The sequence below is a fragment of the Coturnix japonica genome, chromosome 1 (assembly GCF_054131305.1).
Source record: "Coturnix japonica strain WE chromosome 1, WE-NBRP24, whole genome shotgun sequence".
Classification (NCBI taxonomy): Eukaryota; Metazoa; Chordata; class Aves; order Galliformes; family Phasianidae; genus Coturnix; species Coturnix japonica.
The window spans coordinates 95,184,554-95,443,258 of NC_140663.1; the positions used below are offsets into that span (position 1 = coordinate 95,184,554).

Consider the following 258,705-nt stretch of genomic DNA (forward strand, 5'->3'; position numbering starts at 1 on the left):
GTATGAAGGTCCAGGTAATGACATTTGTTACTGGGAAATGTTTTTCTACATCATAGCAGTTTTATTTTTAAACCTTATTTTCCTGTTGAGTAAGGGATAGATTCAGGGTAAGGATGGTTAGAATCTTGCACTAGAACTTGATGTTCTTCTCCTTCAGAGAAGGCGTGTTATAGAAAGCTCAGATTGACTTTTCCATCCCTTCTCCACTGTTTCAAAGAAAACTAGAAATAAAAACACTCATTGCAATGGCTATTCTGTATATAATGTAGCTTACTAAGGATGCTATTTAAAGCACGGTTATGTGTTTAAAAGAATAACAAACAAAACCACATTAATATGTGATATGTATTGTAGGTACTCATACAAATGGTCTCTATTCAAAGAGATTTTAATTAAAGAATGTGAAAGCTCAATGATAGGATTTGCAAAATGCAAGATAAACTAAACTTAGATTTAAGATAATGTTTCATCTTGCCACCTATAAAACTCTTCATTGTAGGCATTCTGTCCTCTGAGAAGGTATGGTATGACTGTAGGAGGCTAAAAATGGCTTTAGATTTGTCAGTCCTAAACGTAAATGTTCTGTGTTGCATTATATTGCCTAAATATTGAGCTTCTTTAATATAGTCAGTATTGCCTCACATATATATGGTCTTACTGCAATCTAGTCTACTGAGTACTAAATACATAGCAAGTCTATATACACACAAAGTTGTGCGTGAACACATCAGGCTGAAATCTACTTGTGAGCTGAGCTGTCACACATCTTGGAGAGCCTGGAGTTCTTTAGCCCGTGCCATTCACATATGCATTGTCCACATGTCATCCATGTCCTTGCTGTATTTGAATCTGTGCTTGGGAGGAAGTTGAGGAAGTGCCCAAGTAATGCTACTTATCCAGCATCTTTATTTTATCATTTGGTGTGATCTGTTTTCCTGTCCAAACTATAGATGGCAGCATAATACTACATACTGCCTGTATCCCTGGCTGTATCAGAGTGAGTGCACATTTGTTGGTTAAATAAGAAAGCAAAACAAAAACGAGCTGGTGGAAGAGTGAAATTAGATGGTTTTAAAAAGCCACTGAGAATATCAGTCTTAGTATCAAGCACTTCATCCTGCAAATTGCTTAATACTCATGCAACTTCAGCAGATTAGTGATGTGAATGCAGTCTACCGGTTACCAATGTTGTCATATTGTATTCAGATGTGAATTACAGAAGCATCTATTTTGCTTTTCCTCTTTTCATTCCTCGAGTGGGTTGTATCCCATGGACTTGAATTCAAGATAGAAATGAGAACAGGAAAAATAATGAACGAAACATTTCCTGAGGCTTCTCACTGTGTGATTATAATTAAGTTGGAGAGCTCGTTGAAGTTTGCCTTGGGGTATCAGCTAACAGTGTGTTAGCACCTTTTTAGTGTTAATAATTATTACTGCTATTAGTCCAATTAATGTACTCAAATTCTAAGAAAGAAAAGGTCTTCAAATTAAGAGCTAGCATGAGGCCATGCTGATGTCAGAGGATGCCAAATGAATCATCAGGGTATATGTTGCAGAAAAGTCAAGTTACACAATGGAATTTCAGGCAAAGATGGAAATAGTGCGTAGTTCTTAATTGCACTCGTAGATAAAATGCTGAAACACTTTGCCCAAAGAGGTGGTGGGTGCCCTGTCCCTGGTGACACACAAGGTCAGGCTGTATGGAGGCTCTGAGCACCTGATGGAGCTGTGCTGTCCCTGCTCACTTCAGGGGGTTGGACCTGGTGTCCTTAAGAGACCCTTCCAACTCAAACAATTGTATGATTCTGTAATCTCAGTAACACTGATAACCTAGCAGTAACTTCTCCTATTTCCTTGTTCTCCCATCAAGCTAAAAACACACATTAGATCATGTTTATATGGCAAAATTTTCTACCATAATAGTGAAACATAAATGTCCTGTTCTATAACTCTTCCTGTAGAGCCAGTTATAAAAGTGTTTTTAGGGATATTAATTTGCTTGATGGATGACCAGCTAAACCAGAAAACTGCTCTTCATTTGAACAGTATTCTGGTGTATTCAAATACAAATATTAAAATCAAATGCAGATGTCATAAAAGGAAATCTTTTTTAAAAGCTATTACCTTATTTATATAAAAAAAATCAGGTATCAGGAATGCTTTTTTCTTAGTAATAGAAATAATTGTGCGCAATTTCAGTCTTGAAAATAGTTTGAATCTTTTCTTTGAGCTGTCAGAAGTTACTTGCGCTTCATCTTAAAATCAAATGGTTGTCTTAGCACAGTGTTTTTAACACTGCACTATAAAACTCTGAAAATACAGGTTTACAATGAAACCCCAATGCAACTAGGCAATAAAATGCAACAGAGCATTAATCCTTCTGTGCTCTTTTCCTCTTTGTTGATTGGAAGATCCAGAATCTGATCCTAGAAATATTCTTTGGTTGTGTTATGTTATGGAGAACTTGAAATGGGGGGTGGGGGTGGGGTGTAAAGAGGAAATAAAAGGAAGGGAGGAAAATTCAGTGCTACAATGAATGCATTTGCCATGCAATTGTTCCGACAAGTTTTGGAGATGTCCTTATTGCTGTCGGTTAGTTTGCAGGCTCGCAGATTTAGGGAAGCTATCAATGTGAAAGCTTAAGTCAGGAAGCCAGCTGCTGTGTGTTGTGATGTTTTGGTTTGTTTCCCAGAGGAGCTGTGATTTTAGTCTGAGGCTTAGTGAACTAACTGCTTCCATTTGGGAGTTGGCGTTTTGGTGCTACAGCTTCTTGATGTGCAAATTCCTCCAGTGGAAATACTAAAGAAAACATGATTTCACATGCAGTGGCATGAGGAATTGCATTGCGGTAATTGGTTTTTGTAGCCATCTTGTACAGGTGTCCTGTTGTTTGAAAATAGCCATGTCAATGCTGAATGCATTGCTGTGATATATGCCAACTTTCTCTTTCAAAGCAGTTGTTGGATTGTGTTCTGCCTTTATAAAACAACCTGCAGAAACAAGAGATGTGATCACTTCATCTGAAACATTTATGAATGCTTGAAAAAACATGCTTCACAATTCAATCTGTTCATAACCAATGGTGGCTTTAACTTTCCCTTTAAATGTCAAGTCGGACTGAGCAGTACTGATGGGTATATTTGGTGTTTGTCTGCACCACACCACCCTGTGTGCTCAGAATTGCTGACTGACAGAAGTCAACTCAGCCACAAACCCTGTTTCTATGTCATTAGCTAGCTAATGAAGGAAAAAACCTTTGCATGGGCTTCTTGCTTTTAATTATGCTGTCCTTGCCTTTCCCTTCCTCCCAGTTTGTGACCGGTCATACAACAGAGGAATCATAACTTGATATGTGCTGCAAAACTGCTATGCTGCATCAAGTCAGGTCTATGAAGCAGTAGGACCCAAGACTGTACTTTCCTTACTGTTCACTTATATGTGATTTGTGATTTATGACTGAGGCATTTTGTGTATTTGAAAAATAGGCTGCAAGACTTCAGCTTTGTGCTTTTGCTGATAATTTTCTTTCTCTTTACCCTGCTAATTTCTATCCCCTTTAAAGCTATGTTGTGCTATTTATATAGGGAAGTAAAGCACATGAAAAGGTCTTGTAAGATGAGTCATGACTCCTCCCACACAGTTTTGAATGAAGCCTTAGTCATTGTAGATGTTTTGCTTTTTTTTTTTTTTACCATTGTAACCCTAAACTGTAAATGAGACTCGGTATGGTAAGCTCTTATTGTTACAAAAATGGTGCTAATCAAAACAAGTGCCTTTGTGTTACGTATCTTCACTCCTACTGCTTACAACATTAGCCCTGAGCAGTCAGGGATCTAAATATATATTTATTATGGTAGAGAATTGCATGGATAGCTCAAGAGCTACTTCTTCTTTCCATAGCCAACATTCACCTCCTTTGAGTTAGGGACGAGGTCTGAAGCCAGGAAGCCAGCCCTGATAGCTGTGGCCAAAATTCATAGGCTATTTTGTAGTCCATTTGCACATCAAGGCCAGATCTACTCTCAGGACATGGGGAAAAGGCCTCAAGTAGCGCCAAGGTAAGTTTAGGTTGGACATTAGGAAACACTTCTTTACAGAAGGGTAGTCAAACACTGGAATAGGCTCCCCAGGAAGGTGGTCGAGTCTCTGGCCCTGGGTGTGTTTAAAAGCTGTTTGGATGTGGTGCTCAGAGATGTAATTTAGCAGAGGGTTGTTAGAGTTAGGGTACTATGGTTAGGCTGTGTTGTACTAGATGATCTTTGAGGTCTTTTCCTACCTGAGTAATTCTATGATTTCATGATCTGGTCCACCAGTGGATATGATGTGTGAGTTAGGACTTCTCTTCCATAGAACGATGCTAGCATGGAATCTCAAGTTCAGGAAGACTTTAGCTGTGCTCTGAGGCTGGAGCTGTCTCAGGGCTGAGTGGTGTGAAGTTTTCTCAACACTAGCAAATCTGGCAGGAGGGCACAAAAATGTGGGTTATAAAAAGGATGCATTACAAAATTGCAAAATGATGTTGTTGAGATAGCTCAGTCAGTATATCTTAGAGAGATATACTCAGTGGATATGCTTCCAAGTCTTCTGTTTTTCCAAGGGTGAAGAAATTCAGAGGAATGGGGCCCAACAGTGTAACAGTAATTGCAACAGATTGTTTCACTGCTGCACAGAGATATTCCTGTTTTACCACACTTACTTAACTCCAAGGTAAAGTACCTGTATTTGTGGTTGATTTTGCTACTGCTGTCAATGATGGTGGTAGAGGGATTTGGTTGCCTAAAAATGTTTGTTTAGAGTCATAGAAGGTCTCAAGTTGAAAGGGGCCCATAAGAATCATCAAGTCCAACTCAGTGCCATTTCAGGTGTGTGGCTCTCCCATTAGCTGTGTCTGTTAGACTCCCGTTTTATCTTGTATAACACTAAGTGCCATTAGGTATACTTGAAGTGGAAGCATGATTAAAATAGAAATTTTCAAAGCACTGTACATCCAGGTCCCTGCTAGACATTAAAATGGAAAGCCACTGGGAAGGTGACTTCATACCTTGATAATGAAAACCTCGGCAACCATCCAACTTCAGGGTAAAATAAGGGTAAAATCAGGGGAGTTTATGAATTACTAAAAGGAAATAGTCTTACATGTGTTGTATACTTTGTACATGGGCTACTTAGATGTTGCATTTAAAAGTTATTCTAAGGCTAGCTATGAGACCAGACTTCTCACTGATGAGTTTGGAAGCAGGCCCTGTTAGCTACTAGATGGGGCATCCTGCAGGGCTTTAATCCAAGCATACATCCTCAGATCTGACAAGTTCATGCACTGATGATAGTTCAGTATATTTTTAATATTACTGGTTATGTACATTTTAAGTTAGTAAGTGGATTTTAACAACAATATTGCAGAAACATGAAACATTAGCCTAGTTGTATACTTTAGTAGCGAGCTGATTAAGTAGTTGAATCTGCCCAGTGTCCAGTCAGTGCTCTCATGTCTGGTTTACCTTAAAGATTGTCAGCTGGGTCTGGAAGCAGTGCTGAAGCTCTAAGTTCGATCCCTTACCATTTCTATCTACAACATATTTGACTGTATTTGAGCACAGAAAGACAATGGGGAGGAATCCCACAGTTCAATGTTCTTGACTTCTTTCTACCCACTGTTAGTTATGTGTAAAACTGTATGGAGGAAGGGACAAAAAACAAAAAGAGGAAACCCATCAAAATGATTGATTTTATCTATTTCAGCATGGGCTTTTAGACAAGAACCAAGCGGAGAGAAGGGAACCTCATGCAGTTGTCTGAAATGGGCAAGTTGAATCCTTCAGGCTGACTGTAAAGTCTAATTCAAGGAGTTATTGTTATTTGATTTGCAATTAAGAGGAGAACCTGGTTTCTCACATGCTCCTCCTTTTGGCAAAGGAACCTACGTGGCAAAACAAGAACCCTGAAAGAGTGGCCGTGGTGTAGTAGTATGCTGTATCCCATCTGAGTTCAATGGAAGAAATAAGTAGAACAGTAGCAGTGTCCAAGCAGCTAATAAATACATGTAACACTGGCTGCTGTTTGGTACGATGTGACTATTCAATCACCTGGTGACTTACTGACATCACTGGTAAAGCTGTCAGAAATCAAAAGAAGGATGTGGAAACACTTCTGAGTATTTATGGAACGCTTCATCTTCACTTCTCACGTAGTCAGACAGCAGCTAAAACTTCTACAGAGCTAAATGACCAGTTTCTGTTTCACTGAATTCCTTTTCAATTCTAAACTTGAGGATTTAAGAGTTTCGTTCTTATTCACACCAGCTTTTCTTGTTTGTTTCAAAGACAAAGGGTTATAGGACAGTAGCAGCTACAAGAGAGAGATGCTTACTTTTTAGTGACTGTAGCAGACCTCTCTCTGACTTTGGAGATTATGAAGTGGAGCTGTATATGCTTTCATTAGGGAAGGTGATGAAGAAAGTTCTTACCTCTTTTGGTCAGTGTTGTTTCTAAAAAGTTTCTTAATCTTGAGCTGTCTTCCCAAGGGAGGGAAAGATGATCTTATCTTAATTTTTGTATCATGAGAATATGCTTTATGCAGTGTGCTTGTAAGCATAGAAGCCAGATATCTAAGATTCTTTGTAAAGTGAGGAATCTTTTCCTACTCTATATTTTTCCTGCTCTGTATCAAAAATGCCTTTATCCTTTTGAACTTTCCCCCTCCTTCAAATAACTCCAAATACGTTTCTTCTTGTTGTTCTATAGAGCTGTGTGCACTCTTTAAGGAAAAAATCCAGATTAAGAGCAGTTTAATTGTAACTCTCTGGCATCAAAAATCAGTTGAAGATGGTTCCAAACTCCTATGGAACTTTGGGAAACTACTTTTCCTTAGACTTTTTCTCTCTTTAAGTAATTTGAGTAGTTCAGGAACTGATAAACCAGGATAACCATTGCTAAGAGTGATGTAAAATAAAGCACTTCCAGGATGATGCCAGAAAGTGTGAGGAGTTTAAAATGAATTGTGAAATCAAGATTGTTGTTCTCCTGGTCTGGCTGATTAAGATTTTCATGACATTAAATGTTTTCAGCTCAGCTACGTGAGGAGAAAACCAACTATTGTTTTGTCAGGTAGTTCAGACGTCTGGAGGTTTTTGTAAAAGACTGGGAACTTGGCACAGGGGTGGGGGTGGGGGGAATAAATGAAGTTCACAAAAGAAGAGGTGACTTTCCCTCCTATCCTGGATCTCTCCTGCAATTAGCAATGCCCAGTATGCACTTGCTTTTGAACTAATTAAATCATCCATACTCTAATGATTCTTCTCCTCCTGCCAAGTCTGAGACAAGACCCTAGAGTGGGGCTGTCTTGCTGTGGTGAGGTGAGATAAATTACAGGTTCAGTTGCAAAGCAAAGCAGCTTAGCCTCCTGGGTGCTGGGCCAGTGCTCCAAGGACATGGGTCTACTTTTTGTAGTTCAGTGGTATTTTCTGAGTGGAGGTGGAAAACGCCAAGACTCACAAAATCAGTTCTCCAAAGGCTATTGACAGTGGAGGCTGTGCAGGCCATCCCAATGGCCAGAAACTCTTCTGGAAGAGGAAGTGGGTGTTGAAAAGCATTGCAGGGTGCTGTGTGTCTGCTGAAGTACTGCAGCACTCTGTTGGCAGCTCTGTGTTCCCACCACCAGGTCCCCACTGCTGGAGCTGCTTGAGGCACCTTGGCTCACTCCAGCATGCTCTCCTTTAAATGCTAAGAAAAAAAATATACCTTCTGCAAAGAATTTGCAGTAAAACCAGGTACTTGTAAAAATTATAAACCTTTGTCAGTAGGAAAGCTTACCTCTGCACAAAGCATTTTGTTGACTCACATTTGTCCTGTGTGTTGTATACTAGTAAACCTGAGTTGCCACTGAGTGCACATAACTCTAGGGCACAGGAAAGCCAAGGCCTGCTCTCTCTTTGCCAAGGGATGTGGCTAAAACAGAATGTTTTTCCTGTCATGTTAACAACAAATTAAAAGAAAAACATGGAGGGGGCTCTGATGGGCCTTAATTTTTCCCTGGAAGGAGAGAAAGTGTTCAGATTTTTCTTATGTCCTTCCCATTCTTCCCAGGACCTTCCCTAGGGTTTGAAATGGCTCTCACTTGCTGTGCGGTGAGGAGAAGAAGAAGGGGAAGCAAACAGCTGTCTATGAGAGGCAGGTCAGGGGCCTCTAATCTTCCATTTTATACATACAAGATTAAAGATCTGCTTTGAGTTTTGATTAAGAATGCAAAGTTAAAAGATTAAATACCAGCAAGCCAAATTAAAGAGGTTTAAGTCAATCTCGGAACTCATCAAAGTACCAAATTTTTAAGCTGTCATTACAACACAGGATTAGTGCAAAGCTTCCCTGAACCCTGATTTGATGTCCTTCAGTCGACAATGTTATTCTCCCCTCATTCTGTGCTCTTGGCATAAAACCAGCTATTGTCTTGTATTTAAGCTCATCTCACCTACATCCTTCTTTGTCTTTTTCTGCTTATTTTTTGTTTTGTTTTGTTTTGTTTTTTTCTGCCCGTGGCCCAGTTAATCTGGGGACCTGATTTATTTTTTTTTTGTTGTGACCTGCAGCTTAGCAATATACTGTTCTATAATATGCGTTGTCACGGAATGCATTAATGCTTAGTAAATTCAGCTGTTTCAGAAAAAAGTGCCTTAGTCACCGCGATTATTATAAACTATTCCTATGAATCCCAAGCAGTAAATAGTTCCTGCAGCCTGGATACATTTCAGCCGATTGATTCCAAAAATTAAAGAAGAGAAAGAACGTACTGCATTCCTAGAATGAAATGAGGCTAATATGGTCATCATGAGGCACCTTAAAAACAGCGTTAAAAGTCTGTAATTGATGCTCCAATGTTTGGGAAACCATGAATCATTCCAGCTGAAATTACTGAAGAACTTGGGATGTGAAGGGCAGAAGACTGAAGAATGATTAAATCCAGGAATCCACTAATGCAAATAACTACTTTGGTAATAAATTTTGCAAACTGTCATAAGTGTTATTTGAAACTCAAGGTGTAGTGCATGAAAGCAAATGTTCCCATGGTTTTCAGTATAATAATTTGGGTTCTTTCCATTTTTTATTTATAGAAGTTGAGATGTTATATCAACATTATGCTTTCACAGGTTGTAACCACAAAAGATAACTTCCGAATATTACCAGATGCTGAAGTAACAAAAGCCTTCGTTTGAAGTTATTGGTAAAGTTGTGTGACACATGATGTATTTCAGAATTTTTATCTGAAGACTTACTTTTTGGTTTTGTTATGCTTAAGATCAACAATTCAACTTTCTTTAACAAAGACCCACATTTTATCCTACCTGTCCACAATCGTGCCTTATCCAAACACTGAAATTGGATGCTAAATTATTTTTTTCTTTCTTTGAAAGGAAAATTAAAATTCATATTCTTTATTAAACACTGGTATCTGCATCTCTATTTGAATGAAGGTGCTTTTCCTGTTCATTCTGCCTCTTGCGGTCATTTTTGAGACTTCCAGTTATATAAAAGGCCTTATAAATGACTGCCTTGCCTTAAATACCACCATGTCGTCTGTGTCTATAATCCTTCAGAATGTTCTTCAAGATTATGGAAGATGAGATGCATTATTTTTTCCTGTGGTAGTTTTCCACCAACTTTTTGGGAACTACCTCCCCTCTCATTTAATTTGGTTATGTTACCTGCAGTTGAAAATGCTTTTAGACAGCAAATAAAATTCAGATTAGAATCATAGAATTACCCACTTTGGAAAAGACCTAGAAAATCATGAAGTCCAACCACAGCCTAACCATAGTACCCTAACTCTAACAACCATCTGCTAAATCATATCTCTGAGCACCACATCCAAAGGGCTCTTAAACATGTCCAGGGATGGTGACTCAACCACCGCCCTGGGGAGCCTGTTCCAGTGTTTAACTACCTTTTCTGTAAGGAAGTGTTTCCTAACATCCAACCTAAACTTACCTTGGCGCTACTTGAGGACATTCCCCCTCATCCTGTCACCAAATTAGCCAACTTTTCCGGAAGAAATTAATATGTGCCTTCTGATTATAGGCAGAAGAAACTGAATGCAGCAGAAAAAGGAAGATTGTGAAGGATAAAACACAGTTGCTGCTTATGAAGCTCTTGGCATCCTACTCCTAGCAGACTTGCAGCAATTTTATATATGAATGTCTCGTGATCATGTTGTCATTTATTGGTATTCACATTGCAGACAGAAATGCCAAAGGGTAATTGTGAACCCACAGTGATCATGATAGGCCAGGTATTCACAACAAACACCACCTCTAGAAAATGGCATAGGCAAATCAGTCTTCTGATTTAAGTACGTACAGATCAGATAGAGTTCAGATAAGCTTGTTTATATGTTGGTAAAGCAGAGTTACAGTTGACTTCTACCACTTTGTGCAAAATTTTTCCCTCTGATTTGGTGTCCTACTTCTTTATCAATACTGAAGAGTGTAGAAACGATCATGCGTTCTGCACACAGGTCTACCTGGCTCTGTATGCACATCCTGAGAGTGGCCAAACCACTCAGGACAAATACAGTGTAATCCTTCCACTGCCTGATGTTTCTTCCAGGTAATCCACACATTATGGACTTCCTGAGACCAATATTGCACTACATTTTTCTCTTTAACAATATAATGGCCTCTTATAAGAGGTCTTAAAAAAGAGCCCCAGATGCCTCATTCTGATTATTCTGTTTCTTTGTCTTTTACCTGACAAATGCTTGGGATACTCTTGTGCTTTGGTATCATGAAAAATGCAGAACAACAAATTTCCTATTCAGATTTTCTGTATTGCTCAGAATTTTGTAGAGCACTGACCTGATATCCCTTTTTTTCTGTGCTAGGTAATTCTCTAAAGCCTAGTTTTGTTGATGTTGTTGTGTTTTTCTCTTCACCTTTGTCCTTCTGCTATATCCATTTTTAGATATGATGATCAGAACTGCACGCCTCGTTTAAGAAATTTATCTATTTATTGCAAAGAAAATGCTTTCTGTTTTATTTTCTGTTCTTAATCTTTGCTAATCATCTGCTCATTGTTTTGACCACTAATGAGCTATTTTCAAAATCCTATCCACCATAGCTCTGGATTTTTTTTTGTTTCTTATTCATATACAGCTAGTTTAGAACTCATTAGCCCGTATGGTTAATTAAGGTTGTTTTTCTCTCTGTGGATCACTGTGCTTTAACAACATTAAATTTAATCTGCCCATTTTACCATCCAGCTGCTCAGTCCCCTTCTGCAACTGTTGTCAGTTCTTTCACTGTGCTGAATTATTACCATCAGCGATCTTTGTCATATAGTTCACCTTTTTCACATAATTTATGAGTGTGTTGAACACAAAGATAATTAATGGATCCAAGCAGTAGCTTCCTCTACAGGTTGAAGGCTGATTGTTTTAATGCCTTTTATTTTGTATCTCTTAACATATTCTTAATCCACAACAAGACCCATTGCTTACAAAGAGCTTTGTTCTGTTAATATTACGCAAACCCATTTTGGGATCAGCAACACAGTTCACTCCTGGCCACATGCTTAGCAATCCCTTCAAGGAATACTGATAGGTTTGTGACTTCCTTCTTTTGGTCATCTTGATCCTTCTTATCAGATCACTGATACAACCTTTCTTGCTTCCCCTATAATAATCTTAATCAACTGGATCCCTACAGGCAGCAGAATTACTAAACACCTGTTCCATAGATCTTCCCACTGCTCTTTTCAGAAGATGTTAGCGCTTTCCTTTTCTATGACTACTCATGTTGTAGGACACAGCTCACCTACTTAGTTCAAGAATTGGTATTGGAAATCCTGAAGAGCTGAATGAATACCATCCGGGCTTCATGAATTATTACTATTTGCTTTATCTATTTGACCTATTTTTCTTATACTGACATTTCTATTTCTCTTTTTTTTTTTTTTTCCAGCTGGCTTTATGGTTGAGTGCCAGAACAAGCAATTCCATATTCTTCTGCACTGTAAAAACAGATGTAAAGTACTGATTTAGCATTGCTGTTCTGGCTTTAACTTTCTTGCTTGTTTCTCTTGCATCTGTTTTGTTTTCAGTTCCTACAGGCTTAGAAAGTTCAAAAAAGTTGTCTACAGCATGGTTTTAATAGCTTTATCTTTAACCATCTAGAATTAATGCTCTATTCTATTTTCTTTATTTGGACATGGCTTCTGCATCTGGATGGATGCTTTTTTGCTATTAATAGCTTTCTTTATTCTGCCGCTTGACCACACAGCATTTTCAGCTATTGCTTGAGGGTCATTTTTAGGACATAGTTAGCTCTAAGCCTCTGCTATGCTATCTCACCATGCTCTCAAATCACCTGCAAGTACTTTGATCCTATAGGTGCTGATTTTAGTGTTACATATGTCTGTTTCCAATATGTTACTTTATTTATCATGCCTATGTTTTTTCAGCATAAACAGAAAATATATATATATTCACATAGCTGTTGAAACAATCAGGTGAGCAAGTGTCAGCAAATCAGTCTGGATGAGGGGAAAATCACTGAATTTTAGCTGGCTGCTTTGCTCCCCCGGGGAAAGAGGTGGCTGCTCTCACACCTGGAGGACTACTGGGCATTCCTTCAGGCCTCCCACTGCTGACACCTCCATGCTGGCCTAGTTACATGAAGCAGGTGTTTCCACAGCCTTGCTGAGGGAACAACTTAATGTCAGGAGTTGTGGGGCGGGGGGGAATAGTGATAATGGAAAGTGGAACAACCCACAGAACCGTGTCTTGCTGTTCATGCTTCCTAGGCTGAGGAGTCCAGCAAGAGTTTCTGAATTGTTCAGTGCTTTCTCCTTCTGTGTAAAATCTTTACTATATTAGTAGGAAAAGACTGAAGATTTTGCAGCTGCTTCTTGGGAGACTAGAGAGGAGTTAGGGTGTATCTTTGTATAGCTGTGTTAGTTGTCCGTGAGCAATGAATGTCAGCACTATGACAAGGACGTCCAATTTAATTATCTAAAAATTAACGCAAATAGTTGAGGGACCCCAGAGAAAACAAACTGCAACTAAAAGCTAATTGACAAAGAATAGCATAAATTGACCTGTTATCACTGAACCTTGCTTGTCAAGATCAAAAGTGGGAATGGCTCCTTCATGAGGAGATGGCAGTCAGGACAATATGGGAGGTGAGACAGAGGCACACCTGAAATGGCAACACAAGAGTGCACTCTAAAATCATTTAGTCAACCTATCCCCACCATGCCCACTAACCATGTCCCTCAGTGCCACATCTTGAACACTTCCAGGGATAGTGGTGGCTCTACCGCATTCTGGACAGCCTGTTCCAATACCTCACCCCTCTTTTGTTTGTAGAATAATTTTTTCCTAATACCTAACCTTATTCTTCCCTGGTGCAATTTGCGGCTACTCTGTCTCATCCTATTGCTGTTACCAGGGAGAAGAGGCCTACTCCCACCTTGCCACAGCCTCCTTTCATGTAGTCAAATGATTGCTCTCTTTAAAATGTGTTTTATTAGTTGTCCAGTTTTCATACATCGTTTTGTCCTAAGCTGCATATTCACTTTCCCTGCGTAGGTGGGTCTGTCTGGCTCAAGAAAATGTTGCTCTTTGTTAACTGTCTCTAAGAACCTAATGACTCACCGGTGCAGCAGTCAGTCTTATCTTAAGCCAAGGTTACCTTCCTGTCTCCCTGGTATTGAGATAAGTGCAGCCTTTTTTGTGATGCATTCTTCCCCAGGCTTATTGTTTTTCATTCCATTTTTGTTCCATTTTTGTTCTCCTCTAAGTTCTCCCCTACTGTGGGGGTGCAGGTGGGTCTCAGTGTGCCAATTGAGTGATGAAAGATGAGGCTCACTTACCCATGTTGTTGTTCTTAGTACATTTTTAGCATTAGAAAGACATAAGAGCTTTTAGTTAAATTTCATTATTTTAAAAACTATGTGATACCTATAATACAGCTGTTCTATCATGCCAATTCTTTTGAGTGCATTAGAGCCCTTAGTCTTATTGGGCACTAGATGTCTCTTATTTACTCTTTTCCAAAAGGCTGCCAGTTCATTTGTATTCTGAATACAGTATTCAACACATTGCGCTAGCTTGCATCTTTTGTTATTAGAGGTACATCATATACCACAGACAAAAAAAAAAAAATAGCACCAATTAAAAGGCCTATTTATTGAATACTGCTCTTTCCTGTACAAGCAATGGCACAGCTTCCCTAGCAGGAACAAAGAATTAAAATCTCTTAATTTTCTTAAATAGAAATAAATAAATAAATAAGGGAGATAAGGGACAAAGCAGCTTTTGTTATTTATTATATCTCTGTGTAGAGAAGTCTAAAGTTTTCCTCCTTAACTGGTAGCATAGAGTTGAGAATTTGAACATGGATAGAATCTTTCAGGTAACTGACTATGCAGCTATTCTTTCTAGTTTACCCATGGCAGGAGAATAATTGAAGAAGTTATATTAAAGTATATACTTTGCCTGGTAAGTATGACTTCATTTAATTTCTGTATTTTAGGACGTGCAGTAATACGAAACACACAGTTGCAATAAATCCACAAGCATTTGAGATATACATTCGCTATGACTTTTAGTATGCATTTGACATTTTCCTTCTGCCCAGCAGCAGTTTGTTATAGCCTTTACACCAAGAAAGACTGTCAGTGGGAGGTTATCTGATGCTAGAAGTGCTAATGCTGATAGATGCCATCTGCAGATATTCCTTACATTTCTTCCCTTTATCTGCATTTTCTGTCTCTGTTCACCCTGGGGGAAGATAGAAGATGGATTAAAATTGATTGAGCTAATGAGTTTTGGAAAAAGTGCTGAAATATACATTTTCTATAAAACGACGAATGAAATACATACTGGCTGCAGTCTACCAAGGGTCTCTGAAAATAGAAATGCTCAGATTCAAATTTCTCCTTGATTATTACCTTATTCTTGCATCTTTTGTGGCACCTTCCTTTGTGGAACCTAGTAACTTGCAAATAGTAAGGACTGAAGCAGCCAAGTTTTAATTGTCCCTCGAATGACTGTTCATCTCTTTTATAGAGGAGGCATCTGAGACACCTAAAGCCCATAATCCTGGCTCCCGTGCCTTTGACAAGGGTAGGGTTACAATCTTGGTCCCTTGTCAAATAGAGCTACCATCCCTGATCCCAGTTAAGGTTTCTTTTTTCTGTCAGCTTGTACTGATTCATTGGGCACATGTACCAAAAACTTCTTTGAACTGCAGTGCCCAATGGCCACCCATCCCAACTCCACAGCACAGCTTCCATTCTTGAGGGTTTCCAAGACCTAAGCAAGTAAAGAGCTGAGTAAGTTGCTCTAATTACAGGTCTGACTTTGCACTTAGTAAAGGCATGGACAAGGTATCTCTGCCACCTACGTGATCTACCATGCTCTGAGAGCTTTACAGAGCAGCTCCTGGGGTGGTAATGGAGGTTATTCCTGCATCTGACTATGCTGGGAACAGAGCTACCCAAGTGCAATGGCATGGAGTTTCAACCCACGCCTGCCCATCTGCACCATTGCTCTTTCTCTGGCTCCCAGACTTTGGGACAATGTTAAAAAAAGAAGAGATAAGCTGACTCCTAAGGCATCTTGTCTCAAGTGAAGTTGTCCTACACCTGATAGGCATAGATTGGCATAGTCCAGGGCAGGACAACCTGGGCTGAGTTTTCAGCACTTGGCTGTCTGTATTTGCCCTCTGTCCCTGTTGATCTATAAAAGGCTGATAAATTGTACTTGACTACTTTAGGAGTGAAGAGTTTATTATTAAATTGCTATATAATGTATCCTTAATGAGATATTTAAAAAGCAGGGCAGAGACAAGCTCAAAATAAATCAGGGGTATGAGTGTTTATTTCATCCTATCAGTACTTGTGTTTTTGCCCGTCTACATCAGAGCTAGCTGATACTGAGAAAATGAGAGCTACCAGATAATGTGCCCCCAAGCCTGTGGCTTTCCAAATAGCCTGCTGGTGCCATCTCACATCTGCTGGGACAGGGTCCTTGTGGAAAGCCCATTGCTGAAGCCACCTCGCCGTGAATTCATGGACCGTGGGCATTCAACCACACTGGAAAGAGGACAGGCTGATGGCATGGCAAGAGGGCTGTGTGCTGAGCTGTGCAAGTAGAGGTCTTGACCAGTGTCTAGGGATGAGTTTGAATGTGAATGTAAATTACATTCTGAGGGATGCTGAGTGCTCTTTTCCGAGGCTGCAGGCCACTCTGCAGCAGGAGCGTGCTTCCACCCAGAGGCAGAAGCAGGTTGAAGAACTGGGAAGCCCACCCTGGGGCATGTGGAAATGGTGGCATAGGAGACCAGCGCTGATTAGGTATCATCCCCTTTTTCTTAAAATTACAGATGCTGCAAACCTTTATCCGGTGAAAGATAACTGGCCAGTAATCTAAGACCATGCCTTGGGATGCTGATCTTGTTTGTTATTTGCTGTACTCCGAGTGCTGTCTTCGGGGGCTTGTATTTCTTATTCACTGAGTGTGTGGCTGCATTACAAGTCTCTTCACGTTTTTCCAGTTAAACTAAACGACTATTATTTCCTCTTCCTCCCTCCCCCACCTGACTGTTGTTGTTTAATTAACCATAACATGCTGCTCTTCAGTGAGTGTTTATAGCTAGATAAATGTCAGTAATATGCTGTAGTGTAAAGTCTTTTAACTGGGACAGTCAGGGTTTTTAAACAATACTATAGTTCTAAGTAAGAAAAGTTGTCTTAAAATCCAATTTTCTGTTGACTTCTCATGATAGACTAATTATTATTTTCAAAGAAATATGAAATTCAAATTGGGTATGGGTATTTGGTAATCCCAAACTTAAACTGTATGTGAGAAGAAAAGAAGATAATGTGGATTTCTTGTAGTATTTTATCAAGAGGTTTATTTCCCTAGAAACTCTGATCACATCTGTGTTTCTCAGCTTTTTATTTTCCCTCTTTTCTGTTCATTTTAAGCCTTTGAGAAGACATAAGTGCCACATCTCCATGCCCAGCAAAAGATACAAGGAATACAGATGTAGATGGACTACTTTGACTTTTGATGCAAGTGTTCCTTTCCTTGCAGATATCTTCAAAAATTACAGAGAACATACTTTGCTAAGACTGCCATTGGAGCACACTGGTCCCCACATATTTTGTAATCTAATTCTATTTTTTTATAGATATATATATAGCCTTTTGTTTAAGAAATACTTAATTTCCCTTTCAGTGTGCTGAATAAAGTGGGTTACAGCGTAATGTAACACCTGCCCTTACCTGGTCAGGAGGAACAAAGTACAGTGGAAGAGGTTATTGGTTCCCCTTCCACTACAACATAGAAACTGAAACACATCATGAGAGTGCAGCTCAGTCCACTGCCTAGCATACAAATATTCATGCTTAAAGAAAAGAATAAATAAATAAATAAGTAAAAGAATGAATGAAAAAAAAAAAAAAAAATAAAAGAGGAGAGCAAGAGAAAGAGAAGAAGGGAGGCTGGAAATCTTGGCAAAGACAGGATGGGATTATAATGGTCAAGGACACTGAACTACATTTTACCCTGCAGTAGATCAATAATAGACTTCTCCAGGCTGCTGAAATGCTGTTGGCAGCCTTTCCCCAGCAGAAACCCTGTACTTGCTTCCCATGCCCCCAGAACCTGTTACTGGCTGAGGGAAAGCCAGGCTGAAAGCCTGAAAAGCACCTCCGAAGGCAATGGATTTGACAATCTGAACACAAAGCTGCATCACCTCACATTATGTCTGTTTCTACCCTGCTGAGCGCTATCTGGATATGTGAACATATAGGGAGAACCTGCTCCCCTGGGCATGCAGCCCATATATTGGTTATCAGGGAAAGGTCCTTCACCAGAGGGCTTTGGGCATGGAATGGGCTCCTTAGGGCAGTGGACACAGCCTCAAGTGCTGAATTTAAGGGAGTGTTTAGGCAGTGCTCTTACACACAAGGTTTGATTTTGGATGGTCCTGTCTGGAGCCCAGAGCTGGACCTGATGATTATCTGGATGATCATGGACTTGATGGTCCAGGCTGGATGTGGCTCTGGGCAGCCTGGTCTGGTGGTTGGCCACCCTGCCCACAGCAGGAGGGTTGAAACTAGATGATCTTTGAGGTCCTTTTCAACCCAGGTCATTCTATGATCACTGTGGCCCCCTTCCAGCTTGGGATATTATACAATTCTGCATGGCTGGGGTAGGTTATGAGCTGCTTGTGGCTGCACTGTGTGGGCTGTGTACCTAGAAGCATGGCCAGGGTAAACCTCATGGGAGTTGTTTGGACCTGGTGCTGTGTTGGCAGGGCTGGTAGTTAGGCTGCAGATGAAACACCTCTGTGTTACAGGGCTTCACAATGCTCCTTTTGTCTTAGCTTATTGAAGAACTGAATTTTCTTGAGTGGGTTTGTTACTATTGAGGACTGAAGGCAATTGCTACATGACCCTTCACTCTGTTTTGCTGTTGTTTTTTTTCTATTCCACATGGCAGAATTGAAGAGCTAAGGAATATAAGCATCAAAATCAATTTGTCTGAACAAGATATCTCTAATTGTGCTGTAATGCTTATCCAGGCTCATTCCCTGTCATGCAGACATACTGAGAATGCTTGTACCTTGCTGAACAGCCAAAGAGCAGCCTCCCATATCTGGCACAGTGTTCTGGAGTCCTATGGGACCAGGCTGCCAAAGAGCTGGCATAGGGCCCCCTGTGCCCTGCTGAAATACAGAACCTGGATCAGCTTCTCTCTTCCAGAATGACTGCTATATTTTGTGGGTATTTTTTATTTTACATAAATATAGCAATGTTCTACTGGCTGTGCAATAAATCTGGAAGATTTATGGCCTGCATTGTCTCTCTTGAATCCTTATGCTGCAATTGGATATCTCTATCTATCTGTTTTTTTGGTAGAAGGTTTCCAGTTTATGCATTATCACCAGAAACCATAGACATTCTCACCATGGGGGAGATATTCTTAAAACTATAAAAGTCAAATGAGGGAATGAATGGAAACACCACAATCAAACTATCATTGCCTCCAGGTGACACAAAAAGAAATCACAATTCACCCAGCATCACCTGGAAAGTATATACTGCAGACTGTTGTTCAAGCCAAACCCATCATGTGGTTTTCATAACACAACATCCTTTTAAGCTGCTTTTTGTTGTTGTTGCCTGTTCGTTTACGTGATGGCAAAATAAAAGTACTTGTGAATTGACATGTAATAATAATACAGAGCCTGCAAATGCAATAAATTGTTTTCATGTGCGTTTATTTTTTATTTTTGTTTGAAGCTTAGCATGTCCCAGATTATAGTTATGACAGAGCTGCTCCAAAAGTAATGCCTCCTATTTGATGATGTTGGCTTATGACATCAGAGGCAGTAGTATGGTATTGGTAGTATGGCAGTAGAGGCTGAACCTTCCCTCCAATATTCCATTACATTTTGTTGCCATGTGACGGATGGCAGCAGAGAGGCAGTCTGACAAAATGGCGTCTGACACGGAAGTGCGTACGAAGCAAAGGTGTGTCACTGAATTCCTCCATGTAGAAAAAAATTAAACCCATTGACATTCATTAATGCTGACTGAATCTTGATGGAGACCAACCAGTGGGTGTGAGCACAGTGAGGTGGTGGGTGCTGCATTTCAGCACTTGTGGCAGTAACAGCAGGTTACCTCTGCTGGTTCAGATGTTTATGAGCATGACATGAAGACTCATGTTCATTGCTGGTGGAAATGCACAGCTAATGGTAATGACTGTGGTGAAAATAGTGTTACTGCGCTCTACGTTTCCGTTGTCGTTTCCATGGAAAAAAATATGAGGCATTATTTCTGGAGTATCCTATGAGGTAGCCACTGAGAGAGATTGTGGTCCTAGAAACATATAAAAGGAAACAGGACAAGAGCTAGCAGACAACATGCAAGGATTTCCATTGGGAAATATCACTTATTTCTCTTGGAACAAACGTTTCCAGGCTAGGAAGAGCTGTTTTTCGAGCATCATAATTTCTAGTCATTTTTGTTATTGCATGAGGAAACTCTGCTAACACTAGGGAAATATCAGCAAACACTGCTGTCAACATCACCCACTCCTGGTTAAAGTAATCCTGAGTAAGAGGGAAGCTGCCTTCACTGCTTTTATCCTCAGAATTGCTGGGGGAATGCTCTGCTCCAGAGAATGTGACTGATCTGCCTGATGCTGTCACCAGCTGTGGTGCCCTCCTGTTGTGCCCCAGCTGGGCTGTGGGATGCACACATGTATCAGGGCTCCCAGCAAACACCGGGTCTGCAAGTCCTGGAGTGGCAGCTGGAAGCCAGCATGACTACAAACATGTTTTGTTCAATGAGTTGAGGCTTCCCCCCCTCCCATAAAATCCTATCTTTTGGTGCTCTGAGCACAGCAGATCTCAGTACAGGTGGTGTTGCTTGCATCACCTTTGGGTGTTCTTCTTGCAGTGATACAGGAGGACAAGTAGAGATATCTCCACAAGTAACATACAGAGCAGATCGAGTTCACTGCCAATTTTGTTATTTTTAGGTTAAGAATGAGTTTAGCTTTGCTTGCTCTTACCAGAGGTGAGGCTAGTGGGTCTGAATACACTGTGCCATACACAACATGTGTACCTTTCTAGCAAAAAAAAATTGCATTTTATGAGAATAAATGCTATTACTATCCAAGCTGTGAATGTAAGCCACAAGGAAGATAGGAAAGAATGGGTCTCTGAAAACAAGGAAGGAAAGAAGTTACAAGATGAGAGCTCTTACCTAAAAACGTTCCTTCCAAACCACTGATGAGTTAAGAGTCTCCATGCAAAGCTAGTAGGGGTGCAACAGAATGGCTGTTGTCACCCCCAAAGCATGGGGACACATCATGATAGAAGCTTCCAGGGCTGGTAGAAACCTCTGAAAATGCCCCAAAGATGTACAAGGTGAAGACAAGGGCCTGGTCAAGGTCTCTATCCTGTGATGGATGGTGTGTAGCCTCATGCAACTCTTTGTTGTTTCTCATGGGCCAGACGGGGCCAACCAAACTGCATTACACGGGGGCACTGTGGCAGGAATTGTTAGGGGTCCTAAATTCTTCTCTGTCCCACTACATCACAAAACAAGGAAGGGAAAAACTTTGAGTACCCACAATTCAACATTATTTTCTTATAAGAAAAAAGGATATAGTATGGACAAAGTGAAATATTTTATGTCCTTTTACAAAAGTCAGCTCAGTTACCTTTCTTGAACCATCTCATACACAAAGAAAAAAATCATTTGGAAGGTGTCTTTGTTTCTTGAAATTCCCTTCCCATTACTTGCCAGAGTTAGATATTTATTTGAATCCAAAATGCTTTTTTGATGACCAAACTCCACACAAGAAAATGGGGAGTGATCATTTGGAGGGATTCAGATGGTAGGATAAGGAGCCTCATATGAGTAACGTAGACAGACAGGTCTTTAAGAGAAACATTAATATCTAGTTTTTGAAGCAGATCTTCATTCACTGGGTAATGTGATGAAATCTCACTTTTCCTGGTATCTTAGTATGCATAAACAGGAGATTTATTATCCCAGACGGTGAAGAGGTCTCCCAAGTGTTATTCAATCTTAATGTAAGGAACTCCCCATTAATATTTTGGAAGAAGAGTTAGTGAGTTTTTGGAGATCATGAGCTAAGAACATTAGCCAGATGGGACTTAGGAACAGAGGTGGTATCTTTTATTAGATGCACTGGTACATTTGGGAAAAGTAAAAATGTTTCCTGGCATCCAGTGGCTGATATAAAAACAGGAAACTTCAAAGTGAAATATAAAGTGGGAACAGTTGCTCTGAGTTTAGGTGGCTGTGTTGGTGGTTATGCTGTCTGAGAGAAGAGGTAAGAAACATGGGGCAAGGGAGGATTTTAGTACTAAGAAAGGCATCTGAGGACAGAGGTGGAGGAGTTATTATATGTAGAGCCCAGAGGGACCAAGGAATGACTGTCCTGAACTCTGATGTTCTCTGAAATCACAACACCAGAGCAGTCTCTTGAGGATTCCTTTTATCTTACAAAAAAAACCCAAAACCTTTTTGTTTCATAGTTAATAAATTTGCTTTGTTTTGTTTTTTATTGTTTTGGATTTCTTCTTCTTTTCTGTGTTCTCTTATCTTTCCCTTCACCTCTGTCAGATCTTTGCAAGTACAGCAAGTGAATGATGCCGACACTTTCTCTCCAGTCTTTATAAAAGTTCTCTTTTCACCTCTTTCCTACCTTCAACTCTTTAAAAACTCTCCATCCTCAGAAACAGAGTTGGCACAAAGCAGAAATTAGGCGGAAACACAGCCCTTTCTGTAAGGCAAAGCTTTGCATGGTGCTGCGGCAGCAACACAGGCACGTGTGCACACATGCACACATTCATGCGTGCTGCCATCACTCATCTCCCACCTTGGCAAAGGGAGCAGATCCATGCATCAGGTATATCTCTCTCTGTGAGCATCCTTGCTCTGGTTCTGTGTGCCCAGTCTGCCTTGTCAATGGGTACTTTATAATTCTAGGTAAGGAGGTCTGCTAACCGGTATGATACTCTTTAAGATTTGTGTGCTCCATCACTCTTAAAGAAGAGGATACTGCTCAGTGTGAATAAGACTGGTGACAGATGGCTTTTCAGACCTGTGCTGCCCTTCTACTTGTTTACAGGAGCATCGATCTAAACTAGAAGACTTCACTGACAGACTTCAGCAAGTTAGCTGGACTTTTCTCTTTATTTATTTAAGGATTTAAATAAGAAGACAGATGAATTTGGACAGTCCTGTGAGAGTTTGCTATTCTTAACTTCAGTGGATGCATTTGGATGCAAACCATCCACTCCTACTTCTAGACACAGAGATCTCTAGGGGACAAGGGGCATTTTGTGCATCCTACACCTAAGCAGTGATGCAGAGAACATTACAGTCAGATGAAGTGCAGGTTGGGAAGCAGGCTAGGCCTATCTCCTTGGGATGAGTCCATTCCACAAGGCAACAGTTGGGTATAATAAAATGTGATAATGTTCTAGTAGCATAGATTATCCACAATATTAAAGTAATAACTGATAGTCTGCAGAAAATCCACAAGATAAGATAGCCAATAATATCCCTGAGCATAGGCAATTAAAACACTCTTTAATAATTTTAAAATTATTTTTCATCTCGCATAATCTCCATCCCATTGAAAGAAAAATATGTCACTGTGCCCATAGCTGAAACAACTGTAGGAACGTGGTAAGTGGGTATGCTGGTGTTAGGCTGTCGATTAGACTAGGTGATATAGAAACCTTTCCCAACCTCAATGATTCTGTGATTCTGCCACAGTCCTCTTGTGTGACCTTGATCAAACTGCTTAACACCTCTGAAATGGGTTACTGTCTGTAAATTAGTGATAATAGATTTATCTCTGCTTTCTCTTGCAGATTCTATTTTAATTGAATAGGAAGTGTCAGCTGCTTACTTTGCTTCTATATATTACTCATGAACAGCATTTAGCATAATGTGACCTGACTTTAGCTGAAGCCTTTGGTATTCTTGTACTACTACTAAGACTGTGGATTGGGGAGTTCAGTTTAAATGATGTAAATGGCAAGTGCTTGAGAACCTGATAGGAGTGATTATCATGCTTTAATTATCTTGGAGAAGGAATTTTTATGCACACTTATTTTAAACTGCACACTGCTCCTAAACTGGAGCAGTGTGCAGGTTTCGAGTGCCAAATCTCTACGAGGTTCCTATCAATCAGGGTCTGATCTAGTCAAAATCAGACAGAAAATCTCAGGGGGAACCTCTCTTTTATGAAGTTTACATATATATATACATATTCCTGAATGACAGTGTTGCAGACTTGTTTAGCTCCCTCAGTTGCTCAGTACTGAGGAGCTCAAAGATCAGTCTGGCATGTGGAGATAGAGGTGGAAAGAGCAGGATTTGAGTAATGATGAACAATTCTTGGCTTCTTCAAAAACTGACTGCATGCATCTGGCCTTGTTTCTGCAGAATGTCTTGCAGTCTAAGTTAAGACTGAAAAAACTTCTTTAGGAAACAGGAAATAAATGCTTCCACACACTGCTTTCTGTAAACAGTTTGAGGTCAGTGTTATCTTACTTTTCTTCCATGGATCTTCCTTAGTTTGTGGGATTAGATTTCTGAACTAGGTGCCCTGTTTATTTTCCTTTATCTACTACTTAGAATCATAGAATCATTTGAGTTGCAAAGGACTCAATCTGTTTGAAGCAGCTCCCCGGCAATGAATAGGGGCACCTGCAGCTTCATCAGGTGTTCAGAGCTTTGACCAGACTGATCTTGTGTCTGCAGGGATGGGACATCTGCTACAGATCTGGGCAGCCTTTTCCACTGCCTCACCACCCCTATTGTAAAAAAGTCGGCCTGTCCTCATAAGAGAGGTGTTATGTCCCTTGGATCAACTTTGTGACTCTCCTCTGGATGTGCTCCAACTGATCTACATCTCTCCTGTACTGAGGACTCCACATCAGAATGCAGTACTCCAAGTGAAACCTCACCAGCACAGAGAGAGGGGCAGCATCACCTCCCTCCACCTGTTGGCCACTATACTTTTGATGTAGCTCAGGATATGGTTGGCTTTCTGGGTTAAAAGGACACATTACTGGCTCTTGTCCAGCTTGCTGTCTACCAGTATCCCCAAGTTGTTTCCAGCAGGGCTATGTTTTATGGTTTCATCCCTCAGCTTGTATTGCCACTGGGGGCTGCCATGACCCAGATGCAAGACCTTGCACTTAGACTTGTGGAACCTCATGAAGTTTTCTTGGGCCCACCATTTGGTCTTTTCTTGGTCTTTCTGAGTGACATCTGCTATTGGTCTAATAAACAGAAATATATATATATATTTTAAAAAGATGTTTTCTTTCTTGTATAAGTACTAAGCAAAAGCCTTAGGTAACCTCTAGTTTTCATACTTGTCCCCTAGAAGGGGACTGACATGAGACATTCAGCTTCCCTTTGGCCAGAGGATTTAAAGATTAACATCTTCCAGGAATATGAGGATATCAGCAGCTCTGCTTTGGTGCAGGGGAACTAAATGACATCTCAAAACTCCTAGTTCAATTTCCTGTCTATGAAATGTAGCATTGCAATATGTCTGGAAAGAGCAGAAAAGATCCTGCATAGAAATATCTCATTACAGTGCTCTTTTTTTCAATAACACATGAAAGGTCAGATTTGAAAGGAAAATCCCCATGCAACCTGTAACTACCGTGTTCCTATTGATACATAAAAGTCCTAAATTTTTTAAAGATCCCAGAAAAACCTCTAAAAAGCAGCAGCAGCAGAAAAAAAAAACAAACAGCTGTACAGTACCTGCTTGAGGAAACTTGGACATATGTTTGACTAGGAGCAGAAAATAGTGAATTTTGAGAGAAATAGTCTTACTATGAAGAAATTCTGTGTAGATGGGGAAAGTGTATGTATGCTTGGAATCGCATGGAGGTACGTGGAAGCACTAAAGTAAGTATAACAGATGTGTGTTGATAAGCATAAAAGAAAATATGTAGTAGAACAAATGCACACCAATTCTTGTATGTATGCAAAGTAAAAGTGGGTCAGGTTTCAAGCAGTCCTCCATGTTATATTTCTTCTGGTGGTATACCTGTGAATTAGTTTGACAGGCATTACAGAATAGGTTGACCCCATCTCTTTTTTCATCTCAGTGGGTAAACCAATCCTCAGAAATTCTTGCTTTTCTTTTTCTAGCTTCAAATGAAAAATAATATTAGACTTAAACTATCGTGGGTTGTGGATATTTGCAGGGATGGTGGATTTCTTGGGTAAATGTAGAAGCCCAGTCAGTTATTAAAAAAACAACCCAAAAAACCCAGAACAGCTCTGGTTAAACTGAATAAACGATCATCTATTAATATTAAGAATGACACGTCTTGCTACTGCTTTGGCTCTGGATTGGCGTCACTGTTTAGGGACATTTTGAAACAGAACTGCAGAATGGATGATGCTCAAATCTGTATTAAAAAAAAAAAAAAAAAGAAAAAAAGAAAAAAAAACACCAAAATGTTTCTTTAGGGAAGTTCAGGGAAGAGGAGACCAGAAAAATAAAGTCTAGATGTTAGACAAGACATATGAGGTAAGTTCAGCAACTGATTTTACCCACTTTATATGCATTTTGTGTAAACCAAAGGTCATACTTCAGGTCTATGTTAAATCATCAAATATCTGCTTTCAAAATGTCAGCAATTCGTCGCACAAATAGACTACCAAATAATAGTTAACCGAGTGTAAATAGCATGCAGATTCTCGTGTAAATTCTGGAAAAACTGTTAACCTTGGCTAAAAGTAGAAAATATTTTTCATGGGAAGTCACTTCATACACGTACCTTGGCTGATTTAGTCTGGGCATAGCTCTGCTATAAATAAATTCTGATGTGTGGATTATACAGAAAGGACACATTTGATCTTATTAACATAGCTGTACTTTTTATCCTCTGACTGGGAGTTTCTTGCTGCATAAAATCATCCTCTTTGTAGATCCATGTCACTGGTTTAGGAAATACATTGGGTCAGACTTTAAAGAGAAAATAGCGTAGTAGTCACTGTATAGTGACCACAAGCCTGGATTTTTCCCTACATTTCATTGTAAGTAGGATGACATGTGAAGGAGTTGTTGAGTGTTTTTCTGTTTATTTCAAAATACAGCCCTTGAGGTCCAGGTGAGACCAGCTCTGCTTCTTTTGCACTGAGCTTAGCTGTTATGCCACCTATCTCCTTTCTCTCTTCCTTTTTTCTTGCTGGCTGTCAACTGCCTCACTCTTTTCTTTCCCACATTTGCTCTGTCAAGGCCTCCAAACCAGAAAACATTAAGCATGATTTCAGCTGAGGGCATGTAAAGGGAACCCAGCTGCCCAGTATTCTTAAGGAAGCAAGACAAAGGTTGGGTGAAAAGTACATGGCTGAGCCATCTTTATTCGAGTACTCTGACACATTTTTTTCCAATTACTGGATTTTTTGCTGACAAAGAAGGCATGAGAATAGGCTTGGAGCTCACTTATAATTGGAAATGCATATTCCTTTATGGTGTAACGTAAGTGGAGTGTGGCTTTGCCTTGATGCACTCATGGTGCTTGTTCATTCCTCTGTGACAGATCTGTTCCACCAAGCCTTCACATCTCCCTTTTCTTGCCAGCTCTGTGCTCGTTGCTTTTAATCTCTGCATCTTCATGCAAGCTTATTTCTGACCATTCTAAGGTATTCTTCCCTGCCCTAGGGTGAGTTTTGGAGTCATAGTCTCTTTTCAGTACATTTTTCCTCTCAGTAACACTTCTGCCCCATATCTTCACTATGAACCTCTACTTTGCCATATGCATTCTCTAATTAACGGTCACAAGTTAGCCATCATCAGGAACCACTTTTATTTCAGCTCACTGCTCTGTGATATCTGTGGTCAGGCTCAAAAAGCTTTCTGAGGTCTGTTATCTTGCTTTCTAGCTCTTGAGATGCAGTTTATCTCTTCCTGTAGGCAGTGTGAACTTGCAGCATGCTATGAGCTGCATGCAACTAAGTAAATGAAGTAAGCTCTAGCACATCACTGTGGCCACACTACGTTCCTTTTTGCTTTTCCTGGTTTACTTAGCCGTTGGATGGGACCTTTTTCCAATCAATGGTGCCTGGGTGAGGAACCCATGGTGGGGCTGAGCCAGGCTCTTTTCTCTGAGCTCTGAGCGTAGGGAGGCACAGTGCCCATTTGGGGGCTGTTCAGATGTCCATGTTTGAGAGGGGATCAGCGTATTCATACCAGCATTTTGTCATGGCGAGCATTAGCAAAAGTAGAAGCAGGAGGTCACTCAGTGAAGCAATGCCCTGGTGAGCTATATACTGCCCCAGGCTACCAGGGAAGAGCTGGTCCTAGCTGTATGTCCAGCAGAGCTGCCACCTCAAGAAGCCCTCCTGAGTGTTTGTTCATACTGCCAAGTCAGACTACTCTGCAAATGTTTATTGTCTTCCACCGTTCAAATTATTTATGAAAATGGTGAATTGATAATAAAATACTGAATGCCTGTTTTGACATTTTGTTCAGTGTTATATATTCCCAAAGAGCTATACTCTGGGGGACTATAAAGGAGATGAATCCAGTCTTTTATAAGACATATAACCCATTAGGTGTATGAATGAGTTGGTTCTTCAGTGACTAAAAATAATTTGTCTGTTAGCTTTGTGCCTGCTGTGCCACTGCTGCATACGAAAGTGGTTCAGTATTGCGTTGTCTTGCTAGGATAATGCTGATGAACTTACAGAATTAATTTCTTGATGTAATTTTATCATCTTTCCTGCAGTCACAGCTTCTCATTTTAAAAAAATTTGGATTTATGATCAGCTACTTTAGTTTCAATCTTTTTCATAGGACAGCTGACTATGTGCCATCCAGATAGTCTGTAAAGTAGAGAAACAATTTATATCTCATCAGACTCAAGTGTCCACCTCTCAGAAACGTGTTGAATTTCAGTCCTAGGGATGTATTTCAAGTAATTGAAGTTGGTTAAGCCAGAATGGAAAATTGGTATTGGGCAAGAAGGGCGTGTTTATCCTGCAAAATAGATTCTAATACAGAAACAAACAAGCTAAGCTGATGCCACTGCATAATTCAGCACAATTTTGTTATGCTAGCTCTGGCAATAATATACAGATTAAAATGGTTTCCAGTTGTAGTCAATTCTGCATCCTTCTCTAGTGTCCCTGTTGAACGCTACCAGCTTGCTTTCATGGGTACATCCCTGCAAGAGACAGTCCAAGAACATCTTCAGCCTCACTACTCTCTACTCTGGTAAGGAAGTAAGCTAAAGTGCTGTTACAAGTGCTTGCTTTCAGGATGGCATTTCTAACAGAGGTAGAACAGTGCATTTTCCCAGTATTTTTTCCATGTTTTTTCAGCTTTTGATTTTTTTAGAAAGTCATGCATGTGAGGCGGACATATTGCTGATGTTCTGGTAACATATTTGCAGAGATAAAGTTGAAAGCCATATAAATAATTCATGTTTTCTTCTGTTGACTGTCTTTTACTCAGCGTTAAATTCATTAAAATCAGCAGAAAGAATACAGAGAGTCATAGAATCATGAAGTATGGGAAAGACCTCCGAGATCACCCAGTCCAACCATCAGCCCACCCCCACCATGCTCACTGCCCGTATCCCTCAGTGCCACATCCACACAGCTCTTGAACACCTCCAGGGACGGTGACTGCACCACCTCCTTGGGCAGTCTATGCCACTGCCTCACTACTCTTGCTATGAAGAAATTTCTCCTTATATCCAACCAGATATGTATTTTACAGAACAAAAGGTGTTATAATTACTGAATTAAGCCTTTAGATAACAGTGCCAAATACATCATGCCAATTAGGTATTGCAGTAAGACAATTTTATTTCGGTTATGGCTTTTGCCACTATGCTGCTGTCAAGGATTATCTTCCAGTTCACCTATTTTCATCTAGGAAAGCAAGACTAGACATTTAAAGCAGCTGTACCCAAGGTTTGTGCAGGTGCGCATACTTTGCATGCTAAGAACAGAAACAGTAAAAGATAATTTGGGCATCAATAATTGGGCAAGTTTTCTCTCACTAATTAAGCAGTCAGATAAGCCTTTATATCCGACTTGATATCACTGCATTATCAGAGGGCCTTCCAAATGGATTGCAGTTACTGTGCTCCAGATATGCACTGAAACGGGAGGATAACTTAGATATGTAATGGATAGAGAAGATTACCTGGCAGAGTTCAATCCCTGACTGGGGTGATATTTTTTGTATGAAGAAAGAGAGATAATAGTTACAGAAGAGAGGGAACAGTGACAGCATGCCAAAAAAGCTTTTCACACACTTCAAAGCATCCTCCAGAAATGCTCAGACTCTGATTTAATCATCATAGGAAGATTAATCTATCATGAAACTGGATTTTAATTTAAAAAATATATGTAATAAATCTTCTGTTTGTTTTGCGGGGGGAGTAATGGAAGCAGAAACCAAGCAAGTCTTTAAAGAAAGCTGCCTTTTCTGAGTGACATCTTTCTGACATGAGAAGCATCCGTCAAAGGCACATGAGAGTTGATCCTTGTGCTTTCTCTTCTTCCCTCTTAAAAAAACAAACAAAAAACCTAAAAACAAACAAACAAAAAAAACCCACAATCACTTCATTTATTTTCTGTGATTGTTTCACTGAAGATGCAGATTCACCAACGTGCTCAATGTTGTTAAAAAATAAATGGCAACCTCCTCAACACCTCTGAGTGGGAAATCCTATGGGAGATTTGCACAGTGCAGATGTCCTCTACATCCTCCTGCCCCAGCCCACGAGACACGGATACCCAGCCTCTGCCCTCTGAGCAAGCCGTTAATCTGACATTCAATCTGATTGAATGAAACCGGGTAAATCCCTGTTGGATAACAAAATGCTAGATTAGCAGTTAGGAAACCCTGTGATTAGAGAGATTAACTGCTAAAGACATCATTCCTTCTGATGCAAAGCCTTCATTTTCTTTCAGAGCTTGTAGCCCATGAAAAATTACTGCACTAGCAATTAAGAAACTGTAAACGTGCTGACCTGCAGAAGGGTGACTGAAGTTTAAGGTAACTGTGACAGCAGTATTTCTTGCTGTTGCCTTGTTAGGCAACCCGTTGGTCTCCCTCTGAGCATTTAAAGCTGTGCCTTCTCAAGAGACACTAATTTCTTTGAAGGGAACAGGATTCTGCGCTGTCTGTAACAAGGAGAAAAATTTCTTCTGTTTGGCCTTGTGATTTCATCAGGTGTGGAGCAACAGCTTCTAAGCAAGGATGTGGCTATAAAGATCCTAAGGTTCCTCACAATTTTTGGAGCTGCCTGCTGGAAATCTGCCTCCAGGCATTAAAGGTTACATTGGTCTCCCCTAGTGGCACTTTCAAATGCTATAATTTAAAAAATAATTGTTGAAATATGGTACACACTTTAATAGGCACCATTAAATTAGCTTGTTAGTTTGATTCAATATAGGCACGATATTTAATTTTTGCAGGTGCAGGAACTTTACGAATCATGCTGTAACTACTTTTTCAAACATTTCTGCATCTCTTTCCAAGAGTCAGGGAAGAGTTCAGCCCTCCACTTCTCTGAGCACATCCCTGTAAAACCTGAATGTTTGATTACTATTAAATGAAAGGGAAATATCAGTATTCTTTTGGGGACAATCATGTTTATACGAAATTCAATTTCATCACAGAAGAAAGGTGATTAAAAATGAAAACAGGGACTGTGGAACATCAATGATGTTACTAGAAAACCTATTAGGGTTACCTTTATCAGGCTGTTTTAAATGTTTCTCTGTTTCCAGAGATGTGATAAGTAAGGAATTAGAGTTAAGCTAAATCACACTAAGAGTGTACTGTTCACTGTCTACTTTTTGGGGTAAACAGAAAATATCTTATAAGCAACTGCTTTTTAATATTCTGCTAGGATCTAACTGTATCTTTGGGCATCCAAATTCTCTAGATAGTATAGTTCATACTTGACTTACTGAAAAGAGACATTTATTAGATTACCTTCTGTGCTCACACACTAAAACTAAGAAGACATCTTTTCCTCTACTCTAACAAGAAGAGTTAACAATTCATAGGGTGCAGCTGGAGTGCTCTGGACATGAGAGTAGTTTCTCTAGGCTGTATTTTCAGCTGTCTGGTGCGTTGTGCATGAGTAAAATCCTGTGGGAGGAAGTTTCAACCTCATCTGTGGAAAATTCAGTAAAAAATTTCCCACTGTTGCCTCTTGGGAATGAAAGAGCTCACTACTGGCTTGCCAGAACAAAGCTTTCAACATCTTTGTCATCTCCATTGTCATCATGCAACAAACAGCAATCCATTTCACTGTGATATGTTTTTTTCTCCCTCCTGTTGTGCCAGTTTGCTTCACACCTCTGCAAGGTTGAAATATCATCCACAGTGCTCTTGTCTGGTCCTGCCTCACTGTTTTTTGAGATCAGAATTATTGCTTAGCCTTGTTGCTTCCAGGAAGAGACAATAGGCAGCTCTAGGATGAAAACCTCTGTTTGCTTTCAGGATGTCCTAATCAATTGCTTAAAAATCTTTCCTAAGGGTTGCTTTTTTCTCAGTTTTCAGAAACCATGGGAAGCTTTTGCTGACTGTACATGCTTTTCAGAAAGCTAAGCACCAAAACCACCAAAAAAAAAAACCAAACCAAACAAACAAACAAAAAACCCACGCCCATATGACAGCTTTATTTTGTAGAAAACCCAACTGGAAGAAGAAGATCTAGGTCTCATACAGAGTCTCCTTGATTGCATGTATTATAAGTAGAAGGTGTACAATGTCAGTTCTGGGCAGAACCCAAAAGATATGTAAAAGCAACAGCTAATGAATGACTGTTATTTATACTGTTCACCAATCTGAATGACAGCTCACTGGCCTGGAGCTCATCTGCAGGCAGAGAGCAGACCCAGTAACATCGTAAGCGTACCCCAGCACCTTACTCTGAAATCAGTAACATTAGTAATTCTCCTTATGGTAGTCACGGTGAAGAGTCCTCCCTTCAGTAAGTATTCTGGGGCTAATAATTAGAAAAATCCCTGTGTTCAATAGCAGATGCTCAAGTTCCCTTGACTCTGGAGGTGTTACAGACCCAGAGGTGTCATGGCAGCCTCCCAGGCACTGTGTACCTGCAACTACAGTCAGTGCATTGCTCCAAAATACAGGAAAATAACAGAGCCAACCCTATCCTCATCCCTCTCTGCAGAATGTTGACCCTTCCTGTCAGTTTAGGTTGTGCCCCAAGGATGCAGGCCTGCACAGGGATAGGCACAGCTACCCTGGTCTGGCTGGGAGGTGAAGCAGGGAGAGAGACCTCCTCTAGGAGTTCCTGTGTGCTTGCCCTGCCTTTTTGGGCTCTGCCCTTCCCAGAGCCACCAGGATAGATAGCTCTGGGAGTATCACTTATTGCAACACAGTGCCCTGTGACATCTCTCTTGGTGGTTGGAGGCTGTAGGTGCTCAAACACCTACAGCCCTGTTCTCCCTCCTAGGAGGAAAGGAACTGGGGATTGCTTAGGGAAGCAGAAATGAACTGTGGACGTCTAGAGGACAAAATGTATTAGGAACAGCTGAGGCTCCTCAGTGTGTCCAGCTCAGAGCAGCAGAGAGGCCTGATGGTGGCTGCAGCTCCTCACAGGGAGCGAAGGGTCAGCACTGAGCTCTGCTCTGTGTGACAGCGACAGGGCCCGAGGGAACGGCATGGAGCTGTGCCAGGGGAGGGGCAGGTGGGGGTCAGGGAAAGGGGCTGCACCACAGGGCGGTGGGCATGGAACGGGATGCACAGGGCTGCGGGCACGGTCCCCAGTGCTGGAGTTCAAGGTGCGTTTGGGCAGTGCTCTCAGACACTGGGTTTGATTTTGGGTGGTGATGTGTGGAGCTCAGAGTTGGAAGAAAATCTTGGCTAAAGATGCGTTCTCAATAAAGTGACATGGATCTTTCTGAAGCAAAACTAACTGCTTCTGAGCAGCACCTTATCTGAAACTGCTGGGGAGTCAAGGGAGCGTTACAAGTTGCTTCATGCTTGTATGCATTTCAGAAAGGATGAGCACAGCGTTATCTGGTTCAGGTGTTTCTGTAATTGTGATTCATTAGGCTAATGCACAGTGCTTGGTGTCTAGCACCTGTGTGCTCCTGCTGGGCTGGTGTCAGTACTCTCAGCTGTTACGTGAAATTTATGGCTCTACTGGCTAGTTCAAATACTTACCTTCTCTAGTAGTTTCTTTCCAATGTATTTCTTAGTCTCTTCAGCACTGAAGGCACAGTTGCAAGGAGCCTTTAAATTACCCAGCAGCATGATCAGCATGCTGAGTTTTTTTGTTCTCTCAGAGCAGGACTGCCCACATGCTCCCAATGATTTGTGACACTCTGTCTCTTACTGAGAATTCCACCTCTACCACGAATGGAGAGGAAGAATTAGTTCATGCAGTCCTTACTGAGCACAGCTGGCTTGCCACAGGGTGAGAGCAATAAAAGTGCTAGACAAGATGGTTAAGATGGTTAGCTGTGTCTGAAAGGCTCCTGTGGGCTGGATGGGGTAATGAGGTGCCTGCCCCATCCTCTCAGTGTTTATAGGGCTGATATGTGTTCAATTCTGCAGACTGTGGATCAGCATCCTTACTTGTCAATATTCATGGTGACTTGATAGAGCTGATACAGTGCCCAGGTCTTTCTAGGCAGTTTGGGGGGGGGATGACACCTGAGGTCTTTTTATCTGCTGTTTTTATTAGTCAGAGTCAGACTGGAAAGCCAGCTTTTCTCCAGATTTCAGCTTGTCCAAGCTGGAGGCTACCATATCCGTAAGGTTGCCTCATGCCACTGGCTTTTAACAGATGCTGCTGTTTTCTGGGCACGTCATGAATAGGTGACCAATGCGTAGATCTCATCTCTTGGGCTGTCAAAGTCCAGAAAGGCAAGGGTGAACTTCATGTTTTACAAGTGACAGTTGTATAATGACTGCATTAATGACAACAGAGCTTGAATTGGGGGAGGTTAAGAGAGGCAAACAGGAATCAGAATTCAATAGTCAAAAAATGCTCATCTTCATCAATAGATGGGGTTGAAATAAAATCACAGTTGTTTGACAGGTGTAAGTGACATATCTTTAAACAGTGTCAGCTCTCATCCTTGAGAAATTGTGACTCCTGCAAGCCTGACAGAGAGCAATTAAGGGACAAGCTCAGCAGTCAGTAAATGCCCCATGGGATTACTGGTTCACAGCAGACCCACAAAATGCGGTCTTCTGACAAGGGGCTCAGAAGGGAATAAGCTGATGCTCATTTGTTTTGCAGTGGCTTATCAATCATAGTGTTGGCCTGGGCCCTGTGCACACAGCTTAGTTGCTTACATATTTCCAATATTCTCTTTTCCACTGAGCCTGCCTTCCCACTTTCTCAAGGAATTCAATGGATGTTTAATAGCCCTTAGTAAGACCACAGTCTGTTGGTTGGTAGTGGTATAGGAAAGATAACTTAGCATCAAAACATGGCCATTTCTGGAATGAAACACATTAAAGCCATTCAACAGCATCAGTCAATATTGTATTTCTCTTTTATAAACAATGAGGATGCATGCCTGCTGCTGCCAAGACAGAGATCTGATGAGGACGTTTGCTTTCCTAATGGATTATCTCTAATCAGGCTTATCTTGTACTGCATGCTGCTGAGCAGGAAAAAAGGCAGGTAAAAATATTTATTGGGATACAGTGAAAAGGTCGCAGTAATCATGTTTGCTACCGTGTCGATGTGTAAGATTGCCTTGTGCTTGTTCCTCCTCCCTCAAGACAAAACAGCTTCCTCAGTCATGTTATGAATTTACAATTAGCATCTAAACTGAAGGAAAATATTTCCAGTGACACAGAATGTATGTAGAGAAAATGAGACGAGATGCATAACTGTGAATGGACTGCATGCATGTGGGTATGTGGAGCTGGGACCTGTTTGTGAGTGGCATATGAGTAGTCTAGCCAGTGACGCGAGTGTGTTTTGAAGAGGTTAGGAAAGGTCACAGCTCCAAATCAGAAGAGCAGTTGGCTGAATCCTCAAATACTAGTGGGATTTAGATGGATCCCCAAGCATCTTCCTTAGATGTAATTTTAACTAGCTCAAATACAAAGTACTCTGTTGAACCAAGATGAGAGGTAGGTTGGTTTCCAGCCCCTGTGCAGGCATCCCACATGTCCATGGGTGCTCTGAGTAGTGCTCGTGGCCAAGGCAAGGTGTGGACACAGGGACATGTCAGGAGCCTGCACCAGGCCACTGCTGGCCTAAGGCAGAAGCAAACAGTGAGACTGAGTGTCCCTTCAACTTCTTCACTGTTTACTGTAAGTCCTTTCTGCAGTTTCTCAAAAGGAGACCAATTGACAAAGGAGTTACAGGCCATGACAGTGCTGTCATGAAAATACCGAGACAAAACAGAACAGTGGGCTGTGTAGTGGTCTGCAGCTGCCCAGAGCTTTTGGAGAACTACATTTCACTGGGTAGTTCCCACCTAGTGTCTACCCCATCTGGAGGAAAATTTATGTTGAAGTAGATTTTATGACCCATTACGAATCTTCATACTTGCATCAGGCAGAGAAAGGCAGAGCCACACATAGTGATCTGTTGCTTCATGAAATCATAGCAAGCTGGCTAGCTTCTTTACAGTGAGTGCAGTTTGGTAAGGTGCCATCTGAGATTAACAAAGAGGCTTTCTAATATGCTGTGAGTCTGTCAAGCTAGTAAAAAGAGAAAAAATCCAAGTATGCTCTGTTTATTGTTTCTACATGTATTTCTACCCAGACAACAAAAACAGTTTCTTTTCTCCCTGAGTCTTTCTTTTTTTAAGGGGTGGGCCACTAATGGGAAAGCTGAAATGTAAAAAGCAGTAAACAAAAAACACTACCTCTTAGTTTCAGGAAAGCATTAATACATATCTAAAACAAAATGGAACTCAGATTTCTTTAACCTCAAGGTCTAAGCCACAGAAGAATCATCTTCTAAAAAAAAAGAAAAGGACCTGATTATAAATCCTTTATCACTTTGAACCTATTCATTTAAAAATATCTTAGCTGAAGGCTGTGGCTGGCAGAGTGATGGAGTTACTCAGGCTGGAAAATAATAACTTGCTTTTCAATCATGATGGTGGTCTGAAAGGCCTGTTTGTAACTTGATGATGGCATAAATAAAAGAAATGACTTTCAGAAAGATGAAGGTACGGTATTATGAGATCCTCTGTGAGCACTGAGGGCCGGGGGCTGTTTTTCTTAATTACTGCTCATCAACTCAATGTATTACTGGAGTAGGCAACACACTAAGCTTCCCGAATGCAAGCACTGATAGGAGCTTTCTACTATAGTCACTGTAAAAGACTGTTTTTGCTTTCCCAGAGGCTGACTGCTCTGAATTCTCTCAGACAAACTCATGGAGGATTAGTAGAAGTGCTGGAAAACAGCAATCATAATTTATGTCTTCAATGGGAGAAAAACAAAAAGAATCTATGAAGTTTTGAGCCAGATAGCTCAACTGAGGGTGCCTGGACACACTGGCATAAAATAACAGCTTCATAAGTAATTGTTGGAAATGAGCAAGAGTTAATATGTGCCTGTCAAATCCAAGTCTTGTTAATCTGATGAATTTTCTTCTTTAACAGCTTAATGAGCCCTGTGAGGAGAGAGCTCTTCCACCTCAGTTTTAATAAGTTTTTGATCCCATCCTATGTGATATCTTCATAAACAAGTAGGATGAGAGGACAGATGACATATTCTGTGTCGTGGCTGAAAATGTGGAACTGTCCTATTAACTCTCAGAGCTTCATTGTCAAAACGGAGGGATTTATAGGGCAGCTAGATCTCCTTTATACTCTGTCTTTATTGAGTGTGCTTGCTAAATTTGCAAGTACTAGCAACCTGGTTAAGGCAAAAAGCATGGCTAAGGACAAAGCAAACTGGACAAACTGAGAAACTTGAGAATCATATGTAATAATAGAAAGTGTGGGGCAAACCAGAGATAATGTCATGCTCTTTAGGAAACCCAATTCCCCTGGAAAGGCTAAGTGAACTGAGGTGCTTTCTTGCCTACAATAATATAGAAATGTATCACTTCTTAAGCAAGGCTTTTGTAAGTAATGTCATTCTTTTTCAGACTGACCAAGCCAGTCAACAGTGGCTGCACAAGGTGGTGCTGTGAGGAAAAGATGGAGGAGAGATTTCTTCACACAGCAATTTCCACCATTACTGTCTGCTTTTGCAGAGAAAATGGACTTGAATACAAGGCAAAGGTAATCAATGGTAAGCAATAAGTTCCTTGGGAGAATATAAAATGGACAAAAATTCTTGACACTTTGCTGAACACTCATGTAATGAACATCAACAAAGTCTAAAGCAAATACTGTTGTCACAATTTAGTCTGACCCAGCTCTGTGCAATGTGCAGAAAAGCAATTGGTAGCTTAGTTCTCTGGTTCCCTTTTTTCAGTCTTGCTTTAAGTCTAGAAGTGGTTATACTGTTGAGACTGCCCTGAGCCCATATACAACTGAATGTGTAGGAGAGCAATGTATTGCTCCCCAAGTAGAGCATTGGCTACATCTCTGTCAGTTGTTATTTTTCTGGTCAAGGCTTGCTATAAATTGAATATTATTTGCTCTATTTTCTAGGTGATTTTGAGTTTGAGAATTATTTTATCTATATTAAGAGCTGGATGGTGTGGCACTGTGATGATGTCAGTGTTGTCTGTGTGTTCACTGATCATTACATTTGTGATTTTCGGATTTACCTTTCGAACATCTAGCACCTGGAGCCATGGCATTACTAAATTATCTCATCTTAAAACAAATAAGAAAGAGAGAAGATAAGGAAAACCAAGTTAGTCACAGGCAAGAACCTGAAGAGTGTTCTTTACAACTTCAGAGAAAAGAAAGAATAACTCATTCTTTGATGCCTTTGTATTTCATATGTTTTTGTAGTCATTGTTTAGGAGTTACAGGTTTTTATTTTGGTTATCTGGACACCAGTTTCTAAGGAACTGTACTTAGCAGAAATGTTATATTTTCTTCAAAAGAAAATTAAAAAAAAAAGAAGATATCACTCCCAGAATATTGGAAAAAAGTTCCCTGTCTCTTGTTTATTTATTTATTTAGAAAGCACATACAGCAATGCATGGGAAGGGGAAGAGAGATGCAAACCAGGTGAGCATACAAATCCATCTCAAAAGAAACAGTGAGACACTTCCCAGATGATTAGTAGCAGTACATCAGTCTATGTGAGCGTTTAAACTGTTGTACCTCTAGATTATAAAAAGAAACCACAGAGAATTTCTGAAGAACAAGGTAAATGTCTGTATTTCAGAAATCCCACCACAATCAACTTGTAGGCAGCCAAGTTTTTGTTCTGATTCTGTTCCTGATACTTCCTCCCAGGAGTCTCTCCTCCTCACGCTATGGTTTCTTTCCTCAGTGTCCTTCTCTGGTGGCAAGTAAGGATACTTGTGAATGAAGACTTTGCCTTCGTTCTTGACCTTTTCTTTAACTTCTTCTGATGCTTGAGTGAAATGCCAAGCTCCTCCATTATAGCATTGAAAGAAAGACACTGTTGGGACATAGAAATTGCATTAGACACTTTTCACTGAAGACAGAGTTCAACCATACCCTCTGACCAATTCACGGCTCTTAGAAAAAAATGGAGCTCAGCACTTAAAAACAGGATCAGGAAGCTTCTCTGGTGACTTCTGTCAGCTTTGAGCAAATCCCTCATTTCTAACATGACATCTGTAAGTCACTTTTTGTTGTTGTTTGTGGGTTGGTTTTTTTTTGCCTAACATGGCTTCCACTGAAATCAATGATCAATTTAATTTTGTCTTAACTAAATTTGATGTTAATATTTTTTAAACTCTGCGTGGAATGGTAGGTTTGTGGTGTTCTGTTGACTTCATATAGTAAAACTTACCCTTTTTCGACAGGTAATTTTCCTTCTGACCTTAAAAGAAAAAACATCTGCTTTTTAAAATCACATGTACCTTAGCCCCACAGAATTGTGAATACCAAAGAAAAGAAAGATTTCTTTGTGGCTTAGTTATGCTCACTAAATTAATAGGTAATTCCAAAATACAGCAATCCTCTCTTTGGAAAGAATCTTTTTCAAATGTTTTGTGTCAAAGAAAGGAGAGAAATTACCACAAGAATGAGGTAGCTGAATAGTTTAGAAAGCAAACAGAAATCCTTTTCCTTTCCACCATCACAATATTAACAAAGACATTTTGGGTAAGTGGAAAAATCTTTTACAATCTTCTGCTGGAATAATTACTTATAACACAAAAGGCACAGAGGCTTTCAATTGAGGTATCTAGCAAGGCAAAAGGTTGTTTCATGCAAATGTGTATAGACTGATACATAAAATGAACTGATGGTAGCAGTGTGAAACAAAGCTTTGACCACCTTACCTCCATCATGCTGAATAAATCCCTCTTCCAAAGCCTTTCTAGAACTACAGAATTGCGTAGTTTTAACACATCTGGTTAACTGTGTTATTGTTATTATATATATATATTTATACACTATATTGTTGTATACTGTATATTGCTATTATAATTGATTTATCCTGTCAAATGAGAGCAACAGCATACAGACATGGTTCTTTATATCAAATATAAATTCCCTTCTACCAGAGATACCAGTGCAAGGGGAGTAGTGCTCAGTCTTTAGCCACTAACTCAATGGTGATTTCAGTTACACAGGGTTTTAAAAAGTATAACATAGTATGATTTTGGAAGAGGAGAAAAGGAAGAGAAAATCCAACATTTCTGATGTCCAGGTATTCCAGAGAAATATTCTCAAATGCAAAAAAGTGTGAGGATAAAGTGGATAAAGGCTAGATCATTTATTTAAAGCTACAAAGGGATTCCTCAGTAGTGAATTCCTCACACTGTGCTTCTTCCTGTCCAGTATGAACTCTGTGGGTATAGTGTATAGCCCTGATTTTGCAAACGAGCCCAAGATATTAATGTGTCTCTGGTTGATGGTATATGATCTTGCAGGTGTCAGCACATCCATTTGTGGGATTAACTGCTTGCAAAGATCCCATAAATTGCTACATCTGGAATTTAATGTTTTATCTTTGAGATGTTTAATTTTTGCTCATCTGAAATTCTTAAGTATACATATATCAAAGTACAATACAGTCATGCCAAATCAAAGTATAACAGTCATAGTCCAGGACACTGTGCTACCATCGTTTCAAATTAAAGTCTGTTAATAGCCAGGTACACCACTGTGCAGGTGTAGTTGTCATTTAAATAACCCCTCAGATAATGTAAAATGGGAATTCTAGTGTTACTGGAGTTAGAGTCAGTGGTGTCTGTTGAGACCCTCTGCCCTCTGGAAGCAGCAGGTGAAGCAGGTGTCATTTTAATACGTAATTATTTGCATATTGCTTCAGATTTTTTAAAGCTTAGCACCGCGTATTTCTAAACTAATAAAAGTATATATTCTAACTAACTAACTTGACATGGATAATTTTTAAGTGAGCTTTCAACATCTAGATTACCAAGTGATTCTGGTAATCTAGATGTTGAATTCCATGTCTGGATTCCATGGATAACATGGAAAAGAAAATATTAAATATTTGTAGGAATGACCAGGCTTATTTTTTTACCCCCGTTCTTCTTACCAACCTGAATGTTGTGCATGCTCTTAACAATAGCCATCAATCTCTGCACCGTGCATGCAGGGATGATTTCTGCAGAAGAAATCATACAGCTTACTGCCTTGTTAATACACCTATGATCAAATTTTCCAAACTGATTTGTGTTAGTCAGACAAGGCAATTATCACAATATCTTTTAATTTCATATCAGCAAAGTAATCTCATGAAGGTCATTTACATCTGCACGTAGACATTTGCTGACATTATGTATATGAGCATTCTAGAATCTGACTTCATGACTTGAGAAGCACTCCACTGGTTCCACTTTCAACCTGAAACAATGAGTTAAAGAGATATTGAACTGATCTTTCAAAGGTATTCAAATGGTCACAGACGTAATTACAGCCCTGACTGATTTTATGATCATCTCTGCATCTGAAATATTGCCACCTTAAAGAAAACCTATTGGAGGTGGAAAAGAGCATTAAAAGCCTGTGATACACAGGTCCTTTACTACCACCGCCTTCACAGATTGCTTAAGGTTGTCTAAAAGAGATATCTGAGATGACACTCTTAACTTTTGGGTCTGGTTAGTCATTCAGAAGGCCAGAAAGGCAGATAGATATGACAAGAGCTCTTTTGAGTCCTAGGAAAACTGGCTCAACATTCTATTTATCTCAAAGCTCGTTCATGCAATCAGCATACTGAACAAATATTTGAAAACTGGAATTTTAAACCCTGATTTTTAAAGCAGTAGAGAACAGTAACATAAAGCAAATCCAAACTTCACCAGAATGACTTGTGAGTTACTTGAAAATTGTGGACAAAAAACACCATCTGTAGGAACTCCCAAGACAGCCCTCTGAACAACACCATGTCTGTAGTAGCCTTTAGAAAAGGTACGATGATGTTCAAATTACACTTACAAGGGCAAGATACTGCTCTTTTAATCTCATATTTCAAAAGCCAGACCAAAAGAGTTTCTTTAATAAGCTTTGTAGATTGTTGGTGGGTTTTTTGTTTGTTTGTTTGTTTGTTTTGTTTTTGACACATTATTAAGACCACTTTTGAGGTCACTCCAAAAAAGAGAGGAGACTACAGAAAGCAACATATTTAACAACAAAATAATAAGATTAAAGTTATGCTATTAATCGGCTTGACTTTTTCACCCAAGCAGTGCTAAAATGCTGCAGTACACAGCTTGTGAAAGTTAAAGGAAATCTTATACAAACAGAATGTATCTGGGGCTCGTTTTTGTTTGAGATTCTTCCTCCTTGCTTCTTGGTCACTGCAGCAGGATGAAAAAGCTTGCTCATGAAAATCTCAAATTGTTCCTTATGCTGACATCCAGAAGACTGTGATAAGCTATAGGGTAATTATAGCTTCTGAATTTAAAGGATAACATGAAATAAGTTAGATTTCTTAGAAAAAAGAAATAATCTGTAGTCAGACTTTATCAAAGTGTTGCTACCTACACCTGAGGATAAGATCCTTCAATTGTTTTTTTAACACCTTGGGGGGAAAAAAAAAATCAAATAAGGAAAAGAAAGAAAAACCAACAAACAAAAAGACAATCGTTGTGCTACGCCGGACAACTGAGAGTTACCAAAATAAAAGGATGTTGGCTAGATTTTATTTGGGAAGAACACCTGACTAGCTCAGCCTTGGAGGAGGAAGTGCTGAAAACAAGGTTTTACTCCTGCTGTGCCTTCCTCAGTGTGAAAAATTCATGGCTGGGACACTGACATATGTCTTCTGCTGAAAGAAAAGTGATTTGTTTTTTCCTAGTGCACTGAAGGAGAAATATCCAAAATAGTTTCTCCTAGGGAGTGAGCTGCTGTTGCAGCGCATTAAGAATGTGTTTGAGTGTTCTGTCACTAAAGGCTAATTGCATGAGGAGATCACCAAATGAAGGATTTTAAACTGTCAGAGTCTATTGAACAGTGACTGTCAAAACAGCGTCACAATATTCCATGGACTATTTTAACTGTGTTTCAATTATATAAACTGCTCCTCAGCTTCCTGTTTACACACACACAAACACACACACACACACACATACACACAAATCAGTAAAGCTACTTGCTGATCTCAGAAGCCATCAAATGCAAACAGGGATGCTCACTGCAGGCACACCTAGCCACCGTCAGGTTTGGAGGTGGGGTTTAGGTCTGTTAATGGATGGGCTCAAGTTGATGTTTGAAGAAGGAAAAGTTTTTATAGGCCCAATAAATTCACACACACAAAAAAGCTTTTTTGCAAGAACGTCACTGAAATAGGGACTTTTTTTTCTTCTACTCGTTTGTTCCCAAAGAGCTAAAGATATGACTCTTCAAAGCTTTAATCCAAGAGAGATTACAGAGTGACAAGAAGCTATGGCAGTACTTTGAGCAAATATCAATCCAGATGCAAAAACATGATTGGTGTGCTTGTTCTAGCTGTATGGTGCAGGTGTGTTGTTAAGCCACACTGATCCTAGCTCCTTGAAATGGTGATCATATTCACAGAATCAAATTATAGAATCATTTCAGTTGGAAATTATGAACATTATGAACTGGAACACCAACAGCTCCATCAGGTGCTCGGAGACCCATCCAGCCTGACTTTGAATATCTCCAGGAACAGGGCATCCACCACCTCCCTGGGCAACCTGTTCCACTGCCTCAGCACCCTTGCTGTAAAAAACTTCTTCCTTATATTTAATCTAAATCTCCCCTCTTTTAGTTTGAAACCATTTCCCTTTGTTGTATCACAACACACCCTGTTGAAGAGTCTGTCCCCTTCTTTCTTACAGCCCCCCTTTAGATCCTGAAAGGCTGCTCTCATACTGCCTTTGTTCCTTTCATTCTTCCCCTGTCTCATTCTTTTTCCATCCTCCCACCTGTTTTTTTTTTAACTCATTGGATGGCAGAGCGTGTAATGAGGGCATCAAATGACACTAAATAAAGGTAGGAGCATTGACCCCAGCCAAACCGACCTGGCAATGGGAAGGGACTAGCTTGTGCATGACCCCATTACTTTCAGAAGCCAGTGATTTCTATGTGTCAAAGAATACGCCTTTTTTTTTCTTTTCTTTTTTTCTGCAGACGCTATTTGAATATTTGGGGAGCTCTGATTGATTAAAATGCAACAAAGGCAAAAAAAAAACAAACCACCCAAACAACTATAAAATGGCACATGGGGTATGTTTATAACCATTTTTTTCTCCTCAAATAGCTCTGGTTATTCGCTACTGGTGCTGCCAGAGCTGACAGTCTGTTGTGGCTCTTCTGTCACAAGCAGAGCTGTTAACTCAATGCTGACACACAAGTGAGAGGGGACATAGTCTGACCGTTGGGTCCCAGGTGCAGTTACAAGGCTGCAAGTGAGGAAAATGCAATTGCAACCATTTGTGAACGGAATATGTTTCTGTGGCCAAAGTTCAAATTGTAACAGTTTTAAAGCGTAGAGTGTTGATAGGTCAAACATTTTTAAAGACTTCAACACTTCTTCCTAAAGCCTGTCACATTCTGCATTCGACTTCTTCCTTGCCATGCACTCTATGAGAAATGGCATGGGCTGTGCCTTCCGTAAACCCCGCTTTTAACCTGAAGACACCTGGCTTTTTCTGTACCCACAGTGAGCCTTGCAAATACTGTGTTTAGAAACACAATTTATTAGTTCCCATCTGACACACCTGCTCTTCACTGCCCTAACTGCTGGCATAACTGCTAAGGAAAAAGTAAAACTTCTAAATAATTTTTTTTGCAGTTGGATAGTTAGGGAAAGGAGGAACTGCTTTGTAATTCCCATTGGCAAGCTGAAGGCTGTAAAGTTGCCTCTGGGGACACCTAAACAGGCAAAATGATCACTAACAATGTGACTGTTTCCTTGACAGATGTGAAAGTGTTTACCCAAAAAGTAACAGAAACTTTCTGGATTCAGCATTCATTTAAACAGTGATTAGGGATGTAGTAAAAGATGCAAACTGATTGATTTCTTGCAAAGAGCAATGATGAAGATAAGCCCATTAGTAGTTTTCCTTCTGCTCTGAGAGTTCAGAGAAGCTGGATTTAATTAGTTTTAAGTTTCTTCAACTGGGAACTTGCAGACAAGAGTGTTTATTTTTTAAAACCAGGGATATTGAAGACCTTATTCAGGTCTTCACTACTAGGAATGATCACTTTATGAAGAACCTAAGCTTTCAAGGCACTGCTCAAGCAGGTTAAAATTCCTGTTTGAGCAAGAGAGTTTCTTGCAGTGTTTGGAGTAGAGCAGAAACACTCACTCACGTACTTGAAAGAACACTAGCAGAGAAGAACTACCATAGTCAAGCCATGAGCACTATGTGTCTTCATAAAAAAAAAAGAACACCCAAAACCAACAACTTGAAGCCCACTGCCACTATAAATATTGCTGACTAAAAGTTGTAAAATGAATAGAAGTAAAGCACAGTATATTCGGAAGCCAGATATGAAAGAAACAATTCAAGAGGACAGCAGAGCTTTGCTGGAGCATTTTGGTGATTGAGCAGGAAGGCATCCACTCGAACAAGTTTCCTAATTGCAGTAGAGCCCAGAAATGGCCCCTCAATAAAACAGATCATTAACTTGTTTGATGAGGAGGAACTGCAGTGTGCAAGAAAACATAAAGTAAGCGTGAGGGGTGGAAAATGAATTGGTGAAACTGAAGGTAAGATGGGATATAATGACATTCAGACATAAGGCAATCAGGTTTTGCAAACTTGGTTGTTTGCAGTGGTTCACGATATCCTATGAGATGGCATTTCTATATATTTTGTGTATCTATCCCAAATTATTGTCATATGTTTTTCTGAGGCAACAACAGATCCAGCCTGTTGTTTCCCTTTGTGGCAGTCCACAGGCAAGCGTAGGAATGAAGGAAATCGAACTGATATCCTTCCAAGGTATAGAAAACATCCAATATGTCTTCCTCTAAAGAAAAAGCCAACACTTTACAGATCAACATAAATCAATATTATTTTTTCTGCCACTTATGTCATAAAACATTTTCCTATATTATAAATTCTTACAATAGTGAATGTCATGAATTACTCAAGCCAAGTCAACAGAGTTATGCTATGAAAGGTACATATATACTGGGAGTGCCTGAGGGTGCTTTCACTGATTATGTTCTTAAATGTTAATGGTTACATGGCATAAAATTTAACTGATAGATATGATCTTGTGCTATGATAGTTACTTGGAGGCGTTGTCTAATGAATTTTAAATGGATGAATTAAAATTCATTAAATATTGACACTGGAAATAATATATGCCAGCTAAAAATCTCTAGCTGTTTATAATAGGAGTTCAGAAAGTTAATGGAGCCTGCAGGTTATTTTCCGTGGTTTATAGAGAGCTCTCTGGCCCACTTGCTGAATGCTTCACCAGAGACCAAGGAATTTTTTCTCCATGCTTTTACTAATGAGATTGCTATGAGATTACTCAAGTTTGGTTGAAAATGAAAAGGAGGTAAAACAGTATTTCTTACCTGAAAAAAAGTGAATTACCCAATGAAATGACAAGATGGCAGTTGTACCTAGAGACTATTGTATTAAAATCTGCTATAGTCTGTTGCTCTCACTCTTTGCTGTAGGTGTAATTATTTTCTGGGATATGCTTTTAAACTGCCCAAACTTCCAGGACTTTGATGATTTGCATTAGATAAGCTTATCTCCTGCTGAAGCAAAAGGCACTTTGAAGACATTAACTGTGTTTTGGTGAGTACAACCTTTGTCATTAAGTGCACTGTTTAATGCTTTCATTGGACACACCTTTTTTCTTTCCTGACTACACAGTATGAATTGAGGGCTGTGTTCGAATCCCTCTCTCCTCTCGGATTAACTTGCCACAGTCTAACTCCGTAGATAAGGTGGTGCCAGAAGTGGAGTTGGACGGATGGGTTTGCTTACACTGTAGTCCGTAAAAGAAACAAAAGGCCTTGCATGCAAGAAAAAAAAAATGGAGAAAATGAATAAATGAGAGAAGTAAAATTAAAAGCAAACATGAGAATGAGATTCAAAAGTTATTTAAATCAAAAGAGACTCTATTTATGGAAACAGAAAAGTCATAGGTTGTATGCAAATCAAGCTTTGAATTAGCTTAGTGACAATATATGCTGTGCAGCATTTTCTGTCTAAGCTTCTTATATAACCAGTGTGAAAATAAAACAAAAAGAGACAAACCAGAAAATGACACTGAAATCACCTGAATTTTCTTTCTTTCTTTGAAATTACTGTCACAGAAAAAATCTGTGGTACTCATATATTGTGTTGTCACATTAACATACTTAAAGATTTCCATTATCACAATCAGCAACACATCACTGTGTAACAATAGCAGTTTCACTACATACAGACACTGCATATTTATATATTCATCCCTGAGTATTATGTTATTCATCCAACAAATTCCCAAATAATTTAACAATTTCACATGTTGTACATCTTTAGGTCTATTTTAATTATGTTTTCAAGGGCACATTGCCCTTCCTGGACTCCTGAATTGTTCTAAAATATTCTTCAGTGCTTATACTAAGCATTTTACCTGCAGAACTGCTCCAAAACTTATTTGAATAAAAAACTCCCAAGTCTTTAACTTGATCTCAATATATTCTTTACTCATTTTGTGCTAAAACTGTTCTATAAAGTTTAAGTGGTAACCAGAAAGCTGCAATATGAGCAAAATGCATCCATCCTTTCTCTCTGACTTTCTCCCAAACGTGGACACCTTGATTAATAAGGCCTGAAAAGTTGTCTGCCTGAGTTACATCCATTGTTTGTGCACATTGCTTTTAGTGAGGGCTTGATCAGGGGCTTGCAGAGAAGTCTGCACAGTCATGAGCTGCCCTCTTCTGCAGGGCACTGTGAAGACTTAGCTCAATCAACAGCTGTGGCATTAGATCCCAGGGACCCACAATAACATCAAGAGTCATTTGGAAAATTAAGATGCCTGGTAGGATTCAGGTCACTTCCTTCTAGCTGAACAGCGGGCATGTACACTTAGCTACTTGTGACCACAAGGAGATACAGGCATAAAACAACAGAATACCCTGAACTTGAAAGGACCCGCAAGGTACACTGAGTCCAAATCCTGGCTTCATACAGGACCACCTCAAATTCAAACCGTATGTCTGAGAGGACTGTCCAAAATGGAGGCCATGACTGCTGTCCTGGAGAGCTTGTTCCAGTGCCCAGCCATTCTCTCAGTGAAAAGCCCTTTCCTAATCCTCAACCTGACCCTCCCTGATACTGCTCCATGCTTTTACCTCGTGTCCTATCCACTATCATCAGAGAGAGATCAGTGCCTCAACAACACTGCAGGGTGGTTCATTCCATCAAAAATCCAATGTTTAAAAATGAGGCACACTGTCCTCTCCAGGCCCTCAGCCTCGGCTGTGTGCTTTGACTTAGATGTCAAACCCTCTCATGTCTCAGCATCAGTACACTGTAAACCACAACGCTGAGGTAGAGTTCAAAATGTTCTCCTTCTCTTTCACTCATCCCTTATTTTTCTTGACCTGCTCTTTATGTCATCAGCTTTGTAGGACTACGTCTTGGAGGGAGAGGATGAACTGCTGACTGAAAATCTCTTGCCTTTCCCATCTAAATGAAAACTGAGCTTAAATAACTCTCTTAGAAGTATATGTCTGAAGTTAGGTGGTACAAACTGATGACTGCCTCAGAGTCTACCAAGGCTGCAGAGCAACATGACCCTCATTCCTATGAAACATTCTGATGAAGTGAACAGGGCAAGAACAGCTTTAGCAGTTGATCCAAACAGGGCTGAACTAGGGTCTAGGACATTGCCGGCACCAGACCAAAACCGGGGAATGTAGTCAGAGTGAAAGTGTTTGTAGACAGCTTAAAAAATAAACTCTGAGTGGCCGTATATATCTTGTTTCTTTTACTGTGCTTGGCATCTCAGCAAATGGGTGTTTACACCCTATTTTAATGATAGATTCTATTTCAAAAGCTTCTGTATTAAATACGTGATTTGTAGACAACATTTCCTTTGTTTCCTCTCTGCATTTTCAAATCATTCATCACACTTCAGTGGAGCTATATCCAGAATTTGTTTGGCTCCATAACCTTACTTTGCTGTGGCATCCATCAGCTTTCAGTAGATTTCCCTGCTTTGAAGTGCATGCTTCAGCACAGAGGGCGTAAACTCCTGACTGGGAAATAAGCGCTTTCTAGAGCAAGAGAAAAATTACACTAGGGATTTGGAAGTACATTCCTGTTGTTACTCAAGAGCTGATGTGAATGCCATTAAAAATAAAATAAAATAAAATAAAATAAAATTGTGTTTTATTCCTTTCCAAGGTAATCTGTACTCTAAGTCTTAAAGATAAGCAAAAACAGTTTGAGAAATTAATTGCTCTCGTTCTGCATTGCCATACTAAACAGCACCACTAATTGGACTGTGGATGAGTTTCTTCCCTGTTCTTATTAAGAAATCATTTCTCTGTAGTGCCAGAAACAAATGGTGAGATTTCAGCAATACAAAACCTGCACTCCAGCAAAGAGACATAATGCAGTCACCACAGACCTCAGAAACATCAGCAAGCTGGAAAGGTATGACTTACCTGCTCAATATCACTGTTTTTCCTTGATTTATAAATAAATTCACCAATGGCTACGAACACTGAAAGAACAAGCCCAGCAGCAAGCACTATGAAGATGCCCCCAATATTCTCCACCCCGAGAGCACTGGCTTCTTTGCTGTCCTCTTCAGGGCAGCCGTTGCCTCGCCACCACTTTTCCTTCATCATGTGGAGCTTCCCCTCCTCCTGTAGCTGGAGGATGGCAATGGTGATCTTGTCCCTATAAGGTGATCCTGAAGGAGGAGAGCAAGACTTGTCAGTGCTGATTGCAGCAAAGTAAAGGCAGAGAAAGAGTGCGTCGCTGCTATCTGGAGCAAAACAGCTCCCTTGTTACAAGACTGAATTATTCCAGCTAGAAATTCTTGGGTTCTCTTCAGCTGGAAGAGGACAGAGTACCAACAAGCTGTTGGCATCTGCCCTGGGGACTGGAAAACAGAAGGCTCCTTTGGAGCTGTTATTTGTTTGGAAATTCGTGTTGTTTTCTAGGGTCTCCTACTGAGGTTTATTTAAGACTTGGCAGTGGGTTTGCTTGCTAAATAATCCCTCTATATCATGTCTGAATGTTGCTTTAAGCATCCTTTGAGACTTTCTATTTTACATCTCATATTTACTTCAACATCTGTTTATTTTTCCTACTGCATGAAAAATGAGTAACTGTCTAAGGAAACCCGCAGACAGTCAAATACATTCTATTCTCATTTATAACTTCATATGCCCACAACTCCACTACATCTACCTTAGAACATATAAGAACACAAGCTGGCCTAGCCCTTTTTTTCCATGATTTGCAAGGCTATTGGCACTTCAATCTGAAAATAGCATCTATTTAATACTTTTATATTTTCAGGCCAACAGCTTGCTAAATGATGCATTTTCAGGCTCAACATCATTAATGGCCTTGTACAGTATCTGGCAAATAGCAGGGTCACATTGGGCAGTTCAATCTGTTTATGATTGCATCTCATGCACTAGTCTAGCTCTCCATCCTACAAAATCTCTGTTGCTTAGGATTCAGTTCAGCCAGTAGCTCTAACAGATGCATAAGTCTGTAGCCTCAACGCAGGACAAAGGAGAGGTTTGTCCCTCATCCCACTTTTGGAGCACAGAATTGTTAAAAGAAATTACTGTCAATTAACCTCTTCAGTGCTGCCAGAAGCTGAAGTCATCAACGATAGCAACAATCCTGTTATTAATTATAAAAGACAAGCAGAAGTTGTTTTTAGCATTGTGAGGGAGGCTTTTGCTAATATGGCAAGGATTTTATGATAGCAAGCAGGAGAGGATTACAAGAAAAGCTGCTTGGCTCTGAAGACATATATGTGCCCCCAACCTCTGTCATGCTGGAATTCCTATAGTTGGATGCTTTAAGTGTCTGGGCTGAAATACCAGTGTCACCAGTCCCTCATCCATATAGCCAACTGCCATCCTTCCCTCTCCTTTAGCTCATTAATGAGACTATTCCCTCTAGCTAGAATTTCACAGTCACATTTTGCCTCAAGTTAAAGCAGTTGCAATTCTTGCCTTCATCAAGATGAATAAAATTCAAGGCAGGAGGTGTGCCCAGAGTGCATGTGGATGTGGACATAGGAAAATCTCACTAAGCACCACTTTTGTGTCTTCATATATCTAAATGGCCTGGGATATTTGGCCTTGGTTTCACTTTTCATTCTTACACTGTTGTGTAGCACACTATTAAAAATAATTGTACCATGAATGCAAGCCCCTCTTTCCATTTCCTTTAGCCTGCAGCACTGTCTGAGGAGAGTCAATGCAAAAAATACAGCAGTTCTCTGTTGTGCCAACACTCAGCTATTTTTCAGTGTACCCTACTGCCAGCAATAGGACATGCTGTGACCACAGATGCCAAGAGACATGTGTCAGATTATACGAAGTCCATCTGGGAAGCCAGCAATCAGCAGCTACTGCTTTGGATAGCCAGCTCTGAAAGGAAAATATGCCGTCTGTAAGAATAGATGATTTCTATGCATGCTATTAAAGAGCCAAAAATAAGCACAGCAGAAAGTGAAACACGTTCAAAACTGTCTTTACACAGAGAAGTGAATTATTACCACTGAAAACAACAACACCTTCCAGAAGGGAAAGCAAAATTATTTCTACCTTAGGAGAGGTTTGTAGCCCTGATAGCTGGAGTTTGTTATGTTGTAGGTATCATCTATTTTCCCCTGTCTGAAAGAACAGAGCTGTTAGGCAAAGTGAAGCGGCCTGAGTCATGGCACAGGATTTGTGGGGATGCTCATTCTTTCCTGTGATGTTTTTGTTGCCAGCAGGATTATCACAATTCATCTTGAGGGTAGAAGGTACATCTATATTTCTACATGTGCTTTTGAAGTTCATCAAGCGTGCCTGGAGTGCTGGATTAGTGGTGTTTTATTGCTGAGCACTAAAACTGCACACAAATCCATCTCAAGACACCTTTGAATATTCAGTATAGCATTTATGGCCACTGAGCTATTATCAACCTACCTCTCAGGACAAGAAATACATCCACATACTTTCTTAGCAATCTCCCAAATAACAGCTTTAGTGTTAGAATTACTCGCATCAGCACTGGCAGTGATACTGGAATTAATACCTATCCTGACATCTGTAGTAGTGTTGCTTTCTTCAGCTGGATTCCTCCCAAGGTAACATTTTGCATAGGTTTTGCAAAGAGGTGTCTCTGGTACAGTCCTGCTTCCAGACTGCAGCAAACTCACCACCAACCATCACTGCAGATTTTTCATCAGTCGTGATCTTTGCCAAGAATCTAATGAAAATCCTCCTCCCTGTGACCCAGGGCTCACTAATAAGCATAAACAGAGATGTTTGTTGATCCACCTGAATTTCTGTCTTCCTAGTTCAGCACAATGAAGAACGAGGACAGCTTCTATCTGCAATTTTCTACTTGCAGAGTCGACATTCCCTGAATTCATAGATGAATTGTTTCCTTGGGAACCAAGTGGTGATGGCATTCAGCTCATTCACTGGAAATGCTGGAGTGCAAGGCATGCTTTTGCTGCTACAAACCATAACCATGTGGTGGTAGATTCTCCTGAGGGAGCGAATGCAGACTCAGACTTGCTAAAACTTTGGTGTTAAGGATCACCGATAAGTCTTGTTTTTTAGTGCAGCTTTTGCAACATGATTGTTTTGGATGCTCTGAGAGACTGACAGAGGCTTTGGGGTTTATGTGAATATTACGAAGATCTGGACAATTCATCTTGTCAGTGAAATCAACTTTTTAAAAACTTATGAAGCCTGATGACACTGCAATATTCCCAAGTGCTTGGAGGTATCTATTCCCCTGAATTTTGCTGTCTTTCCTTAAGAAAAAAAATCAAGGCGCATTTATCACACAAGAAACATCTTATAAATATATTTCACAGCTGTATTTCCAATGGATGCACTCTCTCCGAGGACTGCCATCTGTTCCAATTATTCCTTCATTGTTCTTGGTTTAAAGTGTGGCAGCTTTATATCTGCAATGAAACTCTTGCCATTTGTTCATCTTTATTTGGGGATATTTTAACATTTGCACAATTTTCCTTAAGGACAGAAGGCCATCCTCATATAGACAGTGGAAAAATATACTTAAAATCTTATCTATGTGATGTTCTGAGGTGCTCAGTGACACGAAGAATCCCAGTTCAAAGTGCAGTGGTGTTTTTCCTCTCTTATTTATATCTGATCTACCAAGCAACTAATGGACCAAATACTTCACCTATTATAAGCTCCAGTTAATTCCCCTGAAGTCAATAGAGTTGTGTAACTATTAACTGAGTGAGGCAATGTAGAAGTAAGCAGTATGGAGAAGTATCTATCTAATGCAAGAAGAAGATCTGGCTGCTCAGTACCCAATATTCACAAGAAATGAAAATACAAAACAAGCAAGCAACGAGGAAAAAAAACAACACACATTATGTAATTCTCCGCAAATAGAAAAAAATCTTGTAAAGGACACAGAGTATGCAAAAAAGGTCTGCTGGAAAGAGTTCACAGAGCCTGGGAATCTTAAGCTCTGCTTATCTTGAAACACTGAAGTCTCTGATGCAGAGGCAGAACCTTGCAATTGCTTCTCATTGTTCTTATGTGCAGCCCTCGAGTCTCAAAATAGAACAGAAATTGTTCTCCTTTCATATGTTCTTTCAGATATGTATTCTGGACACACCATTTAATCTTGACCCCTGCCACCTTCCCCAGGACTACTTGATTTCACAAAGCAAGTAGTGATTCAGTAGTGCAACTTGGACTTAGAACAGAGCAGTGCAGGGAACATCCAGTTTGTCAGTGAGGGGATGCTCACTGAGGGCAAGCTGGTTGACTTTGCTCTGCAGATGTTGCCTGCACTGCTCTATTCCTTTCCTTTGTGGCTATAGGGGCTGCTTTCAGATAAGTGGAGGCAAGAGGAGACCTTTTGCCTTAAAGGAGACTCCCAGAGTCTGTTTTGATGAAAATATCTTCTAAAAGAATAGGGCATCATCCAGATAGATATCTACACATCTGTTGAGAATATTGCTGTGTACACTCCACATCACCTGTGCTGGAAAACATCTTACCAATTGGAGTTCCCACACCATAGCCTTTCGAATCAATGAGTCCTCCGATCTGAGTGAGGTTGCAGTTTCTCTGAGTCACATACTCAATGCTGGTGGACTCCATCAGCAGCGCATAGTCCGTTGTGAGTACACGCTGGATTCCCTCATCATTGTTCTTCACCAGAGCTGTCTGCTGCCTGCTGCTCATGAATGCCCACATCTTCTCATATGTTGATATCTTGGATTTCTAAGGAGGAAAAAACAGGACACAGAATCACACCAGCACCCAAATCACACCTGTAAACATTTCCTCCACCTCGATGGACCCTATCTTTTGGCTTGTTGTGAATTATGTCTATAGCATATCTCAAATGAAATAATAGTTTTCCTTCATGCAGACTTTCACACTCACTGTGCTTTATGCCTCTTCTGCTCCCTCTGCAGTGCCAGGAATTCCATTACTGGCACAACTGCAAAATGCTTTGAAGATTTTTGGGCTAATGCTGTTACATGGATTACAGCAAATAATTACATATAACCCAGCAAATTAGTGCAGCTGGATACTGTTGCGCTCAGTATCAGGGTTTCTGCCAGTCAGGGCAAATGTACTCTTCAAAAAGCCTGATGATGAGTAAAGCACTGGCTTTTCTGTATTTATATCATTGCCTAAAAGTCATGTGCTTCAAGGATAAAGCTTGAGAAACAAAGCTGAAGTGGTTTCTAAGCAAAATGTTTCTTTCAGCTTTCCACTGCAATTAGAATTAAGGACCTAATCCTTCTCTCACTTAAGTATGGGGAATTTTTGCCACTGGCCTCAGTAGGAGTGTATGGCCTTTATCAGTACCCAGTGGCACAGGGAAGAGGGGTGTCAGAAGCCATAGCCACCTCCATACACTGCTGGACATCCCTTCCTCCCCACTCTACTCCCTGTTCTGTATGCTAACATGACTGAACCTTGCTATTCCCCTGTGTGCTGTCCAAACCTACTGAGCAGTGTTGCTTATGGTTGAAATATCACGTTAGACCTACAGGCTGTCGGGCCATCAGACACTATCTCAAGATAGAATATCCAACCTACACTGAACTATTCTGTGCCACTACCTAGCATGAGCCAGACAGACACAAACAAAATTTTGGTGTAAATATGAGCCCACAGTCCCCTCCATGCATGCATTTCCCCAGTTCTGGAGCAGTATATCCTCATCCCCAGTCACAGTACCTGTCTTTGGTTTGAAGTCATCACAGCTGATTTTAGGCTTACTGTGTTGGAGATCACAAGCACTCATTAAACACTGGTGTCTGGGAGATTCTTGTGCGCAGCTGATTTTCTGGTTATATGAGCTTTAAATGCTAATATGATTTCCTGTGAATTCAATACCTGTGAATTTCACCTACGTTTCAACCAAGACTTTAAGCCACTGGATACCAGGAAGCTTTGAAGATGGTTAAGTGGCTCTTTGCAAGTAGAAGGCATTTGTACTGCTCAGCTGGGAATACTTTTTGAACCTGATGATACATTTATGCAGTAAATTGAATCTGATATTGAATTTACTGGAAAGATGTATTCCTTATTCAGGTAAGTTTGATAGAAAGATCTCAGCTTCTTGACTTAGCAACTTCATTCAACTGGCTTCTCATTGATTTAAGTGGAAAAACGTCTACATATCTGGAGGTGAGACCTGGCAGGACTTGTAATTTGAGATTAACATCTGTTATCACAGAGGTGCAAGAAAGCAATGGAAGATATATAGTATAGATACGTTGGATTTTGCCCAGATTTGTGTAAAGGGCTGTGAGGCTGACTCTGGAGTTCCTTTAAAGCCAAGAGTCTCTTGTCTTCCACAAATAATTTCAATTGCTTTTGTTTTCATGCCCAGCACTACCTGCTTAAAAAGCATAGCCACTGCAGGAACATTCTTGAAAATTTCTTTTTTCTTTAAGCAAGAGTTTGTCTAGAGAGACTGTTCACAGCTGAGATACAGTCTCTCAATCCTTTATGGCAAAGGGCTCTTTTTCTTAAACAATGCCATAAGGCACACACATAAACCTGTACCCCTGATGTCTCCTGACTATTGGGTTTTACACCCTCCCAGTCCTCTCACTGCCATGTATGTGGCTGCGTGTGTGCTTACTTAGCGCCAGAAACATCTGCAGTATTGTACAAGGGAGGCAAAGTGATGCCCTCGCAGGACACACAGGCTTCCTTTTGCATACATAATTATCTGTTGTATTTATTGTACACATACTGTGAAATTTTTGAACTTTTGGTCAGAGTAAGGAAATCCTAATATCCCGAGAATCATGAAAGTCTTCCTTAATAAAAATAATCACAGTTATTTATATAGCATTGTGTGTGTCTCACTGGCTTACAAGTGAAATGAATTGTACTTTCCATGCATCTTTCACTATGTCACCTTCACTCTGCCAGCTTATCTATCTCCATTCTGTACTAAAACTGATGTTGTTTCATTTGGTTTTATGCACACTCATATTTCAGCCACAAGTAAGCTGCCATGTATAGCATAGATATTTAATCACTTTATTATTTTTTAGAGGCTTGCATACTTTTAAGCCTACATGTTTTACCCTGAAGGATTAGTGGTGCAAAAAAATTTAAAAAAAAAAAAAATTAAAAAATAATTAAAAAAAAATCCTTGTAGAGCTGGAAACAGTTCTCAAAATTTGTTCTAAACTTCTTGTGGTGAAATTACAAGTTATTTCTAGTGAAATACTGTGGAAGGAGCAGATTCTGAAGAGTTCTTCCATATGCTGAATTTGACTTCAGAATAGCAACCACAACAGCCATCTTTAGGTGGTGAATAGCTCATATACCCAAGAAATGTCCCAGAGCCTTCCAGGCAGCAGTACTGGCTGTTTCCCACTGCTTTGCATTTGTATGGAGATCCTGTCCTCACCTAATGATGTTTCCAGGAATATCCTGAGATGGGTTTCCCAGCATGTCTTAAAAGAAATGTCGGTTCATCCTTCCAAGAACTGACTATAACAAGGCTCTGAAAAATACTCTACTTTGTGCATTTCCTGCAGTGCAGAAACATTTATATTCAGCCACATGAGAGCCATTACAAGGGTAGTTCACTCTCAAGAGCTCCACTAGGGATGGCGCTGCTACATAATTGAAATGACCTTGATGAGCATTTCTAGTTTTGAGAAATGACCCAAATACTGATCCTCTCAGAGTGTGGAAGTGCTCACTTTTTGCCTCATGTAGAAATATAAGGTGTTGCGGTTAAAGCAGTGCAGGGGAATACAGGCTGGAGCACTAGGTCTCTCAGCACTGGAGCTGAATCTACTCATGCAGATTCAGGAGTTATTTTGCCCCACATGTTGTTTCACCAGGGTGTCTCATCCTCAAAGGCACTGCATATCTGACTATAAACATCATTCTCAGATGCTACAGTTAAAAGCACTTTATTCAGTGCTTAACTTCCCTGCTGAGACTATTGATGAAGTTGCTAATTAATTCTAATTGTCACAGGATTTTTGTGCATATTTCCTAAATTTATATCTGGTTGACTTTTAAAATTGACATTTCATGAGATTAACCCACTTTGTATCTAATTAATACCAATAGTGCAAAAAAACTAACTAAAAAAAAAACCCAAAACCACCAAATACAACAAAAAAAGAAATGCCAAAAACCAACCATCAGTTCATTTGTCTATGAAGCAATTAGCCATATTAAATGATCCTTTACTTACAGATGTGTTTATGTGTGTAAATGGTTATTATATTAATAGTATGCATAATCCTGACCATGGAACATTTTAGGAAAGAGGCAAACCAGCTTGTATTTTGACTATGGGCAGTGTTTTTCCAGCGCAGATGTGACCTTCAGAATCAATCTTAGCCAAGTGTTTGTATGAAGCTGAGATCCTACTGTAAGAAACAACCTGAGGGAGAACATGCTCAGGTCCACGGTCTTGCTCCCTTCCGGTTCTCCCATCAAAGGCATGGGATTGTTCCTCACAGCAAAGGTAGCAGGTAATCAGCCATGGGTCAGTTTGACCACTCAGAGTTGGATGACACCATCTTACCTTGAAGAAGGTCATTGTGGATCCATCTCTAACAGCCCCGTATTCTATTTTGGTTTGCTTTGCCAAATCGTCAGCTGAATCAATGGGAGATTCCATCCTTTCTACCGTCAGGAAGGCAGCCAGGTTGGCAGTATAGGATGAGATTATGATTAAGGTGAAAAACCACCATATTCCTCCAACTATTCTGGTAGAAAGAGCTTTGGGCATCAGCTCTGATCCTGTTACAATATCACCAAAACAATCACATTAAGATGATGCTGAAAGATGCCTTTTCTGATACCACAGACTATTTTTAGACACAGAATGCTATTATGAGCCATAGTACAATAAAATGATAAACAGTAATCTCACAGATGCACATCTAACATTTATAATGGTAACACACTGTGAAGGGGATGTATGCTATGGTACATGACAAATGGAATTATCCTTGGATCTAAACCCCGTTACCTCTCTGAGCTAATGCTCATTGTGCCACTAACCTTGCAACCCAAACAAGTTGTACTAGTATTTTTTATCTGATTCCTGAATTTCTTTTTGCCAGTATACCATAGTCAATACTTTTAAACAGAGATCTTTAGCAGAATGCTGCTCTACTTGCAAGCTGCCTAGGAGAAATGCCTTACAAGAAGAAGCTGCTCTGTGTGCCTTCTGTCCACATACCTAAGTAGGAACAAGGTGATCAATGTTTCCAGTGTATGTATGAGCCTGCATGAACCTGAGCTCACTATCCAGCACATATCTTACTACACAAGTGTGATTTACGTTTTAAAATTCAGAGGGTGCATGGAAGTATGCTTTGGATGCACAGGGCAATACAAAGCTTTGGACACTGCGTTTGACACTAGTTATCCACGAAGAGGCTTTAACAGTTCTGCCTGCTTGTCACACTGGCAAGTATCAAAGTGATCTTCCATAGTCATAAAATCCCCTGGAATAACATGCTCCCAGCTTGAGAGTTAAGTGCCCAAAAATGGCTTCTCAACAGCTCAGACTGAATGTAAGTAAGCAACACAGATATTCAATCATTTTCATGGAAGTTTTGTGTTTGTTTATTTATTTGCTTATTTATCTTGAGACCTCCCCTCTGAACTTAGCTCATTAAATGGGATCTGGGGATCTGGTTTGGCAAAATACTTAGACATCCACATGAATACTTTTCATTTCAATGTCAAGTATCAGCATAATTATTTTATTGATGAAAGATAGACTTAAGAATGCATTCTGCCCATGAACTGAAACCTCAGTATGTAAAACTTTTGATTTAACAAATAGTTATGTTACTGCCAACATCCTGATAATGCATTCTCTCTCCTGAACTATTTAACGATTTCTGGAAGAAATGTAAGTGGGTTATAGAGAATATTTTCAGACTTTGCAAAAACTGTGAACATGACTTCTGAGGCAAAGACTGAAAGGGTAAGAAGCTTACAAACAGCTAGCAAATGGATTTAACTCAGCTTCATAAACATATATATGTCTCTTAAAGGTCAAAGCTAAGAGTAGCCCTAGGGTTTCAGGAGGCTGACAGAACTGCCAAACTACAAGAGTACATGCTCTGCTTGCACAGCTCTCGTGCTTCATGGATTTCAAATTAGCAGTCTAAAAGCAAAAGCTCTTGCTGAAAATTTGATTCCAGTCTACTCATTTCTATAGCTGTAGTTCTGTTTGGGTTTATGCTGCATTCTATTCTTCTTTCCTTGTTTTCCAGATTACATATATATGTAATTTTTTAATAGCATGAAATCTTATTCTTTTCTTTTTTTTATTTTGCATAGTTGCTCTCAGAATTAAGCGTGTATTTATCTTCAGACTGCAACTGACCTAAAAATGCTGGCTTCCAGGAGCGTTGATTCAGACCACACTGAAGGTGTAATGTTTTTAAAGCTCATGTGGCTATACAAATACAAATTCTGAACTTGGGCCTCGATGCAACATGTAGCTCTGATGTATGCAGATTAATAATCCTACCAAGCAATAAAGAAATCTGCCAGTGCAGCTGCATGGTGGCAGAAGCGAATAGGTGGAGAAGCCCTGTGTGCTGAATTTGTGGGGTGTCAGACCTCCCATGCAAAAAGTTGTTTGTGAAAAAGTAGCAGAACACATTCTGTGCAATTAAGCTCAAGACTTCTGGGTCTATTAATTATGCAATAAGCATTGGTTTTTGCTTTTGGAAGGCGCTGAGCATGCTCTGTTCTCGGCAGAAACAAGCAGGCCCAGCATCTCTTTTGATCAGCCCCATGATTATTTTATTGTTCACCTTTCCATGTTCTCTGACTGCAGCAGAGACCATTAGTTTAAGCTTCACGCCTCTGATTTCATCCTAAGCACTCTCCTGAACTGAGTACGCTGTTCTGCCCATCTGGTTGGAAGGGGGATCTGGCAGGTAACTTGCCCTCCTAAAAGCAGTGGTTTTTCTGAATGAATTTGATGAAATGTGATCCATTTGAATGCTTTCAGAGTATGCATAACATATTTGAGACTTTCAGGGGAAAACTAGGAGAAATAACATCTAAATAGGAACGTTGCTAGTAAGACTCAGGGTCAGGGACAATACTTGCTGAAGTCTCTCTAGTGCCTTTTTATGGCAGACATGACAGCCAATCCTGATCCAGACTTTGCTCACGCTCTGTAGAAAAGAGAAAGTCTGATCATCACATTTTCAAATTTAATAACAAGTGGCTTCCAATCAAGCATAGCAAGCAGCTGCTGTCAACAAGAAAGAGTGTAACAGAAGATGCAAAGTCTCACAACCATTCACTCCATGTTCAAGCTCTTCACATTAGCGATGATGCACTTACAATCACACGCACCACAAGTTTGTACATGGAAACATTTGTGTTGCCTTACAAATGTTTTTCTTTCTTTCGTTCTTTCTCTTGTTTTGTTTTTATTCTTCTTGAAAGACAAGCAGAGTCTGGTTGGGGCTGACTGTCATGTACCCAAGGTAGTGGTAACGAGCAGACACTGCATCCCACAGTTTGCTGTGGATGATGGTAAACTCCAAAAAAGGCAGTACACATAAACACAAAATCCTAGGGCACTTTCACACACATGGCAGCCACAGCTATATACACACACCTGCCTGATACTGTAAAACCTCAGTCTGCATCTCACTGATCAGTTGGGAGGACAACAAAACAAAGGAGCAAAACAGAATGGCTCTTTCTTAAGCTGGTCACCTTCGAAGCCATTTCTGTGGGGCTTTGAATGGCTTCAAAGAGCATTTCTATTCTGTCAATGCATTAGTGCACCAACACAAGAAAGGGCATACTAGATACAAGACAAACTTCAATCTCTACCATGTCCAGGAAAGATCCTCCTGATATTTCTCTTACCACTACTCATGTCTGTTAAAAAGGGAAGAATAAACTGTACCTGCATGAGTGTAGAGATTTAGAGATGATTTTACATTCCTTACTTAAATGCATAGGAATCTAATAATGAAGCAAAATGGTATTTCTTCTGGATTGTCTTTTTGGTTGTTGTCATGGGGTCGGTTTTTTTGTTCAGCTTTGATTCAAGTGGAAATTTTGTCAGAAATTATTTTCATCCCCTTCAGTGGACCCCAGTTTTGGTGAATAGTAACTTAATTGGAAGCCTTGGATTATATACGTCATAACCAAATGTGTTCAGTACACGTATCTCTTTTACTTCCCCATATGAATTAAGCTTCACTGCCCTTCCTTGTCAATCGAGTATTATGTCAGCTGTTTCCAAAATCACCAGCAACAGGGACTTGTGAATGTGTTAAGTTAATGCTTCTAGGGTTGGATGCGTTTACAGAAGGATGGGACTCTTACCTGCAGAAAAGCCATGAAAGAAAGGTTTGTTTTTTGTTTTAAACAAAGCATTTGACAAGTGCCAACAAACTTAACAATCCTTCTGAAGAATTTATATTATCTTTTCTGTTTGGCAGGGAAAACATTTTTTCTAGGGTAGCTAAGGCTGTTACTGATTCTACTGGGATGAAGTCCAATTGGGAAGACATTTTCCTGTTGCCAAACCTTTTAAATCAACAGACTGAACTTCAGCATAAAGAGCATCATATCCCTCTAATGAATATTTTCTGCTAAACTCCAGTGACTCTGATTTGGCCCTGCCTGCTTGCCTCTCTCCTCCTTGTTCCTTCTGCATCCCTATCCTGGATTCCACAGGTTCCCTTCCTCTGCCATCTCTCAGCTCCAGAGATATGTTGCTTTCTTCTCTTCCTATATGGCTTTGGTTCTGAGATCAGGTTTTACAGTATAAGTTGTAATTACAGAGGGTGGAGTTTACCAGCACAGAAGCCCTTGAGCAGACTGTGGGACGTGTGCGATAACGAAGTGTAACCGATGTACCTTGCTGCATGAGAGCTCCAACTCCAAACCAGAAACTATTTAGTAAAGTAAAATTGTTTTCCACCACATCTGAATCTGGGTTGCACGGGTGGGGGTTATACCATTCATAGGGTGTAAACCTGTGGCAGTTAACAGAAACAATCTGTAAACATCAAATAAAATACACACAGCGGCAGCAGACCTGAACAACGCACGAAACGACGAGATTAATGAAGAAAACATGAGAAAAAGAAACCTCAGTGGTAAGGCTGTCTGCTTGATGTCCAGCAGCTGCCTCACGCAAGCTGTGGAGCAGAATGTCACGGCCTGGCTCCTAGCACAGGGCATGCGTTCTTACTTTTGCTGCTCCTTGGTCACTGCCCTCAAAGCTGAGGCTGCTGGAGAGGCTCGAATCCCCCAACACTTTGTGGCCGGTGTTGCTGTGAAGGCCCAACTCCCCCAGTGCTTTGCAGCCTATTCTGCTGGAGGGGTCCAACTTTCACAGTGCTCTGCAGCCTACGTTGCTCCCAGGTAGACCTTCTAAAAGTTGGGGAGGCTGCCTGAAGCTCCCGCACTGCTCCATGGCAGAGTAATTGGAGAACAGTGGAGGTAGAAAAACCCTCTCAAGGCATCCATTTTCAGCTGGTCGAGATACTCGATGAGGAATGCCTTCATAAGAGCTGCCCTGGCATCAGGGAAAATGGCTGCCAGCAGCTGGGAAGTGCTGTGGAGCAATTGCAGCGCCTGAAAGCTATAAGGCCTCGCTGTGTGGAAAGAATCATGCAGGCAATTGCCTCAAGTGGAAGGGTTATATTCTATTCCCCATGTACTGTGCTGTAAATGCAAACTATTCCCATTCTGGTCTGCAATACACTTGGCAGAGTTACTTTAAAGACAGTCCCTCCCCAGGGTGTCTTGCCTGCTGTTGTTTCCTACTGCTGCGTGGCTCGCTGCATACTTTCTCATGAAGTTTATGATTATAGCTTTAATTGACAATGTCATGCCAATACATTTTAATTACTGTTTCAACAATATAATTAAGCATTGAATTTACACACGGTTGCAAGCAGAGCGCCTTGCTTAGCTGAAGTAATAAACTCTGGTAGTCACAAACTCACTCATTGAAACAGTATGCAGCTTAGGATGCCATTATATGAGCAATATTACCATTACTAGTATCATAGTGGTTAAAAAATGTAGCAGAAGACAGTTTCCAGACTCAAGTTACAACTGTTCTGCATATATGAGATAGAAGAGTCACCAAGTTCTGTTTCAGAAAGCCTCTGCATAGCAATGAAATGGTTCCCAGCTCAGTTTGTGCTCACATGGGCAAAAACGTGCTCCCATAGGACAGCAAGAAGATGTGCAAACAGTTTAGGGCCTGACCAAGAGGGAGACCCCCGTCTGGGATATGACAAATGTATCTATCACGTAACAGCCAAACAGTGGTTGATAGAACGCAACAATGAAATTCTGGTAGCAAAACTTTTTCTGTCAGACTAGAAAGACTTTTATCGCAACAAATTTATGGTTCGGAGTGCTACAAGGGTTTATATTACTCTTCCATCTTTAAAAAGAACAATAACAACAACAACAACAAAGTGGTTTTCTTCTTGTGTTTCTATTGCTGTGCTGAGTGCCAAGAAAAGTCTGGATTACATTTCTGCTCTGTCTCATCACTCACTCAGGACTGATGTTTTTCTGATCATTTCCACTTAGTTTTCTCTTTCTTACAAACAACATGTTCAAGATCACCTAAGCACCTCTTACACAGGCTGTGTGTGATCTAAATGACCTGTACGACTGATGGTTACCTCAGCTCTACCATCAGTGATGCGAAGAGCACAGGGAGTTTGATATATCAGTGAAGGGAAATCTTGTCAGTAAATGCCTTCTTCATTTGGTGTGCTTAGGAAAAGAGCTTTGTCAATCTGTAACCTTTAGCAGTGATAAAAACATCAGTGTTGGAACTTAAAAATTAATGTGAAGATGACAGGGCTCGAAGAGAAATAAGAAATGGTTCAGCTGATGAAAAATCTGAAGAAAGAACAGGAAAATTACCTCGATCCATGAAGATTAATCCCAAATATATGTCTTCTGTGAACTGATGTCAAAACACCATTAACTGTTTAATTTACTACGGCAGTGTTAAAAAGCAGATGATTCCTGAAATTCCTAAAACCGTTCTAGCCAATATTTACTGAACTATTTGATAAATGTAGTAGAACGCGTGGCATATCTGAAGACATGCACAGTCCTAGATATGGATATTAGGGATAGTTTAGCTTCTTGGAGTAAGCTGAAATTTATAAAGTCTGGAGTAAACTGAGTTAGCATGTGAGAATAATTTTATGTACTTCTTTAAATTATATAGTCACAGTATTATTAGGCATTGGTTTTCAGCATCAGTTCAAAAAAAAAAAAAAAAAGCATTTATGTAAGAAAAATGTATGAATTCAGAAAGTAACACTAAGTATTTCACGTCACTAGCATGTTCGTCTCCTCTTTCCCTAGCAGAGAGGCATTAAGAAAATGATATATTTAAGATGTTGCAAGTCAGGCTTTGGGCTGAGTATTATGACAGCGTATACCTCTAATGATGTTTAAGGCTTTTAGCCACATTTAGAGAATAGATTGAGTACTTAAAGGTTATTATGCTCCTGCAAGTTCTGTGAATCACTGCAGCAAGTAGCCCTACCAAGGAACAACTGCAAGACAAACCATAGCAGTTAATGCATATGCAAGGGATCACTTAACAAATCCTTCAACTGCAAGGATAGCAAACAAGCAAACAAACCTTCAATTTGTAATCACAGTCCAACATGAGACACAAATCTGTAGGGAAATCAGGCTCCTAGAACTACTGCTTTTTAGAAAAATTTAGGAAAAACAAACAAACAAAACACAGTGACACAGGCCAGAGCTACGGATTTGCACAAAAGCTGCACTGTGCTTTGGAGAAATATCTAACAGCCAAGAGAGTAAAGCAAACAGATTTCACATGATGATCTATGAGTACCCTGTTTCCATTCGATTTGTTCCCAGCCATGCATGTGTGAGTAGGAAGTTCTGCAAGCAGGCAGAGAACCCTGAAGTTTATGTATTCTTTCAGCCCTGATGATGTGTTTTGTTTGTTCTTTTTCAATAGAAGAGCAGAGGATAAGTTGGGCTTTGTTTCCCATCCTTCCTGTTCTGAGGTGGAGAGGATGTTTTCAGTCTTGGGACACAACTGCAATCTGTCGTGATTGAGCAGATTTAATATTAGTCATGAGTGAGATCATGATTTGTGTACAGTAAGAACTGTTATTTATGGTACAGTGAGCCACTGCAAGAGCCTTGTGGGAAGCCATGACTAATTGTGTACAGTCCCATTGCTGCCATAGCAGGATGAACTTTCTCTGTTATGTAGGGCCAGCAACTAGATGTTAACCCACGACCTCTTATCCTCTAATTCCCTCCTCTTTCTTCACATTCTCAGATATTTAAACAAAAAAGTAAATCTCACAAAGTTCTATACTTTGGCACTGGTACAGAAGCATGCAAACAAGTGAAGCTTTCACATAAGCTGACCTCCGAGACCTAGGTTTGTTCAGTGGACCATGGAGAAATGCATGCCCAAGGCCGATCACGCTCAACAGCAGTATTCCTCTGAAGGAAAGTTTCACAGGGTAATGTCTTTTGATAAGAAGAGTGAACTAGCGGAAAAGCAGTAAGAGCTCCATTTGACTTGGCTTGAACACATGTGGAAGTCAGGCAGAATGTAACAGAATGAATGATTCCAATTGCTGTCATTCTGATATTTGAATGAGGGTTATAAGCACATACATTGGAATGTACACATTATCGCTGGCTATTTAAAGTAGTACATCATCATTTGCAGTAAAAACTGCAGGATTCCCATGTTGCATTTGCTATGATGTGAAAGGATAGATTTTCAATAATATATCCTTTCAGTTCTTATATTTCAGAGTATCAGTGTTTTCTCATTTTTTTCTCATTCTTTTTTCCCACATTAATGTAGAATACATTGCTGTATGTCCAAAAATAAATAAATAAATAAATATCTGTGAAGCATTAATAAAAATTTCTATCTACTAAATTATTAAAAGGAAAAAACAGAATAGGATGAAATTGAAAAATAGAATAGGAAATGAAACTCCAATGTCATTATTTGAAGAAAGCAACAATAACTCTACCAGCTAACAGAGTTTATGTTTACTGAAAAGTCTAGGGAAAAAGATGTCTCAAATGACCAACTCCCTCTGACAAGTTTCTAAGTTCATTTTCTTTCATGCTTGGCTTTCTCTTGCTCAAAGCCACAGAGCAACTGACTCATAGTCCATGGTCCCTGAGGCCATGACAAGTAGCTTGTAGAGGGCTTGCAAAACCATATCAAATGTCTCAAGTTTTTACAATAAAGTTCAGCATTAGGGGCATAGACTGTTCTGCTGGATATCAAGTGTAACTTGAGGTATGACAGTGGACCACTGGTCCAGAAGCTTTCAGGCAAACTTTCAGCGCTTTTGGAACATTATAAGCTTTAGATTCTTCAAGAGAAGTGGTGCTTATTTGCTTGATTCCTGCTGGTTTTGCATTTGGACTCCACTGGGAACCTGTCAGGCAGTGCAGGTTGCAACTCAGGATGGTTATTGGATAGAGCATTGGTTATGTAGCAACTTGCAGAACATCCCCCCGGGATCTTAGGTATATTATCTTGTGTTTTCAAAAGGAAATGAGCAGAGCTAATTAGCATCCTTCAGCAAAAATATGCTCACATCCTCCTTCTTACCTTTTAACTGTATTCACTGTTAGTGGAAAAAAAGAAGTGCTTACATGCAACTAATATCAACTACTTTTCAACGTATATTCTACTGAGGTACAGTGCACTGGCAAAGAAAGATTGGCCTATTTCATCACACATTTCTTTCCACTCAGCCCTCAAGAAAGTTAAATCTTATCACATTGCAATATGTTAAAGCGATAGCAGTGTTGATGTGCCAATACCAAGAGATTTTCTAAAACATTATATTTTAGACTGTCCCTTAGGACAGTATTATAGCTATTTTGCAAAGCCCGTTCAACACCTATGGGATGAGAGGTGGTTAATACAGATGCATCTAAAACTACGTCTTTGACTTACCTTGCAATGACAAAGAGGACACAACTGACTCCGAGGCAGGCTAGGAGAACATACATCCAAATATCAGGAGAAAGAGGGTTTAAAAAAGAGAAAACACCAGGGTTTGTGCCATTGGGCTTCCGGTACAAGATACTGATTCCGAGTGTCATGAAGGGCTTGGAAAAATCAATTACTTTCTCTCTTACATAAGTAATAGTGAGAGGAGCAACTGCCAGATCAGCTTTCTGAAAATAAAAATGGGAAAATACTCATTCTTTTTCATGCTTTTGTGCAAACACATTACTATTCCTTCCATTTCTTCCTTGGAATATTAGAAAATAAACTAAATTTGACACAAAACTGAAATGCAAGACAAAACTTAACAGTGCTATGGTACTGCTGGGTACATGACATTCTGGTTCCTTTTTCTGCATGGGAGAGATCCTCATAGCTTCTGTAAGTGGAAGATCTGACTATGGTCAGGCACTTGACCCCTGGAGAGAACCTTGTCCCAGGGAGCTCAGTTCCTGGAAGGGTGATGTTCTCAGTTTGCCACAGGGCAGAGGTGCACTGTGGGTTCTGCCTTTGCCACAAGAGCTTGTAACCAAGAATTGGACATAATCTGTGAGAACTTGGCGCCTACTGACTCACTGCTGTTAGAGGTTTCCCTTAGCACCTGGGAACTGCCAGTTCAGATGTACTGCTTTGACTTCCTGCTCTAACCAGAAGCAGTAGGACTGACCAGTGTATCAAAAAGCTATAAATGCAAACATTTCAAGTGGACTGGCTTCACATAAAATACTGCGGTTGGAAGGAGAATAAAGACAGAATGATTCAATCTTACATGATCTATGAGTTCTTTGACCATCCCATTCCACTCTCCTTTGTCATTCTGGGCTCCATATTTACCATCAGAAACTAGTTTGACCTCATAGATGAAACCCAAAATATTTGATAGCTCCTTTAGCAAATCCAGGCAGTAACCCTCGAATCTGTCATTTCCATACAAAGGCTTGTCAGACTTCTTGTACATAACATAGGGATCCTCCTAAAGAAAAACATAGCAAAAATAGCAATATAAATGGGATTTGTTTCAGAATATATCAGTTTCTCTAAATTATGTGAATATTTTATGAATGGACTGCAATTAGATGGATACTAGTCATTTACTGTGTCCACTAAAAACTGCTCTAGGTATGTTATCAAAATCATGGACTCAATTAGTGATAAGCGTAAGGGCCCTAACTCTCAGTGGAACAGACCATCCATAGCTCCCATGGGCTTTAATTAAAATAGTGCTTACAGCTTTAGAATCAGATTCAAGATTTGTGCTCTACGTGGTCCCACCCTGAAGAACAGGAAGGAACATGGAAGGAGAAGCCTGAAAAACTGAAAAAGAATCATAAGCAGAACCTAAAACCTGACAGTCTTTGAAAAAAAATAATATGCATCTTCACTGAAAAATCCTCTAATGCTTGATATAGCTGTGAACTGAATAGGCATTCAGAAGAGAAAAATGAGAACAGCATTGGTAGACTGCAAACTACTTTGTTTCTTTTCCTTCTAAGGGACTTTGGTTAGAAGAAGGTCTGGGGGAAATGGCTGCTGCAATTTATTGTGGCTAAAAAACCTCTGGCAATAGAAAAGAAGGATAGAGTTTCTGAACTCTTTCTCTTCCCCTGAGAGGGTGGACTGGACATCTGGGGGGGAAAAAAAAAGTGGCATAAATGTCCACAGAGAAAACATGGGGCAGGGCAACTGGCTGGAGAAACATTTTCACATTTTCTATTCATCATAATAAGGACATACTTCAATCAGTCTGTCTGCTGTTTGTTGCTTTCTTTCATTCCTCTTCACTTAACTCTCAGTTAAAAGAAAGGATGTACAAACAGTGGCTACAAAATTGAGCATTTATGTGTGCTAATTCTTTTGGGAAGAAAAGCATACAGCTTTCATCTCTGCAATATTGAAAAATTATTTTGGGAAGAAAAGCACGCAGGATTCATCTCTGAAATACTGGAGCAAGCTAAACAGTTTTGAAGACAGAGGTGTCCCAGAGTCTTTCATTGGTAGTGGGGTCCAATGCACAGATAGATGACAACTTACCCTGGTTCTGAGTCTACATCAAAACATTTGCTTGAAAACAAAGTATTTTACCTAAATGTGTTTTAGTATGGTAGAAAGCAGCAGCACAGCACAGGACAGAGGAGTCATGGTGGCTGTGTGGAGCCCCATGACACAACACCAGGCATACCTGCAACCTGCACCACGGGTGGGGACTCCAGATCTGCCCACCAAGACTTACCAAGATGGTAGTGACAATCAGTGTCCGGTTAGCTAATGAGTCTGTGATGTTGGTTGATCTGTCCTTGTTGCTGTCCGTCATGTTAAGGCCACTGTAGGAGTTCCACACGCCGATCTACACAGAAGAGAGAAGGTGAAAGTCTGCCTGATCGCAGTGAGCAGGTGGAGTGAAATGCAGCATTTCTCTAAATGCTCATGGCCTGGTCAGTGCGCACTGGCTCTAGTCACTACGGAAAGAGACAGCAGAAGTACAAGATGCTAGAGAAGGGATATAGCTGTAGATCTGCATAAGGCAGCAACATTAAATGATTGACTGGCACATTTAGAAAACACAGGGAATGTACTGTTCTTTCAAAAGCGTGTTGAACTTGTTTCGCTGTAAGACTATAAGACGTGTCAATACAGCTGTGTATTAGCCAATTTTCTACAAAAGTGGAACATGTTGACTTCCTTTCCTGCTAAAAAATGTCAAACGTCTATCTTTATAGATTTTTTACTTCTGTAAATGGTAGAGTTGAAACATACATCCAGATCTCTGTCTTCCAATGCAAGAGATTAAAAGCTTGAATAAATATGTTGAAGCAGATTGATGGATGCAGTGGCCTTTTGCTTCTGTTATGCCTTCATCAAGTTTAGTAAAGACTATTCTGTTATTTATTGACTACTTTACATGACAGAGCTAGCAAGGTAAAAACATCTCACCCCTGAAGAGTGTTTGTTTAGCAAATATACGTGACCAAAGGCAAAACTGATTTTTAATTCCTTTCTAACTCTGGAAACAGCGAAGAATGGTGGTATTTATTGTCTGATCTGAAGCCTAAAGGGAAAGGTCTACATTATTTCAGTGGATTTAGATTTCTACTTTATGCTGACAGAAATTTGAGCTTGACTTTGAATTTGAGACACTGGAAATTGAAGGGGAGGTGAGTGGGGAGTTGATGGAGGATCTACTTAGGAGGGAGCCTAAGGTGACATGGTCACCCCCATGTCTTGAGATGTCCTCTGATATGAAAGAAAGAAGGTTGGTTGTGGTGGGTGACTCCCTTCTCAGAGGAATGGATGGCCCCATATGCAGATCGTACCCAGGCCCTCAGGAAGTGTGCTGCCTTCCTGAGGCCTGGGTCAGGGGCATAACTAGGAAACTCCCAAAGATGGTTGGGTCCACTGATTATTTTCCACTACTTATAGTTCAGGTGGGCAGTGATGAAATTGCTCAGAGAAGCCTAAGAACTATGAAAAGAGATTTCAGGGGTTTAGGGTGCTTAGTTCAAGGAGCAGGAACTCAAGTGATTTTTTGTTCTATACCTTCAGGGGCAGTGAGGAACATGGAGTGGGCTTGGAAAGCACAAGCAATGAATTGGCTCAGAGGCTGGTGTTGAACCAGAAACTTTGGGTTCTTTGATCATGGGTTAGTCCACTTGGCTCCTGGCGTGTTGTCCATGAATAGAATCCACCTACCTCAAAGGAAGCATCAAATCCTAGCACTGGGGATAGTGGGGCTTATTGAAAGAGCTTTAAACTAGCTATGAAGGGGGGAGGGGACAAAACAGGGCTCACCAGAGATGAGCCTAGGAGAATGATGCTTGAGCTGGTGGTGAGGCAGATGACTCATCTGAAGTGCATCTACACCAATGCACACAGCATGGGCAACAAGCAGAAGTTGGAAGTGATTGTGCATCAGGCTATCTATGACCTAGTACAAGAGCCTACCAGCAGTGGTGCCCTGCTAGACCTGCTCTTCACTAACAGCAAAGGACTGGTAGGAGAGGTGAAGGTTGGGGAATGTCTTGGGCAGAGAGATCATGATATTGGAGCGTTCTCTGTTCTTCAAGGTGTCAGAAGGGTGACTAGCAAAACTTCTATCTTGAAATTCCAGAGGGCAGACTTTGACCTGTTCAGGATGCTGGTAGCACAGTTTCCTTGGGAGTCGCTCCTAAAGGGGAAAGGGGTCCAGGAAGGGGATGCTCCTCAAGGTGGAAATCTTAAAGGCACAAGAACAGACTGTCTCTGAATGTTGTAAAACAGACCGTAGGGGAAGCAGACTGGTGTGGATGAACCAGGACCTACTCTTGAAACTCCGGAACAAAAAAAGAAGTCAGTGTCCTCTGGAAGAAGGAACTGGCTACTTGGGGAGATTACAAGGAAGTTGCTAAGGTATGCAGTGAGGAAGTTAGGAAGGCAATAGACCAAAAAATAAGCATATCATTTCATACAAAATTTGTTTTTGTATCCCTGACTGCCACTGCTCTTGTCTTTCATGAACAGTTTCCCCAAAGTATTCTTGAGGATAGTTATGTCATTTTTTTTTTCCTTCTTTATTATTATTTTTTTGTTGTCATTGTTTTTCCTTAAGTATTTTTCAAGCATTCCCTTTGTTTCCAAAATTAGATCAGGTTGGGGAACTGATCTGTAAAGTATACACAGAATAAGTTGTTGTATACTGTGATAGTCTGCACCCAGAACATAGAACATAGTAAATAACCACTGCCCTTAAATTTGGACCAGAGTGACTGAGTTAATCAAAATCTCTTCTGCTTGTTGTTATTGATTTGATTTGTTTTTATCGCCTATCAGCAGGGAAGAGGAGAACAACCATGAAGAACATGGAACAACACAGTCACAGTGCATACAAAATACACCAGGAAAACACTCTACATCTGAAGATAAGGATGACACCGCAGGTCAACCTTGATTAGAGCAATGGAGGAGGTTGGAGGGGCACTGGAAGAATGAGGTCAAGGCAGTACATCACTATGGTGAATCCAGGAGATTTATTGCAGTTTAGTGACAAGTTTGAGAGTTGTCATATGCCCTTCTCAACAAATCTATGTTCTGAACCAATTGTAATTTGGTTTAAATAAATTCAGCATAACATAAAGTCCCTAGACTCAAAAGCCTCATTGGTTCAATAGCATTCTGCATGTCAGGTAGGATGATCTATTCACCAAAAATGAGGGAAATTGAGTCCTTTTGCCTTTGCCCCATTGATTGATATTAAAACAAAAGTACTAAGTATGTCCTTTACAAGAACAAGAAAAGAACACTGTAGGATATTTTACACTGTTCTGTTCTGTAGTATTAAAAAACACAAGAACAAAACCTTTTCTAATTGTGCACGTGGGAGTGGAAATAATAAGAGCTGTGCAAAGGATATAAAAAAGATATAATTCTAAGTGTTATAAGAAATTTTCAACTTGTGAATCCAAAACACTTTAATCACAGTAAATGCAATTGTTATCTTCTCCTTACAGAATGGTGACCTTGTGGTACAGGGAACTATGGGTTGTACCTCCAGCAGGGAACTGCACATGTAGCTCATTTGACTTCCACTTTGGTGCCTTATCCACCAGGCAGAGACATCCTATGTGAAAAGGGAACTGAAATTTGTGAATTTAGAACTTTTATAAACAAGTTTAGTTCAAATTTCCACATGTTAGTGAATGACAGCATCCACTTAATCAGCTATATTATTTTCTGTAAGGAGTTAATAACACACTTGTCAAAATTTTGAGTCAATGATGCTAGAACATTGCCTGCACAGTATGTGTTCTTGTGGGAGGCAAGAAATACCTCCTGCACATTAAAACAATCCTGCTGCTGCTGCTCGTAGACATTTGAAATGTTGTAAATTTGCCACTCATGGTAAATCCTAGGTGAATCAGGAAGGATAACTGCTGAGGAAGGGACTGCTTCACTAAAGCCAAGAGCTTCTACTCAAAGAAGGGAAAGGCTCAGCTTCCAAGAAATAAGATAATCATGAAAAAAATGTTCCTGATGAAAAACCTGAATCCTGCCAAGGTGTTTTCATTATACAGGGCTACGGTATTTCAAGTTTGTACAAAACATCGTAATACAACAATTCACATTCTCAGATTGACTTTTGTCTCTAAACTGCAATTTAATTTGAGAGTTACTGTCAAAACCCAAGGGATGAGTCTGAAGACACAACCCAAAGGGTTTTTGCATCACCTGTCTGTGTACAAACCTTCTTCCACACTTTATATAAATGATTAGAAACCTCGCCAGCAGCCTTGGTACAGAAAAAAATAAACAGAGCACTTCATTAAAAATGAAAAGAGAATGAGCCTGGAGAGCTGTGTGGGAGCAATTACATTTAAAGTCTCAATTAACCCACAGCAAGCATCACTGAGTCAAGACAACGTACCCAGAGCAGGGGACAGTACAGCCTCTTGCTGACATGAGCTGGTGATACTTTGGGGATTTGCAGTCGCCTGCAGTAGCTGCCTATTACAGTGCTCTCTGGGAGACCATGCTGGCTGCCCAAGAGCACGGCAAGGCCAACCCATCTCCTTCTGGGAGCCCACTGACACTGCTGTTCTCCAGAACAGCCCCTGGCTGGCATTGCTGTGGTTGGCATGGTAGCAGCAGCTATTTTGGAGCAAAGCCAAAAACATCCTCGGCTATTGGGTTCCTTTTGGACTCAAGGAGTCCTCTCCACCCTACCCCTCTGCATCTTAAGTACAATTTGTAAGTGGTTAAATAAGGGTAATAAGAACTACTGACTTCAAATTTGCTTTTCTGAGGCATGCTTCTTTAAACTTCCTCAAAGAATTTGAATTTTATTTGACTTTTTATTTCTATTTATTTATTTATTTATTTATTTATTTTAAAAATAGAACCAGTTTCTGGAATTGTACTGTGCAGAATTTCCTGTTTTCAAACAAAGATGTCACATAGCTAATTTAGTCACTTGTTCAGCATAACCCGTCATAAGCGGTTAGAGATGTAAGGGCAAAACTACTGATTATGTTCAAAAACATTAAGATTTTTTACTGTCTCAAAAGTTCTTGGGGCTATTACTCCACCATATGCTTTTCCCTCTCCCTCATTTTGTTCTTTTTAAAAGCAGTACATGTAAGTCTAAGTTTTATGTATATATGCATATATATACTTGTACATATATAAACTTGCCACACTAAGTTACAGTAGCAATGTACGCTTAGAATAATTACTGGCATTCAGTAGTGACATCACCAATCCAAAATTCCTATCCAATGCTTCAAAATGCAAGATATACTGCTTAAAATAATTTTTAAAATCTTAGTAGCTCTGTTTAATGTCACAGTGTGTTGTTTTGGTTGTTTTTGCCCCAACTGTAGGAGATTCAAGCTGAGAAAAATGGACTTTGCCATGCAACTGCCAAAGTAGCTTTCTGTCACTGTTTTGGAAAACGTCTGGTTACCTTTTCTGTTCCTTCTTCCTTGAGACTAATGATGTCCAAATCAAAATCCTTCCGTAAGCCATCAGTTTTGTTGAAGGTTATGCGCCCTGTCAGGCCATCCCACCGTGCCTGTGAAAACATAAAATCACTCTTCCATTTACCAGGAACTACTACTCTAAACCCACAACAAATACTGCATTTCAAATTAGCTATGGCATTCAATCACTTCTAAATATTTTTTTTTCTTTTTTCTTTTTTTTTCTTTTTTTAAAGTAGGCTTTATTTTGATTTAAAATAGCCTCTTCCATTTGTTCTTCTATCTAGTTTCTCTTCAGTAAGCTTTATATTTTACAATCAGACAAAGATTTGTGACAGTTTGCACATACATTGTACTGTATATAAAAAATAAGTGAGAAAAATAACAGAAATCAAAACATTTCATCCGAGTTTTGGGTCTGAACATCAGAGTATGGCAGTCTAAAAGGAACAATAACCCTGGAGCAATAATGTTTACTTCAACTCAGGACCTTGAAAGTTTTGCATGAGAAATGGATAATGACTGACAACTGGTACTGAATGGGATCCCCAGGAGGTCTCATGTGCTACATGCTGCTTCTGCCACTCTGGGCAGAAGAAGAACCCAGTTCCCTAGTAAGTAAACAAGGTGTATCATTCCTAACAGTGATTTCTGGTTCCTGCCTGTGCTCACAGATGTTGATGGCATGGGGAGGATGTCTCTAAAAGCCAGCTTTCAGGAAAAACACACCCAGTCACAGAGAGCTAATAAACAATTTGTAGTGTAATGTATGCACGAGTATTATGTATTTGAAGAACAGCTTAGGATAGCATTTTACCCATTGTATCACAGCTAAGTAAATTCATGCTTTTCTTATTTTAAACTTTATCAGCAGGAGTAAATAAAGTAACAGATTTAGTACATCAGCCTCTAAAGCCACGATGACTCCCTGCACTGAATCATGCTTCTTCTTTATGACAGAATCAATGTCCAGAACTTACTTAGAATCATAGAATCATAGAATATCCCAATTTGGAAGAGACCCACAAGTTTCATCAACTCCAGCTCTACGCTTGACACAGCACCACCCAAAAAATTAGACCATATGTCTGAAAGCATTGTCTAGATGCTTCTTGAACTGTGGCACCTGGGGTCATGACCACTGCCCTGGGAAGCCTCTTCCATGCCTACTGCCCTCTGGTGAAGAACCGCCTTCTAACCCTCAACCCTCTGAACTTAAGCAGTTTAAGTTTTCTATATTGTGTAGGCCTTCCAGAATGCTCACTTTATTTTCAAATGAGATTTATCTGTCTCAAATAATCCCTCTTCTTCCCCCAAAGCTGATGCTTAACTACAAAAGAAAGAAACTGATGCATTTTAAACTGCAGATGATTTTCATAACCTATTTTTGGGAACTCCCACATTGGATTAAATTCTTCAAAGGAAAGCTTATGATAAATGACAGCAGTTTCTTCATGTGCATCGGCTGTTTAATTCTTAAATTACAAGCTTTTCCTCTGCACATTGCTATTTGCTTCATTTATTTTGTTGTAGACAGATGACAAAATGAAAGATGCATTAAAAACCATCGTATTAAGAGAACAATGTCTCTCCTTCTTGCTCTGAGTCTGCAAGGTTTCATCTAAGAGGCCATGCTATCATCATGTGTTGTAGGCAAATCTAGAATCTAGATTAAACTATACTTCTGTGTAAATAAATTGGGATTTCTAAGTATAGCTAAGCAATAAAAGAAGTGGCAATGATCTTTCTATGAGACTTCCCACACTATTGAGATGGGAATATGTGAAAACTTCAGCTAAAAACAGTGAAACGCTTGAGGGTGTTGTATTCCGTTATAATAGACCTAGCATAGGAAAAACACAGAGGAATGCACTTTGCTATATATCTCCCTTCTACTCTGCCTTTTTATTACTTTGATATGACCCCCATCTCCTATTGGTATAGAAGGAACATATTTTATTTTTTTTTAAATACGATCTTTAGCTATCCATTTTTCCTCAGAGGGCAATTTGTTTCTGTGAAATGTTCACGTTTATTGATTACATATCAGGTGCTCTGCTTCTCTGCTAACGTGATATGATCTTCAATAAAGGAATAAAGGAGGAAACAGATTAGGTTTGGAAATAGTAACAGGAGCCTAAATCTCAGTTCTGCGTGATAAAATGCCAACTCACTTTTGAAAGAGGTGTTCTCCATTTAAGAAAAAAAAGAACTCAAAAGATGTTACAAGCTGCACAGGTGTATGCTTAAGCTTCAAGGTAGCAGGTAAGTGCATGCGGTCTTTGTTTACCTTAAGTGTCACTTAGACCATTACATGACTTCAACTGAAAACAGGAATCAGGGACTCTTTCTGAGAAGAGTTATCCTTCAGTGCTGAAGATTTTCATTGGACCTTGTTCATGAGACATGGGCTACATAAATTTTAAATTTTATTATTTTTTAGTACTTTTTTAATAATCATATTTATTTTATTTACTCTAAATAAAACATTTGAGTTAGAGTCCAATGAGCATCGTTTCTTACTTTGAGGAAGCTATGCCACATGTGTCTACAGCATATCCAGATGGATGGATGATGTTTCTTTCCTGATCAGAAACCAAAGGTTTCTTCAAGAACCAGAGAGAGGGATGAGCTAAGAACATGCTGTCAATCCTGGGCCTTCTGCAGTTTATGATAAAGCTTCCCAGCTTTTAATGTGATTTGCGCCCTAAGGCACAATTGCTTCTTGCATGCAAAGAAACTGTAATGTATCAATTGCTCGGAAGTCATATCTGTATGCCACCTCTAGGTGCCTGTCAGTTAAATCGAGTATGCGAGTGCCTATTAGTTATCATGTTCAGACAAACAGAACGGGCAGCAGTTGCGCAGTTCTCAGATGCAATTAACAACTAGAAATGAAGCAGAACTTTTGGAATGGCCAAAAACTGCATGACTATTGAACACAGCAGTGAGATCTCATGCTTTTATGTGCAAGATTTATAGCTGTTTTAATGTTTCTAGTGCCACTGTGTGTTAAATGTTACAGGATATAATAAAAGTTGAATCGGAACTTAATCAAGTAATTCATCAAAAGAAATTGCCTTTTTACACTCTGTCCTTGCTTTAATATTGTGGAACTAAGGACACAATTTTATACTCTCACAGAAAGAATGTATTTTTTATTTTATTTTATTTTATTTTATTTTATTTTATTTTATTTTATTTTATTTTATTTTATTTTATTTTATTTAGCATAACTTTGAGTACAGCCTTCAGCTTAATTAAAAAATGTGATTTTCAGTCACTTTGTTTGTAATGTCCTTTGCTCATCTTTGATCCTGTTTTTGCAAGGTTGCAATCTGCTTCTGACAACAAAGCTCTGAATGAGACACAGCTCTGCTCATTCAGCAGTTTGGTTCACAGCAGTAGGGTACCGCGCTGTTTAGCTGAGGTTCAAAATAAAATCTCACAGCCTCAAATACTGTATCTTATCAGATAACTATAGTTCTAACTTACAAGATGTAAATACTTGATAACTTCCTACTGTTTATTAAATAAAAAAGGGAATTAACCCAAAATGTTAGCTACTCAATAAGCAACCCATACAGGACCTTCAGCTATTCAGACACTTTCTTACCAAGTACAGGGAAGGCAGTAGATAGAAATTTCTTACAGCTAAACCTTTAGTCTTTCCTAGAAGCAACCATGTGCCTGAGAAGGCAAGCTACCCAAAGAGACCAAATAACTAAAACTGAAACTTTCTATTTAGAAGATTAAGATTATGGGTAAACTACAAAATGGCATCTGGATTCAAATGTATAAATCACAGTATTGGTTTCTACATAAATATACAGATGGAAAATTACAACAAATGAAGGACTAATATGGCTTAACTTTTAAGAGCAAACACTCCAGAAGCTTGTAATCTATTCACACAACCGTCATATGATCTTTATATCAATTTCCACTTCATCATTGTGAATCAATTACTATATTTCAGCCAGAGCCAATCAATGGCTAAGTCACAAAATCATTTCCAAACTCCCTAAGTTAAAACAACAGGTGCATTTCAGGCTCTGTTTATTTTGTCTCCAGTAGACCTCACAGATTTTCCGATTTCTGTTACCCAGACATAACTAGATCAGTAAATCATAATGCCTAGTGTATACAATGCATGGCTTGAATAAATATTCCTTTTTATGATATGTACATAATGGAATATAGACAGTTTTTCCAATGCTGTATTGCAGTACACAAAAACATCAATTTTTCTCAGACAAATTGATTACCTGTTTGTGATCTTATTTTTTCCTACTCAGTAGATGTGTATCCAAACATTTTAGTTAACTGTTTATCTCTCTGTGGCATATTTAATCTTTCTGAGCTCAGTGTAGAAGTGATAGATACCGGTTAATTGTATTTCACATGCAATTCAGATTAGAGAATTTTATTTTCTTCAAGGCTATTTAAAAAGTGTTCAGAGTGTCCTGGCAATACAAAAGTTAACAATCTTATTCTAATTTTTTAAAATATTATGTTTCATTATGTTTCATAGTGTGCCTACATTTTCTCTTTACTGAAGGAGGAAAAACAAACTTGGCTTGTATGTCAGGTGAACTATGACCTAGCTGCAATTACTGAAACATGGCGGGACTGTTTCCATGACTGGACTGCTGTGATGGATGGTTACAAGTTCTTCAGAAGGGATAGATGAGGAAGGAAGTGTGGTGGTGTGGCCCTTTATATTGAAGACTGCTTTGATGTTGAAGAGCTTGGGGTTGGGAATGATATAGTTGAGTGTCTGTAGGTAAGGGTCAGGGGGAAGGCCTGCAGGGGCGACATCTTGGTGGGGGTCTGTTATAGACTGCCTAATCAGGATGAAGAGATGGATAAGGCATCCTATGAACAGCTTGCTGAAGCTGCACAATTGCCAGCACTCATTCTCATGGGAGGCTTCAACTTCCCTGATAAATGTTGGGAATATAATACAACACAGAGGAAGCAGTCCAAGAGGTTTCTAGAGAATATGGAGGATTGCTTCCTTACACAGCTGGTACGAGAGTCTACCAAGAGTGATAACCTGCCAGACCTGCTCTTCACTAACAGTAAAGGACTGGTGAGTGATGTGAAGGTTGGGGAATGTCTTGGGCAGAGAGATCATGAAATTGGAGAATTCTCTGTTATTGGAGATGTCAGAAGGGTGATTTGCAAAACTGCTCTCTTAAACTTCCAGAGGGCAGACTTTGACCTGTTCAGGACACTTGTTGCAAAGGTCTCTTAGGAGTCACTCCTAAAGGGGAAAGGGGCCCAGGAAACCTGGACACTCCTCAAGGTGAAAATCTTAAAGGGACAAGAACAGGCTGTCCCTGAATGTTGTAAGGCAAACCGTAGGGAAAGAAGACTGGCGTGGATGAACCAGGACCTACTGTTGAGACCCCAGAACAGAAAGAGAGTTTATGATGTCCTCTGGAAGAAGGGACTGGCTACTTGGGGAGATTACGAGGAAGTTGCTAAGGTATGCAGGGAGGAAGTTAAGAAGGCAAAGGCCCAACCTGAACTCAGATTGGCCACTACAGTAAAAGAGAATAAGAAATTCTTGTACAGATCAATGGTTAGAGAAGAACTACGGACCTGACAGACTAACCTCAGTACCAGGGAAAGTTATGGAGCAAATCATCTTGGATGAGATCACACAGCATGTGCATGGCATCCAGGGGATCAGGCCCAGCCAGCACGGCTTCATCTCCTTCTACAACTGGATGACCAGATTGGTAGACAAGGGAAAGGTTGTCTACTTAGACTTCAGCAAAGCCTTTGACAAGGTCTCACAGTATTCTCCTGGGGAACTGGCTGCCGGTGGCATGGACAGGTACCCTTCTTTGGGTAAGGAACTGGCTAGAGTGCTGTGCCCAACAGGTAGTAGTTAATGGAGTTAAGTCCAGCTGGCAACCTGTTACAAGTGGTGTCCTCCACTGTATCCCATCTTGTTTAATATCTTTACTGATGACCTAGATGAGGGGACTGAGTGTACCCTCAATAAGTTTGCAGATGACACCAAGTTGGGAGGTGATATCAATCTGCCTTAGGGTAGGGAGGCCCTTCAGAGGGATCTAGATAAGCTGGATCGCTGGGCTGAGGTGAATGGGATGAGGTTCAACAAGGCCAAGTGATGGGTCCTGCACTTTGGCCACAGTAACCCCATGCAGCGCTCTAGGCTTGGGCTGAATGGCTGGATGACTGAAGAGGAAAGGGACCTGGAGGTGTTGGTTGATGCGTGGCTGAACATGAGCCCAGGTAGCCAAGAAGGTCAACAGCATCCTGGCCTGTATTAGAAATAGTGTGGCCAGCAGGAGCAGAGAGGTAATCATCCCCCTGTACTCAGCAATGGTGAGGTCACACCTTGAGTATTGTCTTCAGTTTTGGGCCCCTCACTACAAGAAAGACATTGAGGCCCCAGAACATGTCCAGAGAAGGGCAATGAAATTGGTAAGGGGTTTGGAGCACAAGTCTTATGAGGAGTGGCTCAGGGAGCTGGGATTGTTTAGTCTGGAGAAGAGGAGGCTCAGGGGAGACCTCATTGCACTCTACAACTTCCTGAAGGGAGGCTGTGATGAGGAGGGGCTTGGCTTCTTCTCCCAGGCAACAAATAGGACACAAGGAAATGGCCACAGGTTGTACCAGAAGACGTTTAGATCGAACATAAGGAAAACCTTTTTTTCTCATAGAGTGGTCAGGTACTGGAATGGACGGTCCAGGAAGATGGTGGAGTTGCTGTCCCTGGCAGTGTTCAAGAGGCATCTGGATGAGGAGCTATGAGACATGATTTAGTGGCTTGTGGTAGCAACAGTAATGGGAGGATGGTTGGACTAGTTCTTGTAGGTCCTTTCCCACCTTGTGATTCTATGATTCTGTGATTCTATGTATTCTGTCACCTTGCATCTACCAGTAACTTCAAAATATAGTAAGTAGTAGATAACTAACACCTTATCTGAACATTATGCTTGGATATAAGTGTTGTGCTAAATGACAGCCTTCTTTCAAAAGCACTACTTGTGATTTCTCAAGTATTTTATTATTTCACAAGTAATTGACTTGAGAGATTCTCACAGTAGATGATAGCCCTTTCTTCTTTCCTTTTTTTCAGTATCAAAATTTGAGCATTTTTATAACTTATCTTAAAGGCATGCAAACAGTAGAATTTCTCCATGTAGTCAATGGGACCTAGCAATTGTTGTTGTTTCATTAGACTCTTCACTATTGGAGAAGTCCAATAAAAGGAATGGATATCATCCTGTCTACTCAGTTTTGATAACAGGGTAGCTTGGCCTTTGGTAGACTGCTTTATTGAAAAACCTGTAGGTAACTTAGAATGATAAATAACTGAACTCTATATGACTATTGGATGAACTCTACGATGACTGTATTTTCCAAGGTTTTGTTTTGTTTTGTTTTTGTTTGGTTTTTGTTTGGTTTTTGTTTAATTTTTGGTGTCATCCTGTGTACATTTATTATTAGAACTTCCTAGGCGAAACTGAACATGTATTTCTGATTTACTGAAAATTTCTAGACAACTGCAGTTATGAAGTAAAAGTTATTAACTTACCACTACCATGTAATTTTTTATTCAAGAGTAACAACTTATTGGCAATGATCTGATTTGGAATTTAGGAAGGCAGTATACTTATTTTCAAGAGTGAAGCTACCTCAGCGAGTGGTGCAATGACACCATCTCATCTCAGTTACAGCATCCCTCAGATTGTGCTGATGATAGGGGTACCACAACCCAGCTGCAAGACCCTCCATTTGGACTTTGTTGAACCTCATGAGTTTCCTCTGGGCCTATTGCTTGAGCCTGTCTAGGTCTGTCTGGATGGCATCCGGTCTCTTGGGTATGTCAACCACACCACACTGGTTGGTGTCAACCACAGACTTGCAGAGAGTGCACTCAATCCCACTCAGTGGGGGGAGTGCTGTCATTCTCTGAGGAACACCACTTGTCATTGTTCTCCATCCAAACACTGAGCCACTGACCACTACTCTCTGGGCATGATCTCATAACCAGTTTCTTATCTCTCAAATAGTCCACCTGTCAGATCCATCTCTTTCCAATTTGGAGAGAATGATATTATATGGGACCGTGTCAACAGCCATACTGAAGACCAGATAGATGACATCAGTGTCTCTCCACTGACACAGTTAACATAAATTACATTATCAAAAAAAGCAACAAGGTTGGTGATAAAAGCAACAAGGTTGATAGTTTACAGAAACATTATGGACAATTAATGCACTTATACTGATATTATGACTTGTGTTACTTGATAGCAAAGAATAGGACAGTGAGTTACATGAGACCTTTACTCATGTAGCTCCAAACTTTTAATTCCTGGCTACAGAATCAGGTATCTGAGTAGTCTGTAAAATTTCTCATGTAGCTTCATGCTCTCAATACCACGGTTCACTTCTCTACAGATAAACTGCCCAATCAAAATGCTAATGAACAAGGAAAAGTTCCTTTAATTCTCCTTTCATTTCTTTCCATTTGGACGAGAAAGTTCCTGCTTTCTTAGAACAGCAGAGACAGTTGATAGATTTGATAGTGCTGTTGCTTCTAGTTGCAGAGGAAATCATAATAAATGTGCTCTGAGCCACACATGAACTTATCAGCTCTTACAATTAATCCTCTTATTGAAGAAGATTCTCAAGGATTAAGGAATACAGTGAATTAGTGTATGACTTTGCCATTATCCTGGTCCAAATCCAGCATAACAGCAGCAATGAAAGTAGTTTCAGCATTCACCACTGCAGGGTGAAATTCATGATGTGCCAGAGTCTTTTTATTCAGAAGAGTAAATGGCATTGAAATGGAAAAGAGGCGGTGTGGGAAGACTTGTTCTTAGGAAGGAGTTTAGGCAGCTATTGTAAGACTGAGCACATCCCTGTCTAGAAACAAGAGATAAATGGTGGATGAATAGAGACAAGGGATTTCTTAGGAGAGAAAGGTTTCTGTGAACTGTTTAAGAACACTTGTTTCCAGGGCAGTGGCTGAGCTTAATGACTTTCAGGTAGTCATATGAAAGGCTTTTGGTATGATATATTTGACAAACAAACTGAATACTTGAGGAGGATGGTTGAGGTGGTTTCATTTAAGAATCTAAGTTTGAAATGCCTTTGAGTTCCATTAAAGCTTACACTTACCAAATAGCTTTATAACAATACCAGAAGTGAGGGAGTGAGAGTGAAGGATCAGAAGCGAAGGTTAAATCTTGTATTCCTAGGAGAAGCAGTGTTTATTTTACACTGCACAAATGTAGCTGCCACTAAAGTGACTGTGTGGGATTATTGTTGACTCTGAACTTGGAAAACAGCTTTACACTATTGTGATAACAGAGGACAGGACTGCACTGTAATAGATACTGATTGTACAGGCGAGGCAGTATAGGGAGATCCTGTTCCATGTAGCTAACAGCCTGAACACATTAACTAGATAAGAGCCATTATACATGTTTTACAGAGGAGAATCACAGCCTTTCTACCTGCAGAGCTTCTTCACCTATATTTCAGGACCTGTCACTTTTGTTTTAGAATGACATGATAGCTACATATGTAGACACTGATTAGCCTGATCATGTCAGTTGCCTATCCACAAAGCAATGGTCTTTTTTGGTGTCTCAGGGAACTGAAGCACAGTTATTGGAGCTGGCTGAAAATGTTTACTCATAGTTGCAGAGAGTCCAAGACAGAACCAGGAACCAAAGCCAGAGCTTCAATGTTCCCACCCAGTATCTTGTGTGGAAACATCCTCCCTGACCATGCTGTTGTCTTATTTCAGTGATGCTGACTCACTGAACAACAGAAAGCCCACTGAGACTTCACATGATGCAAAGTACTGTGTCATTTCCCGAGATAACAGAGTGCAAGCCATGAAATATACGTGAATGAGTGAGTAGGTGGCTGTGTGCTTGATGAACATATTGTTTCTCTGAAATCTAAACCATCTGCATTTAACATTTATCTTACTAAGTCTTTGGAGCAAAGGCTGTTCAGTGTGAATTGCTCAATGGTGACATGGCTAGGGCTCTTGGGAGCTTTTCCAGTACCAATAAGTTTCGGCCATGTGCTAACACTTAAATGGAAATATCAGTGTGGAATAAATGATGAGCATTTCTAGTAGGCTAGAACATACAAAATATGTTTAAAAAAACCAAAACCAAAACCAAAAGCATTGATTTTGTGTAGCAAATATAAAAAAATTCTCCGTATATTTAGATAAAAACAGTTTATAGTAATTCTTGCTCACTTTTTAAACAAGTCTACTTTCTAGGCGATACTTGAGAAAGTAAAAATAGAGTGGAAGAGAATACACATAATCTTTTTGCCATATTCCTTGTTTTAATTCTAGTCATTATAGTATCAGAGACTTGCTGATAGTTTCTATGTATTCTACTCCTACAATGCAAGTTCCAGAACTGTTATCTTGATACTTCTACGTGCATAGATAATTGTGTAAATTTTAAAATTTTGTTTCAGAATATAAATGTCTGTCGGCATTAACCTCAGCCGTACATTATCCTTGTGGAAGATACTGCCTAAAGAAGATTGCATGTAGGTTTTGATCCAGAACATAGATGTATTGCTCTTACTGTATGTCTCTACTATCCAGCCATGCTTGAAACATATTTTGTCATCAACAAACAGAAACTGAAATGTAGATATACATGCTTCAGATTTTTTGTTTAAATCTTTGAGATCTGTGAGTGTGATTCTCTTTGGGGGGAATAAAGTTTCAGAAGATAAAGACTGCACCCATATCTCCTGAAATTCTTCTCTATACAGCTGTTCTTTTAGTTGCTTCTGAGTTTGAGTGAAGGGAGCTCACATTGGTGAATGATAATTGAATGAAAATCATTAGACAAATGTTATTCTGGAACTTAACTCATGATTTAGAGGGGACATGACTAGGGAATCTGATCATCTAATTGTGAAAAATTATTTTATGTTTATGCACATTTTCCTTTCAGGAAGTGTGGAATCAGTCTTATTTGAGATGTGAAGAGAGAGAATGACCTTATTTTTCTTTCTGGACATGGGCAAGATCTGCTCCCTGCAAATGCTTCTGCAAGGGCTAAAATATTACAATATCATTCAGATATCAATGACATTAGGTCACTGTGACAAGTTTCTGACAAGGATTTACTTTTCATTAAAAATATCTTTATGAGCTACTGTAGAGTCATCTTGATCCTAGACAGCAAATTTTATGTATAAAACCCTCCTTTATGAGAACTAGTTGATGACCTCTCTGACCTCAAATTTGTCCTCAGGTTGAAGAAACTTTAGGCAGACTGCTTTTCCTTGCAATTTTGTAAATGGTTCCTATAATCAGCATTAGCTCACAAGATCTTTAGAGAATCGAAGATTATTCTTTCTGTCACTGTAATTGATTATTTTCTAGCTTCAGGCATTTTTGCTTTTGCTTTTCTCTCATAGGCCTACTAGTAGCACAGTAAGTCTTGGTCATTAGGAAAAGCAGGCAATTGTTCTGATACTGCTTTTACCTGGTACACTTACCTGAAGTCATTAGGCCAATGAAGGAGTATTCACACATTGCAATACAGAACAATTTGCCTTTAAATACTCTGAAAATTCAGACACCCACTTCAATGAGCTTGCATTCAATACAGCACAAACCAGGAGATGTTTTGTCACAGGATATCCACTTTCCCATTGCTTTCTGGAAGAATCTAACTCTCATTTCTAAGGACCTGGTATGCCATTTGTCTTTGACTTCCCAGCAGGATAGTGACAAGCACTAAACATTTAATTTGTCCTCTGTAAAGCAAAGAGGCTTTCCACCTTATCCTTATCCTATGCTTATGTCCAGAATGGTTTTGAGGTCTCTTCATTTGCCAACAGTTTGGCAATTTATAGCACAGGTTCATAAGAAATGCAGTCAGCTCATTTGTTTTATCACTAAGATATAACACAAAACAAACAAACAAACAAACAAACAAATAAACAAACAAACAAACAATCCCCTCCCCCCCAAAAAATAATGCACCTGCAGTACTCATTGCACGCAACCTCTTTGTCTGAATGTTATTCTCTGAGACCAGCATGTCTTCAGAGCAGCCTATAAAATGGCTTCACATATTGCCAGTAACATATTACAACCTAGTATAATTAAACTGTATTTATGTGGGCACAAACCATTCTTTCTGCCTGCTTGACTTTTTCTCTCTATGCCTTTCCATTTGGTTTGTAATTTATACAGTTCATCTCTCCTTGCTGAGCAAATCAGATCCTAATATGAGCTAGGGACAATATTATTTTCTATTTAGTTTCCAATACCTGTTATAGCCTTCAAGGGAAATATAATACTACCTTATTAAACCTTATCATGCAATTTTAATAACTACTTCTTTTTTTTTTTAACCTTTTTTTTTTTTTCTTTTTTTTTTTTTTTTTTTTCCACTAGAACAGAAACAGGAAGATAAGACCCTTGGTGTGTTTAAATCAGTGTTTTAGTGACCACGAAAGACACTATCTGCACAACAATCACTAATTAGCTCACATATCTCACTCCATACAAGAGAAGCCAGCTGTACATGATAAATGGGAACTGTGTAACTGCTTAACAATAAACTCTGAATTGAATCTGCTGAAATTCCAGAACTCCTGGCAGTTCAGGGCCCTTAAGCTATGTGATCAGCATTACCCAAAGTAGGTGATGTAGAAGTATGCAGGTGCATTCACTGATTACAAAGTCTTTTGCTAACTTTCGGTATCATTGTAATTCTTTTAAAAATGCACCAGAAATTATATGTCATAGAATCATCAGGGTTGGAAAAGACCTGTAAGATCACCTATTACAAATATGAATCAATTGCCACTGCACTCCCTAACCACGTCCCTCAATGAGTAGGTCTGCTACCTCATTTTGCTTGAGGTCAAGAAGTACAAGATCTAAAGGTTGCCGTTCATATTAAATCAGGAGGGAGGAAGAAGTTCATCCTCTCAGGTCATTTTCTTGCCTTCTATTGATTCTGCTTACAGCCCTAAAGCCCCTCCCCAAACCAGGAGAATGATGCAATATAGCTGAGATCATTGTGATAGATCCAGCACTGTCTTCTGTGAGCCTTCCCACAACTCTGTCACTGCTGGGAAATATTTCAAAGCTTCTTTGATTCTTTGATTATGGCACCTCTAAGAAATTTGGTTGGGTTTGGAGGAGGTGACTACAGTTCTTGTACATGTTCTGTAGCCACCACATCTTGCCTTTCAGCTTGTTCCTAAGATATTCCTGGGTTCAGTTGTATGCCCTGATGTGCTGCCACTGCTTACCACGTATCTCAACATATAGGTCCTGTTCCATCTTCCCAAGTGCTAGTGAATTTGGCTTTGAAAGGAATTTCATTGTCATGAAGCAGAACTGGGGGAAATGGTGAAATATACTGAGGAAATTACACATCATTTATAATTTTCACTTTAACACTCTGCCTTAAAGGAGAAGCTTCCTTTTGAGATTAATAATACAAACTGATTTTTGGAAATGTGAGGGCATTTCAGCTAAAACATGTATTTTTAGAATATTTATGGATCAAGATATCCTAGTGATGAAATCTTATGAGATAGTTCATAACCTCATGAAGCAATTTGCTTCTTTAGAAGTGGTGATTGCAGTATTTTCTGAATGTTGTATTACTTAGTGATTCATCAAACAATCTGTAAAACAATCAGTTTAAAGTGGTGCAGTGACTCTTTCATTTTCTGGAATGCTTGTTCCTTTTAGAAGTTATAAATATTCATAATTACCCAAGCAAAACACATGGGAAATCTTGTGCCTTAGCCTGAGATTTTGTCACACATTTAGAGCTTAGCAGTTCCTGTTTCTCAAAGACCAGATAAAGTTGCAACTAAAACACAGATTTGGTGTCTATAAAACACAACCTTGTGTCTGTAAATCAAAGTTTATCCTCTGGAAAAGTGAGGAAAAACTAGGTGCCAGAAATCAGAATGCAGCATGTGACAAAGACCAGGGAGCAATAACACAAGCCAGAACAGTAAAGAACAGGGGGAGGATTATGTTGGCCATAAGCAGATGGTCTACACTTACCTCTTTTATAAGATTCATAAATCTGGGTCCAAAACGCCATGGCTTGTGTCTATGACACTGCAGGGAGCTGACAGTCATTTGAGAGGCACGCTGGGAGGCCACTGCTACCATGTAAACTGCATCGTACATCAGAGCTGCTTCAGTCTATATGAAACAAATAATAACACAGAAAGGCTTTTTTAAAATATACCTCCTTTTACCTGACTTTAATACTGAGAAGCACTACCCTGGGCTGGTGATAAGGAAGAATCTACTCCTTCCTTCCTGGGCTCTCCTTGGAAGTCTGTTGCTGCTGGTGGTGGATTTGTTTGGTTTGGTTTGGTTTTCAATGAAATTACTTTCATACTATTTTTAGGTGGATGCTGGGAAGAAAATGCAGGAAGGGGCTTGTTTACAACAGCATGGTATAGAGAGGAGTGTTCATGAACCACTAGGAATGCAGCAACACAGATCCTGGCTTTCCAGGGAAATCAGTCCCACTGAGCACCCAATAAGTATCTCAAAGGTATTTACTGTTTTTAAGCATCTAACTGTCTACAGGTAACTCTGCTGTTTACACTAATGGGTACAACAGCTCCACTGAGCTCCAGCTATGGCAGTTCCCCTGCCATACCTCCCATGACACCTTAGAGGGAGGTGACTTGTCTTTTTGAGGTACCTCAGTGATAAAGGTGAATTTCTATGCCTAACTTCTAGTTGTCTAAGATAGTAAATGCCTCTATGATGCTGAAATCTTACTAAAAATGCTGGATGCTTGTTGTGCATCAATATTTCTTTCCTTATTGGTTTAAAACCATACTCAGTAAGCCCCACACTGATACTGTACAGTCTACAAACCCTTATCAGTACTATTGTTTTTTAAGAAAAATCTCACCTTTACCCACATTGTACTCTGTTGATTTGGTGCTTGAGGTAGGACTGTCAGTTTCCTGTAATGATGTGGTAAAAATGAAGTGCTTATATTTCTTGAAAAGCTACTGAATAATTAAGTAGGGGCCTTTAAAGAGGCAGTAACTGCAGATGAGAAAAGTTAGACATATTTATATAACCTGCAAAGTTACACCATTTTTTATTCCTTTCCTGCACTATTCCCTTGGGAAATTAATAGATTTGATTCTTTGTTTCATTTACCTAAGTACATTACAGTAGCAACAGTCTTACCAGCATTTGTTTGCCAACAAAAAACTCCACTGCGATCTGAATTTATCAACTTATCTTAACGTACTGAAGATGAGGAATTGCTCTTGACACACTAGTCAAGATTTGCACAAAACAATGCTCTTACAACTAGAGCAAATTGAAAATGTTACAAGTGGTGAGGCAAGCAGGAAGAGACAACTGTTCTCAGTGTCAGGAGTCTTAAAATGGATACTTGTTCCAAACAGACCCACTGACTAAAGGCCTGATCCCAAACCCCTCCAAGTCAATGGAAAGATTCACATCAATGACAAGTCAATGGGCTTGAGTACAGGTCTTTTTATTAGACAAGAGACACGTACATGCATGACTGAATTTTTCACTGGTGCTGATGTCCCCGTCGGTCTGTGTCCAAAGCTTAGAGGCTCTGGAAGTACTTAGTGAAAATATTTCAGTGCACACCTTGCTTTGCACTCCTAATTGGGACCACCAAGGTTGTTACTAAACATGATGTCTCCCACATGGTTACTATGGTGGGCAGCACTGCCCAGTCTGGAAGTTTGGATCTCCTGTTTGTGCAATTTATGACTCATAAATAGTAGGATTACTATGCCATAACTGGTAGGTTACACTGTTTCTTCTTGTAATTTGTTTCTCCTTTTCCTTCTTGTTATGTTTTAGCCCTTGGGGTAGCATTGAGAAAAAAACGTTACCTCATTTTCTGAAGAAAAGTGCCTAAATGTTGATACCTGTTCTTATGAATAAGAAGAAGAGGTCCAAAAACTAGTCTTGGAATTCGTCTTTCTGATTTTGATTCTGTTTAAATTACTGCAGAGAAACTCAATGGTCTACTTAGAACAAATACTCTGTGCACAATTTGGACATAAAGTGGGATGTGAGCTCAAAACTACCTTGGTTATGCTCTGCTCCACTCCCACAATCTGTGATCAGGGCAAAAATCATAGCGTGAAGGGAGAAATCCTGAATTAACAATAGGATATGTAATCCTCATCTCCTTACAAAGTGCAGCTTGTCATAGCCTTATTGTCTAATGGAACAGAGCAGCACTGCAGCTCTCTATCAAACTGAATAAGCAGAACTTATTATGAATATTTAAACACTCACAGATAACTAGGAAGATGTTTTTCCTGGTGTTCATGCTGTTTCAGAGTATCAAGGACACTAAGATATTAGAGAGATGCAAAGGACGAAGTAAGAGATTAGTAAGGACTTAGGTTTTCCTAAAATCCTAGTTTCACTCCTACTTCTGGGAGCACAGATACACTGCTGAAACAAGCTATATATATATATAAATGCTAGTGGTAGTACGCATAATGAATTTCTCTTCAGGTACTAGAATGCTTCAGAATTTCCCCGGCAATCATCTGCAATAAAGCCTACTTTGTGTCACCTCTACCACCTCTATCCAATACAAGACATAATATCTTACACTGCAGAAAAATGGCAGCCCTGTACCCTGCAAAACTGAATGGAATCATATGGTCTGTGTGATTGCTCCTATTCTTTCCTTTCATACTTAAGGAAGTGGTAGGGAAAAAAAATCCTAATTTCCTGACTTGATGATACCTTTCATTTACCTTTAAATTATATCTTAAAAGCCAGAGTTGCTGTAGATGATAGAAATGAAGGGAAAGGGTTCTTTTCCAATTTAGAAGTGCTATTACCTGTCCACATGTACAATATCTTTCCCTGCAGGTCATAAATCCTATACCTGCTCTGAAAGTTTTTATTTCCTCTTATGTTTTTCACTCCATCCAGAACATTAATGGAGAAATGAGACAGTAGTATATACATTTGACAACAAAAAGATGGATGGTGTAGGCTGGATGATAGCATGATGGAGAGCTGTTACTCTTCTTCAGAGCATGCTATAGATGCCTTTGCATCACTACAGTTGTTCACTTACTGTCATCATGCCATCAAGAAGGCCAGTCTCTGGTTTTGGTGGTGCCTGCAGACGCTCCATTGACCATTTCTCAATGACTGATGAAACCTGGGGGTTCTCAATGTTGAGCAGGCGAAAGCCTGTCATATTGACTCCACTGTATCTGTAAGGTTCCAGGTCCAATGCAAATAGGTCCTAAATCAACAGTAAGAAAACAATCAAAATCAGGTATAGCATTTTTAAAGTAAAATATTCAGAAGATACAATTAGACAAAAATTGTATTTGACGTTTAATCCGAAGTTCTTGTGCTATGTTTTTACCCCTGAGAACTCTGCCTGCCCTCACAACTTATCCGTAACCATTTCAGTTGTAAATCTGAATAAACAAAGGTTGTGTGAAGTTTATGACAAACTAGATATATACTTTGTTGGAACATGCCCCTCAAAAATGTTATTCTGCAACCAAACCACAACAACAGTATCTAATTTTAATTTTTATCATCCCTCTAATAATGTTACAGTGCTGACAAACCAACATGAAGAATTAGTTGGATAATGTTGAGCTTATTTCTGAACTCAGGGAAGGAAAACTCTTAGAGATATCAATAGCAACACATTCTTTCTGCTTATGAACCCCATTTTTCTTCTGCCTTGACTGCTTCAGTGACTTGCCACCAGTGAGCCTAATGGTCATTTTGGGCTAGTGCACAGTAACTACATACACTGCAGTGCTTGTTGCTTACAGAGCAGGAAATAATGGACATAACAAATAGCATAACTGTCTGGCAAATACTACAGCTAGATTTATCAAGCAGTGGAGAGATGATAACTGCTTTTCAAAGTCTGAAGGCATTTTTTTTCTTTTTTTTTTTTTTTTTTTCTTTTTTTCTTCCCCCAGAAATCTTTTTTGCAGATCCCAGAAAGCTGGTGAAATGGCAAATATATTGATTATGGTTTAGTGCAACAGTAGCTGTGAAAATATCAATGTTTATACCACAACACCTCGACACCATCAACAGCATTTATTGCTTTTTTAAAAATATGCTTAATGCTTTGTACTACCTCATGCATATTGTTTTTCTTGGTTACCATTTTATGGTAGATTTACAGCTATTGCATAAAACAGTATGGTCTACAGTAAATCCTATATTTTCACATTTTCCTTGATGTTAAAATGGGCTTAGAGAGAACTTTTTCAAGCTACTACTTCTATTCCAGACAGTTATTGTCTTTTCTGACTAATGAATTGACTCTTGGATTCAGAATGAATTTTTACTTCCACATGAAATTTTATATGGAAAGTAAATAAAGAATATACTGGTGCACAGAACTGACACAATCCAACTTTCTAGGTTTGTTCCAGAAATACTGGCACTTGGCTGTCTTCCTACAATTCAAGTCTACAGAGCAAATAGATCATTAGCATTGACTCAGTTATATGTAGTGTACATGTTAAAATATATGAATGTGTCTTGAAATAAGCAATTAATATCTGTAGTATAAAAGAAAATGTATCATTTCTCTTTTTTTATCAAACAAATCAAGAGAAATTTAGAAATACATCATTTTCTTTTCTGTGATTAAATTAGATAATTAATAAGTATTAAACAATAATTCCTTGTCTGACACTCGCTAAAGCAAAGCACACATCTTCACCTCTGAATTACTCTCTTTTTTATAACGCTGTACCCAACAAAAGCAGCTTGGGGGGACAGAGTGTAGTTGAGCCTAGTGTTCTTCAGCTAGCTAAAAATTAGGAGATGCTTTTTAAGCTAAGTAGGGACAGGCTGAAGAGTAAGCTCACACACTGTGCTGGGTGAGGGCTGTACTCCACTTCCTGCAGAAGACTGGGCCTCAGCTTTGCTGCAAAGCCATTCATAAATTATTTCACAATTTATTCAAAGCTATTCATTCATTATTTTTTACTCTGGTCCACCTTTACTAATGACTACACCTTATACATGATACTGAATTTGATTTCCATTGTGTTATGGTGTTGGCTCACCCCACCGTCACTTCAAAACTAGTTACTCTTGACATAGTAAAGACACTTAGTACTCATTCTCCATGAAATTCCTTGAGAAATTGCAACACAAATCACAGAGAGGAATGGAAACTCTCTAACCGGCTTTTCTGCAATGGAAAACAAATCATGCCCAGATCTCCAGTGTTTCTTACCAGTGTTGTAAAAAAGTAGTGGTAGTACTCAGTCATCATTCCCATGGAGAGAATCTGTAGAAAGAGATTAAAAGGTGAGTATACTTTACATTGCACACTTTCAGTGCACTAAAAATTGTGGCTTAATCTGGAATGATACCAGGTGAAATTCTTTAGTTTGAAGTTTAGAGGTCCTAAAAGAAATTTTATTAGCAGACAGTTTATAGCAGTGGGGCCAGATACAAACCTCTGGACAGATGTGGTTTTCCTACAGCCCCTGTCCAAAAACTGCTGAAAATGCTTACATGAGGCCACCCCCAGTGTGTGTTACAGGATGCTCTGCAGTTCCAGCCTGGCATCACTTACACTTATTGCCACATCCATGCACACTGCTACTGTGACGCAAACATACTGCCCTCTTTGGGACCATGTGAAGTGGAGGAATAGCTGTGAGGTAGAAAACCAGTGGAAAATTCATCATCCTGACAGAAATACAGGGAAAGGTTAAATGTTATTCAGTCTGGATCACAGTAAAGTAAGCGTGTGCTATTAATAGTATTTTAGAATGCTTTTAGCAGTGCCTGGATAGTTACTTGAAAGACAGGGGAAAATGATCTGGTGTGGCTTGCCAAAATTCTTTCATAGTAGAAGCCTGTTTGATTGTGCATGGAAATTCCTCATATAAAGAAAGGGAAGAATCCAGACTTTCTAAGCTGCAGAAGGTAATAAGAAAAGCTTAGTGTTAATCACAAACAATCAATCAATTTCCAGCCACTAAAAATCAAACCAGAAGGCAAGTATTTTACTGAAACACTCAACTGAATTTATTCATTAAAACTGTCTTTTTTTTTAATTCTTATTTTATCAATTCTCTTCTATTACATTTCATAGAGTTGTTTTATTACCTGGAAAAGTCAGCAGCCTAGCAACCCTGGAGACAGATGTTCCTTCCCTTTTCATGCACATAAAATTATATATGGTAGCATCAGTGAACACCTCTGTATGCTGTTTTTCTCAACTGACTTATAGAATCAGAGAATGACTTTGTTTGGAAGGGTCCTTAAAGATCACTGAACTCCAACCCCATGCTGCAGGCAGGGGCATGGCTGGACTGAATTCTGCTCCCTGAACCAGCTCTGTTTCTGTGATATGTGTTTCTTTTTAGTTGGAAGCTTACTGAAATAATTCAAGGGTTTCATATGGAACATAGAGCAACTTCTAGTAATAGTGATTCAAAGGTGGCTTGAACACAGCTACACCTCTGGATGCCTAGATTTACTTGGTCCTGAATCTCACAGTTGCTTAATGATGCTACGTTATTATGACAATAAGATTATACCAATAAATGCAGAGGACAGTTACAAATACCCAGATTTAAATTGTTTATTCATTAAAGTTTTAATTCTTAGCTTGAGATATGAAGTCTGATATTGCATTTCGGTAATAAAAGGTGTAAAGTCCAATTTTTCTGCATAGAAATAGTAAGACGATAGAGGATCAGGACAACACTAAGTAGTATAACATCTTTGTATGTAACTTTAACTAGAAAAATAGATTAGCTTGAATAATCACCAAGTGTATAGCCTGTGTGTTTGGGAAGAATTACTTTGTGCAGCTGCAGATACACAGCTCCTGGGTGTACAGCTAGCTAATCCATGGTAGCCAATTATTATTTTCCTCACACATACAAAGGCCTGAGAGTCAGGTGCATTTGCCTCCTGAACACATTTTTGATTAAAAATTTTCTTCTTCTTCTTCTTCTTTTTTTTTTTTTTTTGAGAATATTGATTCCCAAATAAAGTGCTATAAACTAAGGAGGGGGCAGAGCACACACATGCCTGTGAATAATAATGATTTCAAAAGTCATACTACAGAACTACAGCTGAAAACTAATCAGAACCCCTGACAAAAAAGGACAATTACATGTAAAAAATGGGATTTGACCAACAATACTATCTGTCATACATGAGACACAATGGAGGTGTTCAAGAGCCATGTGAATGTGGCACTGAGAGACATGGTTAGAAAGCGTGGTGGGGATGGGTGATGATTGGACTAGGTGACCTTAGTGGTCATTTCCAACTTTAATCACTCTATAATGGCTAGCAGTGGAATAGTGCCCTCTATTTGGCAATAACCTGGCTTCAAGGGTGCCATGAGAGAAGTTTGCTGAAGTTCTTCCAAGAAAAGTATTACAGCCTCTCAGAAAAGCTCAACTGATGCATCACTTTTATAATTTATCTATTAGCAATGACTCAATGTCATGGTTAAAATTACAAAACCATGACACTCAATTAAGATGTGAAGCTACAGATAGATGGAAGGGAGCTTGCAAGTGGCACACACACAGTAATAATGTCCTTTTCTTTTTAAGGAATAATTGTTGATGCCTGATCTGTCTCAGGTTGGGCCTAGATCTGATGCTAAGCTCTCTCACTTAGTGCTGTTCACAAGAACAGACTGCACCAGTTGTGTCCTCCCCTAACATTCCCCCACCCCTGACACTCTTTAGCAATGGTAATTAATTAACAGGTACATACCCCTTGGCCTTTGTTATGATTTGTGAATTAGATTTGAAGATTGACCTAAATAAGGTGCTTTATTCATGGTTCTGAGAGACTCTGCAATAATAACCTTTTTCTCTTTTAAGGGTAACATAATGGTTAAGTATAATTCCCAGTGAATGGACAGATTTTATGACCATATAGAGAGTTCATTCTGAAGGATGGTATTAGGAAAACAGGAGATGAAGGTAAGTGGAGTGTAAGAAAAAGCAGGAGGGATGTTAGTTACTGTCCTGAGGACCCCAAAGCATCAACTTAATGACTTGGATGCTCCCATCAGTGTAATTAGAAGAGTTACACTTGTGTGCTCTCAGCAGAAAAGGGCTCATTTTCTGCCATCTGCAACATAGCAGATATGGGGACAGCAGCTTCCAGGAACTACCATGAGACAGACAAGAAAAAAGGTATGATGGGAGCAAAGATCCCTTACAAGTTGAGACACCTCTGAAGAACCTGGCAAAGCAGCTGTGTAGGCTCTTCCTACTGAGCCTCCCCAGTACAGAAAGTAAGCAGAATAGTACAGGAGAGAGAGAGGAAAACAGAAAGTTTTGTTTATGCGTATGTAGTTGCCCATAAGAAATTAGAACAAGATTTCACTGCATTCTCTTGTGTAAATAATTTACATGCAATTATATAAATAATTATGTATCTATTTAAATAGTCTTGTTTAAATAATAGCAGCTTTTACTTATTGTGGAACTTAGATGAATGCAAACTAGCAGAACCATGATAAAATACTCTGTATTATCCTTGTAGGTCTCCTTCCCACACAGCCCTGTATAAAATCTTTTTTTCAGTCGACCCCAGATATAGGTTATTGTGGCAAATATAATTGACTTCCATCTCTAATTACCCATTTCAAATCAAAGTTTTACGCTTACATTTAGTAAACCTGTGTTTTTAGCTGTGATTCATGAAATGCAATGTGAATCTGAACAAGTATCAGTGGTCAAAGTATATATGGTAAGTGGAGAGAGACTGGATTGAAAATATCTGCAGCTTGGATGGGACCAGGCTATCTCTGGGTGATGTCCAAAGATAGAACAAAGGGCAATGGGTTCAAAGTGAAACACGTAAAGTTTCATCTGAAAATATAGGAAAGATTATTTACTGTGAGGGTTCCAGAGCACTGGAACAGACTGCCAGAGGGGTGGGGGAATCTCCTTCTCTTGAGATATTCAGGACCTTCCTGGGCGGTTTCATGTGTGACCTGCTGTAGGGAATCTGCTTCAGCAGATTCAGATTCATCAGGGGTGCTGATGTTGGACTTGATGGTCTCCAGAGGCCCATTCCAGCTCCTATAATTCTATGATTCCATGATCTCTTACGTCTGTAAATCTCTTTGGATGTCTTGTTCTTGGCTTGCATTGTATCTCAGCCCTAACTTGATTATTCATCTTGTTAAAAAACAAACAAACAAACAAAAACAACCATAATTATTTCTTCATTTAGAGTTGGTCTTAGTCTTAGAGGCAGGCTGAAATCAAACTGATGGCAAAGAGTATTAGCAGAAACTGCATCAGATACTTCACTCATTTTCACTTTGCATTTTTCTCACTCATGCTATTATTCAATTTAATGAACATTAAATGAATGTGTTTCATTATCCAATTAATTAGCGCCACCACTGTTTTCTAGGATCAGCAATATATGCCATAATAAATAAAAGACCTTGTGCCTCATGGTCTCTTAAGTATTCAGCATAAAAGGTTTGTATTCTCTTTGCAGTGCTTCCCTGGATTTAATATGGGTAGTTTTAAACTGGGCATGACAGCTCACTGGAAACTTTCCGTGTAACTCATGTCCCACTTAGTAACAGCAGTGGTCCAGCTTGAAATGGTATAAAGTTTCTTCAACATGAGAATGAGCCACAAGTTGATTTCTCAGGAACGCACAACTATGGTGTGAGAGAGAGGAGAACCAGTGAGATGCGATGATTGCTTCTCACCCCGTGGTATAGGGATATCTGGGAAGATCTGTCAAGTGTGTTCCTCCAGCAGCAGTGAGAACAGAGATGATGTTGCCTTTTCTCATCAGACTGCCACTTTCACCCTCCCTGCCAGCCTACTGGAAGGATCACACTCAAGAACTAGAGTTGTATGTTCTCTATATTATCATATTTATTACTATACTATTTTTTGTACTCCTGTAAGAACCAAATTAGTTATTTTGCTCTTTGTCTGTCATAAGGTGAAAGCATACATTGAAATCTTTATAAAATGATTTATGAATGTCCTAAGCCTGATCAAATATGCTTTACATTTCATGAAATTATTTTAAACTGTGGAAGGAGTAGATAATTTTAGGCTAGTAGCAGTACAATTTAAGAGAGATGAGTTTGCCTATCAGGAATATCTATGCCAAGTACTGGTGTATTAGAAGAGTAAATTGAAAGTTAACAGTAACAGCTTAACCTCTTGAACTGAGTTCCTCATATAAAAAGGCAAAATCAAATAAAATATAGTAAGTGCAGTAGTAGGTATTAAGAACATTTCAGAAGATATGTACATTAAGCAGATTGCTATTTGCAGTATCTAGATTTAACTGACTTGTGCAGTTACTTCCTAGTCTAGACAGAAACTAAACCTCTGTCCATAAAATATTTCATGTAAGTGTTGCAAGCACCATGTTTTTTTCCTAAGAAAGTGATTCTAAATTCCTCACGTAAAATACCCAGTTCTGTTGATTTCAGGCATTTTTGGAGTGTGCCCTCTTACCTCACACTCTCAGGGATGTCCTTGTGGCTTGGAAAGGCAAGACATGCTAGACATTAATGGAACAGGGTAAGGCAGGCACTGCTGAAGTTTACCAAGTTGGTTCTTACAGATCTTATGCTGGGCCTTTCAAGAACACAGTTTTGTCCCTTAGAAGCCTCAACTGCACTTAGCTCTTGCTTTCAGCAACTGAATGGAACTAGAAGATCTTCGAGGTTTCTTTGAACCCAAGCCATCCTATGAGTCCATACTAGGTTTTGTTGCTTGTCAGAGGATTTGTTCAATCTTTATGAATTTTAAAGATCCAGCAGAAAATGTTTTCAAGTAGATCATGAGAGTCCAGATCAGCTGCATCATCTTCCATCATCTCACTTGAAAACTGCAGGTGTAACATCTGGATCAAGTAATTTCAGATACTCTGATGCCTATGGGTCACTTTGATCCACTGGCTTGGATAGTTATTTGGCTGCATGGTAAAGGCAAACAGAGCCATGAAACTTTAGGCACCATGCACCAGTCACGTGGTTACCATTTCTCATGAGGGAATATGGAGAGAAAAATCACAGCAACTACTGGAAAAAGCAGCAATTAATAATCACAATTTCTGCTTACTCCTTCCAGATGCCAATGATGGGAGGGCCAGGTTTCATTAAACTGGCTGGGGAATGTGAAAGACTGGGCTCTCTGTAGCGTGTAAGAGAGAAGTGAAAATGCAGACGTTTAGGGAATAGGTTATTCAGATGCATGTAGGCTTTGTATTTTGTTTAAATTAGGTTATTGATTCTCCTGTTATTTTGCACAGGGAAGAAGTGTGGCTCAATGCTGTTTTATTTGAAGCTGTAAATAAGCGAAAGATTGTCCCATTTAAGAGAAGGAATCTGTCTTTTCTGCTCATTTGTAAACAAACACTCTAAGGTGGAAAGCAAAGAGGTCAACTCCTTGTGTTCTACACCTGGTAATCTATCAAGTATGGACAGCTTCACGTTCACAAACACAGCTCCATATACTGACATTTTCAGTGCACCATTTAAAATGCATTGATTCTCCAGTCCCAGCAAGAACTTTTGGACTTTCCTTGCCCTCTCTTCCCAGCAGACAAGCCATGCCTTAGCCAGTGCCCCCCACTGTTATTGTAAGCAGCCCTTGCTTGGAGAGTCCTTGGTGCTGAGGCAAGGCTTGGAAGAGGTGAGGGATGCTGGCTGCCTGGATGTGGAGTGTCCAAAAAAGATGGAGTTCAGGAGCAGAGAGGTAATCATCCCCCTGTACTCAGCACTAGTGAGATCACACCTGGAGTATTGTCTTCAGTTTTGGGCCCCTCACTACAAGAAAGACATTGAGGCCCTGGAACGCATCCAGAGAAGGGTAACGAAACTGGTGAGGGGTCTGGAGCACAAGTCTTATGAGGAGCAGTGGAGGGAGCTGGGATTGTTTAGTAGCTTCCTGAAGGGAGGTTGTGATGAGGAGTGGTTTGGCCTCTTCTCCTAGGCAACAAATAGGATGCAAGGAAATGGCCACAAGTTGTACCAGAAGAGGTTTAGATCAAACATAAGGAAAACCTTTTTCTCTCAGAGAGTGGTCAGGCACTGGAATGGCTGCCCAGGGAGGTGGTGGAGTCACCGTCCCTGGCAGTGTTCAAGAGGTATCTGGATAAGGAGCTACAAGATATGGTTTAGTGGCTTGTGGTAAGGAATGGTAATGGGAGGACAGTTGGACTAGATGATCTTGTAGGTCCTTTCCAACCTTGTGATTCTATGATTCTGTGAAGAAGGGAGATAAAGACCCTTCCACAAAGCTCTGGGAGGAACCCGGGCAGGCTTGGTCAGTGAGCAGCATACAAGGAACCAAGCATAAGAGATAGGGGGCACATACTTGTATGACTGTGCTGCAATTTTAATCTATGAAATACCATTCCCACTCCAATCTAATGCACATTTCCACCTCCTTTATTTATCTTCTCGTGTGTGGGCAACCAAGTTTCAATTACGTTGTTGTAAATGTAAATGCCGTAGTCAGACAAAAAATAGTTTCTTTGGGGCCAGCTTTAGGTGACTGTTGGCTCTGATTTATATCCAATCAGAAATCTTATGTAATTTAATGATGATATGTATAAATACTTTTTGTTTTTATTACTAATATTAAACAATTATCTTAAAATAATTGTAATACTATTCTCTTCAATATCATGTTCTCATTCAGTGTAAAACTGTACTCATCACTGTATGCAGTGATGAGAACATGAATCATGGTAATCCAAGTGGCTGACCTACAGTCAGATGAGCCACACAAACTTGGAGCCCTCCATATCTCCATATTTCACAGCTGCTTTTGACAGTGAGGAACTTCAGCATCTGAGTTACAGCTACCAGCAGCTAGATACAGCCACAGAAATGTCTCATACAAAAGCTATTTTCTCTTTATTTCTAGACTATATTTATGATGCCTCTGTTCCCACAGCTCTGACCCCCAGGTGTACTTCTCTTAATTTTCTTGTTTTCTTCCACATAGCCATCCACTATCCCTCTCTGAGCTCTCAAGGCATTGGAAAGCATTATCTGAATCTGCAGCATATCTATTGTTTCTGGTGATCCATTTCCCACACAAACCATTTTGCCACTTTGCCCTATCTTAGTGCATCTTTTAGCACTTCCTCTTCTTCTTTTGACGTGAAGGTTATTGTATTTTCCTTTTTTTTTACACTCAGACTGGCGCATTTGAAGTTCTTGTGCCTCCTGCAGCATGCCAAACATCTGCACTATCTTCTTGCAGAGCCTTGAAAATTCATGCTGTCAGTTTAACCCTTCCCCCACAGATCTCATTTTGGAGCAGCTTGTTCCTAATGTCAGGTTGTAATCCATTTGGATAGCCCTCTGCCAATTGGGGTGAGGGCACAGAAGCTCTCCTGCCCACCCTTCCCCACATACTGCTGCTTGCAGGTGGAACAGCAGTTCTTTCCCCGCTTTCCCAACACCACACCTGCATCTGGACCTACTGTAAATATATAGCTTGCATGAGAAAACTCTAAGATATAGTACAGCTCCACTTTTCCAATAGCAATAAAGCCAGCCCTCTCAGTTCATTGGAACTTGTGTACCCCAGCTCATTTAGGACACCATCCTGCAAGTCTGTATTGACAGGATCAAGGGTCTGCTGTATGGACAAGATGGTTTTGGGTTCCACTGACTATTACATCCAGTATTTGGACTTACCTACTTTGATTAGAAATGTTGCTCTACATAACTAAAATATTCCAGCAAAATATTCCAGGTTGGGAGCATCAGAGTTTCAACTTCACAGGACAGCCCATCTTTGTCCCTTTAGATCAGTGGAACCTTTCCTCTTGGAATCAGCATTTCCCACTAAACTGACTGACAGTAATAGCACCAAAAACCAATCTAAAAATCCAAGGAAAACATTGTTCCCAATGTGCTGCTTGCTTGAGATTATTGAATATAGGTCACTGACTTGCAGGAGACTGTGCTTTAGATTTTAATTGTCTAGAAATGTATAGTAAGTGACAACAGCAAATTCTAATTTGCACCACTCTTTGTGTGCCCCTGGTAACGTCCCAGCCCATTACCATCAGGCTTTGTGGCATCTGTCCTTGCCTTGTGTGACTGTCCAGCTCTCACACGTAGGTCAGGATCATGCCAACCCTTGAACAATAGCCTCTCTTCATGTTTAAGGTACAGTTTCTTTCTCTGATAATGTCTCCATCCTATCTTCTTGCTGTCCCAGAGTATAAAATGTAATGAGATAATGCCAGCAGACCACATTTTGCTTTGTTACAGGATGTGAATGCAGAGATATGCTATTTTCTGCAGTAGATTAATGCCCCATTGTTACTACAGTCAGAACTGAATCTGATGGGCAGCCTCCGTGGAGGCAACACCTCAATGAGAGCCACTCTTAAGCGCCCCAAAACAGGGCTCTTTCTTTTTTTTTGTGGGAGAAGACATACAAAGTGTCTCAATCAAATTAAAATAATCTAAAACAGATGCAGCAATCTTCCTACTTAAACAGAACCTGAAGTCCTAAAGAAAAATGAATATTTTCTTCTGATGGATATTTACAAACTTATTTTCAGACATCTCAGTATCATAAAATCATGTGAGTTGGAAGGGATCCTTAAAGGTCATCCAGTGCAACCCCCCTGCAATGAACGGTAACATCTACATCAATACTGCTGCTCATTCTTCTGGCTCTGTGAGGTCCTGAAACCCCATTGAATGCTGAAATTGCTGCAAATTCCATAGTGCCTTCTGTCCCTTGTATTAAGTATTGAGGTTGACATCTTTCAGGATGCAAATTTAATGTCATGCATTTTCACCCCATTCTACATACCTGCTTAAGGATTTCTGCTGCAGTTTCATGTGAGCAATCAAATATCACGTAGAACTCCTTGCCTTTCTTCATCTCCTTGAGTAAAGGCCTGGCATCCTTATTCCCAGAGGGCAACTGGCGGATTTTGATTTTAATGTTGTATCTAGAAGGGGCTTTGATGAGCTCTTGCAGGCGAATTAGACCTGAAAAATGATACACAATTAGACAAGCAATCTTTTTATGCAATAACTATTTATTGTCAATTGGAATGTGCCTTTTATCAGTCCTAACATTTCATGTTTCTAAGCTGCTATCTTCATATTTGCCAACCTCCTGATTGATACAGTTTTTCCTTTTCATGATTATACTTTGCTTCAATGTCAGAATACTCTGAAATATGTTTTGAATTTGTTGACTACAGTATATGTTTGCATTGATTCAATTTCGATACTGTATATTGCAAAAAGAAAATAGTAGTAGTAGCTGGCAGCAATTAGTACCTCAGTATTAAAGAACAAGAACACAGAATTAAGAAAATCCCCTTACTAACTTTCCTGCCTAATAGTAAGTATTTGTAGATGAGGACAAACAGAGGACGAAGACCATTCAATGTCCAGCATCTCCACTGTTGCTCACTTAAAAGCAACGGTTAGCTTAAGTGGCACTTAGCAATGATCATTCTTAATAGGCATCCATAAGGCTTTCATTGTCCTCATTTCAGCATATAATGCAATATCCCAGAGAGGGGAACTTTAATTTTTCCTTATCATCAATTCAGAGACAAAAAGCTCAAGGGCATAGTGAAATTAAATGACTTGCTTAAGTTCACTCAGCAAATCTGAGAACTTAGAAAGCATTGAAATATTTTGAGATCCAGTTCTATATCTGTAAACACAAGAATGTGATTCCTAATGCTGTCTTCAGCTGATACAAATCTACAGGGCTTATTTGAAGTCAGTGAAGCTCAACCAGTTGAGGATATGTCCAAGTATTTAAACACAGTGCAATTCTACTAACTAATTCAGCACTCCTATGTAATTTGTACTGCCTCCAAAAACAAAGTAAGATAGTTACAAGTTCTTTGAGGTGTGAGATTACAGTCGCTTTCTCATTACCCATGAACTTAATTTTCCCACAAAAAACTTGTGATCTCCTGCTGTGTGAAAGTAAAAGGCTGTCTTAATATGCAGAGAGGGAAAGACAATATGAGAAAGGAGCACTTCTTAAATAAAAATCAAACAAATGACAGATATGAAAAAAACTCATTGTTCTCCTGCTGAAGGTGGTTATATATTTATCTTGTATATTTATCCTTGGTTCATTGATCCACTGGCACATAGAAGGCAAAACAAAGCATCCCGATTTCTTCTGATGTTAGCAAGTTGCTACATATTGCTATGTTGGCTGTTGGCCTCTGTTGTTGGCTTTCACTCAATTTTCTGGCAAAGCTTTTTGAAAAAATAATCTTTCTTTCTGCCTGCAGTGCTGAGTTTGTTCTTTCAGGTCTTCAAGTATCAACAATCAATACAGAATATTAAGTATTATAAGTATTCAGATGTAAATTACTGCGCACATTGTGAGATTAGAGCCTGGCTGGAAGCCAGCCTGTGTAAATATGAAACAATTTGAACTCATTATTATGGGCATAGAGTGCATCCTTCCAACACTGACTAATAAGTAGGAGTTTATGTAATCTGCCTGTAAAGCTATAACTTGGTTGTATAATACATTCGAGTATTCAAGTGTTGACTGCAATGTCTCAGCCACTATATCAAATAGTGACTCTAACAGGATAGAATTACTTTAGGGTTAAGGAGAGTCCAGCATGTAAGGAATACCCTCAGACTGAGTATTGTTATATCTCTTTGCAGCATCAGAAACTTCGTAAGCCCCAGTGCAGTTGAACTACAAGAGCAGAAGATATTAAACTATCTGCTTCAGCCACACAGGACTCGTGCTTCCCATCAGTCATCCATGTTCTCCTCTTCCTCTTCTTCCTGCTCAACAAACCCAACCCCCTGGTATTTTATTTGGAACATATATTGAATGCTAAGTACACAATCAGACTCATGGGGATATGGGATGAAGATTTGGGATAGCACAGTTCCTATCACAGTCATTTTCCTCTTGCTTATTTAGAGCAACCACTCAGTCTACAATAGTCAGGAGGCCTCAGCAACTCCCTCTGAGGACTGAAAAAGGAAGTAGCAGTTAATACAGCAAGGAGCCACAAGTAACATATCCTAGACATTTGTTGACCCTCTACAAAGTAAATGATGTGACCAAAGAGAGTCCTTTTGAGACAAAAGGCTCAATTTGGGTCATCAAATCAAAGCTGTAGGAATGGAAAACAGACTTTTAGCACTAATTTTCTTGTCCTGTTATCTCTACTCTCTTATCCAGACTTTGAAATTCTTTTTTCTATTCCTTTAGAAACAATGTTGGGAACTGTAACATTGCTGGATTCAGTATTTTTCCAACTTGTCTTTTAGGGATTCAAAAGTGAGAAATGGTCTTCTCTGACACAAGCAAAATGCTTAAATATGTGAAAATCTTTGAATATTTCATATCATTTCATTATGTCTAAAACTGTAGCAAGTTGTGTGTGATATACTTAGGAATTCAGACATGCCTGACATGAATGCAGTGTTCCAACAGGCAAATAACCATACACGCTGGTGGTAATAATCATACACTACTGTGGTAGAGTGTCAGTAGAAAGTGCGCACTTCCCCATTTCCCCTTTCTTTTTTTCAATAATACATTTGTGTAGTTGATTCATTCAGACTTAAAAGTTAATGAGGTGGTTTTACTGCTATAAGAGTAAATGTTTTTATTAGGAAACCATTAGGATTAGCCAAGTATGAGCTTTTCATTGAATTATGCAAGTTCAAAGAAAGCAAATTTTGTAAAAATTCAAATTTTGCTCAATGCAATCAGATTGAAATGATATGAAAAAAAGATTTGGCTCCTGAGAATCTTAGAAAGCTAGGAGAGCTGGCTAACAAATAGAAAAAGTCAGGGATTCTTACGGTAGATGAGGTATTTGATGTGGCTACCCTTCTCATCTTCCAGTAGGTTAAAATCATTTGCTTCAGGGAAGAGGGAATAGATAAGAGGTAGAGACAAACCTGTGTTGAAGTTTGAACAATCAATGCTGTTGTTTGAGCTGTTGACAACTGGAATAGTCATGTGTCTGTTACAGATCAATGTGCAAAACACTAGTATACAAAACTGGGATATTGGAATGGATCTATTACAAACAAAATAAACCATAATCTATGGTAACCAAGACTGGGATGTGCAATGCTTGATGTACAGTACAGTCTTTAGCAAGGTTTTGCTGGACTGTTTTAAAACTCCCAGAAACAATTATTTGCCTTACACAGGCAAGGCATTGTACTTGATATAAATTAACTCTTTTAAATTAATTATCTTTATTCTATGCTCAGAAGCCATTTCTATGCTGTCTAAAACAATAATTTTGGCTGAAAGTCTATCTTTCAATGGTGCAGAAAGGACAGTATTTAGAAATAAATATCAGCTATAGTGTATTTTATCATTCTACTTATACTGAGAGCTGAGAGACAAGAGGGTAAAAATCTGATTGACCCAAATCAGGAAAAATAAAGAATTTATAAATTTATTATTTTAGAATAAAAAACAAGCTCTGAAGTACTGTAGGTCCCTTTGTAAGAGACTGTAAAGTTGTTTAGCATGGTACATAGAAGACGACAGTTGCTAACATTTGTGTGTTTGATACGAAGCAGGATGAATAAATGCTTCCTATTCCAAGCACAGTTTTTTAGCACTGTTGGTTGCAGATTTTATAGATTTATTTATATGGAATTTTTTTTATCTCTGAAAGTCCTGTACAGCCTGATGAGCAGATTGCTAACACTCAACCATTTATTTAATAAATGTTGAAACTTTGAATAAATTACAGAATGTCAGAAATATGTCAATATTAAAAAGCATGTATGATATGATATGTAATAATTTACTCTGAGTGTCAGCAGTGGACAAATTAGGAACAAATCTGATATGGTTATAAAATGCTGAAGAATAAAATGTTGGGTTTACAGTAAGAGACACACTGCGCTGCCAAGGAAACATAGCTCTGTATCACACTAAATTTCTTTGTTTGGTGTGATAAATTCTGTTGATATAGGCAGCTTCTTAGATGTATAGCACTTGTTCTCTCCTGGGAGGTGCCCATCTTCATATATCAACCTGCTCATGAAAAATTCAGAACTGTAAGATATTGTCAGATATTCATTTTCCTGATCACAAAAAGCAGATGTCAATGAGAAAGATTTATTAAACAATAAAGATTTGTGAAGGTTAGTAGTAGGTTTTTCAGAAATTTGTCATGCTCTTGTCTCTGTATTCATTCCAAAATCAGCACCTGGAAAGAAAAGTTATGGCTGAAAAACCACTGGATTGCAAAAACTGGCAGGATGTTAAATACTGTTTGAGATAAAGAGGGTAAGCACAGGTGATTGGAATCATTAGGAAGCATGAGTTCACTGAGATGAAATGATTTTTTAGCACTGCTCTGTCAAAAATGGCATTTCTCTTGGTGGAAGTGTGTATGTGGTAATGAAAGGTATAATTACAGGAGATGGGGGGAAATCTCAGCTTGGCAAACAAGCACGGTATATGGCCTCTGTGCCAGAGGGGGTCATGATGGCACGTGGGCTTAGATCAGTACTGCAGTGTGAAGGACTAAAGCAGAGTTTTCACAATCTTCAAAGTAAACCCTTAAATTGGAAGCAGGGCTGATCTGCAACCTCTGTAACAACCTGAGTACGCATCACTGGAAGCTCAGTGTTACAGCCACTAATTCATTGCTTAATTAGGAATGAAGCTGCTTTTCATACACAATTTGTCTCAAGGCAAAAAAATTCTTTGGATTTTTTCCTACTTGTACTATGAAGATGACAAACATGAGAGATGAGAACTAAAAAAAAAGCTTAAGCTAAATGGTGCCAATTTAAACTTAAACAAAAAAATATTTATATTGATCAAAGTTGACCTCTTTTCTTCCCTGACTTCATGTTAATAAGAAGATTGATGATTAATTTACTTTGGAAATATCCCTGCAAATTAAGTCTCTTTCATATCAATCAATTTTTATAACTGAATATGCATACAATGCTTGGTGTTTTGGGATGTTAATTTGCTATTGGGGTAGGCTGGAAAAGATCTCCATTTGTTTACCCATTTGGTGTATTTTGGCATATACTGTTAGGAGCCCAAGAGAAATCCTGCTGATCTAGACCATCTTAGAATAGATGCAAGAAGCTTCTGTGGTAAACACAGATTGACTTGCTCCTTCTTTTCTACTTCCAGCACTCTGGTATATTCTATGAGTCTAAGGTGAGCAGAGTAGTATACTGGCATTTAAATCTACCTGTGGTATCCAGCAGGAGATGTGCTTCTTATGTGCCGTCAAATGTATACAAATAAATATAACTTTTCTAGTGTTAAAATTATGGTGTTTTTTGGTTTTTGGCTTTTCGTCTGTTTGTTTTAGCAGCGTTCTATTTTTCAGACATGTTTTTGCAATTCGACTTTAATATATATGTGTTTGGTTTGGTTTTATTTTGTATATTCCCTTTAAAGCCTTATGTAGATGTTTTTGCAGCCCAGCCAAGGTTGTTTTATGCCAATACAGTAGAACCAACTTGGACACCCATAGAGCTCTAAAATCTCTTCCCACTCCAGTGAGGGAAATGGCATTGCCTGTTCTATTTTGGCTATTAGTACAAATGTGGTATCAGCTATAGGAATAGTAAGGCCTAGATAGTTAAAGATACACAAGAGTGGCTTGGATTGCCTTATAACATCAGTGCTCTTGCTCAGTGTCCATGTATAAAAAAAATGAAAGTCATAGTCTCTGATAAAGTTTGAAATCACTTACTTCATCCCAGGAATGGGTTTGTTATTCTCTCCTTATTATCATTTATCTGTTTATTTGCTGTATGAATAAAAAGGGGTGTTTAACTGATATTCATTGTCCACGGTATGTTGTTGGACAGCTCTAACTACTGCTTTTCCTAAGAGGAGTTTCTTGTCATAAAGAAGAAATGACCTTATCTGAGTTAAGAGTCCCAAACTGACAATATTTACGCAAATTTTAACTTTCAGATTCAGCATTTGGTATGCAGCTGACAATTGGATTTGCTGAGCCAGTTCCAAAGAAGAAGATAATCTCTATGTTAAAAATCCTGCAGTTCAATTTTTTATTTTGTAAATGTATCCTTTTTAAGATCCTCAGCGGAAACCCTCAATCAGCCCCACACTAGAGTATTTAGCAGTTTGAAGCTGTAGTATTGGTTCCATATAAAGGAAGCAAAAGGTGACTTATTGCCAAGAATTCTGGAGCTATCTCCTGCTGGCTTCTTAAGTTTGGACAAAATGAACAGCTTTCCAAAAGCCATAGGCACAGAAGCCTAACTGCTCCTGATGAGATCTTTTTTCTTTTGTACTTGCTACAAGTACTCCAAACTGAGCTATCACAGGCACTTTTGTCACAGCATTTATTTATGTACATACATTAGCTTAAGTATTTTGTCTTGCAGTGTTCTGGTGCTACTTACCCGTGCTGTCTTCATATACTACTGTCACTATTTTCCAGTTGTAGTATAGTACAAGATCCAAAACTGCTCTGCTGATAGCTGCATAGTCTGGGTAGAGGTTGATATAAAATGCATCCTTGTGATCAACTGTAGGGTGTTTCCATCGGGTCTGAATATGTGGGACTTCAAGTGCATTGCAAATGGACTGCACAGCGCTGACCGAGGAGCTGTGGGATGGTCCAAACAGGGCAGCTACACCAAGAGCAAGTTGATCACATGCTGCAGAGAGAGGAAGAAGCACTTAGTCAGCAGAAGCAGGTTACTCGTGTAGCATTTACTGAGATCATTCATTCTCCATCTATGTCCATCATTTTGGAGTGACAATGAGTAAACTTGTTCCAAAACCCACTTGTAAAAGATTCCTGAAAATGACTTTGTTGATTAGCATTATATCCTAGAACAAGCTTGATACACATAAAAACCAAAACAGCTTAGTTCACCACTGAATTCAGGTCACATTGATTCCTAAATTACTTTTCTCAGAATGGCATTTTCCTGGAGAAACCAGGAGCTTTCTGATTATTGGCTTGCCAAGGGAACATTGAATGAATTAAGTTTCATGGCAGTATGTCAGGGAATACATTCATGGATTCACAACAGACACTATTACAGATTCCCACCATGACTGGCAAGATACTATCTATGTGAGTTGCTTTAATTTCAAGCTAATGAAATAATATAAACTGTAAAGGGCATTATGATTTATGGTGCTCCATAATTGATGTTTACAGAAGAAGCAATAAAGCCTAAAGGCTTGAATAACGAGAGAAATAAAGAGACAATGTCACTGACATTTTAGTATCTTTCCAAATCAGTCAAACATTATTATCAACAAAGATTTCTTTATCCTTATGTCTATATCAAATGCAGTTAATATTTCCAGCAAGAAAATCCCTCCTGTAGGTGTATTTTCATTTCTTTTCCTCTCCTACGTGTTTGCAAGCTAACTTACATGAGATGAAGGAATATTAACTACTTTTGTCCATTTTTATAATTTACTGCAGATGTTTCTGATGAGCTCTTTATAGACTGGGACAAAGCCTTGCACTGAGCTGCCATATTGCTCTCTTTGTAAGGTAGTTCTCTGTTGAAAGTCTGGAAATCTCTGCTATTGAACTAAATACTGAATTCTAAATATCTAAACACCCACGATGAACAGAGGTTTTTATAATTAATATTTAGCTATCTAACAGTAATAAGATAGGACAGAAAATCAATTCTTTTCTGTTTTCAGTCTACAAATGGATGTCTTGCAGATGGCATAAAATGCACAGGCTTTCAAAGTTTAATACAAAAGCTTTCTGAAAAGCTAACACATTTTAATGTGAAAATTGCATAAATAATATCAATAATTCATACCAAGAAGAAATTGCTGTTGTCTGCACAGATTCCTTGTGCTTATAGACTTACAAAAATATTTGTAATGATCTCCTTCCTACGGATTAAATGGACAAAACATCTTTGATGTTTTGTTTTGTTTTGTTTTTTTCCCAGTCTTCTTAGAAAACTAGAGTACCATGAAGAGAATTTAGTGCCTTAGACATTTGAAAGGCAGCATTCTTACACAATTTGTTTATTTTCAAGTAATATGCTTAATAGCAAACATATCTTTTAACATACTGCGAGCACATTTTGCAACACTCATAGAAACAGATGCTATTATGAACTGCAAAGCACATGTGCAAAGCCTTGGCAACTTATTGGTCTTTTCCTGGACTTGCTTGCTTGAGATTGCATGCACGCCATGTAATTCCAGGAACTAGGCTCCTGAATATACTTTAGCAAACTGCAAGATTGCCTCCTAGAGGTGAAGAAATACAATGTACTTAAGGAAAGTTATGGTATTTTTCCTCTTTCTGTTTTGCTCTGCAAGTAGATTAGACACAAATAATTGGGCCATAATTTTCCCTCTGGGAACAATAAAAGAATAAGCAAAAAATTCAGAACTTGTCCAATCTTTGTCTTACAGTTGTTTATAACAGAAGAATTGCACTCATATCTCTAACCCACTGAAGTGTTAATATTTCAGCACTGAGAGAATACTGGCCTCTGCTCTTTAAAGTAGAAATCATTTGTTATGAATAATGGATATCTGTGTGCATGTGTTAATTATGGGTTGTGACATCCCACTGTGCTCCTTGTTAGGTAGTGATCATTTTCTGCAGAATTCCAGGTGGCAAATCTGTTTTTTGGAAAGAAAAACTGGTTAGACCTGCCACCTTCCATCTGGGGCTCTAGCATGCAGACAGGATGTAGGTGTTTCATCAGAAAGTAGATGACAAGTCCCAGTCCAGTTTGATTCCTAGTTCAAACAACTTCAAAATATAAATTTTACACATATTACAACCGGAGTAGAAGAAGAGATCAGGGTGTGGAAACATAGTATGGAACAGATATGTTACTGACACAGTAATAGAGATAATTACCTCTTCTTGAGGCTTCAAAACTATCAAAAAGGTTAATTCTCTGGATGTCATAGGTTAATGTCGTATTAGGCATCAGTGTTCTGTTTCTATTAATGTTGGTGACTGCAAACTTGAAAGCCAATTCTTCAATATTAACAGGCTCATTTTCCACAGTTTCAAAGATCCCTCCTGTTGATAGAGATAAAGGAGAAGTATTATTCACCTTTTCATCACTGTACATAAAAGAGAAAAATAAATTATGAACAACAATAAGCTGTGTTCATGAAGGAAAACAATTAAATTCACAGTTAAAAGCACTAAAGCAAAAACACAATGGATTGTTAGTTTTTATCTACAATGTCACTGTAGGTTAGCTTGATATTATGAATGTTGGTTAGACAAACATCTGTGAAAGATAATGCGTGCTTATCATTCAGTCTGCCTAAAGTAAAATGCTTAAATGTTTCTTAAAACTTCTGTTGAGTTCCCAACTGAAAACATAGTGGTATTCATTGGTATTGTTTGCACTGCTCAATCTAACCTATTTTTAGAGATGCAACTTGGATATGTTGGGGATGTTTTCTAAAGCGCACATACCCCGGCCATACGAAATCCATGTTTAGCAACAGCAGCTTGAGAAATTGACTGGAAATTTCCACTTGAGGTCTTTGCCTTAGAAGGGGTTGTGTTTTGTTGTCATTACTTACACTTTGGGCATCACTGTTTGCCACTGGTGAATGGCTATGCTTTTTCAAAGATCGTTACTGTACAAGCTGAATTTGTTATAAAATGTTATAAAACACAACTGAGCCACACTGCTCCCACAAAAGACTCTAACTCTGTGCCAAAGTGGCAAGTGATGTCTCTAGTGGTGTAATGCCTAATGCTACTGTCATGGAACTGATTTAGAAGTCCCCTTGCAGGACAGTGCTACATCTTGCACAACTGCCTTCTGCTTCTTTCTCTAAACATTTAGTATGTGCTTCGAACTGTTTGAACTGTGAGGTTGTCCCAGCCCATTCTGTGCAATTTCAGTCAAGCAACTGCTCTTTGAACTCTGCTCAATTTGTCAGAACTTATTTTTTATCTTTCAAACTGAAATTGTATGTACCTCTTGATCCTTGATGAAACAAATGACACGAGTCAGAACTTTACTTTAACATGGAAGCAAGTCTTCCAGTAGAGATTTAAATTTTGGAAGCGTTATTGATTGTTTTCTCATATTTTCTGAGATGGAGAAGGTGGCTAAGTTTCAAGTCAACAGGCTGTCCCACTTATACTGGGATGTCTACTCCTTCTAGCCTCTAGAGATTATATAACACCAACAACACATTCAAACTGCCTGGGAGTACTGGGATTTGATGAATGCATAACAAACACAGCTAATTTGAAAAAAATAGCTCCTTTGAACAGCAATTTCCAGCTTCAGTACTTGATTTTGCAAGTATAATTTACTAATTCAGTGCGAGTCACTAGAGAATACTTTGGATTTCTCTGTTACATATTTTCACATTTCCCCATGTGAAATTTGAGCCTTAGACATCGCTTAATATTTCCTGAACATTAGAATGTATTCAGCTAATGCAATTTTGATGTCACCAATGTAGGAGTAGCACAGTCATTAGCTGACAATCAGGAAATGGAAACACAGCAGAATTAAAACCTGTTTTGAATTTTAACTCAGCAATGAAAATACTGGAGGCTATCAAACCCAAGTTGTAATTTCTAGTTACACTCAAATACAAAACATCTCTCAACATCTCTTAAAATGATGTACAACAATACCTTAACACAACTTTAGACATTTTGCCAATTTAAGCAATGCTTCCATTTACTATATGTGTTTCAGACTTGCATTTTACGTATGCAGTTATTTCAGAGACTATAATTCCTCATTACAATAATGATACCAACAAGTTTACCTTTTTTTCCTGGTTCAATAAAATTTACTTTCCCATCTTTCAACCAAAGAACACAAGTACTTTCTGTTGGCAATAGTGCTGTTTAGTCTTGAGACAGCAATGAACAATAGTTATGTTTTACTTGGACCTTTACTAGAATTAGCAGAACATTATTTCATATGGCAAGGTGAAAAACGATTGTTATTTTGAATAGCCTAAGATAGCATTCTATTCAGCCATGGTGTTGTTAGCAAAAAATCTTCTCCATCATGGAAAATGTCCTGTATATACCACAAACACAAGAACTTTTTCATTTCAGGGTTAGGACTTTTCCAGACCTGTAATCAGTTGCCTATTAAATTGAGATTAATTTTAATTAGCATATGTTCTGGAGCTATTTATAATTCATTAGCAATTTTTTACAGAATTTTTCCTTGGTTCCCCTAAAAGAAGAATAAGAATCCACTGGGCAGGAGGGAAGAGTGGAAGGCAAGAAAGAGTGATGGAAATAGTGAAGGTTTCACTAAGCAAACAAATCAAAACTGCATATATAACATCACATGAACTTCAAGTATATTCAGATATATTTCTCTGAAGGTCAGATGTATAATCAGTATTTTGGTACATATTTGACATCTTTTCTGGACTTCTTTTATACATATTAACATAGCAGTAATGTGCTTATAGAGAACTTCAGTTAAAAGCTTTAATTTGCTGGTGAGATTAACTGGATATATCTGCATAAGAATAGGGTAGATAGTCATAATTATATACATGAATTATACCTTATAGAATCAAAGAAACACATCTGTTTGGATGTGGTTGGATGGTTTGGACTGGAAGGAGCCTCAAGGATCACCTCATTCCAACCCCGCTGCCATGGACAGGGACATCTTCCACTGGGTCAGGTTCCTCAAATCCCCATCCAACCTGGCTTTGAACAATTCCAGGGAGGGGGCATCCACAACTTCTGTGGGGAACCTGCGCCAGTCTTCCTAATATCTAATCTAAATCTAGTAATTTTTAGTCTAAAACCATTACTCCTTGTCCTATCACTACATCTCCAGATAAAAATGTTGCTCCCCACTTTTCCTGCAGGTTCCCTTTAGGTACTGGAAGGCCCCACTAAGGTCTCCCCAAAGCCATCCCTTCTCCAGGCTGAACAGCCCCAATACTCTCAACCTGTCTTCACAGGAGAGATGCTCCAGTGTTCTTAATATCTTCATGGCCTCCTCCAGACTCGCTCCCACAGATTCGTATAATTCTTGTGCTGAGGCCCCTGACACAACACTGCAGATGGAGCCTCATGAGGTCAGAGCAAAGGAGGACAATCCCTCCCTCTCCCTGCTGGCCGTCCCTCTTGTGATGCAACACAGGACACAGCTGACCCATGCTGTGAGCACACACTAGAGGAACATGTTGAGTCCCTCATCGACCGATACCCCAAGTCCTTCTCCACAGGGTTCTCCTTAAGCCATTCTCCTTAAGCTGAACTTGAAATGTTGAACAGGATGCCATTCAGGGTCTCTGAAAACTACTGCTTCCTTGCCCCCACCACTCCTGGGATGGTCTCCTAAGTATGGAGACCACTGACATCACTCTTCCAAGCCACTAAATATTTACTTGGCTTTATATTCTCCTGATAACACTAAGAGGAGTACCCTGCTGCCCATGAACAAACTCAGTTTTATAGTTTATGAAGGAAGTCATTGTCTGCTGTGAGTGAAGTTTGGGGAAAGTCAGAACTGATACCTATATGAGATTGATTTTTTTTCTTTTGGGACCTATATGTGTAAAAAGAGCCAAATCAGCCTATAAATTTGCATCACAAACAAAGCAGAAGATACAGTCATAGAATCATAGAATCTTTTGAGTTGGAAGGGATCTCAAAGATCATCTAATCCAACTCCCCTGCAAGGAACAGGGGCTGTTCCATACTGTTGTGTTTTGATCCTTGTATTCTTAATGAAATCTAGCCATTTATTATTCTCTCATGTTCTGCTAATGGCTTGACATCAAGCCTAGAATTTATTGTAAGGTTCAGGTTAAAAGAGAAAGAGCAGATTAACTGACAAATTTGATGAAGAACCTGTTTGTCAGATGTTTTATTTAAATAAGCAACATTTAAAAAAAAAAATTTACCAAATTGTACATGGGAAGGAAAATAAATCAGTGTTAAGATACAAATGATGCTGAAGAAATGAGGCTGTTTCTTCTGATCTCAAAAACAAGCACTGCCATCCAAGATAGGTTATTGGTAGCACTTACAGGGGACAAAGTCCTCCCTTTCATCTAACTCCCTTCCATACTAATTATTCTTTGAAACAGTATATCAGTATATGCTTTCATGCATTATAGGCCAACCAAAGTCTTAGTCCTGGGCAATGGCAGACCTACCTTTTCTTCAAGGTCAATGGTCAAGGAACAGGCTCCCCATGGCAGTGGGCATGACACCAAGTTCAAGAAGCATTTGAACCATTCTCTCAGGCATAGAGTTTGAATTTTGCATGGTCCTTTTTGGAGCCTGGAGTGGAACCTGATGGATGTTGTTCATTGCTTCCAATTTGGAATATCCTGTGATTCAGTGGTTCTGCACTGGCACTGCGTTTGCACACATTATGGACAGTTTTTGGCCTCCTGAATCGCTGGAAAGCTGAGTACCCAAAGCAAGGTGAGTATGAGACCTATAGGAGCTGCTTTGGTTCTCATGGCTGTTAACACTACTCAGTTGCTGTGCCATCAGACACAGCTGAGGAGCATTCCCATGCTCTGATCCCACATGCCCTGCTGCTCACAGACTCTGGAGAGGCAAAGCCAGACCTACATTACTTGGTCTTATTGCATGCAAGGAACAGCTCCCTCAGCCACACTTAAGCACACCAAAGGGAAAACCAGTAGTTGTGTTCATTTAACAAATAAATCTGCTCCAGAACACAAAGCGTGTGAAGAAACATTTCACTTTCTGCATTTACTTTACAGAGTCATGTCTCAGAGACTGAAGAGAAAAGCTGTATAAGCCCCTACTTCTAATTTAGCTGTGAAAAGTAAAGAGGAACATGCCTACTTGGCTAATCTGTCTCTAACAGAAACAAGATCTAAATCACAAATGACTGCTCTTCAGAGAACAGCAAGGGATTCAAGTCCAACTGACAAATATCACAAAGCATCATCCCCATTCATCCTTTGAAGGAAAAAAAAAAAAAAAAAAAAAAAAAAGCCACAAGTAAAATGTCAAAAATGCAAAAGCACGCTTTAGTAGGCACCTGAAAAAGTATCTCCAGACCTTCTGAGCAAGAAAATATTTCCATTTAATGGGGGTCATCATGGACTGAGAGAGTTTTAGAAAAGGTCATGACTGAATCAATTTCCATATCATTCAAAGGATATCAACATTTCGCTTCAAGACAAGGCAGAGCTCAAAAGCCTGTTATTGGAAAAATTCTCTGTCCCCATTTTCAGACCTGCCATGAACAGCAACAGCTAGAAGTTGTTGACCTTTCTGATGGCAGTTATTGACCTGTCTCTCCAGGCTTTTTTGGTTGGATTTCCTCAATGCAAAATATCTCACTAACAAATTTCAGCCCCAGTGCAACAGATCTAGTATATTATTTTAGCTTCATGTATACAGAACTGCCTGATTAGACATGGATGATTTTTTGTGATTTCAATCATTTTGATGCTTTCAAAATTAAATGTGAACTTCCCAAAATATTTTTTAAAACTATATTCTCTTTGCAGATAGATTTTCTTTACCTACTCCACAGCTAAGATAAGAATGGTGCTTTAATGCACTGGTTTTTTTTTCTTATTAGTTTTTACTCTCTATTGAAGTACTTCAAAAAAGCCAAGTGGGAATAGCGGTAGGCTTACAGAAATAGGCCTGGTAGCTTGCAAAACAGAGGTGTGAAAACACAACTGCTTTTGAGGGAGGTCTGTGTTACGCTCTGACACATAAAGGAGACTGAAAGAGAAAAACATGTTCAGCCCTTAAGCCAGCCTAAAATCCAATGGTTGCCATGGATATGCCAAAACAGCAGCTATTTTTCAGATTTAGATCTTGCTCTGGGACACTCATACATTCATTATCTCGTTGGATAAACTTCAGATTTCCCAAATAAATTTTCTGCAAGTCTCCCCAGCTCACTGGTGGCTCCATGAGGCAGATCTGCACCCAGCTTTATACACTGAACCAGAGGTTAACCTCCTTTGCACATTAGCAGGCTGCTGTGTGTATCAGCTATTGAACTGTCATCTGGAAAATTTAAAGTGCTTTATTACCAGAGAATTCTTTCTACTTTTTGACCAGTGGCAAATGTTGGCAGTGTGGGCGGAAAAAAAAAGTGTTTGTGCTATTAAAATAGAGAAAAGAATTGCTGAATAAAAGATAAAATTTTCAAAGACCATAGGCCAAGCCACCACTAGACACAATGAGATGTTAAGAATATGCTGCTTGATGTTTATTTACTGCCAGATTTTCATCCCCTAAGATAGTATCTTGGTCCTAGAGCCAGCATTTCCAGCCCCTTAAGTTGCAGCACAGCCATTCATACATGCACATCCATCCAGATGTGAGCATACTGGTACTAATTACAAGTATTTTGATACTATGACAGAAATTAAAGCAAGAAACAGCTGTTATGTTGTTTGTGTTCTATTGAGGTTCTACACTTTAAAAGACTGCTATGTGACAGCAAACATGCTGACTATGCAGTAAGAAATGTTTGCAGTAATAAAAGGTACTACCAAAGAACAATGGGAAAATACAGAAAACAGCTAAGATTTTCCTTATTTATTTATTTATTTATTTATTTTGCACAGGATGGCACTCTCATTCAGTAGTGTGGATGCACGTGGCCCACTGGAAGGCACTGCTTCATCTCTGAGGATTTGAGCCACTGGAGGCTCTCAAAGGCATCCTGGTCCCACAACATGCATGCAATCCACTAGCAGGATTTCCAGATACAACTGAACATCTACATCCCAGCAGACCGCTGCTTTGAGAAGTCTCTCCTCCCACCCACAGTACCATCTGAACAACATGGTGTCCATGAAACCTCATTAAAACTTACCTGTTAGCCACTGAAGAGAAGTGTTTGTTAAAATCCTAATGACTGCACAGGTATGTGTCACTGCCTTCTCGAAAGAGAAGCCGTTGCTGATGTCGAGTTAATGCAGGAGATTCATAAAGCCAAATTAACATACATTTTGTCCTTGCTCCCTATCAGTACACACGTGGACTCTCAGAGCTCTGCTGCCTGAATTGCTATGAGCTCACACACAACTCTGTTGCTTGAGGTGTGGGACTGAATGGAGCAAGGCAAAACGGTGCTTATAAAGGGTTTTTCTGCAGGCTATATTCAGTTGTGGAAAGTGCTGCTGGGACTGAAAGCACTTACTGCTAGAAAACATCCCAAGCACTTCCTCTGCCCTTGTCTCTTAGCAGAGGATGTTTTCTCCTCTGCCATAAGGTGCCCAACAGAGAGCCAGTGTGAGTGTACTCGTCACAGAGCTAAGGCTGGTGTTCATCTTACAGGGAAAGAATAATCAAATGAATTATTACTTACAGGCTTACATTTTGAAAGTATCTTTCTTTTTAAAGCTATCTCACTGACTGTGTAAGATTATTTCAGAAATTGGTTATTACCTCCAATTTACATATGACCTAAAAACTACTCTGTTGTATGTGTGAATTTGAAGAAAAAAGAAAAAAGTTTCTCAGAAATAATCATTAACAATCACAATCCTATAACCAACAATAATTGCATTTTGTATTTACAAATCCAGACTGAAATGGGCTTACTCCCTGGGCTTTTAATGGAATTAAATGCATGGGTTTTGCATGAAGTGCATGGAATATAAACTAAACACATTAGTATTCTTTGAACGGGTGAATTTAGCCTTGCAATGGGGACCTCTGAGTTAGGCAGCTATTATCATCGTCATTTTACAGACGGTGAAGCTGAGAGCTCGAGTGACTTTTCTACCATCACTCCCTCTTCAATCTGTTCAAACCCTACTTTGGAACTCTTCCACACATTGCTCTCTGCTTCAGCCTTTTCCCTGCCTTTTGGAAGCTCCAGTCCTTACCTTGGCATTTGCCATCTTCACATTCATCCAGCTTGATTCCTGTCCAGTATGCCTTTGATTTCATCCTATATACCCTGCCAAGTGTCACAGCCATCTCACTACTGCTGCCAGTTCCTGAATCTGGAACATGATCCCTCTGCGACTCTTCATCCTGCTGTGGCCTCCTCCTTTTGGGATGTATGACAAACAATACTGAAAGCCCATATCCTTTTCTCAGCTCTAACTATAATATTTCCAGCCATCAAAATCAAAAATAAGAAGAGATGGGCACAGAAAGGAAAATCATGATCTGGTCCTCAACAGGAAAGCCCCATACCTGTGTTTATAATCTCTGTAGCTACATGTTTCTACAGACTACAAGAAATCCACAACCAAACTGGTAGAGCAGGACTGGCTTTCAGGGGCTTGGGTGAAAGTTACAAAGTTACATTTTACTTTCCACGACTGTATAACAGGATCGAAAAACTGAAAACGGGGTCAGGTTCATGACCTGCAATCTTGTGCAGAAAGAAAAGGGTGAAACCGAAGTGTCAAAAAGTCAGCAAAAGTGAGGATTAGGTTTGTTTGTGAGGTTAGATTTGTTTTTAGAAAGGTCACTGAATATTTGACAAACTAATACTTCAAGGATTCAAAACTCTATGACTGAAATCCGCTTCTGGGGCTGTGTTTAGGACCTGAGACTACTTTGTAGAATCAGTAGAGTCTTTATCAGTGGTCAGTGAGCACGGTGGGAGTGGGCTGATGGTTGGACTAGGTAATCTTAGAGGCCTTTTCCAACCTTAATGATTCTGTGATATTCTGGACAAGAGCTAGGACCACGTTCTTGTAATTACCTGCAGACTAGCAAAAAATTGCATCCGGCTATGCTATTATCCTTTGGAAAGCATAAGGACCAAAATTTGTCTGTTTGTGCGTATGTACGTAAAAAGTCGAGTGTATTAGGATATAAAGATTTGTTTTAGTGAGCAGGATCTATATGATTTTAGCTTGTTATTGTGGAGATATTTCCCAGGAGCTCAATCAGTACAATTTGCCTTATAAAATTTTCTAATAATGAACTTTTTCTATTTTTACAGGGTAAAGAACGATTGACCTGTTTTATGCATGTCTTGCAATACAGTGATAGTACTAGCAAGAAACTAAAGGGTGCTTTTAGAAGTGCAAAATCTCTATTTGATAGCTTTAGAAAATAATTGTCTTACTGCTTGTACTTCATTGTTTTCACCTGATGCAGAGACCAGTCAGCAGGCTCTGAAAATGCAGAATAATACATATGCTATTTATATTGTTTGTTATTCTTCTTCCCACACAACCACACTTTTCTGGGTGAAGCAGCTCTCCATGCATTGCAACATTAATTTCAAAGGGGGTAAATACAGGACAGAGAGAGAACTGGTTCTAATCATTCAGTTACACATACAACACTGGTCCCATCCGATGCTATTTTTGCAGCAAGGGGGAGAGAGTAAGAATTTTATCACTTCTCTCTTGGAGCCAGAAATAGGCAGATGAACCTTAGAGACCAAGATCTGATATTGTGTGAAATGTATTCCCCAAAAGGCACTGAAAGAAGTTCAGGGTTACATCACCATGCTTTCCCACTGCATCTGTGTATCTTCAGGGCTGCTGTGCCAACCACAGTTGGTATACTGTATGTTGTGATCAAGTCTTCATATACAACACAGAAATATTTTAATCATGACGTGTTACAAACTGATCTGCTCTCTTCCAGACTCCCCAGGAGCCACCTAGCCCAGTCCCATTGTGAGAAACACTGCCAGCAAGACAGCGAGGAAGCCAAAGCCCATCACAGTTGCTGCTTTACATGGATATTTTGATATAAGTGTGAGCACTTATGATTGTTAGGGATGTAGAGGGTCAGCCTTTTCTTCCAGGTAACTAGTGTTAGGATGAGGGGTAATGGCCTTAAGTCATAATAGAAGAGGTCTGGGTTGGATATTAGGAAGAATTTCTTCTCAGCAAAAGCAGTGAGGCAGTGGCACAGGCTTTCCAAGGAGGTGGTGCAGTCACCATCCTTGGAGGTGTTCAAGAGCTGTGTGGGTGTGTCACTGAGGGATGTGGGCAGTGGGCACGGTGGGGGTGGGCTGATGGTTGGGCAGGGTGATCTTTGGTCTTTCCCAGCCTTAATGGTTTTATATCAATTTCAGTAGGTTTTCTCAAATTTTCTCATAGCTGAGCATCTCTCCTACCAGGCTGCAACAATTTATAAAGTCTTGCTGAAAGGGAGATGTACTTTCTGGTGTATCTTTAAATATTTTCAGAGCATTTGCTCACAGACAGTTTTCCTACATATCTGTCAGGGCCAGAGAACTTCTCTTTGTAATATTTTGACGTACTGCTGATTACATGGTGGACTGTGAAATGCTTCTGAAAGTGGGAAAGTGTGGAAAGGCAACAAGAAAGTAGAGAGGAGGTGAAAATTAGAGCAGGAAAAAAAAAAAGTAGAAGAAGAAGAAAGAGGTATTAATTTCACAGAAACAAAAGTAAATGAGGAGAATGCAAAGAAAGCTGACTAAAGGACTGAAGACCGATGGGCTTGCACTGCAGAGCTTGCTGGAAGTTGTACTTTCTGGCTTTAGTTAGATTCACCTCAAAAGTACTAGCATGCCTTAAAATATAGTCAGATTTGTTACAGATACAAAGTAATCTTACTTTATGTCCAAGGAAACCTAGAAGTAACTTCTCCAAAGGAAGCAATAGAGGCCCTATCTAAACCAATAGCAAGGAAAACTGAATTCAGTTCAGTCATTCAGCATAAAAGCCACCTGCTTGTACATAGTTACTAGGTTAAAAGAGGAGGTACATCTGTGCAAAAAGCACTTCACCATCTTTCCTTGCCATTCCTACAAGACATTGTGGTTCCCGGAAAGCAGCAATCAATGCACTATGTGCAGCCATAAAACTTTTTTTTCTTCACTCTGACAGCAGATGACCCTCAGAAAGACATACAGCTTCTTTTGGCTGAAGCCCTGAAGAATTTGGTTCCCTATGTGGAGAGCAGTCCTGAATCACGGGAATACAGCTCTGCTATGAAGAAACTGCGAGTTCAAGTGCACAATAACACTACTTTAGGACTAGACATTTTCCTCAAGCTCTTGGACAGAAATAGAAAGCCAGATTTCAAATCCTAGACTGCCCTTTGAAATGTGCATTATTTCGTATGCAGCCTTTTTATGCTAAAAGTTCAGGGTTATATCTTTAAAAATCACATACTCTCTTTTCATGAGTGCCCATTAAGCACTATTATACATAAGACGCTTAGAAACAGAAGGTCTTTATTAAAGCTGAAGAAATCTGAGTTTATCCTGAAAAAGCATGGATAAACTCAGATCAAAGAGGATCCAAAAGTACATCCTTTCCAGAATGGAGGTGGCAAAGGAGTGAGGTTAGAATTAGAAGGGAGAACATTTTGCACTCTTAACTTTAGTTAACTGCTCTTTTCTTTCTGGAATCCAGCAGCTACAATTCCCCCAAAGGCAGTGAGCTATTGATCCATAAATGACTGAAGTGGGTTTCTCTGGGAGCATATTCCAAAGAGTCGACAGCTAACTGATCTACAGCAGAGATATCTCTTGGAGATTATGTGAATGTTCTGGTTTTGAGTATTCTTAAAAATAACTGCCTAGGGTAGACTCGCCTGAGGCTGAAGGTGTTTCTCACACTATGGAGACAAGATAAAATGGAGGGGATACCTAGTAACTGAATTAGAAATCTTCCTGACTCAACTTCAAAAGCACACCAGAGGCAGCACTGGAGAAGTTCTTGGCACCTTCCTCTTTGGGCTTTGCCTCTGGTCCTGTGAGATGCAGGTCCTCAGCAGAGCAGGGAGAAAGGGGATCAGCACAGAAAAGCTGCTATTCCCCACTTCCCCTTCCACAGCACAGACTCTCACTTGCAGCATCTCAAAGTGTGGCTCCAGGATTGCTGCCTTTTTTTTTTTCCCCTAAGGTTTGCTTCAGCATAATTTAGAGGCAAACTGGGTTTGGCGCAAAAGCCATTTAAATATGACTGTTCCAGAGATGGAGAACCAAGCCAAGTGTGTTCCTGATGGGGCTGAAATGACAGCATTTCTTGTAACACCTCAGCAAAGAGGAGCATCAACTATATTTTATAGCCATTATATAGAAGTAGATGCTCAGAACCCAGAAGACATGCATTAATAAAACATAGTTCTCTTGGACACACTACTCACTGAGCTGGTTTTGGCTTGTACTGAAACAGTAAAACATATCTATTAGGAAAACATTCTGCTGAGGAAGAGATTTGTAGTTCCACTGACAAAAACAGCTAAGGAACAACCCCCCCCCCCAAAAAAAAACAGTTCATAGACAACGCTCAGACTACAGCCAGCCTGGTGGACTAGATTTTCCCAAGCCTTTTTTTACTGCTCTTTTGCACAAATAAATCTGTTGTAGTAGAACCAGACACTTTGCAGACCTCCAGAAAGAGTGGCAAAATACGGGTAAGACTGCAATAAGCCATTCAGGTCATGACGTGTTTAATTAAAATATATAATTGAGAAATAAAAGCATAAACTTGAAAAAAAAGACATAAGTGATCAAATTGATTTTCATTAAAATAAATAACTGTTCCCCTCCATTAGTCTTCTATTGGCACAGTGGAGGGATACAAAAGTGAATGTCAACAGATTTCTCATAGTGTCAGCTATTTTGATCCTCTTGAAACTCTAAGTAAACCATTGAGGTGGGGCAGTTCACTGACTGTTCCCCATGGTTTGTGAAATGCCAGAAAGTTGAAATTGGCAGGATTTTCTCAGAGTTTATCTCTTATTCCTGCAACTTTAAAAAATATATTTATCCTCCATTCTTCTGGATTATTCAGTCCCTCTCATGCTAGCATTCATGTAGTTTCATCCTTAAATATCCAAATATCCAAAAGGAAAACACAGAAAATGGGGTTTAATTTTTCTAAAGATATTATTTATATCGCACTGTCAGTACAATATCTGCTTTAAAGAAAAATATATTTTTGGTCTTGTAAAGTACAATATCTAAGTAGACTTATCTAGGATTGTCTTTAAAGATGAGGATGGCAGATTTCTCAACTGCACCAGTCATACATGTAATGTTTAATGAGTACCCACTTCAAGTTGCCATATTTCTTTATAATAATGATGTTTGGCTCTTGAAAAAATACTTAGTTGAGGTTTCTGCAAATTAAAGCTCCCTTCGTAATCATAAATCTGGAACATTTCTACTTATGAAACTACTGAGGGCCATTTTGGTCTGAAAAAAAAAAAAATAAATCTTATTCACTTCTACATTTGCAAATGTTAAGGTAACAAGTGTAAACAGTGCATCTACACCTGGTCTCAACTTTAGGGAATGTTAAGTTATGCAAGCTCAGTGGATGTTCAGAATGCAAACAAAAATTGAACCTGCTAACAACTATAGGAACCCTTTTTCCTTTTGATGTTTCTTTTTTGTTTTTCTTCCAAAGAACATAACATATTCATGTTCCCACAAGACAGATTTGAAAATACTTAGGATGCAAAGATGCAACCAAGAGTTCTCAGTGACGCTTAACCATCCAATGGAGAAATACGCAGTCTTGAAATTCTTATGCATAACAGGGTGTAAATTAGAGGGTACATAAGAGTCCTAACTCCAGAAATCCTTTTCCCAGGCAACTTCCCTGTTGTAGCACAACTTTTCTTAATGCTGAATATCCCCAAATGTTCTTTGAATCCAAACTTTTCATTTCATTTGTACATCAGTCTCTGATTTTCATAGGCCCTCACTCAAATTATTCACAAAAGCTATTAAAGCAGGATATTCTAGGCAAGCCAAATATACGAAGCACTGGCAGATTTCAGGATACCTGAGCCAGTAATCTATTGACTAGATAAAAGCCAAACATGAAGTGCTTTGTATCCGGGGCACACACAGAAATGCCTGTTGCACCAGCAATCATTCTCAGACTCAGGCAATCCCATGCCGAGAATTACTAGTTGATTCTCAGGGATGAATTTAGTATAAAACCAAGTGGAAAAGACTATCACAGCTGAATCTGTTTCCATTCTTCTTTTTCTCATTTAGACTGCTTTTCATCTAGCACTTCTTTCCGTGTTTCAAGGGCTATGTGCAGCAAATGAGATTTGTCTCAATGCAGTTTGTAAAGACTCCTAAAAATCTTAAAGACAAACAACAATTAGATCCCTGAAACACACATTCTTGCACATCAACAAGCGTTAATGAAAATTCAGAACATATCTTACTTTATATTTGGTTGCAAATCAAGTAGCTGTAGCATTACTGTACACAATGATCTCCGGATTTTTACTGCAAAGCTGTAGTATTTCCTGTGAAATCTTTCCCATTAAAAAGATGGTATAAGAGTGATTCAGCTGAAATAACAAGGATGTGAGGAGTGCATTGGCTGTTATCAGTTTCCTGTCCAAAGATGTAGTTTTTATGCAGATTTTTCATTACTGGACAGATTTGCTTGTTATGTGCAATGAGTGTGCTACTGATTTTCTGCACTTACACAATGCATGCCTGAGGTTGTGCTGCACTGAAAACACTCCTTTAAATTCTAGATCTCCTTGGTTGTTCTGTCCAACATTCTGCCTCTGCAGGACTGTTTTCCTTCTCTCTCTTTTATTTACTCATTTATTTATTTTAAATCCTTATCTAGCCTTGCTTATGGGTAATCAATATGACTGAAGCCCAGATCTTTCCATTGACTTTTTTCAAGCCAAAAGTTTGCAAGATAAATCTCTTATAGGCTCTGGGAGGGCATTACAAACTCCATTTCCTCATGGGTAAACACAGTATGATTCAGTAGGAGCAGCTTCATCTGAAATTATTAATAAGTTAGTTAGATATGTCTGTTATTATAGATAAGATGTGTATTAATCATAATTATACTACACTTAGTTGCAATTATCAGTAGAAAAGTTAGATATATACTTTTACAAAAGGGGTAGGGGGAAATTGGTTGTGGAAAACTTGACAAATATGTTAGACACAGTTAAACTACTATATATTTTTAATGGTTTAGGAATAAAAGAAGAAAGAAAATAACTACTCATTGAAAAACTGGAAACTACCTCTCCAGGCTCATTAATTGAATACTGTGATTATTAAATCATTCCTAAAATATCCAACATGCAAAACCTGAAGTATAGCTTTTATGTATTTTTTTTTAATACATTATAGTTTGATTGTCAGAAATTTCAACTAAAAGTCCCTAAAGTAGCCTTGCTATGAAAAGGAAATTGTAATTAATTATAGTTAGCACAGTGCATAAAGTATAGCTTGAAACCCATTACATAGCCATAATTTCAATGTATCACCATCAATCAGAAGTGGAAAACTTAAGTTTAGAATGAAATTAAAACTTTAGCTCAAGGAAGATTAGATTTCCTTGCTATGTGACTCAGGTTTCCTCTCTGTATATAAAGCTTCCTATAATTTGTGCTAATTTGATTTTTTCTTGGCATTTGTTACATCTGAAAGGTCTCACATATTTTGAAAGACATGTGTTAAGACTGTGTGTTCAAAGTGACATCAAGGCTAGCCTTTGTCTTAAAATGAAGCACTGTTCTTCTCATACTGCACATTTGCAAATCCCATGATGAATTTCCATATCAACAGAGCTAAGATCATTTCAAATTGCTGGAGCTGCTGCGTTTCATGGCTGCAGAAACTGGACAGAGAACTGACAGATCAAGCAACTAGTTGTTAAACCTTGACAGGGACTCTAAAAAGAAATACTGGACTAAAATGTTCCGGTAAATAATTTCATTTAAGAAGACCTTCTGAAGGGAATGTGGTAGATCCCAAAGAAAGACGGGTATAAAACAGTGGCTGAATAAAAGTTCTTCAAAAATGGGACAACTTTGCCCTGAAAACTGTCATATTCACTCTTCAGATTCATGTCTCAAGAGTATGTGATTCTTGTCTCCCTCGCATGAATGGAACTTTTTCCCCTGTATTCAGTAAAATTAGTATTTAAACCATGTGCCTACTCCTTTGTGATATCTTATTGGTTTCAGTAACTCAAAAAATAAGCTATTACATCAAAACCCTGCTATTTAAATGCTTGCTGTCTGGAGACAGTGTGACAAAAAGGCTGCTTTGGCTTATTGTTTGGATATACCTCCGTTCCTTTACACTTTGCATAGTTGTTTTGTGCCTACCAAATACTGGTGCCTGCCAGGCATGACTCTGATCTCAGTATCTCTGAAGTGTCTCAAGCTACTTCTATTTACTCTTCCACATGACTTACTTCCAACATTCACTAAAGAACAGAAGCAAAAAAGACGGGTTGATTATTGTATTTAAAGATGCGTTTGGTGCAGGAAGCATAACAGTGTTGGAGAAGTCTCTATTTGTTTTTATTCTGTTCCCTAGCACTCAAACATGAAACAACACTTACTCACATCCCCACCTGGGGATGGACAAACCACCAACAATGAGGATGCCCATGGATTTGTAAAAAATTTTTATAACATGAATCACACAGACAAAGAGAAATTTGCTTCTCTCTCTTTTTACTTTTTCCTCCAAAGATATGACACTTGACAGAGTGTATGATTCTGAAAAACAGAGACAGTTCTAAGGACTATGAGCCAGAACGCTACTCCTCGACAGGTTGTAATTTATTCAGATCAACACTGAGTTCTGAAACATGTGCCACAGTCATGTAGAAGTTAATGGGCTCTGTTTTGAGGGAAGGGGATGAAATTCCTCTCCTTTTTATGGTAGAAGATAGATGCAGATTACCTAATGATCCAGCTTGGCATAAAACTTGGAAGAATTCTGAAGGGAGTAATAAATCACAATAGAAGTCTTGAAGAGGCAGCGTGCTTATGTGTGGCAGGAAAGCTTTCTTTCAGTTACATATGCCACAATAAACTGGGTTACAGAATTATGTGCACATGCAGTTTTTGCTTGGTGACAAAACAAGTGTTGCTTCTAACTATATGTGCTTTCTGTGAGATACTGAACATTGAAAAATAGTCAAATTAACAACTGCAATGCATTTTCTATGTAAATTAAATGGTATGTAGACAACACTTGTAGTGATTATAGATCTCTATGTGACATATGTTTAATGATTTAGATTGGCTCCTGTTGAGAGGGATTTAATTTAAGGCACTTATGGCATTGGGCTCAAATTATTTGCAGGAGCTGATTGAAGCTTATGTTTTACCCTACAGCTTGTGTTCAGCTAAGGATCATCCGCTGAGTACATTTCATTTATCTCTTGCAGCATCTAAACTGTGGGCTTTAGACACAATTTTCTCCCTCCATACATGTTGCTTAACTACTTTCCAACACTAGCAGCCATTGTTGTAAAATCACATGTAAAAACAAAATTGCTGAATTCTTCTATTTCATTTTTTTTATTATTATTTAAGTGTCAGGCCAGCAGTTTTTTATCTCTTCCTATCTATTTGCCCTGGCAGCAAGTTTTTGTGCCAAGTTCCCATTAAAACTGGAAAGAATTGGTCATCAAGTCTCTCAAGAGGCTTTTAACCTTGCCACTTTCCTGTCTATCTTTACCAGTCATCATCAATGAACTGTTGACTGTAGGAACCTATGAATTTGGAAGAGTCATTGTCAAATTTTAAACTCAATCCACAGTATGCAGGCACCACCAACATTTCCTGTACATTGTGATATTATCTCTCCATGTTGATAAACTCCACTAAGCGGTGGTTTACAGCTATATCCTCTCCTTAAAATATTTGCAGATACATATGCACTGCTCTTGCTGGAGAGACATGGGAGCTGAGTGCATAGCTTTCACTGAAGTTGTCTGGGTGTGAAAGCATGATTTTGATCCAAAATGTAATGGCCTCCCATTAACTTTTTTGGCCTTTGAATTGGACCCTCAGCACTCACTGATCTGGCCCTTATTAACAGTAATGATTGTTAAATCCAGGGGGAGGGTGGGAAATATAGAGTGCAGATGAGAGTAAATAATCAAAATGGATGTGTAATTTCCCCGTAGCACAATGCCAGCTGGCTTAGAAAAGGCTGAGGGCAACTGAAGCAATGGTTATTTCATTATTGCTTGAAAACTAGATGGCTGATGCTGCTCCTCTCGTTTGTCAGGTAGTTGCTATTGTTTTCTGGTTTTTAGGAGCTCTGCGAAGGAATGGATTAGTCCATCGGGATCATCCTGTGCAGGATCTCAAGATGTCCAAAGGGCATTTAGATGTGTAAAGTCTTTTAACACAGGGGGAAAAATCCAGCTGATATCTACTTTTATTCAAATAACATAGTGGGTCTTAAAGTGTGGTGATGGCACAGAGCACAATGCCACACAAAGACTCAACATGCTGAATTGCATAATCTTGGCCAAATAATGACCACAAAGTTTCTAATGCTTTGCATTTCAAGCATGTGTTGTTTGAGCCAGAGAGCCTGTTTCTTAAAATGCTCAGTCCATAAAGAGATTAATTGCATTACTTACTTCCTTTCCTAGAAACATTCTGAGAATACACTTTTCCACAAGGAATGGGGAGTTAACTTGATCCCTGTGCATCATGTAAAGTTTCTACAGGTACCTTATTGGACTAGCACTAGCCCATAGCTAGAGCCACCACTAGAACCTGAGTTCAGACCAAAATGGTTCCTAGTATCGATAGATACAGAACTAGGATGCCCACTCCTCCTGGCTGAAAGCTAGTTATGCTCATCTTCTGGGCAAATTTCACTTCTTACAGGCAGTACATGCACATATGGCATATTTAAAATATAGGTTAAATATTCAGTGAACATCTAATAGAAAGCCTGTTATGTAGAACAGTACTAAACTGAAAATCACTAAATCATTCCAGGAAAAGAGCAAACACTAGGCATGTTCATAAAATCAAGTTAAAATACTTTGCACACACTACATCTGAAATTCCACACTTTTCAGTGTGTGGATATTTTGCAAACCTTCACTTCCATTTTTCTTTGCTTCCTAAGAATGATTACATTTTCCTTTACCAAAATATGGAGTCTTTCCCGAATCACATTCCCCACTTCATATCCCTCATAGCAAGTACAATCCTTAAAATGACAAAATGCATTTAACAGTTGAATTATATTGATTTCTGGGAAGGTATATGACCATGATGGAATTCAAACTTTGATAGAAGAAAAGAGCCTGCTGGCCTTGGTGGGCTTCCATTCATTCACATTACCCCCTGGACAGCCATTTTGCAGAAGCCCTTCTGGTCAGGACTCTCAACGCATCTGCCTAGGTGAGGATGTTCTCTTCAGTCCCATTTCTGGAATGTATCTTGTAGTTTCTGGAGCACAGCCTCTAACTTTCAATGCACATTAAAAAATAAAAGGAAGTAATACTATGAGATGGCAAAACTGATGAGTTAAATGCACATAAGTAATAAGTATATAATAAGTTATTCCATTAAAAAATAAAAAGATACTTTTGTCAGATAATTTTTCTGAATACATAAGCCAGAATTAGGCTAGCCTTCAGAGGACTACTAGAAATGCATACAAATCAGCAGTATTGGATCTAAAATACCAGGCCCTAAAACAAACGAAACCTTGACTATAGACAAGAAGTTTGGGTTTTGATACAGACATGAAAATCTGTATCTCATTCACATTGAAGTTCTGACTTCTTCCTAGAATCAGAGTTCTGCTACAAATTGGGATGTGAACATCAATGTAGACCAAAAAGAAGACATAAAGATACATAAACCTTTGTTTATAAAGTGTAATTGTTGTTACCATTGCAGATTGTTTGAAAGATGAGGGATATACAACAAACACAAAATTGCAATGTCAGGAATGCGATTGCTTGTTTGTTCAGATAGTACATACAATGCCTATAATCATGGGATATTCTGCTTTTTAATCTCTGTGCTCATATGGTTAATCCTGCCAAAAATAATACCAGCTGAGCTTGACAGGATTTCAACATGTGGTTTTAGCATGCCAAGAAATGATTTCTTAAATTTGTCCTTCGTGAACTCTAGCAGATGGTTTTTCTCTATTGAGGCTACATTTTGTCATATGCATTATTTTGTGAGCAGAGATAGACTAAAGGTTTGAATTCTAGAAAAGGCAGTAAAAATGTATTATTAGCTATTTAGAAATATTTTTTATTCAATAAAGCTTCAGCAGCTGGATTAATAAGCTTATTAATGTAAGAAATTGCTCTTGGTCCATGCTACTTTCCATTCAATGCGTAAGCACCTGAAAAATATAAAAAGCAGAAGAAAATGGCTGTCAAATAATAATAAAAGAGAAAGCCACTGATATTTTTATGCCTGATAAATTTCTGTTTCCTTAATATTTCGTTGTGGCTTTCTTTTTCTCTTTTCTTCTTTTCTTTTTCTCTTTTCTTCTTTTCTTTTTCTTTTTCTTATTCTTTTTCTTTATTGTTTTATTTTTCTTTCTTTTCCCAAGTGTGATCTGTTTGGTTTATTAGAGCACGATCTGGGTCATTTTAGAGGAGTCTATATCTTTAAAATCTTCTGTGGTAACTAGACAGTTTATAACTATAAAATGAGCCCAGATGGCTTGTACTCAAGAAGTCCGGGAGGGATAAAACAGCAGAACGGAAAAGTAGCTGCTAACAAAATACAGGTTCTCATTAGCGCAAGAATCATCACCAGAAGACTCAGTAGTGGCAAATGCTGCTGTACCAGTTTTTAGAAGAAGGTGTTTGGGACTGCTGTTGAGAATCGCTGCCAAATTTGCTACTTGGAAGACCGAATGAAATGATAAATTACAATACGGAATTTATAAAATGGCTGATGAAAATAACCCAAGTTATGTATATTTAACTGTGCTGGGCAGCAAAAAGAATGGTGTAAGTTCCTCCTTATTTGGCAGAATCCCTCTTGGGAACACCTGGGAAGTGATAACAAGCCCTCTCTTGACTTTGAAATTTGAGGAAGAAGGAAGAAGGAGGAAGGAAGTGAAAGCTGCCTGGAAGTGAGGACAGAAAAAATGGAAAAGGAAATGCAAGAAGTGAGTTGAAAAGAAAATGAAAAGGGAAAAAAAAAAAAAAAAAAAAAGCCAGGAAGAAGGAAAAATAAAAAGAAGTAAAAGGAAAATGGAAAAGTAACTCATATGTATTAGTTGTAGGCCAGCTCAGAGCCCCATAGAGGATCATGGATGTTTTTCCCTCTAGAGACCACAGGTAGTTTTCAGAATTCTCATCCTGGAGAGGAAAGAGCTGCACAATCCCGTTTTTCCATTTTTGGTTTGAATGGGTCACGTTTGTTGGTGCCTAAATGCTGCAAATAGGTCCTTTGAAAGTAGTGCAAGTGTTTAATCATGTCCACCTCATCAGGATGTGAGAAAACCCATTTCTTCTTGCCTAATGTAGCAAATGCTTTACTTTAGCAACAATCTGTTTAACTCTTCTAACTCTGTGTACCCTCAGAGTTTCCAGCTTCCTTGTTTAAGCCCTTTCCTTGTAGTTAGAAAAAGAAAAGGAAAACAAACAAACAAACAAAAAAACTTTCTCTGAAACTCCTATGTTTGCAAATGTTTTAATGTGGAGGTTCGCCCATGTGTTACAAAGAACAAACTAACTAACAAACAAACAAACAAAAAACCCATCAAAATCAATTAAATGGTGTTTTTGTTTTGGGAGGAATTTTACAATGTTCCCTACACAGCCAATAGAGTTCAGGAAATGTTGACATGAATTCTATCTAATTTTCTCTATGGCTTTCTTTGAATTCAAATTTAAATAATAAAAACAAACAAACAACAAGAAGAAAGCAAATAGAACCCCATGTTTTTTTGTACAAAAGCAGTGCCAACAATAGTGAATTGAATTTTCTATTCTTCTTTTTCACAGAGAATGGAAAGATGTGAGAACTATCTGAAAATCTGTGGGATGCTCTTTTCATGTTATCAGGTATAATTTGTAACAAGAAAAGATAGATGATGTATTTTTAGATGACTTACAAAATAAGCCTGAACACAGCAATTAAACTCGGTGGTTGAAGACCAGGCTCATGGAGGTTTTGTTATTGACATCCTATGAATAGAAACTTTGTGTGATTTCTGAAGGAATGTTTTCTTTGCCTCTTATTATGTGAAGATGTATAAGCTATGCACATGACTGGTCCTACAGCGTTCAGTAGGACTGAGGTTACGCTAAGCCAATGCATGCCTCTTTGCCTGGTAGGCGCTACAGAGTTGAAATATTCTCATCCCATCATATGAGGTTTCATGCAGCTGGATGCACAGCATGGGTCTCCAAACCTCAGAAATATATGCTTGTGTAAAATCAGCTTATTTTATTCTAGAGAGAAAAAACAACAACAGCAACAACAACAACAAAACACTTTTCTCACTTCTTTCATGTCCATGCCTGAGAAAATTGTTACAAGGGGCTATTAACAAAAACCAGATGAGGTTCCCAATGCAATGGAGATAACAATCTACCTTATATAGTGAACATTCTGAAAGTTAGACCTATCTGCAGCCTCACTGTGGGAAGTGACACTTTGCAGAGCACTGACTGTGAAGATGAGATTAGAAAGGATAAATAAAACAATTGCTTCATTCCCAATAGGAAAAGAGAACCTGGAGGAGACCATAAGAAATTTGGAGTTACTGACTGTGGGTTTCTCTAATACAGACAATAACTGAGCAAGAAGAGTTGCAAATACATCTGAAAACATGATAGGTTGGTAGGTTTGAGTGGAGTCTGTCCTCCTGAACTGTCCCCCTGGGCAGCCTAATCTAGTGTTTGATCAAGTGGTTGGCAGCACTGCCCATGGCAGGGGGTTGGAACAAGATGGTCTTTGAGGTCACTTTTAACATAAGTCATTCTGTGAGTCTATGATAATACAATTCACATGCACGTGTAGTTCCATCTACTTAACTACATTTTGCCTAGAGTCTCACTTTAGAGTCACCACTGTTCAGAAGAAGATGCAAAGCGAATAGATGTTTGCTTGGCTGTTTGTTTTTCATTTTTAAATCACAGCAAGGCTTTTAGCATTAAAAGCATTTTTCTTTTTCTTTTCACTACTTACGTTTTCCCAGTGCCTCAATGATCAAAGGGCCCTTTTGCAAAATAAGAACTAATTTCTCTAAAGAGGACAGCTGCTTTGGCAGAAATTTACAGTCACCTTTATAAAACAAAGTAGAACACTAAGAAAGTACATACTGATGTAAGCCATATGGGGATTTTAAGTGGTATAGCACCTTTACAAGGATTTGTGACTGCAAGGTGTAATGCTGCCAGGAATGCAGTCATCGGCTCCATCTCCTTGAGGGTGTCATCATTTCCATATGCAAAACTTACCATTACAGAAGCATTATGGTTATCTGCAAAAAGTTTTCCAGGTCTCCACTTCTTTAATACTGCTGATGCAGATTTAGAGCAAAAATGACCTGGAGAAAGTACTGCTCTTTGTATTTACAGCACAGCATGGGTTTGCATTGATGTCTTGCAAGTGAACTACTTTATCCCTTCAGCACATGAAATAATATTATTGGCACTAAAAAACTCAAACCACAAAACAAAACAAAACAAAAAACATAGAGAAGGTGCAGTTAGGTCCAGCTGACTCCATTTTGCTGAAGTGCAGCACACGTTCTGAAACATTTGGATAATGAGTGGAGTAATAGAGCTGTCAGCTCTTTGTTACTCAGCTGACCAGCTGTCAGAAAGCTGTCTTTTGCAATTGGTAGCCCTTGTTTTTGATGTTTGATTCCTTTATTTCATCAGAAGCCTTTCTTTGTAAAGAATATTTGAATCATGCATGTGTGGGGGATGGATTCTGGTATCAATATCATCTGCTAGAAGCAACTGAGGCTTCTTGATTAAAGGATTTTTTGCTGTTTTTTTTTTGTCTTAAAGCATTTTTTTTTCATTTAGGGATTTTTGCTATTAGAGCAATTCCTTTGTATTATTTAGACCTAGCGATAATTAATTGAAAAATTTTGGAGTCAACAATAGCACACTTTGTACAATATTTCCTGAATATAAAGAAGTGCTTTACAGTAAGGGTGGTGAGGGAGTGGAACAAGTTACCCAGAGGGGCAGTGGATGCTCCATTCCTGGAGATACTCAAGGTTAGGTTGGATGGGGCTCAGAGTAGCTTGATCAAGTTGTAGGCGTCCCTGCTCATTGCAGGAGGATTGAGCCAAATGGCCTTTAAAGGTCTCTTCAAACTCAAACAGTTCTATGACTTCCATTGTGCTGTAATAGCTTAGAGACACAAGACCCCACAGGCTGAGTTCTGCTTCTCCTTCCAGCAAGGGTCTGGAGGACAGGGGACAGCAACAGGCCTTTCATCTGCAGCAGAATTTAATAAGTAATAGTGGCTGGTGGCCAATGATGCCCTACAATAACTCTGTTAGTATTTCTTCTGCAAAAGATCTAAAATCATTGCAGTTTTATAGATGAGACATGGGGAAAGGACTTTTTAAAAAGCTGTAGAGACAGACTCTGTACAACTCCACATTAATCATGTAAGAATCTGGCAAATCTTCAACAGACTGTGCTGTGGTGTAAACAGGATTTGATACATCATTTTTTCTTCTTACTAAAAACAAAACAAACAAACAAACAAAAATTTTAGGAGTGACTACTGGGATCCAGTAAATATGGAAATATGCAAGTTCTGCTCTACCTGTTCTACATGGGAGGATGATCACATCAGTGACCTTCACAGAATCACAGAATAACTAAGGTTGAAAAGGACCACTAAGATCACCCAGTCCAACCATAAGCCCACGCACACCATGCCCACTGCCCACGTCCCTCAGTGCCACATCCACACGGCTCTTGAACACCTCCAGGGATGGTGACTGCACCACCTCCCTGGGCAGCCTGTGCCACTGCATCACCACTCTTACTGAAAAGAAACTTTTTCAAATACCCAACATGAACCTCCCCTGGAGCAATTTGAGCCCATTCCCTCTTGTTCTCTCATGTTACCTGGGATAAGAAGCCAACATCCACCTCACCCCAATCTCCTCTCAAGTGTCTGTTGAGAGTGATATGGTCTCCCCTGAGACTTCTCTTCTCCAAACTGACCAATCCCAGGGTGAATACCTACAGATGTTATGAGAATTATATTGAAAATAAAACATTGCAGATTAATATACAGAAATTCTTTTAACAAGATTGTTTTTTCATTATCCTCTAGCAAAATGGCTAGAAAAGGTAGAAAAAAATCAATTTAACCTACAAGTATCAGACCTACTTGTTAGCTGGCAATAAATTTATAAAATGGCATATCATTAAGCGTTCAACATCAAACAGCAAGTTTATAAGAAGAGTTTTGAAAAAACATGGAAATCTGTAGGTTTAAGTCTTTGTGTTCATTTAACCTGAGACAGCAGGACTCCATGTGAATAATTTCCACAAAGAAAACTGATGAGTACTGCCTTAGTCCTGCTGTCCCTATACAAGCTCCTCAGGTAATGAGTCAGTGGGAGGAGTTTCCACAAGGTTTAGGACAGGGGATGGAGACCCAGATTGTACCTGGTGGACCTATGCAGCCCAGTGCCAGTCTGTCCTGCTTTGGCTGTGGGGAACATCCACAGATGAATTATAATATTAAAAAAAAAAAAAAAGAAGACTGAATTATAAAATTATAATATTAAACTCCTTAAAATTGCATTGTATCTGTCTGTACAGGTCCTGTGTGCATACAGACATTATTTTCTCTGTTATTAATAAGCCCTTCTATCAGAAACCCTACCATAAATGACTGACTGAAAAGAGTAACGATGAACCTGAAACTGTGATGTGGTCCCAAGGGAATTGTTTTAGGCACAAAGTAGGAACTAACTTTCTATAATGTTTGTGCAAGTCATCTATTATTAGAGTCATCTAGTTAAATGCTATGACTATCCAGTGCCAGAGAAAAGCAGGCTTAGGGGACTTGGTGCAGCTTTGATACAAACAGGAGAAAGTCCCTTTGCCTCTTTAGTGTTGAAATTGCTTTTACACCCTGACTAAGCTGGCCCAGACTAACCAGGATGCCAGATGGATATAGGAAATACCGTAGATTTTATGATGCTTTATGAGTTCCAATTTACCCAAACCCATTTTCTATAAATTATTCAAGATATTAAGGCCCCAGTTTTCAGAATTAGACTCCAATTCTGTGACTGCAAATAAATACAGGTACAATTTATAGCAAATAGATGCAAGGTCATTTTTTGATATGTAGATGTCTGACTACCTGATTATCCCACAGAAATGATGTCTATGTATGTGCTATAAAACCTTCCCAGAATGATCTGTCTCTGGCAAATCGCTTCCATGAAATTAGAGCCTGTGTTGAAGTCCTCAAAAAAAAATCCAACAACAAAAACAAACCAAAAAAAAACCCCATAATTATTTTATTAGTATATATATTTGTAGAGGACGGTTTTAAAAATCTTAAAAATCTTTCTTTAAAGATGTTTTATTGTTATCATAGTTTCCCTGGGGTCTGCTGCACTGGCAAACTTATGGTCTATCACCTAAAAATGTCACTGTGATGCCTCCAGCGTACATAAGAAAGATAGATCTTCCTCAATGTTGTTATAAAAACTATTTCCATGTTCCAGCATTTGGATTTATGAAGCATAGTGTATATGTATTATACATTTCTTTTAAAGTAGTAGACTTAGGAAAGTAAAATGGGCTACTATTAAGTAAAAAACATAAATAGAAGGAATGATGTTTAAGGGGGAAAGGCATCAGGGATTTTTTAAGGCTTAATTTCCATGCTCCATGGACTTGATAGAGTTTACATGTAAATACCGGGAATATTAGGATGAAGAGGTTATTTAAATTAATTCCAGATTTCTGCTTACATTGAGCTATGTCTAAAACACTGTCCCTTCTGAAAGCTACAGGCATATGTGTGTGAGCAGCCACTGTGGTAGAGTTTCTGATCTAATATAGCTAAGAATATTATATATAAAAGCACACAACTAATTTTTACTATTACTAACTTAGTTTACTACCCATTTCCCTTCAGCTGGTTATTAAAAGTGTGGTTACTTGATCTTTGCTCCAGAAGCCCATTATTGCAATTGTGCATTTGGTCAGATTTCTAACAATTTTGGTTAGGAAACTGTCACATTTAGAACTGTGAGTTAAATGTCTGCTGAAACAATGACTCATCCTACCCCGGCAGTCATAGCACACACCTCGGCAGTACAAAGCCCTGGCACATTTCACTGAAGTGCCATCTAAAGCCTATCTCAGTGTGAAATGTTCCTGTGTAACAGTGAAAAAACACCAATTTGAAAGAGATTTTAATGAATGATAGCAGGTGAGGAAAGATAAGATTAGAATAAAGCATGTCTGATAGTTTGGGGGCTTACTCATCAGGGAAATGAGGCTTCAGTGTCTTTAGCAGATGGAGACGGGCTCTGCAGCTCTACTAAACAATCCTACCCATGCCAGTTTTGTCACGATGCTTCACAATAAAAGGTTTTGTCAAGAACTTATGAAACAAAATGTCCATCACTGCCTCCAATGTTATGACCAATTCAAGAAATGAGAAGACTCAGATTTCTTCATTGTGATTCACTGGACCAAAGCCATTACCAGTTCTGCACATAGACATGCCCTTTGTGTTCAGTTGACTTTGATAGCAGATGAAGAATATTTCATGATTGGCCATTCTTGCAAGTTTAGATGGTCCCAGGCAAGTGATTGGGGCAACCTAACCTTATAGGTCAAACAGGTCTAGTACCTGCATCTGTGACTATGTTGCTCACCCATAAATGCCCATGACTACCTTCTGCATAGCAAAAGAGATCATCTGCACCCACTTCAAACCAACAACGCTTCATGTGCAAAGGAGCCAGGAAGCTGAAATACAGAGCTAACTCTTTTTTCCCTGCATTGTGGAACCACCATATAGAGGGTAAAATTGCCAGAGCTGTTAATTCTTTCAGAAAAAAATGAAATGTGATTTTTAAGAAACGTAAGTTGTAACATTCTTCATCATTCTGATGAGTAAATATGCAGACAGTGAGTTACGAAGGTAGTGAGAGGATGCTTCCTAAAAAAACACTGAAGAGTTGAGATATTCCGTATGCTAATTCATGCAGCATTTGGTCAGATTTGTAAAATCTGGTCAAAATCACCCTCTATTTTCCATCAGATCCCCCTTACTGATGTCTGCAAACTCCATGTAATGACCAAGAACCATTTTTATGAAGTAACCTGCTTATGAAAATATTTTTTTTCCTATAGAATTGGTATTTTAAAGTTTGGCTCCTGTGTGTTTTTTCAAATTGTTTGACTTCTTTTCTCTCCGGAGAAATTTGCAGCTACCATGAAATTTAATGCAACTATCATGCTAATGTATTAATATACATATACACAAGATTGCAAAATGGCATATCCCGTATCAAGCGTTTTTGTATGACAAGTTATCACATGGTGCGATTTACTGAATGGGATCTAAAGGTAGTACCTGTTTGAAATATTTTGAGTGGGACTTAGCTGATATTTTCCACTATGCCTTCCATTTGATATGCCTATAGAATACCAGACAGGAGAAATTTTGGGGAAGTTGTTCTGAAATCAATGAAAGATGTGTGAGAGAAGTGGAAATTTCATCCAGACAGGAGAAGGAATTAAAGTTATTAAAGTTATACTCAAACTTGTTTAAAAAAAAAAATCTTTTTAGATCACAGTCTAAACTTGCTTCAAAGTAACAGTTCAGAAAGCTCATACTGATGGAGAACAGAAATGGCAAGGATGTTTTAGAATATGCAAATATAGTGAAGGTTGCAGTTCCTACTGTGGTGCTGCTTTCTCTTATGAGCAAGATAATAATGTGCCACTGTGGTCCAGAGGCACTGTAGCCATCTCTTGAAAAGATGAAGAAAATCTGATTTCAGTAGGAGATGAGTGACAGTGTCTTTAGGTCTCTTTTCAGTAGTGCATGGGGATAGGACTAGGGGTAATGGGATGAAAGTACTATTCATAGCTATGAATTCTGCCTCTCTGTTGCTAATTAAGGTAGAAACTGACAACACCACGGAAGTGATACGGTCATACAAGCCTTTGTCATGAGAGAAAGCAACCACCATCCTCGAATGCCTCTAGGTCAGCTTGTTAAATAGAAATTATTAATGCTCTTCTTTTAGCTGTTCTGAATTTAGACTGGACAAAAGATGAGAAAACAATAAAAGAGTTCTGCTAGGTGTGTGTGAATATTTGCTTTGAAATTCAATTTTTAATAAATTCATGTTGGATCTTACCTTCTACTCTCACCCAACCCTTCCCCAAAGGCAGGGGGGAGTGCCTAGAGAGAGCAGGGTCTGCTTCTCGGTGTTGTGGTGAGATGAAGCACCAGAACAGTGTGTTGTGAAACCTAACAATTATTGACAACAAAAACTGTAAGAGCTTCAAATGAGCAATACTGAGGCAGCTCAGCAAACAGCATGTAGCAATCTCACGGAGGCAACTCATGAACTCATTCATGCCCCATTGGCCCATGTAGTGGCCAGATGTTCCCTCCTATTTATAATGGTGAAGAGAATAAGCCTACATGAGTCTGCCTTGGGAGACTCATGGAGGAGAAAAGGGAATAGGACACAATCCCTACTTCCCCCAGCTGCAGGTGTGATTATAGCTTCAGAAGGCAAGATGAAGCCAAGATGGTAGTATGCCAGTAGTAGTATGCTGCAAAAATTACAGCTGTCTTTTCTGTTCATGCTCTCTGACATGTCCTTTGAGTTCATTCCAGACTGACTGCCCACTGGGATGGCCTTGGCATCTGCTCTGGTACCAGACCTTCAGGCAAAGGGCTGGACTCTGGATGTGGGGAAGAGGAAAGGAGGTAAAGGAGCTTTTGCTTCCTTAACATTCGTTTTATTTTTGCTGACACACTGGGGCACAAGGATGCTTTTCTGTTGGTATGCTGGTGGATGGACCTCATGAAAAAAGACAAATGGTGTCTGATTTTCTCTTTGCTTTCATTTTCAGCGTCAACATCACACTCCCCAGTTTTCTAAACGTACTCAGAAGTATGTGGCAACATAGCATCTCCCTTTGTCATAGAAGGAAGTAGGCATCACCAAGGTCAATGAGATATGAGCCCAGATGAAATGCACTTCGTGGTGCTACAGTTGTCATGTGGTGTTGTTGCAAGGCCTCTTTCTATTATCAAAATGCTGTGATGACTGGAAAGGTTTCCAGTGGGTACAAAGAAAGTAAATGTTACATCTATCTCCAGGGATGGCAAGAAGGAGAGTCCTGCAACTGCAAGCCTCACCTTAGTCCACGGCAATGTCATGGAGCAAACTTTTCTGGATCCATTTTCAGTCCATGCGAGGGACAAGACTATGGCTGAAAACAGCTCCAAAATGAACACCTTCCTCTGATTCACCAGTACTGTCTCTGACAGAGTCATACAAGGCAAAAATGCTGGTTCAAACAAACTGGGGAATGAGATCCTTAGGCTTCTAGGTGAAGGTTTTTCTGTTTTACTCTGCCAGATCATGTCTATGGTGATAATATCCTTGTGACAGGCATGTCTCCCTTCAGTGAAGTTACTGCTCTATTTTCCATGTAGCAGTATTACGCTGAGTGTAGGTGTTAGCTTTGTGTTGTGAAGTAGGGCAGAGGTAAGGCTTTTAACAGCAGGTTTTATTCTTGTAACTTCAGCCTTTCCCTGCAGAGGTCATAAAATCACCCATAAAATATTTTATTTTTTGCAAATACCCTAAAGCTGTCACATAATCATTGCCTGCTTTTCAGTCCCTGACAGGGCAGCTGTTGTGGTTATGGCGAAAGCACATGAAAAGAACAGTGGAATATTAACAAACAGTAAAATTCTAGTAACAAAAGTGAAGGAAATGGAAGAGGTTTTTTTCATTCTAGCAAAAGTGCAGACTGTGTTATATAATTACAGTGAAAATAATGTCGTTATACATTAATGTCTAAATTCACAGCAGTAAAAATATTCTGCTGAGAACTTTTCTCTATAAGTAATTCTGCTGGCTGCTTTCTCACAAACATTTCTTCTTGCTCTCTTTATCAGAGAGATTTTCCTATGTAAACTACATCACATCTAGGTTTTTATTAGTATTCTGATATCCTTGTCATTTCCAGATAGTCTTTGAGCATACAGAAACAACCCGGTCCTGAAGAGGCAGCAATTAGTAAACAGCATTTGCACTGCTGGACTATCAGCGAAGTACCAGCATAAATTACTGAATCGAAGAATCACGGAATGGCTTGGATTGGAAGAGACCTTTAAGATCACCTCGTTGCAACCCCCTGCTATAGTCAGGGACACATCCCACTAGACCATGCTGCTCATAGCTTCATCCAGCCTGGCTTTTAATGCTTCCAGGGGGAGGGAGGGGGCATTCACAACCTGGAAGCATAAATGGCAGCGATAGAATAAAACTTCTCCCCTAAGCCAGTTTAACTCCCCACTAATATTTATAGGAATATCAGCAAAGACAAGTGAAAAGTGAAACAAGGTGTGAGCTTTGCGGGGCTGGATTCCCTGCACCTAAACATGGACACGTCCCAAAATTGGGAAAAGATCATTTCAGGCAGAGCTGGGAGGACAGATGAAATATAAGTCAAAGTCTCATCTGCCCTTTAAGTGAGGCCAGTGCCAACCTTGTGTAAGCCATTTAAGCCATTTGAACAGAGTGAAACTGTCTCTCCAGGGACTACACCACACATGAAAATGATTAACAGCACTAACCTATTTTCACACTAACATCTCTTCACCCTGAGCATGTGATAAAGGTACAGAGAGAAGGATGAAAAGAAAAAGTAAAAAAGATCCTGTTCTGTGGCATACAGATAAATGTTGAAATGTATGTGCTCCATCTACCTTTAGTGAGTAGTGCTTCTAATGCATCAAAGCATGTTTCCAAGCTTCTAAGACTCCAGTACTGAACTTAGGTCTTTTCTTTCTCTTCACAACATCGTAAACTGTACACAAAACTTCAATGAATGTAACTGTCTCTCTCGTGGCAAACTTTATTACATGTTTATTTCATGGGTAAACAAAGAGGAGTGTGCTTCAATTCACTGCAAAACCCACAGTTGTTGCAAAACTACACAGTATCACAGTCATGGCTTCTCCTGAAAGGTTCAATAGCTCACTATCTTCATGAGTGCTTGTATTATCCCTTTGAGAATAAGATTTATTTTCCAAAAAGATAAGACTGCTAAATCAGCTTCTGACCTTCTTGAAGCTCACACAGCGAGATTATCTACCGGAAGCAGACAGATGTAGAAAATCCTGATCCATCATATACGGCTGAAGAGACAACTACCATTAAATAAAACTTACACAGTAGTCTTAATTGCCACATTTTGGTCCATGCACAAGTGTGCTTGGAGATGTGACATTCACTAACCATCTCTCTAGAGATTCAACTAGAAGGCGCCTGGTCTTGGAATAGGCAGCATGGAGAGCATTGCAATTAAGTATCTATCTGTTCCCATCACAGTATTCCATTGGATGCTGCACTAACAAAGTTTGGTGTCAGTAATCACAAACCAAACAAGTCTGTCTCTATCAGAGTTGCTCTTACTCGCTGTTTTTCCTCTTTCATTGCCTCAAAGTTCCATACAAATATTAATAAAAAAAAAAAAAATGCTGTGCCAAGACTGATGGCACTGAGAAATATTAAAGCTACAAATACATGTTTATTTGATATTGCTAATACATTGAATTTTATTGTATTTTATTTGTAACACTTACTGGTAATTTTAAAATTACTGCAATGCCACTATTCCCACACTACACTTGAGGATAGTGGGTAGTTTTAGATCTTATTTCTGGAGGACTGCATTAGATTGTGAAAACATAAACTCAACTGGGTATTTTTATTCAATATTATTTTTAAAAGCAACCTTAGATCATCTATAGTTTAGGATTTTCCATCCTAAAAAATAGATGTATAACCCTTAGGAGAGTACAGAAAGTCCATGATAATCCATTTCTTGAATTCTGAATTGGAGGAACTGCTGGATTTCAAGGGGCCATAATTTCAGCTATTGATGTAGACTGCTAGATTCTAATTTAGCCATAATTTAGTCAATATCAGATATAATTCCCTTGCTTAAAAAGTCATTAAAAATTTAATAAAACTAAGGAGATTCTAGGACATAGTATATTAAGATGACATAAAAGTTGTGCATACATATTAATTTAAAGACATGCTAGATCTTAATTAGAATATCTTACTTGAACATTACCAAATATGAATATTTTTAGATTGTTTTAGAATGATTTTTCAATTCTGAATACACTAGATATCAATGCATAGAACCAAGGGAGGTACAGCCCTTTTAAAACTGATTTTTACAGTACTGATAAATATGAGTGCTAGAAGCATACACATGAGCTGTTCTTGTGTGTTACACAACATGTGCTTTTATATGTTACTGATAGTGACACATAAAAACTGATACAAACCTCAGCTCTGCATAGGTCTGTTGAGTGTGTGCAGTGTAATCTGCTCAATTGTATTCCCTGAAGCAGTGAACTGAAGCCCAGTGTTTAAACTACTCATTAAAATATAGTTCAAAGTTCTAAGTCTTGTTGAATGTGGGTTTAAGAGGTTGGCCATTGTTTATTTGTTTGTTTGGGTTTTTTTGTTTGTTTTGGTTTTGTTGTTGTTGTTTTTCATTGTTTGTTTTGCATTCTTTCCATCTCCCAAAGCAAGGCATTATGATAATTTATAGTTGCTGTCTGCTGTCACTTTGTAGAACCTGCAGTCATTTGCAGCCATGAAGTATGTGTGAATAATTGGAGACTATTTTTTTCATTTTCAAGCAGCTTTAACCTTCAACAAAATCCTGGCATGCATTTAACTCATTTTCTACAGATTTGGGACTCTTAGTCTTTCTTCTACTGAACAATCAAACTAAGATGCTCACTTACATCCTGGAGTAGCTGTATTTATATTGCTATAAGGGAGGCTGTAGTGAGCTAGGGGTCGACCTCTTCTCTTGTGTCATTAGTGACAGGACCAGAGGGAATTGTTTCAAGCAGGGGAGATTCAAGCTGGACATTAGGAAGTATTACTTCTCAGAAAGGGTAGTCAGGCATTGGAATGGACTGCCCAGGGAGCTGGTGGAGTTACCAACCCTGGGGGTGCTCGAGGAAAGGCTGGATGTTGTGTTGAGGGAAATGGTTTAGTGGGAGCTATTGGTAATAGGTGAATGGTTGGACTGGATGATCTTTTAGGTCTTTTCCAACCTTGGTGATTCTATGATTCTATGATTTAATGAATCAGTTTGCCAGTGCAGTAGTTGACATGCTCTTGTATTGCTTAGAGTGTGCAAAGTATTTTTACATTATACTTAAGACAAACAAATGAAGAATCTTTTCCGACCTACAGGTACTGGGGTGTCTCACAAGCAGAAATTATTGTTCATTGTAATTGTAGTTCATCAAGGCTTTTTGGTAAATTCTATAGCACAAATATATGCTTTCATAAGTGCCTTTGGGGTTTGTTTGTCTGTTGAATTTTGTATGGCTCAAAAATAGCATTAAACTTTTCCAAGCCAAAGAATAACCTTAAAAATGAAAACACGTTCCCAGTGCATATGATGAAATAACTCTGATTCAGCCTGACCTACAGAAGCAAATGAAACAGTAAACTCACATTTGAATGAGGAATCTTTTGAAAGGGCCACATTTTTGAGGCCCTGTCATCAATTTTTCAAGGCTTACAAAGGCAGTGCCAGTAGACCACATGTGAACTTTGGACTGCTCCCTGCAGTTGTCATTCTTCTCTGCCAATATGAGTAGAAAGCATAGAGGGATACAACAGTGCTGAGCTGAACTGGTTGGCCACTGCAGAACCAGTCATCACATGGTGACATCCACAAGATACAGCTTCGGGAAGTTCTCATTTATAGAATCAGTGCTAACTTACAAGATTTATGTTTGAGTGTGCAGTGTAGAACAGATGCACAGATGTAACTATAAACAGCTTTGGAGAGAGGAAGCCTGATTTCAGTGCTACTAACGTATTTCAGAGAAGATAAGCAATTGGCATGCACTGAAACCCTTTTCAAACAATAACCAACATCAAATGGTTCAAATGGTTCAGTTCAATGGAGTTTACACATGCAACCGACTAGAAAAAACATTACTGTGGTCTCTGTAGCGCTTTACAATATATTGTTCTTTATACTGCTCCAGTATAGCTGGAAAGCATAGAGTGAAAAATGCTACAAGAAAACCCAGTCCTCAGAATCTCAGAATTATATAATGGCTTGGGTTGAAGAAAGCTCCTGGTGAAATACAGGTTGTTTCTGACCCTTGTCCCCACTGAGCAAATATGATCTACCAGACTGGCAGACCCTGCAGTCTCTGTGTTATGACTTCATACTGGGATCTGGTCAACGTGTTTCACAAGTTATCATCTATACCCGAGGGCTTGGGAGCCCCTACCATCACCCAGCTTATCCGCAGCTTCAGCAAATGGGGGGCAATCTTATTTCCAGTGCTAACACCTTAGCTTCTCTACAAGGAGAGACATTTCTAATTTGGCATCTCTCTGTTAAAGGTTGACTCTCCTTCCTCTTGGTGGGCTCTCTGAGTGATGTAATGAGTGGACATGATGGTAATGGGCTGATGGTTGGACTAAATGATCTTTTGTGGTTTTTCCCAGTCCTAATGATTCTGTGATTCTATGATGATCCTGACTCTCTGCATGCCTCCATGAAGGTCAAGGGCAGCCTAGCTGGGGTCCTGCAGATCTCCTCTCATGTGACTGGTGTGCAGAAATGTCATCCAGCCAGCTCAGGCATGAGAACTGCTTTGGTTGCAGTCAGTTATAATGGTACCCCAATCTCATGTTTGTTAGTGGTTTGATAATGAGAGCAACGTATAGAAGAGAAATACAGAGACAGCTGTGTTGTCTCACTCTAAAGGGCAGGCTCTTCTACTGTCTCATCTCAACAGTGGCAAAGTGTGGATATTTAGAAAACAGCATGAGTATTAGGGAAGCGAAGAACAGTTTTTGTTCTTATATACTCAGTATTCAAGGTGTCTTTGTCTCTTTCAGTTCCAGAGCCAGAGGTGATATCTGGGCATTTACTGGGCTTTACTTGGACTTTTCCAAAGCCTTTTCAACCTAGGAAAGGCTGATCGCTTCCTCCATGTCATGTAGCAAGGAGTTTCACAGTTTAACTACAAGTTGTGCAAAGAATCACTTTATGTTACTGCTATAAAATTGGCCTCTGCTAGTTTCATTTCATGCCCCTTAGTCCTTGTGCTCAGAAAGGCAGTGAGTGCTCGGTCTTGGTTCACCTTCCCCCCTGCACTGATGATTTCATAGCCCTCTGCCTCAGCCTGAGCATTTTTTCAGGCTCTGTACACTTTCTTGTCATGCTTCAAGCTATTTTTATTGCCCTCGTCTGAACTTGCCTTATTGCTGCAAATACAGGCAATGCTCTCACAAATAACAGGCTGTCAGACTTTCAGATATGCCTCTCAATTAGTATGTGCATACATTTTGCACATGCTGGGATCAAATGACCTTTGTAAATGCAGCTTGCCAATACAGTTGTTTGCATATTTCGAACACTGATCTCCAAACGCTATTTGGCTTGTTAGTCCTACACTCAAGGGTTACCCATTTGGTGAGCTCCAGTCAAACAAATATTCAGCTGAGTCTGACCTCAATGAGGCAAACACACAGAATGGAAATAAACCAAAACCGAACCCCAGCAAGGATACAAACTCTTAAACTCTTACTTGAGATAATTACTCCTACACATGTATGTGTATGTGGTCTGTGATTTGTGGTTTCTGGGGCCTCTTTCCCTTCAGTAAAGACTATGCATACTGTCAAAAATAGAAACTTTCTCAATAAATCACTGTAGCAGTTATTAAATACCTTTGGATTCATTTCAGCATTTAATCACTCACAAAAGCTGTTTTTTCCTCATATGTTTCTGCATCCTTTAATCATGAAGGAATTAACTGCCAAATCCTGTTTTGCTTTGTTTGTTTTATTGTGCTTTTTTATTATTATTATTATATTCATTTCATGTACAAAAACAAGGAATGGTTGCTTTCTTTCTTTCTTTCCTTCTTACTTTCTCTTTTATTTTCCTTTTTCTTTCTTTCTTTCTCTTTCTTTCATGCTTTCTTTCTCTTTCTTTCATGCTTTCATTCTCTTTTCTCCTTCTTTCTTTCTTTCTTTCTTTCTTTCTTTCTTTTCTTTCTTTCTTTCTTTCTTTCTTTCTTTCTTTCTTTCTTTCTTTCTTTCTTTCTTTCTTTCTTTCTTTCTTTCTTTCTTTCTTTCTTTCTTTCTTTCTCTTTCTTTCTTTCTTTCTTTCTTTCTTTCTTTCTTTCTTTCTTTTCCTTCCTTCCTTCCTTCCTTCCTTCCTTCCTTCCTTCCTTCCTTCCTTCCTTCCTTCCTTCCTTCCTTCCTTCCTTCCTTCCTTCCTTCCTTCCTTCCTTCCTTCCTTCCTTCCTTCCTTCCTTCCTTCCTTCCTTCCTTCCTTCCTTCCTTCCTTCCTTCCTTCCTTCCTTCCTTCCTTCCTTCCTTCCTTCCTTCCTTCCTTCCTTCCTTCCTTCCTTCCTTCCTTCCTTCCTTCCTTCCTTCCTTCCTCCTCCCTCCCTCCCTCCCTCCTCCCTCCCTCCCTCCCTCCCTCCCTCCCTCCCTCCCTCCCTCCCTCCCTCCCTCCCTCCCTCCCTCCCTCCCTCCCTCCCTCCCTCCCTCCCTCCCTCCCTTCCTTCCTTCCTTCCTTCCTTCCTTCCTTCCTTCCTTCCTTCCTTCCTTCCTTCCTTCCTTCCTTCCTTCCTTCCTTCCTTCCTTCCTTCCTTCCTTCCTTCCTTCCTTCCTTCCTTCCTTCCTTCCTTCCTTCCTTCCTTCCTTCCTTCCTTCCTTCCCCCTCCTCCCTCCCTCCCTCCCTCCCTCCCTCCCTCCCTCCCTCCCTCCCTCCCTCCCTCCCTCCCTCCCTCCCTCCCTCCCTCCCTCCCTCCTCCCTCCCTCCCTCCCTCCCTCCCTCCCTCCCTTCCTTCCTTCCTTCCTTCCTTCCTTCCTTCCTTCCTTCCTTCCTTCCTTCCTTCCTTCCTTCCTTCCTTCCTTCCTTCCTTCCTTCCTTCCTTCCTTCCTTCCTTCCTTCCTTCCTTCCTTCCTTCCTTCCTTCCTTCCTTCCTTCCTTCCTTCCTTCCTTCCTTCCTTCCTTCCTTCCTCCTCCCTCCCTCCCTCCCTCCCTCCCTCCCTCCCTCCCTCCCTCCCTCCCTCCCTCCCTCCCTCCCTCCCTCCCTCCCTCCCTCCCTCCCTCCCTTCCTTCCTTCCTTCCTTCCTTCCTTCCTTCCTTCCTTCCTTCCTTCCTTCCTTCCTTCCTTCCTTCCTTCCTTCCTTCCTTCCTTCCTTCCTTCCTTCCTTCCTTCCTTCCTTCCTTCCTTCCTTCCTTCCTTCCTTCCTTCCTTCCTTCCTTCCTTCCTTCCTTCCTTCCTTCCTTCCTTCCTTCCTTCCTTCCTTCCTTTTTTGTTTGTTTTTTTAATGAAGCTACTCACAATTCTTCACCCTATATGAAAATTAATTCCCATTCAGATTGGATCAAGAAGACTGCTGTCCTATCCCTCCCATCCCTATGTAGCCTGCCTTCCCTCATTCTATGCCTCTTTTTAACAAACTGCCATAAATCAAAATTTTTGCCTCTTTCCAACTCCCCTTCTCACTCACTTTTTAAACAGGTAAGGGTGCTTCTGAGGCTTTGTGGGTAGAGATCCACAAAAACTTGTATCAGGGCAGACTCAGGAGCACTTTCCTTTGAAATGATCTTCTGCCAGGGATTAACAGCTAATGCACCTGGAACTACATTAGTTTGTTCAGGCTCTCGACTTATCTGAAAATCATTTTCCAGTAATCTTATGTACACCATCTGGCTAAACATCCTGTGAAGAGCAGCCACTGTGCGGGGAAGGAAGCTCTCTCTTCCCCAGGCCGTTGCTAAGCAGCCCAAGTAGTAACAACCAACTCATTGATGCCTTCTTCTGTGCCAGCCTATGGTCAGGCATGGTCACGCAGCCACTAGTCTCCAGTGAGTTACAGGAAATTCTTATCCTCCAACTATCAAACCAACATATTTTCTACTTTTTTTTCCTATAGTGATTATTTATGGTTAGCAGGATGCATTGTCTTTAGCCACAGCAAGTCTTGGGTTGCTCCTAAATTAGATGGGGACAAACATGAGGCTCCTCCCTTGCAGCCCAGGTGGTTGTCTCTGCACAGCTCATAAGCACAGGACTATGCATTGACTGGCAAACTCCTGCCAAAAGCTTTACACTGAAATGAACTCTGCTGAGATCTTGCTCATTAATCTCTGGGACGCTGCAGGTGCATTTATTAATGCTAGAGCCCCACGTTCCAATGCTGTGATCCTTTCTGACACGTTAAGCCATTTTTAATTTGCTCTCATCATCTCCTGCCTCTCTAGCAGGCATTAGATAACTCTGGGGTCCTAAGCAAGCTGCTGCGATTTAGGCAGAAAGCAGGTGAGTTATTAATCTTATGCAAATGCCTGTTTAATTTTCAGGGATTTTGGCACCATTCTAAGTACTGGAAGTCATGGACTACAAAGAGAAAAGGTAATTTCCTGTTTGTTTAATTGATCTTCTGTAACTTTTCTCCTGGCCTGTAAAGCTAGGTAACGGAATTTGCAATGTAAAATCATTATTAGAAGTGCCAGTATGACATTTGATTAATCCAGTCTATTCAGGCTTAATAAGACATACTTGACTTATGTTCTTAAAGTGAAATCACCTGCTATTTCCCCTCCTGCTTCTTAAATATATTTATAAATATCCCAAACTTTATTATACACAGACCTATTTGCTTTTGCATTATTACTAGGAACTGATAACTCCTCCAAAAGTGTTATCTCAAAGGTTTCTAAAAAGGAGAAACTTCTGGTCTGTGCAGTTTCCAGACATTCTCTGAGATGACCAATGCCCTTCTGACTTTCCTTCAGGTTGAGGAGGACCAGCTCTGGCCACTTCTTGACTGGCAGGTTTCCAGGAGAAACCCAGTGCCTGCTGATGACTCAGGAACCAGCACTGTTCTCATTCATCCTGGAATCAATTTTCTGCAGTGCAAGTTCTTGGATAAAACCAAAAATAACAGTACTTCTGACTGTTCAGGGGAAATAAAGGCCTCTTGTCAGTTCTTTTCAGTGCACTCACTCTCAGAGCCATAGCCAGATACAATTCATGGAAGATGTTTTCTCTCCACTCACATCTTCCTGTATCATTTCTATTAGATAGAGCATATTTTTGTTCTCTCCAGATTGAGCAACAGTTAAAAATTCTTGTTTATTATGGCAGGTATTGTTTTTGCTCAACAACAATCAAAGCTATTTCCTCTTACAAAGTATTTTGGATTGAAAACAGAATTCTTTATGCAAGGTCCAGCTACTGCAAGTGACATATGTTGTAAGATCTGGGTTACTGTACAGAAATCTTATTTGTAAATATGTTCAAGAAATTACTCCGTCCTTGGTTTTGTTTCATTTTATGCTAATTGCTGTAACTTCTATTTCCATCATAGTAATAATAAAAGTGATCGCATCCGTTTAATTTGATCATTTATGTTCCACTACAGTGACCAAAGCAGGCAGCCTACTACTTCACGTTACCATTCATTACATCTTACTAAATCAGGCTTTCAAATGAAAGTAATTGTAAACACGCATGAAATGGTATCTTTTATGCCACAAAGTGTTATGAAAAAGCTTTTAAACCACAGTATTTTGAGGGGAAAAATCAGCTCCTTAGGTTTTTTTTTTTACTATTTCTGTGCCTCACAGCCCGACTTTTATTTGTAAGTAAAAACTTTAAGTAACATGGGATATTATTCTGTGTTATTCTGTAGTAGGTTTCAAACAAGCTTTTATTCACACAGATTGTGTTTAAATGCTTCCCACTATATGTTTATGGGGGATAGGACTATCTGCAAGGACAACGCTGAAACAAAATAAATCAGACTAATCTTAGGTTCCCAAAGATACTTTGCTTTAAATAATTATTTTTTTAAATTGTATTTTAAAATCAGTCCTGATTTATTTTGTTTATTTGCTTTTAACAGAAGGTGTACAAGCATTTGTTACCACTGCTGCGGGGTGCTCTTTGTGGAGAGCTCCCGCCTTCCTCTTTCATCAGTGATGTCATAATTTATGAGTTTGCCCCAATTTTGAAAACATCGAAATGAACGCTCTTTGAACCTTTTTCTATCAAAACCATTGACCTGAATGCAGTAACAATTCTGGCTTTTCTGAAGCTTTGTTTTCCAATGAGTAAGTGATTCATCCTCTCCTTCCTTCCTCCTGACAATCTTGTCTTTTGTCTGCAGTGCTTACAAAATGAACTTCTGATTCCGTTTTATGCAATCAGTAGCCAGATGGTGGCTGGACAAGAAGCAGCCTGATTTACCTCAGAATGGTACTAAACTTCCCCAGCTGCTATGGAGAGGGAGTGTTCCTTTTGAAGGAAGCGTAGTTTATGGTGTGCACAATAAAGCAGCAAGTTGGCTGTAGATGGATGTTTATGTAGAAATCTATTATTCGACTGTGCTTCCACAAGCAAGGAACGTAATTTTGGAGATGCAGTTAGTGGGCATGGAGGTGATGGACTGACGGTTGGTTTAGATTATCTTAGTGCTTTTTACCAACCTTATTGATTCTATGATTCTATGAAAACAATATCTCTGGATGCAGCTCAATCACAGAATCATAGAACATCGCAAGTTGGAAGGGACCTGTGAGGATCACCTGTTAAACTCTATCCCCTACAGAGAGTAAAGCACTGGTGTCCTTGCACAATGTATAGATGAGAAGTCACCAGGAAGGCAGCACACAGTTTTTGTCACCTATATTGCGGAAAAGATGTGCAGAGATGGCTCACCAGGATGCTCAGGAGGTGGAAAATCCATCTTCTGAGTGGAGAATAGACAAGAAAGGCTGGATCACAGACCAAAATAAAGGCAGCAAAGGAATAAGCTTTCTCCTTCTAAACCAATTTTTTTGTGGCAGGGGGGAGTGTAAAATACAGGGAGGAAAGAGCTGAAGGACAAAACTGGCACATGGACAAGTGGATATGAAGCAGTCATGAATAAATCTAAGACAGAGATGGAAATAAGACTGCGGAGCAGGCTGCCACGGTGGCAGGCTGGCTCTTGCTCACAGATTAAATGACAAGTTTGTATAGGGTTGCGGGGAAAAAGAAAAACAACTCACTCTTCCCCCTCTCGCCTCGCCCCCCTTGAAAATGATTTTGGTTGAGATAGGGGTGAGGGAGAGAGGCAGCAGGAAGAAATGCCTGCTCAGGATTCCTGGCCACTCTTCAGAGGAAGAGAAGCCGCATTTGTATGGTCTCATCATTCAGCTGGCAATGACAGGCAATGATTTCCAGGTTCTTCCCTCTCCTTTCCATGACTGTTTAAAAACTGTTTGTGTTGGTTCGAGGGTATTTTATTATACAAAGAATAGGTATATTTGACAAGACTTAAATATGAATTGCTGCTGTGCTGCCTGAAATATCTGATAATGGGCACAATTCTAAACAGTGCTTTGCTGTGGTGCCTCTGCTTGTTTCTGCTGAGAAGTTTTCTGCTCTCTAGTTTGTTTATCATTATTATATCTCATCTTGCCTGATGCATTCAATGGTTCATAAATGCAACTTTCGTTCTGCAGTTAGTGGTGCTGTGGATGTTAATAAATTGCCCTCTGGTCATGCTGCATTTTCTTTCTGCAGAGTGAGCCTTCTCTTTTGCACACAGAAACAGTTATATATTCCGCTTTGCAGTGTAAACTTGTGGAAGGTGAATCTTCAAGCACCTTGCTAATGAGCTTAGACTTGCCTTACATTGTATGCTGCACAAACAGACCAGAATAAAACCATTTTATTTTCTTACATCCTTCCTTTCTGGATAGCAGCATTATCAAAGTACTGCCCCTATAATGCTCCTGTAATTCTGTTCTATTATGTTTACTTTACCAGTTTAATAGTCCTCCTTATGTAAATGCTGTGCTAAGTCTTTGAATGCATTTTGATTGTCTAAAACAGCTCTTGGTATTCCGCAGTACATCTCTTCAGCTGAAATCAGGATGCTGGATTTTGTAAAGATTTGTCTTGAAAACTGAGGTACTGAATCTCATTCTGAGTAAGTAAATATTGGTTAGTTGAAGCTTAAGCTTGAAAAAGATTAGGGACATTTAATTAGCCTAAATGATTATATTTCATGCTGTAATATAGCAAATTAGATAAGGCAAGCTTAACATTTCAAAATTACATCATTGATTGCATATTAATATTATAATCTTTAATCTCAGATCCCTCAAGATACTAATAATTCTCTAATCCATCAGTGACTTTAACATTACTATTTAAAACCATAATCACTTCTAAGATTTTAATTTAGTTTTATGATACAGGAAGTATCTATTTATAAGAAAAAGACAAAATGCACATAGCTCAGAATGTGAAATTTTTTTAAAACTTTTGAATTAATAAAGTGACTGTTTTGCATCAATGGTTAACCAGGACCAGCTGTAATGGTTTCTGGGTTTTTTTTTGTTTTGTTTTGGTTTTTTTGTTTGTTTGTTTTTGACTTAGCTTAAAAGAAGAGGCTGCTTTGTTCAATTTTAGCTTATTCTCCCATCAGAGTTGGGCTTGGCAGAGCTAGATATCTGTTAGTGCCATGTCATCACTCCAAATTCACAGAAAATGCTTCCTTGAAAGATGTGTTGGTAATATGCAAACAAACTGGGTGAAATAATTCAGGCACATACATTCAAGTGAGGGCAGAGTTTGCAATGAGTGCAGAGCCATCGTTTTTACAGTGAGATTTCTTCATTCATTCCCAGAAAGGCTAGGGCTGAAGCAGCACAAGAAGAATAAGACGAATGTGAGTACCAGTTATTAGTTGTTTCTCACATATGGAGACTAGCATGGCCCGAGTGAATCAGAGGTCTTCATCTCTGCTCTTCACTTCACCACATGGTTTGATAGAGAGCTGTCCATATTCCCATGGCACACCACACCCCTGAGCCATTCTCCCAAACCATTCACTTTCACAAGCTTTCACCTTTGATAGACAAGAGCCTTTCAGAAGATCTTATTTCCATAGTTTCATTCCAGTTTGCACCACACCTCACAAGCAGAGCATTGCAGTGATACAGGGTACAGCTGCTCATTCTTGCTCATCTGAGCCCATGGGCTGAGATTTACATATTTAACAGATTATCGCATCTATTGTATCTAACCCACATGTAAGACTCTGAAGTACTACTTCCGCAGGGGAGCTGCATACCCTGGGCTATGTGATTTGGACAGAGCAGTAAAAGATCTGCTGACATTAAAGCTAGTAACAAACAGGTGGTGGCTGACCAGCCTCACGTACCTTCAAAAGCCGATTCAAAACTGCAACACTGACTGCTCTAATCTTCTTAATCCTAAAGCCTGAGACAACCTGGAGGCATGCTGAAGAGTTTGCCTTATTACAGTGAGCTGGGACTGCTCTGAAGAGCTGTGTCTCCAAGGCTAAATTTCAGTATCTCTTGCCAGGACTACGTTCCTCTGGAAAGCAACAGCTTTAGCTTTGCCTTAAAACACTACCTCACTTCAGAACTTCAGTTTGTAAAGATACTTCTACCTTTTCCCAAGTGCCTTTCCTTATGTTGTATTCAAATTCATTTTGCCTAGGTGCTATATGTAAGAAGAGAACTTTTGACACTGCGCTCACCTCAGTGAGGGAACTGATGGGGGATATGGGAGTGGGAAAACTTGTGAGAAGTGGAGAACAGTGTGTGCTTAAGGATATTTTAGTATAAGAGGAACAGAAAGAAGAATGAGAAAAACCAGTTTTCCTAAGAGCAAAATCAAAGCCTTAGCAGATTTAAACATGAAAATCAAAACAAATATACTAATGTTCCAGCCATTCTGATTTGTACAGTTTCATCCCTCACTTGCAGTTTTGCCACTCTGTTATGAAAGTAGAACTATGGAAAAATCCATGGTTTTATTCTCACAGTTATCTATTGATAAAGATACAAGAACACTAGAAAAGGTCCAGCAAAGAGTGTTTCTAGCTAAGAGAAGATGAGCAGCATCACGAAGACATCACTCAGCACTGGACAACATAAGAGGTCTTATTCAGAGCACATTGTGCAATAGAACTCCTGACTGTTGTGGAACACAAAACCACTTACTGCTTGGTTGATTTATCATAGCTTCCCAAGATAATCGAGGCAATTATGAGTTTATACTGTGCAACTACTTACTGTCATCTTTGTATGTCATTTTAATGCTAAACTTTTCCATCAAAATCAGAATTAGACGTATGCTTTAATGATTTGCTTCAGAATTTTGGTCCCCCAGCATGCCTGGCTGAACATTAAAATGAAACAGAAAATTGAATGCATCCATAGACAGAATCTGAATATCTTCTGTCTCATGGAATTCACAGAGGACAGTCAAAAATTATCGTGGAACTGAAATTGTTCATACTTGCAAAATTTCTCCTCTTTCAGGGACATTTTCTTAATTATGCTAATTTTTCAAACATATCTTCATTTTTACAAGAAGTTTCCTTTTCAGACATTTGTTAAAAGAAAGATAATTGCAACTGGAAAGCAGAAAAACGAAAAGAACTTTAATTATGCATTATAATAACAAATGCGTTCTAGTTCAGGTGAGCTAGACCAATTATATATGATTAGTGATTGGAAACAATTGATGTTTCTGCATTTGCTTTTGGGTCTCCTGACCTTTTATGGAGAATGTGTTACTATCTGTCTTTCCCTGCTGCTCAAGACAGACCAAACATTTTAATTTATAAAGTGCTTTGGAAATATTCTTTCTGTCTGCATAGAAACAAGTTCTACTGAATTTGATCAGCATTTGCTCCATGCTTACAAAAAGGAAGAAGGCTTCTTTATGGACACACAAGGTGAAGCAGCATTAGACTTCTTGTGGTAATGTTGACATAACATTAGAAAAAGTAATTAGAACTCTTAATAAAAAGAAAGTTGCCTTTAATACATACTTCATTTTCCTCTGGCTGTGGAACATGATTCCCTATGTTTACTTTTGCTTAGTGCTTCTGAATAGGTCTTTAATCCAACACTTGAATCATCTGGGATGCGATGTTTCAGAATACCTTCTTTAGTAAAGACATATAAGAAGTACACCATGTTGGAATAAATCACCAGAAGCTCTAGCAAATAAAACACTTGTTTTACTGAAGCTACACTTCGATACAAAAATGTTGGTAATTCACATTTTGAATCTGCTTCAAAGAGGATATAAAAAATGTACCAAAGTACATACCATGTAATTGCTGTCTGTCTTACTTCATATTGCATTTTTCTTCAAAATATGCTTTTTCTACCCAAAAATTCAGCCAAGGCTCTGACAGCATGTCTAGGATCTTCTCCAGCATCAGCAGAAAGGTATTCTGTAGGTAATGTAATATTCTGTAACTCCATTACTTTCAGACTGTGCCTTTGGAAAAACCTATGCAAACTCCCCCAAATCTAATGAAGCTGTACATCACTGGGCTCACTTTGAAGGTAATAGGGTTGCACATAGTGACCTGGGGGCATAATTTGGCTGCTTATACTGATGATGAGTGAGAAGAAAGAAATGCCCTTAACTCTCAGAATCCACAGGGAACCCAGAGGTTAGGATAGGAAAGCACAATTTTATGCTGGGTACTTCTGATACAGAATGAAGGAGAACAGTAAGTACAGATCTCTGCAGTGACTCTTGGTCACATCTTTAGGTAAAGCTTCATTCTGAGTCTATGTATCAGAGAATTAGTGACATTTTAATTCATAATCAAATTAACCATGATTATCCTTACTATGGAAAAAAGCCACCTACTACTCAGACAAGAAGGATATGTGTGGAGGCACAGCAAAGGTGCTCTCACTAAGAAAACATGTGGAAGGGATAATGCATCTAAAAGCCCAATCACTTTTTTCATTAGTATCAGCAGATATAATCAATGATACCACCTCTCACAGCCAGTAGGACCAAATGAGCTGGAAAAAAGAGAGGGTGGATGAAAAAATCTTATAGGTTCTCTTGGCCTTTTTCTCTTACTTCCCTCAAGGGTGTTTCCACAGAAAACTACCTTTGCATTCCAGGTATCTGCAGAGTGAGAACATTAAACATTACTTTCCCAGTGGCAACTGATGAAATGATTTCACTGGTAACAGTGAGTGCTGCATCTTACTATACGCTATTGGGAAAATACTGATTAATATTTTCACGCCTGCAAGCTTGGGATTTAGTAGAGATTAAAAGGTAATAGTCCCTCATGCACATTTTGCATTTGTTTTTCAGCTAGAACTAATCAAAGCAAAACTGTCTATACAAATTTGCAGTACAAAATGAGGATTTACTGTTAAAACGTTAAAACTTTGCATATGAAAACAATGAGAATACAGAGCAGGTGGCAGATGAAGAGTGAGAAAGGACAAATATATATGCACGTTATTTATCTGTGGATGGGGAGAGAAAAGAGGCAGTTCTTAAAATGTCCACTGACAAACTCTACTGCCATTCTTCTTTCCTCCTTTATGTTCCTCTTTCTTCCATCACTTTGCCTGATGAAAAGTAGTGGCAGCCACCTCCCAATGCAGTAACAGGGAGGTAATAGAAATGCTAGCAGACCTGATTTTCTCACAGTTTCCAGATGTATACTTCTCAGAAACTGCCAGGTGATTGCTATATACAGCAGTATGCATCTTAATGACCTTGAAAAAAATACTTATCACTTTATAAGCAGCTAATCAGTAGCATTTGCCATCTAGACATAGATTCCCATAGAGGTGTCTAGAGGTCACTCTTATCAGGTGTCCCTCACCAAACCCGCTCTCTGTAGGTTCAGGAACACTGCGCTGTCCATCCTTTGCCATTTGAATGTTTCCAGTGTGCATAGGCAATACAGTTTGATGGTCTGCATCATTCCTTAGGACAAAGTCTGAGACATTACAAGAAGCTTGAATTGTGATTTGGCATCACCTCCTCAGCAACTATTTCTCTGTCTCAGAAGTCCCGCACCATCATCTGCCTCTGAAGCACACTTGTCCTCTCAGTCTCCTCTTTTGTTGTTTCCCATGAAAAGGTTTTTTTTTCACTTCGACTAATCAAGTGGCTTGAGAAGTTCTGAAGGTCAGTCAGAGGTACAGAAAAATCAGTGTTTCCTTTATGTTGCATAAGTGCGCACAGGTGAATTCTTTCTGTTCCCAATGCTTGTAGCCTAAGCAGACAACAGCAAATAACAAGGTGGCCAGCCTTTATAGTGCATCTCAAATCTTAAGCAGTGCAACATTTTCTCAGGGGGAAAAAAAGAAAAAAAAACAACAAAAAAAAAACAGAACTATCTTTCAATTTCTTTTTCTCTTACAATGTACTTAATCCCATTCTCAGAATATTTGCTTGGTGAAATGGAAATCAGAGACTAGTATTAAAATCACACTCTGTCAGTGCACTGGATTGTGCAAAACTGAGAGGTAGGTAGCTACTTAATCCTGGCTTTGCTTGGAGCTCACCTGCACACGGGGGATCAATGAGGGACCTACACACATCTAAAATCCCACCAGGGCCCTATTTTGAGGCTTTATGTTTCATTCTGACATTATTTCAAACAGTGCAGGATGCCAGATTGTACCAACTGCCTTCAAATCTAGGGCAAACAGAGCATCCTATCTTTAACATGCCCTAGAAATGGTGAAATTTAAAGGTTGTGTAGAATTTAATACAAAGGAGCTCAGTGAACTTAATGGATGTTAAATAGAATGTCCTTTCTCCAAAAATAGATACAACCTTTGCAAGACATAAATACTTACTGTAGTGAAAGACAATTAATATCACTGCCTTTATGCACAAATTATTCAACCATGCTCCTCATATTTGTGAGAATTTTAGTTCAGAGGGGGAAGACAGATGATGGACTGTAACATGGCATCTAGGATGGAGAATCAGATTAAAATCCTCCCACTAGCAGGAAAGATGTCAAAGGTTTGAGGCTAGACATCTTTCAAAACTGCAAACAACTGGCAGCTTCTACTTACAAAATACCTAGAGAAACTGGGGCTTCTGCCCAAAAAGTATTAGGGTGACAGCTAAGGAATTACCCTCTGCTTGAGGGTAGGAAGGCTTTACAAAGAGATCTGGATAGGATGTATTGATGACCAAGTCCAATTTCATGACATTCAGTAAGGCTCAGTGCTGGGTCCTGCACTTGGATCACACCAAACTGATGCAACAGTATAGGCTTGGAGAAGAGTGGATGCAAAGTTGCCTGGCAGAAAAAGACCTTGGGGCTGGTATCTGATGGCTAACTGAACATGAGTCAGCAGTGTGCTCACATGGCCAGGAAGACCAATGGCATCCTGGCCTGAGTGAGAAATGTAGCCAGTAGAACTAGGGAAGTGACTGAGGTTGATGATTGAACTTAATAGAACTGAAATCTTTTCCAGTCTAGATGATGATGGGCAGACAGTTGGACTGGATGACCTTGTAGGTCTTTTCCAACCTTGGTGATTCTATGGTTCTATGATTCTATGATTCATTCTAAGTTTCTATGAAACTGAAACAAACTGCAGTTACTCCAGCTCCCATGGTTTAAGTTGTAAACCTCACAAGAATTATATATTGAGAAAAGGTAACTGTTACAGTCAGCAGTAGGAATTCCATTTCAAATTACTCTATGTGATATATTGTATGAGAATGTAACTACTATCTAGCTATGCACCAGTAGTTATTATTTATTAGTTTCAAAATACAGCTTTTACCAGGCTGAAAAGTACTGCTCTTCTCTGAGCTTGAGCCTGCACAAAGAAGGCAATTTGCACATTCCATAGAAAGCCTACAATGAACATTCCCACAGTCTGTTTAAAATTCATCACCTGAGCAATATGATTCTTGTCTTCTTGTGAAAACAACGGTAAAAACCAGATGATGAATACTGTAGCAAAAGTTTATGTGTGTGTTAGTGTTTCATTTGAGATACTTTTCAGTTTTTCTTTCTCAGTTACTTCAGATTCCTTTATGCTTCATTCTCTTATCATAGATAATTCATCAGCCTGTATGGTCTTTTATTATTATTATTATTACTTGTTATCATTACTTATTATTATTACTTATTACTTACAAAAAAAAATAAAAAATAAAAAAAATCTTGAGTTTAGGAGAAACAAAATAATAATTTTGCAATATTGTCACAGCACACTTAGAATATAATAAACTCTGTTGTTAAGCTCCTGGAAGGGAAAGAATTCACTAAGCATGATGAGAGAAGGATTCACTCAAAAAAGTGAGGTTTAAAAAGCATAGACAGAATGAAATTTCAAATTCAGTGAGAGGTTCAGAAGATTCATTCAGCAGAAACCAAGTCCTTTAGGTCAAAACTGAGATCTGTTCCCACTGCATCCCAGCATAAGATCAAGCCCTGGGTCCTTATCTCACATCAGTACGTAATGACTCTTAGAGAGGTCACTGATCAGATGTAAATTGGCACAGCTTTACTAGTTTTTGGTGCACGGTGGTGATTTAAATGCACTGACATCCTGATGATCCTAAGTCTTATAATATATATACATGCTCAGACAATCTGAGAAAGCAACTTTGACACCCCAGTAGGTAAGACTGCTAGTGCTTATAGGATGAAGCTGCTATGGAGTTTACTACTTTATAATTTGGTAATACTAAATTACTGTTTTGAAGAGTTTGGGTCTTTGGTGGAGACAGGCTTTCATGATCTGGAGTAGAAATCTTCCACTAGTCTCCCAATGGAAAGTCTCAAGTTGCTGGCACAGAGCTACATTGTCCTTATTCTCCACTACAGCAGTGCCACTGAATGGCATTTCACCCATCCTACATGATGAGTCTGCCACCCAAGCAGAAACACAGTGTGCTGATGCAGATGAATTTCTGAAGCACATGAGAACCTCTCTGCCATGGAGGGCTGCCGGATAGCACTCCACTGAGCACACTGTCAGATATGAATTATGCATTGACACTTTACTCCCACATCATTATACCTTTCATTCTGCTGTGTCTGCACAGATAGGATTGATTCACACATCATACACTGTAACATTCATTATGAAAGAAGACTGGAAATGTTTGCACGATGAGAAAAGAGAACGTGAATAAGTATACATTTTGTATAACCTTATTACTGGTTGGTCCTCTGGTTTCTAATGGGGCATGAAATGCCATCAGAAAGCTTTTTGCTTTTATCAAAATATTTCCCATTTAGGTAATATTTCAGAAGTAGGCACTGTGGGCCTGATGCAAACTGTCTCCTTGCATACGGTCTAGAAAGAGTGGGAAAAAAAAACATGTTTTGAATTTTGGAGCATGCTGCTTTCCAGAACAATGTTTTATAACAGGCCTGCTATCCACTCAGAACCATCATTTAAGACATCTTGCAGCACAGAATGATCTCATCCATGCAGTAAATTAATCAGAACAGAAATGTTGCATATCAGCAGAGTCATTATGTGCCTGTAACACAGTGCATTGTTTTTCAGAAAAGAACAGACACTTTAAAATAATCTGCAAATTTTTTGTCTCAGGATGTTACAATTCTCAGTCAATCTTTTGTTTCTTCACCTGCACACTCAAGAGAGGATCCAAAATATGTATCAGGTGAGTTGGCACAAGTAGCTGAATGAGATGTTAAACCAGGATTAATGACCGATTTCCCTCTATCAATCCGTGTGAAAGTGGACCAGTCTGAAAATGAGGATAAAGTAACACAGAGGCTTAAAAGAGGCTTCACACATAGAAGTAAACAGCCCCTGCATGAGGATATCAGACCATACTTTTTTAAGGATATAATTAGTTAGTTTGGCCTGGGCTCTGAACTTTATCTCTCCAAGACTGTGAGGTAAATGAACAAACAAACAAACAAACCAATTTTGGAAAAGGTATTTATATTCTGTATACACAAGAGTCCACAGAGTCCACAGAGAATTTCAGTGTCACAAGGAAAAGATGCAAAGAAATGGGATGACTGACTCCTGTCCCTTGGAGAACTGTTAATGAAAACACAGCAGTGATTTCACAGCAAGAGCTTAGATTCATGCCCAAATCCTTCTCAAGTACATTCCAGTAGTTCCCTGCCACCTAGCAGAGCCACATGTAGTTTCAGAACAATAATGCTTTTCATTTTAAAGTGTTCAAAAACCGTATCAGAATTACAAAGTGCAAAGATTTCTGTGGCCTTTTGATTAGGCCCGTCTCAGGAAATGTTTAATCATTTCAGTGTTTGCACCTACTCAAAATTCACCACATACTCATCTTTCTAGAGTTTTGACTTCTACATTTCAATTCCATTCACACTGAAAGTGGCACAGGATTAGCTCAGATCATCAAGAACATCAATTCAGGGTAGTTCATACATAATTACATTTTAATTAATTCTGATGGTTTGGAAACTGGTTTTTATTTTCTATTTTCAAATGTGATGTCAGTTCATGAATTTATTAACATAGAAGAATTCCTTATCTCAACACTACAGTAAACATTTCATTTTTTAAGGTTTAATTTGTATTTTTTTTTTATCAATAGTACAGACAGATCTGATACTTGCACATTTCAATTTTCCACTTTTCGCCATAAACACAAGGCGAGAGAAACTGCCCCACATTGCGATGTTTGTGATAAGAATGTAAGGAAAAGATTGGTCTTGTGGCTTACTCATTTTTCCATGCTTCCTAGAGAAAGGAATAAAATCAGATAGGAAGCACATGTGAGAAAAAATAATCTTTCATCACTATTTTCATTTTCGTTCCAAAATTTCCAGAGCAGGAGCCCCGTGATTCTATTTTTCTGCTGTAGGCTCCACAAAACCAGATCAGAAGCCGTTGGCTGAATTTGTAATGCAGAAATAGGTTCACATTAAGCAAGAAGAGAACTGACAGCACTGAATTTAGACATGGAAGGGGTTTAAACTCGTAGTCTAATAACGCCCATGGAAAGAGGTAGGAATCTAAATGAATAACAGGGAATTGACTTCTCAAAAAATGTTTCCACTGGCTATGCATTCCTCAGCTCCTAACCTGGACACAAAAGTTCAGCTCTGGGACTCAGCTAGTGTGAACATCCAAGCTCTCCACAGCAGCAATCACAGGAACGTTAGGGTTGGAAAAGACCACAAAGATGACCTACTCCAACCATCAGCCCACCCCCACCATTCCAACTGCCCACATCCATTAGTGCCACATCTACACGGCTCTTGAACACCTCCTGGGACAGTGACTGCACCACCTCCCTGGGCAGCCTGTGCCACTGCCTCACTGCTCATACTGAGAAGAAATTCTTCCTACTACTCAGCTTGAACTTCCCACAGGCACGTCAAGGTGCAGAGTGAGGCCATTCCCTCTCTTACTATCACTGTTACCTGAGAGAAAAGGCCAACCCCCACAGCTGTGTGCAGAGAGTGATAAGAGGTTCTCCAGACCAAACAATCCCAGTAATATATAAACTAGGACAATATGTTAAGGAATAGTTCCATTACTTTTTAATTTTATCAGTGTTTTCTGCAGCAATCCACTTAAAGCAGGCAGTGGTGCAGCTAAACAGATGAATGGTACTTAGCTTACTTCACTTTCAACTCTGCCATTCAGGTAGACCTGGTCAAAGGCACTCCACAGAATAGTCTTCAAGTGAGATGGAATAGTGCAATCAAATCCCAGCTTTTCACAGGACAACCATGACCCTCACATTTCCTGCAGAAATGCTGCTCATTCTGTTTTACTGAGTTGTAAGCCTGCAGACAGTATGTGGTACATCCACACTTTGGAGGGTATCTCCTGTGGTAGCACAGACAAAGAACCATTCAAATGCACTTGTTGGGTGACATGGTGATATACATCATCTCCTCTTGCCAGTAACTACATGCTCATGGCCCACAACAGGGGAAGCTGCGAGCACTCTTCCAAGCATCTTTGCTCCTAAGAGGTTGCAGGGCTTAAAGCAACCCAGCTGAGAAGTGAACAGGATCACCCTAAAGGAAAGTGAATAGATGAATAAGCATATTCCCCTGAATTTGGATCTGAAAGAAATTCAGGAACAGGTAGAAGGGCCTATTTTGAAAGAAGTGTGCACAGTGTACAAAGAATGAACGAGCATGGATATTAGCTCTGCATAATCATTTCTTAGCCATGTTATTATTCCAGTTTCCCTGAATTAATAATATTATATCTCTGGGAGCAAAAGTAAGACAAGTTCTATGTATATTCAGGTATTTTAATACAAATTTTCTTGTGCTTTTGCAAGCGTGCATACTGATATTGAAGAAAAATCTGATTTCTCAGGAGGGCTCTTTTTAATGTTAGATATTCATCTATATAATTATATTCTGGATGTAAGCTTTTCCCCAGTTGTTTTCCAGCTCCATACTAATAACTGCTAAATGGCAGAAAAATTCTTTGCTCAAGAATGAGAAGGAGTTTCCCTTTATACACCAGCACAAGAGAGCAGTGGTGCTCAGCTCTGGAGGCCCTGCCAACCCCAGGGCTTGATGCGGCTTTCTCATCTGCAGTGCTCTGCATGGATTGCTTGGGCAGGTAAAGGAAATGTATTGTCTCAAGCACTTAGGGCAGTGATTAGAACTGTATTGAATGGCACTTGGATGGCAACAGAGCAGAAATAAGTCTGTGGTGCTGAGATGAGGAGAGGGCTACAACTGCACAGCAGAAAGTTAAATTCAGTAAAACATTGGAAATCGAGTAAATGAATGCAATAACAAAGAAGATCTGGTGTAATGAAAGTGTAGTGATGGAAGAAACAAAAGAAAAGGAAATAGAGAAGTGAAGCCAGAAAAAGGATATTAAGTCTTTTCTTTTAGCAGCACATCTAATTCTTATACAAAGTGCAGTGCCACAGTGATCAGAGAACAGTCTAACAGGCAAGTTAGTGCAATTAAACAGCAGAAAAAAATCTACAGACTATCCCCAAGGAAAATGAAATCCTTAAAATAGATTGAACGTTTGGAAAGAACTGGACACACATCAAGGGATATGTTGACTATGCATTTGCCCCCACTGCTAGTTAAGTAAGTTGCTCGTTTTACAGAGGTTTTGTGCCCAAGGAGAAGGAAAGATTAGTAAACACAGTCAAATGTATTATACAGTTATCTCAGACAAAAGCAAGGCGGTATTCATTTTGAGGAAAAAAATACATTAAATAACATTTCATACATAAAATGTCATGGTGTCTAGGTGTGCTGAGGCAAGGACAAAGGGAAGCTCACCACTGAGCTAGCTACGATAGACCTCAGAGTTACCCAGCACACTGCTATATAATTTCCATGACACTCTGCATAGCTCCCCAGAGCAGCTCACTAACAGAAGACATGCAATGTTTTCATATATCTTGTTTCTACAGTGGTACAATCTTGCTGAATACTTAACTTGGGTTTGCTGCCCACTAAGACAAGCCTGAAGCTTTCCTAATCTAAAACATAAGGTACAACAAAGAACCAAAGAGTCTGGGAGATTCGACCTAGGGATTATCTGGACAGCTTCAAGCAGAAACAGAGTGAAACCCTATGACCCCAAGCAAAAATAAAAATGCCTCCCTTCAAAATCCCATCATGATACCACAGAAATGTAAACCCCAAATGTGACAGAAAAATTGATTCTTGTTCATTCACAGCCATAAATGTCGGCAGCTTTAAGCACAGCCACTGAATGTTTTTTTCCCCATTCAAAAACGAAAAAAACAAAAAAACAAAAACAAAAAACAAAAAACAATTTATTTTTTTTTTAACTTACATTGCCACAAGTGTGAACACACCACAAACATTCAAAAGCTGTTACAAATACTCTACATCTCATTAGTACTTCATTGCTTTTGCTTATGCAAGAGCTTTAAGGGACTTGCTCTTCCCTTCTGTCAGATGCATCCTCTCCAGAGAGTGCGTCTGTGGCTGGCAGAGGAGACTGAGAGAACAACCAACATCCCTGAAGCAGTTCTGGATGTTGGGGACCCACAAGGGCCAAATCAGTAAATTCCAGTTGAAATTTGGCTCTTCCAAACGTGACCAACTCCAGAAAACATTGATTTTACCACGCTTCCTTTCCTATAACATTCAAAACACCCAAACAGGGGGGTGAAAAGGAACTTGTACCAGAGTCTACTTTGACTCCCTGATGAGTTTACTTGAGGCGTGCTTGGAGTGTGGTGGTTAAATTCACTCTGTGTCCGAAGCTTTATCCATCTTAAAAATACTACTTCTGTGTAACAAAATGCAATGACAAAAAACAAGCTCAGCAAACAGCTCAATTTCTGCCTGAATACTACATCTGTTTAGAAAAATCCAGACTAGAATATAAGCACAAAACACAAACTGAAGACATTTTCCAGTGTTCAAGCTTTTAAGTTAAATGCTTACTTTTATGAAAAAGAAAACAACCAACTCTACAGAGAATTAAGCTGTACTGGCTACTTAAAATAACTCTCGCTCTGGACAAGTACTGGTGGCACTCTTCATGTTTATAATGGAAGAGGGAGAAAAAACTACCACAATTTCCCTTGGACAATATGCAGTTACTATTTTTTCATTAGTGTTGCGCACCATTGATCTTGACGAATGAATCCTGTCAAATTGGCTTTTTTCCCATAAACTTGCTTTGTGATCAGTTTTGCTATCGAGGCTGATCCAATACATAAGAAAATGTCCCACTGGACCACAGTTACCCCCATTAGACAATACTGCAGTTTGCCCTTAAATTTCCTTTGATCCACGAATCAAAGAAAAGAAGTATCAGACAAAACAAAAACAAAACAAGCAAAAGCACTACATATTCCTGTGGAAATAAAACACATAACAAATTCTGCTTTTATCAGATGAATTCCCCCAGGGCAAAATATTTGTATTTGCGAAAAAGCTTATTTTAATCTGAGGACAGCAGATTTATGTTCCCCTCTAAGCACACACCAAAAAATAAAAGAAGAAATATAAAAACTCCACCTCATGGGATGAATCTTTATGACCATACAGAGTTTAGCACCAAGGCAGTGGGTGACCCACCTAAGTTGCTATATTTCCAGGAAAATCTTCATGTCCCACGCTTCATTCTTAAAAAATATATATAGCCACGAATAGGCATTCATGGCTCCTTTTTTAAAAATATCCAGGTAGGCATGGGACACATCCAAGCTTTTATGGGGGTTACAGGTTGCCCAGAGGGGTGATGGATGCCCCATCCCTGGAGACACTCAAGGCCAGGCCAGACAGGACTCTGAGAACCTGATGGAGCTGTGGGTGTCCCTGCTCCCGGCAGAAGGTTTGGACCTGATGGCTTTTACAGGTCCCTTCCAACTCAAATGGTTCTGTGATTCTATGATCCACTTCTTCCCTATGCCATCCCCATTAGCAGGGAACAGAGCCATCAACAGTTCTTGTATGAGCTCAGTCTTCTCTGCATCTCAGATTTTTCTTTAATCTTCAGATCAATCTCATAACATTCAGCTTTAATAAAAAGTGCTTTTTCAGTGTGTAAAAATGTGACAGGCCAAATGTTGCTGAGCCATCTGGTGCAGGGTTCACATTGCTTAAGGTGCTTGAGGAAATCTCAGGCCCATCTTCTTGGGACGATGCCGTGAGCCACCAGCTGGTCAGAGACAAGACCTATTTCTCTTAAGCATTACATTCTTCTGCTTCATAATACACAGGCCCTGCTGAAGGAATTGAGATTTTTCAATCTAGAGAAGAGGAAGCTCAGAAAAGAGCTCATCACTCTCTACAACCACCTTCAAGGAGGTCGTGGCGAGGTGGGGGTCAGCCTATTCTCCCAGGTAACAGTGATTGGAAGAGAGGGAACAGGCTCAAGTTGCACCAGGGGGTATTTGAAAAAAAATTATTCTCAGAAAAAGTGATGAGGCAGTGGCACAGGGAGGTGGTGGAGTGGCACAGGGAGGAGATGGGAGCTGCCCAGGGAGGTGGTAGAGTCACTTTCCCTGGAGGTGTTCAAGAGCTGTGTGGATGTAGCACCAGAGGATGTGGTTAGTTGGACTAGATGATACTAGTGATCTTTGCCAACCTTAAAGATTCTGGAATTCTATACATTTTTCTTAATCTCCCTTCTTTTTTTTTTTTTAAATTCTTTTTCTTGTCAGAACTGGTTTGAGTGCCCCTGCTACCTGGGAACCATCATCTGTCTGCTTTAGACAAAATTTGTTCCACTTCCTTAAATTATGGCAAACAAGCATTTAAAAAACATCTCCATACTGCAGTGAAATTTTAGCCAATTAAAATAGAGGTGGCAAGAAAGATATTCTCTGTAGGGCCACTAGACATTTAATTTGTATGATTGTTTGGTTATTCATTTATTTATCCATTATTTGAGATGAATTTGTTGCTCACTATTCAGACAGGTTTGGGGGAAATGCATTTGCATACTGCAAAAGCACCGGCAGTCTTCTTTTGTATGAAGTTCCTCATGCCGTAGTTTCATGCACTAAGCAACTGCTGCATTGTTCCACATCTGAATGACTGATACCTCTTAAAACCCTTTCCATCCATGTGCCTGTCAGAACAAAATAGAATGAAAACAAGGCTGATAAGAGAAAAAGCCAAAAAGGGCTTTATAACTCACAAGATTGAAATACATAAATAAAGGTTTAATCTTTTCAGCATAAATAAAACTTCCAGCTAGATCATTTCTTCAGCTTCTCTATTAAGGTCACATCACCCAGGGAAAAACTGCTCTGGTATTTGTATTTTACTAGATTTTCAAAATGTGAGTGTTCCTGGTCTAAATTTATTCTGATCCTGAACATAGCTAATGAAAGAAATAAAGAAGCATGAAGTGTCCAAAGCAGCATTTCACATTGTGATCAAAAAATAAAGAGACAAAGGAGGATGTATCTCTTTTCTAATCCCTTAGACTTAAACTATGGGAAGCCCCTCTCTCTGGACAGTAACATGAATGTTCATGTTCCCCCTCCAATGAATTCTCCCATAGGAACAGTGCTCCCTGTAGGTTAAGGGAGAAATCAATTTGAAGATGTATGGCAGCATGGATATTCTCATACACGCTGTGTTGCAGGGGCCTTGACACCTGGCTAACTGCTGAACAGCAGTCATGCTGCAGGGCAGGCTGGGCTCCCTGATTCGTTTCCAGCTGCAGAGTGCCAAGGATTTTCCCATTTCACAGGGGCACTCTGGTGTTGCATTTTCTGTAATAATTAAGTACAGATAGAATTCAACTCAGTCCTCCATACAGGCATTTCTTTTTTCTTTCTGTTTTCTGTTCACATGCAAAAATACTATCGTTGCTGACAGAGCTTATATTTATATATGTGTCACAACTGGCTTTGTTTTCATTCTGTTACTAGCATAACTGGGTTTTGTTGGATTACTAAAGAAGGATAGCTACAAAACACAATGTTTGGCACACAAGCCTGTGAGTGACAGATCCACTACGAAATAAAAACTTGGAGCACACAGATCTATCATATGTCCTGTTTAAGATACAAGGCACACAGGTTGTATAGAAATTTTGTTCAATGGTGATGGTAGTGCTGCTGCTGTTAGGTATTGTGTGAAAAGATTTGTAGGGAGTAGGTACATGTACCATTTCAGCTGAGCTGCAGCTCACAATGTGCTTTTGGAGATAATCTCCTGACTGTCCCACAGTTATCAGAATTTTGTTTGCACCTCTGAGGAGTTCTGCTGCATCAAAGCTGTATGAAGCTGTACAGGACTGTGTGGTCTAGATGTACAGCCTAATGCAAGCCTACCACTAGCAGGCATCTTCTGAGAGCACACTGAGCCACCATAGATGCCTGCAGCTGCTCAAGCAGGGCTGTTCACTGCTGTGGTCAATGGATCTACAGTACCTTCTGATAATGTAGAGATAGATAGCCTCATGCTCAGACACATCTAAAGACACCATATATAAGGAAGGGATTGCATATCAGCACTAAACTATGTTCTCAGGCTTATATTTTTACCTGATCATGAGGACAATACACTTACAATAGGAAAAAAAAGAGACACTGCATTTGGATTTTCCCACATAAAATGAAATGCTTGACTTGGTCCATAAAAGATTATTTCTGTTTACTGCCATTGTTAAATAAGAAACTTTGCAGTATTCTATAACAGATTATTCCATGATCAGTGAATCACAGAATCATAGAATCCAGGATGGTTTGGGGTGGAAGGGGCCTCAAATCCCACCTAGCCAGCTCAGGTTGCCCAGGGTCCCATCCAACCCAATTTTGAGCGCTTCCAGGGATGGGGCACCACAGATTCTCTGGACAGCCTGGGCCACAGCCTTACCACCCTCTGAGGAAAAAAATTCTGCCTAACATCTAATATAAATCTCCCTTCTTTTAGTTTAAAACACCCTCCCTTATCCTATCACTATCAGACCATGAAAAAGTTGATTTCCCTCCTGCTTATAAGCTCTCTTTTCAAGTACTGAAAGGCCAAAATAAGATGTCCCTGAAGCCTTCTCTTCTCCGGGCTGCACAGGCTTAGCACTGCATAATCTGACCTAGTACTTCATCTAGTGGTTGGTAACCTTGCCTGCGGCAGAGAGTAACTTGATGGTTCCTTCCAACATAAGCCATTCCATGATTCCATGATTCTATGTATCTGGGAACTTACAAGCATAAATGTCTAGATTTCCAGGAAAATGAAAAGCAGGAATAGTGAACATGATTTTCAGTCAAGTAATCTTGGGTTATCTGAATGGTCATGCAAGACTGAATTTATCTAGTTTGTGTTCCTCAGTCTTGCTTCCTGCTGAAATATGTGACTCTCACTACAGGCAATAAATAAATAAATAAATAAATAAACAAACCCACTCAGTTCTTGGCCTCTAACTATGACTAGATACACACACACACACACACACACACACACAGGTATTTGTAGATTTGGCAGGTTCAGTGTGGCTATAAAGCCCATTTTAAAGACTCTCCTTCTCTGCTGGGGTGACTCTACTTTGGATATAGGCATGTAATTACATTTATCTGAATGTAGGAGTCCTTCAATGTATGCCCTTCTGTCCTGTCTTTAACACCCAAAACAAATCCAGTTAGGTCTTCTTGACACAGCTTCCAAAAGAGTTGTATATTCATAGCATTGATTTTTTTAAATCAAAAATGGATTCTCAGCAACACCGCAGTTGCCAGAATTTCTACACAGGATGGAAAAGCAATAGAACTAGGAAATATTAATAATGCTGTGTACACTGCATAGGGCTGGACAACTAGGATAGACCTCAGGCATATCTACAAGAACCTGTTTGTATGTGGATCTTCATGTCTTTCTTCTTTTGCAGCAACACATACCTGGGAAAAAAAAAAATCTCTTTTCCAGAACAGAGTCTTGCTTTGCATCAGCTGATCCACTGAGCACAAAAAACAAGCAGAAAGCAGTAGTCAGAAGTGCTTGACACTTGCCTCCCTTACTCCAATGATGTCTGAGGCTTTACCATCAAGAGCATTTGGCGCAATCAAGCCAAATTATATCACTCTTATAAATCCCACTCTGAAAATACAAGTGCTCAGTTATACTATGCCCAGCATATAGCTCCCTGGTTTACAAAGAAATGAAGAATAATACCTGTTTTATAGAAAATGGTGAAAACAGTTGCTGCTGCAAGCAGAGACGCATGTCAATGGACATGAGATATACAGCACAATTGGGAACAGAAAAGAGTGACAGCAATGCGGGCACAAATAACAAGACCCCTTTTTTGTGTATGTGTGTGTGCTAAAATAGGATGACAAGTGTAAGGCACCATAGATGCACCTCTTGCTCTCTCAATTTCATAGACAGCTTTCCTTATTTCAAATAAGACAGAGCACCCTGCACTTTGCGGCTGCTCATGCATATCTCTGAGCTATACACACAGTTTCTGAACTTAAAGAAAACTGACATTTGCATTCTTGGTGCAGCAAGCCGTGTCTCTATTTAAAATCTCACAAGATCAGTTAGATTGCTGCATGTTTTACTTCCAGATCTGAACACAGCCACAGGGAAACATCCCAGCCTTTCCAGACAAGATCAGAGAGCATATCCCTATATCTTTTCCATACAGGTGCTTATTTTGCCATTGTATAAAATGCAAAGCATTATCTGTGGACAAATATAGCTAGCGAGAGTCTAACTTTTCTTGCTCATAGCGTGACTAAAACCATTCTGCAGCATGGGACAAAGGAGATAACACCAGGCAATAAGGTGCTGAATAAAAGGTGGGAGGCTGTTTTCAAAGGAGTCATTGCCTAGCAGAGGGCAGAGTGCTATAAAAAGCCCATTTTGGTGACCTCAGAGTGATATGTCAAAAAAAGACCCAACATAATGCCTCAGCAGGTTTTAAAGGAGAGAGCTCACCTCTGCAGGGCAGATAGGGAAATGGGATAGCTTTTTAGGGAGATCAGAAGATGCTGGTTCTCTCAGAGAATCCTCAGAGCAGAACTGAAAGCACAGATGCAAGCTCCAAGCTGTGAAATTCCTACTACAGTAGCCTAACCTTTGGAATTTTCCTCTCAGGACTAAAATTTCCCATTAGGATGCCTGCAGAGGTAAAAGCAACCACTCTCCTTTCTATCAGCTGTTTCTTCCTTTTCCCCTCAACTAAACAACACCTTGTTTAACTGCAACTAACATTTAGATTTGACTGCTAATACCAAGAGGAATAAAGCTCAGCTTACAACCCAGGCTCTGTCTTTGGGGATGGAATGGCCAACAGAACTGAGCAGAAAAAAAAAGGATGCAGATACAGCAAATGACAAGAGGGGTGCAGGCAGATGATCATCTTCTCCTGTTTATCCTTTTCATGTTTAAGGATAAAAGAAGATAATTAACAAAACCCAAAATGGAGAAAAGAAAACACTGCTCAATGCAAAGAACAATTAATTTGCGGAACGTGTTACTGCAAGGTGATACTGAGAACAGAGAGGTCGGGGGGATTCAAGAAAATATGAGACACACGTGGAGAATAAGAGCAGCTATGATTACATCAAACAAGATTAAATGCAGAATTAATGTGTGGTAGTAGTAGGTGAAACACTAGAGGAGAAGAAGCTGGAAAAGAGCTTTCTTGAGGGATATTTCCTTAATTCTCTTTTTCAGGGTTTCTAACCTCTTCCTTTCAAACCTGTAACTGTCTGACATTGAAAAGTGGAATGAAAAACCTCCAAACATGCTTATATTGTAATTCCTCTCATTTATGTAAGAATTTCTGGGAAGTGCCTGTTCTACAGCAATCAATGATCTGACTGTTGAGCTAAAACTGCAGCTCTGTATTTACCTCAGTAAAATTATCCTTCTGTTTCCAAGCTGTGCACTGCAGAGAGTATCATATATGACTTGGGGTGAGGAAGCTCCGTATCCATACTGCATTACCTCACTCTCCTACCACAGACCCCAAAGACCGATTGTAACAGAACACCTCCGTCTCACACAGAGTAGGGAGAGCTCTCTGATAAAGTCACCTGTAATTTAACATCTGGGTCTCCAAGCAGCATTCTAATATCAGTTTTGTGATCTGCAGAAAGTAAACTCCAACTGCTCACTGGACTGGGCACAAAGAGTGTCTGGCAATTTCACAATTTGGTCGATAAATACTCGTGCCTGGGCAAAAATAAAACAACAGATTCTGACTCCAAGGGGAAGCCCATTTGCTTGTGATTTATATACTAACTGCAGTGGATAAACACTAATGCCATCATGATTGCCCGCTGTAAAAATCCTGTCATCTGTAGCAACCTGTTTTTTCCATTGGGGCCAACTGTGCAATCTGATGATAAGCAATAAAGCTCTGGAAGGTGACTGTAAAAGACTCAGACTGTCATCAGCAGACTTGTAATTGTTCTGTTGCTGTCAGTTACTTGAATTTTTAAGACTTACTTAGTCTTAAAACGACCAGGAAACTTTCCTTTCTTCCAGTTTGGCCTTTTTTATTATCCTGACTACTGGCAGGAGCACTGAACATCCAGAGTCTTAACTTAATAAAAAGGCATCTGTAATGAAAGAAAAATAAATAAATCTCTTACTTTCTATTTGATGCAAATACATTCTTAGACTCTCCTGGTGGTTTTACAAGCACATTCATGTGACCTCCAAGATTTCTTTGTTCACAGAGCAGAGTTCCTTCAAGTCTGGGGCACAATACATCATGCCAGGATAAGAGAAGTGTATTTGGGATTTTCATGACAACTTTTGCAATAAACTCTGCACTCTGTAATCTCTTAAGCATGTTGCATGCTGGCAAGTGCTTCAGTTTAACTAGAAAATGTGCATAAATGCAATTCCACACACTTATCAACCTGTCAATTCACTCTTATCTAAGATTTTTTCATTCCATTTCCTTTTCTTTATCCTCCTTGTGTCTCTGGTGCTTGAGCTCGTGATGACAGGAGATAGCAAGACTGCAGTAAAGAGCTATTGTAGCAGAACTCCAAAATAATCGCCTTCCTATGGCTAGCTTCAAAAGCAACTTCCAGCTCCAATTTTGAGGGCTGTAAGGGCAGGGATAGGAGTATATATTGAATGTAACAGGAGGACTATTAGCTATCTTAGTGCATCAGCAAAAAGCCTACAGCCAGACCACACAGTAGTGCTTCAGTTCTGCCACTCCTGTTATCATATATGGCCCACACATATAAACTATCACCACGTGCAGGTTGCTCTGTTCAAATGTATCGCTCACTTTCCTAACATTTCTGTCTTCTTCCTGCACACTGCAGTGCTTCAGGTCACTGAGAAAACAGCACACAAAGCCCCAGCTCCTCTTCCACCACCACATCATATGAGACGTTTTCTCCCTCAATGAAACTCTGCTGTCTTTGTGAGGGCTTCTTTTCTCCCTCCTGATTCACACATAAATGTTGATGATGATACCTGTTAATATTCTGCATTGTAGAGGACTTTTTCAATGAAATGACAAATTCTCTCTTTGATTTTGTGCTTTACTTATCATCCATAACATAACTGAGCACAGCAAATTTTCAGATGTGTGAAGGATGTAGATTACATTTCTTAATAATAAACATCAGTGTCGTTCTGAACTTCCTATGCTGCTTCATTTCTTGAAACACGTTTCCCTGTAACAAAGAGAAAGCAGAGCTACACTGATGGTCCTGATATTCCAGAAATTGATATCAAAGTTTTTCCCTTTGATGTCTGTCTGCATCCTGATTGCAGTCTCCCAGGCTAGGGAGGAAGGGAAGATACTGTTGGCTTGAAAGGAGCTGTCATAATATATTAATCCACTCTTGTCCCACAAGTAAAACTAATTTTCCCTAATGTTATCTGTTGCAAAAGCATAGGTTTTGCTGCAACAGCAGCATCAATTTGATTTTGATTATACATCTTCACAGAGTGAAAAATGGGGAGGCCTGCATTTTGGCTATATCTCAACTATAATCTAGTCTGTGGATAACAGACACATCCGATTTCTTAAGCCAAAAGATCTGAGTCTGTTTTCCAGCCAGACTGTCTAAGGAAACGAGTTTTGCAAAGTCATGTTATCTGCTTATCTGCCTCAGTCTTTCTAGCACCAATAACTAAACCACCGACCAATTTAGCCAAGTTTTATATATAATAGAGTACTCAAAGTTATCCAGTTCCTAAAAATGTTGTAGCAAACAGTGTGTGGACTGCAGTGATTGGCCACATCAAGGGTAAAACTCAAAATTTAGCTGCAGTTTTGGTCTTCTGATAACTGTGTGTCTACTGGAAACAACACTACTGCATCTTGGAAGGCCTATTGGGGATAGGCATCAGGACTTTAGAGAAGGAAGAGAATTACTGGTTCTGCTGTGGGGAGAACACTGAGAAAGTTAAAGAAAGGCAACCCTATGGAATGGGGGGAAGAAAAATGTAAGCCTGGGTTTCAGCAGATAAGCTCTTCAGCAAGAACTTCTGCTTCCTTCTTTCTTCCATTTTTCTTGCTTTCTCTTTCCTTTCTCTTTTTCCCTTTCCTTCTTTCCTTCCTTCTTTCCTTCCTTCTTTCCTTCCTTCCTTCTTTCCTTCCTTCTTTCCTTCCTTCCTTCCTTCCTTCCTTCCTTCCTTCCTTCCTTCCTTCCTTCCTTCCTTCCTTCCTTCCTTCCTTCCTTCCTTCCTTCCTTCCTTCCTTCCTTCCTTCCATTCTTCTTACCCTTGCAATATAGACATTAGAGTGTCTCAAAATAACTGCAGCATCATTGTGCAGCAAAAAGGATCAAGCAGTTATGTTTCACTGTATACAATACACTTGTATTGTACATATACATACACATAGATAATTCACTGTACACAGTACAAACTGAACAGATGTAAGTCCCTGGATGATGTAAGTTCATGAGGCTCTTTGGAGGTCAGGGAACTCTTCAAATTTGTTATCAGATCACACTTAAAATACTGATGTGCATTCTGAGATGGATAATGTGTGGGGGGTAAAGAAGAAAAAGAAAACAGTAAATGCTAATTATGTTGTATGCTTGTATTTTATACATATTTGTTCACAGCTATGTTTCCTTTCTTTGAGCAGCACATTCCAGAGTCTGTCAAGTATGTCAAGAAGAATGGCAGCAATTAATCCGTCTCAAAATACAGAATGCACAATTCTTAGTAGCCTTGGCAGTGACAGAATGACCTTTTTCACCTTGAAATACTTGTACAGAATCACTGTCCACAGAGGACACAGAGACCCCTGTAAGATCCTATGAGTGAATATACAGGAAATCTTTAACTTTGCAGCATACCATTCAGGGCCTTTTCATTTCACTCTGGCACTCGTCAAATAGAAATCTGCCAGGCTGACTGAAGTTCCCCAGTTGAAAGAAGTTTCACAACTGGTGGGGACTGCATGCTGCCCCTCATTCATACAGAGATCTCAGTGACAACAACAAGGATTATGTGTCCTGTGAAGACTAATATATTATTATCCCATGGCTTACCTGCAAAGCTGATCATCTTGGAATCCTTCTCTGTAACAATCATGAACAGTTTTGCCAGCTTATATTTAAATGTGACCCTTTTAATCAGGTTATTCAGTATAACACAAGTAAAATTATGATAAAATGGATGCTGTTATTGTATTACCTATTTTTATGTCCATTGATTCTTCTGTATCTTTCATGAATCACCCTGCTGAAAATGTGACAGGTTTATGTCAGTCACAGCAGGACTGTAACAATATTAGCTTTACCATGAATTCAGTGTGACACCAAAATTGTATGATGCTTGACCTTATTTGATATATTTGTGTCCTGAATCAAAAGATTTGTCCTAAGCTGCACAAAGAAAGTGAAGGTTCTTTCTAACAAGACATTCTTCTACACGGAGGTTTATGTTTTTAGTATTTTCTGTGCTACAGTCACACGATCGTATGTAAATAATTATGCTATTTCTAGAAGCAATGGGTAGAAGACATTCCAACTCTCCTCTTATTCAAGTCCATCAAAAGCACCATCAGTGGCTGGAATAATTTACACCTGACAACATCTGGTCTTACTAAAAGACAGTGATTTTTGTCGTTCTTTCTATGCCTTTGCCATGGTGAAAAAAAGCAGGACAGAGAAGGAAACCTTTGCAGGGGTGGGAGATCTCATCAAAATCAGCGGCTGGAGAAAAGGGAAGTAGGAGGAGAACTATTTCCATCGATTTCCTCAATGAAATGAAATTCTGAACTTCATCTGCAGTTTGGATGAACCATAGTAAATTGTCCAACTGTTATTCTGTCAGAATAATACACTTGCCAGAACCCCATCAGTATAAACTGGCACAGCTTCATTGACTTCAGGAGAAACATAGCTAAAATAGCTTCTGGGTCATATTTCTTTCTGAGACTAAGTGATCTGTCACTTAAAGGACGGAGGATCAGAAGAGATTATTTTGTACCATATTCTCACAGATTTTCTGTATGGGCTTGTACATAAGAGCAAGGACTTGGTTTTCAAAGAAGTTTTGATGTCTTACCTGCTGAAGATTGGCAGTTTAAAGCTCACGTCAAATCAAACTTCCTGGAGAAGCTATATTTGCACTCATTGGGCTATACTTGTTGCCTGTGAAGTTTATAATAAATCAATGACTATAGAAGAATGATTGAGTTTTGATTCTTTGACAAAGGCAAATGCCCTATTCCTTGGACATTCAGTCTGCCCAGCTAGAAGTAGAGGAGGCTGAGAGGAGGCCTCATGGTGGCCTGCTGCTTCTCTCAGGGAGCAGAGGAGCAGCACTGAGCACTGCCTCTCCCTCTAATGCCTCTTCGGTACTTGTTAGTTCTGTAATATGCATTAATTCAGCAGTGAGAATAAAACACAAAAAAGGAAAAATTTGGCATAAGCAGTAACTATATTACATTCAGATTTTTCCTGTGTATTTGGAATCAAAGAAAGATTCATTGAACTTACTGCCAATTAAAATTGATATGGACTAAAAAACACAGACATCTTTCCCTCAACCTGTCCATTCTTCCACACTCAACTTCATTCCTTCATCCCCATCTCCTTTAGCTCCTCCCCAAAAGGCATCAGGGAATATGTGGTCAGTTCATAATGTCTCCTCCCTGAGGCTCCTTCCTCCATATGATATTCCCCAGTTCCAGCATGTGTTCTCCAGAAGCCACAGCTTCCTTCAGGGCACATCCACCTGCTCTGGCATGGGATCCTCCATAGGCTGCAGAGTGGATATCTGCTCCATGGTGGTCTCTCTACAGGCTCTGCCCTGCAGAGGGGCCATTGGAGCACAGAGCAGCTCTGGCCTCACTTCACATAGCCATCCCACAGCACCCTAACACCTTTATATATATATATATATATAGAAAAGTATCCTAAGAAACATCCCAAATAACACAGAAGAAGTGATCTTCTTACATACAGAAAAACACTCATGTAAAGCTAAGAGCCAGAGGGCATAAAGCATTTGGCCATCTAATTAGCAGAAAACACTTTCCTTTTCTGTCTCTGACTCTAATTAAAGCAATCCTAAAAAGGCTGAGACTATGCTGACCACCCTAGGTGATGAAGGACATGACATGGTAAAAGGGCCTCTACCACTTTGTTATGAAGATGTCGCCTGCAGCAGGTTGAGGTGTTCTTGTGATCACTGTTCTCAACTTAAGGGAGATTCTAATGCTCATCCAAACACAGTTTGGGATCACTGCAATGTCTCAATCTGAGTGGTTGCATGTGAGATAATTTGTATGAGGAAACATGTCTGAATTCAGCCTTTTATACAGAGGGAACAGAACTGTTTTTCAACACTGGATTCTGTTGGTACTATGTTGCTTTAAAGGAGGCACCCACTCCTCTTCCTCCCAGGGGCCACTGTTAGTCACAGAAGGAAGAAAAAAACAGATGAAACTTCCTCACATCTGGAGAGCTAAGAGAAGAGGGCTGGAAGTAGGAATTCAGCTTGGTAGAGGAACAAGGTAAAAGAGTAGCACAAAAGTACTTCATTTGGAAGCTGTAGGCAGCTGATTTTTTAAATCACATCTGTGTACTTTAAACACAGTGGGCATCTACAGAAGCTTTATGCAGATGAGAGGATAGATGTTTCTTGTTTATTTTCCTTCCTGACAGATCTGATTTCAAGATGACAGCGCACGGATTACAGTTTCCCAGATCACTTGCTGCTCAGGGCACAACCCACACTCACTCCATCTGCAGATGCTTTTTAATGTCAGTACATGGATCAATGACAGGACACGCTCCCCAGGGAGCAGTTTGGCACCCAGGCTTAAAAACAGAAAGCCTGGGCAGTAATGCATGCAGTGAGCCACACTGATGCAGGACAGATTCTTCATTTCAAAGAGAAAAATCTGCATTCTTCAGAAACAGCGTTCAAAAATTTAATCTTCATTCAGTTCAATGGAGCAGCTTTGTAATTTACAGCACCAGATATAGCTAGACGATGTAATGTGGAATATCTGAAGCAGTTCTTTTTCTGTATTAAAATGCACCTTGGGCAACTGAGCCTTAACTTCTCTTAACATATGTTTGTAGCAGATAAGTAAACAATTTGGACGTGAAATGAAAATTTTCTAGATAGTTACAGTCAGAAAAGCATCAAGTCGTACTAGACTCCAGCTGCAGTGTGCTGCTGATAAGTTATTGGGATGGTTTGGCATAGTTAAAATCGAGCAGCTTTGGAAGAATAAAAAGCTTTCTGTGTACAAGTTGTTGGAACAGAGATAGTGAGAAAAAGACATCATTTTACATCAAAATTCTGCAAGTGGCCTTGGTGGCAGGATTGAACCTTACCCTGGAGTACATGGCCAGGGTGAGGTGAGCATATGCATGCCCAGTGCAGAAGCAGAAATGGAGGAGTCATGGCTGGGAAGTGTAAAGTTCCCAAATAGACAAGCAGTTCACTTGCACTGAATTCCATTGACATTTGGCTACCTTACAATCACAGACTCCTATGTCTTTGTTGACATATTTGGTCACATGCATGGTGAACTTTGTGTTTGATTGGTTCCACTCTGCTCCATGGGGCTCTGCACATGGCAGCAGGCTGCAAGTGAGCACTGAAATCATTCTTACATCACCACTGTGACAGCTTAGTTGTAGATCACAGGATAGCAAATCATTCACAGTAAAGTTCAGCACGAACCCAAACCAAATGATCTCTCATCAAAGTCCCCCTACATGCTGGCTTGTTCACACTGAATACTAAGCCTTTCCTTGCAGCAAGCTCCCACTCTGCCTAGATCTTTGCTATCAAGTGTAGGGATGTGTACTACAGACAAGAATGTTGTGTGTCCTTAGAAGGATGTTTCCTGATCTGTTTACAAATGAAGAGGCAGGAAAAACTGCATTTCTCTTTTCTGCTCTACTTGGCCATTAGCAGGCAAACAAATGGAAACTTGTTCAACAAAGAACAAATGCTGTTCTTAAAAGGTTTTATTCAAGCAGATAGAATCCAGTGAAGGAAGCAGCAGGTTGCAGTAAAGATTGCATTATTTCACAATGTAAAATGCCAGGAAAGGCATTGCCTGTGCTGGCTTGTCCAGGCTGGTCTGTTTTAGGCAAATCAGACTGCACTCCCACAGCTGTCAGTACTGCTGCAGCCACCATCCTACTACTGTACCTCATGTTTCCATTGTCCTTAACCAGACAATGGACAGAAACTCTGACCACCCAGACGAGACCAACCAACGTGGCTAATGCAGGCTGATTACTTAGGTGCTATTAATGCTTCACCTCCAACAATGGCAAACAGATCTTTCCCATGGGGGAGCTCTACCTCTTGCTTTATAAGCAGTGCCAATAAGACCTTGTAGCTTTTGTCAATGTGAAAGGACTCCTGTTGCTGCCCACTGCACAACCATGTCTCTAGGTGTTTGTAGTTCTGTCTAATGTTAGCCATCTGAAGTGACATTTCCCTATCCTGCATCTATTTCAGACTGAATACAGGAGGTTTTAGCTGTTCCTGTGAATAACAAATGGCTTGTGGGTTGTTGGTTTTTTGCTTGTTTGTTTTTTGTTGTTGTTGTTTTCTTGACTTACAAATATTCTGATATTCATTTCACTGACAACATATTCAAGCAGGACTTAAAATGTGATGGCACAGCGCTGCACAAACACACACAGTCAGTGGTGGTTTTATCCCAATGGATAGATAAGTGCCTACCTTAACCTCTCTACACTATGCATGTGTTGCCTAAATCTGCAGGAGCTGTCCCTTGTCCCTTTTGGTGTCAGAAGCAGTATAAGACAGAACCCCTCATTGCAGTGTTGCATGGCCAGCCAATCCCTTGTCTTCCCATCACCAAAGACCTCTGAAAAAATGTTTAATTCTTCTCTAGGGCAAGGTACGTAGATGGAGCAGCCACATTTACTGTAAGGTGGTACAGGTCCCTGCTCTGCATTACAGATCTCTTGTACTAACAATGAAGAATGTCCTATTAGATATCAAAAGAGCATTCTACTCCTGGGTTTTCTGGTTGTTTTTCCACAGTGAAAGAAAATTATACAAAAATTTTTTTTATTAAAACACATTAGATTAAAGGTGAAGCCCCAGAAGATGGGAAATACCAAACAACTTCAAAATACCATCTTCTGTTTTTTAACAATGTACATTATTCTGAAGGATTTCTGCCTCATTTACTGCATTCTTTGACTATAGCCTCTTACATTTAATATTTTTAAATACGAGTGAATAAATTGGGGGCACAGAATACTATTAAGAAAGCAATTTCGTTTATCATGAGCATTGTTTATCATACAAAATACATTTGAACAATCATAAGGGAACAGTAGTGACTCCATGTCCTTCTGGTGGCCTGTATATTTACTCATTCTTTTCCCATTCTAATGAAATTGTCTGTTTAATGTAAGTAATTTCCTATGCTTTTTTGAACTCTAACATGAAGGAAAGCATTCAAAATCAAAACATGAAAACATTTTAATCAGAAATTATTGTTTGTCTCCAAAATGCAGGTAAGAATTCTTATGTGGCTTATTACTAGCTCTTTTAATAGTTCTCCAATATCTTATTACTAAATTATTTTATGTGGACAGCTAGATTGCTATACACATGAGATTAAGTAATGCATAAGTTAATCAAGCTATTCATCATGCATTTTGAATCACTGACCAATCTGACAGTGACTGACAGTCTTTGGAAAAGTATAGTACAGCTAAAAAACCTGACCCAACTTTTAAACAGCTTTCTCTGTGATACCAACATAATCAAATAGAGTTTTACATATGTCATGCTGTTGCTGCAGCAACCTGGTCTCCTATTCTCTGACTACCGATAGGGTGTCTCTAAGCTTGATATGGCCTCTGATGTCTTGAGATTAATCTCTTGAGACTGATCCAGATAAAAACAGATTAATTTGCAGTTTCTCAAGAATGAAGTAACTACTTCACATAAACTACTTTTCACATCCCATCAGGTCTGAACTTCCTATTCATAACATTTATAAAAATGACTGGTTTGGCACAGCACCCCCCAGACATTTAGGAGAAAGCAGGTTGCATGGCAGAAAAGAGGATTAAAATGGCTTGATTTCACCTGCATTTTTCTTTTGTGAAAGCAAATGCTGCATTTTTTTTTTTGTTATTGGTTTTTTTTTCCTCTAGAAATTTATGTCTGAATGCACCTAATTTTCATATTTTTGTCAGGGATGAGACCAGGAGGAGGGGGAGGGAGGTAAATGCCAAAGATTCTAAGCATTGAGACATGTTCCCTGAAGCCAGATTTAATTCCTGGCTAGTATGACTACATTTTATAAGAACACCTGAATTTTTGCTAAAAAGCTGAATGGTTTTGATAGTACATCTCTGTATACGGCTTGAATGCTATGAAAGTCTCTTTCTTGCTGCTTAGAGCCTTTCCTGGAGGAAAGAGGGAAACTAGGTCCTGAAACATACAAGACAAAATGCCAGGTCAATTCAGGGAATGTTTTGTATTTACTTAAAAGTCTTGTAAAACGAATAACCATCTTATCCATGTACAAAATATCCCTCCAGAAAAGAGACAGTCAAAGTGCCTCTGTATTTGAAAGAAGTATAATTACAGGGGGCATGTGTGCCTTGGTGGAGTAATCCATGGAAGTGACAAAATGAGGGGAACAAATGGAAACTGTATTGTATCCTACAGGTATTTGTCCATTGATCAGATTTACTATACCTTCATTTCAGCAGAACACCAGTCCTCAGCAGATGAAAAGACAGAGGCTGGAGAGGACATGAGAAAGCATGCTCGAGTTGTGCCAGGGGAGGTTCTTTGATTCTATGCTGAAAGTACGCTTAGAAGAAATCTGAACAGTGAAAAGGTACTTCCAAGAGCCAATCTCCTAATTTCCAAGGATCTGTGCAAATCTTCACTGAATATATAAACTTTAAGAAAACGTCAAAGTTGCGATGCGCTAGACAGAGGTCCAGAGGGTTGGCACTCAAGGCCTGGATTCACCTCCTGCTTTGCCACAAGTTTGCCAGCAAAACACTCCAGTCCTATGGACTTGATTTCCCAAGCCATAAAATAAAACGAATTGTATCTGCTCTGTGAAGTACTATGAGCTCTACTGCTTTAGGATATCTCAGTGTTATTATTATTCATTATGATTCTTCTTGAAATATAACACAGTAAGAACTACATGAGGTGAGGCAGTAATGAAACCAGTTCAATATCACCTTTCATTGCATGGTAGATCCCATTAGCATCAATTTCCATGGATTTGCCTCCTAATTATGAGATCCAAAACATAAGGTACATGCACCTTTTCTTCTCAGAATCACAGTAAACCCAATTGATATAATCCCCCTTCCCTAAGAATAGGGCAATTCATAGTAGTTGTTCATTGCTTAATTGTTACAGCGTGCTGCAGTAGTTTTACTACAGCTATAACATCCTAAAGTTATAAGGCAAACTTTGAAAAGAGAAGTAGCTTTCTTTCCATTTAAAATCATAAATTTAAGACCAAACACTTGGCCTACTCTTGTTACACTCTGCTGGAAAGCAGAGTTAGACACCTACTGGATTTGTGGACCTATGTGTGCTTTCATTGGACTGTGAAGGCCAAAGCTCTTTGACAGGAGAAGTTATTTAGCATTAAAGAAATAAGCAGAGAAAGAAATACTTAAAATATGTTAGGCTGACATACAGACTGCCATGAAGTGCAGAAACAGCAGTGGCAGATTAGGCAAGCCTAATTACTCACCTGGGAATCTGCCTTGCATGCTGAAGACATTAATGACACATGTCTCCCTGGGAGGTGAAGGGGAGGCGATCCTTAGTAGAAATGAGTGGCAGCAAGGGCAATAAAAACAACCTGGCAGGACTCTGCTTCATCAGGCATCCCAGGGGACGCCAAGAATAAACTTGTACTTTCAGACATTTTTACTTCTTTTCTTATAGCTACCTAATGTTGTTCTTTTAAAATGGTGGGGTTTTTTTTTCCCCAAATCCTTTTGTCTGCTAGTATCTTTTCTTGCTTATTCCAAAACATTTGGAGCTGAAAAAGTATGACTTTACAATGTACTGAATGTTCTTACAATATTTTATCATGCCTGATCCTTTAAAAAGTGTGGGTTTTAAAATGCTCTCTATGTACTAAAAATCACTATGATATAAAATCATATAAAATCATAGTGATTTTAAGGTCTCGGTGTTTCATCACTAAATTCAAAGAAGGCTCTGTTCCTCCTCCATCTGACAGCCAAAGCAAAGCTACAGCATCTGTGACAATACTTCTGGCAAAAAGTGTTTCTTGGACATAATGGATGTGGGACGCTTTGCTCCTTCATATGTAGATAGAACAATGAATTTTTTACATTCTCACTCCAAACAAGTTCTTCTCTATATTTGTGGAGATACTTCTGCACTCAGACTGTCACTTCCACCTACTCAGCATTTCACCAGGACCTCTGTGCCATTTAGTGATATGGAAGGTTTTGAGCCCTAGCCAGAATCAACATGCTGGAAACATAATTTTCCTTGAAACAGACAAAGTTTGCTTGCCCAGATCTAGTGGCAGCATGTGGAACCAGTTTCAATGCTAACAGAATTCATAACGCTCAACTTCTAAACTTTTAGAAGTATAATTTGAATGCCCAAAGAAACAAACAACCAGGAGGTGCATTTGCAAAGAGCACGACAGACCAAAGAAAAGCTCAAAACTGAACTTTTGAGATCATTACTAACTCTTTGTCCATACTGCCATGACATATTACTTATCCTCATCTCCCAGTGTTTGTAATGCCCCAATTTATTGAGGAGGTACAGAGGAAGGTATAAAAATAACGTAGGAAAACTTAAACACTGTCAGAATGAAAGAAGAAAAAAAGATATTTTAACAGCCTGCTCAGACACTTCATTCCTCCAGTTGAAATGAAAAAGTGCCTATTTGGAATAATGGAACAGTTTTAATTATGCTCAGTGAAAGCAAATACACCATTTGAAAGCGAATCATTTTCTAGGTAATACTGAATCACCTTCAGCAGAAAGAAAAATAAAAAAGAAGAGAATGAAGGGTAATAATATTCCCACTGTAAAGCTTTCCCAACCTCATAAACTCATTATTGTCAACTAAAACCTAAAGTCAACAAAAACTAGGACAAACTGGACTTGCGGGTTACAGATCCAAAGCTGTGGAGTAAAACTAATCAGGTCTCAGATAGGATTTTTTTCTTTCATTGCAGGACAATCTATAGTCTAGTTGGTCAAATCAAGCCCTTCTGAGAAAAGAAGATTAGAGGCAGTTGTTTAAAATATTGAGGAGGGGACGAGAGGGTTTAAGCTTTATTACTGATCAGGATAGACAAAACAGACTATAATGAAAAAACAGTATTGAGATTGTACTTGTGGTCTGAATGGAAAATGTTAAGTGGAGATGGGACCATATGGAGGAGCTTATAGTGACAGCAAGAACTGATGCTGGATATACAAAATTTAGTACTGTGGGATGGACGCAGGAATTCAAAAAGAAATTCATTACACCTGAACAGAAATAAGCTATTAGGCAAGAATGGGAACCCAAAGAAATTTTGTTTTATTTATAATGATTGCTCTTCCTGCAGTGTTCACCATACTGAGCATGAATTATTAATTGAAAAAGTACTAGGTTAAGTATCAAACATTTTGCATAAATAAAAATATTTGAGAGAAAACTATTATCCTTTGGCAAAATTTCATTGACTTCATTGTTGTGAAGATTTCATCCTTTATTTTACTTAAGTCCTGAAAGTCTGAACTGATGCACATGTGTTACATAAATGCATTTGAAGCCTTGGTCAAACACAGCAGGATACCCTATTTATCTGCCCACATGGAGCTCACTGCAGCACAGCAGACATACTTTGCACATTAGGATGTAGACCTTGTGTAAGTTAAGAGAAAGTAACAAATTACTACAGCACGGATGTCAGTGGAACAAAAACAGCCCTGGCTGTTTTCCATTTCATTTTCCCGTAACTCACCTGCCTCTTGTCTGATATCTATGCAAAATTTGCCATTGCCAATCACATATCTCCCAAGATGTGAAATGCAGCAGTAACGCACCATCATGCCATATTTTTTTTAATTGTTTTTCATCTCCCTCAGTGCTGACTATACCATCCCAACTCCAGTCTTGGGACCTTTTCTTTGCCGTTCTTCATCAATCTTTTCTGACAAATGTTCCAGGACAGAAGCAACACATCTGGTGTTTTTGTTAGTACGGCTGGGAGTAGCTTGCTGCCTGCTGCAAAGTCATCAAGCCACAATATTACAGACTATTTTAAGACTATAATTTTTGATTTTACAGCTCATCAATTTCATGTTAAAGCAGACATTTAGGTGTGTTCTGACAACAGAGATATATACTGTCTGCTTTCTGGAAAGTTAACATCACCTCTAGATTTCTTCACATACTGATTAGTGCTTTACACCATCCCAGTAACAATGACTTTCCAACAGCAGCACAGTCATCCAGCAAACACTTCTACTGAGGTACCAAGAGCTGATGGGGCAGTGGTCACTGTGGTGAGCTACAGGCACTCATTGACCACCATTGCTTAGCTGCGGTTACCAAGTCTGCTGAACACATCGGCAGAAAACAAGGGAAACAAGACATGTGAGGTTTGACTTTGTCTGACCCTACCCATCATTAGGAAGGGTGGTAAGTAGGCAGGGCAGCTGGGGGAATTACAAAAGTTTTGTTTCTCATATATTAAATATGTCCAGCCAGCTCTTCAGGCAATTTAAACCAGCATGGCTCCCTTGAGTTCAATAAAAAGATGTCAGTGTACATCAGCTGAGCATGACTTCATGACTTTTTAATACTCCCCAGTGGAGCAACCCAGCACAGCAAGAATCTTCCATGGTAAAAAAAAAAAAAAATAAAAAAAAAAAAAGGCCTGAAAATACAATGGTATGGAACCCAAGGTAAGTCATCCATCTGTACCTTCAAGCCTAAATCGTAGAACACAAAGAAACTGCCAATAAGATTTTGTTTTTTATAATTTCAGTTTGTAACCATGCTAATCGCAGTGCAGTCAAGTGTCTTCTACACGATCACTCTATGCATTGCGGCCGCTGAGCTCCACTGACCTTTTTGTGCACAAGCACAGACATGCTGGAGTGCTCTGCTAAGGTGCTGGCAATGCATTTTGCACCTGCCTTTTATAGGTTCTGACTTGATTAACCATTTAGAACATGAGACAAAATGCACTTTCTCACACTTTGTGCAGTATTCCCAAATTCAGTGAGAAGTGAGATGCCTAATAACTTTTGCTGGGACATTTTGGTAGGAATCCTTAGAAATACTTGTGGCAAAACAGTCTTCCATTAAGTGCAGAATTAGGAAATTTAAGTAAAATATATTATACTGAAATGATGAACCACTGAGCATTTGGGATCTGGTTAACAGTGTGCTGTTAAAGTCTGATCATCTAATGATATAAAATGCAGTCACACTGCCTAAGACGCTGTGGAATGCAGTGCCATGTAGTCATCTAATAAGAAATAGTTTCTTTTAATTAACATTTTAATGACATTAAAATACGACAGAACTTTTTACAGTTCTTTCCATGTCACACTGAAGAAGCTCAAACATGTATTAATATAATTCCCTTCACAAATAAAGTCTTGAAAAGGGTTGACAAGAAGTCGCAAATTTCCAGTGAAATTAATTAGGCTCTTGTCTTTATCATTCTCACAGTGTAGAAATGCAAATATTACCCAGGAAAAACCTCCCAGCTCCATCCCTGCTTATAAAAATACAGACAGATCTCCTGAAAGTTATACTAAAAATTTCAGCTTATGAGGAAAACTGTATTTCGTGGGCTGAGTTGTGTGTGTCTGTTTTAAATCTACATTTCTCAATCAGAGAGAAATATTATGGGGCTCATCCTCCGTCTTTGAAAACACAGCTCACGAAACCACTGGGAATTTTGCTGAAGTAAGGAATAAATCAGTGCAGAGTCAAAACCTATATTTAAATATTCCAATTAACTATAGAAACATACCAAATATTACTGAAAATTACTTCTGGTATCAGCTGAAGAGTGTCTATTTCATCAACTAATGCAATTTCTATGAAACCTAAGAATTACTCATTTGCTCATTTTCAGGAGTTAATTTTAGAGATGAATTCCAAGATTCATCCAAGTTTAACTTCCTACAAATATCTGTTGCAAAGTGCCACGTTCTCTTTTTAATGAAGTCCATCAATATATTAATATCTGGTGTAGTTTCTCAACTATTCTTTAATTCTAATCCAGAACATTGCTTAAACGGCTACTTTTTAATAATTACTCTGCAATAATGTTGAAGTTTATTCTTACAGCTTCATTAGGTTAGAAGTTGCAACAGCCCAAAGGATGCACGCTAAGAAATAAGACTCTGCCTCCAGCATTAACATCAGGTTTTGTGGCTGGTGAGATTTCAGTGCTTTTGAGACTGTTTCTGTAACTTAGTGACTGCTTATCTTAATTTGCATTCTCCCTTCCTATATATGAGTTGGTTCAATTCATACAAGCGGTACTATTAGGGCAGGCAAGAGGGTTAGGTTGACTCAGTGCGAATGCTAGAAATTCCTCAGCATTAAGTCTAAAATATTAGGGTTGTGAACTTTAAATATACTTTCATATAATATAGTCTAGTGGGTTATGTGTAGATAAAGACAGTATTTCCTTGTATAGTTCCATTAGTTCATATATCAAGGAAAAAGCTTTTTAGCATGAACGTGAAAGAAATAGTAAGACACTAAAGTATTGCACTGAACAAAACTGAAACTGTATCTTATCTCAGATTTCTCTGTTTTCTCTTAATGGATCAATTTTACTGTTCTTTTTCTTGTTTGGATGAATAGGAAAGTAATAATCACCTAGATGCTGAGAAATAGCCAGATTTTCCCTTCACAACTAATTAAATGCCAGCAAAAGAATCTTTTCATTTGTATCATAAGCCAACAAAATAAAAAAATATCCAAAAGCTCCCTAACAGTGCAAAATGCAATTAAATACAGTGTATTAATTCAGGCAGCAAACTGCAGCACATTGTATGGCAGTGCTTTCTTTTTCTTAATTAACTAAAACGCAACAAAGAAAATCTGATGGCTTAATGGCATTTTCCTCAGTCAGAAATGCTTTGGAATGATTTTATTATGTTATCACAAAGAGTGTGGAAGGAGTTATTTCCATTACTTCTGTGTGTCACTTTGAAGAGTGACAGAGACTTGTCCCTGTTAGTGGATGTGAAGGATTAATATTTGATGACATCATTACTTTATAGGCAGGATAACTATAGCAATAAGTACATTGCATATTTTATGCATTCACAACCACATAAGGAACATTCATTCTCAGGCAGCATCCCCCTGGATGTGTATTTGCTGCAGTGATTGAAAGCGTAGCAATTTGTCACACTTACTGTTGTATGACCATAGACAGCATTAGGGCACCATTGCTGCACACACTGAGTGAGTGAACACCAGGCACACATCTCACAGCAGAGAGCCTACAAGCTGTGCAGGTCTATGTAAGGGAAAAGCAATGTGGGGCAACTGCCTGGGAGCCTCTCTAGAATGAACACAGGCAGCAAAGCGCGTTGTGCAGTGGAGGGGTGCACAGAGGACAGAGGGAGGGAAGCACACTAAATCTCTGCCTGGTCCTTGCAGGGCTGATACCAGTTGTGAAGCCAAGGCTCCATCCTGCACAAAGCTAAGCATTTAGCCTACATTCAAGCAAATATACTTTCCTTCAAACTCTAAAATGCTCCAGTTACCTCAGAAGCTATTCCCAGTAAAGACAAGGAAGTTAAAGTTGCCTTTCAGCAGCAGCCATGCAGTGTATTTGCAAAGCTACAGCCTGAGTTATTTGAGCACACTCTACTTTCTCCCATGAGTTTCACTAGCCCCGAATTCACTTTGCATCTCACCTGCACTGCATGTGTACACAGCTATTGCCTTGACACAGGGCACAGCTCTGAGGTGGGGAGCAGAGAGCAGCAAACTTCAGCTGCACCCCATAAGAAAGAAGGAGAACACACTCTCAGCATGCAGACAGCTCCAGACATATTTCAGATTTTCAGCTGCAAGTTGCTGGGTGCCTTCAGGTTGCCTTTTCTCAGTGCTTTGAGGGACTGTGCCCCTTCATTTCTTCCTATCTAATCCGTAATGAGCTCTCCGAGCTGGAAGCAGCCTTCCAATGGGTTTTTAGACAAGCTCTCGTGAGCGGGGTTAGCACTTGAGGCCAAGAGGTACCAATCCGCTGCTTGGCACAGGGCTGTGCCTTACCCAGCGCATCCCCCCCGGGCGGTGCAAACGATTTCTTTTCTCTTTATTCGCTTCACGTTCAGCACTCGCCAAGAGAGACGGGCAAAAGGGATAGAGAAACAGAAGAGCGGCATCTCCTGCCTACAGCTCTTCCACAGTTGCTCCTCAACCCTAACTCCTGCGATACTTTGTATTCACCGTCTCTCTGACCGACACAAGAAGCCCACTGTCGGGAGATCGGCTTCCTGAGAGCCGAGCCGGGTTTCCATGGTGCGGAGTTTTCCGTTTTAAAAACAAATCCCTGTTTGCTGGGGCTAACGCTTACGGACAGCACTTCGGGAGCGTTCCAGGGTCAGGAGCTAAGAACGAAGGAGGGAAAACGTTTCCCCTCCCGCAAAGAGGACGGGAGCAAACAGCAAAAGGTTGCAGCGCTCTGTGCTGCTCCGACCCGGGAGATCTCGCCACTTTTCAAGCTCTCCAAGCCGCTACTCGCGGTCCCCGCGGCTTTAGGCAGAGGATCCCGTCCCCGCTCCCCCCGCACCGGGCACCGGGGCAAACTTTCCGAAGTGGCGGCGGCTAACGAGAGCCCGCCCGGAGCCGCTCCGCCGGGGGCACAGCCCAGCTCCCAACCCCGCACCCGCGCACGGTCCGCAGCTGCGGAGCGAGGAGCCCCGCGCCCGGCAGCGGTGCCCGCGGGAGGCACTCACCGATCCGCAGCACTTGCTGCCCGCTGAGGGGCAGGCCCGCCGAGGCGCACAGCAGCACGAAGAAGAGCCCCCCGCCGCCGCCGCCGCTGCCAACAACCGGGGCCGCTCGCCGGGGCCACCGCGGGCCGAAGGCGCTCGCCATCCTCAGTTCATGCCGGGTCCGCGGTGCGGGGCGCGGGCGGCTACCCCCGGCGGGGCCGGCTGAGCGCCGCCGCTCCGCGCCGCCCGCCCATGGCGCGGGGGCTCCGCGCCCGCCGCCCGCGCACCCGCCGCCTCCGCGCTACGCTGCGCTGCCCGCGGCTCCAGCCGCCCCGCTGCCCTCGCCCCCCGCTGCCACCGGGAGGGAGGGACGGGGAGGGAGGGGGAGGCTCCTCCCGCGGGGCGGGGCGGGGCGGCTCCGAGGACGAGCGGGACGGGTGGCACACGCTGGGGGGGACACGGGAGCAGAGGCACGGGAGGAACCGTCCTGCGGCTCCCCGTCACCGTCGGACACGTGATACGCCGGGATAAGAACAGGACCAGGGACAGGGATAGAGGCAGGGACAGGCACAAGAGCAGGACGAAGCTAGAGCTGCTATCCGCCCCCCTGTGCCACTCATTCCTGCAGGGCTCCCCCCGCAAGGCTGGAGGCTTCTCCTCTCCTGTTTTCCCCATGCTGTCAGCCGTGCAGTTCCTGCTGCTTTTTGATTTTATCTGGTTTTGGAAGTCTCCTTGAGGGGCAAAGCTTGGAAAGGAGGTGTATCACTCCCTTCTGCACGTCCAGGCATGAGATGATAGAATCACAGAACCATTAACGTTGGAAAAGACCTCTGAGATCACCCAGTCCAACCATCTCCCACCATGCCCACTGCCCATGTCTCTCAGCGCCACATCCACACGGCTCTGGAACACCTCCAGGGATGGTGACTGCACCACCTCCATGGGCAGCCTGTGCCACTGCATCACTGCTCTTGCTGAGAAGAAATCCTTCCTAATATCCAACCTGAACCTTCTATGGGCACCTCAAGGTGCAGAGTGAAACCATTCCCTCTCATCCTATCAGTGTTACCTGGGAGAAGAGGCCAACCGCCACCTCACCACAGCCTCCTCTCAGGTGGTTGTACAAAGCAATGAGGTCTCCCCATCAGACTTTTGCTCCAGACCCCTCACAGCTCAATTGCCCTTCTACTGAACTCACACTATGGCCTCCATATCTTTCTTGTAGCATGGGGCCCAAAACTGAGCAGAATACTCAAGGTATGGCCTCACCAGCACTGTCTGTAGAGAAAGAATCACCTCCCCACTCCTACTGATCAGTGGTAATGAGGCAGTGGTGCACAACATCTGGAAACTGAAGGAACACCAGAAGGATGAGCTGCTGGAAAGGCAGCACCTCCAGCTGCTTGCTCCATTGCAGCTCTTTCTGTGCAATAGTTGCTAGCTTGGCTTTCTGCAAGCCTGTGAGGGACACATTCTCATGCTGCATACATGTAATGCAATGCAGTCATGGCATTACACTCAGCAAGGAAAATGCAGGGCTGCTTACCTCTGATCAGGAGTTCACAAGTCCCAGTCAAGAAAAGTGAAGGATGTTTTTGCACATGGAGTCTTGCCTCAAACTGTTCTCAAACTGTTTTTTGAAATCTCAGTTTGAAAAGTTCTGTGAAGCTCAAAATGCTTCACTACAAAACAAACATATGTGTCTGCAACTGAGTTGTGCTGGAAAAAAAAAAAAAAAAAAAAGACCAAAATAAAAATGTAATAGGAGAATGACTCCCACCTAGCAACAAGGCTAAAACTGTGTAGCTGAGATCCAAAATTGAAATCATTTAGATTTGTTTATTTTGTATTCCTCTCCAGTCTGTCTAACAATTGTTCCAGAAATTAACTTCTCAGAGTTCTGAGTTGCAGCACATGCTGAAGTCCGATGGAAATGGAAACGTCAGCACTACAGCTCCCAGTCAGCCTGCTTCTCCTCCTCACTGTGTAACTCAGAGCCTGTTTGGTGCTTCTCATCACTGAGAATTCCCTCTAGGAAGCTGTTTCTACATTTCTTACATTTTGCATACAGAGAATAACAGACTCATTAAGGTTGGCAAAGACTGCTAAGATCACCCAGCCCAACCATCAGCCCACCCCCACCATGCCCACTGCCTACGTCCCTCAGTGCCACATCCACACGGCTCTTGGACACCTCCACGGACAGTGACTACACCACCTCCCTGGGCAGCCTGTGCCACTGCATCGCTGCTCTTGCTGAGAAGAAATTCTAATACCAAACCTGAACCTCCCCTGGCACAACTTCAGGTCATTACTTCTCATCCTATCACTGTTACTTGTGAGTTACCTGAGCATGTCCAAGACATAGTATGTGTTCTGATACAGGATGAGAGATGGCCCAGCCTGCACTCTGTTCTGTGTAGCACGCAACAGAGTGACTAAAGGTGTCGATGATATTAAATCACTGACATGGTTAATAAGTATAGCCTAGGCTCTCATGAAGGAGACAGAATATCCACCCTGGGCTGGATAAAATGGCTCAGTAACTTTGGCACTGTTTTATTTTCTATCATCCTCTTTCAAATTGCCGTTCGTAAGAAAAAGAACACTTCTAATTCAGGAAAATCTCAGTGACTGACATGGCACAGACTGGACTGGCAAGTTCAATTTTTGGATCACGCTAACATGGCTAATAACAGGGATTTACAAGCAGAATGCCAGTGCCAAAGGGAAATCATACTAATTCTACATTACTAAGAAATGGTACTGCTTTAGAAAGGGAGAAAAAGAATCAAGTACTTTGTAGGGAAAACACACTTCATGATATTTTCAAAACCATTTGTCCTCATGTGGATGTGTTCCTGCAGAAAGTCAAAGATAGCTCAGCATTCACTACAGCAAGAAAATAAGTCAAGCAGAACTATATGGTTTTGAAAATACCTTTGGTTTAGCCTGATGCTTCCTTGAGGCTCCCATGGGAAGAGATTGCACAAAAGGGGAATAATAAGAGCTTAATGATGCCTGCAAAAGAGAGGCAGCGGGCTGCTGTCCCCTTAGAGCTGGTTGGAGAAACCCAAACAGCTCAAGCTCTTCTCAACCCTGTGGCAGCCATGGTTTATAGGAAATTGGAAGCAGACTGCTGCTTCACAGTGTAGTTCAGCATCTCCTAAATGTATTCTGCAACTTCATACAGAGATAGTGAATGCTTTTAAAAAGCTGCCAACAAATGCAGAAAATTTTCAATTCAGGTCTTATCTGGCAAATACAAGAAAAACTTTAAAATGAGAAATAGTCTGCTATTGCAAAAGACGTTTCCTGACCAGTTTTGTTTTTATTTGTGTGTATGATCCCTATGTCCTGTACTGGTCTTAGCAGATGTGAAATGGACAATTGTATTTCAGATGTATCCAGTAGAAAGCTGAAGGATAGGGGCAGGGTGCTCAACCTCCCCTTTTGACATTTAACACATTTCCTCTTCTCACAGTAGCGCTGAACGAGAGAATATTTGATTGCGAAATGGATTATTCTGAAATGCAAAAGGACAGAAAAACTTCTAAACTAACTGAAATTGCTTCGAAAGTACCTTGAAGGTTTCTAATTTCTAGCTCATACATCTCTTCCATTACTTGTCAAATAGCAAATCATCCAGTAAGTTCTACCCAACAATATTGTGGCATGCTTTCCAGTTAGCTTTTTTTATTATTATTATGTGTGGATGATATTTGAAAATGAGAAGTCCCAATAGAGTTCATCTTGCAGGTCTCCTGTTATTGATATCCTGGGATCATTAATCTCCTTTTGGATTTTGTTCAGGGAATATAGGAAGAAAGAAAACTGTTCACCCGTAGGTCTCTGGCCAACAGTTTTTTCTCCTGTTAAGCAGGTTTGAATGCCCAGAGGCTGAGCATGTGAGCTGTTATTCAGCTCATACTGGCTGCCATATTTGCTTACTCATTTATTATGTTGCCAATATTAAGATGAGTTTCTTAGTAAGAGGTGTTGCAATATCTTTAGAATGAAATGTGTTGTGTGTAATCAGAGACTGTTCTCATCACAGAGTGTATTAATATATTATAAATCATAACAGAATGTCCTTTACACATGAATTTGAGGTCTTCATTCTTCTTTCACATCAAATTACAGCTTGAACTACAGTATGTTTGTTATGCAATTTGCTGTTAAAATAATAAAAACTAAAACTGTGTCCAATATCTGAGCCACGAGACTGAATCTGAGGATGTGAACCATCTCCCTCACATTTTGCATCCATTTTAGTGTTCTGGTTTTGGGTTTGGATGTCAGTCAAAAATATCACAAAGACAACTGCGTGCAAACATATTGAAAAGGCTCACCTGGAAATTTTCTCATTTTCTTGGTCAAGTTCTGAGAAATTTTAGCTGTGCAGTGTTAAAATCCTGCTCCCTCAGGACTTAAACCAGACCTCATCCCATCTAAAGTCCTTTCTTACTGAGCTTAGACCACAGACAGTAGCTAGCATTCATTTGTGAAAGCTGTGTTTCCATCATTTGTCTCCCAATACCCCTCTAGCATCACACAGTACAAGATTCAACAATAGATTGCAGACTATCACAGTAGTAAAAGCTCTCAATAGAAACATAATGAAGCAGACTTCCCCAGGTCTTTCATAACCTACATGCAACACCTGTTAACATAGAAATTGATAGCATCATCTAAAAATAACTACACCAAATCAGCATTCAGCTTTTCAAACAAATAGCTGTGATCTTCATAAAAACCTTTCACTCTGAGCACTAAAACAATTCTTTTGAAGCAAAAGAGCAAACCAAGAGACAAGAACATTCCTCTCCTATCCTTTTCTCTTTCCATTTGCGCAAACATTTTCTTTCAATATCATTTGCAAAATAAATATCCCTCCAAAGGAGACAAGAATGGAAATCTCAAATGAGTTGCCAAGGTCTTCATCTTTGGAGACCCAAGGTAAGTTGCAGTTCATTTGGTGACAGGCTCAGGTCTGGCAGCTGCACTGTTGTTCTGAGTTCCCTTTATTTGCTGTCTCCACACAAGTTCCTTTCTATCTGACCTTCAGACCTGGATTACTTCTTCCCCTTCACAGAGACTTTGACTCACTGAGAACCAAACTGCTCACATCTCAGTAAAAGCACCCCAAGTGCCCGAGAATCTCTGTCACCTCTGAACACAGACGCTACTCTTTGAATAAAGTTTTAAAGAAAGTGCTGTAGCTCAGGTCCCCTCCTGACCTTTCTGTCCTTCTCAAACCAACAGAAGCTCAGTTATCTGCTATCCACCATTTTGTCAGCTGTCCAGGGGCAGTCCTTGAAAGTAGCCCTGCAGAGAAGGACTTGGGGGTCCTGATGGATGAAAAACTTAACATGAGCCAACACTGTGCTCTTGCAGCTTGGAAAGCAAGTGGTACCCTGGGCTCCATGAGAAGAGGGGTGGCCAGCATGGACAGGGAGGTGATTGTCCCTCTCTTCTCTGCCCTTGTGAGGCAACTTTTTATAGGGTAGATAACAGCAGGACAAGAGGAAATGGTTTTAAGTTGAAGGAGGGAAGAGTTAGGTTGGATGTCAGGGGGAAGTTCTTTACTATGAGAGTGATGAGGTGCTGGCACAGGCTGCCCAGAGAGGCTGTGGATGCCCCATCCCTGGAGGTGTTCAAGGCCAGGTTGGATGGGGCCCTGGGCAGCCTGGTCTAGTATTAAATGTGGAGGTTGATGTCCCTGCCTGTGGCAGGGGGGTTGGAGTTTCATGATCCTTGAAGTCCCTTCCTACCTGGGCCATTGTGTGATTCTGTGATTCAACACTTTCTGCTTTTATTCCCTCACAGTTCTGGAGTTAATTGTCTCCATTTACATTTCAAGGGCAAAATGTATGAGAGCAGCAGAGTTCACTTGATTTGTTCAGCCCAGAGAAGAGGAGACTGAGAGGAGGCCTTGCCAAAAATTATCTGAGGGTACTGGTGAATGGCAGCTGGATGTGATCCAACAATGTGCCTTCACAGCCTAGAATGTGAACCATATCCTGGACTACATCAAAAGAAATATGGCCAGAAGGTCAAGGGAGGTGATCCTACCCCTCCACTCTGCACAGGTGAGACCTCACTTGGAGTATTGCACCCAGATGTGGAGTCCTCAGTACAGGAAAGATGTATAAAACATCCCTGCAACCAGGGGGAACACAAATAACTTTTATGTCACTCAGCATGCCATTGCCCATGAAGAACAGCCATCCTTGGAGAGCAATTGCTGATGGCTGTGGAAGGAGGCATGATGAGACAAGGAATTTGGTCTGTAGAGCAAAGCTAGTGGTTATGAATGATAGAGCACAACCTGAGTGTGGGCAGAGGAGAAGAGAGAGTTGTTTGAGGGGAATTATTTCAGATTCCCTGGCCTACCTTCAATTTTGCTTCAGGTGAAGTCAAGAAAGATGGCTTTTTTCCCTCCGCCTATAACACCATTACCAAACCACCATTGAATTTCACATAAAAGTGGAGGTAAAATTACTTTTTAAACCTAAAAACATCAAGGCACTGAGTATTTTTGCTGAAGCATTGCAATATATAGGAAAGAAAATATGAATTTTTCTCTCACTGAAGATAGCACCATGATTACAGTAGACTTAAACATAACATTTTTTTAAAAAAAAGAAAACTTATTTCAGTCCAAGCGCTCTCTTTATTTATGTTTCCAACCCCATAAATGCAGTTCTCCCCTTTCCAAGCTCTTTTTGCTGGAAATGCTAGAGAGAATCTCTTAACAAAGTAACATTGATCCACACCATTGAATTGGCCCAACATTAATCTGCAAAACTGCTCTTCCCTGGGCCGTAGATACTTTCATCCACTGTACTATTTAGCTGAAAGACATAAATAACCTGCAACTCAAACACAACTGAATGAAAACATTTTCTCAGCCAAATACCCATTACATTTTTTTTTCTGCAAGAAATGATATACTAGAGATATCTTGAAAAAGAAAACTTCTGCTATAGTTACATAGAACACAGTGGCATATCTATTGGAGAACGAATTTTAATCAATTTCTGCTTCATCACATTAGAAGAAATCCTGGAATATCCACTAAAATGAATGGAGTCAATGTGAGCTTTCAGTATTTGACCTAGAGCAACACTTCTACCCTAAGAAGATCTTGAAAAGTTTCTTTTCATATTTCTTTTACAAAGAAAAAGAAGTTTTTTAACAGACAGTGCCAAGGGGAGAAAAGTTAATGTAATTTTTTTTTTATGAAATTGCATGAAGTGTCATATTTACTGTTTCCTCAGTGTATATTTCTCTCTTCTGTCATTGAGTTAGTATTAATTATTAGTATGCCGATGGGGTGAATTAATGACTGCTCCAAATCTCTACCCAGTATTATTAAAATGTGTTCTGAATCACTTTTTTTTCTTCCACATTTATTTCAAAAGAGTCTCTTAAATGTCAAAAAGAGAGTATTTCACTTTATTATTGTAGTACTCCAGCAATGATGAAATCGACCGAGACCTGAGGGAGAAAGGTTGTTATGATCCTGCTATTTCTTCTTGGATTGACAAAAGCAGGGAAATGAGTTCCTTAGATTCCCTCAGAATTTATTTTCCTGGCTCTGATGCAGTCAGAAATACAGGATCAGATGGGACAGCTTCTCCTTGCCCTCCCAAGGACCTTATCAGACAGCTCAGCTTCTAATAAAGGCTGGAGCAGCTCTGGGCTGTTAGATACTTCTCTTCTTCAGCAGATCTTTGTGTTACCGCTCACTTCTGGGGACCCTCAGGAGTGCTCTGCTGCTTTCCACAAGTCCACACCTTGTGCACCACAGTCCTGGTCCAGACCCGTATGCCTCCTGTCCCCAGGGCAGCAGGAGTAGTAGTAAGGAGCACCAATAGCAATTCATTCAGAGGCCTTCTTTACACTAATACACAGGCATGAATCAGGATATTGGAAAAGATCCTCCACTGCTTAAGAAAGTTTGCCTGTAACAAAGAAAGCTTCATCTTCAATATGTATGATTTATGTCGTGATAGCACCCACTGCAGTTTATGTAACACCTGGCAAAACTAAACTCAGAGAGCTGTAGTACGTACTTCTAAATCTCCGCACCATAAGGATCACAGAAGTTGTGTTTGTTCTGTGAATATTTTGTCTTTCTCTCAACATTTTATGATTCTATACATCCACAAAAAAAATTTAAAAAGACATCTGTGATAAAAAGCAATATATGTGATTTTGGTTGTGTATATTGATAAACAGCTTTGTATGTATATATATATGTATGTATGTATGTATATACGCTTATCAGCATATAATTTTAAAATCTTAGAGTATTTTAATATCTGTACATCATACTTGGATATCTATACATGCTGATATATATACATATATTGTATATACATATATTTTAAATATCTAAACTACTGGGTCTTCTATATTTATATTTCTGGTTTCTTCGGTGGCAAAGCACAGCACTTTCAGGCCAGAAAAGAGTTCCACTGTTGCAGGGCACGTATACAGGCAGTGCTGGAAATTAAGCAGTGTGCAGCTCTGCGCAATGCCAGCAGTGCTCAAAACTCCACAATCATATGTTAGTACTCTTTCATCTCCTCTCCCTGTGTGTGAGAGGAATTGGCTGATACAGGACTGCTTCTGCTTCTTCCCCTCTTCAGTCACTACCCACAGGCAGATCCTCTCCTCTCTATGAAGAGCCTACGCTGGGAAAGGTAGACAAATGAGCAATAAAGCTTCACTGCACCTGCACTTCAACATCATGGTCAAGGCAAATGTGTAAAAGCAGCTTGTGCTTCCTTCTTTCCTTCCTTCCTTCCTTCCTTCCTTCCTTCCTTCCTTCCTTCCTTCCTTCCTTCCTTCCTTCCTTCCTTCCTTCCTTCCTTCCTTCCTTCCTTCCTTCCTTCCTTCCTTCCTTCCTTCCTTCCTTCCTTCCTTCCTTCCTTCCTTCCTTCCTTCCTTCCTTCCTTCCTTCCTTCCTTCCTTCCTTCCTTCCTTCCTTCCTTCCTTCCTTCCTTCCTTCCTTCCTTCCTTCCTTCCTTCCTTCCTTCCTTCCTTCCTTCCTTCCTTCCTTCCTTCCTTCCTCTCTCTCTTTCTCTCTCTCTTTCTCTCTCTCTTTCTCTCTCTCTTTCTCTCTTTCTTTCTTTCTCTCTTTCTTTCTTTCTCTCTCTTTCTTTCTTTCTTTCTTTCTTTCTTTCTTTCTTTCTTTCTTTCTTTCTTTCTTTCTTTCTTTCTTTCTTTCTTTCTTTCTTTCTTTCTTTCTTTCTTTCTTTCTTTCTTTCTTTCTTTCTTTCTTTCCTTTCTTTTTTGCGTTGATAATGTTTAATTTTATTATGGTCATGAAAGTCTTGGAATACTGGAGCTGTGAATTAGGGTACAAGGGTCAAGGGGAGGCAAAAAGTAGATAGGAACCTATTGAGAATGAAGGATGGAGAGAAGAAAATCAAGTTAGAGAAACAAAGACAAACAAAATAGGCAAGCGGGGCTGGAGTAGAAACACTAGGAAGACAAAAAGTACTTGCAGCTCATGCATCTTGGAAACAGTATTTTCTAGTGTCTGCAACCCACATACTAAATAGTCCCTGAAGTAGGCACAGATATGCTGGCATATGGCACACAGGGGGAAGGATTTTGTTAACTGGGGGCAGAAGAGAGAGATCCTATTAGCATTTCTCCTTTTGTCCTTTTCACAGCACTTCTATGTACTGAAATGTGAGGGCCTGTCTGGGTCTTCCTCTACACCATACCTCTTGATAACGTTATTAGTGTTGATAAATACCACCCACTGTTGTGTTTTAGGCAGGGCCAGATGTCCGCTTTAAGACAAGTGTGCACAGACAGCCGGTGGTGGTACAACACTGAGCCTTGAAAGGACTGAAAAAACTTTTTTTTTCCATGTTCAGACCAGACTTATCAGTATGTACTTGTGTATGTGTACATTTGTATGTCCACAGAAGTACCAGGTTGGTGCTTGTTGTTAGGCTGTCCTTAGGGCATATGAGCTAGTGCTGCTCACAGCTCCCACTGCAGCATTACAGAGATCTGACCCAGAGGTTGCTGTAGGTACAGAGCCCAATATCTCTAGGCTCAGTGCATGGGAAAAGCAAGATGACAGTCCATTCCTGCTGCTGTCACTGAGACTGCTCCAAGTAAAGACATCTTTGTGTCATTTTGCTGTTGAGCATCACTAACATAGTCCTCTGCTCAGGCTAATTCACTGTATTTCTTAACGGTATTTAAAAGCCTGAGCAGCACAGAGTGTCCAGTACCTTGTACTCATGTGTGTGATAATGAGGCTCAGGAGCTGGGCCATATGTCTAATTGCCTGTAGACTGTACAGTGCAGATATTCACCCTAACACTGATTGTAAGTTGAACAGACAGTGACTGGAGCTTGCTCTTGGCTAGTCCTTCCCTTGCATCTAACATCACGTTGGTCTTGCTGGGATTGAGATTGAACATTTTATTTCCAGCTGTGTTCATCTCCTTGGGGGGCTGCCCATTCCAACGACTTTGGGGTTTGGATCAAGTTCTTTAATATTCTAGTGTTTGAACTAAGCCTTGTATATAATATACTCCCTATAATTACTAAGGGAATTATGCCTGAAAACAATTCCAGTATTAAATGTAATCAAGTTAAAGAGAAATGTCCTTTCAGAGTTAGTCTGAAATTCCTATGTACAAAGAAACTGCATTACCCTAAAGCCTATGCCTTCTTTTGTGGCTATTTTAATAACCCCCAGTCTACACAAATTGTATCTCCATAAGCAACTTAGATATATTTTGAAGCAGCCCTCCTCTGCTGTGTGCAAATTAAAGTGCTGCACTGCATTTGTAAACAAGTTTGTTGAATGTTTTGATTTTTGCCTCTCACAAAGGTAACGATGCCAAAGACCTTGGTGCTGGCACTACGCTGTGAGCTAAAGACAGTCACGTTCTCCATATTGTCCACTCTTGTCTGGGTTATCTCGTCCTGACTCCTGTCTAATTCACATTCTGTCCACTCTATTGTGTTGCCGCATGAATGCTCTCTGTGACTAGCTGAGGACTGCCCCATTACGTGACCCAGCAGAAACACTTTAATACTTTTTCTATAGGAAGCAGAGGAGGATAATACTTCTCAATCAAAATCCCTCATGTTTCTGTGTTGTGTCAAAAAATTAAGGCTGGCTTTGCCAGTTGCTGAAATACTACCTTGGAGAATCTCCTAATACAACAAGACTCAAATTGGCTCTAAGCATACTTTTTTTTTCCTTTCTAGCCATGATGCTGATAGTTAGATAGGTAAATCAAAGCCAGAGTCAGAAGACAATGATCCTATCTGAAACAATATTGTTGTAATTGAGAAATCCACCACCACCCTTCCTTTTGTTAATTAGCTTGAAGCACAGGTGACTGAAACAATGAGACATAGGGCAATATCTATAGCTATGACTGTGATATGTAGTGTAAAGTCTTTTAGGAATGAATGTACTTACACAAACTGACACATCAATCAGATTAGTTATTTTTACTGCTTTGAATTATTTCAGGTATCCAACACAACACTAATTCCTACTTCTTTCCTTCTTACATAATCTAAATACTGTTTAGAATAAGCTAGTTTTCCTACCAGCATAAATAGATTTTTTTCAGTTAATTCTGGCTTTACCTATTTGACCAAAGAGAAAAGAAGAATGGAAAGGTATTTCAACTATAAACAAAATATTGAAGAAAAGGCCAAGGAGATGTTTATTTCTTGGTGCTTCTAAGTGGATATATTTGCAAAGTGAATGAATTAAAATTGTACATAGAACTTAAGACGAGATAATTCCATATAGCTCCATGTGTCTTTGTTGGAACAAGGGCAGTCATATTACTGAGAATACAGCCCATTTTGGGCTACCACTCAACTGGATTTTAAAGCAGTGTGTATCTAGAACTGTGTTAAAGACATCAAGGGAATAGTATTAAATCTTCCAAATTAATGGAGTTTTCCTATTCGATTTATGACTTGAATGTTACAAGCCAAAACAACTTGAAAACCAGGCATAATGACTTTAAATCAATCAGATTTTTATCCGAAACTGCACTACAGTCCAGGGATCCAAAAATTCTTCCTCTCTTACTGTAGGAGTGCCATAAAAAGTATTGAGCTAGTAACATTCTCTTGCTTCAGAGAAGGGTATTTTTAGGCTCCATATAATAATAAAGTTTAGGTGAAGTATCCATGTGGCAGTAAAACAGCCTGAGTAAATACATCTAACAACAATACCAGTGAAGCATTTGCCTTTGTGGATGTAGGGTTAAATTGGTGGCACTGGACTCCAAAAATCTCATTTTCTTCTCAGATTAGATATAGTGCAGAAAGCATGAAGAGGCCAAAATCTTTACTCATTCTTTTTATATTTTTATTATCAAGATCCTCAGCTGGTGTTTACTAAAGTAGATCTTAACTCCAGTGGAGCAGGTTTTATTCTGAGAGTTGCAATAGCTCCAGCATGGGCTTTTTATTAGCTTTACTAGTTTTATGATAACCTTGCTGGACCACCAGCTTCTTGTGAAACATATAACAGAAAACTGATAGAAAAGGGAATGAAAGAAAGGGAATGGTAAAGATATTCCAGCTACCATGTCCTCCAAGTGTCCCTTCTGAAGATCACATGGAATTTCCTGGAAGAGAAGAAGATTTTGTCAAGCTGATAGATCAAAGTTAACTCTTGTGGCCATCCCTAGCAATAAAGCACAATACCTCCTTGCTTCCTGAAACTGTATGAGTCCTTCAGTCCCCAAAGCCTTCCTCTCCATTTGTGAGTTTTCCAGTGTGACCAAGGCACAAGCAAACCTGTAAAAATGTCAAATCTTCATCTTTAAGACTGCTTGTATCCCAGGTACCTTTAAACCACATAAAAGCACATCAATGTCTCCTTTCCAAAATGTGGATTATTCAGAGCTTTTAATTGAAAACTTTCCTTCAGAGAAACATTAGCATAATCAATTAAATTTGTATACTTAAATAACATACTATCTTACTTTCATATTTCTATGTTGTTTCCTTCTGACTTCAAAAGCATTTATTTTTAAATTCATCATTTATTCAAGTTTGAAATAAATTTTAGGATGTGATTTACACATTCATAACAGAACAGAATATGTATCTCTGAAGCATAGAGCAGTTGAGACTGGAAGGCACCTCTTGGCATTATCTGGTCCGACACACCTACTCAAGCAGGGTCACCTCCAAGGATGGAAACTTCACTACCTCTCCAGGCAACCTGTACCAGTGTTCAGCCACCCTTTTCTTCTGTTCAGAAGTCAGATCTCAAATAAAATGACATCTAAATCTAAACACTAGTAGGCAACTCCCCACTGAGAGGTACATAGGCACCCATTGCTGACCTGACTCACTTGAGAGAACTGTGCTGTTTACCAGATGCTCGTACCAAGGATGTGTCTGAGAGACTATGAAGCCTGGTACAGCTCACTATTACCCCCTTCTGTTGTTGCCTGTGGGCACTAGTGGTACAGACAGAAGCAGTCAGAGAAGCATCAAGAATGACCAGAGAGCCCTGGGAGCTCCAGGCTTGACTCATCCCTGGAAGTGCTCCAGATCAGATTGGATGGGGCTTTGAGCAACTCGGTCTAGCAGGAGACGTCCCTGCCTGTGGCAGGGGTGTTGAAATTGGGTAATCTTTGAAGTCCCTTCCAACCCAAACAATTCTGTGATGATATGACTCTAAATTATTAATGGGCCAAGAACTTATGCTACACAATCTTCCAGATATTTTGAAAAAAAAATCCTAAGTATAATGGCAAAATAGAGTAAATAAATATCTCTTCATTCAGTAGGATAAATGTGAGACAAACAGTAGTCAACCTGTGTGTTCTTCCACTTGTTTGTTGAGATCAAAATATTTGGTCTCACTTCATACATGATTCATTCTCCACAATTTCCTTAAATGTCAGCATTGATTGGTTATTGCTCACAGTCTGAAAACAAAAAACTCATTGTGGACAGCATTCGTATTAAAAGACTAAAGCTGGAATGATGTCTATTCTTACCTTTACAGAGCAAGAGTCTTATTTAAAATTTGACATTTAGGTAATCCTGTTCCTCTAACTGTTTACTACAGAGAAATACAAGGAACAGTAATTCTGTCTCCCAAAAGTATCCTGAGACACATTCACAGACTTTGAATGTGAACACAAGAGAGTTCATAATGTTTTTGAAGTCAAGTTAAGGAAATGACTATGACTACATCCACCAGGGTTTGGACTGCAGGTTCATTGTCTTCATACAATGTCTCTCAGGAGGACCAGCAGCGGATCTGCAGGGAAGGAATGTAAAAGAAGGCACAGGCATGGAAGGCATTGGCTGATATTTCCCCTCAATCATATCTATCTCAATGCTTCCCATCTGTGATCCAGGAACATCTTAATGCAGCTGTGTCAAGCTCAGTGGACTTGTGAAGATTTGGTCCAGTGTGATGTCTACTCTCTGATACAGTCCATGTATGTATGCTACCCATAGATGTATGTACCATCGTGCCATAATGAAAACAGGTCAAGAAAAGTTTGAAGGGTCATAATCTGTTCTAGAAAAAATGTCACTGTGAAAGACATTATTCTGCCTTGGAGGAGCAGGCTGTCTGGATGTTGTTCATAGCTTTGAAAAACCCTATTAACACTTCAGATCTGTAAAAACATCGAAGATGTATCATGCATCTCACCCTAGGCCCAAGTACATCAGAGGACCACCTAAATTAACAGCTTTAAGCCTCATCTAGCCCATTAGAAAGAAACAGATTTGTACTGTAAGGAACATTGGTCCCTGATTTTTATTATTTTTTTTTCCCCGAGATAAAGATAGCACACTTAAGCAAACTTCAGAATCTATTCATTACTTGTAGGTGGTGAAGACACCTGAACTCAGTGGATCAATCTGAAGTGTACTTTTCATGTGCCTGAGGCTTGCCAGTCCTTTATAAATCCACCAAAAGGAAACACAGACTTGTTGACAAGGACGTGGGAAAAAATAAGCAAAGAGTTAATACATGTAGCAAAGTAATTCACACACAGTGAATAGTGCAGAATGCACAAAATAAGTATAAAATGATTATCTCCTTCAATCTTTTCTAATTGTAGTAATTATAATTAAAACTTTTCCATGCAGATGTGTGATGTTTGAAACTCATTGTACTGTGTCAATTCTCTATTTCAGATTAAAGAAAAGATAAAAATTACTGTTCAGATTTCCTGGCATGGCATATCCCTTATAAATATGTATTTCGTCGTATAAAATCAATGTAAAATTCAGCCTTTATTGTTCAAACAGATTTACATATCTTTAACAGGAATTCAGTGAATCTTGGAGATTTATATTATGACTAATGATGGTCCAGTAGCAACACTAATAGTTGCATTAATTAATATTTTCCATAATAATTCTTTAACGTTGTTTCTTAGGATTTGACTCAATTTCAACATATATTATGCTTGCTTATTTTTTTATTCCTTCCCATTTCTTGAAAAGTTAGCAAGAGGTAGTCTGTCCATTTCCAGGAACAAAGAAATCCTGATGCTATAAAGCAACAGACAAACATCACACATCCTCTTTTGAAGAACCCATTCATGTTCCAGGGGACAAATGTCAAAGCGCTGCGAATAAAGCTTAGTCTTATCTGTCTACTCATACAACCCCTCAGGAGAAAGAGGTGAGGCACAAATTCTGTAATCACAAACCTGTAATGTCCATGTCCCCACAAACTTTGGACAAGCCCGAACTATCTGATTGGTTGCATTTTTTACCAAGAAGTCACAGATATCTTGGAATATATCTCAAGTTTTAGATGAAGAAACTATTCCAAAAGGTACATTAAATTTGCTTCTACTCTACTTTAAATTTAATCCTCACATTCCTAAGTTGTGCAACTATCATCCTCAAGGACATTATGAAGATCCCCCTTTTTGCACACAGTATCTGGCAGAGAATTATACAGGAAATGACAGCATTAAGTATCTCCTGTTTATCTAACCAAGTATTTTCTGTAGGAAAGTCACATAGCTGTGCAAATGCTATCCTTATAGCAGCCTTACTGAACACATAGTTCAAGTGGATGTATTCATAGAGTTCCATTCTTCATCCATCATGCCAAGAGCCCACTCCACTGCCTGTTCTTAGCTATGCTGCTGTAGTGTATGTGATTATTCAGGCTTCTTAGAGCTAGCTACTAGGGCTGCTTACATCTTGCTGAGAAGGGTGTGTCATTTTCTTAACAGAAAGTGTCACTGCTTAATCTCCTTTCTTAAATTTTGAAGGCTCAGATATCCTTATCTACTCCCAGTTTCACAGTTCAATGGCAATTTTGCAGAACTGAGCAGTAAGAATGTGTGGCCAGAATTCTTATTTTCTGCCATCAGTTTTTGAAGCATCACCCACACAATGTTTTCATGTTTATCCCCAAGGCTGGTACTGTTTTTGATGCGGCCTTATGATTAGTCAAACATTATTTGCAGACTGAATGTTGAAAGCAAGGAAGCTAAGCATGCCCAGAGTTCTAGTTTAGCTCACGTCAAGCCCATTATATTCACACTTAGTATCCAGAGAAGTACTTTTATTAGTGCTGGAGTTAGAAGCTTCTATTTCAGTTCAGTTGTAAACCCATTCTTCACTCTCTTGGTCCATCCTAAGGGGACCTTAGAATGATAACTACATTATCTTGTCTCAAAATTGAACTCTTAACTTTCCCAGTGAAAACACTACAGGACATTTCCTGTTCTTAGCTGAATGACCTGCCAACAAAAATATCCCGTGACTTCATAAATAAGTAAGTACACCTTATTTTAATCCCTAGCTGTGTAAGAAAGTTAAGTTTTCTGCTGACTAAATAAATAAATAAATAAACTGTCTTGCTTGTGGCAGCAAGACAGTTACCCTTTCGGTCTGGACGCTATTGCAATAGACTGGTTGTCTTCTCAGATATAAAAGGTGTATGTAATCCAGCACTGAACTCTGTCTTTGTGAATATAACAGCACTTTGCCTTTATGCAAGATACCTTTAGAACAAAACAGACTGTGTGACTTTCATTTAAATGTCAAAAGAAATATTTTATTTCTCAAAAGCCATCGCTATCGATACACCATAGAAATACCAGACATAAGAGGCAATTTATGCTCTGTCAGCCAAGTGTAATTCCCATTGCAGAAGGCAAAGGTTCAAAATATTACCTTTATTTTAGGGCACTTAGATGCCAGTGGCAGCTGGCACTGTAATAAATGAAGATGATAAAAAAACTTTGCCATTATCGTATAACTTCAGTGAAATGTTGCATTCCTCAATTTATTCTGAACTATTCTCTTCGATTGAAAGCCATTATCTTTTAAAATGTATCCACATATAGTAGTGAATTATGTTTAAATAGTGTTTGGTCCTTCTTAAAACACTTCAGAAGAGATCTGAAAATAATAGTCATCTTGAAAAATATAAAGCATAACAAAATGGTTGGACAAAAAAAGGGTTAACTGTAGTCCTGTACTCACAAAAACAGCCCTGCTGAAAGCTAGAAAGACACCTCAGTAGTCCAAAGGAATAGTGGTACAAGGATGGTACCACTGAGAAAGCAACAATAAGAAAGAGGCTGTACAGGGGTTGCTTATCATTTCACATCATATTCTGAGCACAAAGTTGCTGTAACATGCCAGAAAAGTTGATGCTGCACTCCAACAGCAAATATAAAAGTTGTCCTAATTAAGCTTCTTGGTATTTGAGTCTTTTGATAAATACTGTTGTATTTTGTAATCAGGCTGATGACAAGTTAATTTACCATTATGAAGATTTCAGTTGAGAATGGTTATTTGGATTGATATAGAATGAAAAATAAGTCAATAAAAAGCACAAAGCTAAGGCAGGACTGTGGACTGCAGCTTTCATGCCAAATAACCTATGGCATTGATCTTGGAATGTTTAAACAAGGAAATGTGTTCCCTCTGTAGTTAGTCAACAGAAACATGTTTTTCAGAATACAGTTCAAAGCAGGAATCTGCTCCACGTGCTCTGAGATGCTCCTTTATCACCATGGAAGGAGTCTAGGAGATGAGCTCAGTAATTAAGCCCCTGAAGTCAGTCAGCACCAGCAGCCACAAAGCATGCCCACTGGTTTAAGTTAAGCCATTCATTTTACTTCAGCCCATCATCAAAATAACAATCAGAATACATAACAGCTGCCTAAGGCACTGTCACACACTCTTGGATTTTCTTGGATCTTCATCAACATAAGCTCTATTTTAAATGAAAGAGCGCAGTCACAAATTAAACTTAGATATTCTTTTTCAGCGTACGTACACAATGTTCATCTGTCCAAGTGGGAATCAGTGTTCAAGATAATATACATGCATTGTAATACCTCTGAACATATTTATTTAAAGCCAGCCGCTGCAAGATGTTATGCTAATACTGCACAGAATGACGTAAATTAGGATAAATCGACTAAGTCCTCAGCTCTTATTGCCAGCAGCATCCTCTACATAGAGCACTGATAGAAAGTGATACTTTATTATTACTGAGATCTGTCAGTCAAATTCAGAGCACCATATCTAGGCTGTACACAAATATATTCTAAGAAAAAAATATTTGTCCAACACAGTTCACAGAGCAGGGCAAGGACGACATGATAGAAAATACTTATAGTTTTATATAACTGAATGTAGAGCATACAGGGACTAAGTCTCTATGCCTGGCATCAATTTGGAAAGAATCCAATCGCAAAAAAACCCCAAATCTCATACCAAAAAATGCCTTGAGTTCACATTAGTGGTTTAAGATTCCCTTGAAGTGGCTAGCTGTCATATTGTCAAACACCACCAAGTCCTATGTACTTCAGGGAGACAAATTCCTGTAGTGTCAGCAGTCTTAATTATCATATCATGTGTCTATTCTCAAAATACGCAACTTACAGAAATTGCCTTTGCAAAGTCCACTCTTAAAAATGTTTCACAAACATTTGAAGTTTTTCAAGTGTAATGTGATGAGCAACATTTCTCTGGGGGAATAAAAATAGAAGAGTGAATTGTCAGTAGTGCCCCTATTATGATTTCAACAGCTGTTAAGAAGGAAACCTGGTATTTTTATGAGGACTGAAAAATGTTAAAGGCTGCACTGAGAAATAAAAGTGGAATGAGTCATTTAATTTTATTATGAGAATGCAAATGTACGAAGTGGCTGATGTACACAAAATTCTCATTATACGTCCTTCAGTTTTCTGCTCCTCTGAATTCTTGAGCGCAGTGATTCTTAACATGCAAGCAGAAAATAAAAAAAAATAAAAATTAAAAAAAATCAGTGAAATATCTTATTTCCGCTGAACCATGTTATCATAATGATATGGTATATTTTAGTCATTAGAGTTATCTCAATTTGAAGTGTATGAGGGGAGGAAAAAGTATGAGACAGGAGGAAAGGGCAGAAGAGAATACTGTTACAGTCACATATTACCAGAATTTGTTTCAATGACATACTTTAAAGTTGAGCTTCAGAAGATTTGTATGCATTAAAATGCATTTTATCTGCATGTCATAATTACTTGCTTTCATTTCAATTATGTCCTTTTGAAGTATTAAAATGGCAGTTGTGCCCTATGAGGTATTACGTTTCTGACTTTGACAAAAATCCAAACAGATCTGGAATGGAGCTGGATTTGCTGACTTCTAGGTCGGTGTGGTGCTCAGTTAGATGTGTCTGCTGGGATACACAGCCATACAGTCTAACTGAATAATTTGGGGACACGTAACTCAGTTGTATTAACTGTTTGCTGATATTATCATTCTTCCAAATGAAGAAGATATCACCAATCTACCTAGATAATATCAGTGTACAATCTTAAAATAGCTGGCTGGAAGAAATGAAATCCTTTTGCTTAATAGGTCAGTCAAGCTTTGAATTATGCAGGAATCTAGAGCAAATGGACCCAGCCAATTTAATAGATATATAAATTTTAGGGCAGGATCACAAACCATAGTACACAATGGCTGAAGCACACAGAGAAAATATCCTCATTCATATGTGTAGCCCCCAGCGTATCTTGGGCACTTAAAATCTGCTATTTTACTCATTCGATCCAAAGCAATTAGAGAAGAGGTATATAGGCCAAGGTAATGTATCAGTAGCAGCAGGACTCCTGAACCTAACTGTGAGCTACATGAGCTTAGGGACCTCGTTTCTCTGACTGTGTGTACTCAGGGAACTGATGGTATTTGCATGGTTGAATCTAGGCTTTGTTCTTTGTATGCCAGGAAAGCATTTTAGAGAGAAAGATTTAGCATATGCTCACTAAATAGTTTCCAAAATGGATAAAAAATAATAGTATGAGATTTCCTTCTTCTAAGAGAATATGCTTGCCAGAGAGCTTGATTTTGATTAATTTTCTTCAGAATTAACTGTTTCCTAGGTGGTGTAACTGTTTTGTAGCTTGAGGGTCTAAAGGCTCTCAAAAAACCCTTTGATGAAAAGGTGAAGCTTCTTTTATCCTCCCAAAGGAGTTACCATGCTTAATCTGTATGGTTGTTTATGACACTTGTATTTGGGGCAGCATGTTTGTGTAGTATGTGACCACTTGGATATGTCGTTGTAAAACTTTTGGTTCCAGAGGTTCTCTCAGAGACCAGCGTAGGTGGAAGAAAATGTAGAATACAGATATTGCAGAGCTGGGAACTGCTCAGTGGCACCTGCAGCCTAGAAACCAAGTCTCAGTAGCCACATTCTCATTCTTCCTATTCTACTTCAGCCTGAGTGTGTTTCCACTTATTCTCTACTGTGTGCCATGGATGCAAAGGGCTATGATCACTGTCTGCATTTTTTCAGTTTGAGCTTGAACAAGAAGACTGATCTCCTGAATTCCATGAAATGGGGACTCAGTTCATAGCCTGGCTGTCTGCTGATAAGGTGCATTGCAAGCTTGCATTTTGAAATTTCTGTTTCCTAGTTAAAAATAAAAGCCTTCCAAAATACTGCTCAGAAATGAAACTGGAGCACAAAATCCAACTTTGTTCCCAAGTGGAGAATGTGCTACAGGAAAAGTGCTTGCATTAGACATTCATGACTTTCTGCTTTTGGGAAAGGGAAGAGGATGTGGTAACCGCAGTACTGAAAAAAGACACTTGTTTCTCCATAATAAGGCCAGTAACAGCTGTGTTAGATTTGCTTCTGTAAGACTGGCTGTTATCAGTTTTGTGTAAAACCTAGAGTGAGAATTTTCTGCCTAAATTTCCAAACAATGACTTCAGGAACCTCATGCCAATTACCTGTGGCCTTTATTGAGTAGACACTTGTTCACTTTCTGTCAAAAACCTTTCATTCCTCTTGGTTCTGGTGGATTACTACATTTCAGTAATCTTAATTCTGGAATGGAGGGTCATGCTTTTAATGGATAGGGACCATTCTTAAGACACTGTGAAGCTTAATTACCAAGCAGTAAGTCCTATGTGCTAAAGTAGCAGGTTTCACCTCCATTGATTTTAATTTCTTCAGGCTGAGCAGTTTTTTCTCCCTCCCTCAGAATCCTCATTTTCTGCATAAAATATGCATTGGTCCACATCAGTGACAGAATCTGTGAAAGGACCATGGAAATCCAATCCATCAACTCTGCAGGAAACAGCTCAGTCTAGCCATTAATCTTCACATTTTCTGACCTGGGAAGGATGCTTCCTACTCCAAGAAATGACTCAAAGAAGAGCCTTCAATATTTGGTTCACTTCCCTCAAGGTGTGCAGCCTTGGAAGACAGAGCAGGAGCTGTGGGGAGATTCACAGGAAATAAACGTTACTATGACACCTCGCTGAACTAAGTGGTGCTTTAACGGGGATGTGCTTTCTGGCTGTGCATAACCTTTTTTCTTCCTAAACATCCTCACTGTGCTGTGTTGATATTTGCTTAGACAGTGCTGTGGTTCCTATAGGGAAGTCCTAAGATGACAAAAAAAGTAAGAGGAATTCTAGGTACACCAAATTAGAGGCAAAATGTAAAGCACGGCAAGGTTTGTTTTAGGTTTTGCTGTTTTGTGTGTGTGCATATATGTATATCCTACCTGACAAATGAGGGACACCTTCTAGCCAGAATTATAACTCAACTGGACTTGGGTCTGTTTATACTTCAGAAAGCAGGAAAAGACACTTACTGCCCATGGTGATGCTAATGGAACCCAGCAGGTCCTCAGAGGACATGACCAAGGCTGTCAGAAGAGTGTTCTTGCTGATCCACCACCTCTCTGACATCTATGCATGGTATTTTCTGTACATTCAGGAAAGCCATTGCCTCATAAATCTTCCTAATTTTTCACATGTTCTCAAGTAAAGTGAGTAAGATTGTAACTAATTGTAAAAACAAGCAAGAAAAGAAAGAAACAATATTTTTCATTAAAATAATAACTTTTAAATTGTTGGTTCAACTTTAAATGACCTAAATAGCAATAGAGGGCAAAAATCAGCTTTGTACTCAGAGGTCCTCTCCCCTTCTTCACTACGGTTACTAATCTCTATCTTTGTCATTTCAATAGCAGTCAATGCAGTAGCTATTAGATTTTAGATAATGCCCACTTTTGGCCTATATCTACTTTATTTTTAAAGCATAACTATTATTCCGGTTCCTGCAGCACTGCAGGTGGTCAGGGCCTTTTGCAGGCAAATGAAAAGACCATCCCAGTCTTTTCAGAGCTCAACATTTCAGTTCAAATCTCCATTTCTGTATTTTCAGACCAGTATTACACCATGCAGAGCAAAGAGGTGACCGTAGACTCTCTTTCCTGCAGTGATATATTATATGTTACAGAGATGTCCCTATATTTCCTCGAACGTCTTGAGAGAAAAGTGGCATATTCAAGCTGCACATGCAAACTGTCACAATTTAAAATAAATCCTAGGTATTTATGAGGAATTGCGGTTACCTCACTCATTAGCTGTATTAGTGACAAGGAATTTTAAGAGGTATCATGGCCACGGAGAAAGGTTTGAGAAGTGCGAAAGAATGAATGAAAGGAGAATGGGTGCTCTGAATAATGGGATGGATGAAAACTGAGACACACATCCATAATCAGTGGGATTACACTCAGGATGAATATTGCTTTGTTTTTCTACACTCATGTAAATTCATTATGTGCTGTGTGCATATAAAGCTAGCAATTAATTGGATACTCTATCATCAAGCATTGTTTGTAACACAAAGGTTGTATGTATTCTAAAGAAAATAAATCTAAACTTGTTATTAGATGCTACAAAAATACTCTTGCACAATGCGTTCTCATTTTAAAAACAAAAGGAACAAAGCACATTCACCATTTCTCTGTCACCACTGAACATCTCAGACAGATGTTAGTGCATGGAGTCTGTACGTATTTTCAAGGACCCCCAAAACATCCTGTTCACAAATTGTGCTTCTGCCACCATGTTTCCATGTGGATTTGGATTGCTTACTCCTGATGCATCAGTGCTGCTCTCTGCTAACTGTTAGTGTTACGAATCTCAGACTTTTTAATGGACTCCTGTGATCCTTAAGGGAAAATTCCAGTGTTGATCTCTTTAGTAACTACAAATGCAAACATAAGTCCTTCTCAGTTAACAGCTTGTTATGCTTAAGAAGTAAAGAGCACCGGAAATTATTATGGCCCATATGTTACTAAAAGGGGTTGATGTGGATTAGTGGTTTATGTAATGGGTGGGCTGAAATCACACCAGGCTTAATTTAGAGGTTCTTCTCCTTTTAAAACAAAAGGCTTCTTTCCTAATGATATACTCAACTACTAATTTAATTTACATTTTGTTGCTCTTAGGCACAATCACCAAACATTGGAATAAACACTTAAAGCCCCTTACGAAACAATTTGTTGCTTTTGCCATTATCCTTTTTTAGTATTTCTGAGCCGTGTTCATGTTTCTCCTTGATGAAACAGTCTGCTTAGGTTTGATTTGGAGTCGTAGAAAATGCAAATTAGAACAATGAGTAACAATCTGTAGCCCTCTTGGGAAAATGAAAACAACTTGAGGAAAGATTGATAACAACAGGAATTTTTCAAAGTCCCGGTCTAAACAAAAGCCAGAAGAAAACTCCAGAAATGCAAAGAAAATAGTATCAGAGTCAATGGTATAGAAGAACGCAAGTGAACAACTATGTACCACAGCTGGGAAGCCAAACCAAACCATAGAAAATGCAACCAAACCAAGATTAGAAGTTGGTGACAAATTCTGAATTTTCTAAATCTACCAACAAATTTGAAATTACTACAATGTATGTTTTACAATTCGTGTCTCCTCAAAGACTTTGACATTACTTTAATGCTGCATTCTAGAAAATGTAGGCTATACCAAGACCCTCCACACAGTTTTCCAGGGAAGCTTTTTATCACCAGCTTGCTGTACTCTGGGGCAGTTCTAAAATGCTCAGCTGTTTTAGAAACATTTCCAAATTAAGTCAGAGATGTGCAGAGATTCAGCTTCTCTGAAAGAAAATTTAAAACAAAAAGTCACCCGTCTTTTACTAACCAGGTATTAGTCTCTTTGTATGCATTTTTTCCCTCACAGAAGTCATACTGATACATACTCATTATCTCTTTATGTGAGTACTAACTTGAGTCTGAATGCTTTTATGACTAATTTACTGCTACAGAAATTGAGAGTATGCTTGTGATTTCTGTATTTCTCCTGCCCAGAACTTTTTCCCCCAAAACACTTGTCTTTATGTGCACTAATTCTTCTTCCACTGGCATCAGCACTACATTAGGGAATGGGCTACCAATAACAGTTGGCAAGAGAGAAGCTTCATATCTGAATTCTTTAGCACTTCTTATAACTGAAGCCCTTTAGTGCCTCAGCCTGCTCGAATGGTGGCCCTCATGGGAAGACTGCAAATCTCAGAAAAAAATTCTAGAATATATAATTCCTGATTGCCTGTTTCCCCAGTACAGATATAACATCCATTTCTGTGTTTTTGTTAGTTTTTTTTTTTTTTACTCTTTCACTGAACTGTTAATAGTTATTCTTCAAGGGGTTTCACTTCACTTGTCTGGTTCTGTTTTTCTGTTTGTCATTTTGTTGGTTTCATCTGTTTTTTTTTGTTGTTGTTTGTTTGTTTTGTTTGTCTGTTTGTTTGTTGTTTTTGTTTGTTGTTGTTGTTGTTGTTGTTTTCTCTTTGAAAAGAAAAAGTTTTATTCCCAGCCTGGAGTATGGAGATATCCTGAAGCAGTCTTCAGGTTACCTGCAACTATTTTAACCCTGTTAGCTGCTTCTTTTAATTTCCTTTCAATACTTGATTACAGGTTCACATCTCAAGTTTAATGTTATTACTGAAGATTTGGTTTTTGACCTTTAAGAACCACAAAAAGTCAAGCTTGACTACCTTAAGGCTATTAAGGAAATGTGAGTACATCTTGAAAAATTCATACTCCCTGTTTGAAGACAAATCAAGAACAGCTTTTTCTTTGTGGGTTTTCTGATCAATTAATTAAAGAAGCAATCCTTTAAGATAATAATTTCTGCAGCATGCTTTGTCATGACAGTCTTATCTAGCCTTCAGTTGGTTTGTGATTTCTAAACTGTAGCCTTTTAATCTTTTCGCCACATTACAGCCTTTGTTGCACCTTGGTGGGGTTCTCAGTAGTATGGATCTGTGACTGTGATCTTTCTGTTTTGGCAGAGAACTTAAGCCCAGTGGAAATCTGTGATCATGGTTCACACAGCTAGAAAATTTACCTTATTTGATTCCAGCCACTCCTTAAATTATTATTGTGCTCCATGAAGTAAGAACTGTTCTGATTATGTTCTATCTCTCAAGTGTTTGATATTCATTTATTCTGTATGCCACTTGGTAACCAGACATCCCAGATTTTCCATGTTTACTGTGGTTCAGAGCTCTAGCGCTAATACAAACGCATTTACTCGGTCTTAGTTGGCTTGCCAGTTTCTATGTACGTTCTGAAATGGGGATTTATTTGTTAAGGATACACTTTATTATTGCTTTGATGCTTTTTGTGTTTTCATTCTACTCTTTGTTTGAGGATACAGTGGTTTGTAATTTATGCCTGTGAAATACACCATCCCTAACTACATGTTTTTTTCACGTTTCTTGACATTCTTCCAGGCTTAGCTCAAAAATTCACTCTTAGCTGTTTAATTTGAGTTCTCCGTTATCAAGTCCAGTTTTGGATTAAGCAGAACCTGTTGTCCCCAGACAGTAATAAATCTTATCTGTCCTTCCCTGCAGCGTGTTTTCAATGAAGCAATGAGTCTCTGCCTCTCCATCTGCTGCCATGTGTGGGCTTGCTAAGCTTGGACATCTCTTCGTACCTATGCTTAGATTTCTGCATCTCTTCTGACCGTCACAGCACTATCGACGTTCATCTCAATTGTTTCTTAAAAGATCAGTTATGCACTTCACAAGGTCTGCCACTTTAGAACTTGACAGGCATTTTCTTTATGTAAGATACATTATTGTAATTACAAGATTACATATTTATGTGTCAGATAATTGCAACCCTTCATATTATTCATCAAATAATGAAAGCGTATATGACAATCCAAATGAGAAAAATGCAAAGTAAAAGCAGCTTTGGCAGATATTTTTCTTCCCATGAGTTTTCACATATATGTAAGCTTACAAACAAAAGTATACAAAGTAATCATTTCCAAAGTAGCAAGGAAATGATCTTAGAATCCCTGTTGGAAATGTGTTGAAAAAAATCAATTTACTGCTCAGCTGAGGTCTTTAGGGACTGTATAAAAAGGCAGAAAGAAAAAACAGACATCACTGTGTCGCTGCAAAAATAAGCAGCTCATCGAGCATCTTGAATACTGTGTGCCAACCCTGTCTGACTTGTCACCTCAGGAGTATGTAACAGGACAGGATGGCTTCAGATGAAGGGAGGTAGAGTAGTGAAGGACTTCTGAAGAATGTGAAGCTGAACAGAGTAGAACACTTTTAGTTCATAAAAGAAGCAATAGCAAAAGGATAAAAAATAAACAACAGGAGAAAAGTAAGTGGGGAGTAGTCATTCCCTAATTCTGTAAGCACAGAAAGTACCCTACACCAAACTGGCATGTTAAGACAAAAAAAAGAATAATTTTTTTCACAAAATGCACAGACTGTGGTATTCTTTCACAGGCTGTGTCCAGGCAAATTCAGCAAGGAAGTGGCAGAAATATCAAACATCAGGCTCCAACTACAACCTCCAGCTAAAGAAATTTCTAAAATGCAGAAGACTGAAAATGGAGAGAGCAAACTGCAGAACATACTACTCCACATTTGCCATAATATTCTTTCCTTGAGCACACATTTCAGATCACATCACAAACAAAAGTAGTGGTAGGAAGATTTTCTGTCTGATACACTAGACTTGGTATTATAAGGTCCTTTAACACTGAAGCAATTCAAAATAAAGAAAACTGAAAATCAGAATCCAGCTCTCAGCATCTTTCTATTACAGCGCTGGCCAAATATGCTTGGGTGTTGTTGCCTTCCTTTACTGCTTTTTATACACTACTGTTTTATTCTATGAAAACATAAGTAGTAAACAAGCTTCTAATTATTTGTTCAGATTATAGCTTTTATCATTCAAAATACACAGGTTATTCTGAAAGCAATGCCTCTTATTTACTAACATGAAAAATGTAACAGATACAAACAGAACAATAACACTATTTGAGGAAGCAAATTCTCAGCTACAAAGCACTACTTGTCAACATAGTCACCAGCACTAACTATGCATTTTTGCCAGTGGTGAGATAGAGCCTGGTTGCAGTGTTTGTCAAAACCTGCATCAGCAGAGGTGATCCACTGTCCTGTTGCCACTAGGCACCACTCACTTCTCACTGCACTCATATTCACTGCACTTCATAAACATTCAGCAAGCACTGTATCTCAGCAAACATTGCTGAATGTCAGTGGGGCCATTTTTTCTGCATGCAGGAATTCGATGACATACCTTTGCTTCACATATGTGTACACCTTCATGTCAGACACCATTGTGTCAGACTGCCCTTCTGATGCCATCTGCCACATAGCAAAAAAATGTAGAAGATTATTGGAGGGAAGGTTCAGCCTTTACTGCCATGCCACCACCATCAGCCTCTGATATTGTGGGCCAACAAAATAAAATAGGAGGCACTGCATTCAGAGCTGCCTTTGTATTTTCCATATGGAATTTTTTTTCTAATATTCGAGGTAGAAGAACCCTATCCTGTATATAATTCTTTTCCTAGCAGATGCTGCTGCTATAAGAACAATTTTACATGAACTAATTGATTTAAGAGTTCACCATACTTGTGATCAGCCACCAAATGTATTTGTGAGGCATGCAACTGAGACAAAGAGGGATACAATGTGTTCTACACGCTACTGGCCATAAATAACAAAAAAGGCATGTTGATGTGAGACACAAAAGGCTGTTCGGTATTTTTGTGGTGTTATTTACAACATCTGAAGAAAAAGTGTGTTCCCAAAATCTTCTAACTTTGACCTGAAACTAGGTTTTATAGGCTCCTGTTTAATTTCTTGTTGCAGTTACACAAACAACAAATATCTATTTATTGCATGTGTAAATATGGAGGGAATTGTGAGAAGCCACATGCTAAAAAGCAGTTATCTTGCACACTGAAAATACAGACAAGAATACTACACATGAGCACTGCTCTGAAAGTAATGCCTCCTACTTTATTTCAAAACCTTGGGCAATCTGCTCCAGGTGGTCTTGATTGATCCAGTTGAGTTGGACCAGATGACCTTCAGAGATCCCTTTCAACCTCAACCACATTGTGGTTTTGTGACTCACAGCATCTTAAAAACAGAAGTACAATAAAGTTGAAGAAAATAAAAATGACTTACATTCCTTGAGGAGAGGGGAAGCATGGAAACATCGTATATCTTCATGAAATTTAGGATTAAAAACAAAGCCATAGACTGTTATTAAAAAAGCAGATACACAATGAGTCCCCTAGAGGACTTCAGAGCAAAGGACTACAAAAAATAATATGCTTTTTTGCTGAGAAGTGAATGCAAACACTTAATGTAACAGTAAAAATACAAGTAGGAATAGTCACAGAGCAAGAAGTAATGCGGATATGAAAAACTTTTTATAAGGTGTAATTACATCTCCTTTCAGCGACTGTCCTCACAATTACTTCTGGAAGTAAGGGAGTACTTCTGTCTCTGTGACTGTTCACTTCTCAGCATTATTTCCAAAACTGGCACACATTTACTTTCCATCTTTATTTCTGCTCTGCTCAGGGAGTTCTAAATCCCAATGAAAACCACTACTCAGATTATTTTGGAGACTTTTATCGTCAGTTATTTATGCTAACAGTTGTTGATATCAGCTATGGCAGCTAGGCTTGCATGTAATGCGATCAAGTAAGAAGTCTTTGGACATTTATTGAAGGAATGAATGCTCAGATCAGGAAAAAAAAAAAAATAAAATCTATACTTTGCTGTTTCATTAGAATAACTACATCAATCTCAAAGAAGTTTTCCCCAGCTGCACATCTATTACTCCAAGGACACAGCACGGCAATTTTTAGTCATTATATACATGGTGGAACTATTTAAAGCTGGAACAAGCTAGAGGTCACCAGGTCTCAGCAATACAAATGTCATCAAGCAGTGTTAGATACTGTTTATGCACCTGCATGAGCAGCACATCCAAATACCAGTTACACAAATCTCAGAGCACATTGGTGTCCTGGAGTCTTGTCACTCAACAACGTTTAGAAAACTTGCACACCTGAACATCTCAGAGATAACAGCTGTTCAGGGGAAAATGTTGTAAATTTCTCTATCTTGTTTGCTCTTTTCTGATATCAAATTCTTTGAGAAATACTAGTTGTACATAAGCTAGCAAGTATACAGGTAGTAGTGCCTTCCCCTGACAAGAGCTTCCTTTAAATTCACTTCACTTGGGATTTTAGTCATGTTACCAACATCAGTTTTTTAACATCACTAACTAACCTAGGTAAGTGTATCCCACTAATAAATGACCCCACAGTGCTAAGCAAGGTTTCAGTCTCCTTAGTTCCTCTATAAAACCCTGTTTGTAAGATATTTTTAGGCATCTCTGAGCAGAATAAGGCTTGCAAGTTGTTTAAATCCACAGCTACAGTGTGCTCGCTGGCATTAATAGTGCTCCCCTGACTGTCATTCATCTCTTTTGCCAGTTCTCTTACAGTTCATAAAATATTCCACCTAAAGATTTTGCACATGGAAAAGGAAAAAGCTGAGCTTACTTTGTGTTTATAATACATTTACTGCTTTTTGAGTCTGTTTAGGGTGGGTTTTTTCTGGGTTGTTTTTTTTTTTTTTCATCTGTTACCTGTATCACAGTATGGAAATGAGAAAAATTGAGCTGTAACAGATTGATTGATTTTCCACTGTACTTGGTCCCAACTGGAAGCTGCCAGTTTTGCCTGGGAAGGTGCTAATGAAGCCAAAGTGAAAAACAAGTTGAGTAATAGTTAAAAGGAAAGAGCTGCACAAGTATAGGAGACAATGGCCTTGCACAGCTGGGGAGGTAGAAACCTCCTCTGAAATGCTGGAAATCGGCAGGATGAGGTTAGGAGGAGCTGTTCAAACAGTGATAAAAGGCTAAATCGGGACCTACTTCCTGTTAAACAGGCACACACTGGAGAAATCTGAAACATAATCTACTACTGCAGATGGACATTAATGCCATGTCTCTGGTCAACAGTTTCATCTCCATAAACACCCCTGGGTCTCATCTTCAAATCATAGAAACAGAGAATAATTAAGACTGGAAAAGACCACCAGAATCACCCAGCCCAACCATCAGCTCACCCCCACCATGCCCACTGCCCGCGTCCCTCAGTGCCACATCCACACGGCTCTTGAACACCTCCAGGGACAGTGACTGCACCACCTCCCTGGGCAGCCTGTGCCACTGCAGCACTGCTCTTGCTGAGAAGAAATTGTTCCTAATATCCAGTCAGAGAACCTCTTACATAGGAGTCCATTGAGTTCAGTCAGTTGTTGCTGACCACCACAAATGCACCTTAACATAAGAAATGTGTTAAGAGTACAAGAACTGAAAATCTGTAAAATAGAGTTTCAGTATGTAGTTGTTGTAGGTGCTGACCTTACATAAATCCCACCCAGACAGTGCTCTCTGATGGGCAGAATGTCCATCTGCAAACAAAAGCAATGCAGCTGCCAGTTCAATTTGTTTCCCGTTAATAAAACAGGAAAGTCATCAGGGCTCTTCATTCATTCACTGGTAATGAAGCTTAAATTAATACCAATATTATTTCCTCATTCAACACAGAAAATAAAAGACAACCTGAAAACAATAACCCTGGAAGAAAAAGCAAATGGTGTCTGAGATCCCAGACGTCAAAAGTCAGAACTTTGCTCCTGATGGCATTTTTAATAAACTAAAATACTTTCTACTTGGGGTTTCATTAAATATGAACCCCCTAAAGATGGCTTCTTAATAATATGGAGTTTTAAGTCAGAATTTGAAATTCCCAGTTGATGAAGCAGTCAGTGAATTTCTTGGTAGCCCTATGTGAGCACATATGACGCCTCTTTTTTTCTTCTTCTTTTGCTGTTCAGACCCTCCTTGACTTGCTTGTATGTCTCACAAAAAATGTAATTACTCCTTCTACTTGTGTGCAACGAGGTCTGAGTCTCATGTGCAGAGATGAATGATTTATTTCTTAGCATGAAAATCTCACAGAAATATTTGACTGGCTCAGACAAACTAGTCATTGTTTTGAGTAGGAGTTCTCCCAGATACCACATGGCACTTTCAACATGACACTTTACCACATGACACTTTTAAACCACGAAACAAAACTCTTTTTCTATTGAAGCCAGCAAGAATGGCACTGTGAAATTGCTGTGGGCAGGATTTTATTGGTAGTTTAGTACTAAGAGTCACCTAGTGGCAGGTTCTCACTGCTTGCAGTGGCAAGGCGTGGATTTACCCCAGCTGAGAGCCTGGTTGCTCCATTTCACACTTTACAAGAAACCTGTGCCTGCCTTGTAATGCACACAAGCACGTACTTATAAACTAATGGTTAAATGTTTCCTGAAGTGGGCCTCCAAGCACAAAAAATGGGTATTCTTTCCTCTTCTAACTATCCTTTTTAAAATAATTCTATCTACTATTTTCATGCTTTTAGGGAAATTATGCTACGAAGAGCTCTGATTACTTGCTGTCATTGAGCTGTATGACTTTTTCTAGCACAAAAACAATACTGAAGAGTGTGTTAAATGCTGCTTCACTGAAAGCAATCATTGTAATGCATTTTTTATGCACTCACATGAAAGATACAATTAATAAAAATGCATAGACTCGAGTCTTCTTATACACAGTGTCCTAATTCCTTCAAGCTGTCAGGTAGGGTGGGCAGCTTTCTGAAGCAGATTTCAGCTTTCCTCCTAATGACTTGACTGTTTCTACCAGCTATCACCCTTTGCTTACTATTAATGCTACAGAAGATACTAACATTTTTGTTGCAGAATGCTGAGTGACATCTTTTTCCCAGTGCCATCCTATAGCTTGTGTCAAATTGTATTTTCATTGGTTCTAATTTAAACAGCATAATGGTGGGGTTTAATCATTACTATAGAGGAAATTGTGGGCAAACATGAAAATAGCACAAGCAACATTTAGAGCTCACTTTGATTGCTGTCAAATGACTGTAAGTTGTTTTTTCCTAATGTGCCTAAATGAAGTCATCCCAATTTGTTGTGTGCTGTTTTCTTCCTAGGTAATTCTAAAGCAAATTTTCCTTCTTTCACCTTTCTGAAATTCACAGTCTAACCCTTTCAATATGCTTTTTCAGAGGTTCTGAATCTGAGTGTCCAGAGAATTCTATTTGGGACTTCGGGGTTTTGGGTTGGTTGGTTGGTTGGTTTTTCAAGAGGAGAAATTCAAACAAACCAAACACTGAAAAGAGCTCCAGCGAGTTTCAATTTAGATCTCGAAAGCTGCAGGTTGTGTAACAAGTCTCTTGGATCTTTAGTTCACCATTCACCTGCAGTGTCCCCAGTCTCCATTTACTCAGAGCAGCATTCCCACTCTCATCTTTTTGTACTGGTTCAGATGCTGCAGTGTGTAAATTCTAAATTTAAAGGATCTCAGTCCCTACCTGAAGCTCCTGCTTGGAATTTAAATATGGAAATGGATAACTTGACAGTTTTATGCAAACTGAAGAACCTTCAGCTCAGTATTTTCAGTTTTCTATCTCACACTATTTAGGAAATGTTCACAATGATGCTCAGTGTCACTTGCAAAAACAGAGTTCTTTTGTTCTAGTTGCCAAAAGTCTACATGCATGTGAAGGGAGACCTTGTGCCAAAGGTATTGTTGTAATCATTCTCAGCTCTGTATTTTCATCACTTACCTGTGGTTAGCAATATCTGCACTTACTCCACATCACCAGCTGTGCAAAAAATATTTCAGTACCTTTAAAAGCACGAAATAGATGCCTGTCCTTTCCCTCTTTTCTTTCTGAGTCTATTTAGACTACTAAGCCCACAGTGTAACAAATCACTGCTGCTGATTAGAGAAATCTTCCCCTTAAATGAAGAGAATGCCTCTATCAGTAAGGCAGTAGAAGAAAATGTACTTTGGCAGTTGAATGGATAGACTGGCTTTACAACTGTTCTATTTCTCAGCAAGCACTTTAAACAGTTTTAAGTTTCGCTTCTGTTGCTGCTCAGTGTTGAATGCAGTGTACCTCCCCAGAAAACCAAAAGAAATATATAACATCAGCCATCAGAGACCAGGTCTGTGTTAGACAAAAGGAACATTGCAACCTGAAACAGAAATAATTCCTGGATCACATTTTTACTTCATGTTTAAAAAATTTTTCCCTTTGTAGTACATTACAAGAAAAGTAGTACTAAATGCCTTTCTGTTTCTCTAGAGGACTCTGCTTTTTCTAGGGCTATAGTAGATAAAGCTGTGAAACACAGTTTATGCCTGTGAGTAGACTGATACATACATGAAGAAAACATTATTTCAGCAGACTAGAACATTAAAGAATAGCCTTAGGTTCTGCCTTAGGACTCTCTCTGTACTAGCTTTGATATGACAAGTGTAGTCATATGTGGAATGAGATACAAAAATAAAAAGAACAAGAAGAGGAAGAAAAAAATCCCTAGTCAGTATTCAGCATGGTGGAGAGATTTAAAATAAGACATCAGCCCAAATTCCTTTGAGGTCCCAGCAGGAGGACTTCTGCTGTTAGAAGAGATTAAGCAACACAAAACAGGGCTTTCCCTCTATGTATGTGTGAGCAGCTTGCTCCTACACTCCCGAGGGAGAATATGCTTTTCCTCCCCGAGGGATCCCACCTCTTGAGCCAAGTAGAAGATCCACCAAAAGGAAGAAATGTCTTACTTCCAAAGAAATTCTCAAAGCAGGTTGATGGTGGCCACATCTTTGGCTGTGGCATAAGGGCTGTCTGTTCTGAATGAACAGATATCTGCTTGTTGCAGGCATGAGGAACCTAACTGCTACTTGTCTGAAATGCATTTGCTTTCCAGTGGTAGTATTTAGGATTTACGACCACATAAGGAATTTGCAGAACTCGTTACCAAAATAAATACAAAGGTGTCAAAATTATGTATTTCATTTGTAAAGGTTTAAAATGAGAAGAATTTGAACTACAGCCACAGAATGTTTTGGTCCCTCTCCAATATTTTTGCACATAAATACAGAGGTCGACAAATGGATTTCGCTTCTCCATGGAGACTATTCCAACTCCTGATTTAGTAAACCACTGAAATCAATACATTTAAGTAAACAATTTCTTAATTCATTGTAACATTTTAATGACTCGGTGTTTACTTTGATTTAAAGTTCTTTTTTAAATGATCTCAGTTCCTTTTTACTCAGGTGGAATAGATAATCCTTTCTGGCATGAGGCACATTGTGTTAAACAGATCTAAAAAAGTCTAAGAATAACAAGAACTGCAAAAGATTCGTTTCAGTGTTCTTGTACCCAGTAGAAAGATTTACGTTCTGTGAATGATGGGCTTCAGCACCCTGATCCGTCAGGTCCCCAGGCACTCTTATGAAGGAGCCATTGCAATTTTCTGTGTTCACAGCCAGGGGGTGTCTGGTAGACACAGGGGCTCTGCCTGAAAGCCAGGACAAGTGAGGGAGAGGGCTCTGGAATTAGGTGTGATGCAATTTAAGATAAGTAATTTGGGTACTTCTTCCTCTAGATAAGCATGCCCCGTGGGAAGAGCTTGCTGCTTTAGGCAACCGTGCACGTTCCTGGCCAGCCCAAGGTGAAACCACAAAGGAATCAATTTACTTGTTCAAAGTGTTTAACACAATTGATTCGTTTTTGGCAGCCCTGAATGTCATTTAGGCAGCCCAGAAGTCTTTTTCAAGTACAACTAACCCTGTGTGTAGCCAAACTCCTCCAGATTTTTCCATCATTTTCTTCTTTGGTGGAGCAGAAAATCCTGCCTGCTTGATTTTGTACTTGATTTTAGAGCATCCCTTTATTTCAGCTGCAATCAGAGTGGTTTTTACTTGAGAACATGTGAAAAATTAGGAAGATTTATGAGGCAATGGCTTTCCTGAATGTACAGAAAATACCATGCATAGATGTCAGAGAGGTGGTGGATCAGCAAGAACACTCTTCTGACAGCCTTGGTCATGTCCTCTGAGGACCTGCTGGGTTCCATTAGCATCACCATGGTCAGTAAGTGTCTTTTCCTGCTTTCTGAAGTATAAACAGACCCAAGTCCAGTTGAGTTATAATTCTGGCTAGAAGGTGTCCCTCATTTGTCAGGTAGGATATACATATATGCACACACACAAAACAGCAAAACCTAAAACAAACCTTGCCGTGCTTTACATTTTGCCTCTAATTTGGTGTACCTAGAATTCCTCTTACTTTTTTTGTCATCTTAGGACTTCCCTATAGGAACCACAGCACTGTCTAAGCAAATATCAACACAGCACAGTGAGGATGTTTAGGAAGAAAAAAGGTTATGCACAGCCAGAAAGCACATCCCCGTTAAAGCACCACTTAGTTCAGCGAGGTGTCATAGCAACCTGTTTCACTGCCTCACTACTCCTGTCATATCCAGTTCAGACCTCCTTTCTTTTAGTTTGAAACCATTTCCCCTTGTACTGTCACACAGATCCTGCTAAAGAATGTGTCCCCTTCTTTCCTTCAGCCCCCCTTGAGTTGAAGTTTATGTAACAGAACCACAATGGAAAAATGGGGATGAGGATGCCTATTTGGTCTCAGTCTTTCAATGGCAAAAGTTCTCTTTGTTTTAACAGGATTTAAGTTTCCAGTGTCTCAGTCATAGACCACAACACAATTTTGCAACAAGCCTGGTCTATTCAAATCACAGCCAGATATCAGAAAAACACATCCCATAGGAATTCACTCAAGAAAAAAATCACCTGTGCTGACCTTTCTGGTCTCTGCGCTGATTCATAACATCAACAGTGCAGATCCCTATGGGGAGCAGGAGCAGATGGGGTTGTTGGGACCAGCCATGGGATGTCAGTATCGAGCTGTAGGAATCCAGTGAAGTGGTGAGCTCGCCACAGGCAGCAACAAAGCACTTGGGTCTTGCAGTTCAATGTTACAGTTCAAGGTAGTTTGTTACAGAGCTCAGCCTGGAAGCAAAGCCATTTATCACCATGTGCATGTGCACATGTGTGTATTAGTTTGGATTTTGATGATATAAGGAATGTCAACCCACAGACTCACCACTGGTGCCTTTGGTTCAAGACAGCATATACTTCTTTCTGGTAGTATTTATGCAGGACTAGTTTGATATTGTTAATCTCAGGAATAGAAAGAATTTTCTGCCTAAAATTAGCAACACTTTTCCATTAACAAGCATTCCATTTTCCATGTAAACAAGACAGCATAAGTGTAACATACCTATGCATATGGAAGAATAGAACAGAGTTAATCAAGCAGTAGAAAGAAACTTTTATTTTATGAATCATGCTTTCTTTTCTGCCTAATAGTAGCTTTCAAGGACACACCTAATACAAAAATGCAAGTAGGAGACAAGAAAGTGGAAAATTTGCAAAAGGAGTAAAGTGGGCAGCTGGATCAGCAAACCCAAAAGCTAACACGGCCCAGAATAGCTGCACAATCTGCATAAGAGTTTGTATTGTTCCTTCTGCAAATAATGTCTTGTGACTGAAAAGAAACTTGATTTTCCATAATGAAGAGATGAATTTGTCAAATCTGATGATCAGACTTTAGAAAAAATAAAATATTTGTAGTCCTCCTTTTAAAAATATCAGGTCTTTGGCAAATTGGATGCATTGGTAATAAATTACCTCACCTTGAAATGCAGTCACACCTGAAGTTTCTGCTACTCTTTAAGGGTGACTGGAGAGAGGTGGATACAAGGATATCAGTTTAGAAGTGAAAGGACACTTGGGGGAAGAGGCACCTACAATTATAATCTAGAAATCTTAGAGAAATAGATAATAAAGCTGTTATTTCTGTATTTTCTGCTTTTTATCATATTCAAAGGATGTAAATCTCCTTTGTGACCCAGACCAGTTCATTTGTTGTTCTTCTACTACATGTGGCAACAGAAACCTTGGTGATGATATTGTTGGATTTGTTACAATAGCATCCACTGCTCCCAGATGGGGATCAGGTTGCCCATCTACAGCAATTCAAAACAGTAAACATTATTCAATTAAGCCTTGTGTTCAGTTGCTGAAAAACTCATTTAATGAATAACATTATGAAATATGTAATGAAAAACATGTTCTCTTTGTTCACTTCTAGGAAGATCTGGCAGTGTTTGCTCTGCTGGCATCTTCAAATGTTCTTTCAAAACTTAATTTTGTCCCTCCTTCATTCTGAAGTTAAGTGTGATTGCTTTGACTCATTCCTCTCCTTCAGGAACTGAGACAGCTCAAAGATTCAAAGGAGCATGGAGGTATGTTTGGGGGCAGTGGGTGGCAGTGAAAGGGAGCTGCCAGCCGTGCAGAAGGAAAAATGTCTCCATTTAATCTCCTTTATATTAAGAAGTGAGAGGCTTGTGCAAATTTAAATAATGCATACATGCACACGTGCATACTATTTATCTGATATTATTTATTTATTTATTTATTTATTTATTTATTTATTTATTTATTTATTTAAAGAAAAATCCCCATTTAAAGGTAACTGCAGCAGGCAACTCATCCTTTGTTACTAACACAACTGACAACAACATTACTTCCTAGCAAGAGCATATGAACAGGGAACATGACACAAACATGACTCCAGTTAATTAAATTATTCTATTGTTATACAATTGCAAGTAGCATAGTGATAAGCAACTATCTTGCTTTCCATAGGCACTAGTAAAAAGAGTCTCTGATGGCCCACCTGTTGGTGAACTGACCCAGAGCAGCAGCATAAGTCCTGGCTCTGATGCAACACATAACAAGATTTCAGTCACAAATGTACCATGTGTTGCAAGAGCAACTCTCCCAGGTGTTCCGCAAAAAGGGACAAGGTAGTTGTGAAGCACTTCTTGGCAACTCAGACATTTTTTTTTATCCAAATAAGACTGTCTAGTCTGCTGTCTGCTACCCATACCTGCAAGGGATGAGAACTTTCAAGGTAATTTACATTAGCAGAGAAAGAACTCCAGAGAGTCATAGAATCACAGAATCATTAATGTTGGAAAAGACCATTAGGATCACCAAGTCCAGCCATCAGCCAACCCCCACCATGCCCACTGCCCACGTCCCTCAGTGCCACATCCACACGGCTCTTGAACACCTCCAGGGACGGTGACTGCACCACCTCCCTGGGAAGCCTGTGCCACTGCATCACTGCTCTTCCTGAGAAGAAATTGTTCCTAATACCCAATCAGAGGACACCATCATCCTGATTGTAGTCTTTTAACAAAGATCTCATAGTAGATTTGCTCTCTTTATCACTGCCAGAAGATTTTTCAATGGATTTCTTCTTTCAAGAATTTTCTTCTCCAGTGCTATCTCCTGGTCACTGTATTCTATGAAAAAGGTGGTTTGCTGAACTTTTATTCAAGTACTGAGCAACAGTGAAAATCATCTGGCTTCAAAATGGGTGTTTTCCAGCTTATCTGAGAAGTTACTACGTAAGCATTTGCTACATTTGTTCTACTGCTTTCTGAACATCTCATGCCACTAAATCTGTAAATTAATCTAACGTGGTGGTGGTTGTTAACTCTGGACAGCCTTTCAACATTCTGTGCTACTTACACCACTATGAAGATTTGCTGTTCTTGTTCATTTCTAATCATGTCACAAGAGGAAGATTAACAGCTTGCCTGAAAATTGACAAAGGACAAAATAAAGCTCTAATGGCTTTAATCTACACATTTACAAAGATTCAAACTGTAGTAAACCAGAAAACCTGCCCTATTGTTCTGATCCTACTTTTGCTTATTTGCTTAATTAGTTTGTTCCTAATTTCCTAAGTGTTAGCTTCAGTGGGCCCTACAAGAAGATGATAGCCTGACCCAATATTTGTTAGATAGCCTTGAACTTATTGTCCAGCAAGACCTGAGGGCAGAAGGCCTGTGTTCAGTGGGGTTAAGTGGAGTATCATCATTGTGAAATGAAGTATGTGCACACTGGCACCTAATGCAGTTGATATTATGGGCTGCATGGGGAGTATGCTTGGTAATACAGCTCATTAGTGCTCCTGAAGGCACTAGTTCCATTCTTACCTTGGGTTACTACACTCATCCACCCACCACCCATCAGTGGATAAGCAACATTCTCTGTGTTCATGTCCTTAACCTACCCCACTTGTGGCTTGAAGCTGTAGCACACAGACTTAACTTAGTATTACTGACTTAATGGTTAATGCCAGGTCAACAGAGCCATGCACTTGAGCAGTCACAGCAGCACAGCTGTCTGTGAATAATGGACCGGAATAGATGGTGCTCAGTCCTCAACAAAAGGTTTGTACTAGGTTAGGTGGTGAGCTCGGTGTAAGGATGTCAGATGCCAGTAATGTAAGGATGCCAGAGCATCTTAATACTGCTGATAACAGTAAGCATAGTAGATGAAAATATTTCAGTTCTTTGTAATCACTTTTCTAGCCTAACTAGCCAAGTTTGAGGGAAAAAAAGAAAAGTAGTAAGGAAAAAGAAAAAAAGAAAAAAAGAAAAAAAAAAGAAAAAAAGAAAAAGAAAAAAAAAAGGAAGAAAAGAAAGGAAAATCCTTTTAGGACCACTGCATTGTTGAGAAGAAGTTGTAAGGTCAGCTGTAAGGACGCATGTGGTTTGATCAGAGTCTTCCAGAGCTGAGAGTTGTTGTGGCACCAATGGCAAGAGACAGTCACCTGAGGGGAATAGAGCAGAACTGCCTTACATTTTGTGTTGCTGGCAAGCCACGTACTGTCAGAAATGCAGCCAGGGCTCTGAAGCTGTTTGTGATAGAAAACTTCTGTCTCTCCGCCTGATCTAATTAAAATTGCAGTTAATCATCAACAGTGGAAAATCTTAAACAAGAAAAACTGAGGTCTACTCCAGCACTTCCCCACCGTGCAATAAGGTGTGAAACTTAACTTTTCCCTTTCTGAAGGAAGCAAAGAGGCAATTTTACCCAGGGCTCTAGGAAATAAGACTTAATGATTCTATGTCCCTACCACATCTAAGCAGGGCTCAGTCAAAACCAGGAACAGCACAGAGATTAAAGGCGGTATGAGCTAAAAGGGATGTCTAATTGGTGTGTAGCATTGTGAGATGTTCTAACAGGACCAGCTCTTTGTTCTTCAGATGGGCAGAGACATTCATTTTTAAGCTGTCCTGTTTTGCCTCATTGTTTAAGGTAATAGATACTGTTCCTTTTTCTCCTGACATGTAAAGCACCTTTGTGTTCATTTGTATCTAGTTTAAGACAAAGCTTCCTCCAGCTCTCCAAGGAGGAAATGTTGCTTGGTGCAACATTTAGATAACAGCATGCTGCCATTCTCAAATTTTTATCTCATCTTTGATGTACCTCATTTTCTCCAGCTCCTTTATAATCACAGTAGAATGATAGAATCATTAAGGTTGTAAAAACCTCCAGGATCACCCAGTCCAACCACCAGCCCACCCCCACCATGCCCACTGCCCATGTCCCTCAGTGCCACATCCATGCGGCTCTTGAACACCTCCAGGGATTGTGACTGTACCACCTCCCCGGGCAGCCTGTGCCACTGCCTCATCACCAGTGCTAGCATCCCATTTCCAAAAGCACCTGTTGTTCTCAAAGTTATGGACTTGAGCCCTTTTGTGGACAAAGATGCCCTCAACCTGCTTGATGCAGCCCTGTGGCTGAACTGAGTGTCTGTATCTTTTCCCCTGACTGTGAAACAGCAGTCCTAAAGAGCAGTTGATTCTCCCTAAGCAGCACATCTCTTTCTCTGGACTGGAATGATCACAGATCCTATCAACTTTAGCAGGAGTCATGAGGGCTCCTCACCTTTGGGAAACATATGTATAGTATCTTTGTACTCTGCATCTGCTGGGAAACTGAAGTATTTGTTTGCTTGTATGTTAACAGTCTCTACACAAATGACATTCTCCTATTTCTGAATGCATGCAGACACTTGCAAACAGATTAATAATATTTATTTAGCTGCACAACTCTCAGCTTTTGCTTTCTTAAGAAGTCTTAAGATTTTCTGCTGTGAATCTGATGCAGAACTGTGGCAGCCAGTAAGACAGCAAAGGCTTTACCACTTGAGGAATGAGAAAATCAAAATGTTAAATAATTATAACCTCTTGCAATCATACACTCTGCAGACAGAGTTCTGACAGTAACATATCATCCTTTTCTTCCCTGATTAGCATCCTGAACAGTCTAGATAATCCCCTAGGATGCAGCAACATGCTCTGCTTTGTTTTCTGCCTCAGTGTATTGCAGCGACATCATCAGTGACAGAATGTGTGTCCTTTTGAGATGTTCTTAAAGCTTATCAAGCTGAAGGGGGCAAGAGATGGAGGGATAATGCTGTGGTCACAGGGAAGAAAGGAAGATTTAGAGAAAGCACCTCTTACTACTATGGTGTATGTCCAGGTTCCCACAGCCTTCTTCGCCTCGAGTATTCAATATCTTGTTAGGCAAGAGGAAAGGAGGAAAAGGCAAATAACACTCTCCTCATGAGTGTCTTTAAAATAAATTATTTAGGAAGGGTATTGAGGAGCTGGCACAGCTGCCCATAGAAGCTGTGGTGCCCCATCCCTGGAGGCACTCAAGGCCAGGATGGATGGGGATCTGGGCATCCTGAGCTGGTGCGGGGCAGCTCTGCCCATGGTTTGGGGCTGAATGATCTTTCAGGACTCTTCTAACCCAAGCATCTGTGTGATGATACTGTGATAATTCTATGAAGATATTTAGGCATTGTATTTATCATTCTGATCTACATCCGGGCCTTTTCAGACTTACAACACTTTCTACAATGGTGTATAATGATTTTAGGAATATCAGCTCTATGGATGTTCTTCCATGGAGTTCCATGGAGTTTCATTGCAGATGTTTTGAAGATTGCAGTGAAAGACTATACTAATGAAAATCAGCTTTAAAAATATAGGTGTTCAGCCCAACATTTTAAGGGTAATATATATTATCTCTAAAGACTACGTTTGTTAGATATGTAACAGAATTACTGGGAAAAATAAAAAATAAAAATAGGTCATCCCCTGAATATGATCTAGCCCACATTCTTAAATAGGTTTGACAGATCTTGATTAGCTCTAGAAAGAATCAGTGATGTACACACACTGAGGCATCACCATATCAACTGTAAATGCAATAATACAGAAAAGATGAAACATTGGGAGAGACAGTTAGGAAACACAGGATGTTCACAATCTTTCTCCTTGGGGGAAGTGACTGAAGAAAAGGAACTTGTGCATATTCAAGAGTTTCATCCAGCTGAGCTTCTGAAAATCCTGGAAACCTCATGGGATTATAGCAACTTCCATTGCACCTGAGGGTTTTATTATCTGAAATGCAAAAACCCCACCTGTACCATATCAAAATCCTTTTCATTTTAAGCAAATGAAATATTATTACATTTCAGAATTATATTTCTGTCTTAGCTCACCTACTTCACTGTTTGTTAAGAGAATCTTATATTCTGCTTTTCTGCAGAGGTATAAAATCACCAGTGAGTGATGCTCCAGACATTCCCTTCCAATTATGTTGGAGTCAATTCCTATAAGACATTTCATTCTTCAATGACTATTTTCATGGATGTGATTTAAATTATACCAAAGATTTTTAATTAAAGTCACCCTTGTCATGCAAATATTTAATTTGTATTGATATCTTTTTAGCTATAACGTACTGTCTTGAGGCTTGGAAAAGGTCCTTTAAAATTCATAAGACTATTTTAACACAATACTGACACTGTGTTATTCGTGACATGACATATCTGTCAGTCATTCATTATCTGGCTGGATGGCAAGGCTGTAGAGGTGAAATTCTAGCTTAGAATGTTTTAGAACAGCGAAGATTTCTGCCAGGCTTGTCTAGCTTCAGTTAAGAATTAATAAAAATCACTTTTGATAGCAGTGGTGTTGTGTAAGTCTTGAAAATTTTCACAAGTCTCATGGCCATAAATGTGCTTCTCTGCGGTTCGGCATTAGATATCACCTGTCTGAAAGAAAAATGAAAGTGCTTTTGTTGTTGTTGTTATTGTTATTGTTTTCCTGAAGAATTTTTGTTCTTTCCATCAGATTCCCAAATAAATGTTTTAATATGTGACTTCTAAGGGATCAGAATGACAATAATAATAAGGTAAGTTGTAATTTTTTTGTACCTCCTTGTGTAATTTTCTTGTAATTTCGTTACTATTTTTCCCTGAAATGGATTACCAAAAGATGCTGTAGAATACCTGTCCTTCAAGATACAGGTAGAGAAGCCGCCTGACCTCATCTATTATATTATTAACAATCCTATGTTGAGTGGGAAGCTGTACTGAATGGCCATTGTGAGATTGCTAGACTGTCCATTCCAGATAATGCTCCCTAAAATTCTATGATTTGAAAGGCGTCTTCAAAATTGTTAGTCTTGAAGTTTTCCACACACTAAAACTTAGTATTTTTTTCATCTCTAGACACTGAAGAACTGGATCTCCAGTAGATGGATGTCACTGCAGATGAGAGAGATTCGTAAAATCATTATAGGATCCATTAGGCAATTGATCAGACAGGAAAGAAAAACTCAGTTTCAGTCTCTTACAAGCAACTTAACATTCTTCTATAGATTCTATTGTATATTCCTCCTTCTCTAAGTGAGACCGTGCTTTTTCTTGGACGAAGGAGAAAACATCGTACCCTGGAAGCCCTTATTGTGGCTTCTGGTTCCTGGGATGCTTCTTGTAACTTAGCAGTTATGGAAGAAAAAGTTGTAGCAGCTTTCCAGGATGTGTAAATGCTTGCATAGTTAGTACCATGTTAAGTAATGACTTCAGCAACTTATGCCACTTCCTGAATTGTTCCCTTCCTGTCTCATTTAGGAAAGGCTTTATTAATGATATTCTATTCCTATCTTGCTTTTCCTATATTTTTTAATTGATTTCCAGACATGCTGTTTTCACTTCTACATCTGCTTTACTTCTTGAAGAGCCACTGGCAAGGAAACTAATTCTCTTTGAAAATCTGTGCCAGTCTCATCAGCAAGCTGTTCTTCATATACGTGCTCCCCAGCTCCTCCTGAGACCTCAATCCAGAACAACTATAATGTGTGATTTCCCTTTGCCAAAGCTCTGCTGAGCTTTTCCAGTAGTCCATGTTTACATATTCACCCACTGATTCTTTCTAGTCCAAGCTGAAAGTGGAGGTGCCAGGCTTTTTGATCACACTTCTCCCTTGCATGGTCTTGCTAGCCACCCTGCAGTTCTGTATTATAGAGGAAGTCTCCTGCAAGAAGTTTCAAACCAGATTAATCATAAAATTCCTTAGAATCTCCAACCAGTCCAATAGATTTCTGGCTGATTCTTTCATAAATCTTATCTGATGCATTCCCTATCAAGAAGCTTTCCTGTGTGGAAACAGCCCTGAATTTCTCCATGATAAATAGATGCAGAAAGATCTCACTGAATCTTCGCTTCGTTTTTCTGCTTTGTTTTTATCTTCCTTGAACTTCTTTTTACTCTTTTGTTGATTATCAGGTCTTCACATGTTATAGTGAATATCCTACACCTGCTTTGTCTGGGGGAAAAAAAAGTAATCCTTTTTAGCAAGCTATTCTTCAGCTCTTCTTCATGACTTTTCTTTTAAAACTGACCTGCCAAAGTTTGGGGTCCTGTCTATTTTTCTGATAAGGTTACAGTTCCACTATTGTAGCAGCCCCCTGGCTGTCCCATTCATGTTAATTATGAACAAAGCCTAATACCTCTGGGCTCGTGATTCTTCAGGGCTTCAAAGGTCATTCTGAGCTGTCCAAGTGCACTTTGAAATCATAGCACTTCTCATTTTAAGAGCACCAGATTGTCTGTAAAGAAAATAAGTAGTTGTGTGTGCAGCCAACTTAATGAAGCCTGCTTCCAGATGAACTGCTGTGAAGTGATTGTATTTCCTGGGACTTAAAGCACCTGCTTTCATCAAAAAGCTTCCTACAGTTGGAGTATTCATGAGACCTCTTTTTTCTTTTAATTTGGATTCTCTGTTGTGTATGCTGCTACCTTTCTCAGGGAAAGTCTAAGACTTGCCCTCTTTACTCAGCTGCTCAAGTTTACAAAACTCAAAAACCTTTTATGTTAAATTAAATTGCAAGTGAGTGAGAAAATTTTTACAGAAGACCAGCAAATGCATTCATATGGATAGCACAGCCACATAGCCCTGATTTCTAGAACTGAGAGAGTAAACGGACTGTGAAATAAAAAGAGTGAGCACAGGCAGACGACATCAGTTCTCAGCAAGCAGAAATCTGTCCCACAACATGTCTTTTCTGTGCATCCAGAAAGACTAGTTGATGTGTCTCGACAGAAGTCCGTGCACAAGACATGCACTTTCATCCCAGCTGCTCACCTCCAGTCTGATGCAAAGCATTACCCAGTTATTTCTTTTGGCCTTGCCATGTGACCTGTTCAGAACGGTTTAAGTGTGAGTGCTGGATCCACTGGGCACCTAGTTCAGTACTTGCTGGTGTTTGGCCTCCATGGCTGTTTCCCTGATGTAGCAGACAAGTGTATATTGCCGCTACCCGAGGTCTACAAAGACTCCTCATGGTGCAGTATCCTCAGAGTTGGAGGGAATATAAAAGCTTGTAACTCAAAGACAGTCACTAGCAGAAAGGTGCAGCCTACACTCCAGCACAGCCTCTCTCCCTTTCCTTTAATTACACTGTGTTACCCAATCAGTAAGTCTGAATTTGCCTGCAGTTGCTGTGCCTCACAAAGTGGCAATGGAGGACTACTTGGATTAAAAGTATGCATATTAACGGATGTAAATTAAAACTAGTGGAAAGATAATTGCATCTCAGTATCCTTTCCTCCCTCACTCACCATCTTTCAGCCTCTCCTTCAGGTCACAGGGTACAGACAGCAATTGGGCATCTGTTCTGCCTCAGACCATAGCACCTTGAATTTACCACTGTACACAAGCTCCTCTGTTACCTCATACGCTCCCTCTGGTTGCCTTGCATGCCCCCATTCTGTTGCATGTAGTATACCCTGTCTGAAACTTCGACTATAAACATTTTGGGCTGGAAATGTCTCTTTGTTACACTTTTAGAGAATGCAGAGAAATGGGCAGTGGCATTTAGACTACTGCAAAGCAAACAGAAAAACAAACCCGAAGGCTGATCCATTGTTCTGCAGTATTGGAGAGGTTCCTCTGAACCCTCTGTGACTCATTCTATTGAATGTTGTTTTTATACATTGTGTTTGATAAGTCCTATGTAAGTAAAAATGAAATCTGTGGTGAAAAGAGGGCATAAATCATTCATAAGCTGGCTCTGTGTGTCATTTCAGCTTCTTCTTCTTGCTGAGACTTATTTTTTCTAACTACATTTGCAAAAGACACCCCCTGAAGTACTTAATAGCTCCACACTGATTTTTCTTATGGTGTATCTGGTCTCACAGAGGCTGATCTTACATCAAATTTACTTCATCTGTGCTGAAGACAATTATATAGTAAATCAGTGGATGAAATTGATTGAATTAAAAACAAGCTGACAATCTGGATACAGCTTCTTTTAAAAGGTGCATGTCACAACAAAGATGATAAATGCCTACAAAAGAAACCATATACCATATGCTGTTCTTCATTTTCCTACAAAGAATGTTGATAGCGGGTTTTTTTGATTTGGGGCGAGTGTTATAAGCAGATTCATCGTTACAGCTTTTGGCTGTGAAGTAGCAGTCAGAAAATCAAGAGAGATTGCAGAATGTATTTCTGTTGAGTTTAACAATCTTTTCTCATCCAGTCAGCTTTAATATTCTTCACCTATGTAAAGTGTATGTCCAGTAAAACACAAAGCATATGCAAGACAAAAGCTCTGGGTGCAGAGCTGCCTTTTAAGAGGTGGTTCTTTGTCTGGTCAAAAAGACAGTCTGACTCTTCATAGCTGAGAAGGAACTTTTGTTCCAAGCTCTACTCCAGAAATCCTGCTTTAGTGTAAGGAAACTGATCCTCACTTTGCTTTGTAGTGTGATTCTGACTTTGCTTTCCCCTGCTACCTTTGCATCTGTTCAGATGGTCTCTGAAACAAGTACTTGTAGTATACTTTGCTTGTTTGTCCTTTTTAAATTATTTTTTTCCTTCTATCTACTGTCAAGACAGATTTCTGAAAGAAAAACAGCAGCACTCTTTGCTCTAATCAAGGCTTAATTGAGTCTATGCTGTCACTCAAGCAAATGACTGAAGGAAAGAAAACAGAATTTGAGAAAGTAGCATTGGAGAAGCACTGTTTAGTGATTTCCAGAGGCTGCCAGTTGGGTGGCAGAAGTGCTACTGAGCTCTTTTTCAAACAAGCTTTTCTAATTACTAATGTTTCCTGTTTCTCTAGTTATCTGCTCATTGTTCTATAAAGACTACTCTTTCAGCATCCCATCTAAGAAATCATAATATGCTACTAATTCAATATAGCAACATATAGACTGGTCATAGCACTACTAGCAACAGCTGATGTCTCCATCCGTATCAGTCTAGACCATATCTTCCTGTCCAGACAGAGAATATGAGCCTTCACTTATTCTCTCCTGTTCAACCAGCCAGCAGATTTTGTTCCTCCTCTTCTTTCACACCTCTCTTCTTCTAATAACAGTGGAAGCAAACTGACACACTTGAAATAAAGCAGTGAGTTTTTTATAAAAAGAGCAAGTTCACTTTTCAGAAAAATGCAAAAATGGAGATTTTTCTTGACTTAGCATGTGCCCCTGGAAAAACATTAAGAGTGAAGTGCAAGGGATCCACAATGATCATGGAGTCTGACTCCAGGTTCCACACAGCACCACCCAAAATTCAAACCCTATGTCTCAGTACGATGTCCAGACACTCGTTGAAGTCTGACACTTGGGGCCGTGCCCACAGCTCTGGACAGTCCATTCGGGCCTTCCCGGAGCCTTCTCTTCTGCAGGCTGAAAAGTCCCAACTCTCTCAGCCTGTTCTTGTACAAGAGGTGTTCCATCCCATGGATCATATTTGCGGCCCTCCTCTGGATGCACTTCAATAGTCCACGTTTCTCCTGTACTGAGAACCCCACATCTGAACACAGGTGAGATCTCCCCAGCATGGCATAGAGGCTCAGGATCACACCCCCCTCAGCCTGCTCACCATGCTTCTTGGGATGCAGACCAAGATATGTTTGACTGTCTGGATTGCGAGGTCACATTGCTGACTCATGTCCAGCTTCCCATCCACCAGAGTCCCCAAGTCCCTCTTGCAGGGCTGTGCTCTGTTCTTTCATCCTCCAGCCTGTACTGATAGTGGGGGTTGCTATGACTCAGGTGCAAGACTTTGCACTTAGCCTTGCTGAACCTCATGAGATGCACCTGGGCCCACTGCTCAAGCCTGTCTATATCTCTCTGAATGGTATCCTGTCCCTCAGGCATGTTGACAATACCACACAGCTTGGCATAATCTACACACTGCTGAGGGTGTATTCCATCTCACTATAGCTATTACTGATTAAAATTTTAAAAAGCACCAGTCACAGTACTGCCCTCTGGAGACATCACCCATCACTTCCAAATCTATTTCGAGTTTCCATCATTAATTTTGGCCATAATATGATTGATGATTTATAGTAATTATATAGAAACTATCAAAACCACATTCAATAACTTCTAAATTTCTTTACAGAGACCTGTTTCCCAGCTCCAAACAGCAAAAGTTTCTTGGAACCCATTGAATGATGCAATATTAGCACTGCGCTCAATTTAAAGCCTTAGATGTTGACAGAAAGATTTCCAGGGCTTTCATTCTGACCTTAACCGAGGAGATAAGTGCTAGTAGTTATACATGGGCAGAGAAAGGTGAATAGCATGTGGATTAGAATTTGGAGGCAGTACTTCTAGAAGATAGCACTTCACCTTCTCACTTAGCTTCAAAGAAAAATGTTGATCATGTTGAAATCAGTGGGGGTTTTGACACTGATGTGAATGTAACCCAAGTTACTTTCCTTATCTGCAAACCACTTTGGAGAGTTATAAAAAGTCTTGGATGGAAAGCTAGAGATTTACAGGGGAAAAAAGTACAAAGAGATATCATTACTGTTGCAGAAATTTGTTTTCTGTATTGTCTTTGAACAATTTGCTCTCCTCCTCACTCATAATGTTCATAACAAAGATGCTAGGACACAGTAGTCAACCTCAGACATCAGTCTGAGAGGTGGGATTTTAGATGTTCATTCAATACAAATGGACAGAAAATACTTGGCTTCCTTTTAAAACAGATTCATTTCCAAGCCATGTGTGTTTCTTTCTTCCACTGCTGTCATATCCAACTCTACGGAATCATAGAATCACAGAATCTCAGAAGGATTTGGGCTGGAAGAGACCTCAAAGATCATCTAGTTCCAAACCCCTGCCATGGGCAGGGCTGCCCTCAACCAGTTCATGCTGCCCAGGGAACCATCCAACCTGGCCTTGACCATCTTCAGGGATAGAGGCATTCTCTGGGCAACCTGATTTTGAATGTATCACATGCATACATATGTGCATGTGTCTATATGTGTGTCTCATCCATTAACCCCACTCTTGCTTATTATTTTTCTTAGGACTAACGTTCCTTTTGCAAGTTTTCCAAGTACTAACATAAATACTTACTAAAATGATAAGGAATTTGCTCTTGAAAACAACTCAGGATCCCACAGTGCTCCTTGTTATTTTGGTTAATTCTTAAATGTGCAGGAAATAATGCTATAGTTAACCAGTGAAATCATTTTGATAAAGGCCACTTTTATAAAAATAAAGGTACCTCCCTTAAGTGCTAATACTTACACTTTAATGAGACAATAATTCAGTTTCAAGTGGTTAAACTGTGAAGCCAGAGCCTTATAGCATATCCCAAAGTGGGAAATTGAACTAGTTGTTCTATTGCTAGAAAGAGTTGTTATACAATGAGTTTTAAAAAACAGAAATAAAGAAATCACACATCCTAGCTCCCCAGTGTTGTGAAATGAACTGCATCACAGCTACAAAACCAAGAAATGAGATGGTGGTTGCATTCTTCATCTTCCTGAAAGCGTGGTGCTGTAGGACACTGAAGAAGTTGGTCACATCCTCCTACCCAGAAGATGAGTAGTACAGTGACAACAAAGACATCAGAAATTGATGTCTACCACAGATCATTCACAGGCCAGTATGGCGTGGAAAGGAGGATTCCCTTTTTGAGTATTCAGAGGAGACATGGAAACAGCTAGACTCTCACTGCTAGCTAAGCCTCATTAGAAAATGAGCTGCCACCAGACATGCTCGTGTAGCACACTGGGCCATGGTGTTCCAGGAGATAAACAATCACCATGTCAAGGATGTCCAGAGTATCTGAAGGACATTTTTGTGTCTGACAGGTGATATGTGCATAACTTAGTTAAATTAGGTTGCTGCTTCCCAGAGGTGAAGAATCCAGACTAAGACACTGTCCACAGTCCAAACTGATTCTCGCCTCTAGTGAGATTCTGACCTAGCAAGTGCAGAGGAAGTATTTCCAGCTGCTTGGTCCTCTGAAATTCATGCTGCTCTGCAGTATGAAATTTCCAGTAAGATAACATGGAGAGGTAAGAAACGGTCAGCTTGGGTCCTTTCACTTATCCACAAACACAGATAAGAATAAAAAAGGTTTTCTCTCTATTACAGTCAGGTAATTAGGAGTTGACATGTTGTCTCACGCTCACTGCAAATGCTTACCCTTTAGCCTCCCGTCAGAGGGAAGATATTATTTCTTTATACTTTCCTTGGAAATAGAAAGTACTTGACAAAAGTAAATATATCCTACTAGAGGAAATATTTCACTGTGTTATAACTCTCCCTAATTATAGCTGTGTATCTGCTAGACAAGAAGCAATGGAGGACAGCTGGTGTTGGTCCTGTCAGTAGCAACTAATCTAATTTCCTCCCTGGTACAACTACATAAGGCACCTTTACTGGTCCTGTTGCCTGTAAAAATGCTACTCCTATTCCTTAATATGGGGTATCATATGCTTTAATTGGGATGTTCTGAAGGACACATAAAACAGCCTACTCTGAAGTTCCAAGGGCAATTTCTAGAGTGCAGATTTTTTACATGCATCCTGCAGTTAAAATAATTATTTCTGTATTTTCCCCCATATTGTATGTCTCTTTGCTAGATGAATATTGCATCTCCCCTCAAGGTGGATTTATTTCATCGGTACTGCCTGTATATCACTTGCAAAGCTCTTAGGTATCCTTCAGGGTAAAATGTACTACATTCTGTTTTATTTCATATTGTGTCCTTGCCTAGATCCTTGAAAGTTTTTTATTACTTGGCATATGTTGGTTGGTGCTTTTTTTTCATAATCAGTTTAAATGCAATGTGTCCCTTGTCCAAGTTAATTACATGGTTGGGTTAATGACTCATTGCTTCAGGCACTTGAGTAGGGAATTTAGCCAGTCATTAACACGTTGGCTATTTTATTGCCTCTAAGCAGAATTCTCCCTCCAAAATCTAGACTTCAAAGTGGTTACCTTCATCCGAATTGAGTGGAAATGGAGGACCCTTTCAAAGACCATCTCCTAGACAAATCCACCACTGAATTCAGAAGCTATTGGTTTAGAAGTTTAATGAACTGGATATCTATGGGTTAAGAGAATTATATCAAACTGATGTCAACACGACAGTGGGTCAAATTCATTCTAGAGAGCTTAGCTTGTTTGAGATGGTAACTATGGGCTTCAGAGCAGAAAATAAACCCACTGAAACAATTGTAAAATTTCTGAGGATGCTTAAAGCTCTGTCAGAACATATTTTGGGGTGAAAAACCCACAAAATTTCAAAATCATAAAATCACTAGTTAGCTTGATCTAGAAATACCTAGAAGTATCTAGAAATACCTCAAAATACAAACATACAAAGAACAACACCAAAAAAAAAAAAAAAAAAACCAGTTTTGAAAACTGTGTTTCTGTTTGTCTGTGGGAAACAGGCATTAGATTTGTTTTAGGAGACAGATGCCCATCCATCATTGCAATTCTCTGTAGAAGTGAACAAGAAATCCCCTTCAGCACCTTTGAAACTCCCCATCTGTTCTGAAAAATAGATGTCATCGACTACTGGAGGCACTTCGTCCTTTGAGAACAAGAAGCACAGGGAGAAAGGAAGTGGAAGGCTCATGGGCAAGATTTGTTACGATGCTAATTATAAACTTCTCTTTTGAGCTGGTTAGCACTTATTTCGATTAGCTGATGATCAAGACCACTTTCTGTCTGAATTTTGGCAGTCCTGGCAAAATAAAATACTTTTTTCACGCGTCTCTGCTCCCCTCCTTAGGTAAGACTGTTATGTGCAAGCTTGAATGCATCTCTGTTTGTATACAGTGTCCCAAAGGCAATGTTTGTTTTTTTTGTTTCAGTAGACAGAGGAATTGGATTTCTCATGTTTTATTCATGAAAGTATTTCTTGTGAATGTGGCCTCCAAAGCGTACTAGAGGCAAAAATATCACTAACAGTAGCGCCTGAAAGAATCCTTACTTGTGTAACAAATGGACACACAAATTAAATTACTGGTAATGCATGCCCACTCCATAATTGTAACCCAGTTTGGAATGTTGCTGAAGCAATTATCTTAGTTCAGAATTGCAAATCAGGATTTCCTTTTAATCAGAAAAGTAGGACATCTCATCTTAAACAAAGAGAGCAGTGCAGGTCTGTAACATGTCTGACAAATTACTGTGGGGTCGGCAGAATGTATCAAATTACCCTCTCCTGACACCCAGCTTTAGAATGAACCTTTAGCTAAACACTCTATTTCTTTGTTTGTTCCCAGCAGCTGTATTTGTCTGCAGAGTTGATAATCAGCAGAAATATTTTGCTTTATTTTCTTGTTTATGACCTTGTCATTCTACCTAAATTCAACCCTTGTATTTACCTGTCAAAATGATTAAAAGCAATAGGAGGTGATTATTCGGCTAATGCTATCATATTTGTTAAAACTGAATCAAATCAGCACAAGTGTTTGGATGCAAGGACAGGATGGTGGCCAAACAGATCCAAGCAGGTGCACTGAAGCACTATGTCGCTTCATCTTTCCCAGAGCAAACACATGTTGAGTCTAACAGTGCCACAGTCTAGGTCTGGAAATCAGGCTTAGCTATGGATAAATGTCACTAGTACAAGACACTTTTTCTTCATCTAATACTTGGTTCAGTTTGACATCACCACTGTGCCAAGAACAATGAGCCATGGTTCAGAAATGGTCTGAACTTCTTCAGTTCTCAGCAAGGGGATAAATTCTCATCCTCTGACTTTTCAAGTTTGGCTCTGACCTTCATTACTGCCTCAACAGTCTTTGGGTCAGCATGTGATTTTTCTCTTCATGGTTGGCTGCTTCTCTTTAGAAGGTTACCATTTGGTAGCACTGCAGATTGTGTTCCAGTACCGCAGTCACTCCATTTCTGCTTCTTTCTCTTAAGGTGTTGGTTTAGTTAAGGTAGGCCATACAGGTACACATATTCCCACCTGTGGACTTCATCCCAGAGGCAGCAACTTGTGGCAGAGGACAAGGGCAGATGGGTGGGAGATCATCTGTCTGAAATGTAGCTCCCAGGAGTCATTAGTACAAGTGAAAATCTTTCCTAAATAATTTTTGCTAAAGGAGTTCAGCTCTCCATGTTACTTGGATATGACTGAAAGCTTAATTCAAGATCTTATATTGACAAATGACTATTTCATAACAAATATATTTTTATGTCAAAACACTGAAAAGGAAAGTGGTTCTTAAGTTGAGTTTCAAACAGTCAATGACATACTACTTTTCAGCTAAGCTTAAGCAATCTGATTTGACTGCAGGTATATATATTTCATTGCACCATTCGCCGTCTTTGTGCACATGAAAGAGTTGTGCCTTCTATTTTTCAGAAAACAGGGTGGTTTTTTGAAATCTCTAAGGAAGACAAAACTGTTTTTTATTCTCGTTGTTCTGTTAGCAAATCCCCAGCTGCGAGTCTCAGCCAACATTTTCACAGAAAATTAAACATTGCTACAATCTAGGAGCTGATCATTCCATGTTGAACAACTGCAGAATTCAAGAAAACACTCATGAGCTGAGGAAATGTGAAAAGTTCAGAAAAGGGATGCCTTCTCTGTTGTAAAAACAGTGCTACTAACAAGTAGTGTCACAAGAAAAAGTGAACTATGTAGTCATCAGTTCCTGTAAAGCTTAATAGACGTCCTTCTAACTTCCCAGTGCTTTCCAAATATTTCACCTTTTGATAACAGAACTTAAAGACTTGAAATTTCCTGCAGAAATAAGTTTTAAATAGGTCTTTGACTAAGAATTTCTAACCAAAATTCAACAAATACTGAGTTATCTGCACAGTGTAAAGGCAAAAGATAGCAATTCCTTACCTGTTTTCCTGGTGAAGTTTAATATTAATGATATGCCACTGAATCTGAATTAACAACCACACAAAAATATCCTGACAGGCTTGAACAGGTCCAAGGGGCAACCACAAGGGAAATAACTTTTCCTGTCTTTCTTTCTCCAGGCAACAGAGCAGATGCAAATCTACTCTTCCATGAAGTTTTGTTCAGCTACGGAGTTACATCAGAATTGACAAATATTAAAGCTCCTGTTTTCTTCATTAGGCAAGAGTTATATCAGACAGAACAACAGCAACCAACATCAGCAACAACATCAAACCCCGAGGAAAATAAGCAAAAAGTTCGAGGACTCATAGAAGAGCCTTTTTTCAAATATTCATGGGTGGTTTATGCCAGAGATTAAATAAATCGCTTACAGGAATCAAAACTTCTAAGTACTGTGAATTTCTTTAAGGAAAGGAGTAGTTCTTTTTATTATGGTTATGTGGCTTTATGCAAATGCATGAGAATATGTATCTATATTAACTTAGTATGACAGCATTAGGGTTTAATTGAAAATACAGGGTGTTTTGGGGTTTTTTTGATCATTTTAAAATCCCTCAAGTCAGTGGATTATGGAAGAATCCCAAATTATAAGTTCTTCCTAACTTAGAAAACCATTTTAGAATTTACAACTTCAGAGCAGAGTTCATGAATGAGAACCCTAAGGACTTATAGATGCAGAAGATATAGTAAAAAAAAAAAACAAAAAACCTGACTTATTTCCTTTCAAAATACAATTTTAAGTCAATTCAACTAATTTTGTGTCAGTGGCAAATGATTCTTCAAGTTCCAGCACAGGTAAGTATGTGTCTAGTCTCAGACTCTGATCCTCAGACTTCAAAAACTACTATATTTAACAGCATCACTTTAATTCAGTTTAATGTCAGAACTGTCAAAGTGAGGAATTTGAATACCATTCTATTCTTCATCCCTTTGATACCAAATACCCCAGAGAGAGAAGATGAGGTTCAATCACCCAAGAACTATGACATCCCAGACAAAATGCCGTCAGTATCTTCTTGAGGTGAAAAGCTAGTGATTAATTACTCACTTTTTAACTCCATGCTGATGTGTATTCAACTACATTACCTGTACAAACTTGTATAAATGACAGAGATGTTTTGCAGTGACGCGGCCACGTACAGCTGTAGCTCACAGTGTTTTAACATGATGAAATCAAGGCTGTCAATTCTCTCCCAGTCCTCCACCCCTCCCTTGTGCCAGCACTCATGTCAGCATTACCACAGGGTGAGCCATTTCAAGACAGTTGATCTAGCTGAAGATTGATACTTTTTTTTTCCTGGATTAACTTTAGCATAAGCTTCCTGCTCGATGCCTTTCCTGAACAGGCTCACCATGGGGGCGTGCAAAAGTTTTTGATGACACCTTGCCATGAAACTGATTTATCTGTATTATCACAGCACAGCTTTAACTTGCCTTCTTCTGTCAGTCTATAAATATTTGCAACTGTTGCCTATAGTACATCACAAATAAATGCATTTGTTTGCATTCCTCCTCCTCCGTTTGAATTAATATACTTTTTTAGGCAACTTTCATCTCAGGAAACAGAGCAAAAGGTCACTGTATGAATTTTTATATCTTCACATCACATTCTCCAGAGTATCTAAAGCACAGCAGAGTGTGCCCTGTTGTAACTGCAGGGGCCTAATGGAAATCTGATGTCTTCAATGCCAAGAAAGTCAGAATCCTTTTTAGTGACCAGTGGTAAATACCTGGCATGCAACACAGACACAGACACAGGGTGCATATTTACAGAATGGACTGAGTTGAAAAGGACCACAATGATCATCCAGTTTCAACCCCCTATTATGTGCAGGGTCACCAACCACCAGACCAGGCTGCCCAGAGTCACATCCAGCCTGGCCTCAGACACCTCGAGGGATGGGGCATCCACAATTTCTTTGGGCAACCTGTTCCAGTGCATCACCATCCTCTGAATGAGAAACTTCCCTCCTAATCTCTAACCTAAACCTTCCCTGTCTCAATTTAAAACCATTCATATGTGCTGAGGCTCTAGGAAATATGTCACACAAAGCAGATATTTTAGGATTCCTCATTTTTCCAGAGTACATAAAGGGACACATCACCTCCAATCACGTGAAAATAGAATTTTGAGGAAGGACTGAAGGGAAATCAGATAGCGAGAGAGAAATAAAGGGAAGGTGTCAGGCAGAAATGCCAGCAGCGCAAATCCAGAAGTTAAAGAGCACAGAATGCCACAGGATTTCCGAATCTTTAGATGAGAAACAACAAGTAGAGGGCTTGTGCTATCCCGAGCTGCTTAGCGTGGAGCTATAGAACACAGGAGTTCTCTAAAAATTACTCTGTTGTGTTATCATGTGTTCTCTCTACTTAGGTTATACAATACTCTTTTTAGTGAGGCTGCTTTGGATTATGACATGCACTGCTAATCTGAGCTCTAAAATGAAACAAAAGGAATAATAGGACTTGCTGAGCACAGACCTTGTTGGCACTCCACACACTACAACCAAATCTTCTGCCACTGTGTGAGAAAGTTGTGATGTTTGATTTTTCTTTTCTCAGCAGTGCTGCTATCAGGCCTTCCTTAACATGTTGGGACAGGGAAGACTCAGAGAAATAGTTAACTCCCAACTATGTCAGTGGGGCTTCTAGAATAGGTGGAGCATAATAGTTATTCAAAGATTAGAAAAGACATGTTTTAAGGAAGAAAAGAGCCCAAGGGAAAGCTTGTCCTGCACACTCTTTGTTCTACAATATACAGAACAGACACAAGAAAACTTTTCTTCCAAGGGCCATACATTGGGCTACATTCTTGGCTCCATACCTTCCATTGACATGTTCATGGCAAGGACACCCCCTGGGCATGAGCCTTTCTCTCTATGTAAATATGAGGGTCATAGACCTACTACCACCAGTTCTGGGGTGGGGGTAAGAAATCCTGTGCAGATACAACTACATATGTGAAGCCAGTATTGAAATCAAGCTTCAGTGTATAACACAGACAAAGCAGTTGACTCTGGCAGTTGATTTCTGTCTGTAGGGCACAGAAAGGGACATTACTGTGAACGTATCATTAAAATGCTGAAAAGTTTCCCTACTCCAAAAAAAAAAAAAAACCAAAAAAAAAAAACCCTAAAAACTGCTGATTTACATACTAATAGACCTTTTACATTCTGGAAGATAACAAACGCAATCTTTGGCCAGATACAGAGAATTAATTACAGCAATACAAAGGATCCCATGAAATACACAAAGCAAGCCCTATTTATTCTGAAAGAACATTATTGTGTGAAGTTTCAGTATATACTATGACACTACAGAAAGAATGATTTTTATTTCTCTGTGTGTTGCAGGGTTTCACCAAAAGAGAGACGAGACAGAGATTAGTATGTGCTGTCCATTTGAAACACTGCACTAAAGCAGATAAAGCAGATAAAATGGATAAAAAGAAGGTTACAAAAGCCACAAAGCTGAGTTCTTTATCCATCTCAAAAGTTGGAAATCTGTAAAAGAGCTCACTACTGCCAAAAAATAAAAATAAAAAAAAATAGGCCAATTCAAGGATAATCAAAGCACTCCAAAAGGTAAATAACTTATTGAGTCTATTGCGGCTGCAGAACAAATAGGGGAGATACCTGCCTTCGAGCTACTGCTTGCCAGCAGCATAGATAAGGCATTGTCAGAGACAGAGCACTGCTGGAAGGACACAAAGCAGAAGTGATCATTTAAACTGCAACAAGTCATCAGGAGCAGAGATTTCCTCCAAGTGCTCTGCAGCAAATCAAGAAGAAAAGAGTAGGAATATATACAGAATTACTCAGTCTGTTACTGAAAAGAGCTACTAGTCCTGAACGCTGGGAATTAGTCAGTGTTCCTTTATCCAGCATATTACAAGCCAGGTAGCATTTCTGCATGATCAGTTAGATTTGATGACTAGATAACTCCAGTGAGAGACATGAAACATCTATTTATCTCTTCATCTATATTCTTCAGTTCTTGCTTCATCACTGTGTTATTTAACAAGAACATCCTCTGCTAGACAAACCTGTGTGACTGTGAAAGTACACCCACACTTTCCAGTTTATTAGAATATAGGCTAATACAGGCATAAAAGAAGGGCAGTCTTTTGTGATTTATTTGTGCCTTAAAGAAGCACTTGATAAAATCATAAACAGGAAGCTACTGGTGGGCAGAGTTAGTTATAGCGTGCACTCACATGTACCCACACAGAGCTGCTTTGGGAACTGGCAGCTGGTCAATGTGTAATATGTAAAATGTTGATAATGACTTTCCAACCCAGACAAAACCTATAGAGTCCAATGAGAAATATCACATCCTCCTGCAGCACCCACAGATACTATTGCAATGTAGTAGTTTTACTACTACAGTTTATTTCTAAAGTTTATTTCTTCCTACACTTTAGGTTTTCATACTAGTAATTCTTCTTCCTAGTTGTCCATTATGAGCATAGCCACGTGGGCTGGTCTTATAGCTGAGAACTAGGTGTTTCTTAGCCTCATTCCCTGCATGGTACATATTGCTGAGGGTGCAGTGAGCTAATGCAGCTGACAGTGTGTGTAAGGAAAATAATCTAGGCCTGGAAGTGCTAACGCTGCTACGCTTCCCTGCTGGTGAAGCTTAGGATCTCATTAGGACATCAGTTGAGACAGGCAAGCAAGAAGTTAGAAAAGGCAAGTATGTTCTTGCATGCATTGCACAACCAGTGCCTTAAATTACCTCCATCTGTAAAATCAGAATCACACACCTTCTCTGCTACAGGGAAATGCATAAATTCTTTTGCATAGTATCTAACAGTGATTCGAAGACAGAAAGAAATGAGTGTTAATTTCTAGTGGCCTCACCTTGTCCTTCTTGCATGGCCTAGACAGCCATGTTTCCTTGGACAGCCTCCTCTCATTTACGTTCTTGTAGTGTTCACAAAGTCTGCCTGTTATTTGCTTGGAAACACTATGTACGTGTTGACATTTCAAGAGCAAGTACTGTAATTCTTATTATGGTGCTCCAAATGCCACCAGCGTTGTTTTCCTGCATTCTCTAAACCTTACAGCTTCCCTCCGCTCAGTCATTATCCTTTTAAAATGCGTTTTGCCTTTGTTTGTCCTCATCCACTCATAACTACTCCTTCTATCTGTGTCATATATCCTACCCTTCAAGCCCTGTCTTTATTTTAATGCATGTATTTCAGTAAAGTCCAAAGCTTCCTCTTCTAGTTTTGTTAGGAGATGCTTTGTAGAAATAAATTTTTCAGTGCAGCTAATCTGATCACCCGATTTGTCACAAAAAAAGAGTGCAGTGTAATCTAAGAATACATGATTTTCCTGAATAAATTGTGGTATGGGGAATTTGGGGAATTTAAGATTTATGACTTGACAGCAGAGAGACAATATATTAAACATTAATGCTTACAGTAAACATAAAAATAAATATTCAGATGTGTAAATAAAACATGAATGTGGATTTTTCAGCTAAAAAGAGGCAAGATTTTTTTTTATTTTTTATCAGAAATTCCAGTATATTTTAAGTTGAATTTTGTTTCCAGTTGTTATTAAGATTGATTTATTTAAACTTCCATGTGCATCCCGTGGCTATAAATTGAGTTATTGCCACTGCTAACTGCTGTTGAAAAAGAAAATGCCAATCTGAATTCACTAAACTACATGCACAGTTCCTGCTCTTGTGATTAGCTTGAAAAATCAAATAATTCTGTCATAGAAAAATGTAATGATTGTCTGTCATGAAACGTAAGATCTACCCATAGCTTGAATGTTACATGGGATGTTAAGAATATTTGCAAGAGACAGTGTTTCCTACCCTTTTCCCAGGTCATCTTGCCTTCCCCCACTCAATTACACATCAATTAATCATTTTCCACAGAACTGAAAGAAAAAAGAAAACATTACATAGTAGTACAAAGAGAGTATTTCAGATATTCTAGAATCGTATTAGTGAACAGTTTTTATCTCAGCTGAAGTTTTATTTATTAATCCAGTTAAAAATTTTAAGTTTCTATTTTAATTAAGTGATGTGATGTTTATGTGTTCTAAAAAGCTCAGTTTGTAATAATTTTTCTGCGATGGTACTATTACATCATCAAGTTCTAGATAAATCATAACTTTATGAAAACCCTAAAGCCAGCTCCCCCATTAATTCAGTAACTTTGGTCCAGGCAGCAGATGACTGGTGGTGAGAACAGTTTTCCCAGCCTGCATCCATGTTCTCCTTCCAATGGAGAACATCTGGCAGCTTGCACTGCCCATGGTACCCTTTAGCACAGGCTGCTATAAGGGAAATAGCACAGCAATCTGGATGCAATCTGGATACATACACTCCTCTACTGACAGGACAACATACATCAAAAAATCCCAAAAAAAATCTTACAGGGAGGGGTGGATTTGCATCTGTTAATTAGGGAAATAAGCACACAGCAAGTAAAGCGTACTTGATTATGTTCTCATCATTGGAAAATCTTAATATTTAGCAACATTCACTCTGACAATGACAGAATAGATTGCGTCATCTGGAAACACTTATTAAATAATAGCAAAACAATTCAGTGTATGTAGCCATCTTGTCTCTACTGTGTGTGCTCACACATGTAAGCAGGAGGAGTTGGTTCCAGAAATGCCAAAGGAGTAAGAACACAGAAATCCAGATTGTGACAGGTGGTATTATGGGAGTTATCCATCTCTATATGAAACTCTAAGCAATAGAGTAAACGTCTTCAGTAACGCTGAGAGAAGATCCAAAATAAATAGAAATTTGATGCTTTAAAGTTCTATAGGACATACCACAAACCATTACACTGACTCAAATGTACTTTACCCTCACTCCTCACCTATGAGCGTACAAAACCAACTTGAATGTTTATCTCCAAAATCTTGTATCACAATACCATTTGTTTTAGTAAGAGTTATCATCTCTGACTTCAAAACATTATTCCACTCTGAAATGTTTTAAGGATATTTTGGCTCAACATGTGAAATGATTTTGGTCTGAAATGATGTGTTGGTACCATAAGTCCAGCTGAGTCATGGATTTACAAGCAGTGCATTACACAGGAAGGTTCCTGAAGGACAATTTGTCACTCGCAATGCTCAAAGAAAGATTAGCATGTAATTAGCTCCTGGCAGTAGCATGTTTCCAGACTGTGGTATGTCAAACAGATTTTTGGATGGCACGCAAACCAGGTGATGGGTGCGGTGAACCCAACATATAGGAAGTTGCTGTTACTCTTGGCCAGAGATAGCTGTGTGCTTTTTGTTGTCTGCATTAACTAATACTTCATCACCTTGTACACAACCCATAGTAAACTAAGTCTCTTAATCAGCTAACCTCATTTCTTGGTAATTACTTATATACTCATTGCATTGCGTTTTCCTGCTTAAAGAGAAATGAACAAAAATAGATTTGGAAAACGTGGGTAAACACTGGTAAGAAGAGGGCTCATCCTAATGCAACAGCGTGGACACATGAAAACCTGGACTGCAGGAGATCTCCAGGCCCCAACATGGAGTCAGTGTTTTAGATGTTATGAACCAGGAATATCAGGCCCACAACCTCTTCTACTCAGCCATGGCTGGGCTGCTGATGCCCAGGCCAGCTCCTGCCTGCAGTCTTTTCCCCCTCAACAGCAGGAGCTTAGCACCAGGACTAGACTTCCTCATGTCTCTTTTTGCATGGCCGCAGTAGTCACCATGTGATGTAGTAAATGCCTGCAACAGGCTTATTGGATGTGTGAACAGATGACATGTTGGGCCTTGAAAAATCAGTATTCAGTCTAACCTGTGAAACCTGGCCTCGTTAAAAATATGTAGTTAACGGCGTATTCTTCTTCAACACGTGGAGTTTCTGCTGCCAATTTTTGCTAAATTCAGGATGAATGTGACAGTATGTGAGGCAATGTTTGTTGGGGTCTAGAGATTATTTTCTATCTCCCAGCACCATCTGGCATTACGGTGGAAACTCTGGATGAATAAACATTGCTTATCATTCTGTCAATCACTCACCCATCAGAAAGAAGCTGAAACACTAATGTACTCATCATCTTTGTCATTTGGCAATCAGGGACCACTTCACGGTAATTGAGACAAAAATCTCAGATTAAGGCCTGTAGAAGAAATGGACAACAGAGATTTAGCACTATAATGCATTATTCAGTTTGACTGATGCAGGGAACAGAGCTTGATGGATTTGTGGTTTCTATTTTTAAGTATCTTTTTTGCACACAGGTGCTGGAATTGTCAGTTGAATTGCATACATTTCTTGTTGTTATTTAGAAGAAGTGAGATTCTATGGTTTAAATAAAGTAAAAAAGAATATTGATGACAACTGCATGATAAATTCATTTTTGTAACAGAAACCCAGGTAGTATTTGCTTATTACTGGGACAATGGTTGTAGGACAAACAGTGTTCAATTCAACATCCCAAGGCAATTCTGTCAGTTCCCTCCTCAGAGCACAGAGCTGCCTCCAGATTCTCAGGCTCCTCTTCCCCTGTCACAGCAGCAATCACTGAAGCTTGAGCAGTGAGTTCTCCTGGATAACAGACAAACCCAGAGTCCTTGATTAAAATGACATCTCTTCCTAAAA

The 258,705-nt window shown here is 39.5% G+C and overlaps 1 protein-coding gene across 6 annotated transcripts; it reads right to left on the bottom strand.

The window, feature by feature from the left end:
* Nucleotides 1–38,625: 38,625 nt before the first annotated feature.
* Nucleotides 38,626–195,544, bottom strand: GRIK1 (glutamate ionotropic receptor kainate type subunit 1). 6 transcript variants are annotated; one of them, XM_015881129.3, is made up of 18 exons: nucleotides 195,111–195,488; nucleotides 113,291–113,458; nucleotides 110,826–111,083; nucleotides 104,242–104,423; nucleotides 94,644–94,697; nucleotides 92,487–92,660; nucleotides 89,423–89,566; nucleotides 75,312–75,419; nucleotides 74,094–74,138; nucleotides 70,110–70,223; nucleotides 68,649–68,852; nucleotides 67,826–68,049; nucleotides 62,707–62,825; nucleotides 58,367–58,584; nucleotides 54,333–54,558; nucleotides 49,759–50,009; nucleotides 46,946–47,111; nucleotides 38,626–39,117 (listed from the first exon to the last, which is right to left on the bottom strand). In XM_015881129.3, exons 1-17 carry the CDS (start codon nucleotides 195,250–195,252, stop codon nucleotides 46,962–46,964), a joined length of 2,781 nt encoding a protein of 926 aa, XP_015736615.1. In that variant the 5' UTR covers nucleotides 195,253–195,488; the 3' UTR covers nucleotides 38,626–39,117; nucleotides 46,946–46,961. The 6 variants fall into 6 exon arrangements, 4 of the variants coding, with proteins under 4 accessions (XP_015736615.1, XP_032304505.1, XP_015736606.1 ...); XR_014939031.1 differs by lacking the exon at nucleotides 62,707–62,825; XM_032448614.2 differs by lacking the exon at nucleotides 74,094–74,138.
* Nucleotides 195,545–258,705: the final 63,161 nt, after the last annotated feature.

Bases quoted from the DNA above. Each gene is read 5' to 3' on its own strand.
- GRIK1 (XM_015881120.3), bottom strand. From the start codon at position 195,252: ATGGCGAGCGCCTTCGGCCCGCGGTGGCCCCGGCGAGCGGCCCCGGTT. The intron at 94,698-104,241 runs GTATGTAGAATG...CTCTTTCTACAG, and splicing joins CAGCAGAAATCCTTAAGCAG to ATTCTCTCCATGGGAATGAT. The intron at 68,050-68,648 runs GTAAGATTGAAT...TTTTATTTTCAG, and splicing joins TCAAAGAACTCATAGATCAT to AAAGCTGATCTGGCAGTTGC.